Source organism: Mesoplodon densirostris, chromosome 5 (assembly GCF_025265405.1).
Source record: "Mesoplodon densirostris isolate mMesDen1 chromosome 5, mMesDen1 primary haplotype, whole genome shotgun sequence".
In the NCBI taxonomy this organism is placed as follows: Eukaryota; Metazoa; Chordata; class Mammalia; order Artiodactyla; family Ziphiidae; genus Mesoplodon; species Mesoplodon densirostris.
In genome coordinates, this window is record NC_082665.1 from 5,929,512 (window position 1) to 6,140,412 (window position 210,901).

Here is a 210,901-nt window from a genome sequence, read left to right on the forward strand (position 1 = left end):
TCTAAATCACTCCTAAGACTTCCATGACATTAGTTTGTTTGCTTCATAAAGCCCTACCATCCCTTCTTATATCTGCTCAGGATATAATCACTTAATGTGGTCCTATTAGGTCCACCGTGCAGGGTGACACTTGTGATTTCATCTTCAAAATAACACAATTCATAGAAATAGGTGAAAGGTCAAATTCTTCCAGATTTGTGGTGGAACCGACATGGCTGTGTATGAGCTGGTGAGGGGGCAGCTGACATGGAGTGATCTGACAAGGGTCAAAATGTCCTCCCCAAAATATGTCCCTACAGCACAGTTTCATGCTACAAGAAGCCTCCTACTAAAAGGTAGAGAGGTAACCTAGTGAGAATCTGCCTGCATAAAGGCGGACAATGAAATGACGACAGCAAGACAATGCCTAGGAAGAGAACAACGAGGAGCAAAGAACGGAATTTAGGAAACAAGAGTCAGGAGGGGAACAAATGGAGGTGAAAAGGGACCAACTGGACACATAAGAGAAAAACCAGATTACAGGTGTCCCTTGGTATCCACGGGGATTGGCTCCAGGACCCCTGCGGATACCAAAATCCAAGGATGCTCAAGTCTCTTATAAAATGATCTAGTATTTGCACATAACCTATGCACATCCTCCTGTATACTTTAACTCATCTCATGATTACTTTATTTTTAATTTATTTACTTTATTTATTTTTGGCTGCGTTGGGTCTTCATTGCTGCGTGCGGGCTTTCTCTAGCTGCGGCAAGCGGGGACTACTCTTCCTTGAGGTGTGCGGGCTTCTCATTGCAGTGGCTTCTCATGTTGCAGAGCATGAGCTCTAGGCATGCGGGCTTCAGTAGTTGTGACATGCGGGCTCCAGGAGTTGTGAAATGCGGGCTCAGCAGTTGTGGCTTGAGGGCTCCAGAGCACAGGCTCAGTAGTTGTGGTGCATGGGCTTAGTTGTTCCGTGGCATGTGGGATCTTCCCAGACCAGGGATCGAACCCGTGTCCCCTGCATTGGCAGGCAGATTCTTAACCACTGCACCACCAGGGAAGTCCCTAGATTACTTTTAATACCTAATACAATGTAAGTGCTATGTCAATGCTTGTAAATACAGTTTAAATGCTATGTAAACAGTTGCAGGTGCGAGGTTTCTATAATTTCTTTTCCTGAATATTTTCTATCCATGGTTGGTTAAATTCGACGATGTAGAGCCCACGAATATAGAAGGCCAAATGTAACATTTCAATAGTGTCTAAAAACTAACAATTCCTATGTGCCAACTACTGTGTCTAAGCAGGTTTTACGTGATGACTCATTCAGTGCTCACCACACATCTTCGAGGTGGGTGCTAATGTTCTTCACTGAGGGGAATCCCACAGAATGAAGTCACTAGAGTGAGTTCACAGTGAAAGCTAGCATCTACAGCCAGGCAAAGGCCCACAGTCCTAAACCCCACTGCTCACTCCCCTCCCCTCACAGAGAAGTGTCCCAGGGACCAAAGGAGCTTCAAGGAGGAAGAGGTCATCATCAGTGTCAATCCTACAAAAAGCTGTGGATCCAGAAGCTCCTGGGCTTCCAAAATGCAGCTTCAGTGGAGGAACTGTGGCTGAAATCAGAGAGCAGACGACAATCCTCAGGAAGAAAAAGAAGGCAATGGGAACCAACAGCTAAAGAGACAAGAGTCCACAACATGGGATGTGGGAAGGGGAGGGAAGGAATGGATCTGTTGGGTCAAGTCTGAGAACAGGACAAACTAGGACCGCAATAAATAATAACTGATGGGGAACTATGATGGAGAGAGGAAAGCAGAAAAGAAATAAATGCCAGTCAATATCTTTCCCATAAGTTCATGACAGTATGAGTATCTTATCTGTTAACAAGGGTTCATCAAAAACAAAAACCAAACACCCATATTTAAAAATGGGCAAAAGACTTGAATAGACATTTCTCCACAGAAGATATTCAGATGGCAAATAAACTCATGAAAAGACGCTCAACATCACTAATCATTAGAGAAATGCAGATCAAAACCACAATGAGGGGACTTCCCTGGTGGTCCAGTGGTTAAGACTCCATGCTTCCACTGCAGGGGGCATGGGTTCGATCCCTGGTCAGGGAACTAAGATCCCACATGCAAAAAACAAAATGAGATACTGGTTCACACCCACTGGGATGGCTATCACAAAAACACAACTTTTAAAAATTTAACCAGTGCGGGCAAGTATGTGAAGACGTTGGAACCCAACCTGTGCACTGCTGGTGGAACTATCAAATGGCATGGCACTGTAAAAAACAGTAGGGCGATTCCTAAAATAAGAAAGCCTAGACATACCATGTGATCCAGTAATTCTCCTTCTGAGTATAAATCCACAAGAAATGAAAGCAGGGACTTGAACGAATATTTGTACACCCACGTTCACAGCAGCATTATTCACAGTAGTCAAATTGTGGAAACAATCACAATAGCCAAAATGTGGAAACAAGAGCCCATTGATGGATGAATGGATAAACAATATGTGGCATATTCAGACAATGGAATAGTACTCAGCCTTGAAAAGGAAAGAAATTCTGACACACTACAACATGGATGAACCTCGAAGACATGATGCTAAGTGTAACAAGCCAGTCACACGAGGACAAATACTTACAAGAGGTCCCTAGAATGGTCACACTCATAGAGACAGGAGGTAGAATGGTAGTTGTTAAGGGCTAGGGGCTCTGGGGAGAAATGACTGATAACGGGTACATGGTTTCCTTTGGGGATGATGAAAATGTTTGGCAACTAGATAGTAGGGATGGTTGCAAACCACTGTGGATGTACTAAATATCGTGGAATTGTGGCTAATGTGGTCAATTTAATTTATGTATATTTTACACAAATTTATAAAAAAGAGTTTGAGGGTCAATGAATTGTAAACTCTGTGCCAAAAAATATATGATGTGGATATTATACTCCAATAAAACTATTAAATAAAAAAAGAAAAAGAAAAGAATCAAGAGTTGAAGGGAAGCCAAGATGAGAGTGAGTGGGAACATGGAGTCCTTTCCATCAGTGTGGGGGAGGTTTGTCCACACTGTGCCCCACTGTGCCCATGTATGTGCCCACACATACGTCAAGCAGACTGTGTGTGTGTTGGAGGCAGAGGGGTGAGGGTGGGAGAGAGGTGGAACTGCAAGTTGGGGAACCACTGTATTAAACCAAATTAAACAGCCTTCTTTAATGCAGGACTTTTGGGAAACTTTACAAAGACCATGTGCAGAGTGAACCTCAAGAGAAGATTCACAGGCAGAGTTGCCCAAATTTCTCTGGTCCTCAAACAGTGTGTGAAACATATCCCACAGACTAAAGAGGACATCGAACAAAGAATAGACTGACTGCATGGGGTAACAGCCCAGATGGGGTGGGGCAGCAAGACAGCAAAAGCCATCCGCCCCATGAATCTGAATAACGAACCACATGCAAAATGCCTTTCTAACCTCAGAAGTCTTCTTCTCTAACCATTCAAATCTCCCATATGCATGGTGGTCGGCATCATAGGTTTTCATTAGCCTGTAAAAGCTCCTCCATTTTACCTGATGGAAAAACAAGTACAAACTACAGGTGATCCAAGAAGGAGTTTCAATTAGACAAGTGTGAGGAGTGTGTTAGAATTCAGCAAACGAAGAACCAGGAAAAGTGGGCATGCGATACTGGATGTAAGTGCTATGCCCTAAGTCTAAAATGGGACGTGTAGATCCGTCGAGGCGTAATGCAGGGGAAATTGCATATTTGCATGCAGTTTAGCCATCTTTCTTATAAATGATGTTCTCTCATGGGAAGCAACTGGTAAACTGACTCTCAGAGCAGAAGCAAAAACGAGATATACAAGAGAATGTGTATAGGGAGAAAAACTTCAATTTTGGGATAATGAATCTTACTTGCACTTTTTTGAGGGGTAAACGGATTAGTTAATAACTAGCAAGGAGGGATATTGGGCATTTTGTCCTTGAGAAAGCCAAATAAGGGTATCCAAAAAATCCAGTTTCAGGATTCTCCAGAAAACTTTGAGAGTTAACTGTGGAGCATTCATGACAGGTTGTATCTATGGAATGTTGACCACCGTTTTCCATCCACACCTACACCTTAATAAGGCCATCTCTCTACCATTTATTTGCCTCATTCAAATTTCTCAGTTCCTTAATTCATGTCCAATTATAGTGGGTACCTCTTTCTTTCTAAAGATTCCAATCACCTGGGCATGGTGACAGACCTCATACAAAGTAAGAATATTGAACACCCACTCTGACTGAAACCTAGTGGGGCCCTGTGGGGTTCCCAGGCATGGAGGCCTTTTTTGTCCCGTGTTTCTTGTGGGCAAGACTCCAGCTTCCATGGCCTTCCCTGAGTTCCAAAGGGCAGATTCGAACAGTTAATAATCAAGGAAGTAACAGCCAAGAAACCACCAGAAGCAAGATTAAAGGGACTAGAGAAGCTCATCAAGATTAGGAGACCAACCACCTGAGACCCTGGACACACCCTCATCTTCTCAGCAACCCCACCCTAGAACCATTGCCATAAAACTCCTCGCCAAACTCCCCTGGGATGGGACACATAGTTTTCGAGGGCTGGAGACCACTGTGTCCCCCTTTGCCTCGCAAAGCAAGAAAGCTATTTTTTTCTACTTCACCCAAAACTCTGTCTCTGAGATTTGATTTGGCACCAGTGTACAGAGAGGCTGAGCTGTCAGCATCATGACCCACTGCTGATGGGTTGAATAATATTAGCAATTATTGATATTATTGCTTAAATGTGTAATAGGGTACCGAGACATTTCTTTCTCTACTTTTTCCACACTGAAATGAAACAATAAGTTCAAATGGGCCAAAATTACACAAGCAACATTTAAATGAAGGGACACAACTCTTGGCATACTCCTTGAAAGTGCTGGTCCAGGAAAAACACTGGAAACACCAGAATTTTACATGTACGGGTGAATGGGCAGGTGAAAGTGGGAAAAGGTGAGGAACCGAAATTCATAAAAGTCTTACTTGGTGCACTTCCCAAGCTGGAGAAAAGTGAACAGAGGTGGTAAGTAGGAAACCTGAGGGAAGTGATCCTCTAGAGCAGCCATCCCCAGCCTTTTTGGCACCAGGGACCTTTTTCATGGAAGACAATTTTTCCAAGGAACAGGGTGGGGGGGTGGTTTTGGGATGATTCAAGCACATTACATTTATTGTGCACTTTATTTCTATTATTATTACATCAGCTCCACCTCAGATCATCAGGCATTAGATCCTGGGGGATGGGGACCCCTGCTCTAGAGTAAAATGAGGGTTAAACCTCCAGGCTTGCCTTCCCAGTTTCCATAGAGAAAGGTAGACCCTTACTGAAAGGAGAATCATTATCTTCCCTCAGAGATAACTCTTCAACAACAAGAAGAACTTATCAGAAAGACAAAGGAGATGTTGCAAACAGGTTAAGAGGATCAGCTTAATCTGACAAGAGTTCCTGAAGAAAAGAATTGAGGAAATAGCAGAGAAGAAATATCAGAAGAAATACCAGCTGAAACTTTTCCAGAATGAAGATATGAGTTCTCAAATCAAAATGGCACCCTAAGTACCCAGCATGATAAATAAAGATAAATCCATACCTCAACACATCATGGGGGCACTGTGGAACATGGAGGATAAGGAGAAAGTCTCAAAAGCTATCAGAGAGAAAGGCAAATTGTCCACAAAAGCCACACAACTAGACTGACAGAAATTTCTCATGACGGAAGATAATGGAGTGTTATCTTCAAAATGCTGGAAGGAAATCATTGCCAATCTAAAATGTTATACCCAGTTAAACTAACATGCAAGTGTAAAGCCATAATTAAGACATTTTCAAGCACACAAATAGTATGAAAGTTTACCACCCATGTAGTATCACTAAAAGAATTATTAATGGATGCACTTCAGCAAGATGTACAAACCCAGACCTACATCAAGGGATATGGGACACAACAATGGCAGAGAAATTGACCAAATATGTGATTAATAAATTATTTTATGTGAATAAATTAATTTTAATTAATTTATGCCCATATAAAGAACTAATATTTCATGCTTAAAAAGTTAAAACCAAACTCTAGAAACAGTTACAAAATAAGGGAGAGAGGTTATTTGATAATTAAATGTGTTAAGGTCCTTGTCATGGTAGGGAAAATGATAGAAATACTGAAAAACTTTAAATTATATATGGTTAAAATGCATGGCTCAAAATTAAGGATAATCACTAAAATAATGCAAATACAGTCTGTAGTTTGCAAACCAGCAAAGGGCTAATATAGAAACATAGAAAACTTTATCAATTCAACAGGAGACAAAAAATGAAGAAAAGAGAACTAAAGAAAAAGTGGGGACTTCCCTGGTGGTGCAGTGGCTGGGAACCCACCTGCCAATGCAGGGGACATGGGTTGGATCCCTGGTCTGGGAAGATCCCACATGCTGCAGAGCAGCTAGGCCTGTGCACCACAACTACTGAGCCTGCGCTCTAGAGCTCGCAAGCCACAGCTACTGAGCCCGCACACCACAACTACTGAAGCCCGCGCACCCTAGATCCCATGTGCTGCAACTACTGAGCCCATGCACTGCAACTACTAAAGCCCACATTCCTAGAGCCCATGGTCTGCAACAAGAGAAGCCACCTCAATAAGAAGCCTGTGCACTGCAACAAAGAATAGCACCTGGGCTTCCCTGGTGGCGCAGTGGTCGAGAGTCCGCCTGCCGATGCAGGGTGTGCGGGTTCATGCCCCGGTCTGGGAGGATCCCACATGATGCGGAGCAGCTGGGCCAGTGAGCTATGGCCGCTGAGCCTGCGCGTCCAGAGCCTGTGCTCCACAACTGGAGAGGCCACAGCAGTGAGAAGCCCGCGTACCGCAAAAAAAATAAATAAATAAAAAAAGAATAGCACCTACTCGCCACAACTAGAGAAAGCCCATGTGCAGCAACGAAGACCCAATGCAGCCAAAAATAAAATAAGATTTTTTTTAATCTATAAAAAAAAGACAACACTTTGGTAAAGAGAACACTCATGAGAAAACAGAATTCAATCCAAGTACCTGCTGGGGGAGATCCCTAGTGCAGCTATTTGAGACAAAAGAGAATTCAAGCCAAAAGTAGCAACTCAACACAGCAGTTCACCATCTAATCTCATAATACAGATCCTTGATATACCTGGAAGCCTTTCACAACACAGCCTCAAAATATACAACATAAAAACAGACAGTATTACAAGCATAAATTGTGTACTTGGATACAGTATATCCAAGTATTACAAGGATAAATTGTATGTGTACACATTCCTCTCAGAAAGTATAAAACAAGCAAACCAAAAAACAGTAATAATAGTGACTTAATAAAGAAAACTAATGAACTTCATTTAATATATATGTAGAGAAATAAAGAATAAACACTTTTTTTAATTGCACGTGTACCATTTTTAGAATCTAAAAATCAACATAAAAACATAATGGAGAGAAATGTATGTTTTGAAACTTTTAAATGTATATATGAAATAACTTATGGCTGGGACTTCCCTGGTGGTCTAGTGGTAAAGAATCCGCCTTCCAATGCAGGGGATGTGGGTTCGATCCCTGGTCAGGGAACTAAGATCCCACATGCCACGGGGCAACTAAGCCCACATGCCACAACTACTGAGCTTGCATGCCTCAACTAGAGAGCCTGCATGCCACAAATTACAGAGCCCACGTGCCCTGGAGCCAGTGCACCACAACTAGAGAGAGAAAACCTGTAAGCCACAACTAGAGAGAAGCCCACATGCTGCAACAAAGAGCCTGTGTGCCGCAACTAAGACCCGACATGGCCAAAAATAAATAAAATAAATAATCAAATAAATCAATAATAATAATAATAATAATTTATAGCTTAAAGAGGAATTCACAACGGATATTTTAAACCAAATAACAATGAAAGAACAACATATTGAAACCTCTGGAATGCAACTAAAAATCACTTAAGAATAAATTTACAGATAGAAAAAGAAGGATTTAAAATAAGCTACACATATAATTCAAGAAGCTAGTGAAAAGACAATAAACATTAAAAAGGCCAAAAAAAATGGGGAAATGAGACGAGTAGCAATGAATGAAATAGAGGATAAAACAGAGGAGATACTGACATATTCAAAAACAAAAACTGTTTAGCAAGATTTAACCAGAAAAGAGGTGCAAATTAATCATATTAAAAATTAAAAAGGTCCATAACCATAAAGAAATAAACATTTTTAAATCATAATGGAATACTATGAACAACTTTATGCAATAAATTTCAACTTAGATGAAATCATTTTGTAAAAAAATCACAAATAACAAGGTTCACTGAAGAAATAGAACCTGAATAAACAAACAGTAATTAAAGATATTGTACCTGACCCCACCTTAAAAGACAACAATTCAAAAAGATTTAGATTTAAACGTACAAAATTTAAAGGAACAAAATACTGATAAAAATCTTTCTTTTATACAAGCTGTTTTAGAGAAACAGAAAAAAAAATTTCAACTCCAGACAGCAAAAGTAAAAGAGAAGAAAATTATGCACAATATCTCCTTCAGACATAAATGGTAAAATTCCTAAATAATATATCAGGTTTCTATTAATATACTATATCAGTAAATTAAATGAAGGAAAAAAATACATGATTATCTCTAGGGATGCAACGAAAAAAATGGAATCAATAAAATTCAGCACTAATTCATAATAGAGAAGGGTATTCATCAAACCCCAATCATAAACATCATACTTAATAGTGAAACTTAAGTGAATTCCCTTCAAGGTCAAGAGCAAGACAAGAATGTCTATTATCACTGCTTTTATCAAACATTGTACTCAAGGCCCCAGCCAATGCAATAAGACCAGAAAAAGAAATGAGATATAAGAATTGGAAGAAACGAAATTATGCTATTCTTATTTACAGAAAATACTGTATCAAACCAAATAGTCTAGATTATGCCACATTGACAAACAACCCCAAAATCTCAGATCTAAACACTGTAAACGTTTATTTTCACATAAGCAAAGTCCATTGCTGATCCAGGCTACTTTTGAAGGCAGCTATCCTTCATATGTTGATTTATCATTTTATGCTATTTTTCTTATGACATGTTCATATCAATATGTGCTTACACAAGCAGAGAATAGAGAGCTGGAAAATCAAGCACCTGCAATTAAATCTCTTAGCATTCACCACTTTAGCTCCCATTTCACTGACCAAAAAAAGTCATATGACTGTGCCTAACTTCAAAAGTTTAGAGAAGTAGGGCTTCCCTGGTGGCGCAGTGGTTGAGAGTCCGCCTGCCGATGCAGGGGACACGGGTTCGTGCCCCGATCCCGGAAGATCCCACATGCCGCGGAGCGGCTGGGCCCGCGAGCCATGGCCGCGGAGCCTGTGTGTCCGGAGCCTGTGCTCCGCAACGGGAGAGGCCACAGCAGTGAGAGGCCCGCGTACAGCAAAAAAAAAAAAAAAAAAAAAAAAAGTTTAGAGAAGTAAAACCCTCCCACATGCTAGGAAGACACAAATAACCAAAATATCTAATACAATTTTCTATATAAAATATTCAAGAGAATCTACATATAAACTAGTATAACCAATAAGAAAATGTATCCAATTTATCAAACATCAGTGTTACTATTTTTAAAAATGCATAACTTCAATCTAGTGCTAAGAAAATGTCAGGCAAATCCAAACTGAAGAACATTCTACAAGATAACTGCCGTGGACTCTTCCAAAATATCAAGTTTGTGAAAGACAAAGAAAGACTGAGGAACTACTACAGATTGAAGGTGATAAGGAGACATAACAACCAAATACAAAATGGGGTTTTTGCTAGGATCCTGGACAAGAAAAATGACATTAGCAAGAAAAATGGCAAAATTCAAATAAGGTCTGAAGATTAATTAAGAGTACTGTGTCAGTGTTAATTTTCTGACCTCAATAATTGAACTATTAGTGTTAACATCTTACATAACCATGTAAAGGAGAAGAAGCTGAGTGAAAGATTTACAGGCACCCTCTGTACAATCTTTGCAACATTTCTGTAAGTCTAGAATTGTTTCAAAATGAATATTTTTTAAAGCAGCACAAAAATTAACAAAAATCTCATTCACAAGGGCATCAAAAACTAGAAGAAAGGTATCAAGGACTAAATCTAACTACAGATGTGCAAGACTGCTATATTTTAAAATGTTATTAAGGAACATTCAATGAACAATGCAACAGATAACAATATAATAAATAACAAATATAACAAAAGGACATAAACTATGTATGACATACCATCTTCATAGATAGAAAGATGCAATATCATAAATATGATGCCATTTCTCCCCATAACTATAAGATCTAGAAAAGTGGATTAAAAGAACAAGGTGGGGAAACTTACCCTATCATAGTAAGACATATTATAAAGAGAGCAATTAAAGCACTGTGGTATTTGGGCAGAAACAAGTAAAACCATAAAACCATGACAAAACAGAACAGAAATTCCAGAAATAGACCCACAACCTTTTGAACTCAACTTGACAAATGAACCTAAAATTCACATGTAGAATAAAAGGTTAAAAATAGCTAAATATGTTATAAAGAAAACTTGCTCGATATATCATGATTTAGTGTAAGGATATATTAAGTCAATGAAGTATTTGTGAGGTATAGACAAATAGAACAAAGTTATGGACCCAATTGTTCCCCCACAAAAGAAAGCTCTAACCCCAATGTGACCGTATTTGGAGATAGGGCTTTTATAAGGTAATTACATAAATGAGGTCATAAGGGTGGGATTCTAATCCAATATGATGGCATTTTAAGAAGAGGGAGAGAGAGATCTCACTCTCTTGTGAGGACACAGCCACAAGGCTGCCATCTGCAAGACAGAAAGAGGGTTCTCATAAGAACCCAATCCTGCTAACACCCTGATCTCCCACTTCCAGCCTCCAGAACTGTGAGAAAATAAATTTCTGTTGTTTAAGGCACCCAGTCTATGGCATTTTTGCTATGGCAGCTTGAGCAGATCAAGACAAGCAATAAAACAGAATAGATAGCTCAGAAATCTACATATATACTCACAGGAATGACACCACAAATCACCAGGGAAAGGACTGACTATTTAATGAATGAACTAGGACTACTGACTATTCATATGGAAAAATTAAATCTGAATCCCTAGCTCAAAACATACTAAAGGTAAATCCAAGGAGGATTAAAACCTAAGCATGAAAAGCAAGACTTAAAGACTATTAGAAGAAAATATATGAGGTTATCTTTAAAACCTTAAAGTGGGGGAAATTTTAAGACAGAAAAAACTGCACAAACTATAAATGAAAATTTGGCAAATTAAAAATGAAAAAAATACTGGCCAACAAAATGTAAAAATATAAGCCATAGACTAGTAGTAGATACTTACAATGTGTATTACTGAAATGAAGGATCTGGAATTTCTAAAAAAAAAACTTCTCTAGATCAATAAAAAAAGACACCCCCACATGAAAAATGAGCAAAAGACATAAACAGACCATTCACAGAAGAATAATTATATATTTTTTCTCTTTGTATTAATATGTATACATATATATGAAAAGCTGCTTTACTAGAATCAGGCAAACGCCCATTAAAACAGAGATACGGGCTTCCCTGGTGGCGCAGTGGTTGACAGTCCGCCTGCCGATACAGGGGACAAGGGTTCGTGCCCCAGTCCGGAAAGATCCCACATGCCGTGGAGCGGCTGGGCCCGTGAGCCATGGCCACTGAGCCTGCACATCCCGAGCCTGTGCTCCGCAACGGGAGAGGCCGCAACAGTGAGAGGCCCGCGTACCGCAAAAAAAAAAAAAAAAAAAAACAGAAATACTATTTCATACCCATCATATTAACAAAAATTTAAAAGTCCATGATCCAGCAATCCCACTCCTGGACATATATCCAGATAAAACTATAATTCAAAAAGATACATGCAGCCCTATGTTCATAAAAGTCCAATAATTCTAAGTGTTGATGAGGCTACAGAGAAACAGAAATTGCGTACTGAGTTATACAGTAGGTTATACAGTAAGAGGGTGTATAACTTAGTACAACCACCTTGAAAAGCATTCTTCAGTATCTAGGAAAGATGGGGATAACATGCCCTTTTACCCAATTACTCTTTTCTAGAAATGTACTCTAAGGGAAACTCACATGTGTGTGCAAAAGGAGACACAAACGTACAAGAATGCTGTTGTCATGTTGTGAATTTCCCAGAACTTTCCAAGCAACTTTGAATAAAATGACAGGAAAAACAAATAGAGATTAAATCCACTGATCGTAAAATCATAATTAGCCACAATTCCAACTACACCTCTTCCTCGTTCATCTCCTTAGGTAACAGAAAAGCCGATAAAACATGACGCCCAGGACACAAATCGAGGCTCGGAGAAGAAAACACATTTCACACAAGGATGGAAGCAAACAAGGACAAGTGACTCAAATTATATCTGAAGGTACAGCTGAACCTGCCCTTGTTAAATATACCTGACATAAAAAGAAAAATGGCAGGGCAAATATACGTAACTACAACAGAGGAAAAGGGGGAAAGAAAAGGGCAGAAGCCAGTCTGGAAGGAAATATCCTCCCAGAAGTGGATGAAAAGCTCCCACACAGGTCCTGGTGATACTCAGCGAATACAAGAGAAGTATCTTTGGATGGCTATTTCTCCATCCCTCGTTCCACCTCTAGATGGAACATTTTTTGCCTTGCATCTGATTTGGAATATTTTTTTTGGAGCTGGTGTGATTAGTACTTCTAAGCTCTGATTTTTAAAGGTGTCTGTGCCATACCATGCACTTCAGGGTTTAAAAATGTTGACCACACCGTAAGCCACCAAAAAAAAAAGTTCTTGCGATAAATGGTCTGCCACAAGAAATTAAGAACATAAAATCAGCAAAACAAGAAAGAAAACATGAGAGCACAAGGCTAAGAAATGAGATTAAAAAGGAAACCTGCAGCGTTCAGGAAACATCCTGAGTGCAAAATGCCTCTAAAAAACTAATCAATAAATTAGAAATGGTAAGAAACAGCATAGACAAAGCTGAAAACTTAAATAGTAACGCCCAGGTATGGCTTCAAATAATTACAGAGAGTCAGAAGTTAAATATAAGGTATAGGAACCAAAACTGAGACATCAAATTAAATACTGTGGCCCTGACATTAGTCATTTTATTCCAACAATTCTGCTGTTGCTCAAAATAGTTTGGGCACATTTTGGGTGCAATTGCTTTTAAAACCAAGGTGGTTTTTTTTAATTCAATAAAAGAAAACCAGTTTTTTTACTTCATTTTCATATTTCATTCTTGATCCGAAGCAATTTTATACAACATGGTTTCAAGTGCTTGGCACATAAAAGGCAAAAAATAATGGCTTCCCTGGTTGCGCAGTGGTTGAGAGTCCGCCTGCCAATGCAGGGGACACGGGTTCATGCCCCGGACAGGGAAGACCTCACATGCCGCGGAGCGGATGGGCCCGTGAGCCACGACCGCTGAGCCTGCGCATCCCGAGCCTGTGCTCCGCAACGGGAGAGGCCACAACAGTGAGAGGCCCACGTACCGCAAAAAAAAAAAAAAAAAAAAAAAGGCAACTAATAGTAAAAGCTCTAAGTTCTATGGTACATATTACTTAATGGCCGGGTTGTAAAACTTTATAGCTATGGAACTATTTAATCTCATAACCACCCCCAATGAAATAAATATCATTATGACCTCTGATTTCAATTGAGGAAACTGAGACAGAGAGAAATTACATAACTTGCCCAAGGTCACAGAACAAGTACCTGACAGAGCTGGTATGTGAACCCAGGCATTTGGGTCCAGCGTCCAAACTCTATCCCTCCATGAATGCGTGAATAGATGGCCAGCTACTTCCTTTACCCAGCTTGGTCTCACACAACTTCTGGCTCTTTTTCTTCTATTGAGGCTATGGGAAAACATTCAAAGTTAGATATAAAAGTTCTGGTTGATGTGTTCTTTCAAATGAGTCTCATTCCACCATATCCATATCCCATAATTCTGGTTTTCAAGGAAGGCCATGTTCATTGTCAAAATCTCTACAAATCACCTCACCCACCCCTTCACCTTGTCGCTTCAGACACAGGTTCACTCCCTTCGTAAACAAAGAAAAGTCTTGTCAAAACCCACAGGAGGGCTTCCCTGGTGGCGTGGTGGTTGAGAGTCCGCCTGCCAATGCAGGGGACGCGGGTTCGTGCCCCAGTCCGGGAAGATCCCACATGCCGCGGAGCGGCTGGGCCCGTGAGCCATGGCCGCTGAGCCTGCGCATCCCGAGCCTGTGCTCCACAACAGGAGAGGCCACAACAGTGAGAGGCCCGTGTACCACACACACACAAAAAAAACCCACAGGAGACCAGCTACAAAAAACTCAAAGGAGCCCAGTCCTCAGGCCAAGGGCAAAGGAGAAAAGTCTGGAATTAGGAGGGCCGGAAGTAGCCCCTACCCATTCAAGGGGCTTTCCTGGGGGTGGGGAGGTGCAGCAGAGGAGGTCAACCGAGCACGAGGGCCAAGCCGAGTTTCACGGCCATTGGAACCAGGACCCAGGACGAGGATATGGTTCTGGCAGAGAATCCAGTAAAAATTTGATCAGAAGCTAGGTCAAATAGACAAGCATCCTGAAAAGGCAAAGGACTCCCCTGGGACACCAGTGCCTGGCTCGGAGCCCAAGTCCAAGTCCATGTCCAGGCAGGAGGCAATGGAGACCCCGACACCCTTCCAGAATTGGTCTGAACTGACCTGGGTCTATGCTTGTCTTCTGCCTGCAGCTGGGCAGGCAGGACTGAGGAAAGAGGGCTGCCCGCTGGTCCCCTGATGAAAGGATGAACTTTGTCACCCACGCAAGGAAGCCTGTCCAGGCATGTAGCCTCTCATAAAACCAGACATTAATCGTGGTCCTGGTTTATTCAAAGCACCTACTTAGAAATCATACAGAAGAAAGGGTGCCAGTGTCTGGAAGAATCTTCGCAAAGACAGCACTGTCCTTGTCATTTTTTGAGGTGACAACTTAGTGAAATATCTTTACACTCTGAGTTACATGTGCAGGAGTTAAATGTCAGTGGACCTCATACTGAAATCCTCTCTGCACATATCAGAGCTTAATTATTTTTTAAGTTTACCTAACAAAGGACCTATATGAGATGAACTGACTTGAAAAGAGAAAGAAAACATGAAAGGACAGAGAAAACAGGTCTTAATAGATGTGCAACCATTCCTTAAAAGGAAGATATACGTAGATAGATAGATAGATAGATAGATAGATAGATAGATAGATAGATAGATAGATATAGATATAGATATAGATATAGATAGATAGATAGGGTTTTTTTTACCATGTTAAAAACAACTTGTTTCTCTCATAATAAAAAATAAGAACTTATTTTTCTTCTAACTGGAATCTGTACATTTTGAGCCCCTTGACCCACTTTGCCTATCGCCCACCCCACCTCCACCCCGCAATTCCCCACCCCCGGCCTCTGGCAACCACCAATCTGATCTCTATGAGCTCAGTTTTTTGTTTTGTTTTGTTTTAGATTCCACATATTAGTGAGATCATACGGTATTTGTCTTTGTCTGACTTACTTCACCAAAAGGAAGATATTAAATGCTCTTTGAAACAATTTGCCTATTACTTGTAGCTGTTTAAGAGGAAACACCATAAAAGATGGTCATCTGCCAGACTACGCAACTTAACTGAAATATTTTAGCACATGTAAGGATGGGCAGAATCAGCATGCATTTAGCCACAAATGTGGCTCTAGGGATTTCCTGTCTATAAGACACTACACAACCGCATGTCCCACCCCCCAGCGCTCACTGGAATATGACACTTCCCCAGATCTCTATCTTCATTAAATTCTACTTGTCCATTTCAAGAAGCAGGGGCAGAAATAGTAAATGAGGGAGACAAGGGGATGGGAGGTGATATTAATATTTACAAAGGGTAAAAACATAACACAGATTTTTTTTAAGTTTGTCATGCTAATACAAAGGAAGAGTGAAAAATAACTTCACAATATCTGATTACTGCTGATTTGGAAAGGGTTTTGGAAGCTGTATTTATCCCCAACAGGTCAGAAACCTAAACGAACCAACAAAAAAGTGAAACAGAAACAGGATTTTTTAAAAAGTTAAGATGCAATATTTACCACACATACACAAACACACACACACACACACACGACTGGCACAGATATTGCAAAAATGTTGATTATAAAACTGTAAGGCATCTCACCACACTTAGAAATGATCTAAAGAGACTCCCTCTCTCATCTCTTCCACAAAGTCAAAACCCTACTGGCACTCGGTGAAAAGATGTCTTTTCATCATATTGTCTGTCAGCCCCTGCACAACGCCCACGCTCTGCAGGAGCTGTCTGTGCAGACTGCTAAGGAGCTGACTTTTTTTTTTTAGATCAGTTATTCATTTTAACTGTGAGACATTTCTATCCAATGTTAATTCCCTAATCTTCTGTTTGCACTGTGTCCACCCAATAACCCAACTTCCTGGGTGTGTGACGTGAGTAGGGATAACCCTTCAGAAATACATTGTTATCAACAGCAAGAAATAAACAAATCATCCAATTTTAAAATGGGCAAAATATGTGAACATTTTTTCCAAAGAAGACATATGGCCAACAGGTATGTGAAAACATGCTCAACATCAGTCATCATCAGGGACTCATCAGGGAAATGCAAATCAAAACCACAGTGAGATATCACCTCACACCTGTTAGGTTGTCTATTATCAACAGAACGAGGGGTAACAAATGCTGGCAAGGATGTGGAGGAAAATGAGACCCTGTGCCCTGTTCATGGGAATATAAATAGGTGCAGCCACTATGGAAAAGAGTATATAGGTTCCTCAAGAAATCAGAACTACCACAGGATCCAGCAATCCCATCTCTGAGTATAAAACCTAAAGGAAATGAAAACATCATCTCAGAGAGCTGTCTGTAGTCCCATGCTCACTGCGGCATTATTCACAATAGCCAAGATACAGACGCAACCTAAGTGTGGACAGATGAACAGATAAAGAAAACGTGGGGGGACTTCCCTGGCAGTCCAGTGGTTAAGACCTTGCCTTCCAGTGCGGGGTGTGCAGGTTCCATCCATAGTGTGGGAGCTAATATCCCACATGCGTCGTGACCAAAAAACCAAAACATAAAACAGAAGCAATATTATAACAAATTCAATAACGACTTTAAAAATGGTCCACATCAAAAAAAAAAAGAATCTTCAAAAAAGAAAAGAAAATGTGATACACACATAGGAATGATGGAATAGAATGTTTTCGGCCTTAAAAAAGAAAAAGTCCTGCCCTTTGTAACAACATGGATAACCCAGGAGGGCATTATGCTAACAAATGCTGCAAATACTGCATGGTATCGCTTATACGGGAAGCTTAATTTTTTTTTTAAGTGGAAATCATAGAGAGTACAAGAGTGGTTGCCAGGCGCTAGAGCGTGAGGGAAATAGAGCTCCTGCGGATCTACTGCATAGCAAGGTGTCTATAGCTGGTGACACTGTATCGGATAACTGAAATTTGCTAAGCGGTTAGAACAGACGCTCTCAACAACAAAGGTAATTTTTTTAAATGAATACACTGTTGGACCAACTTTGATCACATCTAGTCTGTAACCACTGCCTTAATGTGCAAAGAAGAAAGAAAGAGGTCAAGCCCAAGCCCGCCGTAGGCGCTCCTCGGAAGTGCGCTGGCGGGGAAAACCGCCCGGCCCCCGCCACCGCCCCCGGCTCCCCCGGCCCCGCCCGCGCTCCCCGCGCGCCCGCTCGGCCCCGCCGGCCCTCACCGTGCGCCCAGCACTCCCCGCGCGGAGCCGGTGCAGCCGCGGGAGCTCAGAGCCGCATTGCGGCCGTCCGCGGAGCAGCGGGTCCAGGCTCAGCGCGGCTGTCCCCTAAGCTCAGCATTTAGGAGGTGGGAGGAGCGGCGCGCCGTGCGCACGGGAAATGTGATAGGTAAGGAGGTGGGGGGGGGGCGGGGGGCGGGGACGCAGGGCGCTGCTGCTGGGGGGGCGGGGCCCTCCCCCTCGGCGGGGCCCTCCCCCTCCCCCTCCCCCTCTCCCCCAAGTCCCCGCCAGCGCCCGCGCGCGGCTCCGGGAAGCGACGGGCCCCCCGCGACGAGCGCCATGGGAGGCGGCAGGCACGGTCTGACTTGTTCCTCTTTGGTCGCCCCCAGGGGAAGAGCATCTTTCACGGAGCACCAGACGTTCACGACGGTGGAGTTTGCTCCGATGCCACTTAGGCCGGGACTTTGCGTTTACCGTCCTGCCCTCCCAGGGGACGGTCCCAAAGTTAACTTCGAAAACGTTCTCCGTGCGGGGAAAAGCCCCGCGGTCCCGCACTTCCTAAACCCCAGAGGCCTCCAGAAAGAAGTCCCTCCTCCCCCACCTTTCAGAACAGAGATGCTCTTTTCATAGCAAACGACTTGGTTATGAGCAGAGTCAAGGTCAGACGACGGAATGGGGAGTTAGGGGGGCTCTTAAATCCTTAGGACGGCCGAGCGAAGCAGGCAGTATCCCCATTCCCACTTCACAGATGAGGAAACAGGCGCGGGGAAGTGAAGGAGCGTGCAGCGGCTGAGGGGATGATCAGCGAGATGGATGAGAAGATGCCGGTGGGCCCCCAGCTCCCTCTGGCAGGGAAAACATTGCTGGCTAGAGATTCATGTGCGAAAATATACATGTACGCTTGTTAAGAGCTGGGGACACGTCATGGATCATCTCATTCAGGGGTTCTCAACCCTGGCCGCACATTAAAATTACCTGGGAAAGTTTTAAAATTCCCAACGCTCAGGCCCTACCCCAGGCCAAAGGAACTGACTTCTTTTCCTTAATCTCATATCTGCAGTAACGTCAGAGCAATGCCAGGCCTTCTTTTGCCACGGTTAGCATGTGATCCTTCTTGCGCAAAGATGAAGCGAGCTCTTCTCGGGGGGAGGACAAAGGCCCCCGATACTTGGTGAGCTACAGCGCGAGAGCCTGAAAGGTGCAGAACCGTTGCTGAGCTGGAGAAAGGAAGACACGCCCCCCGCCCCCGCCCCGGAATCCAGTGGGCGGAGCTGAGAGTGGCTGGCGAATGCCCCGTGAAGAGGCTGATCAGACAAGAGTCATCGCTGAGAGCAGGGTGGCGTGGCACGATCACCAGCCTCACTCGATTGATGCAGCTCGTTTCCTGGGGTAACCAAATGAGCCTCGCAGCTGAGCGCTGATGGTCCGGCACAGCCAGGCAGATGCAGCTTCCACAGCGTTTAGGTGAGGCGGCCAGAGCCCAGGGGTGAGTGAGGTAAAGCCTGGCCTCCCCAGGCACCCCCGTCCTCTCCCTCCCCCAAGCCCCTCCCAGTCTCGCGCTCCATGTCTTGTGCCTCCTCTGTCCAGCGTTGGTACCAAGCCACGCCTGTTCCCCACACACACCTCAGCTCACCTCAGCTCGCTTTTGGTATCCCGAGGGGTGTGACACAGGGCAGATGTTTTTTAATCGAGGAGAGCAAGGAGGGTCCAAGACCTAGAGAAAAGGAGCTGGGGAGGAAGGGACTGAGTGGTGGAAGGCCAGTGTCCCCTGAGATTGCAATGATGAAAAGCCATCCAGGCAGAGGGAAGGCTGAGACACGAATTTGCCTGCCCGTGGCTCAGTAGTACCGTGTGGTGACACGGGTCAGTGTGCACAAATCGCGGAGCTTTGGTTACACATGTCGGGAAAATGAAAGCACCATCCCTGGAACAGTTCACTGACGCTGGCTGGTGTTTGCTAGGCTCCGGGAGGACCCGGGTAGTGGCTGATCTGTCCCCTTCACCGCAGGGTGGGTCTCACCTGTGAGTCACGCACAGCACTCCCCTTGAGGACAGGATTTTGCAGAAGCAGAGGCAGCTCTACCCCATGTCCCCCACCTCCACCCCACACCCTCTCCGCAGCAGGGGACCCGTGACTGCCAGTCGTAGGCTGCTGAGACCCAAAACAAAGGTTCCCAACCTCAGCACGATGGACACTTGGGATCAGAGTTGTGAGGACTGTCCTGTGTGTTGCGGGATGTCTAGCAGGAGCCCTGGCCTCTCCCCACTAGATGCCAGGCATGCACGCGTGCGCACACACATGGTTGTCTCCAGACGTTGCCACGTGTCCCAAAGGGAGCGAAGTTGGCCCTGATGGAGAAGCACTGCTCTAATAAGAAGGAAGGGGACCCAGCGCCCCACAAATACTGCAGACCACGTAGTTATCAGTGATGGCCCCATGCAAAGGGGCTGTTTCTCAGATTGGAAGCCTTCACTACAGAACAGGGCCCCTGGCCAAAGTCCACTTCGTTCGGTCACGGCATCCTTCCTGTGCTCCTTGAACAGGCGGAGCTCATTCCATGGCAGGGTCTGGGCACCTCCTCTTCCCTCTGTCTGGAATGCTCCTCTGACGAATATTCATGGGAAGGCCACCTCATCCCCAGCAGAGGCTCGGCCTGGCACGGAGTGGACACTTGAACAGTACTTGTTGGATAGACAAGCGGGAGGACGGACAGAGGGCAGAAATGTGCACAGGGGCTGGAGGGCGTGGAGAAGGCTCCGTTTATGCTGTTGGCTTGGGTCCGGAGGTTATGGGAAGCAGGGGGCAATCCTTTCCCCCCTTGGTGATCACAGCGGGTGGTGGTGGTGCCTACTTCTCACTCATCTCAGACAGGGGACAGCTGCCACAAGCGGGAAGTCCTGCACTTCCGATAAAGAACCCGGTGGAACCAGCACCGTGACTCACACAGTCCCGGGGAACTGCATGGAAATTTAGAGCACCGACCAGAGTTTCTCTGAGGCCTGGAAAGCTGTGCTCCTGGGGCATCCACTATACTAATTAGAGTGATTGTGCCGGGGAGATGTTTCAGGCCAGCAGCAGTTTTCTGAAGCGTTAAGTAAAGCTCTCAGGGGACCAAGGTGAACGGTTGTGGGAATTGATATCCAGAGCTCCGAGGAAGTGGCTGAAATTGGCTTGGGATCTGGTGTATGTGCCGGCTGTGTGAGGCCTCAGTGAGGAGATCCTGGCTACAGCCAGGTTGGCCCATGTGGTCCTACAAAGCTGTGGCCAGTCACACCCTACAGACTGGGATATTAAGGCAGCCCCTCACCCTTATAAGTAGATGGGACCCCACCTTCCCAGACAATGAAGGGATTCACACTCCAAGCGGGTCCAGAAAGGGCAGTCTACCCCAGTTTAAAGAGGGTCAGGTTAGGCAGAGGGCTGAGTTCCGATGACCCCAGCCACCTCCAAAAAGATAGAGCCCTTCAGCCCTTAGGCCACAGCCGGAGTGTAGTAAACAGTGTATAAACTCGCATCAGTAAGTTTTGTATTTTGTACTTTCATGTAAGTGTTTTGCTTTATTTTGGGATTTTTTCATCATAATGCAATTTTATGGCACATGAAAAACCCAAGGACTCAGAAAAAGACCCCTGACTTTCAGCTGCTGGCATGGTTATTTGTACTTACAGCAGAGTGCACATCATCCACGCAGGGACACGCTCCCCTTGACGTCTCCAGTGAGTGCTGGAGCATCTAAGCCTAACCTGGAGAATTCCTTGGTGGTCCAGCAGCTAACCAAGCAGAGCAGGTCCTAAGCTTTCACTGCCAAGAGCTCAGGTTCGACCCCTGGTTGGGGAACTAAGACCCCACAAGCCACACAGTGTGGCCAAAAAAATAATAAATATATAAGTAAATAAATGAACCTAACTGGATTCTAAAGTCTAAAAGTAAGTATTCGCCTTGCATCTTTTTTTTCTCTAAAGCATTTTAATTTTTTTTCTTTTTTTTTTAAATTTTTGGCTGCATTGGGTCTTTGTCATTGTGTCTTCGTTGCTGAGTGCAGGCTTTCTCTAGTTGTGGCGAGCGGGGGTTACTCCTCATTGCGGTGCACGGGCTTCTCATTGTGGTGGCTTCTCTTGTTGTGGAGCATGGGATCTAGGCGCGCGGGCTTCAGTAGTTGTGGCTCGTGGGCTCTAGAGTGCAGGCTCAGTCGTTGTGGCGCACGGGCTTAGTTGCTCCACAGCATGTGGGATCTTCCCGGACCAGGGCTCAAACCTGTGTCCCCTGCACTGGCAGGCGGATTCTTAACCACTGCCACCCAGGCAGTCCCACCTTGCATCTTAAAGATAGAAGTTCCAAGCCAGGGAGGTGACAGAGAGGTGGGGCCAGTCATCCTGGTTCTGCAAGCTTCTGGCTCTGGACGTTGGGTGCTCCAACTCCCTCATTTGAACAGTGGACATCAGGACGGAGGGTTATGTGGAAGAGAGCCACCAACCGTTATCTCAGCATTGCCTGCAGGAGCATTGGCCACCCTCTCAAGAAACCCATTCTTCAGAGGTATGCACCATCCTTGTCAGAGAAGTTATCTACCTTCTCTTTTCTGAGGTGTTGAAATCAACTCCACACTCAAAGATTCTTTTACAATTAAGGAGACTTTCACGTGCCCTGAGCTCTGCTAACAGCTTCTAGAGAGGCATTGAAGAGAGTCCCGGGGACCATTTGCAAGAGAGGATATTCATTTCGAGCATATAAACTCTGGAGCGTTGGCTTCATTTATTGATCATCCTTTGAAGAGGGCACAAAAAAAGATAAAAGTCATCATCTTTCTCCTTAAGGGAGCCCCCGTGGCAGAAGAGGGACCAGCTTCTCAGTAACTGTCCATTTCAGGAGTTGGATCTGGACGTGAATGAAGTTTAACAGAACGTGGTGGGAGAACAAGGAAGAGCTGCTTGGTTTTAAGTGGGGGACAAAGGAGGACTTGTATTCAGAACTCAATAGTAAGAAAACAAATGCCTAAACTTAAATATGTACAAAAGACTTGAACAGTCACCTCACTGAAGAAGATATACAGATAACAAGTAAGCTCATAACCGTTACCCAGCATCAGTCACCATTTAGAATCAAGACTTCATCATTGTTTTCTATCTTTTTTTAGCACTAGAAACTCTCTTTGCAAATGCAATGCGTGTGGGCCTCCAATACCCCCAAACGAGCTAGGTCAGAGGCGTTCTGTAGGAGGTTAGCGGGAACCCCCAGCCCATTCAACAGCTCTCTTCCATCGTCCCAGGGATACCATCTTACACCGCTAGGGCTTTGCCCAAGTGCTTCATCATCTCTAGACCTGAGCGCACGGACGTTTCCTTCCAGTTCTAACCATCATGTCGGTTAAGGGGGAGAAGTACAGAGCAGGGAGGAGGCTAAGGAAGTCAGGGCACTGGCCCCTTGTTTCCGAAGCTGTATGCTGGATCCCTCTCCTTCAGCTCTGGTCTTTCAGACATTTCCTTCCCTTTAGCCCACAGGTGGGTGTGCCAGGGCACGGCAAGGAAATCAAATATTAATCAGCCGTGACTTCTTGCCCGCTCCCTTCCCCGGAGTGGAATCACGATAAAAGCAAAAGCTACAGTGCAGTTTGGAGGGCCTCTTATTTTGTCCGAACTCTCCTACTTTCAAAGCACCGTGTCTGTAAACCGTTTCATTCAAGCTTCCCATATTCCACCCCCCGACCCCTTCCACCCCTGGTGGAGTGCGTGGGAGGCTTTACTATTTTTCAGATGAAACTAACCCAGTGGTGACTGAGATCACGGGCTCCAAAGCCACTTACCAGCCCTGTGCCCTCTTGTCATTGCCGTGACCCGTGCCCATAAGGGAGGTGCAGGAAAAGTGGGGGGGGTAGTTTTTTAGGTTTTTTTAAAATTCATACATCTTTGTTCCTTAAGCATTCGTAGGTTTTTTTTAACATCTTTATTGGAGTATAATTGCTTTACAGTGGTGTCTTAGTTTCTGCTTTATAACAAAGTGAATCAGCTATACGTATACATATATCCACATATCTCCTCCCTCTTGCATCTCCCTCCCACCCTCCCTATCCAACCCCTCTATGTGGTCACAAAGCACCGAGCTGATCTCCCTGTGCTATGCAGCTGCTTCCCACTACCTGTCTATTTTACATTTGGTATTGTATATATGTCCATGCCACTCTCTCACTTCATCCCAGTTTACCCTTCCCCCTCCCCGTGTCCTCAAGTCCATTCCCTACGTCTGGGTCTTTATTCCTGTCCTGCCCCTAAGTTCTTCAGAACCATTTTCTTTTTTTTTTTAGATCCTATATTTGTGTTAGAATACGGTATTTGTTTTTCTCTTTCTGACTTATTTCACTCTGTATGAAAGACTCTAGGTCCATCCACCTCACTACAAATAACTCAGTTTAGTTTCTTTTTATGGCTGAGTAATATTCCATTGTATATATGTGCCACATCTTCTTTATCCATTCATCTATCGATGGACACTTAGGTTGCTTCTATGTCCTGGCTATTGTAAACAGAGCTGCAATTAATATGGTGGTACATGACTCTTTTTCAATTATGCTTTTCTCAGAGTGTATGCCAGGTACTGGGCTTGCTGGGTCCTATGGTAGTTCTATTTTTAGTTTTTTAAGGAACCTCCATATTGCTCTCCATAGTGGCTGTATCAATTTACATTCCCACCAACAGTGCAAGAGTGTTCCCTTTTCTCCACACCCTCTCCAGCATTTATTGTTTGTAGATTTTTTGATGGTGGCCATTGGACTGGTGCGAGGTGATACCTCACTGTAGTTTTGATTTGCATTTCTCTGATAATTAGTGATGTTGAGCATCCTTTCATGTGTTTGTTGGCAATCTGTATATCTTCTCTGGACAAATATCTATTTAGGTCTTCTGCCCATTTTTGGATTGGGTTGTTTGTTTTTTTGACATTGAGCTGCATGAGCTACTTATAAATTTTGGAGATTAATTCTTTGTCAGTTGCTTCATTTGCAAATATATTCTCCCATTCTGAGGGTTGTCTTTTCGTCTTCTTTATGGTTTCCTTTGCTGTGCAAAAGCTTTTAAGTTTCATTAGGTCCCATTTGTTTATTTTTGTTTTTATTTCCATTCCTCTAGGAGGTGGGTCAAAAAGGATCTTGCTGTGATTTAGGTCATAGAGTATTCTGCCTATGACTTCCTCTAAGAGTTTTATAGTGTCTGGCCTTACATTTAGGTCTTTAATCCATTTTGAGTTTATTTTTGTGTGTGGTGTTAGGAAGTATTCTAATTTCATTCTTTCACATGTAGCTGTCCAGTATTCCCAGCCCCATTTACTGAAGAGGTTGTCTTTTCTCCATTGTATACTCTTGCCTCCTTTATCAAAGATAAGGTTATCATGTGCATGGGTTTATCTCTGGACTTTCTATCCTGTTCCATTGATCTATATTTCTGTTTTTGTGCCAGTACCATACTGTCTTGATTACTGTAGCTTTGCAGTATAGTCTGAAGTCTGGGAGCCTGATTCTTCCAGCTACGTTTTTCTTTCTCAAGTTTGCTTTGGCTATTCAGGGTCTTTTGTGTTTCCATACAAATTGTGAAATTTTTTGTTCTAGTTCTGTGAAAAATGCCAGTGGTAGTTTCATGGGGATTGCATTGAATCTGTAGATTGCTTTGAGTAGTATAGTCATTTTCGCAATTTTGATTCTTCCAATCCAAGACCATGGTATACCTCTCCAACTGTTTGTATCATGTTTAATTTCTTTCATCAGTGTCTTATAGTTTTCTGCATGCAGGTCTTTTGTCTCCTTAGGTACGTTTTTTCCTAGGTATTTTATCCTTTTTGTTGCAATAGTAAATGGGAGTGTTTCTTTAATTTCCCTTTCAGATTTTTCATCATTATTGTATAGGAATGCAAGAGATTTCTGTGCATGAATTTTGTATTCTGCTACTTTACCAAATTCGTTGATTAGCTCTAGTAGTTTTCTGATAGCATCTTTAGGATTCTCTATGTATAGTATCATTTCATCTGCAAACAGTGACAGCCTTACTTCTTCTTTTCCAATTTGGATTCGTTTTTTATCTTTTTCTTCTCTGAATGCTGTGGTTAAAATTTCCAAAACTATATTGAATAATAGTGGTGAGAGTGGACAACCTTGTCTTGTTCCTGATCTTACAGGAAATGGTTTCAGTTTTTCACCATTGAGAACGATGTTGTCATTGTTGGGTTTGTCATAGATGGCCTTTATTATGTTGAGGTAAGTTCCCTCTATGGCTACTTTCTGGAGGATTTTTATCATAAATAGGTGTTGAATTTTGTCAAAAGCTTTTTCTGCATCTATTGAGACGATCAAGTGGTTTTTCTCCTTTACATTTTTAATATGGTTTATCACATTGATTGATTTGCATATATTGAAGAATCCTTGCATTCCTGGGATAAACTGCACTTGATCATGGTGTATGATCGTTTTAATGTGCTGTTGTATTCTGTTTGCTAGTATTTTGTTGAGGATTTTTGCATCTACGTTCATCAGTGATATTGGCCTATAGTTTTCTTTCTTTGTGACATCTTTGTCTGGTTTTGGTATCAGGGTGATGGTGGCCTCGTAGAATGAGTTTGGGAGTGTTCCTCCCTCTGCTATATTTTGGAAGAGTTTGAGAAGGATAGGTGTTAGCTCTTCTCTAAATGTTTGATAGAATTTGCCTGTGAAGCTATCTGGTCCTGGGCTTTTGTTTGTTGGAAGATTTTTAATCACAGTCTCAAATTCAGTACTTGTGATTGGTCTATTTATATTTTCTATTTCTTCCTGGTTCAGTCTTGGAAGGTTGTGCTTTTCTAAGAATTTGTCCATTTCTTCCAGGTTGTCCATTTTATTGGCATATAGTTGCTTGTAGTAATCTCTCAAGATCCTTTGTATTTCTGCAGTGTCAGTGGTTACTTCTCCTTTTTCATTTCTAATTCTACTAATTGAGTCTTCTCCGTTTTTTCCTTGATGAGTCTGGCTAATGGTTTATCAGTTTTGTTTATCTTCTCAAAGAACCAGCTTTTAGTTTTATTGATCTTTGTTATTGTTTCCTTCATTTCTTTTTCATTTATTTCTGATCTGATCTTTATGATTTCCTTCCTTCTGCTAACTTTGGGGTGTTTTTCTTCTTCTTTCTCTAATTGCTTTAGGTGTAAGTTTAGGTTGTTTATTTGAGATGTTTCTTGTTTCTTGAGGTAGGATTGTATTACTATAATCGTCCCTCTTAGAACTGCTTTTGCTGTGTCCCATAGGTTTTGGGTCATCATGTTTTCATTGTCATTTGTTTCTAGGTATTTTTTGATTTCCTCTTTGATTTCTTCAGTGATCTCTTGGTTATTTAGTAGTGTATTGTTTAGCCTCCATGTGTTTGTGTTTTTTACAGGTATTTTCCTGTAATTGATATCTAGTCTCATAGCGTTGTGGTTGGAAAAGATACTTGATACGATTTCAATTTTCTTAAATTTACCAAGGCTTGATTTGTGACCCAAGATATGATCTATCCTGGAGAATGTTCCATGAGCACTTGAGAAGAAAGTGTATTCTGTTGTTTTGGGATGGAATGTCCTATAAATATCAATTAAACCCATCTTGTCTAATGTATCATTTAAAGCTTGTGTTTCCTTATTTAATTTCATTTGGGATGATCTGTCCACTGGTGAAAGTGGGGTGTTAACGTCCCCTACTATGATTGTTTTACTGTCGATTTCCCCTTTTATGGCTGAGAGCATTTGCCTTACATATTGGGGTGCTCCTATATTGTGTACATAAATATTTACAATTGTTATATCTTCTTCTTGGATTGATCCCTTGGTCATTATGTAGTGTCCTTCTCTGTCTCTTGTAATAGTCTTTATTTGAAAGTCTATTTGTCTGATATGAGAATTGCTACTCCATCTTTCTTTTGATTTCCATTTGCATGGAATAACTTTTTCCATCCCCTCACTTTCAGTTTGTATGTGTCCCTAGGTCTGAAGTGGGTCTCTTGTAGACAGCATATATACGGTTCCTGTTTTTGTAGACATTCAGCTAGTCTATGTCTTTTGGTGGGAGCATTTAATCCATTTACACTTAAGGTAGTTATCGATATGTATGTTCCTATTGCCATTTTCTTAATTGTTTTGAGTTTGTTATTGTAGGTCTTTTCCTTCTCTTGTGTTTCCTGCCTAGAGAAGTTCCTTTAGCATTTATTGTAAAGCTGGTTTGGTGGTGCTGAATTCTCTTAGCTTTTGCTTCTCTGTAAAGGTTTTAATTTCTCTGTCAAATCTGAAAGAGATCCTTGCTGGGTAGAGTAATCTTGGTTGTAGGTTTTTCCATTTCATCACTTTAAATATGTCCTGCCACTCCCTTCTGGCTTGCAGAGATTCTGCTGAAAGTTCAGCTGTTAACCTTATGGGGATTCCCTTGTATGTTATTTGTTGTTTTTCCCTTGCTGCTTTTAATACTTTTTCTTTGTGTTTAATTTTTGATAGTTTGATTAATATGTGTCTTGGCATGTTTCTCCTTGGATTTATCCTGTATGGGACTCTCTGTGCTTCCTGGTCTTGAGTGACTATTTCCTTTCCCACATTAGGGAAGTTTTCAACTATAATCTCTTCAAATATTTTCTCAGTCCCTTTCTTTATCTCTTCTTCTTCTGGGACCCCTATAATTCGAACGTTGGTGCGTTTAATGTTATCCCAGAGGTCTCTTGGTCTGTCCTCAATTCTTTTCATTCTTTTTTCTTTATTCTGCTCTGCAGTAGTTATTTCCACTATTTTATCTTCCAGGTCACTTATCCGTTCTTCTGCCTCAGTTGTTCTGCTCTTGATTCCTTCCAGAGAATTTTTAATTTCATTTATTGTGTTGTTCATTATTGTTTGTTTGCTCTTTAGTTCTTTCTAGGGCCTTGTTAAACATTTCTTGTATTTTCTCCATTCTGTTTCCAAGATTTTGGGTCATCTTTATTATCATTACTCTGAATTCTTTTTCAGGTAGACTACCTATTTCCTCTTCATTTGTTTGGTCTGGTGGGTTTTTACTTTGCTCCTTCATCTGCTACGTGTTTCTCCATCTTCTCTTGTTGCTTACCTTACTGTGTTTGGGGTCTCCTTTTCGCAGGCTGCAAGTTCATAGTTCCTCTTGTTTTTGGTGTCTGCCCCCAGTGGCTAAGGTTGGTTCTATGTGTTGTGTACGCTTCCTGGTGGATGGGACTGGTGCCTGTGTTCTGGTGGATGAGGCTGGATCTTGTCTTTCTGGTAGGCAGGACCGCATCTGGTGGTGTGTTTTGGGGTGTCCAGACCTTAATATGATTTTAGGCAGCCTCTCTGCTAATGGGTAGGGTTTGTGTTCCTGTCTTGCTAGTTGTTTGGCATGGGGCGTCCAGCACTGGAGATTGCTGGTCGTTGAGTGCAGCTGGGTCTTAGCGTTGAGATGGAGATCTCTGGGAGAGCTTTCTCTGTTTGTTATTACATGGAGCCAGGAGGTCTCTGGTAGACCAATGTTCTGAACTCAGCTCTCCCACCTCAAAGGCACAGGCCTGCCACCTGGCCAGAGCACCAAGACCCTGTCAGCCACTTGGCTCAGAAGAAAAGGGAGAAAAAAGAAAGGAGGGAAGGAAGGAAGGGTTATTAAAATAAAAAATAAAAAAAATTTTTTTAAATAAAAAAATTTTTAATGTCATAAAAAAAGAAAAGAATGGAAAGAAAGAACCCTAGGACAAATTGTAAAAGCAAAGCTATACAGACAGAATTAGACAAAGAAGCATACACATACATACTCACAAAAAGAGGAAAGGAAAAATATATCTATATATTTTTTAAAAAGGAAGAGAGCAACCAAATTAATAAACACATCTACCAATGATAATAAACTCTAAATACTAAACTAAGATAAATGTAAAACCAGAAACAAATTAGATGCAGAAAGCAAACCCCAAGTCTACAGTTGCTCCCAAAGTCCACCTCCTCAATTTGGGATAATTCGTTGTCTATTCAGGTATTCCACAGATGCAGGGTACCTCCAGTTGATTGTGGAGATTTAATCCGCTGCTCCTGAGGCTGCTGGGAGAAATTTCCCTTCTCTTCTTTGTTCACACAGCTCCCGAGGTTCAGCTTTGGATGTGGCCCCGCCTCTGCGTGTAGGTCGCCTGAGGGCATCTGTTCCCGCTCAGACAGGATGGGGTTAAAGGAGCTGCTGATTCGGGGGCTCTGGCTCACTCAGGCCGGGGGGAGGGAGGGGCACAGATGCGGGGCGAGCCTGCGGCGGCAGAGGCCAACGTGACGTTGCACCAGCCCGAGGCGCGCCGTGTGTTCTCCCGGGGAAGTTGTCCCTGGATCACAGGACCCCGGCAGTGGCAGGCTGCACAGGCTTCCGGGAGGGGGATGTGGATAGTGACCTGCGCTCGCACACAAGCTTCTTGGTGGCGGCAGCAGCAGCCTTAGCATCTCATGCCCGTCTCTGGGGTCTGCGCTGTTAGCCGCGGCTCGCACCCGTCTCTAGAGCTCATTTAGGCGGCGCTCTGAACCCCCTCTCCTCGTGCATCAGGAAACAAAGAGGGAAGAAGAAGTCTCTTGCCTCTTCGGCAGCTCCAGACTTTTCCCGGACTCCCTCCGGGCCAGTCGTGGCGCACTAACCCCTGCAGGCTGTGTTCATGCCACCAACCCCAGTCCTCTCCCTGGGATCCCACCGAAGCCCGAGCCTCAGCTCCCACCCCGCCCGCCCCGGCGGCCAAGCAGACAAGCCTCTTGGGCTGGTGAGTGCCGCTCAGCACCGATCCTCTATGCGGGAATCTCTCCGCTTTGCCCTCCGCACCCCTGTGGCTGCGCTCTCCTCCGCGGCTCCAAAGCTTCCCCCTCCGCCACCCGCAGTCTCCGCCCGCGAAGGGGCTCCTAGTGTGTGGAAACCTTTCCTCCTTCACGGCTCCCTCCCACTGGTGCAGGTCCCGTCCCTATTCTTTATCTCTGTTTTTTCTTTTGCCCTACCCAGGTACGTGGGGAGTTTCTTGCCTTTTGGGAGGTCTGCGGTCTTCTGCCAGCGTTCAGTAGGTGTTCTGTAGGAGTTGTTCCACATGTAGATGTATTTCTGATGTATTTGTGGGCAGGAAGGTGATCTCCGTGTCTTACTCTTCCACCATCTTGAAGGTCTCTCCCCAGGAAAAGTGTTTTGAACTGTGCCTGCCTGGCACCTCGCAAGCCCTCAGGACATGGCAGCTCTGGTGGCCGGGTCACTGACCCAGGAACACATCTCTAGGAGGTGGGGGGCTGAGCACCAGGACCCAAGCCTCCGAGTCCCCCCTTGAATGCCCTCCCTAGTCCTGCTATTCCAGGGCCCTTTGTGTGGTTGTTTGAGTCCGCACAGAAGCACTTCTGATCTCCAGAAGAAAGTAAAAAGTGTTAGCATTTATTTATTGGTGAATGAATGAACAACACTGGGATGTGAGGCTGTGTTATCCAGAATTTTTAATTGTTGATTTCATTGAGTGAAGCCTTGGAGAAAGAATTAATCATAGTCAGTGTGACTAATTCATTGTTATTTTTTGGAGGTAAAAGTATTATTAACTATTATCAAGTCTCCATGCCAATCATTACGCTAAATGTTTTACAAGCATTAACTTGTTTCTTTCTCTCACTACAGTTGTGTGAGGTAAGTGCTGTTTTATCCCCATTTTACAGATGAGGAGACTGAACCACAGAGAGGTCAAATAATTGGGCCCCAGAAAACAGTCTCTGGCCAACTAGAAATAACCTAAAGTAATCATGTATGTCCATCACTTTTAACCCGATGTGAATGGAAGGCTGGCAGGAGTTAGCAGAGATTTGTTTCAAAAGAAGAAACCCCAGAAGGCATCATTAGTGCCTGGGCTGCAAGCTGGATCAGAAACCTTTAAAAAAGAGATAGGAAGCCAATGACCCTGCTTCCCTCTGAGGCAAAACATCCAGGAATAGGGTGGAGAGCAATAAGAAAAATTAATTAGAGACAAGGTAAAAAATGGAAAAGGAAGAGCCATGCAAAAAATGATAAGATCCTCTTTAGATATCCAGGACCAGCCCTGCATTCCATTACCCATGGTTTTTCCATTTTTCTTTCTTTTTTATGGACTTAAGAACATGACTTTTAAGGTTCTCGTGGTTTGTGTGTGCTAGGGCAGCATTTACAAAAGTCCGTCCCCTGGGCGTTAAAAATGTATTTTAAAAAATTAAAAACAGTGTCTAGAGTCTCATGTACTAACAACCTGGTCCATACAGTTTTTTAGTGCAGGACTTCTCAGAGTCTTTATGGTGAATTGTGAATGTTCAAGAGGGGCATGAGGAATGCAGGCTTTTCCAAACGTATCTAATAATGTAACCCATTTTTCAAAGAGCACGTTGTAGGACTGTTGTTCCAAGGTCCTCATTTTGAAGAATGATGTTCTAAAGAAAAATAAATCAAAGGGAAATAAATAATGGCGTGATACATCTGTCCTTTCTGTCTATTACACGATGTCCATTTGGCAACATGCTGTCTAAGTTCATGAACACAGATGAAAGGAAGCTTGTTGAGGCACGTTGAGAAGTGAACTTGGTTTTTGACATTTGTGCATGGAGCACACTGTCCTCAAAGCCCACAGGGCAGAAAATAATGGCTACCCTTGGAAACAGGGTTGAGTGTTATAAAAGCACTATGGTTATGTAAATTGTTCTCAAGTACTTGGTCCTTCTCTCCCTGGAATCAGGAGTACATGCTTTTCTCAGCACTTTCTGCCTTGCCGTACTCCCTGACCCCATGCAGCCAAGGAAGGATGGAGCTCTTATATGCTTTGTCCTAGAAAAGGCAAGTGACAAAGCAGGAAGTTCCAGATCTACTCACTTGGATGAGACACAGTCTCTCATCAATGGACTGACTCCCTTTATAGAATGCCCAGGCATGAAAACGCCAACACAAGCCAAAATTCGTGCCACGAACAGACATCTATGAGCAGGCTTCTTCCAGCCATGTCACAGCTCCTGCTGCATCTCGTTAGAGCCCAGGCATGCTGTGGAGGGCTGGGACCCCGGTGCTGCCTCTCCATAACGTTCCACCATCTCTTTGTTCTGTAACAATTGCCAAAGCTCCCAAGACTGTGAAGTAGGCAGGGCAAGGGGTGGAGGCACAGAGGGCAGACAGATGCATTTGAGAAGAGTCTTTCCATCCAACAGGGAAGGACCCATCAGAGCATACGTCATCACTGAGCTCACAAGCTTCCCCACCAACCAGCTGGACCTGTGACCCCCCCCCCTTTTGTGGATCTACAGTGTCATGGTCCAGCCCGACACCCGGGTGGGATGCCTGAGGCCCCTCCTCTCACCCTTCACGAAATCCAGTCAGTTCTCCATAAGCACGTCCATCCCAGTCCAGGCCTCCCCATCTCTAGCTGGTGCTTTGCAACCACCCCATGCTTGGCCTCCCCCTGAGCTCCACTCTTAGAAGAATCTGACCTAAATAAATCAGGCCCTTGCTTGAAAACAGGGGTTGCTTCTGGCCAGACGCATGCCCACACTGAAAAAAACATTCATAATTTAACCCCAACTGCTCACCAGCCTCAATAGAGGCCTCTTACCAACCATGCTGACCGTCTGCCTCTTGTGACATAACACCCTAGCATTATTTATTACTCTCCTGCCCACTCTTTCCTTCCCTAGGTCCCTAGAGAACTCCTATTCAGCCATCAGAACCCACACCAAATGTCCCCTTCTCTCCCCGGCTCAGAGTTAGTGATTTTGGCCTCCTGCCACATTCGTCCCTGCCTCTGCAGCCCCACTTGCCACACTGCACTGCTGGGGCTGCTGGCTCTTGGCTCACATGTCTGTTACCTTGTCACTTGGGAACAGAGACCTCATATCATTTGTTTTTAAGCCCCTGACCCTCACATGGTGTTGCCATATAAGTGTTAAATCATGCACTAGTAGACACTGAGCATACCCCTTCCTGTCTTGCTGTGACCCCCTAGAAGCCTGCCCATGGCATCATGCAGACCAAGGGGAGGAAGAGGTGGCATCTCTTTGTTCGTGATTTCTCACCCCGTCACAGGATACAGCCAGTTGTCAGTCATTCTGGCTAAAATACGGAAGAGCTTTGTTGAAAACTAGAGCGTTGTTTGCAGAAGGGGTGGCACATTAGGATGTGTGCTGGGACTCAAGGTAGGTACATTTCAATAGGAGACCATCGCTCAGGCCATGCCTGGCACTACTGGGGATGACAGCCTCGGCTACAGTGAAGTCCCTGGGGTGCCCAGGCTGCTGGGCTGGGACACCAGGAGGGAAATGGATGCCAGTGATGGGGGCCCAGGAGGGATGTCTTGCTTCCTCATTTTGACTCTGGTCATGGTCCATATTTGGGGAACGATGTTTTTGTTCACTTTGCCATGTACTTCAAGCCCTGGTCACAGCGAAAGGACTTTGGGAAATTATTCATTTTTGCTCATCTGCTCAAAAACAGTAGAATTGGGGGCTTCCCTGGTGGCGCAGTGGTTGAGAGTCCCCCTGCCGATGCAGGGGACATGGGTTCATGCCCCAGTCCGGGAGGATCCCGTATGCCGCGGAGCGGCTGGGCCCGTGAGCCATGGCCGCTGAGCCTGTGCGTCCGGAGTGTGTGCTCCGCAACGGGAGAGGCCACAACAGTGAGAGGTCCGCGTACTGCAAAAAAAAAAAAAAAAAAAAACAGTAGAATTGTACAATTAATATTTCAACTCTACGTCCTATTGGAAGCCACATACAAACAAATCAGGATTCCTTATGTTAGCCAAGTTCCACCTACAGAGCTGTAAATAGGATATTTTCATGTATTCCTATCGACAGAATTATTGCCAACCATAAAAGAACCTCCTCATGCAAGAAAGTGCAGTGTCATGCTGTTAGTGAATACAATTCTGGAATAGATTGAACCACTGGAGTTAAATCAGTAATTTAGAAAACCTGGAAAACTGAATAATCAGTTTTACTTATTTAAACAAAGGGAAGGGGGCTTCCATGGTGGCGCAGTGGTTGAGAGTCCGCCTGCCGATGCAGGGGACACGGGTTCGTGCCACGATCCCGGAAGATCCCACATGCCGCGGAGCGGCTGGGCCCGCGAGCCATGGCTGCGGAGCCTGTGTGTCCGGAGCCTGTGCTCCGCAACGGGAGAGGCCACAGCAGTGAGAGGCCCGCGTACAGCAAAAAAAATAAATAAATAAAAATAAATAAATAAACAAAGGGAAGGTAGAATTTGCAGTGGACAGGGGCGATCTGTCATGGACAGAGAAATTAATGCAATTCAGCCAGGTCTCGAAATAGAGACAGTAACCTGTATTTTTCCACATCAAAGATTTTAATCTTAGAAAAAAGATCATTAAAAAGACACATCATTGATCTTACTTTATAACATAAGAAAATGGTTTAAGCGTTTGATACCTAGATTTTCCAGTCTCAAAACTGAGCACTATAAACTTCACTACCTCAATGTTTTTAGTGATAATAATAGCTGTTCTGAAATTGGCAAAAGTTCCCCACTGGTGAAAGAAGTTGCTGTTCAATAATTTACATAGCCCAGTTCCTCCTGGTGGAGTTCCACAGAGCAAGAAAGGACTGAACCATCATTCTCACAGTCTTTGCACAAGACATTTCAGCTTGAAAACACTTGAAGCAAGAATGTCTTTGTCGGACATTCTTGGCAATCACGCTTAGCTCCCAAAACAACAATACCATGTTATAGAACCTTAGAAAACCTTTCCTCAGGTATAAATCTCCACATCTTTCCTCCTGGGAGTGTAACAATGACAGAGGAGAAGCAAGGCCCCTCTAGGGGCTAAACGTGTATTCATACAAAAATGAGAGGCTGTCACACGCCCTCCTGAATTATCTTTGGAGCTGGCTTGCTGCTCCCTGAAGGGAAGAACTTTCCTAGCTAGTCTACCAAGTTGTCAGAAGCCATTGTCTTGGATCTGGAGCCCTCAACCCTTCCCAGGGCTTCCCTGTGGCCAGAAAGGAGCTGGCATCCAGGATGGAGAGGCCTCAGTCACAGCAAGGCTGCTGGACTCCATGTCTGAGGCAATGCTTCTGCTCAGGACTCAGATGAGAGCTTCCCGTTGCCTGTTACAATAATGAAGTGAAGGGTGAAAACATGAGCCAAAAGACATGCACATTAAGAAGTAAAGACAGCAAAGAAGTAAAGAGTTCTGATGTATGTTGTAAAAGTGTCTACCAGCAAGGTCAGCTGACTAAATCAGGCCATGAATTGCCCCACCCACAGAGCACACTGGGCCTGTGGATCCCAGCATCCAGACGGGTCTCTTTCTTATAGTTGATCAATAAATTGGGGATCTGGCTGGTGAGAGAGAGCCTTAGCAATCTGCATGCATGAAATGAAGGGTGGGGTGAAGGCTGCCTCTTGCCCCCGTGCCAGGGACCCCTGGAAAATCTGTTTCTCAGGCCCAGACTCCTGGGCCTTGTCATCTGGCCATCCCTCCTCCTTCTAAGAAAAAGACGGAATTCGAACCCTGTCCCCAGGAGACCATGCTCTAGATGCTAGGGCTACAGGCCTGAGTGGAGGAGCCCACCCGCTGGAGAGGACGCCCCGTGACACCTGGCACAGGATGCCGCTGGCCAGGCAGATGGAGGTAGCCAGGATCTTCTGCCTTACTTTACCTCCCATCCATGTTTTCTCCCGCTCAGATAGAGGACGGCTCCAAATAGGTTCCCTGCTCCTTCTTATACTCCAAAGTCTTGACATCAGTTTAATCACTGCTCAATTCTGATGGACCCTGGAGGTTGTCCACCCTTACCTTTGCAATCAGTTACGATTTTAATCATAGGCTCACTCTACAGTGTGAATTCCACCTTCCTCTCTCTTCCCAGGATTGTCCCAAAGCTCACCTCTCCCTGGGTCACCAATATAACCCATTGTGGTCCATTACTCTTTCGGCTTGGGCCACTCCTCTAGCAATCTCGATCATGGGACCTAGGTTTGGTTGTTTTGCTTTGCTTTGCTTTAGTGAGGGATGTCTTAAAATGCTGCGTGGGGGGCTTCCCTGGTGGCGCAGTGGTTGAGAATCTGCCTGCTAATGCAGGGAACATGGGTTCAAGCCCTGGTCTGGGAGGATCCCACATGCCATGGAGCAACTAGTCCTGTGAGCCACAACTACTGAGCCTGCATGTCTGGAGCCTGTGCTCCGCAACAAGAGAGGCCGCGATAGTGAGAGGCCCATGCACCGCAATGAAGAGCAGCCCCTGCTTGCCACAACTAGAGAAAGCCCTGGCACAGAAACGAAGACCCAACACAGCAAAAATAAATAAATAAGTTAATAAACTCCTACCCCCAACATCTTCTTTAAAAAAAAAAAAATGCTGCGTGGAAGGCTGAAGTCTCAATCAGAAATCTTTTTTCAAATTTTATTTTTAATTTTTATTGAAATATAGTTGATTTACAATACATATTAGATTCAGGTGCACAATATAGTTATTTAAAATTTTTATAGATTACACTCCATTTAAGGTTATTATAAAATATTGGCTATATTCCCTGTGCTATGTGATGTATCCTTGTAGCTTATCTGTTTTACACGTAGTGATATATACCTCTTAGTCCCCTGCCCCTATCTTGCCCCTCCCCCTTCCCTCTCCCCACAGGAAACCACTAGTTTGTTGCCTATATCCATGAGTCTGTTTCTGTTTTGTTATATTCATTTGTTTGCTTTATTTTTTAGATTCCACATATAAGTGTTAACATGTAGTGTTTGTCTTTCTCTGTCTGACTTATTTCACTAAGCATAATACCTTTCAGGTCCATCCGGAAATTCTCTTGAAGGATCAGTTTTCTCACCTGTATAATGTGGTTCATAGAATCCTAGGTGTGTCATAAGGATTCAGTGTCAAGGTAAAGGTGAAAAAGCCTTTTGGAAACTAAAACATATATGCACAAATATTCTCATTTTAGTCACCATATGAAAAAGGAGGTTTGAAAAGAAAAAGAAAAGCAACGCTCTGATTACTATGCCCCAGGCAAATCGTGGTTGGACCAACTTTTACAAAGCCCTGTAGTTAGCATCCTGGTCCCACACCAGCCCCGCAGATGGTGCACAGAGCAGGAGGATGGCTCAAGATGTGTATGCATGTGGCTGCCCCGACAGAGAGACCTGGCCAAGCCTGCTTCCTGGTGACTGTGGCCTCCTTGTTCCCAGGATGTACTGGTTCAATTGAGTCAGCAAATGTTTCTGGGCACTGACTGTGTGTAGCCTGTAAGCCCCACGAGGACAGGGCTCAGGCCTGATTTAGGTATCACTGTGTCTGCCGCCACCTGAGACACGTCTGCCCAGCACAGCATAGCTCCTCAATAAATATTTCATTGACAGAACATCAGGCAGTAGCCTAGGGACAAGGGCACCAACCATTAAAAGTCAGAGGAGACAAGGAGTGGCCATGATACAAAAAAGTGACAGTGTGTACCGGATCAAGGCAGGAGCCGAGTTCTATGGCACAAAGATAGAACTTTGCTCCATAGGTTGTGATTGATTCTGTTGGGCCACTGGGACGAAGGAAGTGCCACTCAGAGGAACTGCCAGAAAAACTAGACCCCCCAGGACAGGTGGAACTTCAAACAAAGTGGAGAAATAGAGAAAAGGTGTTCCTGGCAGCAGTGTAAGCACCAGCAAAGGCTCACAGATGCCGAAATGGATAGGGTATGGTTTTTCATTGCGGCTGAAACAAACTACTACAAGCTTAGTGGCTTCAAATCACACAAATTTATTATCCTACATTTCTGGAGGTCAGAAGTCCAGTGGGCTCTGCTGGCTTCTTTGCTTTGAGTCTCTCAAGGCCAAAATCAAAGTGTCGCCAAGACTGAGCTCTGAGGGAGAATCCACTTTCAGCCTCACTCAGGCTGCTGGCAGAATTAAGTTAGAGGAATGAAGTCCTTGCTTCTGACCAAGGTTAACATCAGCATACCAAGGGGAAAGGTGGAAAGTCTTACTCAATTACTTTGATGTTTATTTTTTGCCTTCCTTTTGATCTAGTCTTCTTTTCCTGGTGTGGCAATTTTATGGCTTGAATCTTTTTTTTGAGAAATATATTTTTTTATTAGTTTCTGCTTTATAACAAAGTGAATCAGTCATACATATACATCTGTTCCCACATCCCTTCCCCTATGGCTTGAATCTTAAAGGAAAAATTGGACGGAATTTTTACTGAGAACTAATGTGTGCTGGGCACTGGGCTTCAAACGTATATAAAGAAAACCTTCCCACTTTACAGCAGCAGTTGGCAAGTACTTATCAAAATAGATGCTGTGTTTCTTCTCAACTGGCTCCAACCAACTGAAGGGGCCTGGGATGTCAGACCCATTGGACTTAATTGAAGACACTTTCCTAAGCAGTGAGCAATGGGACTTCTTTTGACCAACAGTGTACAGACCTATGGAGTCATTTCATCCTATCCAGAAGATTCTTCATTAGCATAATCACTATGAACTTCCCCTTTCTGGCATTTAAAGCCCCCTGAATTTTTCCCTCAAGCAACTACTTGTGTTGGCCAGGGTTCTCTAGAGGAACAGAACCAACAGGACATGGACAGAAAGAGAAAGAGATTTTAAGGAATTGGTTCATACAATTGTGAAAGCTGGAAGTCCAGAATCTGCAGGGTGAGCTGGCAGTCTGTTAACTGATTAGATGAGACCCTCCCCCATTGCAGAGGGCAATCTGCTTTACTCAAAGTCCACTGATTTAAATGTCAATCGCATCTAAAAATACCTTTACAGTTATAGTTGAGTTTTGAGAATTCTTTATATATGTGTCTGTGTATGTATATAATTTAGTAGGTTCTTTTGTTTTGGTTTGGTTTGGGTTTTTTTGGCCTCGCCATGCAGCGTGTGGGATCTTAGTTCTCTGATCAGGGATTGAACCCATGCCCCCCAATGGAACCACAGAGTCTTAACCACTGGACCACCAGGGAAGTCCTACCAGTATTTTTACTTTACATACACTAGTCCTTTGTCAGATACATGGTTTGAAAATATTCTCTCTCTGTCTGTAGCTTGTCTTTTCATCCTCTTTCACAGAGCAAAAGTTTTCCATTTCAGTGAAGTCCAGTCTGTCAGTTTTTCCTTTTAGGGATTCTGCTTTTGCCTAGTCCTAGATCCCAAAGGTTTTCTCCTATATTTCCTTTCTACAAGTTGTATAGTTTTACATTTTAGTACATGATCCAGTTTGAGTTAATTTTTGTATAAAGTGTGAGACTTTTGAAGACTTACTTTTCTGCTTATGGATACCCAAGTGTTCCAGAACCATTACCTGGAAAGGTTATCTTTCCTCCACTGAATTGCTCCACCTTTGTCAAAAACCAGTTGGGCTTACTTGTGTGAGTCTATTTCTAGGTTTCTGTTCTGTTCCATTGATCTATGGGTCCACCCCTCTGCCAATACCACAGTGTCTTGATTACTGTCGCTATGTAATAAATCTTGAAATTGAGTAGACTGTCTCTTCCCACTTTATTCTTTTTCAAAATTGTCTTAGCTATTCTAGGTCTTTTGTCTTCTCATATAAATTTTAGAATAATGTATATTATTTTTTTCTTTATATGTACTTTTAGCTTTGTTTGTTTAGTTTCTTAAGGTGGAAGCTTCGATTATTGACTTGAGAGCTCTTTCTTCCTATTAAAAGCATTTAGTTCTGTACTATTTAATTCCAGAAGAGTTCCTCTATGCACAGCCTTAGCTGAATTCCACCAGTTTTGATAGGTCATATTTTCCTTTTCACTCAGCTCTACATATGTTCTAATTTCCCTTGTCACTTCAGTAATCCCTATGGATTGCTTATAATTGCCAAGTGTTTGGGGGTTTTCCAGATATCTTTCTCTTAGTGGTTTCTAGTTTAATTCTACTATGATGAGAGATCATAGTTTTAATTATTTCAATTCTTTTAAATGTGTTAAGGTTTGTTCTGTCCCCCAGAAGGTGGTCTGTCTTGGTCAGTGTTCTGTGTGCATTTGAAAACAATGTACATTTGGGTGAAATGTTCTATAAATATCAATTATGTCAAACTGGTTCTTAGTGTTATTAGGGTCGTCTATATCCTTGCTGATTCATTTGTTCTATCGATTACTGAGAAAGGAGTGTTGAAGTGCCCAAGTATAACTATGGATTTAACTACTTCTACTTTTTAATTCTTTTCAATTTTGCTTCATGTATTTTCAAGTTTAGGTGTATACACATATTAGGATTGTAATTCTTCCTGGTGATTGACCATTTATCAATGTATAATGCTCTTCTTTATCCCTGGTAAGCTTCTTTGCTCTAAAGTCTACTCTGTGTGATACCAGTGTAGATTATTGATCAGAATTTCTATTGATTAGAATTCTTATCACACATCTTTTTAACTTATGTCATTATAGTTAAAAATTGGTTTCTTAGACAATACCATATGATATTGCTTATTTGTAGAAACTAAAATATGACACAAATGAACTTATCTGCAAAACAGAAACAGACTCACAGACACAGAGAACAGACAGGTGGTTGCCAAGGGGGAGGGGAGGTGGGGAAGGGATGGACTGGGAGTTTGGAATTAGCAGATGCAAACTAGTATATGTAGAATTGATAAACAACAATTTCCTACTGTATAGCACAGGGTACTATATTCAATATCCTGTGATAAACCATAATGGAAAAGAATATGAAAGAGAATGTATGTATATGTATAACTGAATCACTTTGCCATACAGCAGAAATTAACACAACACTGTAAATCAACTATACTTCAATTTTTTTTTTAATTGGCTTGTAGAAGTCAGCATACAGTTAGGTTTTACTGACATTTTATTAGCCAGTCTGACATCTCTGGCTTTTAATTGACATTTTTAGATCATTTACATCTTATATAATAATATGGTTAGTTGCCATTTTATTAAATATTTTTATCCTTTTGCTTATTGTTCCAGTTTTCCCCCTTCCAGTCTTCCTTTGGATTATTTCAATGGTTTTTAGTTTCCATTTTACTTTATCTATAGGTTTCTTGGCCACATTATATATATATATATTATATTTTATATATATATATATATATTTTATATATATATATATATATTATATAATATATATATATTATATATATTATATATATTATATATATATATATTATATAATATATATATATATAATATATAATATATATATATAGTACTTTTTTAGTGGTTGCTCCAGGGATTATAATGTGAAATGTGTGTGTGTGTACATACATATATATATATATAAAAAATATAAATTTCACAGTCTACATAGAGTTAATAGTTTACTGCTTCAAGTAAAATGTAGAAGAAGATTTATAACCGTATAGTTTTATATGGCTTATATCATAAAATTTATAGTTGTCATATGGATTATATCTTCATATATAATCAGTCAGTGTTATTATTTTTTTATTTCAATGGCCATACATATTTTGAAACACCTAAGAAGTGAAGAAGAGTCTACTATATTTACCCAGATACTTACCATTTTTCTTACCCTTCCTTTGCTCCTGTTCTAAGTATCCTTCTGGTATCATTTTAGCTTAGCCTGAAGAACTTCCTTTAGCATTTCTTTTAGAGCAGGTCTGATGATGACAAACTCTCTTAGTTTCCAGTCATCTGAGAATGTCTTCAGTTTGCCATCAATTTTGAAGACTGTTTTTACAGGATGTTGAATTTTGTGTAGACAATTCTTTTTTCAGCACCTAAAGATGTTATTCCACTGTCTTCTGGCCTCCATGGTTTCAGGTGACAAATCTGTAGTCATTTGACTAGTTGTTCCCCTATTTGTAAAGTGTAGTTGCCCTGTGACTACTTTAAAGTAGTACAATGTGAACTAGAGAAAACATTACCCTCACGCAGACCTAACTTACAATATCCCACGTTCCCAAGGCCCCTCCAGCTTGTGCATAGGGCTCCCATTTATCTGTTCAGAGGTCTTGCCCGGGACCTTGGCCAGCTGGCTAATACCTTAAGTGGCCAGCAGGGGCAGCAGCATCAAACATCTCTGCCAGCACCTCCCAAGAGGTGGGTCACAACCCCCAGGCCCACCTGCCCAGTTGCACTTATGCTGTCATTGAAAAGAAAGGTCAGGAAGAAAGGGAGAGTGTATTTCTGGTCATCTTTCAAATTCAACTGCATTACAGAGAGCCCAGATGCTCCATCAGGCAGGACAATGCCAGGCATAAACTAGGACTGAGCTGGCAAAACTAGGACGTCTGGACCACATTTCCTCTCAGATCTCATCACCCCCTTCAGGTCTTAAGGCTGAAAGTTCTATTCAGATTCAAGTGCATTCATCCAATCTCCTCCCTCAGACACAGGCTTTCAGGCTGCCCAGTGGCTGAGTCTAGTTATCCTTCCAGATCTGGCATGAATCTCTGTCCTCAAAGACATCCCTACAGCTGTGTCCCTGCCTGGGCCGGAAGCCAGCCTGAGCTGTCCGTTCTCCCACATTGTCTGGGAACCCCACCTGCCCAGCCCTGGACTGACTTAATCCACGCAGTATTCGGCCAGAAACAGAACAGATCAGATTGCATCCGGAAAAAAAAGAGTTAAGGAAAAGCAAATTTTACCACTCCCTTGAAAAAGTACAGGAAATATTTAGCGAGCAAAAATTTAGATAAAGATATGTTGAGTAGAGAAAGGAGATTAAATAGGAATATGTACAAATAAAATGAGACAGCCCTTTTTTATCTTCCAAGGCCAATAGTGAATAGAGGCAACAGAGCTTATGCTTTAAAAAACAATAAACTGGGGAGGCTCATGACTGGCTCACACACCAAACATGACCACACAGCTGCCCACAGTGTTGGACAAGTCCATGGTCCAAAAAAAAAAAAAAAAAAAAAAGAGACAGCCCTATACAGTGAATCTAAAGGCAAGGCCCTTCCATATACAAGCTCATAACCTTGGGCAAGCCTCTTACACATTGTCAGACCTCAGGGTTATCCAGATTCAGTAACAATGGGGCCTGGCACACAGTGACCCCAGCAAGTGCTAGATGAAAGAGGGAGGGACAGAGGGAGTGAATGAGTGTAGGATGGGCTGAGTCCAGAGCAGAAGGTGTTAAAAAAATAGGTAAAATTTTATTTAAATCTTTTATTGCTAACTAAAATTGTATGAAGGCTGGCCAAGACCTGTAGAGTTAAACCCAAAAGGAGTATATGTTTTTCTGGCAGGAAAGCAATGAACTCTCCACACCCCTGAGAGCAAGATCAACGTGGATGTGGAAGACACCCCTTTCCGTGCAGGGCACTGAGGTCTTGGAGGGTCTTGCGTGGAAAGCCAAGTCCAGAGATTCCCACATATTTAGTAAGTGGACCGCTTGTTTTTGGGGGGTTCTTTTCTTGACATAAAAAAGACATCCTGCATTCCTGACGTCTGTTGCCTGAGAAGGTAAACACTGTTGAAAAAGCCTCATAAATTTTAAATGATTTTGCACCTTCTGTTTCACAAGTGTCTCTACACATAGTTGAACAACAGTGAACACGTAGGAGGAAAACTCTTTATCTGGGACATGCACGATGCTAATGACACACACATGGGTTTAAAGTCCCTTTACAAAGCTCTCTGCTCCTCAGGAGTTTGGAAACCCTAATGAGGGGAAAACATCCTGGCCTCTGAGTCAGAGTGACATTTAAAGTTATATCCGGCCTCATAAAAGCTGTGTGATTGTGAGCAAGTTAAGAAAACTCTCCGAGCGAGCCTTGGCTTCTGTATCTGGAAATTGGGGGTGATACTCACTCCCTTGTAGGTGTCCTCTGATGATGAACTCAGACAATGTAAGCCAAAGAGCTGGCATACAGCAGGCACTCAGCAAAGGCCTGTGCCCTCCCTCTCAACAGGGGAGTCACGTTTAAATTCACATCCAATAATAAAACCCCAAGAGAAGAGGATCAACATGATTTTAATTTTTTTTTTTTTTTTTTTTTTTTTTGCAGTACGCGGGCCTCTCACTGCTGTGGCCTCTCCCGTTGCGGAGCACAGGCTCCAGACGCGCAGGCTTAGTGGCCATGGCTCACGGGCCCAGCTGCTCCGTGGCATATGGGACCTTCCCGGACCAGGGCATGAACCCACGTCCCCTGCATCGGCAGGCAGACTCTCAACCACTGCGCCACCAGGGAAGCCCTTGAATATTTTATATCAAAATAATTATTCGATAAATCAAGTTTTCTCTCTATACATTTGGAAATTATGCCTTCCCCTTTCTATTCTTTGGGTGGTTATCCTTAAAATTAGACTAGACATACATGGCAGATGCCCAAAATTAATCCATCCTCTCATCCCACCCGTCAGCGCAGACCTTACAATGTGGAGTCTCCAGCCCTCTTCCTGCTGTATCTCCCTGCCTTGTTGTCCTGCATTTTCATTCCCTTTATTTAGAGCCCCAAACTAGTCATCATTGTTTTTGTTATTTTATATAGTCCATGCTTTTTTCTTTCCTAATAGCTGTTCTCTTCAGTGAATTCAGTGAAGGTCTACTGGTTTCCATCTGGTTTCCGTTTTATTTGTCTGAAAATGCCCTTGTTGTGCACTCACACTTTAATGATCACCCCAGGTATAGAGTTCTAAGTTGAAGGTATTTTCTCTCAGCTATTTGAAAATGTTCCTGTATGGTGTGAGCGTTATAGGCACAGGCTCTGCCTGGCTTCACCAACTACTAGCTGTAGGAACTTGGCACGTGACTCAGAGACTCTGGGCTTAGCGTCCTCATTGGCAACACCTGTATAATATAGGTCCTACCTTGTAGGATTGTTGTAAAGACATAGTAAATGTAAAACCCTGAGAACGTAACAATGCCTGCCATAAGGTTAACTATTCTTTTTATCGTCACTTTACTGTCTTCTGACTTTTACTGCTGCTGTTGAGAAGTCTGATGATGTCTAATTTTTGTTCTTTTTTTTTTTAGATTACCTGACTTTGCTCCCTGCTTCCATGTAGGATCTTTGTTTTACAATTTCGTTCCCATGTGTATCTAGCTGTTGTTTATTTTTACTTACTTAGGTCTCACTGAACTTCCTGAATCGAAGAACTTGTTTTCTTCCTTGAGATTGGAAAATTCTCAGCCATTATTTCTTTGAATATTACCTCTATCTCTTGCAAGCTCAACCTTGCATTTAGAAGGATCTTTTTTTTTATGTCATCCAGTATTTCTAGGGTTTTTTTTAATAGCAGTAAGGTTTTCCGTGTATGTGGATAACCTCATTGAGATAAATAAAAGTCCTAACCTGTGCACTTTTCACGTTCTTTAAATTTAGCATTAAATTCAAATATAATGCCAAAGAACTCTTTAGAGCCCCAAATTGCTTATTTAAATGGGAAAATCTGAATACACTGCATACAATGACATTATTCTTATAACAGTGCTAAGCTGATCATTGAAAGCAAGGGAATGTTTGAACTTAAATTTCCTCTGACTGACGCTCAAAGGATGTTCAAAAACCTTATTGTGCCAACATCTTTTTCCCAAAAACTTATCTGCCTGCGGAAACCCCTTACCAAGGCCAGTGAGTAAAAGAAGATACACGATGCATTTCTTTTTTCGGGTCACCAACCTGCCCATTTCTATTCTCTTGTCTGTGGGCTAATTAAGCATCATGATTTCATTCCATTAAACATACCAACATTAAATTTATATTTTTTTCAGAATACTTGATAGCATTTTATATACTTGCCAGCTTTTGTTTCTTTTTGCCTAAATTCACACTCAGAATCAAATTTCCCTATTTCTTTTCTTTCAACTTAACTCTGCTGAGAAAAAGAGAATATATTCATTTCTAAGTTAAATGTTTCACTGCATAACTACATGCCTTCGGTTTTTCCATCTCCTGCGTTGGCATTCTTTAAGTCTGGACTTTGTTGAAATCATTAAATCATAAAATGTGAGCTCCAAAAGGGCAGGGACTTGTTCTTATTCAGCCCTATATCCTCAGCCCTGTAGGACGCACTCAACAAATACCTGTTGAATGAATGAAAGAAACTTTAAGCTTTTGCAAATGAACTTCCCTCCCAAAACTGGAATCCCTTTTAGTGGCATCAGAGTAATCCAAACTCTGCCTAAATATCTTCAGTGGCAAAGAGCTCTCAACAGCATACAGGAATCTATTCCACTCACCCCTAGACCTTTCCCCCACTAGACCCAGTTGTTTGGTTAGTTTGGGCTTTTTTGTTTGAGTCACTCTACTTCCTACACCTAGTCTATCTGGGTCCCAGTTGATTCTTCTGCAGTAATGCTTCCTAGGATTATACTTGATTCTGCATGATAACCTATCTTTAAAAACCTCTCCCTTATCTTGTAATAGATTGTTAGAGTTGGACAGGATCTGAGGTTGGGTCAGTTTTTGGAATTTCCCCAGTGGCTTTGGATGCAATTGGTTCATGGGCCAGCACTAATTTGGTCACTATTCTGGCAACAAATTCTCCTCCAAATTTCTCCTCTCTTCAGTGAAACAGTCCTCATCCTTTTAACTGGGTCTATAAAGTGATGTTCTCCAGTTGCCTTCTTCTGTATTTAGTCTAATCTGGACATTGCTTCCAAAACTATGTCATACATATAAATGGATTCAATACTCTATGTATGATCTGCCCACCACAGGCCATAATGAAACCAGATGGACACCATTTTTCTATTAGTGTGGACTGAGCTTTTCCATGGCCCCACGTTTTGTCCCATTTTTAACTCATTGTCAGTTAATTCACAGTCCACTTTTTTCTCATACGCATAGCACCTGTAGTTGGAGGGGGTGGGGGAGACAATAAACTCAACTCAGAAATTTATGTTCACTCTTTTAAAATCTTATATTGGCTTTTAGCAAATGTTCCAGGAATTGGAGAAATATTTTAATCTTGAGTATCCAATAGGAATTTCCATTCAGCTTTTTTGTGATTTGCAAATTTAATTCACATGCATTCTGTTTCTTCATTTATTCACTCAACAAACACTGATAACCCACCATGTGTAAGTCATTAGCTAAACCCTCCTGTGGGACATGAATTTCTACAAGACACAATGACTGTTTGCAGGGACCCTGCACTCTAACAAACACATCTAAGTCTTCATTTGTATGACTGACAACAAAAGCCACCCCAGGCCAGAGACTTGTGGCCCCAGATTACAACTCTTTACCTCCAGACTGTGTCCTTCATCAATGCTATTTGAAGACAGTCCTTCATCAGGTCAGAATCCACCTCCTGGACCTTAGCCCATAGTTCCTTATTTCTCCACCGTATCAAAGAACATTTCTATAAGAAACTTCATCAAGTATTTTAAGGAGATGAAAACATGCATACAGTATTCCTAAATTCACTAATTAAAAGCAAGAAGAAAATGAGGCTAATGGTGATGGTTTTATTCAACAGGAACCTCAGCTGGCACCCAGTGTTTGTTATCTCCTCTTGTACATATTCAGGCGCCATCTGTTTCATGTACCATTCCCAAGGCTACCAGGGACTGACCTGAAGTTCACCAGTCCAGAGTCTCCATTTTCCCATTTTCATGAAGGGACTCACATGAGTCCAGTGTCTGGAGCCCCTTCCCAGGACTGTGACTCCTCAAAGGTGCCTGGTGGGAGCTTTGAGAAATGCTCTGGGATGTGACTGGTCTGAAGCTAAAGGATCTACTTGCCATTTAAATGCTCGACCAATTTTCCGACTATCTTTTCACTTCTCCTGTGTCTACCTCCCTTTATATGTTGTTCTATGCTTTCTAACCAGAAGACCCCCTTTGGAAGACCATAGATTGAGTGAGTCTGTTGGGCTTCCTCCATCTAGGGACAAGAGCATCTTCCTCATAGAAAGGTCTTACACTTCTCGGTCACCTGACCCTCTTCTTACAGGTCCCTGCCAAAGAGTTTTATTCTATTTATATAGAGCACCTCCCCCTCCATCCTTTGTACATTATTTCATAAAGTTGAGCTCAAAGACCTTCTTATGCAGCCTTCTGTCTTCTCTAGATGTCTTTCCCTTTAGTATTATTTGTGAGTTCTAAATCATCATTTTATTTTTTTTCAAAGCTTCTATTCCTTAAAGATGAATATCCCTTTTAAGAGTCTGTAGTCAGATCACTGAATCTTAACATCCTTTTAAAATAAATAGAAAAAATCCAGAAAGTAGGGAAAGTTGAGTACTAGTAAGAGATTAAGTCGAGAGGATGCCAAGAAAATAATTTGAGAAGTTTGTAGCTGATGAAAAAAGCTCACATTCAAAATTTCAAATACAAGAATGCAAAAGTAGGAAGGCACTTTAGTTACTATCAGAACATAAAAGGGATATTTGGGAATGAAAGCAAAGAAGCACATGATTTTTCCCATACTTGCACTAAAAACATCAAAAGTACACGTGCTTGCTGTGGAAGAACCCAGACATTCCAGAGCTGCACCAAGTTCTACAAATGCCATGATCACTACCCAGTTACAAACCACAGTAAACAATTCTGTATGTCTCTTCCTAAGATGTAGGATTTCTTCGAGACAGTCTTTACTGAACCTGAAGATTCAAATGAGGTTTCATGGCAGAGAGATCAGAAGCATCAGACTTAGTAATGTTTAGCAAGCAGGATGTTCTAAACCCAAACTGACAAAATCATTTCTAAATAAGTCATTCAGTCTTCAGGGCACCTACCCAAGGTGAAATTCTAAAGCAGCTGCTCATAATGTTGCTGTAGAACTCACCCTCCCTGGAGGACAGAGGGTGGCAGCTTAGCCCCCAGCCAAATACACTTACTGAAGAGTTCACATATTTTCCTATTTAAAAGGATGCCCCATTCCTCATACATAAATAAAATGAGACTATACAAACATATGTATCTTCATCTGTATCTGTATACATATGTACATATACGTCCCTCTTTCTTGCCATCATACTTCTCTTGAACAGGAGGCTTCCTAAATAACTCTGAATCTGTCAGTCACCTCGTTTTAATGTTCTCAGGCTGCCATAACAAAGTACCCCAGATGGGGTGGCTTAACCAACAGAAATGTGTTGTCTCACATTTCTGGAGACCAGCGGTCTGAAATCAAGGTGTTGGCAGGGTTGGTTCCCTCTGAGGGCTGTGAGGAGAAGATCTGTTCCAGGCCTCTCTCCTTGGCTTGTTCATGGCTCTTTTCATGCTCACATGGCACTATCCCCATCTGCAAGCCTGTCTCCAAATTTCCCCTTTTTATAAGGATGCCAGTCATATTAGACTAGGGGCCACCGTAATGACCTCATTTTAACTTGGTAAAAACCCGTCTCCAAAAACAGCCACTCTGTGAGGCTCTAAGGGTCAGGATGTCACCATATGGTTAGGAGGATTACACAATTCAGCCCGTAAAACACTCCCACCTCCAGCCTTTGCCCTAAAAGTCACTTTAATCTAAAAGAAGCAGCTCTTCAGCAACAAACAACAAAATCACCTGAGAATAACCAAGGCTCCAAAGACTATGCCCAGTTCTTGTAGAAATCCATGTTCTAGCTGGCTGAGTATCTATGGAAAACCAGCCTTTCCCAGGAGAGTAAGAAACACAGGAGACATAGGAAAGGAAAGAAAAGTACAGCAGAGAAAAGTCCCCCAAGCAGGGTGAGAGTTGCAGAGGGAGCTGCTGAGTATCTGTTTGTTTAGCCCATCCATGCAATCTCTCTCTGGGAAACAAAGTCAGCCATGCCTGTGGCTGGAAGCCCCGGGCCCTGACAGCAGACAAGAAGGACTCCACGCGCCCGCCGTCCAGACCTGTACAGGCGCTCGGGGTCGTTAGCTGCCACGTTTCACACCTACAAGGTCACAGTCGTAGCCTACCAACTAGATTGCCATGTAGATCATTCATTGTCACTGAGATCCCTTCCACACTGTAGATGTGGGTGAGGGCGTCGCAGGATACGGGAGTGAATCTACATGCAACCCAATCGTTGGTCCACTACATGCCAACATGTATTTATTGAGCTCCTGCTCTGGACCAGGCACTGTGCTAAATATTGTATTTCAGTGTAACTAGGAGTCTAAGTGGAGATCGAGGGTTGATGGTGTGTAGGACTCTGGTTCCTTCCACCCCACCCAGGCATCCATTTTCATAAGCTGATTGGGGGTGGGGAATGGCATTGGAGTTAAAGAAGGAGGGGAGAGATGGTGCTTGGGGTCTGGGAAGAGGCTTGGAGGGAACCAAGGGAACTTTGTGGGAGAATGTGGGGAACCCAGTCCCTCCCTTATTTCCCCTTCAGAAAGTAAAGTTGTAAGTCAAAGGCAAAGAGAAAGGTTTGATTAAGACTTTGTGACTTTGGGGCTCAGGGACAAGTTTCTCCCCTTTCCTGTGTGGACCCTGTAGCCATGTCCAGTGGGGGCCTGAGAAGGTCAGCAGAGCAGACTGCTCTTCCCTTAGGATCTTCTAAAATTGCAAATTTTCCCATACTTTAGTCAACAATTTATTTTTCAGGTATTTACTGAACCAGTTTTTCTTTCATATCCTCAAAATATTTTGTTTCCATGAACAAAGTTCTGAGACTTGTAAATAATTGCAAATGTTTTGACTTAACTAATTGTGAATTATTGAATTACATACATTCTTAAATTACTTAGGTAGCCATTACAAGAGACACATCTCCATGCTGAGACTAGTCACTGGGGGAGTTTTTCAATGATGCCCCTTGAGAACTTATAACCACACCTGTTTAAGAAGGAACCGCCGGACTTCCCTGGTGGTGCAGTGGTTAAGAATCTGCCTGCCAATGCTGGGGACATGGGTTCGATCCCTGGTCCGGGAAGATCCCAGATGCCACAGAGCAGCTAAACCCGTGTGCCACAACTACTGAAACCTGCACGCCTAGAGCCTGTGTGCCACAACTACTGAAACCTGTGCACCTAGAGCCCGCGCTCTGCAGCAAGAGAAGCCAGCGCAATGAGAAGCTCGTGCACCGCAGTGAGAAGTAGCCCCCACTCACCGCAACTAGAGAAAGCCCGTGCTCAGCAACAAAGACCCAACACAGCCAAAAGTAAATTAAAGAAGGTTTCCCTGGTGGCACAGTGGTTGAGAGTCCACCTGCCAATGCTGGGGACATGGGTTCGATCCCTGGTCCGGGAAGATCCCAGATGCCACAGAGCAGCTAAACCCGTGTGCCACAACTACTGAAACCTGCACGCCTAGAGCCTGTGTGCCACAACTACTGAAACCTGTGCACCTAGAGCCCGTGCTCTGCAGCAAGAGAAGCCAGCGCAATGAGAAGCCCGTGCACCGCAGTGAGAAGTAGCCCCCACTCACCGCAACTAGAGAAAGCCTGTGCTCAGCAACAAAGGCCCAACACAGCCAAAAGTAAATTAAAGAAGGCTTCCCTGGTGGCACAGTGGTTGAGAGTCCGCCTGCCGATGCAGGGGACACGGGTTCGTGCCCCGGTCCGGGAAGATCCCACATGCCGCAGAGCAGCTAGGTCCATGAGCCATGGCTGCTGAGCCTGCGTGTCTGGAGCCTGTGCTCCACAATGGGAGAGGCCACAAGAGTGAGAGGCCCGCGTACTGCAAAAATTAATTAATTAATTAATTAATTAATTAAAGAAATTTATTTTAAAAAAAAGAAGAAGGGACCGCTACATTATAAAAGAAAGCATATTAAATTCTCGGCTTGGTTTTAATATTCACAATAATGTTTTAGAATTTGCCTCTCCACATTTTAAAAATCCATTTCTATCCCACTTAAATAGCCATGATCGACTCTGGGCTTGCAACCTGCAAGGGTATTTCAGGCTTAAGAACACCATATTGTCTTCTGTGCATTATTCCAATAAGGCTACTAAGTCATTAATTTTGCTTTTTTTTCTCCAAGAAAAAGGCTGTTTCCTAAAGTATAATTTCTCAAGCAGCAGTTTATGGTTCTCTTTCCTCCACCAGTGTATAAAGGCTTCTGTTATGATTTGCATAAACTTGCCAAGTGAATTAGATCAGTGTGCAAAATGCAAATGTAGAACCCTGTCTGAGTGTGAGGGAAACCCACCCACCCTCATGCCACAGAGCCAGGGAGCTGCCCAAACACAAGAGAAGTTTGGCTGAGGGCATAAAACAGTCGTTTTATAAACCATTTATTGGGTTCCAGAACAGTTCATAATTCAACTTCCTGTAGTCTCAACTCAAGGCTTTCTTTGTTAGCGGACTGATGCTCTGTGCCGTCTGCAGATGGGCCAGCCACTCGCCCAAAGATTGGTTTCTATGTGCTTCCAGCTATTCCCTGGAGAGTTCTTCTGATCTTTCACCCAAAATTAAAATAAACATGGCCATCAACTGGTTTTAAAGTCTGTACATATCTTTTCAGGATGCATTTATAAACAATAAATATAAACCATACTTTAAAAAATTCTAAATTTAGCCAAAATCGTCATTCCTTCCTTTCTCACCAATATTTAAATTTCTTCTCCCCATCTTCTTCTCTCTCACCCCACCCCACAACCGTCCATCCTCTCCTCCTGGTCTGTAACATTTCCAAGATAGAAATGGAGAGCAAAGAAGCGGTGCTGAGAGGAGAGGCACGTTACCCTCCTTAGCTCCTCTCCCTACAAGATGTGCGCCTATGGTACCCAGCTTCTGAGGGACTTTGGAGGAACTCAGTTGCTTGAAAGGAAATTACAGCAATGTACTGAGGGAGGATTTTTCCCCACTCATCTTTGTCTTTTGTCAAATTCCAAGTGCCCTCTTCTTCCCTGAATCCCTGATTAGAGCTGTGAGATGCTCTCCCTAAGGAGAAGGCATTTATTCTTTCTGTGCCTTCCTTGGTTCCTTTTTTTTTCTTCCAGTTTTATGGTCATATAATTGACATACAGACTGTATAAGATTAAGGTGTACAGTATAGTGATTTGACTTACATACATCATGAAATGATGACCACAGTAAATTCAGTGAACATCCATCCTCTCATATGGATACAAAATTAAAGAAAGAAAAAAAGATTTTTTTTCCTTGTGTGAGAACACTTAGGACTTCCTCTCTTAACACCTTTCATATATAATGTACAGCAGTGTTACTTATATTTATCACGTGGTACTTTACATCCCTAGTAGTTAATTATAACTCAAAGTTTGTACCTCTTGACCACTCTCCCCCAACCCCCTCCCCCCACCTCTGATAACCACAAATCTCATCTCTTTTTCCATGCATTTGTTTCTTTTTGAAGTATAACTGACCTACAACACTATGTCAGTTCCTGTTACACAACATAGTGATTTGATATTTCTATACTTTTAAAAATGATCACCAAGATGACCTAAATGGGAAGGAAATCCAAAAAAGAGGGGATATATGTATATATATATAGCTGATTCACTTTGCTGTACAGTAGAAACTAATGCAACATTGTAAAGTAACTATACTCCAATAAAATTTTTTTTTAAAAAAGAAAATTAACAAAAATGATCACCATGATAACCCTAGTTATGATATATCACCATAGAAAAAATATTATAGTTATTGGCTATATTCCCCACACTGTACACTTAATACTTGTGACTCATTTATTTTGTAACTGGAAGTTTGTACCCCTTAATCTCCCTTGCCTATTTCTCTCCTCCCCCAACCCCCCTCTCCTCTGGCAACCACTTGTTTGTTCTCCGTATCTATGACTGTCTTTTGTTATGTTTGTTCATTTGCAGTTTTCTAGATTCCACATATAAGTGAAATCATACAGTTTTTGTCCTTCTCTGTCTGACTTATTGCACTTAACATAATATGCTCTAAATCCATCCATGTTGTTGCAAACGGCAGGGTTTCATTTTTTATAACATATATATTTTTATATATCACATATGTCACATCTTCTTTATCCATCCACTTATTGATGGGCGCTTAGATTGCTTCCATATCTTGTCTATTGTAAATAGCGCTGCAATGAACATAGTGGTGCATATATCTTTTTGAATTAGTGTTTTCATTTTTTTTTCAGATAAATACGAAGAGTGGAATTGCTGGATCATATGGTAATTTTAGTTTTAATTTTTTGAAGACTCTCCCTACTGTTTCCATAGTGGCTCCACCAATTTACATTTCCACCAAAGTGCACGAGTTCCCTTTTCTCCACATCCTCACCAACACTTGTTATTGGTTGTCTTTTTGATAATAGCCATTCTGACAGATGTATGGTGATATCTCATTGTGCTTTTGATTTGCATTTCCCTGATGATGAGTGACATTAAGCATATTTTCATGTGCCTGTTACCAAAATCTGCACATTATTTAGTTTCAAGGAGCAAAATTGTATATTCTGCTGTTGTAAAACTTGGGAGTGCTTAGGAAACTGAGTACTTAGCAGACCACAGATTCAAGCAATGAAGGTCTATACAACAAGAGGAATGAACTATCTACAACAACATGCAAAAATGTAGATGAAATCTCACACACATAATGTTGAGAAAAGCCAGACAGCAAAGAAGACCTACAGTAAGTTTCTAATGACACAAAATTCAAAAAAAAAAAAAAGGCAATATTAACCTCCAGTGTTAGAGGTCAGGAGAGCGGTCACCCTGGTGGCATGGGAGTGAATGGAAGGGGGCCTGAGGGGCACACCTGAGGTTCTGGTTATGCTCTGAGTCTTAATCTGAGCTCATACACAGGTGTGCTCTGTCTATGAAAATTCATTGACTTGAGCACTTAGGATAACTGCTCTTCTCTGAATGTACATTATATGCCAATAATTTATTTCAAGTGTGTGCCTTTTTTGGTCCATTTCCTACTTTGGCCCTCACTAACACTTTTTTCCTCAACTTTGAATTTCAACACAGATTTTCAGAGACAGAATCCAAGTCCCACTCTACCGTGAATGTAGTTCAGTATTTGTGCTACCTCATTGTCTGAGTACATTGCACAGATGGAGAGGTGAGCCCTAGGAAACCAGGCTTTAAAACAAAACACACAAAAAAATTTTTTAAAGAAAGCATATTCAACAGCAGCTGGATACCACAGGGGAAGAATGTCAATTTTCAGATTTAACCAAAATAAGTCACTAAACAAAGGAACAAGGGGAAAAAAAACAATAAAAACATTTGGGGGAAAATCAGAATTGAGAGTTGATACAATATACAACCTCAGAGATCAAGTTTTCAACAAAAAATTACAAGATGTAAATAAAACAGTGACCCATACTCCAGAAAAACAAAAATTCAATAAACACTGTCATTGAGTGTCCCCAAATGTTGGGTTTAGCTGACAAAGACTCCAAAGTAGCTATTATAAATATATTCAAGGAACTAAAGAAAACCACGTGTAAAAAATTTAAAGGAAATTATGAGAACAATGAATCAACAAATGGAGATTTTCAATAAGGAGATAGAAAATTGTAAATTCTGAGGGTGAAAAATCCAATAACTGAAATGAAACTTTCACCAGGAGGACTCAGCAACAGATTTGAGAGAGCAGAAGAAAGTTTCTATGGACTTGAAGGTAGATCAATAGAAATTTCCAATCTGAAGAATAGAGAGAAAAACGATTAAGTAAAAATGAACAGAGCCTCAGAAACCTATGAAAAACCATCAAGTATAATATCTGCATGCAATGAGAGTCTCAGAATAGGTGAAGAGAGAAAAAGAAGCAGGGAAAAATTGAAGGAATAATGGCCAAAATTTTCCAAAATTTATGAAAAAGCATTAATCTACCATCTTAATTCAGTCTGCTAAAGCAATTACCATAAACTGGGTAACTTAAACATCAAGCATTTACTTCTCACAGTTCTGCAGGATGGCATCCAAATAAACATGCCAGCAAGGTTGGGTTCTGATGAGAAACAACTTCCTATTGTATCCTCAGATGGCAGAAAAAGACCACGCTAGCTCTCTGGCCTCTTCTAATAAGGGCACTAATCACCTAATTACCTCCCAAAGACCATCCCACCTCCAAATACCATCACACTGGAAATTAGAATTCAACATATGAATTCAGTCAATGTTCAACAAATATACAGTCAATAACATCTATGTATCCAAGAAGTCCGATGAATACTGAGTAGGATATATTCAAACACTGCGTAGTCAAATTGTAGAAAGACAAAGAGAAAATCTTGAAAGTATCAAGAGAAAAACAATTCATGTAGAGAGAAACATCAGTATGATTGATGGATATCTTTTCATCTGACAAGTGGAAACCAGAAAGCTGGAGAATGACATATTCAATGTGCTTAAAATTGAAAAAAAAACTATCAAGAATTCTACTTATTGTAGTAATCATTTTGCAATATATCGATACATCAAATCACCATGTACACTTAAAACTAATGCAACTGTTAGATGTCAATTATATCTCAGTAAAACTGGTGGGGAACACAGGGAGATCAGCTCAGTGCTGTGTGACCACCTAGAGGGGTGGGATAGGGAGGGTAGGAGGGAGACGCAAGAGGGAGGGGATATGGGGATATATGTATATGTATAGCTGATTCACTTTGTTATATAGCAGAAACTAACACACCATTGTAAAGCAATTATACTCCAATAAAGATGTTAAAAAAAACTGGTGGGGAAAAAAGAATTCTATATCCACCAAATCTGTTCTTTGAAAATGAAAGCAAAATAAAGATATATCCAGATGAACAGAGTAGGAGAATTCGTTGCTAGCAAAACTGCATTACACGAAATACTAAAGGAAATCCTTCAGGGTGAAAGAAAATGGTACCAGATGATTAAAAAAAAATCCAGGGGAAGAAATTAATAGTTCAGGAAATGGTAAATATGGAGGTTAAAGTCTATAAATATATTTTTTTCTCATTTATCCTCTTAACTTCTTCAATAGACATAGATTCTACAAAGCCATAACTCCAACACTGTATTGTTGGATTTCTAACATCTATAGATTTAATATATAAGACAATAACAGTACAATTGGAGGAGGGAATAAAAGAAGAGGGGAATGGAACTATATTGGAGCAAAATTTCTACATTTTTGCCAGAATTAAGTTAGTATTAGTCTGAAGTGGGTTATGATAAATTAACAGTCATATTGTAATCCCTAGCTCAACCACTAAGAAAAAAAAACTCAAAAGAGATATAATTTTTTTACATCAACAGGAATTTAAATATGTTTTAAAATACTTATTTAAAACAAAAAGTCAATTTTTTAAAAAGAATAGCACATTTATATTCATAATATGATTCTAAGCATTGTAAGCAGCATTATTGTTTTCAGAATTTTTTTCTCATCTCAAGCAGTTTGGTTGGAAGGAACATCAGATCCAGTAAAAAGGTGGTTTAGAAACATGCCTGGGCCTCCCAGGCACTGCGGATGTCCCAGGAGCCACTCCCCCTCTGAGACCCCAAGGATTTTGGTCTGTGCTCCTTTCCGCACGTCTGCCTCCTTCACCGTCCAGCTTCGGTGTTGGTTTATCAGCACATACAGAGCTCCCAGTGGTCGCCAGCCCCTGGGCTACACGCGACCTTACAGACCTGGCTCACCTGTCTGACCAGGTGCATTCCTTTTCTCAGATGGGCTCAGAAGAGGTTCTGGTTGGATGCTGGTAGGCAGTGGATAGGCAGGCCTGTGTCAACCCGCGGGGATCACCTTTCCTTCTTAGTGGTGGGAGAGGCTGGGCAGGAGGATCTCAGCACGGGCTCAGAAGGGGCTAGCAAAATGACTCATGTGGCTACACTACTTTCTTTTACTGAAAAGGAACATCACTTGGCTTTTTTTCCCGTGTGCTGGCTTGTTGGGTGGACACGTTTAGTTCCATGCATTCCTTTTTAGTCAGAAATCTTAACAAACGGCCAGAACCTAAGCAGTGGTTGGTGGCCCACAGAGGGGCCTCCCCTAGGAGAAGCAGTGAGTGTGAGCTGCAGCTGGGGGGCTGGGGGCAGGGCCCCAAGGAACCCGGAGGAGGGCAGGCAGACCCTGGCAGTCGGTCTCAGCCCTAGATGCACAGCAGAAGCACTGGGGGAGCTGTTAGTTCCAGGAGATGCCAGGGCTGCATCCAAGATGTACTGAATGGACATCTCTGGGCAGGGAGGCCCCAGGGGACTTTAATGTGTTCCTAAAGCTGAGAGTCACCTCTGTAAAGGAAAACCTTGTCAAAATAGTGACGTCAGGAATTTTAAACGACCTCAGAAAAACTCAGGTGATATGGGGAGGCATGTGTGAGAATATAGCCAGGGAAAGAAACATACTCCAAAGGATTGTATATCATATCCTGGATATTGTGAGCCTTGTGTTTTGGAGACTGAGTCCTCTGAAGGATGTGGGTGTTTGTTTGTTGAGCAGGTAATTCATTTCTCTGGGCTCAGACTGCACACTCTGTCTCTCCAGCAGGAGCTCGTTTCTCAGTTGACATCCTTTCCCTTAGCTGGGCTCTGTGCCATCTCTGCTCAGTTCAGGGAATCAGGCAGGATGGTGAAGCTTCCACCCAGAACTGGGGACACCCTCCCTCTAGTCCCCTCCTTCCCAGGATCACCCGCTCACTCTCCAGTGCCTGTAGTTTCACTAAACTCTGTCCTCTGACCCTTCAGGAAAGAAAGAACAGGGGGTTTTGCTGGGGTTTTGTCTTCTCCACAGGGCTTGGCCTGCTGCCAGACTAAACGCCATGGAAATGGGGAGCTCGTCCCAGGCCACTCTCATCTTTCAAGGGTCAATGCTGAATTATGTGCTTTTTCTCATTCTCGTGTGTTGCTTTTGTGTTTTTGTCCAGAGTTTTACTTGTCATCTGTTGTGTGCTCGGAATGAGGCGGGCAGGAACAAGCTGGGGTTCCAGGGCACCTGGCAGTGACTGACACAAATAAACTAAAAGACACATGGACATGAGTCACAGGGGACACAGGCCAGTGCCTGTTGAGGCTGTGGGTGTTGGAGGTGAAAGAGGTACAAAATCCAGGTTCCCTCCACCCCAGCCCGCCCAGATGGAGGCAAGGATTCTGGGAGAGAACAGCATCTGAGGCTCCCACTGGGGCCTGTTGAAACCCATTTTGGTGGATTACACAGACCAAGAGAGCCATGCACCTCTTCTGGGGCAGGGATGCCCCTAACACTGTGGACCAGATCAAGGGAGCAGGTAGGACAGCAGGCTCACAACCTGCACCCCTTCCCTTCTCCTTGTAGGTCTGTCCCTTACCAGCCCCCACGTCCAAGCAGCCTTCCAGTCCCCCTCGGGTCTAAGGTGGACACACTGGCAGTGTAGACTACCTGCAAGAGGATGGACCCATGGGGCTTCCCTCGCGGTCCGTGGTTAAGACTGTGCTTCCACTGCTGGGGGCACGGATTCAATCCCTGGTCAGAGAACTAAGATCTCTCATGTCCCGTGGTGCAACCAAAAAAAAAAAAAAACCAAAAAAAAAAAAAAAACAAAGAAAGAAGGAAAAAGAAAGCACTGGGAAAATAATCTAGAAAGGAGTGTATATATGTATATGTGTAACTAATTCACTTTGCTGTGCGGCAGAAGCTAATACAACATTGTAAATCACCTATATGCCAATAAAAATTTTAAAAAAGAAAGAAAGAAAGAAGATGGACACAGGAAGCACTCACACTGGCCCTAGAAGTGGCCTGGGACACTGAGGTTGAGGTGTGCTCAGTGATGATGCCCCAAACTTCCCAAACTCGATATGTAGAATTTGAATCACACACCAGCTACCCTGCTTCGGAGATAGCTCCTGCTAAGCCACCACATCTTCTGGAAACTGTCTTCTGGAAACCTCTGGATAAACAAATGGATGGGAATATGGGCACTAAACTTACACAGGAAAGAATCAAGTGATATTGAATCCAGTCCCAGACCAACCCACACTGTAGGTAAATAGGGGTAGATCAGGGGCTGGGATGCAGGAAGTGGAAATGAACCAGTACTGCCCAGGTGCCACCCAGTGAGACAGCTGCTTTTCAGGGCACCAGAAACTAATCCTTTAGTCCCTGGATTGCTGCACTCCAGGAAGTTACAACAGGTCATATCCCTGGCAACGGGCGATTTTGATTACTCACATGACAGTAAGCCCAGAGTTGTATCTTTCCAGAGGACCCAGGAGGAGCTGCCTAGGGTTATGGAAGTGTCTGCAGCCATTCCTAAAGTGATATTTCCCACATTCTTTCATTCTTTGCCAGAGGTGGAAGAATCCATAAGCCCCTCGGTGAAGGTCTGGTGCTATTACCAGAAGCTATGCCAATGTGCGGTCATTATAGATGATGTTAAGCCACGATCTGCCTCTTATTCAAGAGAATATTCTTGAATATTACTCTACAGAGAAGATGTGCCACAATCTGACCAAGAGCCCAAACGATAAAGACAGTGAGTCAGGTACCTTTCAACGTGCCTCTTCAAGATCCGCTCCCCAGACTTCTCCGCCATGGCTTTCATGGGGATTGGGTCGACCACACACACAGCCCTGGTGATCAACAAGCCCCCTTGCTCTCTGGCTTCAAAGTTGATTCAGCAAAGGGGATCCCCACAGGAGATTGGAAGGAGGAAGAACAGTACTTTCTTGGCATTAATTCTCTTGACTGCCTCCTGCAAGGTGACTTGGTCACTGCTCTCCTTAAGGCAGGATTAATCATTCTAGGAGAGAGACTCTCCCCTTCTTGATCCTTTGGACCACTTCCTCTTTCTCATTCTTTGATCCTAGTGTGGCAACAGCTATTACACCTTCCTCCTGCTCTCACTACTGCACTCACCCCAATGGTTTCCCTATACCCTGCCTCCACACCTTTGTACCTGGTGCTTTTATTAAGCCGTTCTTGGCTTTGCCCTGTGTGATGTACTTCATGCAGGGACTCGGACTGATCTTGATGCCCTATCGTTATGATAAGATCCAGCTCTCTATAACTGTATGCCTGGGCCCTCAAATGGGCTTATTTAATGACTTGCTTTTAAGAAACACCTATATCACCAATCATTTTCATTGTATATGGTTTGCTGGAGTCTTTTCTCAGTTCTTAAGTTTTAAAGCTGTCCTATATTGAACCTTTATGATATTCCAACTAAGCACCTAAACACTCCAAATGCATTTTTCCTTTTTAACTCAAACAACTCCAATAAATAAAGCACATTGCCATCCTCATTCTGTTAGTGAGGACTCTAAGGCTCTTGGCAAGATCACCCAGTCAATAAAGATTATACTTATCTATGGGATATTACCAAGAATCCTTGATCAAGATCTTTACTGATTTTGCATTATCATTTTGTGGAAAATTTTACTGGTGATAAGTTTCTTCTCAAAATGGCTCGACTTGTAATACTTTTTCAAATTTACGTCAACAATTGTCAATTCTGTACCAGTTACTTGGAGCTCTCAGATGATTAGAGTATTGAAAATGAGTCTACAAGTTTTAAGATTATTTGCCTCAATTAATGTAATGGGCTAAATAGTGTTGTAGTGAACCAAATGGACTAAATCCCCAAAATTCATGTCTACCTGGATCTTCAGAATGTTGTTTTATATGGAAATAGAGTCTTTGCAAATATAATTAAGTTAGAGATCTCAAGATGAGATGATTCTAGATTTAGAGTGGATCCTAAATCCAATGGCTGGTCTCCTTATCAGAGGAGGGGACACACAGAGACATGGGGGTCGTAGGGTGACCACAGGAAAATGGAGACAAAGATTAAGGTGATGCGGCCACAAGCCAGAGAATACTGGAAACCACCAGAAGCTGGAAGAAGCAAAGAAGAACGCTCCCTAGAACCCCTAATGACTCCTTGATTTTGGACTTCTGGTCCCCAGATCTATGAGAGAATTGAGAGAATAAATTTTTGCTGCTTTAAATCACCAAGTTATCATCAACAAGTGATAACTTGTTACCTAGGAAACTAATAGAGTTAAATTAAATGTGGAAACATGAACCTTATTTGAATCACGGAAATACTTCATAAGCAAACAATCTGAAAGAATCATAAAAAATAATGCAAAATTGGAAAACTTTGGTGATTGTGGTTTGCTAACCCATCATTCCATGTCTGCAAGAGAGAGTCTGACCAAGTCACTGACTGGACTAATGTCTCTGGATTTGTCTCAACTGACATCCTTTGGGTTTTCCCTGGAAAACCCAAGGGATGTCTACAAGGGAAAAGGAAGATATTTTGGTTGCCACACACCCTGTACCTATTCTTTGGGCTTTTCACCCAAGCAGCTGTCTCAGCAGAAAACTCAGGAGCTGGATCAAGCAGAGCTTACCCTATGAACTGGGACCAAAGGCCCACATCCCATGACATTCAGTAAATCAGGCAGAGCAAGATCTCATTCCCATAGGAGACATCTACAGAGGTGTGCCCCTGCAGTGGGCTGCTAACCACAGATCCAGAAGCATTCCTGCGAGCAGTAGGGTGGAGATATTTTGGTTAGACTCCCTGAAACTTCCTCAGGGTAACAAAGTAAGGAAAGCAGCCATTGCTCTACAATGACTCAGCTGCTTCTCCAACCTCAAGACCTTCAATAAATAAAGCACCGCCACTGCTATAGCACAAGGTCAACCTCAAGAAAGGGTCCTCCTTAGCTAGTTAAAGACTGCTGGTCCCAGCAGCCATAAAAGATGCTGGTAATTTAACTCTGTAACCCTTCCGAACTTCTGTGTGAAGAAAAAAAAACAAAAAACATCCTAACCAAGACAAATGACAAATGATTAAGCTGTTCTCAATAAGCATGGTGTATATACACAAGAGCCTGTTTCTTCACTTTACAAAGAGGTCTTACAAATCAGTAAAGAGCCACCCAATAGCAGAAACAAAATGGAATTTAAATAGGTAGTTCACATAAAAGTATAGGAAAATAGTCTCAAACTGGCACATAATTACAGAAACTAAGACAAAAATAATAAAAATCATTTCCTTTCAATGTTAGCAAAAATTTAAAGGTTAGATATGGGAAACAAGCATTCTCATACAGCATGGGCTGGAGTGTAAGTACAATATCTGGGGAGGAATTTGGCAATATATATTTAAAATGTACAAACTAACACAGTTTAAACTCTTAAAATACTCTTTAAGAATTTAGCTTATGCAAAGAAGACATACAGATGACCAATGGGTACACGGAAAGACGCTCAACATCACTAATTATCAGAGAAATGCAAATCAAAACTACAATGAGGTACTACCTCACACTAGTCAGAATGGCCATCATTAAAAAGTCTATAAATAACAAATGCTGGAGAGGGTGTGGAGATAAGGGAACCCTCCTACACTGTTGGTGGGAATGTAAGTTGGTGCAGCCACTATGGAAAGCAGTATGGAGGTTCCTTAAAAAACTAAAAATAGTGATGCCATATGATCCAGCAATCTCAATCCTAGGCATATATCCAGACAAAACTATAATTCCAAAAGATACATGAACCCGAATGTTCATTGCAGCACTATTTACAATAGCCAAGACATGGAAGTAACCTAAATGTCCATCGACAGAGGAATGGATAAAGAAAATGTGGTACATATATACAGTGGAATATCAGCCATCAAAAAGAATGAAGTAACGCCTTTTGCAGCAACATGGATGGACCTAGAAATTGTCATACTGAGTGAAGTAAGTCAGACAGAGAAAGACAAATATATGCTATCACTTATATGTGGAATCTTAAAAAAAATGGTACAAATGAACTTATTTACAAATCAGAAATAGAGTCACAGATGTAGAAAACAAACATATGGTTACCGGAGGAGAAGGCAACATGGGGAGAGGGATAAATTGGGAGATTGGGATCAACATACACACACTACTATATACAAAATAGATAACTAATGAGGACCTACTATGCAGCATAGGGAACTCTACTCAATACTTTATAATGACCTATATGGGAAAAGAATCTTAAAAAGAGTGGATATATGTATATGTATAACTGATTCATTTTGCTGTACACCTGAAACTAACACAACATTGTAAATCAACTATACGCCAATAAAAATTTTAAATATAAAATAGATAAACAACAAGGTCCTACTGTATAGCACAGGGAACTATATTCAATATCCCGTAATAAACCATAATGGAAAAGAATGTGAAAAAGAATATGTATATATATATATATATATATATATATATATATATATATATATATATATATATATATATCTGAATCACTGTGCTGTACACCAGGAACAAGCATAACATTGTAAATCAACTAGATGTCAATTAAATTTTTTTAATTTAAAAATTAAAAAAAGAATTTAGCCTATGGATAGTTGCATAAATATATAAAATGACTGCTCAAAAATGTTCATAATAGCACTATTTGTTAGAGCAAATAAGTAGAAGCTACCCCCAAATTCTACAGTGTATGTCTGGTTAAGTCAGTGTAGTAATATTATATGGTTTTTCAAAAAAATAAGAAAAATTTATATATGCTGATATGGAAAGATTGCCAGAATATTTTAAGTAAAAAGAAAAAAAGTCAGAAAAGAATGTAAATCCCATAATATACTATATTTACTATACTATACATAGTCTTCTTAACCATTCTACAACTTGGTTTTTCACTTATAGAAAATATATATTTGAATTCCAGAAGAATATACAAAAACCATATTAATAGTTTTTATTCATTATGAATAAATTACTAATATTAGCCATTATTAAATGGTTACTTCTAAAGACTGGGAAAAGGATGAGCAAGACAAAGGGAATTTTGACTTTCTCTTCTGTTTGAACTTTTTTTTTTTACCATAAACATGTATTCTATTTATAATTTTTTTAAACTGACGCTTATGTTGAAGGAGATCCCGAAGGCAGAGGGCTCACCTTGTAGGTCAAGGGCACTTGGTGCAAACTTCTAGGCTTTGTTCCTGTAAGTCCTTGTTTATTGATATCCCAACATATTTTATACCCACACTTTGGGGCCTTTATCCCTTCAAGAAAGTTCTTGACTTTCCTTGGGTTGTTACTCTACATGTGTACAGTTAATTTGGTCTTCTGGAGTGTGGTAGGGTTTGCCCCGCCCTGTAGCTTCTATTGCTGCCTTACTGAGAGCGACAGAGACACAGAAAGGGACAGAGAGAACTACCTCTCTATTCCAAGCCAGCTTTGCAGAGGTGTTGGGTCCTGCCACAGAGATCTCTGAAGGCTCTAGGAGCCAACAGCCTTTGGCAAGCTGGTTACTTTTCCCAAACATGTTGCCCAAGGAGACTCCATGAATTTTTGCAGCCCAAGGTGGTGGGGCAGGCAGAACACTTGTGTCTACAGCCCAGAGTCCCACAAGTCCCTGCCCACCCCATGCCAGCCCCACAGGGAACTCACCTAATTTGGAGCTACAGGGGGAAGTTGCAGGGAAACTCTTGCATTATAGCATTTAGAAGTCCCTACACCTAATAGGAAGCCCTTATGCCTAATTTGAGCTGAGGGCTTCAGAGGCACCATGAGTTGTGCTGGACACTTGGAGTATATTTTCATATGATCAACATATCACCCCTGTGGGTTAGGTTCTAGTATTCTTCACAGCTCTCCTGATGAACTAAGGCTTCTCGAGGCCACACAGCCACAAAGCAGAAGAGCCGGGAGGCCTGCCCTTTCCCCACCAGAGCCATAGACTCATGACCTCACACACGGGTTCCTGGCAGATCCCATTCTTAGGACCTTATGAATTGAGGAACCGAAACCCAAGCCATCTACTGGAAGACACAGTCCGACTTCCAACTGTTTTCATGCTTGAATTTAAGATCCACAGAATACTCTGCTGTCAGGGATTTGTACCCACAATTCAAGCCTTCAGGGATGGAAATGGGCTGGACCCTCGTCTATGATTCTTTGTCCTTAGAATTCCCCTTAACGCTCCCTTTTCCTTGCTCTAGACCCCAGGCCAGCAGTTGTCCAAGGAACACAGTGCATTTCTAACTCTTGCCTGTTGGAAAAAGAACTTCCCTCCCGTTACCAGGGCAGGATGTTGCATAAGGAGCATAATGGTTTTCCAATCCCATAGTGAATCCTATGGTGAGCTGTCAAGTCCAGAAGTTGAAGCTAACGTCTTGAATAACTTCCAATCCAAGCCAAGAGATTGGCTAACTTTTACTGTACCCTTCCACCACCACATTCTCTACTGCATAATAGTTTCCAAAAAAATGCACACATGATCTGATGAATGTACCCATAATTGATCCATTAAACATGTACTGATTTTATAAAGCGGTACTGAACCCTTACTGTCACAGAACTAAGCACATCACATCGATTATCTCATTTAATGCTCACAATATTCTGAAGGGTAGTGTTATTTTTATCCCCATTTTAGAACTCAAGAATCCAAAACATATAAAAGGCTCATACAACTCAACAACAAAAAACCAAACAACCCAATTTAAAAAGTGGCCAAAGATCTGAATAGACATTTTTCCAAAGGAGACATACAGATGGCCAACAGGCACTTGAAAAGATGCTCAACATCACTGATTATTGGGGAAATGAAAATCAAAATCACAGTGAGGTATCACCTCACACCAGTCAGAATGGCTGTCATAAAAAAGACAACAAATAAGTGTTGGCAAGGATGTGGAGAAAAGGGAACCCTGCACTGTTGGTGGGAATGTATATTGATGCAGCCACTGTGGAAGCCATTATGGAGATTCCTCAAAAAATTAACAATTGAACAAAAATACTAATTTGAAAAGATGTATGCACCTCCATGTTCATTGCAGCATTATTTACAATAGCCAAGGTATGGAAACAACCTAAGGGTCCCTTGATGGATGAATGGATAAAGAGGATGTGGGGGATATATATATATATATATATATATATATATATATATATATATATACACGCACACATACACACACACACACACACACACACACAATGGAAAGCTATTCAGCCATAAAAACGAATGAAATCTTGCTATTTGTGACAATGAAGATGGACCTCGGGGGTATTATGTTATGTGAAATAAGTCATGTGGAGAAAGACAATACCATATGATTTTACTCATATTTTTTTTTACTCTAAAAAAATAAATGAACGAACAAAACAGAACAGAAACAAACTCATAGATACACAGAGCAGTTTTGTGGTTACCAGAGGGGAAGGGGGTTGCAGGTGGGCGAAATGGGTGAAGGGTGTCAGTTGTGTGGTGACGGACGACAGCTGGACTTCCTGTGCTGATCACTGTGCAGTGTACACAGATGTCAAATTATAATGTTGTATACCTGAAAGATAATAATGTTATATACCAAGTTTGCCTCAATTTTTTTAAAAAAGAAATCGCCTAAAAAGAGGTTAAGTAATTAATCCAAAATCTTACACATGGAAGATTAAAAAAACAAGACCAAACCATGAAGCCTAGGATTTACCATTGTAACTTCCAACATAGCTGTTGTCATTGATCAAAATGAACTGGAATTCAGACACATTTTCATTGTCACTAAAACTTCCAAACTTAGCAATTCTCTTTCTTTAAAATTCAAAATTAAACCTTTTTTCAGGCTCAATACTTCCCATCCCAAACATTTTATTAACTTGGGATCTATTTTAGTCTTGAATTTGTAACACGCTTATTATCTGTTAGTTGACAATAAACTCGCTAAACAATGGGACTAAAGTAGACAACTTTGGGAATCACACATCATGGAAAAGGTGCTACTTTGTTTTTAATTTTTATTGGAGTATAGTTGATTTACAATGCTGTGTTAGTTTCAGGTGTACAGCAAAGTGAAAAAGGTGCTACTTTTTTTTTTTTTTTTTTTTTTTTTTTTGCGGTACGTGGGCCTCTCACTGCTGTGGCCTCTCCCGTTGCGGAGCACAGGCTCCGGACGTGCAGGCTCAGCAGCCATGGCTCAGGGGCCCAGCCACTCCGCGGCATGTGGGATCCTCCCGGACCGGGGCATGAACCCGCGTCCCCCACATCGGCAGGCGGACTCCCAACAACTGCACCACCAGGGAAGCCCAAAGGTGCTACTTTTAATACTACTTCATTTCTGAGTGGGGAACTAGTGGCAAAACCAACTAAAGCAGCACCTAATGGAAGCATAATATTCTAATAGTGGAGGTTATTTTAAAACAAACTCTGAGAGACGGTGGCTTTCACAGTCCCTTCTAGACATTCGAGACAGCTTTAGCTACTGTGCAATTTGTATATAAAATGAGAAATAGTTAAAGAACACATTCAGACTCTGTGGACCATCAAATGCGTTTATGTGGTAACATGTCGAATGAAGCAAAGATAACCTTTTAGGAGAGGAGCCCGAATCACATGGGCACATTCATCAGGTTTGCTGACATTTTTCATTCATCTTTTCATAAAATAATTAACGGTGCAACAATTAAGACACATTTTTCCCTCACAGATCCTCGGGCTGAAGGCTTGTCATGGCCACTGTCACAGCCTGTGCCTTTACTGGGTCCACCTGAACACAGAAAAGACTTTGTTGTAGGAATTAACCTCCCAGCCTGAGCCCCTTGAGCTCTGAGAGCCATTTCATGTGGCAATGCTGTTGCCACAGTTACCAGGCCTTCCTAGGGTGCTTTCCAGATTACAGATATTGCTTGAAAACAAACTGGCATCTTGGTCTCCATTCACACAGTTTCCTCTGTTTTATTCTTGGATGAAAAACCATCGTGACCCTCTGACATCAAAGAAAAATCCATCTCGGTTCCAGTACTCAAGAACACTGTGAGCTTCATGTGGTTTTATCAACCATGGTGCACACTGCTTGGTTTGACAAATGGAATTTATGCCTTTATGTAAATGTCCTTACGTTATGTCTATTTCACATCTTGGTGGGGTTTCCTGCCAGGGAATCCTGTGATGAGTTACTTCAATAAGCAAAAGAAAAAACAGAAAAACACTCCTCTTCAAACATGTATTACTGATATAATAAAGTACGAATTGCAGTGACCAGCTGAAAACCATCGTTAATGTCTTGCAGGCATAAGTTCTTTCCCAGTGGTCAGAATTACTTAAGGTGAAGCACGGATGGACCATACTGGGCCCTAGAGGAAAGCAAAGATCTCGGGGACATTGTCTGCATCACTTCAGCAGCCGCAGCTCCAGGAGGGCTCTCTCAGAGAGAACCTGCCGGAAGCTGGCCACACACACTAGCCAAGGTGAGGGCGGCACATGCCCATATGGGCACCAGGTCCCGACTGTCATTATGAAGTTAAGTCAACCCAATCTACGCTAGTATAAAACAATACCAAGGGCGTTATTACTGACCTTGGAATATTTTTTTAATTTATTTATTTTATTTTTGGCTGCATTGGGTCTTCGTTGCTGGGCACAGTCTTTCTCTAGTTGCGGCGAGCGGGGGCTACTCTTCGTTGCGGTGCACGGGTTTCTCATTGCGGTGGCTTCTCTTGCTGCAGAGCATGGGCTTCAGTTGTTGTGGCTCGTGGGCTTCAGTAGTTGCGGCTCACAGGCTCTAGAGCACAGGATCAGTAGTTGTGGCACACGGGTTTAAGTTGCTCCGCAGCATGTGGGATCTTCCTGGACCAGGGCTTGAACCCGTGTCCCCTGCATTGGCAGGCGGATTTTTAACCATTGTGCCACCAGGGAAGCCCCTGACCTTGGAATTTTAAAAAACATACAAGGCCTGAGCACCACTGAACCCATGCCAAGAGGGAAAGCTATGTGCTTTTTTTTGCACAATTAAGATTTACAGATAAGTGGATATAAAGGCACTGTGCTTCATGATAGTTTAAGAGCACCAGCTATAAAGTCAGGGAAATCTGGGGTCAAATCCCAGGCCCTTGCTAGTCCTGAGAACTTAGGTGAGCCACGTAATGTTTCTGAGTGTCAATTTCCTCGTGGCAAAATGGGAATGATGACACCAGTTGTATGAGAAAATGTATTGAGATACTGTAGGTGAAATGCTTGATACAACACTCAAGACACAACATAGTAAACATTTGATAAGTGGTGGCTATACTAATAATAATGAGAAGAAGGAAGACCGGGAGGAGGAGCATGGGGAGAAGGCAGAGGGGGCAGTGGAAGGAGGAGCCCTGAGCAGGAGGAAGAAGCGAGAAAGAGGAAGAAGGTTCAGAAAACGAGTATTTACAACACTTACAGTGTTTACAACATCTGTCATGTATAAACAGGGGTGGAGATGGTGAGTCATGGCCTTGAGACACGGAGTGATCTGGGCTCGAATCCTGATTCTGACGTGTATCTATTCATGACTCTGGAAACATCTCTATTTGTTTCACCTTCCTTTCAGACCATACAGATTCACTTTTCTGCTTATAGTTTAACTAAATGAAAGAATCCACCCAACCACCCCCGACTTTCACAAGAACATTATTTAGAAGATAGAACAAGGATCCAGCTTTAAGAAACTCTCAGTTTTACCCACTTTCTCTGCAGAACAGTCATTTTGTCCCAGTGTCCATTCTCCAGAGCATAGCTAAGGAGGAAGCCTCAGAGACTGGGTTGTGACTCAGAATTCGTTGGGGCCACTTAACCACCGTCCTCATGAAATTGGCCCCTCCAAGTGCCACCAAGCAACAAGGAGCAGTAAAATCAAGTATTGGCTGGACTTCAAGGAATAGGAACTATATGAGGTCATCTGCTGCCTTTTGCAACATTTGTTAGCTTCAGAACTGGGCCTGGGAGGCAGAGAGTAAAGATTACCAAAGAAACAAGGCTTAGGGAAACAATGCTGGGCTGATTTTCATCTTTCGCTGAGACATTTCCCCAGCATATTTCAAACTAAGAAGCAGAGTTATTTCCCTGATTTCAAGAGCAGGGTAGCTGTGCCATTTTAGGAATTTGGAGTGGCATATCCGATTGTGTGTGTGTGTGCATGCATGCAAAGTGTGTGCGTGCATGCATGTGTGTGTGTGACCTAAGCATTTGAAATACAATTAACAATTAGAAATTGTTAGACATCAACTCTCAGTTTTCACACACAACAAACACTTTGTTTGATAAAAATACAAGCTGGCCAGAATACTAAAGTATGGTATATATTCTCAACTTCCAACAGAACAACTTGAACAAGTCTAAGGTTATAGAGAGTAATAATGTCTGGGTGTTGGCCAAAATTTTAGTGAAGAGCTCATAACTTAGTTCAATTATTTTACAGTGTGCCTGGAACTGATAACATATAAGCCCCTGTGAACATTACAACCACTTTAGGACACAGGTCCCTGGCACCTTCCAGGATCTGTTCAGCATCTTCATAGACTTAAGGTTCTCATAAACTTGGCTTGTTCCATCTGGCTGTTATAATTGCTTTTCAGACCCAACTCCTCAATGCTTGGCCACCCCAACTGTTGGAAACCCCTTTATAGATGGCCTCCATGCACATTCCAGTATATACTTGACCCCCAAACCCTTCTGTATTCTCAAAACAAGACACCTCAGGATTATCTTGGTTTCCAAGATCTAAGATCTAGTGCTATTTACCCTTCAGGTGTATTAACCATGACATTTTCTGTGTCCTGATGCTTTGGCATCTGGGATCTTGCTGACCCTTGAAAGATTGCCCCTCCCAGGGCTAGCTAATTCCTAGAGATAGTCAACAACTCATGAGATCTCCAAATGCACACCAACCTGTCTAGAACCCACTCTATGACCACTTCTTCTCACATTCTGGGCTACTATCCCCCTGTCCTAATCAGGGCCAGGTACCAGACAAGTAGGCAGTCCCTAGGCCCCAGAGTCCACTGGAATTATTCAAACTAGCCCATCCTAAGCCTGCTTGTCTGCCTAGGCTGTTCCTTTCCACAAGAGCCACAAGCAAGCCTTCTGCCCATATTTCTCTCACTCCCTTTGCTTTCTGACCCACCTGGTGCTTCCCCGTGTGGACCCCACCATGGCACAGAAGCACCCCCTCCTTTGGGAACTGTGAGTAACAAACGATCATTTCAATGGCAATCATTTCCTGATCAGTTGGCCTTAATGAGCCTCAAGTTTTCTATTAATACACTATAAGTTTTCCTGGGGGGAAAGAGAGTAAAAGATTGAACGTTCGTTGCTGGGCCCACACAGTTGTAGGCAAATTGACCCCAGAAAGGAGCCTTTAGTTACTCACTGAGAGAAGAGAGTCTTACATCTTATAAAGTCCTAAGTCTATACTGAGTTTTTCAACCCAAACCTAGTTTCACTAAGTCACTTTCTCACGGTAACCTAACATGAAAGTGTCTCCATGTCTGCTCTCTTTTCCTCATCTGAGCAACAATCTTCTTATCCTCTTCTGGAAAGGACATCTCTGCCAGCTTCAATGTATAGACAGTGGACCCTTGAACAACACAGGTTTGAACTGCGTGGGTCTACTGATACATGGATTTTTTTCAGTACTAAATACTACAGTACTACACAATCCAGGGTGGTTGAATCTGTAGATGTGGAACCCCAGATACAGAGGACGGCTGTAAGTTATAGTCAGATTTTCAACTGTATGAAGCATCATCGCCCCTAAACCCCACAGTTGATATTGTTCAAGGATCAACTATATAGTCACATTTATTCAATCAACTAGACAACACATATTTATTGAGCACCTACTGTATGCACTATTCTAGGCTCATGGGATACAACAGTGAACAATACAGACAAAAATCTCTAATCACTTACCTCGGTGAGGTAAGACAGACAGTACACAGAATAAATGGTATAGTAAGTTGAGATTAGCAGGAAAATAAATCAAGAAAGGGAGATAATGAGTGTCAGAAGGACAGGGAGTTCACTTTTTATTTTTAATAACAGCTGTATTGTGATACAGTTCACCCTTTAAAACTGCCCAGTTCTGTGGTTTCTAGTGTATTCACAGAGATGTGCAACCAAACCCACAATCTACTTTCAGGTCATTTTCATAACCACCAAAAAAAAAAAAAAAACATACTCATTAGCAGCCACTCACCTTTACCCCCTCTCCCCAGACCCTGGCAATCATAGATCTCCTTCCTGTCTCTGGATTTGCCTGTTCTGGACATTTCATATAAATGGAGTCCTACAATACGTAGCCTTCTGTGTCTGGCTTCTTTCAATCACATAATGTCTTTAAGGCTTATCTGTGTTGGAGCCTGTGTCAGCCCTCCATTCCTTGCTGTGGATGAATAATACTCCACAGTATGGAGAGACCACCATCTATTTATCTATTCATCAGTTGATTGAACATCTGGGCTGTTTCCACTTTGTGGTTATTGTGAGTAATACTGCTGTGAACATTTGTGTACAAGTTCTTACATGGACATATGTTTTCCTGTCTCTTGGGGATAGACCTATGAGTGGAATTGCTGGGTCATATGGTAACTCTATGTTTAATTTTGAGGGAGAGTGTTCCATTTTAGATGGAGTGGTCAGGGGAGGCCTTATTGATAAGATGACATTGAGCAGACATCTGAAGGTGGCGACCTAAGTGAGTCATACATGGAGACAGAAGGAGGACATGCCAGGCAGAGAACAGAAAGAGAGAAGGCAAGAGGAAATGCAGTGTGTCCGAGCAACAGCCAAGTACACTTGTGTGGCCAAGATAGAACAAGAAGGAGACCACACATTGACCTACAGGGCCAACCACCGAGTTAGAAATATCACATTTAAGTACAACTTGTTAATATGTTCTTGAGCAAATGGGGCCACATAGTCCAGCCTCATGAACTGAATTTCTTGCCTCAATATATTCACAAGAGTTTCCTTAACTGACTGATTCCCATTTCATCCAGTGTCATCCATGATTCTGTGTTCTCCAGACACGTTTCATAAAGGAATATGCATAATGTAAGAGCACAATGGTTATAGAACAAAGACTCAGTTACAGAGGTGTCTCTGGGTTCGGGGGTGGCATGGACAGGTACACCGCTGCCCCAGCTGGGTAAAGAAAGTGAACTGGAAAGCCCATCACCAAGTTCTGGTAGTGCCCACCATTTCCCAGCCCTGGCAAAGCAAACCAAGTGAAAGTTCAGGAACAGCTGCATGATCACAGACCCCAGCAGGCTGCAACGGTGGTCACTACAGTTCCTGGATCACCTCTTCTTCTGTGCTGGTCAAACAGGAGAACTAAAGAGTGACCTAATGGGCTTAACCACTCACTCCTCCTGGAAGTCTTGATTTCTGTGGCTGTCACCAAGTTTCCCAGGACAGCCTTGGGTTATGATTTAATAGGGTGATCAGAGTTCTAAACAAATGGAGTGTGTGAACGGCTAGGGGAGGCTCACTGGGCACAGAAGAGATAGGGGCAGGGGAGCTGTGGTCAGGTGATGGTGCATTGAGGAAATGATGTCTTGGCTAAGATCTGAACAAAAAGGTTTTTCTAGGTATGAGCCAAAGTACTCTAGAAGAAAGAATAGCACGGACAGTGGCTTAGTAGGACCCTTTAAAAAAGCAATTAACTATGGCTCAAGTGTAATAGGGAATGCAGAGAGAAGACCAGCCCTGGAAAGCACAGCCTCATTGTAGAGCATTTTTAGACACACAGAAGAGTCTGAACTTCATGCTAAAAGCAACAGGCAGGAAAGGGAGGATTTCAAGGAGGTAAGTGACATGATAAGGTTTGATGTGGCTGATGGTTATGGATTGAACATGAGCAAGACAAGAGGACAAGCATTTAGATAAAATTCACAGTTCTCTCCATGACTTTGGACTGACTGAGTGTGCTACTTTGGAATGTCATATATGCAGATTTGAATCCCACCTCTGCCACCAATTTTACTTAATATGGAGAGCATAAATACTCACTGACACAACAAATACACCCCAGTGAGCCAAAGCTGACAAGATCAGACCAGTCCAAATTCAGCCACATGAATGCTGTAATTATTTTGAAAAAGACCCATGTTAAGAGGGTTGGTTTGCCTACCTATCCTTGCTGAGTTTTTCTTTTTAACTTAAAAATTATTTCAATTGAGTGAAAGCAACTATAACAGATATGTGTATATACACATGTTATATGTATACAGAAACATACACTCATTGTAGTTTTTCTCTCCACTAAACTAACATGTCGTCAATATAATCTTTTGCTTTGGAAACTTCCCAATGGGGGATGGGTTTTCTTCTATGAATGAAACGGGGGTTTGAGCCAAATTTACGTAGATCTTAAAGAACAGCTACCCTTACCTGATATCAAGATTGTACTGGTAAAAGGAAAGAGGACTCTGGGACATCCATTTTATTACTATTTTTCATAAAACAAAGAAAACCTTATCTGCAATTGCATCTTTGAAAATAATCTCCCATCATCATCACTTACCAAAAAAAAAAATCTTTCCTTTTCTTAGGTATATTTCTAGTTTCTTCCTTTGTCTTCCCCAAGATACATCCAATGAACTTTTAACCAAGAATAGGTGTTCACAAAGGAAGCACTCTTATATGAAAATGGTCATAATCTTTTAGAAAAACTTATCTACCATCTATAGCCCTTTCTCCTTGGCTCTGTGTGTGGATGAAGGAAGAAGCAGTGGTTTAATGCACTGCCATCATGAGGACTGTGCATTTGAGCTGGAAGCTCCCTCCTCTCCATTTCTTGCTCAATGCTTCCATTTCTTTGGTGTTATTCTCTTCTACACACATACACACACACACACACACCACAAACCCTATCTTTCCATCTTATTTCTTGACACTTTTAGGACGAAAGCTGCTATACAGCTTTTGCCCTTAAAGCTGTGCCTGTCACATAAGATGGCCAACAGGCACATGAAAAGATGCTCAACATCACTAACTATTAGAGAAATGCAAAGCAAAACTATAATGAGGCACCACCTCACACTGGTCAGAATGGCCAACATCAAAAAGTCTACAAATAACAAATGCTGGAGAGGGTGTGGAGTAAAGGGAACCCTCTTGTACTGTTAGTATGTAAATTGCTGCAGCCGCTATAGAGAACAGTATAGAGGTTCCTTAAAACACTAAAAATAGAGTTACCATATGATCCAGCAATCCCACTCCTGGGCATATATCCAGAAGAGATGAAAACTCTAATTCAAAAAAATACATACGTCCCTATGTTCATAGCAGCACTATTCACAATAGCCAAGACATGAAAACAACCTAAATGTCCATAAACAAATGAATGGATAAAGAAGATGTGGTACATCTATATAGTGAAATACTACTCAGCCATAAAAAAGAGTGAAATAATGCCATTTGCAGCAACATGGATGGACTTAGAGATTATCATACTAAGTGAAGTAAGTCAGAAAGAGAAAGACAAATACCATACAATATCACTTATATGTGGAATCTAAAATATGACACAAATTAATTTATGTACAAAACAGAAAAAGCCACACGGACATACAGAACAGACTTGTGGCTGCCAAGGGGAGGGGAGGTGGGGGAGGGATGGACTGGAGTTTGGGATAAGCAGATGCCAACTATTATATATAGAATGGATAAACAACAAGGTATAGCACAATGAACTACATTTAATATCCTGTTATAAACCATAATGGAAAAGAATACAAAAAAATGTGTGTATATATATGTGTGTGTGTGTGTGTGTGTGTGTGTGTGTGTGTGTGTGTATAACTGAGTCACTTTGCTGTACAGCAGAAATTAACACAACATTGTAAATCAACTAAACTTCAATAAAATAAAAAAAATTTTTAAAGCTGTGCCTGTCATTTCAATTCAGAAATATGGTCTTACCAAGGAGAAGAATGGCTGGGAAGAATAGGAATGTCGATATTTGTCATTAATTATTTAAAATCAAAGATTCAAACCCCAAGGAATTTGCAGGGTTTCTGCCCAGGAAGCCATACTTCTTTGCTTTCAGTTTATTTTAGATGCAAGGCCCACAGTGATTGCCTGCTTCCCTCCAAATCTATAGGCAAAAAGAGTAAAGACCAAAATGCAAAACTCAAGCATTATGTTTGTCTTTCATTTTTAAAGCCTGTTTTCTCTTTACTTTCTACTATCTTGAACCAATTAATCCTTAGCAAAAGAATCTCTGACCAAAAAATGAAGACAGAAAAGCATGGAGCCAAAATCAACTTCAACAAAGTTGGTCTGAAGCCACAGAATAAGCTCTTTTGGAATTCAGAGCCTCAGCCTCAAATGTCTGAAAGGAGCACTCGCTGAGTGAATCCACAAGAATTCAATGGAAATACAGTGGCCAACACTTTGGGAGCACCTGGTGTGAGGTCTTTTCACCCATTAACTCATTTCTCCCTAACAACAACTGTGAGGTAGATATTACCATAACCATTTTACAGATGAGAAAACTGAGGCATAGAGAAGTTGTGTGACTTGCCATAACCCACCAGAGATCACACATGCTAGGAAGTAGCAGAACCAAGAATCAAAAGTGAAGCTGGGGCTTCCCTGGTGGCGCAGTGGTTGAGAGCCCGCCTGCCGATGCAGGGGACACGGGTTCATGCCCCGGTCCGGGAAGATCCCATGTGCCACGGAGCGGCTGGACCCGTGAGCCATGGCCACTGAGCCTGCGCGTCCAGAGTCTGTGCTCCGCGACGGGAGAGGCCACAGCAGTGAGAGGCCCGCGTACTGCAAAAAAAAAAAAAAAAAAAAAAAGTGAAGCTGTCTGACCCCCAAATCAGTGCTTGTACTGCTGTGTTATAATGTCTGCTTGTGCTTTGGCACAACCAGAAAAACTTGGAAATAGACTTTAACCAATTGTTTATGCCTAAAACACATGCATGCCTCATGAAGGGATAAAACAACAGGTAGCTGGGTTTTTTAATAATGAAAAGTGGGGTAAAAATATGATTGACCCAATGCCTGTACATTTGTTTTGAAAATGACTTTTAGCCAGGAGTTATGTTCTAACTTCTTAACAATTTCATGTCATGAGGCCAACCAGTGGGAATGGACGGTGGCCAAGACATTGGAACAGGGTCCTGGGGGCCCCATGTGGAGAAGGGTGCTAACTCTTTAGTTGCTGGATTGGGGGGCAGTGGAGAGGAGGGTATCCCAGGGGAGGAGCCAGAGCAGTATGCTATTTACCTACAGCTGCAGAACTGTTTCAACATTTTGTCATCAATAGGAGCAAACCAGTGCATCCCAGCAAGGCCAACCCCACTTCCAGCCCACCCTGTCCTTATCCTGGCCCTGTGTGCCACACTGAACTCTGGTAGCAACTGCCCTCCTATATTTCACACTCACTTGAAGGAGATGGATAGATATAAAATCTTGAACCCTGGATCCCACAAAGATCTCTTTTTCCCCAAAAAAGATTCCCACGGTTCAAGAAAAAGGCTCCAGAATACAGAATAGCCAATGAACATGGTGCAAGTGTTATTTATTGTGAATCACGATGTGAAGAGCCAGATAATTAAATTTCCACAAGACGGCCATGGAGAATTCATTTAACAGCCAAACATTGATAACATGGACAATGCAGGCAAAAATGTTAAACCCAGCTGATGATTCTCTCATTTTTAACCGTATATCATTTACAACAGTAAATGATACAGCATCCCAGGGTTATGGGCTAACCCTTAGAGGCCATCGCAGCAGGATCTGACTTGTGTCTGTGGCCAGAGAGGCTCTACTGATCCCACAGAGGCTCTCTGGAGAATTTAAGGATTTTCCCACAAATTAAACTGCCTTAGCTGTTTGAGGAGGGACCAAAAATAGTAGGAACAAATAAACCTGCCCTTTGGAGTCAAAGAGGGTTTGAATCCTAGTTCTACAACTTCCTAGCTGTGTGCTCCAGGGCTGACCACTTAACTTTTCTGAGCCTCCATTTCCCCAGCTGGAAATAAAATTCTGTAAAAATAACACTTAGGTCTTACAGTCATTGGAAGGATTAAGTAAGGCAATCAATGAAAAATCCTTTAAAGAGTATCTGACACCTAGCAAACATTCATTAGGTATTAGTTCTCTTTTCTGACCAAGAAAGTCACATAACACTTGGGCTCAAGGCACTGTGCTCTGGGTCACAAAGGTGAATGACAGATGCATTCTATAATACATCTACAACCAAAACCTACAATCGAAACTCCCTTACTTGGTATTTCCGCAAGAGAAATAAAAAACATTTGCATACAAAAAAGACTTGTCAGTAAATGTTCAGCTTTCTTAAAAATAGCCGGAAACTGGAAAAGACTCAAATGTCCATCAACAGATGTATAAATAAACAAACTCTGGTAATCCCATACTCAGCAGTAGAAGGGCACAAACTGAAATGAGAGGCAAGGGGGCAGGGCACAACCATCAAAAGAATGACATAAGGACTTCCCTGGTGGTGCAGTGGTTAAGAATCTGCCTGCCAATGCAGGGGACACGGGTTCGATCCCTGGTCTGGGAAGATCCCACGTGCCGCGGAGCAACTAAGCCCGTGTGCCACAACTAGTGAGCCCAAATGCCACAACTACTGAAGCCCATGCACCTAGAGCCCATGCTCTGTGGCAAGAGAAGCCACCACAATGAGAAGCCCGTGTACTGCAACGAAGAGTAGCCCCCGGTTGTCACAACTAGAGAAGGCCCATGCACAGCAATGAAGACCCAACGCAGCCAAAAACAAAAAACAAAAAAGATGACATAGCCATAGGACATGACAAAAACTGGTTAGAACCAGCTAGGTCCAAGATGGCAGAAGAGTTGCCTTCCAGTGGACATGGAGCCTCATACACTCATTGTAATACATTAAAATAAGCTAAATGACACACCCACCAGCAGCATGACAGTTCTGAGACCGACCATCATAGATCAAAAAGTGGGCAGTGGCCCAATTCATGGAAATCTCTGCCCCTCCCCCAAAATAGCTGGAATAATCCTCCCACTCATTAGCCTATGAAATTACCCTGTTCATGAAAAATAACCACCCCATATTTCAGGGCCTCTCGCCTTCTGAGGTGGCCCACCCTCTGTCTGCAGAGGGTGTTTCTCTCTAAATAAATCCACTTCTTACCTATCACATTGTCTCTCACTGAATTCTTTTTGCAATGAGACATCAAGAACCTGAGCTTCATTAAGTCCTGAGACCAGGTGTGTGATCTTAATTAAAAGACAGTGGGACTTCCCTGGTGGTGCAGTGGTTAAGAATCCACCTGCCAATGCAGGGCACATGGGTTCAATCCCTGGTGCAGGAAGATCTCACATGCCACAGAGCAACTAAGCCCATGCACCACTACTACTGAGCCTGCACCCTAGAGCCCACAAGCCACAACTACTGAGTCTATGTGCCACAACTACTGAAGCCCGTGTGCCTAGAGCCTGTGCTCCACAACAAAGAGAAGCCACTGCAATGAGAAGCCCATGCACCACAACAAAGAGTAGCCCCCGCTCGCCGCAACTAGAGAAAGCACGGGTGCAGCAATGAAGACCCAATGCAGCCAAAAATTAATTAATTAATTAAAAGAAAAAAAGAAAATACCATGGGTTCAAGTCCCAGTCTGGGTTGCACGGTTTCTAAACTACTGATTCAAGCACCAACATGGATGAATCTCCGAAACATTCTGAGGAGGGAAAGAAACCAGACAAAAAAGAGTAAAGAGTTGTTTTACTCATGGATATGAAGTTCTAGAAAGGGAAATCTATAGTGTCAGAGAGCGGTGTTGTGGTCGCCTGGGGATGGGGTGGAAGGGAGGGATTAGCTGCGAAGGAGCACAAGGGAATTCGACCAGGTGATAGAAAGGTTCTGTATCTTGACAGGGGTGTTAGTTACATGGATATGCACATTTGTCAGAACTCATCAAACTGCACCCTTAAAATGGGTGCTGTGGCATAATATGAAATATTTCTGATCTTTGTCTCCAATTCCTGGCACAGGGCTCCGAAAACCCTTGGAATTTCCTTAGTGATAAAAGTGGATCCAAAAGAGCCCCTTTGAATCATGAGGTGACTCACTGAAGAGTGGGGGGACGGTCTAGATGGCTTCAGGATGGGAGTTGATGGACAAGAAAACCAACCACGTGATTCGAAGGTTAGAACGTTCATCGCTTCCCACCCTACCTCCCAGGAAGCGAGAGGAGATGGAGATTCAATTCAGTCACCAGTGGCAATGGTTTAATCAACTGTGCCTACATAAGGAAACCTTAATTTTTCTATTTTATTTATTTATTTTTAATTTTATTGGAATACAGTTGATTTACAATGTTGTGTTAGTTTCAGGTGTACAGCAGAGTGATTCCGTTGTACATATATATATATATATATATATATATATATATATATTCATTCTTTTTCAGATTATTTTCTCATAGAGGTTGTCACAGAATATTGAGCAGAGTTCCCTGTGCTGTACAGTAGGTCCTTGTTGGTTCTCTATCTTACATACAGTAGTGTGTGTATGTTAAGAAAAAACAAAAACAACGACTCAGATAAGTTTCGGGAAGCTTCCTGGTTGCTGAACATGGTGATGTACTTGGAAGTGGTGCTGCCCTACTCCGTAGGGATGGAGGCTCCTGTACCCAGGACCCTTCTGGACCCAGCCCTATATACCATTTACCGAATAAAGTTTGTGTGCCCAACACACAGTGAGGCCCAAGAAACTGAAACATCGGAGTTTGGAGCAGAAAAAGGTTTACTGCAGGGCCAAGCAAGGAGAACGCGTGCTCAAAAAAACCCCAAACCCCTGATGGTTTGGGGGGAAAAGGTTTTCTAGGCAAAATTTGGGGTGAGGGTTGCAGGGTGTGTGGCTGTTTTCTGATTGGCTGGTGAGGTAACAAGGCAGTGCTCCAAGAATCTTACCCTGGGCCTGAAGTTACCATCCTCCGCCCAGGTGGGAGCTCTGGTTCTACAGAAGAACTCAAAGATATTATTATTTATATTGTATCCCTTGAGGAGGAGCCAGGACCCTGCCCCAAGGCTGCACTATTGCTCCTTGACTGCTCCTCCCTTGTCTCCCCATCTCCTCCCTTCCCTGATTAGCAACTGTTTGTATCTAACCCTTTGGAACTCAGGGAAGGTCAAGGAGGCTGAATGAAACCTATTTCCTACAAACAAGAAACAGAGGACACAGAAGGCTTTTGGACCAGGAGCCCCACAGGGTCCTGCTGGGTTTCATACCTGTGCATCTGGCTGTTCCTTTGTATCTTACATAATGGATTATAATTATACATATAGTGGTTCCCTGAGTTTTATGAGTTATTCTAGCAAATCGTCAAACCTGGGGGTGGGGTGGAGAGGAGGGGCCTCTGGATCTGTAGTCCACCAGACAGAAGTGCAGAAAGCCTGAGGACCCCATTTTCCACTGGTGTCTGAAGTTGGGGCAGTCTTATGGGACTGAGCTAACCCCAAGAGACAGTGTCGGAATTGATTTGGAAGATATCCAATTAGTGTCAGAAAATTGAAAAATTGGCTAGTGTTGGAAAAACAACACAAATGCATATTATTGTGTAAATTAACCTCAATGAAGTTGACCTAAAAAGAAAGATCTACAACCAAGCAAAGGGTTTTCAAACTGTACTCTGAATTGAGTCTCCTTGGGGGTCAAGGTCCCTGTAATTACATTCAGAGCAGCTCTCTTTCAACCTGATTTTTATGTGGAGATCCATTTAAACAAAGTGTTCCATGGCTTAAATATATATATATATATTTCTTTTTTGAAAACCACTGGTTCCTTTGTAAAAGTCCACAAGGAGTGATCAACTTTATTGTCCCATACAGGTGCGGGAGAAAGAATTGGGTGTTTCCCAGGATCTAAATGCCTCCTGGCCAGCATTTCTTAAACCCAGCTTCACATCTGAGGAGCTTCTAAAAATACTTTGGTGCCTGACCCCACCAAGAATCTTCATAGTGAGTCGGCGATGCCATCATTGTACTAAAAACATTCCAGGAATTCAAGCCAGGTGGATAACCATCAACAGGTGTGTTCAGAAACCACGCAAATCTCCCATTCTCCTACCTAGATATTTTACAGATAATCTCCACATACCATGGAAATCCTCCTGTAACCACTCTGAAACACCATCAGGTACATTTTTAGTGGATTTGACCTACCAGTATCTCAAGGTTTAAATCTCTCTGAATGTAGTTAAAGGCTGGAGAAAGTTATCTATAGAGATATCTATCTAAGGAGTAACCCTTAGAGAAAAATAAAGCCAGGTTGCATTTCTCTGCTTTATTTTTGCAGACTCAGGAGAAATTATTCTGAGTGTGATGTTTTCTAGTAGGAGCTTTACTTTCCTCCCTAGATAATTTTTGTTTCATCCCAGCGGTAGACCAAGAAGACAAACATTTTTTATAACAGACCACAGAGAAAAGTGACCTGCTACAACACAAGCAAACTAAAATTCATGTCCTGGGACTAAGGTATCCTTTACCTCATTAAGTCATTCTAGGAGCCTGAAGGAACCATCCTCTCAGCTGCAACTACCGTGAGGGGTTGGCTGCTATGGGTGCATCACTGGACAGTGGTTGACAGGTAAGCCCCAGAGGACTCTGGGCACTCCTTCAGCATCAGTGAGTGGAGTGTACCCAAGGACAACCAGACTGGAAAAGACAGAAGACAATTTTTAGTTTTTCCTCTCTGCACCCTAAGACTTGGGGTCTAAAGCCACCAGTCAATTTCTAGAGTATTGTCGGCTGACGGTGGTTCAAATCCCTCTAAAACTGGGGCTGGCATTGGTGGCCACAGTGAGCAGCCCAAGAACTTGAGAATGAGGGGAATGGAATTACCTTCTAATGTTTTTCTTCTGTTTGGTTTTTTTGGGGGGGGAGTGTTTGTTTGTTTGTTCGGACGCTCAGATTGCGGGATCTTAGTTCCTCGACCAGGGGTCGAACCCGGCCCCGGCAGTGAAAGTGCCGAGTCCTAACTACTGGACCACCAGGGAATTCCCATTTTATCTTTTTTTTTTTTTTTTTTTGATGGTTTAGCTAAGAAAACAGCACACAGTGGATCACAGCCAACAAGTACGAGTCACCTTACTCCGGGGCCTGGCCCTGAGTCTAAAGACAGAACACGTGGACCAGAGGAGGCCGGGGAAGGAGGCGTTCTGTGGGCAAGGTCCCACTGCCCACCGCCCAGCCAGGCACTGTCCCAGGGGCGTGGCAGTGGTCAAGGGCAGAGAGGAAAGTGTTTGTTGGGAGGCTGGTCCTGGCCTTGGATCAGAGCACACATAGACCTCCGTCTCAGCATGGCCATTTTCAGGCTGTGTAACCTCACATGAGGACTTGACATCCCCGTGCCTCAGTTTCCTCATCCGTGAAATCGGTCCCATGTCCACCTCACCAGGTTACTGCAGGGATCACGTAGAGCCCTTGATACAGAGCCCGACTCACAGCGGGCACCCCATGAATGTCAGAAAGCAAAATACTGTGAAACACAATATCCAGCAGCCTAATTTTAATCCTAAACGGTGAGTTTGCTTCCCGTGAGTCGGTGAGGAAAGGCGTCACCCTCCTGATCTGACAAGATGCGTCTGCTGGACTTGACCGAGTTCCCCCTGCGTTCTTCCCAGACCCCCGCACCCTCCATGCTACTCACCCACCTGGCGCAGCCCTCCCCCCGACTTGAATCGTCCACACCTGAGAGCATTACTACACCTGTAAACAATCTCCAGATGTCTGGTTCCGGAAGACCTGCCTGACCGACTGATGTGTTTTAGAGATTACACAACTCATTTTTTTCTATTTACGAGAAAGTCCTTCCAAAACAAATAGTCAAAAAGCCGAGTATCTCAGGCACCCGTGAAAAGAAGGCTTTTGCAAGGATCATGAGTCTACTTCCAAACATTTAGAAATATGTTGTATTAGGATTAAAGGGCTTAAAACAGGTGAAGACAATCAGCCATTTGGCTAATCGGGGTTCTGTTTACACTTCAGTGAGAAGCTAGAGCCATTTACAGGCTAAAGGACAATCCTGTACCTTGATCACAATTGTCAGTAGGCAATCAGCTGCTGACCGACTTTAGACTCCTATGTAACGCAAGGGTGTGAAATTCAAACATCAATGACTGGTGGGTTTTTAGTTGTTTTTTTTTTGCGGTACGCGGGCCTCTCACTGTTGTGGCTTCTCCCGTTGTGGAGCACAGGCTCTGGCGCGCAGGCTCAGCGGCCATGGCTCACGGGCCCAGCCGCTCTGCGGCATGTGGGATCTTCCCGGACCGGGGCACGAACCTGTGTTCCCTGCATCGGCAGGCGGACTCTCAACCACTGCGCCACCAGGGAAGCCCCAATGACTGGTTTTAATGGCTTTTAAGAATGCACAACATTTTGCCCAAAATTAATTGTCTTGGATAAAAGCATTATGAATAATATACTGATTAATTGACCAACGGGTTTGGAGGGGTTTTGTTTGTTTTTCTTCTGTCTGGTGGACAAATACTTTAGGCCCACCTTCTTGTGTGTGTGTGGTTTTTTTTGTTTTATTGTGTTTTGTTTTTGCTTTAATCCAATAACTTTATTCCTTGGCCTGTATTATAAGAAAATACTCCATTATCAAATGCTTTACATACAGAGACGTTTGTCATAAAATTATTTGTAAGTGTAATGATGTATGCCCACCTTCTGACCTCAACAGTACCCTAAGCCGCACAGTAGCCAGCGGGGCTCCGGGACAGCAACGCTGTATCAAGGAGCTTGTCTTTTATCACCACCTAGTGGTCATTCTCTATTATTACAACTCACTAGGGTCGCCTTACCCTTGCCACCCTTGCACAGGTTTGACACTTATATTGTTTTTTAAAGAAAACTTTTCTAAATATTCCTCAAGGAACTTTGTAGGCAAAACATTCCACTCCCTTTCTACACCTCTCACATTTAATCTAGAAAAGTCGATGACAACGATAAACCCTCCTATTGCATACCTTGTATCCTTGTACCAAAGGAAGATTACAGCCCAAAGAAATGCAAGGAAACCCCAAAGGGGAAAAGTGGAGAAGGAAGTGTTTACCGTTCAGTGGTTAAAAAATGCACTCAAATTTTTGTGTACTGGCTTTTTAAATTAAAGAATAAAAAAGAAACAGTTACTTTGAATGTTCAGGCCCTCTGTAGACTAATCAATTCTTTGAAACTCTATTAGCTTCAGATCATCATAGAATTGCTCCACGTCTCTGGTCTTTTCTCTTTTTTTGCAGATGGATTTTGCTTATTCACTTGGGTTTTTCTTTTGAGTTATTCTATTTTGCATATTTATAATGCTGTTTAGTTTCTAGAAACTTCCTATATTGATAAAGCATGTGGAATTTTTTAACTATATTTTGATATCACACAGCCCATATTTGTCACTGTGCCACTGGACCCACTAGCCACTGGAGGTTATTGGGGAAGCCAAATCTGAAAGAGAACTGATACTAGTTACATGGTATTATTGACCTAAGTGATTTTTGCATTTTAATAATATTTAATAGAAAACGAAATGTGAGTGACTAAAGAATATTTACTAGAATATTAATTTCCTAACTACAGGAAGACAACATAAGAAAAAATTAATTCAATTTAAATAAGTGGTCTACTCTGCTTATTATTAGCACAAATATTTATCTTCATTTAAAAATATGAGAAATAGGAGGGAAATGGGCACCTAGCTAAATACATCTATCTCTATCCTACTCTACCACAAGAGCTAAAAGTCAGCCCAAGCAACAACAAAAACTTAAAGCCTATTTGGGTGTGGAGGTGCTATAAAATAGTGATGCTTTTTAGACAGGACATAATTTAATGCAACGAAGTACAAAATAGGAACTAATTTTTAATTATATGAATTTCCACCCCACTGCAGTCTCTCACCTTATTTTTTTTTTTTTTTTTTTTTTTTTTTGCTGTACGCGGGCCTCTCACTGCTGTGGCCTCTCCCGTTGCGGAGCACAGGCTCCGGACACACAGGCCCCGCGGCCATGGCTCGCGGGCCCAGCCGCTCCGCGGCATGTGGGATCCTCCGGGATCGGGGCACGAACCCGTGTCCCCTGCATCGGCAGGCGGACTCTCAACCACTGCGCCACCAGGGAGGCCCTCTCACCTTATTTTTAACTAGGGAGAAATGTCTTCAAAGTAGTCTACTTCAATAATTTGGAATAAAATCATCTTCATTCTCTTCAAAATGCCTCTTTTTGTTACTAAGGTAACAAGAAAAGAGCTGTTTGACAGAGTTCCTGTGAGCCACACGGCTTCTGTCACCAGAGACTACATTCCCCAAAGACACCAACAGGCTTAGCTGCAAAATCAATAAGCAGATTCAGAAGGAGGAAAGGTTTATGGCCACTCCAAGCTGATGGCCATCATTGTCCTTAATTAGGAAAACAGCACGGGGAAGGGCCCTTCTGAGAGTACAGAAGCAACGTTGGCTGCAAGAAAAATACATGGAGCAGCACATACACAGATAGGGGAGAGATGTCAGCAACTTCTTACCATAAAGAAAAACATAGCTCTCAGACACTGAGATGGGGCAGGTGAGCAGAGAATCGCTTCAAACCTACCTGGTGACCAAGTCATGGGGCTGGACCAGCTCTTGCTGAGCAGACACTCAGCATCAATAGGCAAAATTACAGTCTCAGGCTTTGCACGTAGCAGCCATGACTGCAAATCAATCAGCGCAAGAGAAGCAGAAGCAGCCACTCCCTCCAGCATAGAAACGAGCAAAGGGCACTGGCGTGGCAGATTTATTTGTCTGCATCATGACCCCTACACATGTGGATGGTAGTGACATTTAAACAAGGCTTCAGAGACTATGTATGCAGCGGTATGAATAATATAAAATACGACATAACAAGACATAATATTTGAAAACATGGACCAAATAATCAGTGCAACAGAAAGGATCCATCCCAATGGAGACAGAAAAGTTCTGCTGAGCATTCAGAATCTGCAAGAGACAGATTGAGTTCAGGTTATACACAGAGAGACTAGAAATGAAGAAATCTCCTCCTTGGGACTAGATACTTGCTATTCATCTTTATTAGTATGATTGTTCTCTATAAATCTCTTCATTTTCAAAGCTAATTCTGAGAAAAGTAGCATAAGGAACATACAAAGAAATACTTTTGTCATATCACAAAGAGAAGTTCTATATTTTGACATTTTTTTTCAGAGTATTAGAAGGTCTATTCATGCAGAGCAAAAAAAAAAAAATTAAGCAAAGGCCACAAATGTCAGGCCCATGAAGGTATGCATGTGTTGTCTTCACATTTGATTTCATGTTGATATGATTAAGCAGGTATATGCATGGAGATCTAACCATGTCGGATCATACAATTCCTTGGTGAACCCTGGATGTACTGACAGACGTGTACGAGCTTCGGGCCAAAGCATTTTGTTGAATTTGGTTTGTGGGAAGAGAGTTGAAATGGTGCTTCATGGCTTGGGTTTCCTAAAAGAAAGGGGAAATATTAGGGAGAAGACTGTTAACAAGAGACAGAGAATGTTTATCAAAAACTGAACTCTTCAACATACAGTCAAGGGAAGTATTGCTTTTTATTCTAGAAACCACTACTCATCAAGTGCAAAGAAAGGAAATTAAATTTTTCTCATGGAAAACCAAATGATGTTTATATCCTTTCTCTGTGCTAAACTATCAGACATAGAAGGAAGTTGATATCTTCCACAGACGTAGAGAACAAACTTATGGTTACCAAGGAGAGAAGGGGGGGCTGGGACTAATTGGGAGACTGGAATTGACATATATACACTACTATGTATAAAATAGATAACTAATGAGAACCTACGGTATAGCACAGGGAACCCTACTCAGTGATCTGTGGTGACCTAAATGGGAAGGAAATCCAAAAAAGAGTGGATATATGTATACGTATAGCTGATTCACTTTGCTATACAGCAGAAACTAACACAACATTGTAGAGCAACTATACTCCAATAAAAATTGATTAAAAATTTAAAAATTTTTAAATGCAAAAGGAATTGAGAATGATTAAAAGGGAAGTGTTAAGTAAATACTAAGCAGATATTACCGAAAAAGGAATGTAGACATTGTCTCCTAATACTGGTAGGAATGTCTGTGGGCTGTTTCTCTTATAATTCTGAAATTAAATAGTCATAAAATACCATTGCTTAAGGCAAGGAAATGTAAGAATGTAAAAATAAAGACATAACAGCCTTTGGAAATAAATTGGAGTTATTGGATTTCAACATTAAAAAAAAAAGAAGGAAGTTGACATCTTCAATTATAGTTTCCCCACTGCATTTTCATGGAAAATGGAGAGGCTGAATTTACAACTTAGTCCTGGGGGAGGAAATTGAAATGGTCCACGGCTAGACTAGAGGACAGTATTTAGCAGCAGCCTGTTAGGAGACAGAACCCAGTCTCAGACTATACACTGTTTCTCCTGGGGCATCAATTTAGCATCAATTTCAAACACAGGAAATGAGAAATGTTTCATAGTTCCATTCAATGCCACAGTCCTAGAACCATCTTTTCAAATAAAATGCCTGGCTATGAGATGGGTTTGTCTTTAGACACTGAATGGTCTGCCCAATGAAATGCATGATTGCACTGCCATGTTGCATTTTCAAGAAGGACACTGGATCTCTCCGGGGGCCGGGAGTGGGATTTAGGAAGCTGTCTGATTCCCTCCTTCACTGTCAGGCATTTTGACCTCATGACAAATATAGTAATTCCAAACTAGAAGCCATCAGAGAAACAGTCAAAATGGGCTGGCCACAGCGATATTTGCCTTTTTTTTTTTTTTCCATAATCAGCCTATAAAGTCATCTGGCTACATGAAGGATTCCCTCTCAGCTGTGTCGTTTCACATTCAATATTTTTTTATAATTACATTAAAATTGAATAATTTTAAAAGAACTTTACAAACGGAGTGAGTGGAAATGAATTTAAACAGTATTTATGAGTCTTTTACTGTTGCGGGAGTTAGTATAATGATAACTATTGGCATATTTTCCTTTCGCATCATTCTTCAGATAAAATTTCTAAAAGTAAAACTTGCCAGTTTTCTTTTTTTCCAAAACTGAGCCCCTATTCATTCCTTAGAAATCGGATTAGGGACACTAATTAGACTGACAACAGACTGCTCAATAGTAATTTTTTATTTTCTTTCATTTAGAAGAAAATAAAAAATAAAAAAAGGAAATGGGATCACTTCTGGCCCTAAAATAGATATCTATGTGTCCACAACATGAAAGAAGCCACCTGGGAAAACATCAAATGATGGGCTGGATTTGCTTTGTAATTTGAATAAAGGAGTGATGAAACTTTCGTGGTCAGATAATAAAATGTGATGGCTACTCCCACCAGCTCCAAGATTTCCTAAAAATATATTCATTTTTTAATAGTAGTATTTTATGTATAAGTGTAAGTAAATTAAGAGGGGAGATTCTAATGTTCAAATTGGTCTTTGGTACATAAAGCAGAGCTGTTTGTTGGCCAATATTTACAAGCACTGGGGATTTCTTTTTCCTTATCCAGCTGAAGCTTTTTGTCCACCCTTCACTAGGTAGGCTCCAAGTGTGACCGTAGACCTTAACTGAAGACCTGCTGTGTGTCCAGTGCTCACTCCCTCATTCTCCTCTCCTTCCTGCTCCCCTGATATCAACAGCCCCCAAATCTATCTTACATGTTTCAGCAGAGGCATAATATGGACAGAAAGGAGAGTAAATTTTTTTAATTTAAATTAACAAGAACACTTATGGCACCAGAGCAAACCGTAAGCCTCACTGCCCTAGAGAATAAACAGCTGCCTTGGTTGCAAGGTCAAATAATGTCAATAAGAACATAACATTTACATGGGTATTTGCTAACTGTCTGTTAAACCAGATATTTTTACAGCTCTTAATGATCTTTTGATGTTTTCATAGCTACCATCTTATCTGTATGGCCCACAATATTTGAGCATTTCCCCTGTGATCCCAATATCTACTATCATTATCTTATTAATATATTTATGTGGCACTCACCAGACTATTAAGAAGTACATAATTCTTTTTCATCGTCAGTATAAGTTTAAAATTACAAGGCAGCACTATGGAGAACAGTATGGAGGTTCCTTAAAAAACTAAAAATAGAACTACCATACAACCCAGCAATCCCACTACTGGGCACATACCCTGAGAAAACCATAATTCAAAAAGAGACACGTACCACAACGTTCATTGCAGCTCTATTTACAATAGCCAGGACATGGAAGCAACCTAAGTGTCCATCGATAGATGAATGGATAAAGAAGATGTGGCACATATATACAATGGAATATTACTCAGTGATAAAAAGAAACAAAATTGAGTTATTTGTAGTGAGGTGGATGGACCTAGAGTCTGTCATACAGAGTGAAGTAAGTCAGAAAGAGAAAAACAAATACCGTATGCTAACACATATATATGGAATCTAAAAAAAAAAAGGTTATGATGAACCTAGGGGCAGGACAGGAATAAACATGCAGATGTAGAGAATGGACTTGAGGACATGGGGAGGGGGAAGGGTAAGCTGGGACGAAGTGAGAGAGTGGCATGGATATATACACTACCAAATGTAAAACAGATAGCTAGTGGGAAGCAGCCGCATAGCACAGGGAGATCAGCTCGGTGCTTTGTGACCACCTGGAGGGGTGGCACAGGGAGGGTGGGAGGGAGATGCAAGAGGGAAGAGATATGGGGATATATGTATATGTATAGCTGATGCACTTTGTTAAAAGCAGAAACTAACACACCATTGTAAAGCAATTACATTCCAATAAAGATGTTAAAAAAAAAATTACAAGGCAGCAAGTGTACTTGTCAAAGTTACCTCAAGTGACTTCACCATATTCCAAAGTGTTTCTACATGAGTGTTTAGGCTAATATTGAATACATGAATATTTTGATATAAATCAATGAATATAATTGAATAAATGTAATATCAAGCACTTATTGTTGAATCTCTAGTAGCAATATCTTTTTTCATGAGCAGCCAGCTTTGTGGTATTTTTAGGTTGTAATTTATTGCCATCGTTATGAACATCGATTGTAAACTCTCCTATGCATACGTAAGTATGTTGGTCAGTAAAGGAGTCCATGTGATAGAACGCTGATAACAGAACACGTCCTGTGCTTTCACTTAAATAAAGAGGAAGAGGAGGGAGCAAGTACAAAACAAACTCTTCCTCCCCTCAAAGTTATGCTTTTTCCTAGAAATCATACCAACCACAGGCCTTCCTCGCCCTAGCGCCCAAGAAAAGGGTCCAGTAGAGTTCACGAGCCCTGCGGCTCCAGGAAGGGGGCAGCCCAGGGCATCGGGAAGACAGACAAGTAGATCGAATTGAAATCCACTTCTATCACCAAGTGAAATGTGGTCTACATGGCAGACTGTAATAAACAAACCTTCAACCCCAGAGCGATGTGGCTACCTGGACACGTGGAAGAATAAAGCATGAAAAGGCCTAAGAATCTCCTTCCTCTTCTCCTTCTTCTTCTTCTTCTCCTGGCCCCTCCTCTCCTTTCTCAGCTTCCTCTTCCTCCGCTTCCCCTTCTGCTTCCTCCGCAGTTATTTCTTCTGTCTTATTTTAACAAAAATTACATTATTATTGAAAAGTGTAAGGGTCAACAGATACAATGAGGAAAAGAGTGTAAAACATCAGGCTAGAGTTGAGGGCCTCCTACACACCCCACCCAACACACAAACACACTGCACACATACAACACACACACACACACACACACACACAAAGACATCATCTTCCTAGACACAGACCCCACAATCTGGGATGGTTCTGCAGGGCAAAGCATTAATTCTAACAAGTTTCATGACTCCTCTTAAGCATATAGTCTTTACTCATATTAACAGACTGCTCTCGTCTTGTTGTCTTTAAAAATTCGGAAGGCAGTTGGAGGAATAAAATATAAAAAGAATCTCAGCAAATAGAATTTTTTCAGAAAGGATGAAGGTTTTAAATGTATAAGCTGGTTATATTTGTTATAGCAAGCTAATTTCTTGAAGCCAAAGTTATCAGTAACCTACATATATAATCTGAAACTACTTTCAAAGTAATAATGCGTTTGTCTTATTTTTATATATAAAAATGGGATTTTAAAAAATGGAAGCTTGTCTAGTAAGAGAGAAACTAAAGAAATTATTATTGGAAAGATATATAGATAATGAAAAGTCACTGTATGGAATAGGCTAAAAATAACTTTTAGGTCTAAGAATAGAGATTAGTTTGATAAAATAATATTAAAAATAATGAAGCAGATCTATATTTACCATCCCCCCAAAAATATAGATTAATTACATGAACAAAAGTAGATTACAGAAGCGTATTCATCAAAGTTTGATAAATATGTGTATGTGTATGTGAGCATGTAGCTAGTGGTTCTCTCTGGGTAATGGGGTTATAAGATATTTTTATTTTCTGTTTTTATCTGTATTTTCTGAATTTTCTATAAAGATTATGAATTTTTTGTAATTTCAAAAATCAACAAAAGTTTTGGGAAGGAGTTTCTTTTGACATTTGGGACCTTCTTTAATGTTGATGACCTTCCACTGAAATACCTAGACAGTACATGTGACTTTTGGTAAATATTCTCTCTGTCCTTGAGTTTTCATTTTTAATTTAGCCCTCTGATTAGCATTCTTAAATGATTAACCCAAAAATGTTCAAAAACAATATTCTTAAAAGGCTTGATTACAATAAAGGTCACTGAGATTTAGCCAACATGAGAGGATGGAATAGAAATAGGGAGAATCCGAGAATGTCACTTTGGACCTGCCCCCAGAATCCACTAACATCCTCGGAAAAGATTCATCCACCCATTCACATGATGCCGTCCCTGTTAGGGGTTAAAGTTAAAACTCCCCAACATCCAGCTAATAAAGTGCAGATTCGACAGGCAAGCGGCAGGGTGAGAATCTCAGTCCTGCTTCACTGTGACACATAGTACCTCTTCCCCATTGTCAGCAATAGGGGAAACAGCATGCTGACCTTGCCATGCTCAGTTAATGAAAATTATCATAAAGCTCCTCAGCATGGAGTCCTCCCCCAGTGCCTGTGAGGAAGCAAAACAAAGTTTCTCAAACAAAAAAGAGACCATTCTTTGAAGCTTTCAAAATAAAACCAGTAGAATTTGAGGGTTTCAACAAGCAGGGAAAGAATGGGAAAGGAGAGGACTCATTTGTGAAAACTTAGATTGAGTTAAAGACTGTTCTCGATCTTGGCAGCCTTCTCTTTCTCCTTTCTCATTTTCTATTACTCACTTCAGTCACCAAAAGAAAATTAAAAGCTCTTTTTGTTTCAACCAAATGCAAGTTCCTAATATAAAATAAATATTATTGTGTTGGAGATGAGATGGACTTTTTATTACGAGCATCAGAACAGCAGGAGTTCTTATCTTGACCTCTACTCGGCAACACATGGGTCACCTAGAACCTATGTTCTAATCCAGTGGTTCTCAGCCTTGATGGAGCATCAGAATCACCTGAAGGGCTTCTCAAAGCAATCTGCTGCGCTCCACCTCAGGATTTCTGATTCAGTAGTTTGGGGCCAACCCTGAAAATGTGTATTTGTAGAGGTTCCCAGGTGAGGCTGCTGCTGCTCTGGGAGCCCCACTTTGAGAACCTCTGCTGTAGTCTGTATTCTCTCTCTTAAATCACACTGGTTGATTAAGGCACAGTGAGCCCTGGCAACTAGCAGGTTTGGCATCACTACCCACCAAAGTCTTCATTTACAGGGGTGGGTTGTGTTTGTTCCCATGCTGGTGTATCCAAGTTAGTCTTATTGTAATTACACAATTTAAATAAGTATCATGGAAGTCAATGAAATATGAGCATGAAAAGAACTTTTTTCCCTATGTAAAATTAATGTAGTACTTTGAAAAGACCCATATATGTAAGTCACCTTAAAAACCTGTCATCGAATGAAGTGTCAAAAATTTCGGGTGGCAGGGGGGAATCTGAAATCCAAAGAGATTTATGCACCTAGAGTACTTTGCAAGTGCCTTTAAATTTCTGCTGTATTTTTAAAGAAATCAAAACTGGAATTTCTAGACAGACCAATGAGTATGTTCGTTAGAAAGACAGTGGGTAGTTCTAAGCATTGGGCTATTATTTAAAGAAAAGACCTTTGTCCTACATCCAAAAAATTGGCAGTAAATATACATTTACATATTTCAAGTTAAAATAAATGTTTAAGCCCTCTACATGTTTATGATTTACGACTTTAATTGAATTATTCAATTGGTCAACTAACCTCCAGTTCCAAACATGGGATATGAGGTCTTCCTGGGAATGTTCGTTATTATTTAAGCATAGAACCTATAAACAAACATGTCAGCCAGCCCAAAAATTGTTCAAATTGCATGTTACAGAGGATACATTTTATCCCTTTAAATTTTATCCTTAATAACACTAATACTGTTTTCTAATTTTTCTTTAATGTTTTAAATGTACTTTTAAATCTTATATCCTCCGTACTCAATTTTTTAATACTTCTTATTTTGTGCAATTCTTAATCTTTTATCTTTGTGAAACTTGATTCCCTTATATTTCAGTTCCTCTTATTCTACCTTTATTCATTAAGACATCTCTTTCTTAAATTATTTATCTTAAACTGTATATGTTTCTTTTACATTCCTAATTTTATTTATTTATTTATTTATTTTTTGCGGTACGCAGGCCTCTCACTGTTGTGGCCTCTCCCGTTGCGGTGCACAGGCTCCGGACGCGCAGTCTCAGCGGCCATGGCTCACGGGCCCAGCCGCTCCACGGCATGTGGGATCTTCCCAGACCGGGGCATGAACCCGTGTCCCCTGCATCGGCAGGCGGACTCTCAACCACTGCGCCACCAGGGAAGCCCCCTAAACTTTAATTCTTTTTATAATCTTTCTCTTTCTTGTTGTTGGTGTTTCCTCTCACGGGCATAGGAAGGACAGCAAAGAGGAAGGCTCTGTCCCAAACCGGTGGAGGCCCTTATTATCGCTCCACTTGTCTCTATGTGCTCTGTCGTCCCCTTCAATCCTGGCTCCCCACAATGAAGATGCTCCATCTCAGCTCTACAGGCAAGCTGAAGGCATGCTCAGCCCTGGAGGGTCTTATCCATTGGCCGACAGAGGCAGGCTTCTGAAGGTTCAAATACGCCACGGGTGATCCTAACACACACCACCAGATGAGAACCACTGCTCTACTATAACCTCAAGCTGGGGAGGCAGGTTAAAAATTCTTCTCAAGGCTCCGCCATCACCGCTGCTGCTGCCGGCACGATGCTATCCCGGTCCCGCTGCCTGTCCCGGGCATTCAGCGGCTCGCTCTCTGCCTTCCAGAAGGGGAACTGCCCTCTAGGGAGACGTTCCCTGCCTGGGATCTCCTTATGTCAGGCACCAGCTTACCCTGACAGCAGGAAGATTGTCACTAACAGCAGTAGTGTCTTCAGTGTTCGCTTTTTCAGAGCTACAGCGTGTGCAAGGACGGTGTGATTACAAGTCAAAACCCCAGCACTTGCAGAATCTGTCACAGAAGGGGGGGGTCCGGTGGGAGAAAGCGTCACGTTGCAGAAGGTGAAGTGGTTTGTGAGATTGAACCTGACAAGTCATCTGTGCAGGTTCCATCACCAGCAAATGGCACGACTGAAGCTCTTTTGGTACCTGATGGGGGGAACGTAGAAGGAGGCACCCGTCTTTTCACACTCAGGAAAACTGGCGCTGCTCCTGCTAAGGCCAAGCCAGCCGAAGCTCCTGCTGCCGCAGCCCGAAAAGCAGAACCTGCAGCGTCGGCAGTTCCTCCTCCCCCTGCAGCATCCATACCCACTCAGATGCCACCCTGCCCTCGCCCTCACAACCTCTCACTAGCAAACCAGTGTCTGCCGTAAAACCCACTGCTGCCCCTCCAGTAGCTGAGCCAGGAGCTGGCACAGGTCTGCGTTCAGAACATCGGGAGAAAATGAATAGGATGCAGCAGCGCATTGCTCAGCATCTGAAGGAGGCTCGGAATACCTGAGCAGAACTTACCACTTTCAGTGAGATTGACATGAGTAACACCCAGGAGGTGAGGGCTCAGCACAAAGATGCTTTTCTGAAGAAACATAACCTCACACTAGGCTTCATGTCGGCATTCGTGAAGGCCTCAGCCTTTGCCTTGAAGCAGCAGCCTGTTGTAAATGCAGCGACTGACGACACAACCGGAGAGGTGGTGTATAGGGATTATATTACATCAGCGTTGCGGTGGCCACCCCTCGGGATCTGGTGTTTCCCGTCATCAGGAATGTGGAAACTAGGAATTATGCTGATATTGAGTGAACCATCAGTGAACTGGGAGAGAAGGACCGGAAGGATGAACTTGCCATTGAAGATATGGATGGTGGTACCTTCACCATCAGCAGCGGAGGCGTTTTGGCTCACTCTTCGGAACGCCCATCATCAACCCCCCTCAGTCTGCCATCCTGGGCACGCACGCCATCTTTGATAGGCCAGTGGTCATGGGAGGCAAGTTGGAGATGCGGCCCATAATGTACGTGGCCCTGACATATGATCACCGGCTGATGGATGGCGGAGAGGCTGTGACTTTCCTCCTCAAAATCAAGGCAGCGGTAGAGGATTCCAGAGACCTCCTATTGGACCTGGAGGAGGAAGCCATGTGCCCTTCACATCAACCATGCAGGAGCTGAAAAACAGCCTTCTCCCTGTCCCCTCACGGGCCCCGGGTTAGCCTGGTGACAGACAGGCATATGCTGTTGTTCTGAAGCAAGGAAACCAGGGCACTATGTAACCAGCAGTCACAGCTCTCTCCTTGGTGTTCCTGCCGGGCTCTCCCTCTCTGCACCCTTCTCTTACACTCGAATATCTGATTTCCTTAGGCTTGAGGGAGAGAGAGAGCCTTAATGGATGCTCATTAATATTCCTGCCTTTCCTCCATTAGCCCTCCGCAGAGATGATTTTGCTTCTCCCCAGTCCAGTATACCAAGGGAAACTGCCAGGGACCATGTGATTAAGTTTCTATCTCTTGAAAGTCTGTTCTTCAGAGACACCTAGGAGGGTGCTGTGCCTCCCAAGCTCGGAGCAGCCTCTGTCCTGGCTGTGCACGTCCTTACTCGGTTCCACCCATGTGGAGGTATTGACCAGAGGCCAGGAGGTGCTGCTTTGCTTCTTAAATGGCATCTTCATTCTCAGCTGTCATTGACTTCAAGCTGCCTCTTCTACCTTTTCCAGGAAGCACAGGCTGGGGGATCTGGAGGGGCAGGGGATGGGTAGGCAGTGTTGAGGGGGATGACAGATTCTGAGGTCACAGGTTATCAGTGAGACTGAAGCAGAGCCCAGGCCTGCCCTCACACTCTCCGTCATAGCTTTGTACCAGGAAGACCCATTTTGGCACAAGCACGCCCAGCTGTTGTGGTGCCAACCTTTCCAGACTGCTGGGACCATTCTACCACATTGTTCTCATCTAGGGCAGACTCTAGCACATCTTGGCAGTGAGACAGAGTGTGTCACAAGCAAGGGCTGGATGGCGCCTGGTAGAGATTGGAGTGAAGGAGGCTTCCTGTGGACTGGCTCACATTGTCTTGAGCTTTTAAATTCCATTGGCTTAAGCCTGTGGGCTGAAGAGGCAGTTCTGTTCCTTCCTGTATCCTGGCCCTTAGGGGGCAGAGCCTCAGCTCTTCCGCCACAGAACACAGGTCTGGGAGAGGATAGATTGTGGTGGAAACCAGCCCAAGATGCCAGTACACAGTGGGGAAACGGCCGATGTCACCTCTGAGGTACTGCCTTGGGTCTGGGCACAATCATTGGCATTCTTCAGAGCACGGTTAAATGCACACATCCTGTCATGAAAGCTACTGGGCTTCATCGCTTCGTATCCAACGGCATCCAGTCCTGAGGCCGCTGACACTTGACACGGGGAGCCATTTATTTAGTGCAGGGTGCCCATATGCATTTTGAGCAAAGAAGCAAGGCTTGGGGGTTGGGGTAGGGGGAAGGGGTGGGAGCCAGTACTGAGTGCCTGCAGCATCTCCTATGTCTTCACTATTCAGAAGTTGTAACTAAAATATTTAAAGAAGCTGATTTTAAATGCAAATTAAAGGGCAAATGTTCCCAAACAGGGTTTAAAAAAAAAAAGAATTCTTCTCAAGTCGTTACTGCTCTCCTTGTGGGAAGGGATGAATTGGGAGCTCGGGATCGACATATACACACTACTATGTAAAAAACAGATAACCAACAAGGACCTACTGTATAGCAGGGAAACTATACTCAGTAGTTTATAATAACCTATAAGGGAAAAGAATCTGAAAAAATATATATATATTCTATATATAGAATATATTGAATATAAATATGGATATATATTCTATGTATAGAATATATAGAATATAGACATGGATATATATTTTTTCTATATATAGAATATATAGAATATAGATATGGACATATATATTCTATGTATAGAATATATAGCATATATATGGATATATATATTCTATGTATAGAATACATAGAATATATATGGGTATATATATTCTATGTATAGAATGCATAGAATATATATATAGATATATATATTCTATTTCTGGAATACATAGAATATATATATGCATATATATATATATATATATTCTATGTACAGAATCTATAGGATATATATGGATATATATATTCTATATATAGAATATATGGATATAGATATCCTATGTATAGAATATATAGAATATATATATGGACATATATAGTCTATGTATAGAATATATATGGATATATAGAGAATACATATATATATCACTTTGTTGTACACCTGAAACTAACACAACATTGTAAATCAACTCTACTCAAAAAAACAAAAAAAGCCCCCCACAAACATATACAAATAATAATGCTCCCCCTGGGTAGATCCCCACTAGAAATTCTGGAACCATGTGGTTACCTAATGTCAAATATCTTCCAGATGCTAAGCGATGAGCTGCATGTTTAAACCTCATGGTGTCTAAGGTATACACCTGTGGTGCAAGACCTAAAATTAAGACTCAATACTATCTGCTGCCTTAACATCTAGTAAAATCGGGAAGACTTAAAATGGCCTGACCACTGGTTCACCTCCCCTTCTGCTCCCACAGATTGGGTCTCCCACCCAAGCAGCCCTCCTTATCAAGGGACCAGACACAGTGCCTGCTTATCCCCCAGAATTATGCAAACAGGCCAATCACATCCTCCATGTGGACCAGGCAACACCCCACCTTCTTGATACTACAAAGCCTGCCTTCCACTGCCCCCAACTGTTCACTCTGGTCCCATGTGACCCCCCCGCCGTGGGGCCCTGCATGCGTGGATAGCCTCATCCCTTGGGCTTGGAGAATGTGTGACTAATAAACCACTGTCCATCTCACCTGTCCAGTGGCAGGTGTGCCATTCCTGTAATCAGAGGGAGAGAATCCCTCCCTCCCCAACAAAGTGAATAGGAGGCAATCAAACAACACCAGTAAGCACCATGCAAGCTGCATAAAGTGTGTGCTACTCAATGGGGTGAGAAGAAAAAATGGAGAAGAAATCTCCACTGAAGGACTTGGCCCAGCCTGGCCTGACTTCACTGACGACACCTTCACCACAGGAGGCTCAGAAAAGAGTCCAAAGCCACACCCTGTTTCCCCATCAATCTCCCTTTGATAAATGTATCTCCATCTTATTTTATTTCTCTTCTTGGCAGGCTAAAGGAGGACTTTCTGGGAGTGTGGGTTGCATCCGCTTCTCTGTGTCATGAAGAACAAGGAGAATGTGGCTAAAGGTGCAACTCTCTCACCTAAAAGATGCTTTTGTTAAGTACAACATGACTGTGAATTATGCTACTGTACCTCTTCTGTTGCTGTCTCTCCCTCTTCTTCCTTAAGTCCGTAAACAGAAATGAAAGAAAAATATAAATTTGCATAAGTTTTAAGTTGAATCTAAAAATTAAGCAAACTGTATAGCCAATATTTTGTAATAACTGTAAATGAAAAGTAACCTTTAAAATTGTATAAAAATAAAAAATTAAAACATAAAAATTTTTTAATTTAAAAAATAAATGAAAATTAAGCAAACTATAATAAAATACACATTTATCAAAATGAAAGACATCTATTTATTGAGAAAACATATCAATAGCAAAGATATGATAAATGAGCAATGCCTATGTATTTCATGCATTAGACTTCAAGACCCTGGAATATTATGAAATTAAAGACATATTTTCATCACTCTTATTCCTGAGAAAATATAACTAATTAGTAATACTGCTTAATTATATGTTTGATCCTTTGTCTATTTCCAAAGCATATTGCAGACATAGAGAGCTATCAGGGAAAATTCAAACCATATATGTAAGCAATTAGAAAATTTGAACAAAATTATGGCTTTTTGGCTTTTATGTCCTTATCAGCATGCTTTTACTTCAGTTCTGAACGAATTAATTAAAACAGATCAAAGTCTTTTTCACCATCAGAACAAAATTATAACATTTCTGAACCATGTAATATTTAAACACGGATTTCTGGTTAAAGAAAGAAACTTTAAAGTAAGAAAGGGTGAGGCCATCCTGGGCTCAAACAGGTCTCCACTCTGCCAACCCACTGAAATTTCTATTTCCCCCAGATCAAAGTGGGAGAACCAGGCGATATCTCCTAAAATTGCAAAGAAATAAGAACCTTCCCATCCCTGAGCTCATGGAATTTTGGACTGAGGGAGTTGAAAGCAATCTCATATTTGCTTATATCCTCTTACTCAGTCCCTTCTATGGACAGATGAGGACACCAAGACCACAGAGTTAAGTAATTTGCCCAGAATCAGAGCACTAGTAAGTAACATGATCAGGACTCACTTCAAGATTCCTGGTTCCTAATTTAGTCTCTTTCCTACTCTACCATGCTGCCTCTCAAGATTCTCATGGAAGGCAAGTGGTGGAGGCCCCACCACACTGCCACCTTCTCTGGCCCAGCCTCACGTTTTTGGCCAGCTCCAGAACAATACTCTCAGATTTCTGAGACTGGCAAAGAAAATACAAAAATGTGAAAAGCTGATCCAGCCAGCCAAGACTGAGTCAGCCCAAGACGTTCCCCAGCCCTGGGAATCTCCAAATCAATTCTGGCAACACAGCAAGTTTTAAAGCTAAACTAAAGTCCAGGAAAAGAGAGTCCTGCACTTGTTGCAAAATCCGGGTGTTGGTTTCTCAGCGATGCGTTGACTGAACCTCTTTAATATTGTCTCATCGTGCCCCTGCCTTGTCCTTTGCCAGGACCGCCATCTTCTCTCACCAGGGTTACATCACCTCTAGTCTTCCTTATCTCCAACCTGTTCTCCACACAGTAGCCAGAGACACCACTCTAAAAGACAACCCACCTAACCATGCTGCCCTCGTGTTGAAAACTTTCTGTCTTTTCAAGATAAATCCATAATCCTTAGAACGGTTGAAAGGCCACCATGATCTGGCCCCTGCTCACCTCTCTAGCCTCATGATTCTTTATTTCAGCTAACAGTCACATACAACTTTCTCACATCAGCGACACCTTCCAGGACACTGCTTAAAATGATCTTTTCAAGGAAGACTTCCCTGACCCATAAGCCTGAGTTAGGGGACTCCCTTATTTGCTACCATAATCATCATTTATTTATCTGTCTCCCTAACGAGTCTGTGTACTCCTTGGGGCACAACTTGTGTCTTTATTCATTTTTGGATCTCCAGGACCCAGCCACGGTCTGGAACCAAGGTATAAGCTCAATGAATGTGTTAAGTGACTAGATAAATGAACCTATAAAGTCTGCTATTAACTCTTTAGATCTCAAAGAACATTCATTTTCTTCTTATCCACATGAGATCAAATTAAAATTCACTATATGCAACACAGAATTGTTAGCTATGTAGAGTTTTACACTTTTCTAAATCCAATTATTTTTATTAATTGTGTACAGCTGAAACAAATGAATTAACAAAAAACACACTATTAAAAATGGGATTATCCTTAGAGCTAGGCTGGAAAGCAGTAGGGGTTCTTACAGGAATAAGTGCTAATCTCAACTTTTACAGGTTAGCTAGCAGCAATTACTGAGGGACCTAGGGCTTTATCAGTATCTGAACTGACCTTAATTTCTTGAAAGAAACATTAAATGGAGAAAGTAACTGCTCAGAGAATTTATACAAATACTTAGCCTCAAAAGGTCAAGTAAGCTTTGAAGAACCTTGGCTATGACCATCACCAGCTCCACCAGAATAGAAGCTCATTTTCAGTCCCTGGACTGCCCCGCATATGGCAGCATTCAGTCTGTCAATAAAATGTTGAATGAAGGTATTTTTGTATGCCACTCATGCCTCAAATCTTTCTTAGGAGGAGGTGGGATATATTACTTAAATAAAAACTTAAACATCCTTCCTTAGCTCACAGAATTATAAAGTGTCAGAATTAGGTAGATCCTTAAAAGTCATCTATATACAATGCTTGAATTGATCTTTATGGTTGCCAACTAATTGTATTGGCAAAAGGTTATTTTTAAGATAATTATAATCATGTGGTCAATTAAGTTGAGATTTTGCAGGATCTTAGGATAAGGTATGAATCATTCACTTGATGAAGCTACAACTTAAAATCATTTTATCTTGTTGTTCTTCTAAGAAAGCTAATCAGAGGAAGCCTTCAAAGTCTTAGAACCTCACCAACAGCTATTTTTGTTGGGAACTTGGCCAGGGAGGCAGGCTGCTGATGTGGCACGTGGCCAGGATTAAGGACAGGTGTCAGCCACGGTGAGTGTCAGGCAGTGGCTGGTTAGGACAAGTGGCTGGTGTGGAAGGAGGGCGGGGTCAGTCCAGAGAGACCTGAGGAGGGCAGCCAGACTCAGAGTGGCTGAAGGTCAGGGGCAAGAGCAGGGTTCTCTTCATCTTCAGACAGTACAGGGATGCAGCCTTAGACTCACGAGCTTGTGGAGGACCTAAACCAATGCCCACCCCTTGGTTGAGCAACTATCCTCAAGACAGATTTTGGAGGAAGCAAAGTGGGGAAGATTTATAGACCATAATCATGTAGTCAGACAAGCCAAGGTCTTAGAAGATTTTGGAGAGGACCATTGAGTTAGCAAAGAATACCAAAATACTTTGACCTCGATGGAAACCAAACACCAGGATGAACAAGCTGCATCTTCTCCATTTCCAGGGTTTCATAGTGTTCTCATGACACCCCCAGTCTGTAGTCCCCTTCTCAGTGTGCCCAGAAGCTGAGGTGGCCTGCTTTCCTCCTTTACTCCTCTGGTACAGTTCACAAGCCTCCCCTCTCCTCTTTAACCCCTCATCCCTCCCTGCGTCATCAGGGAAGGGGACCATGAAGTCCCCTCTCTACAGGGGGACTGAAGCTACAGGTGACATCTTCTTAGGCAGGAATGAATGATCTTTTCAGTGTGCACCATCTTGCCTCCCAAACGCTGCCCCAACCTGTCAGCAAGTAGGAAATATGCATCTCGACATCTTGTGTGTAAGAACCCCAGAGGCTTGGGTTGCTGGTCAGGGGAAGTCCACCTCGCTAAAGGAGAGGACAGTTTCTGTCCTCATCTCTTTTTTTCCAAATCAATGTGATATTCTTCGGTAAATATTTTCCCCATTAAAATGGCATCCTTTGAACATTTGCAAGTGTGTACTGAGTAAACATGTGCAATAGTTGAGATCAGATGAACACAACTCAGACACTCACTTAGCTGGTCTGTCACTCATTTTAACACCACCAGCCACTGGAAGGAGCTGTTACCACTGCACACTTGAAAATGGTTCTTAACACACCGAGGAATGACTTTTAACATACACATGAGAGGCTTGAAAAAAATGGCCAACGCTGAATAAGGTCTGCAAGTCTACTTAACAGAGATGCACCAATGTCATACTCCTGGTTTCCATCTCCTACTGCAGCCATCTGAGATGTCATCATTAGCAGAAGCCAGGCAAAGGGCACACAGGAGTCTGTACTATGTCCCTGTGAGTCTGTAATCATTTCAAAAGAAGAGGTTAAAATACATTTGTGTTCCTTGTCATGAATAGTATGGCTGTATATACCAGAATAAGAATTCTCATTTTGTTCTCCCTACTACCCAAAATTAGAGGGAGGGAATAGAGTTACTGTCATTCCCCACACTCCAAGAAGACAGCCACATACTTTTTCTGGTTCTCTGCCTCTAGGGAAGAAGTTATAAGCCTTGCTTATCAAAATCCTGGGCTGAAAGAGGCGAGGAAGCTAGATAATCCCTGGAAAAACGAGCTTGGAGCTGAGGAGATGAAGCACCCAGATTGAGGAGAGAAGGGGCCAGAAGGCGGTGGGTGTTCCAGGTGGTGCTACCCAGGCCCTGCTTGATGTAGATGCTGAACCAGGGACCACTGGGGCATCTGGGTAGCACCTGGGCATGACGTACGAGGAAGCATACGACTGGTCACTGTGAGAGGCATGGCCACGTCTAGCCAGGGCAGAGGGCCTGAACCAAGCTGAGGGACCAGCGTCAATAGCTGCCAACAGGCAGCAGGAAACCCATGTCACAAAGTCACCACCACAAAAAGCCAGGGCCCTCTCCCCTCCAGTCACCACTGAAGACCCCATGATGACTCTAAGTCCCCAAGAAAGAGTGAGTCTCCGAAACGCTTCACCCAGATTGAATCTCCTGCCAGCCAGGAGGTGGGGGCATAAAGCAGATATTATGGTGTCTAGAGAAATTAGTGAAGCTGACGGTCCATGGCCAGAAGTGTTATGAACCAAACCTGGACCCGCAAAGATTATGTTATTTATATCCCTCACAGAATGTTGGTTAGAGAAGGAAGCACAGGGAGCTGCTGTTTAGATACAATGGGCTGGAGGAGCAAAAGGTACAAATCCATGAGATTTCCCCAAGATGGTTTCAACAGAGTCAGAGATTTTATCTAAAAGCCTTGGATTTATCTGAGAAGAATCTACTGGATGTGACTGGTACTTTAAAAATTCTCATTAACAATTTATTGGGTTGGCCAGAAAGTTCGTCCAGCTTTTTCCCATAACATCTTAGGGAAAAACCCAAACGAACCTTTTGGCCAACCTAGTACAATAGCCAACACATGGAAACAACCTAAATGTCCATCGACAGATGAATGGATAAAGACGATGTGGTACATATATACAATGTAATACTACTCGGCCATAAAGAAGAATGAAATAATGCCATTTGCAGCAACATGGATGGACCTAAGGACTATCATACTAAGGGAAGTAAGTCAGAAAGAGAAGGACAAATACCATATGATATCACTTATATGTGGAATTTAAAATACAACACAAACGAACTTATCTACAATCAAAAACAGACTCACAAGTATAGAGAACAGACTTGTGGTTGCCAAAGGGAAGGGGTGTTGGAGGAGGGAAGGATTGGGAATGTGGGGTTAGCAGATGCCAACTATTATATAGAGAATGGATGAACAAGAAGGTCCTACTGTACTGCACAGGAAACTATGTTCAATAACCTGTGATAAACCATAATGGAATAGAATATGAAAAAGGATATATATATATAATATGTATAACTGAATCACTGTGCTATACAGCAGAAATTAAACACAACATTGTAAATCAACTATTCTTCAATAAAATTTTTAAAATAAAATAAAATAAAAAATCATGTTAAAGAGGGAAAACACATGGTCTAATTGGCCTTTCTGATCATCACATATAAGGCCATGTAAGCCTGGGTGCACAGCTGGGAAAGATGTGATATCATATAGCCAAGACGGCCTTCCCATCTTAACCTTGAAAAACAACCCAAAAACCAGAAAAACAGACAGAAGGTTCTTGAAGCACAAAATGCAAGCATCCCACATATCAGATAGTTTTTGTCTTTTTCTTAAATGTCAATTGAGTTTCCTATATATTCAGTCCCAAAGCTAATCATGTTATGTCATTTTTAATGTTCACTGACCATACTTTTTTCCTTATTTAACTGAATTACAGCAAGTCAAAGAGCATGTACCACTTGTCAAATGGGAAAAAGTCAAAATCTCTCTTTATGTAGAATAAATATTATTAAAGAGTTGATCATTAATGTTAATACTATATTCATCTAAAATAAAAATGTCTTCTATGTAGTCATTTCTTCATCGCAGCCCAAGCAAAAATAACACAGCAATGTGTTTTTTTTTTTTTTTTTTTTTTTTGTGGTACGCGGGCCTCTAAGTGTTGTGGCCTCTCCTGTTGCAGAGCACAGGCTCTGGACGCGCAGGCTCAGCAGCCATGGCTCACGGGCCTAGCTGCTCCGAGGCATGTGGGATCTTCCCGGACCAGGGCACGAACCCGTGTCCCCTGCATCGGCAGGCGGACTCTCAACCACTGCGCCACCAGGGAAGCCCCTCACAGCAATGTTTTTAATTCCCATTAGGATTCACAAGACTATAATTTACTTTGTAAAGGGCTCACAATTTTTAAAAATATTAGCAAAGAGAATCCCCAAGCTGGATGGCTTATCACTTCATTGAACTAACCAGCCCAGTGGCTGAGAAGCTGAAGCCAACCCTGCCCTTGCTGTAGAAGTCAGGGTCTGATTTTTAAAATGCTGTCTTCCTCTTGGTCTCACGGGAGAAAGGGATTGGGGTGTAATGTTTTTACCTTTGTCTCTCTGTCTTAAAAGGATCAAACTGAATTTCAACATGTAAATCAATAATGTTGTACCAGTGCATTAGGCAATTCATGGAAAGTTCAAATTATAAAATGTTTTTAAAGATTTTTATAAATTACAGGATAATTAAATTGTCACTCTATTTCACCTTAACTTGATTATTTCTGAATTATATAGGCTGCCATGAAACCCCACCTAACTTCTAGATCAAGACTGAAGATTTCGGGCCTCCCTGGTGGCGCAAGTGGTTGGGAGTCCGCCTGCCGATGCAGGGGATACGGGTTCGTGCCCCGGTCTGGGAGGATCCCATATGCCGCGGGGCGGCTGGGCCCGTGGGCCCGTGGGCCGTGGCCGCTGAGCCTGCGCGTCCGGAGCCTGCGCGTCCGGAGCCTGTGCTCCGCAACGGGGGAGGCCACAGCAGTGAGAGGCCCGCATACCGCAAAAAAAAAAAAAAAAAAAAAAAAAAGACTGAAGATTTCATCTTTCTTCAAAACAGAAACGTCAAAGGGTCTTAAGTCATCAACATTTTGAAATAGCAGTATTCAAACATAAGGGAATTTACTGCCTTGGTTCCTCCCACATTTAAATTCCTCATGATAAAGACAAACTGATACCACCCCCATTTTCCACAACGTGGTTGTCAGTCTTGGCCCCTTTCCTAGTCACATTCCATCTGCTGAAAACAAGAATCCAGTGATCTTAAAAGCTGTCCACGTCTCTCCTGGAATCAATAAATAGGTACAAATGCAAACCATGGGGGTTTGGTAAATAGTTTTTGCTGCAATTGGCCCAAGGCAGAAGCCCACTGAAATTCTCCCAAGAGGAGGCTCAGCCCATTCGGGCTCCCTCGGTGGCTCCAGGGTTTCCCCTTTGCCCGGCTTCCCAACCACATTTTCAGAATTCCTTGAATAAGTAGCCCATCTGATCCACCATTATCTTAGCCTGGTGCTTCCAGAACCACAGTCTCCCCCTCGGCCCTTTACCCTGCGGCCCCTGCATTGGAACGCTTTAGAATTAGCTCACAGGTCTTGCATCAGCGGGGCCCTGAGAGTCCCCTGATTGGCTTTGAATTGGTGTCAGTTTCCCTCCCCCAGGGACCCTATTATCCTCAGCTCCCATTGGCTTCCCACAAATCCTCTTGGTAGAGTATGCCAACTACAAACTGGCACTTGCCACCTGCCTCTACAAGGATTAAATCATGAGCTGTTGCAGTTGCTGACCTTCAACACCCCTTGAAAGGAGCTCAGGGTGGAGATCAGGAATGAGGCCCTCTGTGCTCTGGGAGGAACTCGCAGAACAGGTCTTCAGAGAGTTCGATGCTTTCAGGAGAAGATTTTATGAGCCCAATTCTTGAATCTCCTCGTATCTAGAAAAGCACTAAAATCCTTCATGGTGACGTCTGCTCCTCGTGACTAGAAGCAACCTTCACGAGACGAGCAGAAACTTCTGCACAAAATACGCTCTTGATGCATGGACTCCCCTTTATCAAAATCACATACTTACCGACGTTTCCCCCACCTCTTCGGAGCAGTTTCTCAGAGCTCTCTGAGATGCTGTCTCCCGGGCTATGGTCCTAATTCTGCCCCAAATAAACCTTAACTCACAACGTTCACGTTGTACATTTTTTTTAAGTCGACCAGTGTGATAGGAGTCCATCACTACGCATGACCAAGGCATAAGGTCCCTTGCTTTAGAAAGAACATGAACCCAACCTAACTGTAACAACACAATGACAAATCATTAAAGCCTTGCGTAGCCTGTCCCTCCAGGCCTGGGGTCAGGGTCCTTCCTCTGGCTTCCTTTCAGCCCTCTACCCACCTTGAACACAGCCATTAACACATTAAGTGAAAATTACCTGCCGCCTCCTGGCTAAACCCTCAGTTCCTTACTTTCACGCCCACTCTCGTGTGCCCAGAAAGATTCCTGGCACCTGGCGGAGCTAAATAAATGCTTGTTGAACAGAACTGAATCCAGTGAAACTACAGTGAAAACAGCAAACACTCACATGCTTCTCTGGGGATCCAGTGAGGTCGCCCTCATCTTCATTGCCCTCTTTTGGTGCCTCGTGTTGTCCACTTTCTTCAGTCTTCTCTGTTCCCTGGTCATAAAGGAAACCCATGGTATCACTAACCTTGGATAAGCTTCTAAGGCAACACCAGACCGAACACACGTGCTATGGTTTCCTTATTTAGATACACAATACATCAACAAAGCAAACGTGGACGTCTGTGTATTAGTCACTTAACCCCTAGAGTATGGGATCACCAACCCTCGATATTGCTGATTGGATCTGTGGGTGTAAGTCCATAGACCCAACTCATGTGCATGGTAGAGTAATAAAGACCCTAATAGGAGTTAATTCACCTATTTAAGGCTTGTGAAGAGAACTCCAAAGGATTCCATATTTAGGGAATATTTATTTTCTATTGCTTGTGTGGAAAGAAGCTTTATAATTTTAGAGATTAAAAAAGATAAAAAGATAGATGATAGAGAGATAGCTAGATGATAGATAGAAAGATAGATAGATAGATGAGGTAGACAGATAGACAAACAGATATGAAAAGATTAGAACCTAGTAGACATTCTGAGTAAACGAGTCTCCAGGAGATGGTTCAAGATACCAGCTCTTACCTCTGTGTTGCTCTGTGCTTCTCCTGCCACATCACCATTGGGAAGGGAAGATGCTTCCTCGGGCGATTTTGTCACCTGCATCATAGAAATTGAGAATGTCTGAGAATTTTCTTGAGGATAAATAGCTTGCATTTCAATACCATTTAACTATCCAAATTATGTTTGTCTTCATCCTTCATTTTATCTTCACTACGACACTGTAACCTAATTCCATAAGGCAGTCACCACCACTCACACCTTAGAGGCAAGAAAATAAAGGCAAAAAATGTCACATTGCAAGTCAGGGGCAGGGCTAGGATACACCTTCTACTTTATGTTCTCTTGACTTAACCAGTGGTTCCCAGTCTCTTAAAATATTAGGTTATTTTTCTCATCAGAAGGAAAAAAATTGTAACTATGTGAGGTGATGGATGTTAACTTATTGTGATGATCATTTCACACCACCTACATATATTAAATCATTATGTTGTACCCCTGAAACTCATACAATGTTATATTTCAATTATATCTTAGTAAAATTTGGGTGGGGGTAGGATTCGGTGATTTTTATTACAAAGGCACTTCAAGCTCATGGGAAAAAATTAAGCCATATACACAATTTCCAGTTCCAAGCTTCTATGATACTCAATATTAAAAATTTTATATGTAGCTAACTCTACCTTAATACATACATAGAGGCTATTTGTGTTGCATTTTTGTGTTTTTTTTAAACAGATATGGGAACATACTATGCACAATTTGATTTTTTAGCTTAGTACATCATGTACATTTGTCCAGATTAATTCATATGTTTGTAACTCATTGTTATTAACATCTGCTTAATATTAAATATATAACAACTTATTCAAATATTTCCCAGTTGATGGTTTTTCAAAAAGTTCACACGTTTCTGCCTGTACAAACAGTGCTATATTAAAATGAATAAAATGGTGGGGAGGATTAGATTTCTTTCTAAAAAAAGAAATTGTAGCAATTTACATTCCCATCGTAATATGTGCCTGGCCGCTTTTCCTTTATCTCCATGAGCAATGAAGATGATTGCTCTTTTTAATCTTTGCCAACCTGTTGGGAGAAAATGGAATTTCATTTTTGTTTTCATTTACATTTTCCTCATTACTGGAAAGGAAAGGCATATTTTTCATGAGTTTTAGCTACTTACATTTGCTATTCAGATAAATGCCTTCATATATTTTGCCCATTTTTATGAGTTGTTTGTGTTTTATTATCAATTTTTAGAGGTTCTTTATACAATAGAAATATTAGCCCTTTGTCAGGTTACAAGGGTTTTTTTCCAGTCTATAATTTTTTACAGATTTTGTTGGGTTTTTTTGTTTTGTTTTGTCACCCTTTATATACACAAATTTATCTAAGTTTTATTCTCTGAAATGTATTTCTATTATTTTGTATTAATTATTAACATCTAGAGACTTAATCCACCTGGAATCTAATTTTGTATATGCTATAAAGTAGGGCTCTGTTTTCTTCCAGATAGATGACAAATTATGCCCGTACCATTATTTTTCCCTTGAATTGAGATGTTATTTTTGTCGTTTATAAAGTTCTACGTATACATTTGGGTGTGTTAACACACTAGTCTATATATAAATATATAAACATATCCATTAATGTATTTATCAGTTCCCATGCCAATATACAGCTTTTATCACTGTAGTTTTTAACATAAATTTCAATATTCAGAAAGGCAAGACTTTGCTACACAAAGTCTCCTTTTTCAAAATTTTCTTGGCTCTTCTCAGACATGTATTATTCCAATTCATTTTAAGATCATTTTTCCTACTGTCAAAAATATTAAATAGGCTTTTCATTGAAATAGCACTAAATGTATTTATTAGTTTAGGAATTATCACTTCTTATTGTTAGGTCTTCCTACTCAGGGTATCATAGGTCTCTCCATTACTTTAGTATTTGTTGGTGTCTTTCAGATAAATTTATTCTTAAACATTTTACAGATTTTTATCACCATTGTGAGTGAGATAGGTTTTTTACATTTTAACTTCCTATCCATTATAGTTGATATAAATAAAAGCTACTAATTTTTGCATTTTTTTAATCCAGAAACTTAATAAACTATAATACTAATTCTAATGGATTTTATTGGAGTTTGTTGAGATTGCTAGGCGTACATTTACATCATACACAAATAAAGATAATTTTTATATTTCATATATGCTACATATATAAGAGATATTTCATTTTCTTACTTTTTTGTAATAACTACAGCTTCTAAAACAATGTTTAATAATATGGTGATGACAGGCATGCCTATCTTTCTTCTGATTTTAATAGAAATTCTTCAGTATTTCATGGTTCATTAGGATACAGTTTTCTTTTGATAATTGGTTTTTATCATATGTACTCAGTTTCCTTCTACTTATATTTTAATCCATGTTTATTTTAACTAGGAATGTCTGATGAATTATATCAAATATCTTCTTGGTATTTATGGACAAAAATCTTATAGTTTTTCTCCATCAATAAGTTCATGTAATGAACTACCTTGATAGAAAAAATTCTGCTCTAATTTGGTGTATTACCTTTAATTCATTGCTGGATACAGTTTGCTAATATATTATTTAGACTTCCCATCTGAATTCATAACAGAAATTGATCTAGGTATAACTGAAAGTTTTCTAAGTAATATGTCAACTGGTCATGGATTTCATCCATTTCATTTGTCTGCTCAAATTATATATAGTCAAATTACATATAAATGTATTCAAATTATATATATTCAAATTATATATAAATTGTATTCATAAATGCACACACAGAGGCACACAGACATACACTTTCTCTTTTGTATTAAATTAATCTTGGTTTTTCTTTTTATTGATTCACTGCCTACTCTTTTTTTTCTATTTTCCTAATTTTATAAGTTGAATATTTATTTCACTAAGTTTTTACCTTCTGCTTTAATTATAAGAATATTTAAAGTTAACAATTTTCCTCTGTATAGAGATTTGGCTGTATATTGGGGTTTGTGTATGAAATAATATCTTTTGCTTATTATTTGATGACGTGTAATATCAGTTTTGTTTTCCCTTGGATATGGAGTTATTTGAAATGGCATATATTTATTTCTTAAGTTTTTATGATACTTCTCTTCCAGATTGTAATTCTATACTTGGGATAAAAATGTATCCTGTAAAATCATCCCTTTTTGAAATTTATGAAAGTTTCCTTTGTGACCAAGAACATAATAGATTTGGAAATTGTTTAATAAGTGTAAGAGAAGAATACATTCTTTTAATATCTATCTAATATATTCTTATTCTTGTGTGTGTATACATATATCTCTACATATCTATTAAATTGTTTGCTGTCACAAAAGACCCCAAGTAGCCAAAATAATCTTAAGAAGGAAAGACAAAACTGGAAGTATTATGCTCCCTAGTTTAAAACTATACTACAAAGCTACAAAATCAAAACTGTATGGTACTGGCACAAAAACAGACATACAGATCGATAGAACAGGATAGGGACCCTGAAAATAAACCCACACATTTAGGGTCACTTAATCTATGACAAAGGAGGCAAGAATACACAATAAGGAAAAAACAGCATCTTCAATAAATGGTGTTGGGAAAACTGGACAGCTACATGGAAAAGAATCAAACTGTACTACTTCCTCATACCATATACAAAAATAAACTCAAAATATATTAAAGACTTAAACGTAAGACCTGAAACCATAAAACTTCTAGAAGAAAACATAAGCAGTAGCTCTTTGACATCAGTCTTAGCAATATTTTTTTGGATGTGTCTCCTCAGACAAGGAAAACAAAAGTAAAAATAAATAAACTGGACTACGTCAAACTAAAAGACTTTTGCACAGCAAAGGAAACTATCAACAAAACAAAAAGGCTGCCTAACGAATTAAAAGAAGATATTGCAAATACTACATTTGATAAGGGATTAATATCCAAAATATACAAAGAACTCATATAGGGAATTCAGTGGTTAGGACTCCACTCTTCCACTGCAGGGGGCGTGGGTTCGATCCCTGGTCAGGGAACTATTGATAAGATCCCATAACCCACATGGCATGGCCAAATAATAATTAAAAAAAAAAACCATGGGCTTTCCTGGTGGCTCAGTGGTTAAGAATCCACCTGCCAATGCAGGGGACATGGGTTCGAGCCCTGGTCTGGGAAGATCCCACATGCGGCAGAGCAATGAAACCCATGTGCCACAACTACTGAGCCCATATGCCACAACTACTGAATCCCGCACATCTAGAGCCTGTGCTCCACAACAAGAGAACACCACAATGAGAAGTCCGCACACCACAATGAAGAGTAGCCCCTGCTTGCCACAACCAGGGAAAAGCTCACATGCAGCAACGAAGACCCAACACAGCCAAAAATAAAATAAATAAAATAAAATAAATTTTTTTTAATTAAAAAAAATAAAACTCATATAACTCAACATAAAAAAATGTTAAATGGGCAGAGGACCTGAATAGACATTTTTCCAAAGAAGACATACAGATGGGCAACAGGCACATAAAAAGATGTTCAACGTCACTAATCATCACTGAAATGAAAATCAAAACCACAATGAGATATCACCTCTCACCTGTCAAAATGGCTATTATCAAAAAGACAACAAATAACAAGCGTTGGTGAGGATGTGGAGAAAAGAGAATCCTCATGCACTGTTGATAAAAATGTAGATTGGTGCAGCTACTAGAGGAGACGGTATGGAGATTCCTCAAAAAGTTAAAGGTAGAACTGCCACACAATCCATCAACTGCACTCCTGGGTATTTATCTGAAGAAAATGAAAATTTGCCTCACTAATCTGAAAAAATATATGCCCCAATGTTCATTGCAACATTATTTACAATAGCCAAGGTAGCCACCTCAGTGCCCATCAACAGACGAGTGGATAAAGATGTGGCATATATATATATATATATATATGAAATATTACACAGCCTTATAAAAGAAAGGAAGTTGCAACAACATGGATGGACCTAGAGGGTATTATGCTAAGTGAAATAAGTCAGAAAGAGAAAGACAAATACTGTATGATTTCACTTAAATATGGAATCTAAACAACAAAGCAAATGAACAAACATAACCAAACATGGGCTTCCCTGGTGGCCCAGTGGTTGAGAGTCTGCCTGCCAATACAGGGGACACGGGTTCGTGCCCCAGTCCGGGAAGATCCCACATGCCGCAGAGTGGCTGGGCCCGTGAGCCATGGCCGCTGAGCCTGCACATCCAGAGCCCGTACTCTGCAACGAGAGAGGCCACAACAGTGAGAGGCCCATGTATCGCAAAAAAGCAAAAACAAAAACAAAAACATAACCAAACAGAAACAGAGTCATAAATACAGAGTGGTTGCCAGAGTGGAAGGAGATGGAGGGTGGAAAGAAATAGGTGAGGGAGATTAAGAGATACAAACTTTCAGTTACAAAATAAATGTCACTGTTATGAAATGTACAATATGGGGAATACAGTCAATAATTCTGTAATATCTTTGTATGGTGACAGATGGTAACTAGACTTATGGTGGCCATTTTGAAATGTACAGAAATATTAAATCATTATGTTGTATACCGGGAACTAACATAGTGTTGTTGGTCAGTTATACTTAAAAAACAAACAAACTCATAGAAAAAAGTCTGTGGTTACCAGAGGCAGCAGGTGGGGAGAGGGGAATTGGATGAGGTAGACAAAAGGTACAAATTTCCAGTTACAAGATAAATAAGTACCAGGGATGTACTGTACAACATGATAAATATAATTACCACTGCTGTGTGTTATATACGAAAGCTATCAAGAGAGCAAATCCTAAGAGTTCTCACACAAGGAAAAAAAATTTTTTTCTAATTCTTTCATTTTGTATCTGTACAGGATGATGATGGTCACTAAACTTCATTTCATGATATATGTAAGTCAAATCATTATGTTGTATACCTTAAACTGCAGCGCTGTATATATACAGTGCTGCAGTTATATCTCAATAAAGCTAGAAGAAATTTTTTTAATTTTTAAACTTTTAAAAATTAAGTTGGCTGATTACATTTGTTTGTTTGCTTCAAATTGTGCCTGATATGTAATAAGTACAATATATGTATTGAAAGGTATGTTTTTAACAAGTTTTCATTGTATGTCTAGGAGTTTCTGATTTATGTATTTGACTGCCATGTAGTATGATCCATAAAGATCGATGACTACTATATTTTCTTTATAGTTGTTTACCATTTCTCATAATACCTCTTTTACCTAGATAATGCTTTTGGTCTTGAATTCCTCTATATCTAATATTATTAAGGTCACTCCAACTTTCTTTTTGTTTGTTTATGCCCTTCATTTCCATTTTTCTTTGAATTATTGTTTTATTGTTATAAATAACATATGTCTCAATCTATGTTAAAATCTAATATCACTGACAACTCCAATTCCAGTGTAGGCAAGTAATATCCTATAAACTCTCTAACAAATAATGACTATAAACTCTGGGTGAATTTTTAAAAATAAATTTTCTTTAAAACAGAAGTAAAGGAAAAACAAGAGGAGAATGAACCAAAGTAAGAAGATTTAAGAGGAAGTTGACTTAAAAGATGAGAATGATTTGCACACCCAGGTTCACAGCTGCATTATTCACAATAGCCAAGAGTTGGAAACAATTCAAATATCATCAGTGGATGAATGGATGAGCATACATACAATGGAATACTATTCAGCCTTAAAAAAGAAGGAAAGGAAATCCTGACACATGCTACAACATAGATGAACCCTGAGTACATTATGCTAAGTGAAATAAGCCAGTCACAAAAATACAATACTGTTTGATTTCACTTATATAAGGAACCTAAAATAGAAAAATTCATAGAAACAGAAAGTAAAATAGTGGTTACAAGGGACTGGGGATAGAGAGAAATGAGGAGTTGTATGAGTATAGAGTTTCAGTTTTACAAAATGAAAAAGTTCTGGAGATCTTTTGTACAACAATGTAAATATACTTAACACTACTGAACAGTAAAGTTTTTGAAAAATTGTTTTTAAAAAGTGAGAATGGCACTGGGTGATTTGCTGTTCTCAGGGCTTAAGCCTGAGAATAAGCAAATCTTGTGAGAGACATAAAACCACAACAGTAAACCCACAGTTGGTTTTTTTTTGCCTGAAAAATCCAAAAGAGAAACAGAATTTGGGGCACCCACAGTCCCTATAAAATGAGGACAGAATCCTGGACAGGAGAGAAGCAGGTGGAGGGAGCCCCAAATTCTGTTTATAAACTCTGCAAAAATCTCCAGCTGAGCCCAGAAAAATGTGTGCAAGGGACTGGTTTCAGCTAAAGAAAAAAGAGCTCAACTCAGATTTAAGCTGCTACTAGAAACATAGAGTTTGCAGTTTGAGTACGACAAAGTAAGTGCCTACTGAAACAAACAAAAAATCAACATTTTTCAGAGGAATGTAACAAAATACAGTCTGCACAACACAACCTTCACTATCTCCAAGTATCCAAAACACTTGAAGTATAAAGAACAAGGAAAATGTGACCCATCCTCAAAAGAAAAAACAATAAATAGAGACGAATCCAGAAAGAACTCAGATGTTGGAATTAGCAGACAAAACTTTAAAGCAGCTATTATAACTGTGCTCAAAGATGTAAAGGAAAATATGCATGTGGTGATGAAACAATTAGAAATCTCAGCAGAGAAATAAAAACTATAAAAATCAAACAAGTGGGACATTCTATAACAGAAAAAATACAATATCTGAAATTTAAAACTCACTAGACTGGATGCAGAATGAAGATGACAGAGGGAAAAATAAGTGAACTTAAAGATAGACCAACAGAAATTATCCAATTTGAAGACCAGAGAGAAAGAAGATTTTTAAAAAATAAAAAATTCTTCAGGGAAATATGGGATAATGACAAAAGACTTATCATATGTAATTAGGGTGTCAGAAGGGGAGATGAGAAAAAATGGGGCAGAAATAATATCTGAAAATATAATGGCTGAAAACTTCCTAAATGTGGTAAAAGATATATATATTTACAGATTCCAGAATCTCAGCAAATCCCAATAAGGATAAACAGAAAGAAAACTATGCCCAGGTACACCATAATCAAACAGCTGAAAACCAAAAATGAAGAGAAAATCTTGAAAGCTACCACAGAAAAATGACATATTACATACAGGGAACAAGGATTCAAATAATCTTCATGTCTCATTAGAAACAATGAAGACCAGAAGACAGAAGGAAACAACATATTTAAAGTGTCAAAAAATTGTCTGAGTAAATGTTAAAGGTTATATTTACTCTTTTTTTCAAAAAAATATGTAGGATTGTTCAGTGCAAAAATTATAATACTGTATAGTTGAGGTGATGATATACAAAAATGTAATATACATGATACATATAGCACAAAGGATGGGGGATGGTAAATGGATATATATGATTGCAATGTTTGTTCATATTATAAAGTGTTATAAGATTAACTATAGACCGTGAAATATTAAGAATGTACACTACAATCACTAGAACAACCAAAAATAGTTTTACATTACAAAAAAAATGGAAGAAGTATTGCTAAAAAGCCAAAAAATAAATTAAAAGAGAATTCTAAACTACATCTAAATAACCCAAAACAAAGCAAAAGCACATAGAATAGAGGAATAAAAGAAGAGGGGACAAATAAAAAACAAGTAATAAAATGATAAATCTAAACACAATTAATTCAAGGATTACTTAAATATTAATAAACTTAATGGTCCAGTTGACAACAGAGATTGTCAGAATGAACAAAAAATGCACAAGATCCAATTCTATGTTGTCTACATGGGTAAGTTGAAAGTAAATGGATGGAAAAAGATATACCATGCAAACAGTAAGCATAAGAAGTCTGGAATATCTTTTTTAAACAGCTTTTTTTTAAATCATAATATACAGATAAAAAGACAAAGAGTATTACCAGGAATTTTTTAAAGATATTTGATAATAATAAAAGGGTCAATTCATTAGAAAGTCATAATCATAAATATGATTGTGCTTTTAAAACGTATGAAGCATAAATTAGCCAGATTAAAGGAAAGAACAGACAATTCACATAACTGGAGATCTAACACCCCTTTCTCATCAACTGTACAACAACTATTCAAGAATCCAGGCTAGGAAATTTCAGCCTCTCCAAATTTTTTAGAACAACTGATAGAGTTGGTTTGATTCTTTCTACCATATTAATTCATTAGAGCTCGTCTGTCTTCTCTCATGTTTTTCCTTCCCTTCATTTTGTTGACTTAAGTTTGTCTCCATTCTGTTTTCCTCAGCTCTGCCCCCATTCTGCTGATCTAGATGTTCTGAAATGTTTTTCTATTTCACTATTGTTTACCTTTCTGTTCATAAAACTCACAGTTCTCTCTTAATAAATCACAGTTACATAATATGAACGATCCCCAACAAAATGATTTACCTCCCCTGTCCCCCACTGAGCCCAGACCTTTAGAACATCGGTATTTCCCTCCTTTTCTCCATATCCCCAAACCAGAATGGATATTCTCACATATGTCATTGTTCCCATATAGCCTTCCACAACTCCTTGCTTTTTCTGAGGTTGTTTAAAATTCTTGACGTCACTATTTGGACAAGGTTTTCCTTTACAGAAGTGGTTCTCAGCTTTAGGGGCACATTAAAGTCCCCTGGGGCCTCCCCTCCCAGAGATTTCCATTCAGCCCATCTTGGCTACAGCCCTGGCATCTCCTGGTACTAACAGCTCCCCTGGTGCTTCTGCTGTGCATCTAGGGCTGAGGCCGACTGCCAGGGCCTTCCTGCTCCAGGTTTCTTGGGGACCTGCCCCGCCCCCAACCCAGCTCACACTCACCACTTCTCCCAGGGAAGACCCCTCTGCGGGCCACCGCCGGGACTAAGAGCAGGATGGAGGTGGGGTGAGAGGGGTTCAGGGGCCAGGCTGCTCCAAATCACTGCCCAGGGCCCCTCCTGCGGTGCAAATGCCCCATCTGGGCCTGCAGGGCCCTGAGAGCTGCGCCCACCTTGGCCAACACCAGGGCTCGGTTCCTCCTTCAAACCAGCCCTTTCTGCTTTCCATCTTGCAGGGACTCTTGCCTAGTTTCTGGTCCTCAGACAGCACCCTCTGGTTTTCCCGCCCAGTCAGGAGACAAGGGGCTGGAGGCGGGGCTGCAGCATGACCTTCAAGTGGAGGGCCCTCTGTTCTCTCTTGGTCATGAGTTCTCTTCTCCTGCTCTTCACGCTTTGTTTTCTCCTCACGCTTTTTATTTATTGATTTTTGCAGTAGGTCCTTGTTGGTTATCCATTTTATTTTTTTTATTATTTTTTTTTTACTGTGCTAAAACTCACATAATCTAAAACATACTATTTTAACCATATTTTACTGTACAGTTCAGTGGCACTAAGTACATTCACATTGTTGTGTAACTCTCACCATCATCCATCTCCTGAAGTTTTCACCTTCCTAAACTGAAACTCTGTCCCCCTTAAACACTAATTCCCATTCCCTCTCCCCACCCTCCCCACCCCCTGGCCCCTGGCATCTACCGATGTACTTTCTGACTATGAGTTTGACTATTCTAGGTACCTCGTATAAGTGGAATCAAACAGTATTTGTCTGCACCTAACGTATACTGGAAAGCATTTTAACGCATATATTACATTTTAATATATTTCTGGCACACAGATTGTTCCTTTTTTTTCCCCCTGTGCTATTCAGTAGGCCCTCACCAGCCATCTACTTCATACATAAGAGTGTACATACGTCAATCCCAATCTCCCAATCCATCCCACCTCCCCCACTTGGTATCCATACGTTAGTTCTCTACATCTATGTCTCTATTTCTGCTTTGCAAATAGGTTCATCTGTGCCATTTTTCTAAATTCCACATATATGCGTTAATACTTGATATTTGTTTTTCTCTTTCTGACTTACTTCGCTCTGTATGACAGTCTCTAAGTCCATCCACATCTCTGCAAAGGGCACATTCTCATTCTTTTTTTTTTTTTTTTTTTTTTTTTTGCGGTATGCGGGCCTCTCACTGTTGTGGCCTCCCCCGTTGCGGAGCACAGGCTCCGGACGCGCAGGCTCCGGACGCGCAGGCTCAGCGGCCATGGCTCACGGGCCCAGCCGCTCCGCGGCATATGGGATCCTCCCAGACCGGGGCACGAACCCGTATCCCCTGCATCGGCAGGCGGACTCTCAACCACTTGCGCCACCAGGGAGGCCCTCTCATTCTTTTTTATGGCCGAGTAATATTCCATTGTATATATGTACCATGTCTTCTTTATCCATTCCTCTGTTGATGGACGGTTATCCATTTTAAATATAGTAGTGTGTACATGTCAGTACCAAACTCCCAATCTATCCCTCCCCCCGACAATTCTCCCCAGTAACCATAAGTTCATTCTCTAAGTCTGTGAGTCTCTTTCTATTTTGTAAATAAGTTCAATTGTATCATTTTTTTAGATTCCACATATAAGCAATAGCATACAACATTTGTCTTTCTCTGTCTTACTTAACTTCACCTAGTATGATAATCTTCGCTCTTTCTGGTTCATGTCCTAGGTCTCCTGTGGCTGACTTCCAGGCTCTGGCTTTCCCAAATGATTTCTATTTCTTTGCATTTTATTTTGTGTTGGAGGTATTTCCTCCTGTTGATCTTGAACCACATGTGGGTCTCAATGGCATCCCCTCTCTCCGCCGCTCATCTTGCCGTTTTAAATTAGGAAATTTCAGAATGTCTGTTTCTGCTCCAAATTCATGTCTTTTACAGTTCTCATCAAATGTTTCTGTCTCCCTCTCCTTCTTCCTTTCACGCTCCTTCCTTTAAAGGCACCTGGATCATCTGTTCAGTCTGGTCTTCCTCCTTCAGGTTACTGGGAAACCCTGCACTTATTGAAATATTTTTGCCATGACTCAAAATTGCTTTCAACGGAAGCTCACTAGTCACACCAGAAAATGAGGATCAAAACTTTTAATCACACGTCATTTTGGGCCCCAAATTACATTATCCAGACATATTATCTTCACCTTCTTCACCAGACTTGGATGTGTCCTAAGAGAGAATCCATCTTCTGCTAGAGGATGCGACCATGACCCCATCAGATGATTGGAACCCTCTTGAGCAATGTCAGTGTCACTGTGGGAAATGTCAGAACGTCCTGGGGTGGCTGCTGTGACGACGGTCCCCACTGGGATGTTCAGACTCTGACACTGAATAGTCACACCTTGACAGCATTCTGTAAATGTGATGTCTTGTCATTGTGATGACTGTACGTACCTCTACCAGTTACAGGAAAATCTATTTACATATATACATATATATAACTGGATATTTTCCATTGGTGTCTTAATAATACTCCCCTGACTAAAATAACATATAGAAGACGTTGATCCTAGTGGTTCCTTGCATGATATTTGACAATGATGGTATAGGTTATCAATCCTAACTTTAGTTATTTGCTTTAAATGTTAACTTGGTCATACCTTTACTTTTTTAATTTCAATCTAGCATGATCTAGGGCAATAATTTTCAATTAGAGATTCCCATCATATACTCATGTAGTTTTACTAATATATAGTTGTTCAGGATCTACTCCAGACCGACTGAATCTCATTACTTGATATTCTTGATATAGTCCTACCATATATGGTAAGAATATGCTTGTCATTCATAGCATATTGCATGGTACATATGCTTGGTATATTCACAGTATAGTTCTCTGGATAATTTTGTTGTATCAAGATTTTTCCTCTATTCATCCATTTTTATAAATTAGATAGAATGATTGTTGTTGTCTTTGAAAATAGATTTAGTGATTACATTTATATTTTGCCTAAAATTTTTTTGGAGTGACTTTTTTACTTCATTTTGCATGCCACAGAAACAACCTAATTTTTTAACCTATCACTAAGTACTTTTTTAAAATTTTTTTGAGGTAACACTGATTTATAACACTGTATAAGTTTCGTGTATACATTACATTTCTACTTCTGTATATCCTACAACGTGCTCACCACCAGAAATTTAGTTTCCATCCATCACTATACAGTTGACCACCTTTACCTGTATTGCCCCCTCCCTCACCCATCCCCTCTGGTGACCACTACTCTGTTCTCTGTATCTACGTGTTTGGTTCTGTTTGTTCATTTATTTTGTTTGTTTGTTTGTTTGTTCATTAGTTTTTTATGTTGCATATATTGAGTGAAATCATACAGTATTTGTCTTTTTCCATCTAATTTATTTCACTTCTCATAATACCTTCAAGGTCCATCCACGTTGTCACAAATGGCAAGATTTCATCTTTTTATGGCTGAATAGTATTCCAGTGTGTGTGTGTGTGTGTGTGTGTGTGTGTGTGTGTGTGTGTATCACATCTTCTTTATCCATTCATCTATTGATGGGAACTTAGGTTGCTTCCATATCTCGGCTATTATAAATAATGCCACAATAAACATCAGGGTGCATGTATCTTTTAGAATTTGAATTCCTTTTTGAGGAATCTCCGTACTGTCTTCCATAGTGGCTGCACCAACTTACATTCCCACCAACAGTGTATAAAGGTTCCCTTTTCTCCAAATCCTCCTCAACACTTTTTACTTGTTGTCTTTTTGTTGACAGCCCTACTGACAGGTGTGAAGTGATATCACTTTATGGTTTTGATTCACATTTCCCTGATGATTAGTGATGTTGAGCATCTTTTCATGTAACTGTTGGCCAGCTGTATGTCTTCTTTGGAAAAAATGTCTATTCAGGTCCTCTGCCTATTTTTAATTGGGTTGTTTATTATATTTAAAATGGATAGCACAGGGAACTATATCCAATATCTGGGGATAAACCGTAATGGAAAAGAATATAAAAAAGGAATGTCTGTATGTGTATAACTGAGTCACTTTGCTGTACAGCAGAGATTGGCACAACACTGTAAATCAACTATACTTCAATAAGAAAAATAAAATAAAATAATGATGCTCATTGAATCAGATATGACCAGATGCTTGTGAAGAACTGAGGTTGATTTTATGGAGGCAATGCTTACTTACAAAGCTCTCTTGGGAAAACTGGCCTGGTACTTGGCCTGGTACAGCCTGCCTAAGATAAGAAAACTGTTCTACAAGCAATAATGCTGCTTATAACGCTTAATATCATTTTATAAGCCTACATTTTCTCCATAACAGTCAAGAGTATCTATTTTTAGCTTGAACAAGATTGATTTTCTTGCTGACACTTCTCCACAATGTTGTTTGCTACAAAACGATACTGTGACAAATAATATCGCTTCCATAAATCATCAAGTGTCTGTCTTCCCAAAGGATACTTGAAGGACTTTGCCACAAGTACACACCAACACCTATAAACCCGAGCAATGCTGACAGCACCAAAGGTTCTAGCATGGGCTGTGTTGCTAATTAGTGGAGTATCTTTGTGCAAATCACCTAAACTTCTTGGGCTTCAAGTTCCTCCTTTGTGAAGAGAAGGCTCTGAACTGGATGTTAAGTCCCTCTAGGCTGAGCTCTATAATTCCATGGCCACCCCTTTCTTCTACTTAGTCAAAAAGAACTTCACGCAATAGGACAAAACCTAAGCACAAACCAGGGTGAGATCTAAAATCTGAGATTAGGTAATTTTTTTAACGGGACAAGATGACGCAGAGCAGAGGGTGAGATAGAATTACATATATTAGGGTGGCTGTGTCTCAAAACATAATGAAAAAAGCAATGTGCAGAAAATTCCCAAAAAATATGATATCAATTAAGCATTAAAAATACAAAACAACACATGTACTGCTTGTGGAGATGAATACATAGTTTTATATATAGTTTTAAAATACCCATGATGTTAGTGGCCCCTAAGGAGCAAGGGAAACAAGGATGGGGAGAGAAACAAAGTGAGCTCATTGTTTCTCTGTAATGTGTGAGTTCTTTAACTAAAGCAAATATGATATCACCTTCATTTTGGCGAGGCATATCTATGAATACTTGCTAAATGAGTCTTTAACTTAATGGTTGTTAAACAGGAGTGTGCATCAGAATCAACCAAAAAGCTTTTTAAAAATGCAGATCCCTGACCCTCTCCCCTTATAATTCAGGGTCAGTAGGTCTGAAGCAGAACTCAAGCATCTTAATTTTTTAAAAACTGTCCAAGTGATTCTTTTGCAGAGCAGCCTATAATACAATACTAATATTTAAGATAAAATTAAACAAAAGATACAAATGGTCATAACAGCATTATTCATAATAGTCCCAAAGTAGAAACAACCCAAATGTCCGTCAACTGATGAATCAATAAATAAAATATGGTCTATTCATACAATGGAATATCATTCTGCCATAAAAAGAAAAGAAGTACTGACACATACTACTACATAGATGAACCTTGACAGCATTATGCTAAGTGAAAGAACCAGAAGCAAAGAACAAAATATTGTATGATTAGTCCAGGAGGCCCAGCAGTCAAATAAGAGGAATTTCAAAAAGAGCAAAGAAAAGAAAATGGGAAAAGAATGACCACAGAAATAGTACCTCAAACATCTTCCAGAACTGAAGGACATTACTTTCCAGATTTAAAAAAGGCCCAGCAAGTGCCCAGCACAAACAAGGAAGAAAAGACCATTCCAAGCACCTCATCGTACAACTTCAAAGCAAAAGAGAGGAACCTAAAGTCTCCCAGGAATGAGAGAAACAAAAACAGACACAAACACAGGGTCAGTAGACAGACTGGCACCAGGTTTCTCAACAACAGCCCTGGAAACTACTAAGAATATGGACCCGCAGCTTTCCCATCCTTAGCAGAAGTGATGTCTGGCCTGGAACTCAGCACCTTAGCACACCGCCAAAGAAAAGTCATCCATGAGGGATGAAGGCAGGACCTACCATTTTCTGTAATAACCCTTGTAGCACTACTTGACCTTTTCAAAATTATACACATATTAATTGGATAAAAATTAAATTTTAATATTCAAAAAAACAGTCTTTTCATAAGAAATGAAGATACATATTGGGGTACAAAGATGCACTTAAGATAAAAACTCATCACAGTACAGTCCCTCTTCAGAGCACAACAGAACCAGAAACCAAATTGTAAAATAGAATCTGATGGTCCTAAAATCAAGGAGGTTAAACCCTCTCATTGCTGATTCAATCCATCAGCAATTCTTACCAATTCTTCCTCCAAAACAGACACTTAAATCATCCACTTCTGTACTGTTCTATCCTCACCACCCTAGTCCACGCCACCATGACATCTCATCCGTCTTACTATAGTAATTTGTACCACTCCAATCCATTCATCCAATTGTAGCCAAAAAGAGTTTTAGACAAGGAAATAAAATTACTCCTCTGCTTAAAACCCTTACAATGTCTTAACGGCCCCTAAGATAGACTCCAGAGTACTGCTGTGGCCCATGGGCCACCCACCTGCTGCTCCCACCTCCCATGGTGCCCCTTCCCTCTTCACGCCGGCAACTCAGGACTCAGGGCAGTCATGACAGGTCTTAGGAATCCCCAAGCCCTTTCCTGCCTCAGGGCCTTTGCATTTGCTCTTACCTTTGCCTGAAACACTCTTCCCTCCACCCTTCCTTTCCTTCTTCAAGACCCAAGTGACCTGAGTGTCCCCACCAAGAAATATATCTTAACACTAAGGTACCATCTCTTAAACATAATAACTAAACTAACGTGACCCAGTTAACAAACTCCTATACCAAATAAAAAAGATCAAATTGCATGTAATAGCTTTTAGCACTTTTTTAAACGGTTAATAATGTGTATGAGATATGTTGCATTTAAGTTGACCAAAGCCAGAAAGGTATTTCATTAAAGGGGAAATACCTTTATTTCCTGGTATAGAACCATTATCCCCTTATAGAACATTAACCAACTGTAAAATCTAAATGTTACCATCTGGAGAAGGAATTCGTGTTACACCTGCATGTGTTAACCTAAGCACTAAGAGACCTCAGGTGTCGTTACCTGAAGAATGTGGACACATGGAAGATAGCACATCCACATGCCTCTGAGACACACCCATCTCTATAAGGTAGGATTTTTAGTTGTGTCTCCTACAGTGAGAATTAATTGGGACTCAGTCATCACAAAGCTCTTTTGAAATGAAGCTGGGCACAAACAGATTAGTTAAGAAATAAATGAATTAGACAAATGTATGCTTGTCTTGTATCTAAGGAAAGTCATGTATGAGATGCTTGGTAGAGGTGAGGAATGCAGTGAAGGTAAGGAATAAAACCAGGTGATCTCCACCAGACATTCAAATTCATGATATTTGCTTTATTAGCATAATTCTTTATTTAATTGATATAATTATACATAATCAAAGATGAAACAACGCCAGAGGGAAAAAGAAGCCTGATGAAATTTATCTTGTTCTTGAGTCTAGATCTTACTTTTTCCCTCCTCATCAGACAAAAAAAGCAAAATTCAATTCATTTTCAATAGAAATAATTAATATAGGAGTACATATCATGATAAAATTAACTAACATAAGCTGTCATGAGAAATTCATAACAAAATAATTTCATAGACACAACCTGAGAATTTATACTTTTACATATTTAATTAACACACTTAAGATTATTGAAGGCAATGATATTTCTTAGGTATTGTAAAGCTTACTATAACAAGGTGTAAACAGCAAAAATAATAAAAGCATAGTTTTGAAACATGCTTTAGTAGAAACCATGCATTATCTCTATGCATAAGACTTCATCAGAATAAGAAGTGTATTAAAATCATGGTAATTTAAAGATCATCACTTATTAAACAGTGTCGGTGCTGATTTTATCCTCACTTCTTATGGCCTATATTGGACCCCAAGGGGTGTTCAAGCTTACCTTTGAGCCTGGAGGGGGAGCCAAGCCAAGGAAGGAATAAATAATATTCTCTTCTTTTGCAGAGAAGAACGAGTCAAAATCCTTGAAGCAAAGGAAAAGAATGATTAAACCCAGTGTACACTTGTGAGCCAGTATATTGACATAAGTTAATATTTTTTATTTATTAGTCATTAAGTGAGGAGCTAACACAAAATGTTATCCCCATTTGCCTTGCCAAAATGATCAAGCCCAAATTTAGGAAATTGAACCATGAAGTTTACATTTGTTTTTTATACACCTTCATTGTGCCTATTACAGAACAGTGAGAACACACACACACACACACACACACACACACACACACACAAATTGTTCCTGCTCAGGAATTGCTGACAACATGCAAACATACATACTAAGGAAGAACCTAGGGGCAGGACAGGAATAAAGACGCAGATGTTGAGAATGGACTTGAGGACACGGGGAGGGGGAAGGGTAAGCTGGGACAAAGTGAGAGAGTGGCATGGACATATATACACTATCAAATGTAAACTAGATAGCTAGTGGGAAGCAGCTGCATAGCACAGGGAGATCAACTCGGTGCTTTGTGACCACCTAGAAGGGTAGGATAGGGAGGGTGGGAGGGAGACACAAGAGGGAGGAGATATAGGGATATATGTATAGGTATAGCTGATTCACTTTGTTATAAAGCAGAAATTAACACACCATTGCAAAGCAATTATACTCCAATAAAGATGTTTAAAAAAAAAACATACATAGTGGAAGTCTTCTCTAAAAGTTTCACATCTTTAGCTGGTTTTCTTATAATTTGACCCTATGGATTTGGACCCTAATCAGGGTCCAAACAACACAGGACTAAAACAATTAAACCAACACAGGATTTCTCTGCTGTTATTATAGTAGCTTCTAAGGGCCCAGACCTGTCTCAGACCCTTCTGATATCAGGAGCCACAAGACTACGGAGGGTTTAGAAGGGCGCTTGTTTTGCCAAAATGGGAAAAACCGCACAGCGATCTGAAACCTGGTAGCAGATAGAAACAGGAAGCTCAGTGAAACTCCACTCCCATGCCAGACCACATCCAGGACAGTGCTTCACCAGGTGGGTCCAGCCCTAAACCAACTCTCCAGTAGTGTAGTTGTCAATAGCTTGGAAGAGTTTCATTTTTTATCATTAAACATAAAAGATACTCCCTGGGCACTTTCTTACTGCCAATCTTTGTCATTGGGGCTGTGATGCAATTTCAACAGTGTTGCCAAAAGGCTCAGAAGGTACAGGGTTAGTCTGGCCTGAACTGAAAAGGACACTCAAACCAACGTGGTCATGTTATTGCCTACCCTCCTCTCATGAGTGTTAAGAGCTTAAAACAAAAGACAGGCCACCTATATTGGGAAGAAAATGTTATGTACTTCTCGTGTGTTCATCTTAGCCTAAGATTTATTTTCCTACCTGTAGCCCTGATTCTCTCAGTGATTAATTTTCTTCTTTTGTACTGAATGTATTTTTGTAAACTGCCTCAAATCTTAGCTGAGGGAAATATAGCATGGTAAGTGATTCTTTGGTATCAGAAATTCTCACTAATTCCCAGAGCACACACTTACTAGGTTGTTGTTAAAGATTACATGATAGAATTCATTAGTAGTATAGCACTAGTAAGTAGGTAAAAGGTAATACAGTAAATTTATGCCAGCTTCTTAAAATTCCATAGATAAATATCTGACAATCTCTAGTTGTCAACTCTAGAAGCTTTCAAGTCAAGATAAGTTTTCTTATAATTGAACAGATTGTGTTTTGCTTCAACTTAAGTCCATATAGCTTCTTCAGAATTTCAGAGGACTGAAGAACAGTTTGTCCATATTTTTTACTTGATGTTAAAAAATAGATATAGAAAATAATGAGTATGAAGTGGTTTTTCAACTTCCAGTTACGTTAGTGTGGCAGATTCGATGCCCTAAAACACCATCTTGAAAAAAAAATTTTTAAGCCAGATTAAGAAAAAAAGTATAAATGTATTGCTAAGCTGGTACCGGAAAAAAAAAAAAGAAAAAGAATGAGAAGGTCTAACACACATCTTATAGGAGAAGCTAACAGAGACAATGGGGGGAAAGCCATACTCAAACACATATGGCTAATAATCTTCTAGACTTGCTGAAGATACCAATCCTTAGACTCAGGAAGCCCAAAAATAATCCTAAACTGGATAAATAAGAACTCTAGGGAATTCCCTGGTGGTCCAGTGGTTAGGACTTGGCGCTTTCACTGCCACGTGGCAAAAAAAAAAAAAAAAAACTCTAAATCTAGACACATCCTAGAGAAAGATTATAAGGCAGCCCATGGAGGGAGGGGTAGAAGGGAGGGGAAAAGGAAAACGTTTCCCCCCCGCAAAGTATGGCATTAGATTGACAACTGGCTTCTCAATAGCAATGCAGAAGTCAGAAGAAAGTAAAATAATTTCAACATGCTTACAAAAAAAATAACCCTCGACTCAGAATTCTAGACTTAGTGAAACTATTTTTCATACATGAGTGAAATAAAGACACTTGTCTGGAAAAATGTCTTTTTTTTTTTTTTTTTTTTTTTTGCAGTATGCGGGCCTCTCACTGTTGTGGCCTCTCCTGTTGCGGAGCACAGGCTCCAGACACACAGGCTCAGCAGCCATAGCTCACGGGCCCAGCCGCTCCACGGCATGTGGGATCCTCCTGGACCGGGGCACGAACCCGTGTCCCCTGCATTAGCAGGCGGACCCTCAACCACTGCGCCACCAGGGAAGCCCAAAAATGTCTTTTTTAAACAAAAAAAATTTAGAGGATTTACCACCAACAGACCCTCACTTAAAGAAACTCTTATAGGACACATTTAGGCAGAAGGAAAAGGATTCCAGGTGGATTATCTAAGATGCAAGAAGAAATAATGAGCAAAGATATTAATAAATATGTGGGTAAATCTAAATCTAAACAAACCTTGACTATAAAAACAACAAGTAGAAATGTTGTGAGGTGGTATAATGGCCAACAAATTAAAATACTAAAATAACTGAACACATGTAAATAGGGAAAGGGTGATTAGGGTTAAAGTAAAGATACAATCTTTCCTAATTTAAATTAAGTGTGCTTGTTAAAATAACTAAAGTAACCACTAAGAGAACAGGTAGCTTATATTAAGTAAACGGAGAAATATAATTAGGAAAAAAGACTTTAGTCAAAATAAAGTCAAGAAAAGATGAAAAAAGAAAGAAACTGCAGGGTTTCCCTGGTGGCGCAGTGGTTGAGAGTCCACCTGCTGATGCAGGGGACACGGGTTCGTGCTCCAGTCCGGGAAGATCCCACATGTCGCAGAGCGGCTGGGTCAATGAGCCATGGCCACTGAGCCTGCATGTCTGGAGCCTGTGCTCCGCAACGGGAGAGGCCACAACAGTGAGAGGCCCATGTACCGCAAAAAAAGAAAGAAAGAAAGAAAGAAACTGCAAAAGTTGGAAAAATAAAAAAGTACATAACAAAATAATAGAAGTAACTCCAAATATATCTAAATCTCAATGCATGGGTCAAAAAAGAAATCATATTATGGACTACAAATGTTTTAGAAACAACAATGAAAATATTGCATATCAAAATACATGGAATGAGCTAAAGAAGTACTCAGAGGGCAATTTATAGCCTTAAATACCTACATTAGAAAAGAAAAAAGCTTTAAAAGTAGTGAGTCAAGCATTAAAGTTGGGGGAAAAAAGAAACCAAAGAGTATGGAAGGAAAACATAAAGATGAGCAGAGATTTAGCAAATAGGAAAAAAATTATATATAGATAGAGATGTATATAGATAGAGATCAGTAAGAATCAATAAGACAAAAAACATTGAAAGTTGCTAAGAGACTAGATCGCATAAGTTCTTACCACAAGGAAAAAAATGGTAACTCTATGAAGTGATAGATGTTAACGAAATTTATTGTGGTAATCATTTTGCAGTATATACGTATATCAAATCATTGTGTTGCACACCTAAAACTAATACAATGTTATATGTCAATTACATCTCCATTTTTAAAAAAGAAGGGTAAATTTTTTAATAATTATTTTAATTTTTTTAAGTCACCAGTTATGTCATCCAATTGTTTCATCCACATTTATTAAAAACTCCATTCTTTCCCCATCTATCTGCCATGGCAGCACCGTCATAACCCGTTGTGTATTGTGTGGGGCTCTATTTCCGGACATTAGGTCTACCTGTCTATTTATCCTTCAATACCACACTGTCTTCATGATCACAGCTTTATAATGAGACTTGCTTATTTTCTGCCTCTTCTTGCTATTCTTAGACCTTTCCTTTTTCATTTTAGGTAAATTATCTTGCTTGGTTCTACAAAAATTCTTTCTGGGATTTTGATTGAAAAAGTATCGGATCTATAGATCAATTTGGGAAGAATTAGGATCTTTAAGATACTACCTTTTGGGGGCTTCCCTGGTGGTGCAGTGGTTGAGAGTCCACCTGCCGATGCAGGGGACACAGGTTCATGACCCAGTCCGGGAAAATCCCACATGTCGTGGAGCGGCTGGGCCCGTGAGCCATGGCCACTGAGCCTGTGGGTCCAGAGGCTGTGCTCCACAACAGGAGAGGCCACAACAGTGAGAGGCCCGCGTACCACAAAAAAAAAAAGATACTACCTTTTTACAGAGATGGTCAACCCAAGGATATGTTCTATAGCATCATTTATTTAAGTCTTCCATAACATTTAAATTTTCTCCAGACATCTCTTGTTAGATTCTTTTGGAGGGACTTCACATTTTTTTTTTGCTCTTCTTAATTATGTGTATATATATATACATATATATAATATATATTATGCTTGTCCTTTTTCCATCATAAGGAAAAGGCAAAAACTCAATAGAAAAATGTTCTAAATATATACAGAAGAGGACACACAAACATGAAGAGCTACGCAATCTCTTTACTAGCAGCCACAGTTAAAGGATGCCTCCTGTGGGGCCTCCCCTGAGCTGCCACAGGGAGCCAGAGCAGATGGTTTAGAACATTTTTTAAATGGGAGAGGGGTTGAAATAGAGTGGATGGATTATTTTGTTAAGGAGGAAAATATTTTTAAATTGTCAGCCACTGTCACCATCTTTTTTCATAAAATTGAAAAATATATTTTACCAAAAAAAAAAGTGGTAAAAATGTGCAACTCGCAAAGGTTCTACTCCACTTGACCCCAGTCCTGACTCCCAGGACCTAGAGGTAAGGTCAGATCAAAACAACAACCAAAACCTTCTTAGAGTGACTGGAAATGTGGGGGTGATCTCACCAGTGCTTCAAACATCCACAAAGCTGTCTTCCCTCTCCTGGAATCACTGCCATCATTAGTTTCGAAGTGTGACCATCCCTCAGCTCAACTTTAAAAAACTCTTTGTATTGTCTGTTAGAGCTAAACATACTGAGAGTGATGACCTAGGTCATGAAGGTGGAACCCTCGTGAATGGAATTAGTGCCCTTTATGAGGAGACCCCCCAGAGCTCCCTCACCCCTTCCATCACATGAGGACAAAGCAAGAAGGCACCAGCTGTGAAACAGGTGGCCCTTATCAGAACTCAACCACGCTGACACCTCGATCTTGGACTTCCCAGCCTCCAGAACTATGAGAAATAAATTTCTCTTGTTCATAAGCCACTAAGTCTGTGACATTTTCTTATGGCAGCTCGGACAGACTAAGACACACACCAGTGTGCACTCTGAAGCAAAGAAAATGAATAAACTAGGAACAACACCAATCAACATGGTTGTATCTTTGAAATATGTTGGTGAAAGAAGCAACTCAAAAAATACAGATAGTATGAGTCCATTTATATAAAGCTCAAAAATAGGCAAAACTAAACAATGTATTCCATGGGTGTGTATACATAGGAGATGGGAGAAAAGGAAAGGAACGGTAAACACAAAATTCACTACCCTGGCTCCCTCTTGTGCAAAGGGAGCTGGACACGATCAGGGAGAAGCACGCAGTGTGCTTTTAAATTTCTGGAGATATCACGCTACTCAAACCGATGGTGTGCACATGGTTGTTCATTTTTATTATCCCTCTTGAAACTACATATTTTTTATCATCTATGGCACATTTCATAATAAAATTTTAATAACATAAAATAGCTTGTTCAAGACTTGTGGTTGCCAAGGGGGAGGGGGTGGGGGAGGGAAGGACTGGGAGGTTGGGATTAGCAGATGCAAACGATTATATAGAGGATGGATAAACAACAAGGGCCTACTGTAGAGCACAGGGAACTAGATTCAATATCCTGTGATAAACTATAATGGAGAAGAATATATATGTATAACTGAGTCATTTTGCTGTATAGCAGAAACTAACACAACATTGTAAATAAATTATACTTCAATAAATTTTTTAAAGGCAAGGAAAAATTGCCCATAATGGCAAAACAAAAAGTAACGTTTATTAACGTGTTGGTATATGTACTGTCAAAGTTATATATAAGATATAATAAAATTGTGATCATACTGAAAAAGAAATTTTAATTAAAAAATAAAATAAAATAGCCTGTTCAGTAACATCAGTGTGTTGAGAACGGCCTCCCCCTGCCCTAATTGGGCAGGCATCCTGTCCTCCCTTGCATTCCTGAGTCCCCACAGATACTTGCCTCTCTGCTGAATGGTCAAGCTCCCCTTTGGCTGCTGCGTGCAGGCCCAGGCAGTCACCCCAGTCCTCACCTAGGCGAAAATGCACAGACTCCGACTTGGCATCAACAGACAAGTTGGCTACTTCCTGTTAGTTTTTTTCTGCCAGGCGGGTGACCCAGCCTCCACTGTGCTGGCTTCCCTGTGGTGTGCCCTTTCTGTAGCCAACAGTTGTCTGCCATGCCCTCACGATAACATCTTCATCTACTCTGCCCAGAGCAGCAGGGGTTCAGGCTGGCAGGGACACGATGGTACTCAGAACTACCTGTGACACCCAGCCCTCTCACTGCCCTGGTGCAGAGAAAGCCACTGCTTGCCCTTGAGGTCCCCTCTCCCTGCTGTCATCATCAGGTATGGCATATAGGTGACCATTCAAGAATCCAGAGTCCAGTGATTCAACTTAAATGGTAGCATTATTCTGACAGTCCACATTTCAATCATGTGGAAAAATACATTGACCATCCAGATTTATGCCATTTTATTTTTTAAAGCAGGTTTATCACTTTCTTTTTTTATTTAATTTTTATTTTATATTGGAGTATAGTTGATTTACAATGTTGTGTTAGTTTCAGGTGTACAGCAAAGTGATTCAGTTATACATACACATATATCCATTCTTTTTCAGATTCTTTTCCCATATAGGTTATTACAGAATATTGAGTAGATTTATGCCGTTTTGAACCTGACATATCCTTCATAACCTTTAAGTCTCCTTTCAAAATCAGAACCTACAATACAAATAGTCATTTTTACCTACTTTCTGAAAACAAAGTCCTTTGCCTCATTAATGAACTTTTGTTAAGAATATCCACAGACTGCAGAAAAGCAAATTTAGCAAAGTTGCTCATAAGAAAAACTTCTAATACCTCTCTGAAGGCAGAACTGAAAAGAATTAAAAACAGTTAAACATAAAATAATTTGTATGCTTATCTCATTAGAGCCATACTTGTAATAGGAAAATACATCTTAAAAATAGAAGTCTTTTTTCTTACTTGGGAATTCCTTTCTTCTTCTTCCACAATTAAAATGAAAAGCATTGCTAGATCAGAGCAAAACAGAACAAAAAATGCCTTTGAGGTTTTATTTTTATAGCAGAAAATAACTGCAGAACTTTTGCCCTGGAAGTTAACATAGGTTGAAAGAAAATGCTTCAATATTGTTTCTACTGTAACTAGCCTTGATTGAAAAGGACAGCTAAAATAAGCAAAAGTAAGAGGTTTTAAATCCTACTTTCACTGGAAAAGTACTAGAAGAAAACATGAGATGATTACTTTGATGATTTTAGGGTGCAGAACAATTTTCTATACAACACAGGAACCATTTTTTTAAAAAAGATTAATAGATCTGTCTGCACAAAAACAATTTAAGTCCTGCATTCCAAAAAGTCACTTTAAAAAGTCAAAAGACAAAGAAGAAACATGGGAAAATATTTGCAACATGGTAGTGACAGGGCTACTTCCCTTCAAAAGTAAAGACCCTTACAAACCAGTAAACGTTACCTGAAACCAAATAGAAAAATAGTAAGTCATAGAAAAAAAACACAGAGAGCTTATAAACAGAGAAAAAGATGTTCAGCCTTGCCCATTAAGACAGAAATCCAAGTCAAAGCAATAAGAACATATTTTTCACTTAGCAGATTGGTGAAGATCCAAAAGTGTGCATATAGAGTGTTGTCAAAGTCACAGCCACACTCAAATTACGTTTGAAAATGTATATTGGTGCAACTATAGTCCAGGTTTAATATCTATTGAAGGGTGAGAAGTGTATATGTTGTAACTCAGCACACCTTCTAGGAATTTATCCTATACATATACTCAGACTGAATACAAAGCACTGTACCCATAAAGAGGTTTCCTGCAGCATCGTTTGTAGCTGAGAAAGACTGGAAACAACCTGAATGTTCCCCATTAGAGGACTGTGCCAATAAATTATGTCACATCCAATGGAATGTTTTGCAGCCTCTAAAATAAACAGTATATGATCCAGCAATCCCACTCCTGGGCATATATCTGGAGAAACACATGGCTTGAAAAGATACATGCACCCCAATGTTCATTGCAACATGGTTTACAGTAGCCAGGACATGGAAGCAACCTAAATGTCCACTGACAGATGAATAGATAAAGAAGATGTGGTACATATACACAATGGAATATTACTCAGCCATTAAAAAGAATGAAATAATGCCATTTGAAAAATGACAAATACTGAATCGATCAATCAATAAATAATAAAATTTAAAAATTAAAAATGATACAAATGAACTTATTTATAAACAGAAATAGACTCACAGACATAGAAAACAAACTTATGGTTACCAAAGGGGACAGCGAGGGAGGGATTAAAAAAAAAAAGAAATAGTGCCATTTGCAGCAACATGGATAGACCTGGAGATTATCATACTAAGTGAAGTAAGTCAGACAGAGAAAGACAAATATCATATGCTATCACTTATATGTGGAATCTTAAAAACTGATACAAATGCACTTATTTACAAAATAGAAACAAACTCACAGCCCTAGAGAATGAACTTATGGTTACCAGGGGGGAAGGATAGGGGAGAGGGATAGATTGGGAGTTTGGGGTTGACATGTACACGCTGCTATATTTAAAATGGATAACCAGGGACTTCCCTGATGGCTCAGTGGTTAAGAATCCACCTGCCAATGCAGGGGACAATGGTTCGAGCCCTGGTCCAGGAAGATCCCACATGTCGCGGAGCAACTAAGCCTGTGTGCCACAGCTACTGAGCCTGCGCTCTAGAGCCCACGAGCCACAACTACTGAAGCCCACGTGCCACAACTACTGAAACCCACACGCCTAGAGCCCGTGCTCCGCAACAAGAGAAGCCACCGCGATGAGAAGCCTACACACCACAACGAAGAGTAGCCCCCGCTCACTGCAACTAGAGAAAGCCCGCACAGCAATGAAGACCCACTGCAGCCAAAAAATTAATTAATTAATTAATTTTAAAAAAAAAACAGATAACCAACAGGGACCTACTGTATAGCACAGGGAACTCTGCTCAATATTCTGTAGTAACCTAAATGGGAAAAGAATTTGAAAAAGAATAGATACCTGTATATGTATAACTGAATCACTTTGCTGTACACCTGAAACTAACACAACATTGTTAATCAACTATACTCCAATATAAAATGAAAGTGTTTTTAAAAACAGAGTATGTGCAGCTATGCAATGATCTCTGAGATATGGTTATTAAGTGAAAAGAACAAAGTGTATAGAGTACACCCCCATTTTTAAGTGATATGCAATTGTTAATGCACATAGAAAATTCCTGGAAGGCCAAACAAGAAATTGCCAGCATTGGTTGGTCAGAGCAGGACCGGCTACATAATTTGCAGGCCCCAGTGCAAAATAAGAACAGTGCTTCCCTTGTTCAAAAATCAGTGTGAATGTCAAGACAGCACCAGTAGAGCGTTAAACCAAGCTGAGAGCTCTCTTGAGCGGGGTCTGGTGTGACTTCCCAGGTGGCAGATACATGAAGCTGGCCCACCTGAGAGGAATGAACTAGAGGGGGCTGAAATGGGAAGGAGAAGAATCTTCACTGCAGGCAACTTTGGAAACATTTTAATTTTTCCGTGTGCACATCTATTAATTTTTCAGTTGTTAAAAATTTTTATGAAAAATTAAAATTGCTCATCACCACTACCTCCCCCGAAAAAACTTATTCTCCCTTTCTTTATCCAAGAAGAGTTGCAGTTCTTAAAAATTCAGCTCAGGGACTTCCCTGGTGGTGCAGTGGTTAAGAGTCTGCCTGCCAATGCAGGGGACACAGGTTAGAGCCCTGGTCCGGGAAGATCCCACGTGCCACAGAGCAACTAAGCCTGTGTGCCACAACCACCAAGCCTACGCTCTAGAGCCCACAAGCCACAACTACTGAACCCTGCGTGCCACAACAACTGAAGCCCCCACTCCTAGAACCCACGCTCCGCAACAAGAGAAGCCACCGCAATGAGAAGCCCACCCACCGTAACCAAGGGTAGCCCCAGCTCACCGCAACTAGAGAAAGCCTACTTGCAGCAACAGGGACCCAATGCAGCCAAAAATATAAACAAACAAACAAACAAACAAACAAACATAAGGTCAAATTCAAAAAAAAAATTCAGGGCTTCCCTGGTGGCGCAGTGTTTGAGAGTCCGCCTGCCGATGCAGGGGACACGGGTTCGTGCCCCGGTCCAGGAAGATCCCACATGCCGCAGAGCGGCTAGGCCCATGAGCCATGGCCGCTGAGCCTGCGTGTCCGGAGCCTGTGCTCCACAATGGGAGAGGCCACAACAGTGAGAGGCCCGCGTACCGCAAAAAAAAAAAAAAAAAAAAAAAAAAAAAATTCAGCTCAGGGTTGAGGGATGTCCGGAGGCCAGGAGGTCTGGAGTGGGTGGGGAGAGGAGTGTGGGGTGCAGGGGAGCGACTCTTCCTCACAGAGCAAGTGCTCTCTATACTCTGGGAAGCTCCAGCTTCAATCCCAGGAGAGCTGGACTGGACCATATGTTCCACTAAATAACTGCTTGCCACGTTAAGACTGTTTGAAGACACTCCCACATCCACAGGACTTTGAGCTAAGCCTCTGAGGAATCCTAACACGGCCATGTAAATTCACACAGCCTGTACTGTCCCCTATAAAACCATGTCCACTCAGGACCTCAGAAAGTGACCTCATTTAGAGATAAAGATATTTACAGATGTAGTTAGTTATCATGAGGCCGTGTTGTACTAGGATGGAGCCTATTCCAATGAATTTTTGTCCTTATAAGAAGGCCTTGTGGGGACCTCCCTGATGGCGCAGTGGTTAAGAATCCACCAGCCAGTGCAGGGGACATGGGTTCAAGCCTTGCTCCAGGAAGATTCCACATGTTGCAGAGCAACTAAGCCCCTGCGCCACAACTACTAAGCCTGTGCTCTAGAGCCTGTGAGCCACAACTACTGAACCCGTGTGCCACAACTACTGAAACCCACACACCTAGAGCCTGTGCTCTGCAAGAAGAGAAGCCATGGCAATGAGAAACCCGCACCCTGCCATGAAGAATAGCCCCCACTCACTGCAACTTGAGAAAGCCCACGCACAGCAATGAAGACCCAACACATCCAAAAATAAATAAATTTATTTATTTATTTATTTATTTATCTATAAAAAGAAGGCCATGTGAAGACACAAAGAGACCTGCAAGAAGACCATGTAAAGATGGAGGCAGAGATGGGCATAATATGTCAACAAGCCAAAGGATGCCAGAGATTGTTGTCTGCCACCAGAAGCCACTAGAAAGGCAGGGAACAGATTTTCCCTCAGAGCCTCCAGAAGAAACCAACACTACTGACACCTTGATTTCAAACTTTGGCCTCCAGAACTGTGAGAGAATAAATTTCTGTTATTTTAAGACACTGTAATATCTCAGGCTGCCATAACAAAATACCATAGGCTGGGTGGCTTAAATAACAGAAGTGCATCCTGGGTGCAGCATAGTTGGGTTCCGCTCTCTTCCTTGTTTACAGACAGTTGCCTCTGGTTTTTTGTTCACATGGTGAAGAGAAACCATTCTCTCTCTCTTCTGCTTCCTGTAAGGGCACTAATCCCATCATGGGGACCCCACCCTCAACACCTAATCTAACCCTAATCAGCTCCCAAAGGCCCCATCTCCAAACACGATCACATTGGGCATTAGGACTTCAACATATGAATTTGGGGGGGACACAAACACACAGTCCATAAGAACCACCGGGTTTGTGGTGTTTTGTTACATCAGCCCTAGGAAACTAATGCAAACCTCCAACAACAAAACAATTCATGATTCAAATAAAAGGCCTGAAAGCTTTTCTGTAAATGGGCAGATCATAAATATTTCTGGCTTTGTGGGTCATATGGTCTCTGTTGCAACTGCTCAACTCTGCCATCATGCAAAATTAGCTATAGGTAAGTGAATTATTGCAGATGTGTCCAATAAAACTTTACCAAAACAGGCAGTTGCAGGCCTTGGTCCTCTGGCTATAGTTTGATAACACCTGCTTTAGGTGAGAAACGTAACAGTAAAGAGAAGCTAAGCTAAAGGACCAACAGTTCTGTGCAGCAAGGAGAGAAGAGGTGAGTGAAGATTCCTACACCAGGCTCCAGCCTTCAGAAGTAGTCAGCTCTGGGACTTCCCTGGTGGCACAGTGGTTAAGAATCCACCTGCCAATGCAGGGGACACGTGTTTGAGCCCTGGTCCAGGAAGATCCCACATGCCACGGAACAACTAAGCCCATGCACTACAACTACTGAACCTGCCCTCTAGAGCCCGCAAGCCACAACTACCAAAGCCTGCGCACCTAGAGCCCATGCTCTGCAACAAGAGAAGCCACCGCAATGAGAAGCCCACGCACTGCAACAGAGTAGCCCCCGCTCACCGCAACTAGAGAAAGCCCACGCGCAGCAACGAAGACCCAATGCAGCCAAAAATTAATTAATTAATTAATTAATTAATTTTAAAAAAGAAGTAGTCCGCTCTGGGCAATTGATTCCCTCTGTCTTCCAGAACCCTGATTGCTGCGTCTGAAAAATGGCCTAGAAGACTTAGAGGACCCCTAAGATAACTCCAGTTCTCATGCTCCAAAGCCCTTTGAGTTTTTAAATGTTTCCTTTCAACAATTTGATATACTAAGCAGAATCTATAAACTCTGAGGAAAAAGTGATTTTATGGTAAAATGGACTACTAAATGTATAAAATAAAATTGTTATTATAACAAAATGTCCAGAACAGATTTTGTTTTTCGTGTTTGGGTGGTTTATGAACAACAGCTATTTATTTCTCACAGTTCTGGAAGTCCAAGATCAAGGCACCAGCAGATTCAGTGTCTGGTGAGCCCCCTTCTTGGTTGATAAATGGCCATCTTCTAGCTGTGTCCTCACAAGGAGGAAGGGTGTCCAGAACATTTTTAAACTGTTTAGATACATTTACACCAACTCTACTTTTGCAAATTATTCTTTACAAAATTGAAAACATACCTAGTGTCCCTGTGGGAGCATGTATGTGTACCCTGCAAGGTTGACCAGAATTTCTTTCCAACTAAATGTGTATTCTGCTTGAACAAGTGACCTCAATTCTTCTAAACAAAATAAGGAACCTAAAAGAATCTCAAGAACTTCTGAATCATTATTTTATTGTTTCCATCATTTTGTAAGTCTGAACTATTGACCCTTCACCATGGATCTACCATCCAGGTACTGAATGGTAGAAATAGATCATGACCTGAAAAATGTCCAAAAAAATTCAAATGCTGCCTCAAAATTGATCTGCTTTAAATGACTTCTGATAAACACACATGCAGAAGACTTTTCCAAAAAACCAAACCTCACCCCACAGTACTGCTCTTCGTTGAATATCTGTGGGGGCAGAGGAATCCCATTCTGAGGTTTCTTCTCTCCGGGAACGTTCTCTCTCATCCACCTCCGATTGTCTTCATCTCCAGCAATATCGAACTCCTTAAAATCGATTTTATTAGCTTCCAAAAAGCCCACTACTTCTTGCTGTTTCTTCCTAATCTGGTCAAGAGTAGAGAGATTACTATTAGACAGTTTGTAAAAAAACATTTTATTTATATTTACATAAATTAAGCCCTTCCTTCAACTATACCATACAACACAAATAATATCGCTAAATATTTAAACAAGGAAATCCATAACATCATAGCTCTTCATTCCATAGGATCAACAGGGTCATCATTTAAATTCTGAAATCTTAATCTCATCCATGTTTAAATCATTGATGTATAATTGACGTAATAAAAATAGCAATGCTCTCATCATAGCTTTTGTTTGAAGCCTTCAAAATACTTTTAATTCTCTGCTAAGCTTTAATGCCAAAAAATAAGTAAGAATTGCTTACAAAGAAAAAGATGATAGAGAGAAGGAAAAAAAGACAATTTACCATGAAACTCAAATACCAAGTATACCCACATTAAAAGGCACTTTATTCACAGTTATGAAAATAGGAACGAGTCACATTGAACAAAAGCAGTTTTAGAAATAATACAGGAAACTGAAAAGCCCACATGGAGATTATTAGAAGAGAAAGAGAGAAAAAAAAGCTAGAAAAGCTGGTGGATATTTCTCCCAGAATATTGAAGAGAAATGCAGTAAAATAACCCTGTTCTCCTTTCGCACTCACACCCAGCTCTTCAACTGAGATCAGAGTGCCAGCCACACCTAAGTGAGAACATCCTAGGGCCCTTTTCTCTACCCTTGGTTCACGTACAAGGACTGTATCTACCAAATGCCATTTCTTTGTGAATGTGGCCACCTTGAAGGCTTCGAACTCCTTCCCCAGAAACAATTACAGTTTTCTCTCTTCCGTCAAAGAATTCACTCCCAGAATGAAAGATGCCCTCTCTTATTTTTTTTATAAATGTATCTATTTTTTATTTATTTATTTTTGGATGTGTTGGGTCTTCGTTGCTGTGCATGGGCTTTCTCTAGTTGCAGCGAAGGGGGCTACTCTTCATTGCAGTGCACGGGCTTCTCATTGCAGTGGCTTCTCTTGTTGCAGAGCACGGGCTCTAGGCACACGGGCTCAGTAGTTGCGGCACGTGGGCTCAGTAGTTGTGGCTTGCAGGCTCTTGAGGGCAGGCTCAGTAGTTGTGGTGCATGGGCTTAGTTGCTCCACATCATGTGAGATCTTCCCGGACCAGGGCTCAAACCCGTGTCCCCTGCATTGGCAGTCAGATTCTTAACCACTCAGACAGATTTACTTTTAATTAAATATTCAGAAGGCAACATCTTTTATCTGTCCAAACCCCTGTCTTCCTTCCCCCTCAAGTACCCTCCTGGGAGCCTCAGCCTGGCTGAGGTCCACTCCCTCACCAGCGTTATTTCCATCTCTATTAATCATGCCTCAGGACTTAACTGAATCACTGTGCTGTACACTTGAAACTAACACAACATTGTAAATTAACTATACTTCAATTAAAAAAAAGAACTTTAAAAGAAAATCATGCCTAAGGACCTGAGGTGGGATGGAAAAGGATTTCATTTGGTTCCACGGTTTCTACACAGATGAACATTTCCCAAAGTCTTGACTTACGTTTCTTCTGCTGGAAAGTCAAAGAAAGATGGATAAAACAGGAGAGGAAGATCTGTTTATTATGTAAAAATAGAACTACCATATGACCCAGCAATCCCACTACTGGGCATATACCCTGAGAAAACCATAATTCAAAAAGAATCATGTACCACAATGTTCATTGTAGCACGGTTTACAATAGCCAGGACATGGAAGCAACATAAGTGTCCATTGACAGATGAATGGATAAAGAAGATGTGGCACATATATACAATGGAATATTACTCAGCCATAAAAAGAAACGAAATTGAGTTATTTGTAATGAGATGGATGGACGTAGAGTCTGTCATACAGAGTGAAGTAAGTCAGAAAGAGAAAGACAAATGCCGTATGCTAACACATACACATGGAATCTAAAAAAAAAAGAAAAGAAAATGGTCATGAAGAACCTAGGGGCAAGATGGGAATAAAGACGCAGACCTACTAGAGAATGGACTTGAGGACACGGGGAGGGGGCAGGGTAAGCTGGGACGAAGTGAGAGAGTGGCATGGACATATGTACACTACCAAACGTAAAATAGATAGCTAGTGGGAAGCAGCCTCATAGCACAGGGAGATCAGCTCAGTGACTTGTGACCACCTACATGGGTGGGAGAGGGAGGGTGGGAGGGAGACGCCAGAGGGAAGAGATATGGGGACATATGTATACGTATAGCTGATTCACTTTATTATACAGCAGAAAGTAACACAACATTGTAGAGCAATTATACTCCAATAAAGATGTAAAAAAAAAAAAAGAATCTGTTTATTATGATTCCTCTCAAGACAAACAATTACGTCTACAGGAAGTTGACTGACTATTGGCTGCACGGTATTGTGCTACATTTTATTTCTCAGCACCGCCCCCAAATAAAGAAAAGAAAAATAAAATCTGCCCCTCCGGACTCCCCAAACACCAGCAACTTAAACTCAAGTCAAGAGCATGGCTCTCCTGGCTGTTTGGAGCGCTTGGCTTCTGCCTGAGTCTGGAGAAGTGTCTTAGGATGAGCCCAGAGGAGGGAGAGGGGGAGCAGGGAGTGCACGAGCTCACCTGGCTGGCACGTGGCCTTTGCCCGCACTCTGATGCCCACGTGAGTGGGGCGCACCCCCTGGACCCCCCCCCGGTGGTCCTTGTTCAAGGGTCCCTACTAGACGCCGCTCCCACCACAAAGTACAGCCTTTCTCCGTGTGGCCTCCTGAGCTGACCCTAGGGACACAGCATCAGTCCCCAAAGGTCACCCCCCCCATTATGGTTTCAAGGGTAGGGGTGTGCACAGCACCCCAGTAGCCCTCACCACAGATACACTCCCCCCTGCACCTCTCACCCTCTCTCCCCTCTCCAGGGCACCATGGCTATTGCTGGTCCCACAGGCTGCACCGTCCTCCTGGGCAGCCCCTCTGGAGGATCCAGGGTCCTTGAGGGGTGTGTCACTTGGAGACTTTGGGACCTCAGTGGAGGCTGAGAGAGTTCTGTTTTCTTATCCTGTTACATTGGGAATTCCCTGGCGGACCAGTGCTTAGGACTCCATGCTTTCACTTCCTATCCTGTTACATTGACTCACAAGAATGTGCCATTCTCCTAGAGAACAGACTTGTGGTGGCCAAGGGGGAGGGGGTGGGGGAGGGATGGACTGGGAGTTTGGGATTAGCAGACGCAAACTGTTACATAGAGAATGGATCAACTACAAAGTCCTCCTGTAGAGCACAGGGAACTATATTCAATATCCTGTGATAAACCAAAATGGAAAAGAATCTGAAAACTGAATCACTTTGCTGTACAGCAGAAATTAACACAACACTGTAAATCAACTATACCTCAATAAAATAATTTAAAAAAAAACAAACACGTCATTCTCTGTCCTGAAGTCACCAGCCACTGTTGGTGACTGTGCTGCATCAGAGTGATCTTGGGGTCACTCGCTTGGCATGTTCCGTTTATTGTCTTGTACAGTTACTTTCCAAACAAGTTCACTGTATTGTAGTAAAAAGCACGCTGCATTTGAGTGAGGGGTGACCTGCATTTCCATCCTGGCTGGGAAGGTTGCTATCTGAGCACAAGTTCTGCCTGTCCATTGCCTCATCTGCAAAATGGATAGAACGCCGCCTTCATCCTGGGTGCTGGTGAGAATTAAGAAAGCATGGAAAAGCATTTTGCATCACAAGTCGAGAAGCTGTGCAGTCAGGCACCCTGGCATGACTCGTCCTGATTGCCATGCCAGGCAAGAATTCTGATCACCATTTTTTTTTTTTTTTTTTTTTTTTTTTGTGCAGTATGCGGGCCTCTCACTGCTGTGGCCTCTCCCGCCGCAGAGCACAGGCTCCGGACGTGCAGGCCCAGCGGCCACGGCTTATGGGTCCAGCTGCTCCACGGCACGTGGGATCCTCCTGGACCGGGGCACGAACCCATGTCCCCTGCATCGGCAGGCGGACCCCCAACCACTGCGCCACCAGGGAAGCCCCTGATCACCATTTTAAGATAACAAAGCTGAGGTACCAGTGAATTAAAGAATTTTCCAAGGTTCACATCCAGATCCATCTAATTCAAGAGCCATGTTTTTCCCTCTATATTTACACTCAATCAAGGCTGGCAAAAGGATTGCAAAATCTGGGGGCCACCATTAGGGTCTGTCCTTAAAGATGGTGGTCCAGGGGCTGTGCATCTTGAAAACAGGGAGGCCTCTCTCCCTTTGTCCCCCAACCCCTGTGGCAATGGCCTTCAGGAGGAGAGGAGGGTGATCCACGAAGATGCAACAACTTTCTCCCCTACTCCCAGGGTCTCTTCACCCAAATCTGTGTGTAAAGTGGTAAAACATGGAACCACGCTTTGGCATCAACTGTTAAAATAGAGATGTGATACACAGCTGCATGCCTAAACCTCATCAAGAGATTACAATTGGTTTTTTCCTTTTTCATTTATTTCATTCATCCAACAGAAGTCATAATGCCCTCTTTGATGAGGTCACAGGCAAGAACCTGTTTTTAAAGTATACAGACTGAAGAAGTAAGTAGCAAAGACCAACTGCCACACACACAGCGTAAGTAGTGGCAGCTGCTCTGGGGTCATCCTGCAAAGAAGCTTCTGGGTGAAATTCCCCAGCCGGGAAAAATCATTAGCACTCACACCGTGGGAAAAATCAGTTCTCATTCTTTAGGATAAGACAGAAATTCTTCCATTTATGTGGCTTGAGATAATTCTTCTGAAACATCATCACAGATGCAGATCTTCTAATATTAACTAATAAATATAACTACAAAAATATTGATTAATATTAACTAACATTAACTAATAACCAATATTTATAATAATTATAATACTAACTAACCATAGCTGATAACTATAACATTAACTAATAATGATAGGACTTCCCTGGTGGCGCAGTGGTTAAGAGTCTGCCTGTCAGTGCAGGGGACACAGGTTCGAGCCCTGGTCCAGGAAGAGCCCACATGCGGTGGAGCAACTAGGCCCGTGCACCACAACTACTGAGCCTATGCTCTAGAGCCCGTGAGCCACAACTACTGAAGCCCGTGCACCTAGAGCCGGTGCCCTGCAAAAAGAGAAGCCACCGCAATGAGAAGCCCGTGCACAGCAACAAAGAGTCGCCCCCACTCGCTGCAACTAGAGAAAAGCCCTGCACAGCAACGAAGACCCAACTCAGCCATAAATAAATAAATAAAAACTAATAATGATAATATTTATTAAGCACTTGACACCCTGCTGGGCACCCTTTGCTTATTTCCTAAGTCCTCATGACAACGCTATGAGATGAGTACTATTCTTACCCTCATTTTACAGATAAGGAAATTGAGGCTTAGCAAGGGGCAATAACTTTCCCAAGGTCACATAGTCCCAAGTGGCACCAAAACATTTGCTTCCGGCAGCAGAATGAACTTGGATTTTCTAAGATCCTGGAATAAACAGTACCCCTCCAGATCCCCCCAGGCTAACTAAATCATGCTCCCAAACTTCAAGAATGTAGGACATCAGATAATCCTAAGAAATCCATCAGTTTGCTCACTGTCTCCGGAAGAATGCATGGGGCCACTCAGACCTGATCTATGGAACATGTAGAAGATTGGCAGGTTAGTGGTAAAAGTTTCCAGCAATGAGTGTGTCAACAGCATATTTGAAGCCCACGAAAGTCATTCTCTACAAAAAAAAATTTTTTTAATCTAAACAATCCAAAATTGTGCTTTTTGTAGATCAACTAAAAGTTTCTGAGGTCATCAACAGCCACAAAAGATTTTGCACTTCTGCATTTGGAATTGTTCCTCATCGTTTTCTGTTAAAAGATGTTCGAGAGATCACTAAACTGTTGCCCACCAGTTGTGCTCAGAAGGAACAACCAGGCTCGTGTTTTCCTCTCGTCCTCTCTGGAAACCGCGCGAACTTTCAGGGCTGGAGGGGGCGAGGAGGGGGCAACGCGGGTGGCATTCAGGAGCTGCCATTAGGACAGTTCCCTGGGCCAACCATTTGTCTAGGGTATCATCCCTGGCTGAGGGACCACTGAAACCCAAGCTGCAACCTGAGAAGTTCCAGGAATCAGATATAAAAGGAAACAGCCCCTGTGCTGGTCTTCAACTCTCAGGATTAATAAAACTCTTTTTCTCTCCACAGCCTCCTAGATGCTAAAATGCTGGTCAAAATGTCGGTCCCAGATAGACACTGCAGGTTCAAGCCTAAAATCAAAGCCTGAATCATTTCCAAGGATAAACGAGTCCCTCCCTTACCCTTATTTCTTAAGGCACAGAATGAAAGCTGGACTTAGAGAGATCAATGCGTGGTTCCCAGCCTGGTCCCAAGGAAATCAGACAAAGCAGTGCTTTGCAGGTCGGCTTTTAGTACTTGTTTTTGGTCTGTTTGGATTCCTAGAGCATTTAAATCTTTAGCCTTAGAGATGTTTGTTCTTGTCACTGTGACATCATTATCCTCAAATAATAGTATTACACATGCTAACTTTACACTTTCATTAGGATTACATTGCATACACAAGTAATTACACCCAGGAGTCATTTTAGTAATCTGGCCCATCATACGCTCCAAATATTGTTACACAAAATGTCATTTATTTGCAATTTTAAATTAGTCTGTCTTGCAGAAGGAATGGCAGAAACATTCCACCAAAAAAAAGCCTCCCATTCTATCATATATGAGACACAACGCGACACAAATCACATGTTAAAAGTTCTAGTATCGGGGACTTCTCTGGTGGCGCAGTGGTTAGGAGTCTGCCTGCCAGTGCAGGGGACACGGGTTCGAGCCCTGGTCCAGGAAGATCCCACATGCCGTGGAGCAGCTAAGCCCGTGCGCCACCACTACTGAGCCTGCTCTGGAGCCTGTGTGCCACAACTACTGAGCCCATGTGGTGCAACTACTGAAGCCCGCGCACCTAGAGCCCGTGCTTCTCAACAAGAGAAGCCACCGCAACGAGAAGCCCATGCACCGCAACGAAGAGTAGCTCCCGCTTGCCTCAACTAGACCCACGTGCAGCAACGAAGCCCCAACGTGGCAATAAATAAATAAATAAATAAATAAAGTTCTAGTATCAAACACACCCCCTTCCTTGAATCCCCTTCCACACCCAGCTGTCCCAGATCACACGCACTTCTTCACACCATTCAAACCAAGGCAGAAAGCAAAAGGCTCACAGGCTTACTTACACACGCCCCAAAAAGACATGTAAAGCCAGCACTGGGCCATACCCCCTCCTTCTACTTCCAAGTTTGAGTTATTCAGAAAATAGGACAGGAAGAAAGCCCCCAAATTCCATCAGACACCTACCGCTATGGACCCAGATGATGTGGCAACAAACACTTTGATAACCATTCTGAGAGTTGCAAAGAGGACTCCCCCCAACACACCCCTGCGAGGGAACGCGGAGTCAGACAAATCCTGACAGTAACACAGACAAGTGCCAGGTGGGGACTGGCGAGGGGCCCAAGGCTGTCTGAGCTCACGCCTCTCAGCTCAACTGAAGCCCTGCCTCTCCCACGAGCGGCCCAGGCACCTCGGGCTCTCCCCGCCATTGGCCAGGGAATATTTGGGGATCTGTCAGGAAAACAGTTGATTGGTTGATATAAGCAGCCGCTGGACCCTTTCCCTTATCACTTTGAAAGCCCGACAACAGTCCCTAAAAGGCAAGGCTGCGCTCCGCACCAATCAGAGACCTGCAGGGAGATGCCTTGGGCAGCGGGAGGTGGAGCCCGGGGTAGCAGAGGAGGAGAGAAGAGGAGGGAGGCGCGCCCCGGAGCTGGAAAAGCCCAAACAACACCAGCTCGGTGCCGGAGGGGGATTTGTTTACAGGGTTTTTGGCAGGCACACAGCAAGGGTCAGAACAGCCACAGAAGCCTTAACCTAAATAAAGAGCGGCTTCCTTACTTTAAAATTTTCTGGCAGATTAAAAAAAACTTAATGACCTTCAACTGGAGTCAGCTTTAATTAATCTCCACTTGAATCCTGTGATGCATATGTCATGCTTTATTATATTTTGCTTCAGATAAATTTCACTGAGCAAGAAAAATCAGGGGAGCACAGTGGGTGAAAATTTACTCAAGAAATTAAGTTTGCCATTAATACAAGTGATAGGCCATCCGGATCAGCAATAACGGTCTGTTACTAAAGATTGTTTTTAAAGGGTGCATGATTTTTATTCTTAAACCGCTCAGCAATGGCACCTAAGGTACAAAGAGTGTATTTTAATCAGAGAAAGGGGCATGCTAATTAAGCAATACTTAATAATTGTCATGATCATTTATGAATTCTCACCTTTTACCACATTCAAGTCTACTCTGAGGAATACCTGGAAACTTAATGAAACCTTCAAACACAATTCCTATGGATAGAGTTAAAAAGGAAAAAAAATGATTGTTTTGCATTGAAAAACAAAAATTCAATGAACTGTCATACAATAGATTCCTTTAGGAGTGGCCTGTTCCCAGTTGTCCCCCTTTACCACCTGTTTCTCCTAAAGAACAGAGGCTGACAAGCTGAGGACCGTGTCAGGTTTCACTGACATCCCCGACCAGGCAGGGAGGGCTGGCTTACAAGCAAATTGCTTCCACTGTTTTAGACATGTTGGGGGGAAGAAATGAATGATCTGTTTGTAACAGGCTCTCTCTCTGTCTTATTTGTATAGATAATTTGAATTGTGTTAAACGTTAGAGGCATTAAAAATCTACTAAGAAGCCCAAATGGTAGCCACCCCACTCTCCTGGTGGGTTTCAAAGTCAAGATCACCGGCGTGAGGGGCAAAGGCGGGAGGGTATATTTAGTCCTCTTAAGATGGCTGAGTTTCTCGCTTATTTTAAGTCCCTGACTGCTCATGAAGGTCGTGGCTGTAAGATCCCGGGAGCGGGGAGGGATCATTAGGGTTTTGACCTCCAGCCCTTTCACCAGAGCCCAGGAGGTCTGGAGGCCTGTTCCCCTTCCCCTCAGGTAGGTGCCCTCCACGAAAGGTCACCCTGACCCTAGAATATAGCTCAGCTTCATTTAGATCAGGATGAATGGTTGAGATGACCCCGCAACAATTTAACTTAGGGCATGCAAAGTTTACTCCCCAAATTAGGTGAAGATGACTCATGGTTCCCCAAATTTAAGTCACAAGCAGTATAAATTTTATTTATTTTTTAACATCTTTATCCGAGTATAATTGCTTTACAACGTTGTGTGAGTTGGTGCTGTATAACAAAGTGAATCAGCTCTACGTATACATATGTCCCCATATCTCCTCCCTCTTGCGTCTCCCTCCCACCCTCCCTATCCAACCCCTCTGAGTCGTCACAAAGCACGGAGCTGATCTCCCTGTGCTATGTGGCTGCTTCCCACTAGCTATCTATTTTACATTTGGTAGTGTATATATGTCCATGCCACTCTCTCACTTTGTCCCAGTAAACTTTATTTTAAAGCCCACCAAAGATTATAGGTCATTTTTGCTTTTCTTCTTTGCTGTATTTTCCAAAATTTCTACAGTGAGTATATACTATTTTTGTCATATGAAATATTTTTTCAAACACCTTAGTCTTAAATCCACCACATGAGCATACTATTTTGCTGCAACTATTATTTAAGAAAGTAATAAGCTCTGTGTATTTCTTAATGCCTTTGTAAGTTAATGACATAAACTGTAGCTCATGTGCCCTAGAGAATATACATCTGCTGGTCATATAGTATAACTGAGGAAGACCCTATGGGGCCTCCCTGGACAGATCCCTCCTCCCATATCCTCTGCCTGCCTCTTGTCTGTAGAAAAGCTATAATTATCTCAGGCCTCCCCTGAGCCACAAATCCTGGTTCAAGAATTAATGATTGAAAGGATGTGAACATGTAGTGACAAAAGTATCAGTTGGGCCAGGAGAACTGGTAACAATTTAAACAGTAAATCAGCCATGTGGCAGTCACAGAATCTTTAGTTCCTCCCTGAAGGACATAGATAACAGTATTTGATGCACATTCCTGAGCTGTTTTACAGATACTAAAGCCTCCACCAAATGGAAGAAGCTAACTGCATGGCGATGGTGAGCACGTAGCCCCCAGACCAACTGGAGCCTGAGGATTGATGATGTTAACTCCTATGACACCATCCTGATGATTGGTTCCCTCACCACCAACCAATCAGATAACTGTGCACAAGCGGATCACCCACCCTACAGCACCCCCCTCCCTCACTTTACCCTTGAAAACACTTTCCTGAAACCCATCAGGAAGTTAGGGTTTTTCGACCATCAGTTGCCCACACTCCTTGTTTGGTGCCTACAATAAATCCTGCACATTCCTTCACACCTGCACACCACAACCCAGTAGATTGTCAGTAGATTGGCTTTACTGCACACAAGGCCAGAGGACCCAATATTGGTAACAACAGGGCAAAACCTACTTCAGTCTTGACACCCCCTCCAGCTGCCTGCCCTAGGGAGAAACAAATTTCCTACTTGAAATAACAGCTAACAATTTTGAGGTGTTTGTCAAGCCAGACCTGCTCTAAGGGCTTTGCATAAACCACTCCCTTAAACCACACAACGGCCCTAAAACCGGGTTCTATTACTATCCGTCCTAACCGGTGAGGACTTAGAATGGGAGATGAGGGAATTCCCTGGCAGTCCAGTGGTTAAGATTTAGCACTTTCACTGCCGAGGGCCTGGGTTCGATCCCTGCTCAGGGAACTAAGATCCCACAAGCCTCGAGGTACGGCCAAAAAAAAAAAAAAAAAAAAAAGAATGGGAGATGATAAGAAAGGTAACGGTGTATCCAGGATTTGAACCCAACCCCGTTTATGTCCACACCACACCAGAAAAACTCCTGATTTCCTACACTCAAATTCCCAGTTCTCCTTTATTTCACTATGAATTACTTTTAGAAGCTTATCCTTTTAATAATGACCATGAAAATGTACAAATCAGAAAGTTGAAAACTCCAGCTGACACATCTTTTGTTACAGCGACATCAGTGACCTTCAAGATAATTTATAGGAATACAAAACATTCCAAATGAGTCTTAAAAGAAAGCTCAATGAATCTCCAACTTTGAAAATTCAATTCAGAAATAAGTTGCCTAGGGCTTCCCTGGTGGCGCAGTGGTTGAGAGTCCACCTGCAGATGTAGGGTACAGGGGTTCGTGCCCCAGTCCAGGAACATCCCACATGCCGCGGAGCGGCTGGGCCCGTGAGCCATGGCCACTGAGCCTGCGCATCCGGAGCCTGTGCTCCGCAACGGGGGAGGCCACAACAGTGAGAGGCCCGCGTACCACAAAAAAAAAAAAAAAAAAAAAAGAAGTTGTCTAATCGACTGAAGATGCAAGAGGCTAATTATTTCAGATCTCTAATCTTTGATGTTAAAATCAAATAACAGTACTTTTAGATCTGACCTAATTTTTTTTTTTGCTTTATAACAAATTTAATCAGTTATACATATACATATGTTCCCATATCCCCTCCCTTTTGCGTCTCCCTCCCACCCTCCCTATCCCACCCCTCCAGGTGGTCACAAAGCACCGAGCTGATCTCCCTGTGCTATGCGGCTGCTTCCCACTAGCTATCTACCTTACGTTTGGTAGTGTATATATGTCCATGCCGCTCTTTCACTTTGTCACAGCTTACCCTTCCCCCTCCCCATATCCTCAAGTCCATTCTCTAGTAGGTCTGTGTCTTTATTCCTGTCTTACCCCTATGTTCTTCATGACATTTTTTTTTCTTAAATTCCATATATATGTGTCAGCATACAGTATTTGTCTTTCTCTTTCTGACTTACTTCACTCTGTATGACAGGCTCTAGGGATCTGACCTAATTTTTAACAGAATTTACTCTTTTTTTAAAACTTTATTGAGGTACAGTTCACAAATAAATTGTAAGATATTTAAAGTGTTTAAAGTGTACATGGTGATGATTTGATATGTTGTATACATTGTGAAAGGACGATTTGACATAATTTTAGTGATAAAAGTATGAGGTATTGGCTCCAAACTTTGCAGAGATCCTCGAGGGATCTTATAATAAATGATACCAGATGCTATGTTTGGTTTATTTATATAATTTTACAGGTAAAATAAAATGAGAAATAAAGGCTGGTTTTTATTCTTTTTTAATTTTTATTATTTTTTCCCTTATTTATATTATTTATTTATATTTTTATTATTATAACAGTGGTGACCACCATAGTAGCAGTAGTGGGTAGCATATTGTCCCCCCAAAATTCATGTTCCCCCCCCAAACCTCAGAATGTGATCTTATTTGGAAACAGGGTCATTGCAGATGAAATCGGTTAAGGATCTTGAGATGAAATCATCCTGGATTTCAGGTGGGCCCTAAATCCAATAACTGATATCCTTATAAGAAGAGGAGAAAACACACAGAGAGACACAGATAAAAACATTATGTGAAGACAGAGGCAGGGATTGGAGTGATGTGGCCACAAGCCAAGGAACACCAGGAGCCACCAGGAGATGGAAGAGGCAGGAAGGATCCTCCCCAGGAGACTTCAGAGGGAACACAGCCATGCTGACACCTTGATTTTGGACTTCGGTCTCCAGACCCATGAGAGAATAAATTTCTGCTGTCTTAAGCCATCAGTTCTGTGGTAATTTGTTACAGCAGCCTTAGGAAACTCATACAGAGCAATAAAGGCCTATGTTAATATGTAGCGTGATGGAGGTGACCACCATAATTACTAAAAGGCAGTTCTTCAGCTTCGTACAGTAAAGGCCTCTCCCCCTTTCATAACACACAGACAGGAAAGAAGCACCTCTTTCCAAGGCAGAAACAAAGGCTATAGACTGGAAAGAGCTAGCAAAAAAGAGAGGGAGAGACCGTTCAGATGCGAAAGGACGTTCTGAGGAGCCTCCATCTTTCAGGTTCCTCCAGTCCTGAGAACCAGGGTTGGGATGTTCCCTTAATAATAAACAGCCACTTTTGGACTTCCCTGGTGGCACAGTGGTTAAGAATCTGCCTGCCGATACAGGGGACACAGGTTCGAGCCCTGGTCTGGGAAGATCCCACATGCTGTGGAGCAACTAAGCCTATGTGCCACAACTACTGAGCCTGCACACTACAACTACTGAAGCCCGCGCGCTTAGAGCCCGTGCTCTGCAACAAGAGAAGCCACCGCTATGAGAAGCCCGCACACTGCAACAAAGAGTAGCCTCCACTTGTTGCAACTAGAGAAAGCCCACATGCAACGAAGACCCAACGCAGCCAAAAATAAACAATAAATAAATAATAAATAAACAATAAATAAATTTATTAAAAATAATCATAATAATAAACAGCCACTTTTGTTACTGTCTTGGGAGCACCAGCAGCAATGAACCAGCCATCTTTCCATGAATGACAAGTCTAGGGCTGTACTTGTCTAATGTACATCCACTTGGAGATGGTGCCCAGCTCACCCACAACAAAAACCACTACCCACCTTATACGAATAACTCACACCCAAGGTTGTAGAAACACATAATGCACCAAAATTAAGAGTGGGCACTCTAGGGTTTCCCTGGTGGCGCAGTGGTTGAGAGTCCGCCTGCCGATGCAGGGGACATGGGTTCGTGCCCCAGTCTGGGAAGATGCCACATGCCGCAGAGTGGCTGGGCCCATGACCCATGGCCGCTGAGCCTGCATGTCCAGAGCCTGTGCTGCGCAACGGGAGAAGCCACAACAGTGAAAGGCCTGCATACCACAAAAAAAAAAAAAAAAAAGAGTGGGCACTCTAACAGGATAGGGAGAGGAGCAGGTGGTGATGGGACAGGAAAGCCTTGCCTGGCACCAACCCCTAAAAAGCCAGAATTAAATGGGGTCGGCTTGAATCCCACTCCTGGGCATATACCCAGACAAAACTATAATTGGAAAAGATACATGCACCCCTATGTTCATAGCAGCACTGTTTACAATAGCCAAGACATGGAAGCAACCTAAGTATCTATCGACAGATGAATGGATAAAGAAGATGTGGCACATATACACAATGGAATATTACTCAGTCATAAAAAAGAATGAAATAATGCCATTTGCAGCAACATGGATGGACCTAGAGATTACCATACTAAGTGAAGTAAGTCAGAAAGAGAAAGACCAATACCATATGCTATCACTTACATGTGGAATCTAAAATGCGATACAAATCAACATACCTAGGAAACAAAAACAGACTCACAGATATAGAGAACAGACTTGTGGTTGCCAAGTGGGAGGGGGGTAGGGGAAGGAAGGAATGGGAGTTTGGGATTAGCAGATGCAAACTATTATATATAGAATGGATAAGTAACAAGGTCTTACTGTATAGCACAGGGAACTATATTCAATATCCTTTGATAAGCCATAATGGAAAAGAATATGAAGAGGAATATATATATGTGTGTGTGTGTGTATATATATATATATATATATATATATATATAACTGAGTCATTTTGCTGTAAAGAAGAAATTAACACAACATTGTAAATCAACTATACTTCAACAAAATTTAAAAGAAAAAGAAAAAACAGGGTCTGCTTGGAGATGCCCACTGCCCCCTATTACATAAAAACAAAATGAAAAAAACATAAGGGAAATGTGATAAATTTGAGCTACACAAATACAAGGTACACTATAAACAAAATTAAAAGGTAATTGACAAACTGAAGGAAATATCTGCAACATATACCATAGTCCGAGTTTTATAGAATGTCAAAAGTTCTAACAAATCAATTTTTACAAAGATGAACACCAACTGAAAAAGTGGGCAAAAGGCAAATCACAAAATAAGTACAAATGGTCGCTGAAAGTACGACAAAAATGCCTATCCTTCCTAGTAATCAAAGTTGTGAAAAAATCAAAGTAAGGTGTCACTTTTTTTTTTTTTTTTTTTTTTTTCGCGGTACGCGGACCTCTCACTGCTGTAGCCTCTCCCGTTGCGGAGCACAGGCTCCGGACGCGCAGGCCCAGCGGCCATGGCTCACGGACCCAGCCGCTCCGCGGGATGTGGGATCTTCCCAGACCGGGGCACGAACCCATGTCCCCTGCATCGGCAGGCAGACTCTCAACCACTGTGCCACAAGGGAAGCCCAAGGTGTCACTTTTTGACAATAACATGGGTATACTGTTTTTTTTAATTTTTAAATTTTATTTATTTATTTTTGGCTGCATTGTGTCTTCATTGCTGCACACAGTCTTTCTCTAGTTGTGGCGAGTGGGGGCTACTCTTTGTTGCAGCGCGTGGGCTTCTCATTGCGGTGGCTTCTCTTGTTGTGGAGCATGGGCTCTAGGTGTGTGTAGTTGTGGCACATGGGCTCAGTAGTTGTGGCGCACGGGCTTAGTTGCTCCACAGCATGTGGGATCTTCCCGGACCAAGGCTTAAACCCGTGTTCCCTGCATTGGCAGGCAGATTCTTAACCACTGCGCCACCAGGGAAGCCCCTACATGGACATACATTTTTAAAAGAAATAAGATTATCCGCAAATATGGATTAAGGATTGGAGACATTTGCCTGGAAGGCAAACTTTTGTGTATCTTCAGAAAGCCTCAAAGTGAGCCTATCCTTTGATCCTTCAACTTCACATGTAGGAATTGATCCTAAGAAAACAGTTGGGGTGACCCCTAGGATTCATCTACAAGGACATTCAACAGGGCATTGATACAATGGGAGGGTGAGGAGGAAGAGGGAAGAGGAAAAAAAGAAATAATGTTAATGTTCGTTAATTATGCCTACGCATCACTGAAAACGCCTATGCAATCACTAAAAATCACCTATAATTTTTATAGGTGATTTTTACTTTTTCTTGGTACTTTCCTGTACATGGTAACTTCTCTACACCAAACATGCATTGCTTTGTGATCAGATTTTCTTCCACCAAGAAATCCATCTTTATAAAGGTTAATAGAAGCGCTCTGCTCTTAGTCCACGGCCCTCCCAGGCTGGGAACTGGACATGTGCATCGGATTCAGATTCAAAACACCCGGTGCACGGGCGAGAGCTACCGGGCGCGGGAAGGAACCGCGGGGTCAGTTCGCTCGGCCCGGGCGCGGCCAGGGCGCAGGCGGGACCCCGGGCGCCGAGGAGGGGCGGCTGGAGGCTTGTTTGTGAAAGTCTATGCAGCCAGCTGAGTTCACCCTCACGGAAGAGTCAGGTGAGGCAGCCCTCACAACCCGACCCTGAACACCTGGCCCGGGAAAGACGTGGTCCCGGGTGCGCGTGCGCGCAGGTCTCGCGGTCCCGCCTCTGGTTCCTCCCCTCCTGGCCGACCAGTCCCAGAAAGCCCCGCGCGCCGGTTTCCAGGGCGACGCGTCAGAGCCAGGAGGCCGCGGGGTTGGCGCTGCAGCGGCAGACGCGCGGAGCAGGTAACAGACCCGCTGCCGCCGCGCCCCGCAGCCGGAGGTCTCCGCCCTGCCCCAGCCGAGCCTCCTGCTAAACTTTCCGAGCCTTCTGGTGTCGCCCGGTCCCTCAGTCCTGGCCCCTGCCCAGCTTGGGCCTCGCTGCCTGGCTCTGGAGTTGGTAACGTAGGCGGGCCGTCAGGCCGCTTCCTCCTGCAAAGCGCGGCCTGGTGAAGAGCGGCCCTTGGCGTCCTTCTTCCCAGTTCAGACACTGTGACTGCGACCAGGCAACACACTCACAAGCCCACGCTGGCCCGGGGACCCGCGGACCCGCCCGCACGCGGACTGGCCGCTGGAGGCATTCGGGCAGGGGGCGGCCCCGACCTGGTCCGGATATGGCCCGAGGGCGGGGCCCGGCCCCAGTCTCCTTACCCCGCCTTCCAGCCCCACCTTCTTCCAGCCCCGCCTTTTTCCAGTCCCGCCACGCTGGGGCCTATTTCACCCCTTCAACTTGCAGGCTTTCGCCGACATTTTTCTTTTATATCTGAATCTGATACCTTAAATTTTGCATCTGCCTGCTTGCTTTTGCTTTGTTTTTTCCTTCTAACCTTAGCGCTGACATTTCCCTAATCCCCATCCCTGGGAAATCTGAATCCTTTGCAGTGTCTTCTGTGTTTTTGTCCCTCACCCGCTCAACTCAGCCTTGGAGCCCTCTATCCACAATTTCCCGGTGGTGCTTTAACATTTCCTTGCCACACGTGTGCCAGCGGGTAAGTTTTCAGGCCAGTTTTTCACTGCCACACATGACCTTGAACTTTTTTTTTAATCTACCCTCACTTCCTAGGTGAATTCATCCAGTCTCATAGGCTCAAAACCCATCTAAATGCGAGTGAACCCCACATGTGTATCTCCAGTCCTGACCCTCCTCTGAACTTCAGACGCATGTCTGCCTGCCCATATCTCTGCTTAGATGTCTAAGGCATCTCCAGCACAGCAAGTCCAGAACATTCCCTCAAACCTGCTCCTCCCGTGCTTTTACCCACCCCAGTTACTGGAAGCCATTCTCCCAAGTTGTCTGGGCATTAGTGTCCTCCTTGACTCCTGTTTTTCTCCCTCCCCACATTGTCTGTCAACACATCCTTCAGAACGTATCTAACGCCCACTGACAGCACCTGGTCCAGGCCTGGATTATTTCAGTAGCCTCCTAATTGGTCTCCCTGCCTTGAGTATAGACAGCCTTATTCTGTTTTCTTTTTCTGTGTTATTTCATGTAAGTTTTTTTTTGAAGGATATGAATTTTATAGTTTCCATAGATAAAAATACAACATGTTTAGTATGCATTTTTGCGACTTTTAAACAAAGTAGACGAAGCTACATAAACACCTTCAATTAAGCTAAAAATTGAAAGATGCCCTTTAGCATTCTGAGGTATATGACAGTGTCTCTGGAAAGAACTATGGCAAGAACTTTAAAACTGACTTTACGGAAGAATGAAAGAATTCTTCCAAGTGAGAAAAAGTCACGTAGGAATTTACGCTCTGTTTGTTCTGTATTCTTTCTTTTTTGGTTTTTTAGAGAAGCACCAAAAGAGGCAAATTGAAATGAAGACAAGTGAGCATTCCTACGCTGATCGCTTTGATAGTAAGTACCTGGGCCCTGATACTTCAGTCAGGCACAGAGTGAGGCAGTGATTGATATGACAGGTCCCTGCCCTCCGGGAGCTAATGGCCCCAGACACCTGTCCCCTTGCCAGTTGCAAACCCCCAGCCTCCGTTGTCTCTTTTTCCATCTAGTGAAACCCTGACGGACCAAAGTATAACGGTAGGGCAGCTGCAACTTGCAGAGGGACTATAGGATGTTCCGCTGTCCAGCCTCCCCTTGCCCTGTCACTTCATAGAGGCTCTTAAAGCCACCTGAGGGGAATCTCCTCCGTCTTCAGCTGCCACAACTGCAACCCCCCTGTGCTTTGGATCTCACCCCCTCCCACTTGCTGTCACTCTCGGCTGTCCATTCTCTCACCTGTGTCATCACCTTTTCCATCTTGACTGGCGCTTTCCCTCGGCTTTTAAACATGCTCAAGACCTCCCATCACAAAAGAAACAGAAACAAACTCTCTTGACCTCAATTCCCTTTCATTTTCCAGTTATTGCTCAATTTCTCATCCCCCTTGACAGGCAAACTTTGGTAAAGAATTGCCGTATTCAGTGTATCCATTCCCTGCCTCTCATTCCTCGACCCGCTCCAGTCTGCCCTCCACTCTCATCTCTGCACTAAAACCACTAATCAGACATTCCCGGCCATGTCTTGTTCAGTCTCTCAGCAGCACATAAGTTTGACGCTGCTGCTCCCCTCCCACTCACGAAGCACTGTCTTCCCTGGGCTCCTGCACCCTCAGCCACGCCCAGCCTTCTGATCCTCCGGCTCCCATAGGTCCAGCTGCTGGGCAGCAGTGCCTCTTAATACCTCTCAGACCCCTGCAACTCAACACGCACGAGACCTGGCAGTCTCCCACCACCCCACCCACTGGGACCCCTTCCACCGGAAACCAGGATTCCTCCTTGACCTTCTCCCTCACCCCAGCATCCAGTGGGTCCCCAAGCCCTGGTGACATTGTCCCCTGTGCATCTTTCACATCATCACGGGCACCTTGGTCCAAGCTCCCGCCTTCCTTCGTCCCGCCTCCTGCATCCGCTGCTCTCTGACTCTTCCCTCTTCTGTTCTCCCCCGCTGCAGCCAGAGTCACCTCTTCGGAAGGCAGCGCAGATCATCCCTTCCCCAGCCTCTCTCTCTTTTGCTTACTGCTAGCTGGCTGTTCCTCTTGGCTGAAAGATGCAGACCATAAACGTGCCTTCCAGTGACCCTGCAGCTGTTCACCCCACTGACCTCTGGAGCCCCATCTGGAACCGCTGGCCCTTGTCACGGGACCCCGCCACAGGGGCCTCCTCTACGCGCCAGCCCTGGTACTGCCTTCTCTCTCTGCGCTGTTCCTCCTTCCCACCCTCCATTCCTCTTTGCCCAGTCAATTCCCACTGACCCTGCATATCTCAACCTAGAATGCACCGCTCTAGGGAAACTCCCAGGTCACTGTCTAGATCGGGCTTCTTTGCCATATATCCTCACAGAGTTGTAGCTCTTTCCTTTAAAACACTTAGAACAGTCACTGTTGTGATTATTTTATTACCGACGTATTAGCTCCACGAAAACAGACACGTTTCTGTGTTCGTTATACCCTCCACACCTCACACAGCTCCTGGCCCGTGGTAAGCACTCAAATGTGTGTTGAAAGAATGAATGAAATGGACATTCGAATGTGTAACATCAAATGTGGGATATTTTCGTAGAATTTTATTAAAGTAGACAGAGTGAAAATTCTAGTAAAAAAGAATCAGGTCAACACTGTAAATTAAAAAGAAATGTGGCAGTGGCCGGGAGGGGGAGCTAAAAGTTGACGCGTCTGTGAATGTAGCCCTAGAGCGTGGGCTCTTCCTGTAGCCCATGCAGTAGCTGCATTTGCCGCCACCTGGTGGGAGCAGAGAGGCACAGCTTCTAACCCTGAAGGCGCTGTCTTGGGAAGCTGAGTCGGGTGATGAATTTGAGCTCTTTGTCAAAACCCAATTAAATATATAAAATTGTTAAATAACCAAAACCTACATAACTTGTCTATAACCATCCAAACCTTGAATGGCACAATTCCATGTTATCCAATAATGCCTGAGATTTCTGATGTATATAGGTATATTTAATTGATGGACTTTCATGCCGGACTAAACCTTAAACGACATTGAAAACAGCAAATTTCGTACATTAAACCATTGAGGCCAGGCAGCTAGCTAGTACTGGCAGAGCTGGAACTATAACTCAGACGTCTCGCCACACAAGCCTTTTTCCTTCTGTAGCAATACTTCCTCTCTTAATTCCAGTGTTCATTCTTTTTTTTTTCGGCTGCATTGGGTCTTCGTTGCTGCGTGTGGGTTTTCCCTAGTTGTGGAGAGCAGGGGCTACTCTTCCTTGCGGTGTGTGGGCTTCTCATTGCGGTGGCTTCTCTTGTTGCGGAGCACGGGCTCTAGGCACGCGGGCTTCAGTACTTGTGGCTCATGGGCTTCAGTAGTTGTGGCTCGCGGGCTCTAGAGCACAGGCTCAGTAGTTATGGCGCACGGACTTAGCTGCTCCATGGCATGTGGGATCTTCCCAGACCAGGGATCGAACCCATGTCTCCTGCATTGGCAGGCAGATTCTTAACCACTGCGCCACCAGGGAAGTCCCCCAGTGTTCATTCTTAAACTTCCTTTCTTCAATATTAGAGCAACCACATTTCTGAAGCCAAAAATTGGGACACATCATCTTAAAAGTGGACACAGTGTTAGAAATCGTGTTCTTGAAAGCCTTGAGGTATGTGATCATCTTGCCTATTTTTATAACTATTTTTATAAGCTAAGGGAAGAGCTTTTCTGGTCATTTAACATTCTGCTGAACTTTAAGTCAAAGAGTTCAGGCCTTTTGTTCTGTAGGAAGACCCTCAACCTGGGTCTGGTCGGTGTCTCCCCCTGACCTGACTCAGGCCTGATCCTGGCAGGGAGACCACAGGAATGACCCTGTGCTCTTCTCAGTTTCCGGGAGGCACATGAGGTCCACCTGTCCCACTGGTGGTGCAGGCCTTGCTGACCCATTGATGGTCAAGATATCTGCCAGGTTTCTCCACAAAGCCACCCTCTTTCCCTTTGTATTTGATTAGTATTATGCCAGATCCTTTTCCTTATCAGACTTATGTTCACTGGCCTTTAGCATCCACTGTCAAGTCCTGCCTGTTTCAACTACCTCTCTGATAGCCATCAAACAGTCATTGTCCCTTTCAGCCATTCCTTGTACATTTATTAGCTGTCATTCTACCATAAGGAAGAGCTTTCTCTTCCTTTCTCTATTTATTTATTCATTTGTATTAGTATGGACTCATGGATTCCTATCTTATTTAATAGGTTGTCATCTTATTTCATTCTTATTTATTTTGACGCTCAAATTGTCCTAGATTTGATCAGTGAAAACTTCAAGTTGGCTTCTGTGTCCTTCCTTTTTCACATACCAGCATTATCTTGTACTTTGCCTGCCCCAAGCCTGGAATCATCCATTTCTCTGAGGAACCCTGATTCCCTTTAGTAGAGAATGGTATTTAGTGGCGAATGATGCTCAGTGTCCTCATTGTTACCAGGGTGTCATTGCTTCTAGGCCTTCAGCAGTTAGGAAAATTACCCCCCCACACATGCACACACACACACACACACACGCGCACGCATGCACATATATGCACATAGATTGGTAACTAGCTATCCTCGTGTATGTGTGTATATATATATTAGCCCAATATTCCCTATTCTAATCGAACACCTCAGAGTTATTTCTAGACGTCCCCCTTTCTATGTAAATAAAACCCTTTCAGGCAGAAATAAACTTGTCTTCTATGATTCTAAATATATTTATTTATTTCCTCAATTATCTTGTTTGCTCTGTGTAATTAATTTCCTGATCTTGCCACTACCTGTCACCTTTTGTCACCCACACCCCCACACTTCTCCTCCCCACCCAGCCCTCTCAGCCTCTGGGCATGCCTCCACCGACGCCCCTGCGCAAGGGCCAGCCTTCTTGCTCTTTAAAATCCCCATCCTGAGTGTTTGATGAGAGAGTTTGCTCATTTCTCCAGCTAGTTCTTCCAAAACCATCCCACCAGCTCCCCAGAGTTGGTGATCTTTCTCCTAGGTGTAGTCCAGACAAGGTATAGCAAGACGGTTTTGAGAGCGTTATTTCCCCAAAGCACGTGAAGTCATCCTCTTCATTGACTTCTTGAAGTTGATAATAGTATACGTTTCATTTACATGTTAATAGCCTGCTTTTAGTCTCATTTTGATTTATGATGTTTTTCATGATAACTTCTATTAGTCTCCTGTTGCTGCTCTAACACATACCACAAACTCTGGCTTAAAACAACACAGATTTATTCTCTTATAGTTCTGGAGGTCAGAAGTCTGAAGTGAGTCTCATAAGGCTAAAACTTAAGATATCAGCAGGGTTGGTCCCTTCCAGGGACTCCAGGGGAGAATCCATTCCCTTGCCTCTTAACAGCTTCTAGAACAGCCAGTATTTGGCCTGCGACCCCCTTCCTCCGCCCTCAGAGCCAGCAGGGAAACACCTGTCTCTGCCTCTTCCTCCCTCATCACACTGCTATCTTCTGACTGACTCCCCCTGTGTACCTCTTATAAAGGTTTTTGTAATTGTATCAGGCCCACATGGATAAACCAGGATAATTCAGGATCATCTCCCCACCTCAATCAATATCCTTCAAGTGGTCATCTGCAAAGTTCCTTTTGCTCTATGCAGTTATCTCATTGTGTTCATAGTCCTGGGGATTCACAGTTTCTAGGGATTAAGATGTGGACATCCTTCAGCGCAGGGGGCAGTATTCAGCCTAACACAGTGCCAAATATGGCTTAAATCTTAAAACTAGGATTTTAACTCCTTTCTTTATGGCAGGTGATGAGCAATATGTAGACAATGATTAGGAACATGACTTGGAGATCTTTGCATATCCACACATACAGAGATATATTTCAGTCTGATTTTTTAAACAACTATGCAGTATCATCATTACTATTAATCATGGGTACAATAACAATGTTTCATCCAATTTTTTAATTTTTGCCATTCTGATAGGTGAAACTGGAATCTAATTCTTTTCATTGGCATTTCATTAATTAAGAGCAAGTTTGAAATACATTTTATATATATTTTTGGTTGTCTATGTTGCTGTAATGTGCTTGTTCTGTAATGTGTTCATACCCTTTGCCCATTTTACTTATGGAGTATCATAAGAGTTCTTTGTAAGTTAAGGAATTAGCTCTTTGTCATATGTGTTGAAAATAGTTTTCTCAGTTTCTGAAGTGCCTTTTAATTTTATGATTTTTTTTTTGTTATAGAGAAGTTTTAAATTTTTACATATGCATCCAAAATAGGAGCACTTAAATACATAACAGAAATAAAGGGAGAAATTGACATCAACACAATAATAATAGGGGACTTTAACACTCCACTTACATTGATGGACAGATCATCCAGACAGAAAATCAATAAGGAAATTCTGGCTTTAAATAACATATTAGAACACACATATATTTATAGATAGATATATTTTTTGGGGGGGTGCTTTTTCCATCCAAAAGCAGCAGAATACACATTCTTTTCACGTGCACATGGAACATTCTTCAGGACAGATTACATACTAGGCTACAAAACAAGTCTCAGTAAATTTAAGGATATTGAAATATATCAAGCATCTTTTCTGACTGCAATGCTATGAGACTAGAACTCAACTGCAAGGGAAAAAAAAGACGGCAAAAAAACAAACACATGGAGGCTAAATAATATGCTACTAAACAACCAGTGGATCACTGAAGAAATCAAATCAGATATAAAAAATACCTGGAGACAAATGAAAGCAAGGATCCAAAATCCATGGGATGCAGCAAAAGCAGTTCTAAGAGGGAAGCTTATAGCAGTACAAGCTTACCTCAGGAAACAAGAAAATCTCATATAAACAACCTAACCTTACATCTAAAGGAACTAGAGCAAGAAGAACAAACAAGACCCAAAGTTAGTAGAAGGAAAGAAATCATTAAGATCAGAGCAGAAATAGAGACCAGAAAAACAATAGAAAAGATCAATGAAACTAAGAGCTGGTTCTCTGAAAAGGTATACAAAATTGATAAAACTTTAGCCAGACTCATCAGAAAAAAAAAAAAAAAGAGGGCCCGAATCAATAAAATCAGAAATGAAAAAGAAGTTACAACCGACACCACAGAAAAACAAAGGATCATAAAAGATTACTACAACCAACTATATCCCAATAAAATGTACAACCTAGAAGAAATGGACAAATTCCTAGAAATGTACAGTTTCCCAAGACTGAACCAGGAAGAAATAGAAAATATGAACAGACCAATTACAATTTCATTAGTAATGAAATGTAATCAGAAATAATAATTTTTTTTTAATTTTCAACAAACTAAAGTCCAGGACCAGATGGCTTCACAGGTGAATTCTACCAAACATTAGAGAAGAGTTAACACCTATCCTTCTCAAACTATTCCAAAAAAATTGCAGAAGAAGGAATATTTCTGAACTCATTTTACAAGGCCAGCATCACCCTGATACCAAAACCAGACAAAGATATCACCAAAAAAAAAAAATTATAGGCCAGTATCACTGATGAACATAGATGCAAAAATGCTCAACAAAATATTAGCAAACCAAATCCAACAATACATTAAAAGGGTCATACACCATTATCAAGCAGGATTTACCCCAGGGATTCAAGGATGATTCAATATCTGCAAATCAATCAATGTGATACACCCCATTAACAAATTGAAGAATAAATACCATATGACCATCTTAGTAGATGCAGAAAAAGCTTTTGACAAAAGCTAACATCCATTTATGATCACAAAAAAAACCTCCAGAGAGTGAGTATAGAGACCCAACATAATAAATGCTATATATGACATAATAAATGCCATATATATATATATATATATATATATATATATACAGTTCACAGCTAACATCATACTCAATGATGAAAAGCTGAAAGCATTTCCCCTAAGATCAGGAACCAGACAAGGATGCCCACTCTCGCCACTTTTATTCAACATAGTGTTAGAAGTCCTAACCACAGCACTCAGACAAGAAAAAGAAATAAAAGGAATCCAAATTGGAAAGGAAGGAGTAAAACTGTCACTGTTTGCAGATGACATGATACTATACATAGAAAATCCTAGGGCCTCCCTGGTGGCGCAGTGGTTGAGGGTCCGCCTGCCGATGCAGGGGATACGGGTTTGTGCCCCGGTCTGGGAGGATCCCATATGCCGCGGAGCGGCTGGGCCCGTGAGCCATGGCCGCTGGGCCTGCGCATCCGGAGCCTGTGCTCCGCGGCGGGAGAGGCCACAGCAGTGAGAGGCCCGCGTACCGCAAAAAAAAAAAAAAAAAAAAAAAAAAGAAAATCCTAAAGACACCACCAAAAAACTCCTGGAACTCATCGATCAATAAAGTGGAAGGATACAAAATTAATATACAGAAATCTGTTGCATTTCTATACACTAGCAACAAGCTATCAAAAAGAGAAATTAAGGAAACAGTCCCATTTACCATCACATTAAAAAGAATAAAATACCTAGGGGTAAACCTACCTAAGGAGGTAGAAGACCTGTACTTGGAAAACTATAAGACACTAATTAAATATACTGAAGATGACACAAACAGATGGAAAGATATACTGTGTTCATGGATTGGAAGAATTAATATTGTCAAAGTAACCATCCTACCAAAGGCAATCTACAGATTCAATGCAATCCCTAGCAAAATACCAAGGACACTTTTTACAGAACTAGAACAAATAATTTTAAAATTTGTATGGAGGCACAAAAGACCCCAAATACCCAAAACAATCTTGAGAAAGAACAGAGCTGGTGGTATCACACTCCCTGACTTCAGATATACTACAAAGCTACATTAATCAAAACAGTATGGTACTGGCACAAAAACAGCCACATAGGTAAATGGAACAGAATAGAGAGCCCAGAAATAAAACCATGCACTTATGGTCAACTAATCTAAGACAGAGGAGGCAAGAACATACCATGGAGAAAAGACAGCCTCTTCAATAAGTAGTGCTGGGAAAACTGGACTGCTCCATGAAAAAGAATGAAATTACAACATATTCTAACACCATATACAAGAATAAACTCAAGGGTACACTAATATGTATAAAACAGAGAAGTAATAAGAACCTGCTGTATTAAAAAAATAAATAAAATTTTAAAAATAAATAAATAAATAAACTCAAGGGACTTCCCTGGTGGTCCAGTGGTAAAGAACCCGCCTTCCAATGCAGGAGACATGGGTTTGATCCCTGGTTAGGGAACCAAGATCCCACATGCCCCAGGGCAACTAAGCCCAGGCACCATAACTACTGAGCCCACACAACTCAACTAGAGAAATTGCGTGCCACAAACTACAGAGCCCACGTGCTCTGGAGCCTGCGCACCACAACTAGAGAAGAGAAAACCCACATGCCACACCTAGAGAGAGGCCTGTATGCTGCAATGAAAGATCCTGCATGCGTCGATGAAAATCCCATGTGCCACAACTAAGACCCAACACAGCCAAATAAATAAATAAATAACAAATAAATCTTTAAAAAAATAATAAAAATAAACTCAAAATGGATTAAAGACCTAAATGCAAGACTGGAAACCATAAAACTCCTAGAAGAAAACATAGGTGGGATGCTTTTCTTTTTTTGACCGCACCATGCAGCATGTGAGATCTTAGTTCCCGGACCAGGGATCAAATCTACGCCCCCCTGTAGGAAGTGCGGAGTCTTAACTACTGGACCACCAAGAAGTCCAGGTAGGACACTCTGACATAAATTGTAGCAATATTTTTTTTGATCTGTCTCCTAAGGCAAAGGAAACAAAAACAAGAATAAATAAGCGGGACCTAATTAAACTTAAAAGCTTATGCACAGCCAGGGAAGCCACTGACAAAACAAGAAGACAACCTATGGACTGGAAGAAAATATATGCAAATGATATAACCTATAAGGGGTTAATATCCAAAATATATAAACAGGTCATACAACTCAATGTCAGAAAAACAAACAACCTCATTTAAAAGTGGGCAAAAGATCTGAATAGACATTTCTTCAAAGGAGATATACAAATGGCCAAAAGGCACATGAAAGATGCTCAACATCATTAATCATCTGAGAAATGCAAATCGAAACCACAATGAGATATCACCTCATGCCTGTTAGAATGGCTATGACCAAAAAGACCATAAATAACAAATGTTGGGGAGGATGTGGAGGAAAGGGAACCCTTGTGCACGGCTGATAAAAATGCAGGTTGGTGCAGCCACTGTGGAAAACAGTGTGGAATTTCCTCAAAAAACAAAAAATAGAACTACCACATGACCCAGCAATTCTACTCCTGGGTATATATCTGAAGAGAATGAAAACATACATTCAAAAACATATATGCACCACAATGTTCATAGCAGCATTATGTACAATAGCCAAGATTTGGATGCAACTTAAGTGTCCATTACCAAATGAATGGATAAAGAAGATGTGGTATATATGTGTGTGTATACACACACACACAGACACACGCACACATATGCATATACATGGAATACTACTTAGTCATAAAAAAGAATGAAATATTGCCATTTGCAGCAACATGGATGGACTTGGAGGTTTTTATGCTAAGTAAAATTAGAGAAAGACAAATATTGTATGGTATCACTTATATGTGGAATCTAAAAAATAAACTAGTAAATGTAAGATAAAAGAAACAGACTCACAGATATAGAGAACAAACTAGTGGTTATGAGTGAGGAGAGGGAGTGGAGAAGGGACAAGTGAGGGGTAGGTGATAAGTACAAATTATGATGTATAAAATAAATAACCTACAAGGCTATATTGTACAGCACAGGGAATATAGCCAAAAATTTATAATAACTATAAATGGAGTATAACCTTTAAAAATTGTGAGAATCACTATGTTGTACACATGAAACATATAATATTGTAAATCAACTATACCTGAATAAAAAACTTTTTAAAAATTTTATGCAGCCATTTTTACTAATTGTTTCCTTTGTGGTTTGTGAGCTTTATTTCTTACCACACTCCATGTTTTCTTTTAAGATTTGTTTTTAACATTTACATTTTTAATTCATCTAATATTTAAGTGTAAGAAATGTAATAAGAACACTTTTGTTCTGATTTCCAGACAGATGTCTAGCCTGTTGCCCCACACCATCATTTCTTGAAAGTCTGCTTTTCTCCACCTTTACCTTATACTAGGTTTCCATATGTATTTGTTTCTGTTTCTGAACTCTTTATTACATTATATTGCTCTGTCTATTCAAGCACTATTATCAGGTTCTTTTAATGACTGTAGCTTTATATCACAATATCTGATAGAGGTAGTTCCTTCTCATCATTTTTTTTAACTCCTTTTGTTCTCATGTATTTTTCATATTCATAATTATATGAATTTAGTATGATCTTGTCAAATTTCCAAAAAAATTACTCTTGACATTTTTACTAGGAATACTGTGATTATGTACATTAAATTAGGGAGAATTTACACCTTTATCACCTTGGTCCTTCTTATATAAGAACACTATATGTCTTTCCACTCACATAAATCTTCTTTTATTTCTTTCAGTAGTTTAAAAGTTTTTTCATATTATTTGTATTAAACCTGTATCAGATGTTTTAAAATTTTAGCTGATATATAGTAAGTGGGATCTTTTCATCTATTTTCCAAGTCATTTCATTTAACATATAGAAAAGATTGATTTTTATAGCCATTTAATAGCCAATAGTTTTATTGAATTCCCTTTATTTGATACTGTTGTATGGGGTTTTATAAGTTTAAAATCATGTTACCTGCACATAATAAATGATTTGCCTTTTCTTTTCCAATATTTATACATGTTATTTCTTTCTCATGTCTAATTTCATTGGCTAGTACCTCCAGAGCAATATTAATTAGCAGAAGTGATCATTGGTATCTTTATCTAAATCCTTACAGCAATGTAAATTAATGGTTCACTGTTAAGCATGAGATTAGCTTTTATTTTGAGATATGTATTATAATATTTCTTTATCATATTGGGAAAGCATTCATTTAGGGCATTTTGTGTTGGGTCAACACTAGTGAGAAGTTTTTCAGGAGTAATGGATATGGAGAAAGGACTTAAGAAGCATAGAGGCACCCTGAACATTCATTTATTTAGTCAATCTTTATTGAACACATTATTTTCCAGGAACTCCTCTAGGCACAGGGGATACAGCAGTAGACAAAACAGTCAAAAATACTGCCATTATGAAGCATACAATTTAATTGAGAAGTCGGGCAACAAATCAGATGAATAAGTAAAATATGTATGAAATTAGACTAGTGATATGTTCTAAGAGGAAATATAAAGTGGGAAAGAGAATAGGAAGTGTTGAGAATGGGTGAGAAAAGAGGGAAAACTTGTAAGTCAAGCTACCGTTTCCCACGAAGCAGGACTGAGAATACAGTTAAGAATACAGTTACCGGGGCTTCCGTGGTGGCGCAGTGGTTGAGAGTCTGCCTGCTAATGCAGGGGACACGGGTTCGAGCCCTGGTCTGGGAGGATCCCACATGCCGCGGAGCAACTAGGCCCGTGAGCCACAACTACTGAGCCTGCGCGTCTGGAGCCTGTGCTCCGCAACAGGAGAGGCCGCGATAGTGAGAGGCCCGCGCACTGCGATGAAGAGTGGCCCCCGCTTGCCGCAACTAGAGAAAGCCCTCGCACAGAAACAAAGACCCAACACAGCAAAAATAAATAAATTAATTAATTAAAAATTATTTAAAAAAAAGAATACAGTTACCTACCCACACAATAATTTGGGTTGGGAAACATAGCCGTAACCACTTTTTGAAAACTAAATGGTCCCTATAAATTAATTATAACTTCACTACAGAATATTTACCTTTAAGAATTAGGATTTTCTGGTTGTAATAAAAGCCAAGAATCTGACAATTTGTGAGACAGATTGTTGAGTCAGAAGGATACATTTCAGTACATAATACTAAAGTCTATCAATATCAGTGCTTCTAAGATAAGATCCAGTGCCCACCAGTAGTACCTGTTGCTTTCAGTCAAGTAACACATAATCCAAAAACTTTCATTATTCATGTTCAAATTTTTATTAGAAAGAAAGAACAGGCAGGTGGGCCACACGATCTTTTGTTTTGTGCCCCAAATTTTGAGACACACTGCTCTGCTGTGGCCCCTTCAAATCTTATTTCTGCAGGACTGTTTGATAACTACAACCAAGAATTTCCCAATCAACTGCTAATAACTGATTCACTTTGATAGAGAGAAAGCCTTATAGTGTGTGAAGTATAAAGCAATCCATATGCAAATGAATATATATAAATTAATACTGGTTCAAAACTTTTAACTTCCTATTATATAAATGTTTATTGATGAGCTCTTAACATTTGCCTTTTGTAATATCATTCTAGGTTTCTTGAAATGTATTATTTTCCTTTTTTTAGTATAAATTTATTTATGTTTATTTAATTTTGGCTGCATTGGGTCTTCGTTGCTGCACGCGGGCTTTCTCTATTTGTGGCGAGCGGGGGCTACTCTTCGTTGTGGTGCGCGGGCTTCCCATTGCAGTGGCTTCTCTTGTTGTGGAGCACGGGCTCTAGGCACATGGGCTTCGGTAGTTGTGGCTTACGGGCTCAGTAGTTGTGGCTCACAGGCTCTAGAGTGCAGGCTCAGTAGTTGTGGCACACTGGGCTTAGTTGCTCCAAGGCATGTGGGATCTTCCCAGATGAGGGCTTGAACCCATGTCCCCTGCATTGGCAGGCGGATTCTTAACCCACTGAGCCACCAGGGACGTCCCTGAAATATATTATTTTCTTAGAAAGAGACCAAAGAATGTCAGAAAACACTACCCTGGAAACTTCTTAAATATTACAGTGTGAAGAACCCTCCACTCAGGACATAAAGTTGATTTTTCATACATCTTAGGAACATTTGGTAAAGAACGGCAGGTACTCATTAATTCATTTTAAAACATTTTTGCATGTGTTTAGTTTTTGGTCCACCTCGTTGTAAAAGCAGAATTGAAGGCAACTACACAACATTGTAGTATTCAGAATTATTCAGATGTATACCTCGATCTTGAACATTCTCATTTCTCATTCTATAATTAAATGAATGTGATATACAAACTTACTGTATTTATAAGCAGCCACCCCTTTTCACCATGGTGCATTCCAGAAAAAACATATCATCAACAGGGTCACATTTTTCCATTAGGTTTTTAACTGTGGGTTGTATTCCTGAGTCATACACAACAGCAAAGAAACTACTATAAACTCTATAATGATAGCAATATAGTGAAATCATGCTTCAAGTGCAATTAAATGGGCACTGCTATACTGTAAACACTAATTGTTTAAAATATAAATGGTGGGCCTCCCTGGTGGCGCAGTGGTTGAGAGTCCGCCTGCCGATGCAGGGGATACGGGTTCGTGCCCCGGTCTGGAAGGATCCCATGTGCCGCGGAGCGGCTGGGCCCGTGAGCCGTGGCCGCTGGGCCTGCGCATCCGGAGCCTGTGCTCCGCAACGGGAGAGGCCACAACAGTGAGAGGCCCGCATACCGCAAAAAGAAAAAAATAAAAATTAAAAAATTTAAAAAAAATAAAATAAAATATAAATGGTGCCAAAAATCTGAACTATACACTATCATAAATTTGATATCAAAAACTGGTATGCTAACTATATAGTGAGCATTAATTACATAATTACTAAATTTATTTTCAAATCCTTGAAAGCAGAGTTTGCCTTTTTCCTAACCCCAGTGCCTGGTAGACACTAAATAAATGACTTTTGACTGAACATTTTAAATTAATTAATTAATCAATTAATTAAAAAGAACATTAGATGGTTGGCTTAAAGCCTAGATTTTTAAATAATACACCACATAATCAGAAATCCATATATGTGGAGCCTGCTTACTTTTTTTATTGATAACAATGTGGTGTAGCCTACTTATATTAATACAAATATACTCTACAACAATTTAATCAACTTAAAGGTAGTTATAGGCCTGATACTAGTCTTCTATCAATTTTTAACAGATCAATGAGAAAACTACCATTTAACAGACTGAATATTCCAGAGAGCTGCTTGATATATGCTTTCAAGGTACATGCTGACTAGGAATAGCCAAAAATCAAACTTGGTTTTACTTTGCTGATGACTCTCAGATTCAGTTTCATGAATTAGAATGGAATTCTCACAGGTGAACCCAAACAAACCCATATTCCAGTTATATAGGTAGAAATTTTAGAACAGTTCTGGGTCCTGGGACTTTCAGAATTCTAAAAATGTTCTCTCTTGGGGGACTTCCCTGTGGTCCAGTGGTTAAGAATCTGCCTTTCTATGCATGGGACGCAGGTTCGATCCCTGGCCTGGGAACTAAGATCCCACAGGCCTGGGAACTAAGATTCCACATGCCTCGAGGCAACTAAGCCTGTGAGCCGCAACTAAGACCTGACACAGCCAAATAAATTAAAAAAAAAAAAAAAATGTTCTCTCTCTCTGGTGGGTATAATTTGTGTTAAGCCCAAGTAACTCTTTTGGAAACTGAACCACTCTGGGAAGATACATCTGAGTGTATGAGTGACCTACACCTGTGTAACAAATCACCCCAAAATTTAACAGCTTAAAACAACAGTGTGGTCGGTCACCGCTCCAAAAAATTACTTTGATAAGATCATGATTTTATTAAAATTAATGGATTAGAGATAGAGAAAATATGGTATTATATAGATTTTTTCAAAGTTAAGTAAATACACATTCTAGAAAGCATCTATGCCTCAGTTTCCTGCCACGTGTGCTTCCCCGTGGGTCAGCTTACAATACGGCAATTGGCTTCCATCAATGTGAGCAAATGAGAGAAAAAGCGAGGGTGATTAAGAAGGAAGTCAGAATCCTTCAGTTACCTTACCTGGGAAGCGACACCTGAGTCACACTGGAGGGGACGGGATTATATACCAGGAAGTGGGAGTCAGCGGAGGCCCTTAGAAGCTGCCCGCCACGCTGTGTGCGTTCCAAAGACAGCCTCAGAAAGGTACGTGATCACTCCCTTCTTTATCACTCTCTACGGAAGGAAAAGTGACTGACTACACATGGAGGAATCACCTGGTTGTTTTCCCAGCTGAATGAATGTCTGCAGTTAGGTGACCCTCAGCATCCGGTAGACAAGAGTGAGGTGCTACTTTGGCCTCTTGATAACCAGTGGAGAGGGCTTCGTATCTTCCAGACAGTGCCTGATCACCCTTTCCCAAAGCCAAACACAGTTCAGACTGAGTCTAAGGAAGCTCAAAGTGGTTCTTACAGAAAGATTCAGGAATAGAACTGGTTTGGGAACTTAAAGCATTCTTTTTTTGTTCTAGCATGTATATATATATATATATATATATATATATATATATATATATATATATGTATATATGTATGACTGAATCACTTTTCTGTACACCTGAAACTAACACAACATTGTAAGTCAACTCTACTTCAATTAAAAATAAAAAACAGCCAGCCTTAGAGAATGAGACTGGAATTCACTAACTTTTAAATTGTTGTCATTGTTGTTACCTGATGTGAACTTTATATTTCCTGTGAATATAATCTCCCCAAAGTCCAGTCTCAGGAGTCTTACATTTTAGGTAGAAAAAAATATAAAAACCAAACTGAAAATTTTTCCAGAAAATACTTCAAAATAACGTGTTGTTTTGTATTCCTAATTATTCATTTATAGTTAAATATATTAAAGCACAGGTTCACTTCAATGTCAATAGCTATAAATCTAAAAATACTTTTCTTCTATTAGGTTGTTTACTATGTCATTGGCTGATCTAACAGAAACAAATCTAGATGGACATTTCCCCAGTGTGGCCTTAGAAAACGGCAGGAGGTCTGCAAAATGCCAGAGCAGCAGCCCAGGTTTTCCCAGGAACAGCAACGATTCCGACAAGAGTGTTGATTACAGCAGATCTCAGTGTTCCTGCAGTAGTTCAAGTTCTCACGACGATTATTCAGAAGACTTTCTCTCTGAATGTTCAGAAACCACGGCTAAAAAGAATTATTTAGAGAAGCCTGTAGTAAAAGAAAAAAAGGAGAAGAAAAAGTATAATGTTTTTAAAATCTCCCAACCTAAAGGTAAGAAGCAAAATTTCCCCACCAAGACCAAACTTCTGGTTATAATGACATTGTTATTTAATGCACTACTATCTGAAGTGGTCCATATTCAGTTTTATTGTTTTCCCAGATTGTAAATTATAAACATTATAAGTGAATTTTCATAGAAGGAATGGGAAATAGAGAAATTAAGGATAATTACAAAATAACAGAAAGTTAGGCTTAAAACATAAAGCCTAGCCCTCTTGCCGTTTTCAGTTAACAGGTGGACTTGTTACAGAATACCACAGTACTTGGAATTCACTGGCCTCTTGCCTTTCATCTCAGCTGAAGAACCAAGGTCTCAGTCACCAGTGAAATGTAAATATCTGTCTCAGCACCCCAGGAAGATGGTCTTCGCGTCCATCTTCCTGGTGAGGCAAACTGGCAAAGATGCTCTTTAGAAACAAGGATGGTTCAAAGGGCTGTTAATAATGTCATTTCCTTGTGGATTTTAAAAGTACTCCATCAGCTCCTAACTATCCAAATTGGGATTAGCTTTGCAACATCCTAGACCTCTTCGCTCCCCGCCCCCTGCCCAGGCGGTGATTATTCCCAGGCAGGCAATCCTAGGCTTATAAATATTCCCTATGTAGAAATAGCTGGAACTCTTTTTCCACTGTGACCATCAGAACTGCCCAGTCAGTAGCTGGAAAATAATTAAGAGCCTCCTCTAACTGGAGCACATGTAGTGTCACATTTACCCAGTACCTGCCTCCCATCCCCACCCTGCCATGACCAGCTGTGCCTGGGACCCCCAGTGAAGACCTAGAATCTTCTATTGCCCTTCTTTCCAGCTATAGAGCAGGGATTCTTCGTCCAAGACCCACATCTGCAAACCCCAGGGAATCCTTTGCTTTTTTTTTTTTTTTTTTTGTGGTACGCAGGCCTCTCACCGCTGCGGCCTCTCCCGCAGCGGAGCACAGGCTCTGGACACGCAGGCCCAGCGGCCATGGCCCACGGGCCCAGCCGCTCCGCGGCATGTGGGATCCTCCCGGACCGGGGCACGAACCCGCGCCCCCTGCATCGGCAGGCGGACTCCCAACCACTGCACCACCAGGGAAGCCCTCCTTTGCATGTTTGTGTGTATTTATTTGCGTTTGTGAACTTTCTAGGGAGAAGGACCCATAGTTTTCATCCAGATTCTCGAAAGGTTAACAGCCCTTTCTCTGGAGAGGTGGGAGTCCCGCACATCCTGGCAAGGCCCAGGGCAGAAGACTCTGTCATGGGAAGTCTGTTCGGGCATTTGTAGAGATAATCACAAAAGCACATACATCACGGACAGGCTCTACAGTCATACTCCCTCAGCCACATTTGAAATTTACAAAACTCTGAAAACCAAACGTTTTTTATATCTTTGGCACCAACACTGATTTGGCAACAAAAACCTGATTTGAACTGACATGAGACTGATCTTTATTTATTTCACTTTGTGTGAAATATAATCATATAAATTTCACTACAAAAATATTCACTACAAAAACAAAGCGTGATGTCCCCAGCCCTACTGGGCGTACTTTGGAAAATACTATATATGCATCACGAAGAATAAACCCCCCAAAATTCAGAAACAGTTTGGCCCCAGGGGTTTATGACAAGAAATCCTCAAACGATATACTACATCTTACATGGAGTCTGGGCTTTTGTGGGACTGTGTGAGAATGCAGTTAGCATTTATAAAACCATTTCTACAAGAAACGAACTGCATTTTGAGTTCTAAGCACCTTATAATTTGAGTTTTAAAAACTGATTCCTCGGGCTTCCCTGGTGGCGCAGTGGTTGAGAGTCCGCCTGCCGATGCAGGGGATACGTGTTCGTGCCCCAGTCCGGGAGGATCCCGCATGCCACGTAGCGGCGGGACCCGTGAGCCATGGCCACTGGGCCTGCGTGTCCGGAGCCTGTGCTCCGCAACGGGAGAGGCCACAACAGTGAGAGGCCCGCGTACCACAAAGAAAAAAAAAAAAAAAACTGATTCCTCATTTATTTATTCCACAAATATTTATTGTGTCCTTTATGCAAGATACCTATTCATAAATTGGGAGCGGCCTAAATGAACTGTCACTTCAGTGGACTAGAACCTAAATTCCATGATCCGAGGGAGGGCTTGCTCTCCCTTGGGTACGCTTTCGTGTATGAATACTCTGAAATTATTTTAAGTAAATCTTGGCTGCATCATTAACCCAAATTATATGTCCCTGAGGGTCCTCGTACCGGTGTATGATGACCTTAAAACACTCATTGTAACATCAAGCTTTGTCACAGAATGATAAAAGTGTCTCTTGGTTTATTCTTTTGTTCTTTTGTTCTCTCCCAGCTCATGTTTTGCAAGTGTTTGCCAAAAAAAAATTAATCAGCAAGTAATTGATGAATTAATGCTGGGGTAATGTAATTCTAACCCAAAGCAAAAAGGCGTTACGTTTTAGCCAGTGCAGTCTGTTCTCCAGTGAAGGTTCAATTTCTGTTCAGCTTTCTCATATATAAAAGTAGACCTCTGACTCTCAGGGGCTGGTAACCCTGGGTCAGAAACCAGCACTACAGACCCAGAATTCACTCAAGAATAGTAACATCAGAGATTATTTTCAATTCCCATCTTAGAAAAGCAAATTTTATAGCAGAAAAACATTTCATAGAGAAAAATTGTAGGGATAAAAAGAGGACTTCAATATGATAGGATATTTGCTCTGGTCAGATATTGGAGATTTACTTAAATTAATGTAAAGAGCGAGCAATATATTTCTATAATTTGATTTTCAAAACATGGTTATTTCTTCCTTTTGTAGAAAAATGTACTTTCAGAATTCCTTCAATTATATGTCCTTCCTTGATGTGTTTTGTCAATACAATGCTAAAATATGTGATAGTCATTCAAAAACTGGTATACAAAAAAAAGTTATTTTACTGCATTCAATTGCTCTGGACAGCTTTTGCCCTGTTGTCTTTAGTCGGGGGAAGGTGGAAGCCCTGCGGTGAGGTTGAGGGGATGCCCTCTCCAACATTAATGCCAGGGCTCTGGAGAACAGGAAGGGGAAAGGCCTGCCTTTGAACCTCTTCTTACCCTGGTCCTTGAAGGAAGTGAGCTACGTCTTTTAAGGTGACCTGGAAGAGAGAGAGAACCCGGCAGAGGGCAGAGCCAGCGCCAGCAGGGACGTGGCTCAGGCTAAGGACCAGAACCAGATTGAGGGTGTGGAAGACTTCGGGAAAGGAATGGGACCGAGCGACCAAAGAGGAGAGTGACCAGGAGACGGGGCTACGACGGGGCCACGACGGGGCCAGGGAAAATGGGGGAAGAGACAGCATGGGTACAGCAGTGAGACAAGAGGACAATCGTGCTTTTAAAAGGAGGGGCTGAGGGTGAGGATGCACCTGGGGCGATGGACGGGCTGGAGCCAGTGAAGAGGCGAGTGCGGGGCTGTCCTTAGGTCTGTTCAAAAGAGCACAGTTGGGCTTCCCTGGTGGCGCAGTGGTTGAGAGTCCGCCTGCCGATGCGGGGGACACGGGTTCGTGCTCCGGTCTGGGAAGATCCCACATGCCGCGGAGCGGCTGAGCCCGTGAGCCATGGCCGCTGAGCCTGCGCGTCCGGAGCCTGTGCTCCGCAACGGGAGAGGCCACAGCAGTGAGAGGCCCGCGTACCGCAAAAAAAAAATAAAAAAAAGAGCACAGTTCACTCTTTGTAGTGGGAAGCACGCCTACTTTTAAGCAATGAGAAGAGTCCCTTTTTGGCTAACATGGACTTAAAGGTACATGTTTTTGGTGAATTAAGTGTTTTAGCTTAGCGGCTTAACAATTAGTTATCTTAAGAGTAGCTTAATCATTCAGCTAAATCTGCCTTATTGTGTGAAATGGGACAGAAATTGTAAGCTTTACCATTCTTATGTATAGGTTAGGATAATGAGATATATCTTTAAGGATTAAACCCTATTTCAAGTTTCCTAACCTTTATTATTATGCAAGTATGCATGACATACATAGTATGAATTTATTCTATGTCACTCAAATGCAAGTGGGATATTTACCTTTCTGAAGCAAAACCATCTGGTTCATTCTCTCACGTGCACCCACTAGGGTAGATAAGACATTGAATCTCAGTCATGTTTGGGGAGTGAAGGGAGTATGGGGGGCCTTACACAGACAAGGACATTTGGGGAAGGGTCTCTGGCCCTTCCATTTTCATCACGTCTGTGTTTCTTGTTTAGGCCCATGTGATCTTTAAAAGGCTGACACCTCGTGTTTTCGAAGCACCCAGGCCCTCGGTGCACATCTCGACCTGGGGCCTTGGCCTGTGCCCCATGCCCGTGGGGTTTAGTCCCCACTCATGCTGACTCTGCCCTCCCATCACTCGAGTCCAGCGTGAGGTGGGGACACAAGCCTCCAGTGCCCACGGAACCCACCACCCCTCATCCCTCCAGGCTCAGGAGAATCTCTTTCTCCTCCACGGTCACACCACCCAAGAGCTGGAAGGCATTACAAGCTGGGGTCAAGTTCAGTCATGCTGGACATGGTGTGGAGCCCGAGAGCCCTCACCTACCCCTGTTTTCATCCAGCCTGATCCACACTGCCTGGGTCTAGAACTCCCCCAGCCAGTGCCCAAGGTATTAAGAGTGTCCGGCCTGATACAACCGCAGACACCTCTTCTCTGGCCTTCTAGTAGGTGTCTTAGAGTCTGACCTCTGCTTCCCAGTTTTCAGTGTGCTCAAAAGTCTATTCCAAGATACTCAAGTATTCAACCATAGCCCCTACTACATTGTTCCCAGTGGGAAAATAAAAACCTCTGGCGGTGTAGTTGTAAAGACAGTCCATTGGTTATTGATTTGATACCGATCCTGTGATCACTGTGAAATCTGTGTGGTCTGTCATGCTCAAGATTCACATGCTTTATCCTCAGAAAGCATCTTCTGTTTCTTTTGACTCATTGTTTCCATCACAGGCAGAACTGCCTTTCCCACCACCTAGACCAAACATGCTAAGCCACGTCTCAGATGATGTGTCCACGCTTGGCCAATAGCTTAGGGTTAGGACTCCAGTGACAGGGGCCACTAAGAGCCCTCCTCTCTCCAGGATGAGGACCATTTTGTGTGTGGGGGGGGGGTTGGGGGGTTTTTTTGTGGTACGCGGGCCTCTCACTGTTGCGGCCTCTCCCGTTGCGGAGCACAGGCTCCGGACGCCCAGGCTCAGCGGCCATGGCTCACGGGCCCAGCCGCTCCGCGGCGTGTGGGATCTTCCCGGACCGGGGCACGAACCCGTGTCCCCTGCATCGGCAGGGGGACTCTCAGCCACTGCGCCACCAGGGAAGCCCGAGGAGCGTATTTTTTTTAGATTCTAGAATCCAGTTTCAATCTTCTCAGAGTATAGATATACTAATATGTGCACATGCACACACACATATATTTACATACACGGATGCACATATGAATATCATACAGATGCACATACAATACATATGGGGCAGGGACAAAGGTACATAGACGTGAGTCTGTCTCACCACTTACCAGCTGTGTGCCCACTGATAAGTGACATCACTCAGCACAGTTTTTTCATCTTCCAAATGGGATAGTAATACAATGAGGTTACACATACATTTGACATACTCGAATTCGGTTACATAAGCTTCATGTAATATCGTTTAGATGCCTTTTGCTCAAAATAGACTCCCAAATACAAACCATCTAAGTAGTTAATTTAGTGCTCACCCAAAAGTAACAGAGGAAAAATTGGTTGTGTTGGGTTTATTGAGAGATGGAATCCTTAGATGAATACTCTAAGCAGTTTAATGGCTTTTTAAGGTTCTTTTTAAATATATGAGATCATCATATATATAACATTAGGCTCTAATGTTACACTCTGATTGCCTTGTAACGTTTTGTTGGAAGAATTATGTCAGATAATCTACATAAAGCATTTAATTCGATGTTTCACATACAGTAAACCCTTAGTAAATGTTATCGAGTATTATGATTTTTAGTATACCTTTTATGATAGAAATAAGTACAGGTTTTAGAGTCATAGAAGACCTGGTTTTCAGTTCATTTTATGTTACTTTGTGGTTATGTAACCTTTGACAAATGACTTATAATCTCCAGCTATAAAACAGACTGCTACTGATGTTAAAGGATTGTATTAAATGAGATACCTAAATACAAAGTACCTAGCCTAAAGCATGGGTATTCATTCAGTGTTAGTTCCTTCCCCTTCTAGTTTGCGTGTGTGTATGTATATGTGTGAGGGCAGGGGGTGGGGGGTATTACACACGCCTGTATATTTACATATCTACATATCTATATATACATTACTAGTAACAAACTGGATTATTTGCTTACACAGGCCAGAAGGAAATCTCGGTGGAGAAAAAGCACAACTGGAATGCACCATTTTTAAATTCTCAGATCAGTGTGGCTGCCCAGAGACGAGATGCCATGGCTCACCGCATACTCTCAGCGAGGCTTCATAAGATTAAAGAAATGAAAAATGAATTAGCTGATCTACACTGCAAACTGGAGGCCACAGTCATAGAAAACCAATTTCTGAAACAACTCCAGCTTAAGCACTTGAAAGCTATAGGAAAATATGAGAATTCACAAAATAATCTACCTCAAACTGTGGTTAAACATCAGAACGAAGTAAAAAATTTAAGGCAGCTACTCAGGAAATCCCAGGGAAAGGAAAGAGCCGTGTCTATGAAACTTAGAGAAACAGACAGCGAGCTGTTGAAGACTAAAGATGACTTGCAGGCACTGCAGAAACTTTCTGAAGACAAAAATCTTGCAGAGAGGGATGAGCTTACTCAAAGATTGTCTGTTCTTACAACAAAAATGGAGGGAAATGACAAACAAATACAGGTCTGTATTTCAGAGGTCTAGAAACATTAAGTTTCCAAAGTTAATAGAGAGAGGGTGCGCATTCATCATATATGCCTGTGGAATGAAGCACTACCAACTGCTGTGCTGAGCAAGAGCACACGGATGGTGGTGTCTGATGGGGAGGGGGCGGGGAAGGGGAAGGGGAGGGGCACAGGAGAGAGAGAAACAGCTCCTTCTGTTGTGCACTGAGCGAGAGGTCCTGTGGCTATGTTACCCAACCTAACTCGGGTCCGCTCGCCCGTGCACAGTAAAGCCAACGTACTGACACCGGGCTGTAGTGAAGGAAGGTGTTTACTGCAGACACCAAGCAAGGAGTCCAGGCAGCTAGTGCTCAAAAGGCCCAAACTCCCTGATGGCTTTCAGGGAAAGGTTTTTAATGACAGGGTGAGGGAGGGGGGACGTGGGCTGTGTGATCACCTCGTGGACATTCTTCTGATTGGTTGGTGGTGAGGTCATCGGGAGTCAGCGTCATCAACCTTCTGGTTCCAACCTGACTGCGGTCTCCGTGCTGGTGGGCAGCATGCAGTTAACTTCTCCCACCTGATGGGGTTTCAGTATCTACAGAACAGCTCACAGGACATGGCTCAGAATATTAACTGTAGGCCCCGAGGAGGGACTAAAGGTCCTTTACTTTGTTTAATGGCTTAAACTGTTATACTTTGTCTTTTTGACTATTTTCCTTTCCTTCTGCATTTTCTCATTTCTCTGATTAAATTTACTCATTGGAACTCAGGAAAGGCCTAAGAGGATAAAGCTTTTCTACAGACCAGAGGCAGGTGGAGGACACTGCAGGGGGTGGGGTGAGGGGTTCTGTCCCAGGAAGGCCCGGTGCGGTTCTGCTCAGCTACAGCTGGGCTCATTTATCTGGAAATGACCGTTCTCTCGGGCAGTCCAGCTGCTGAGGTCAGGGGAGTTTGTTCACACGCTGAAGGGGGTTGTGCTGTGCTGTGTTGTGGGAAGCCTCTCCTAGAAAGCAAGCCCCTACTCCAAACTGCCTTCTTAAAAGGCTACTTCCCTAAACCCTGAGTGCATCTCCTCGCCACCCCTCTCCTTGTTCTCTCCCTCATCAGTCTGTTGAGACATTTCTAATGTCCTAGAAATAGAAAATCTCCCCAGGTAATATTCCTGGGGACAGATAGGGAAAAGGAATTTAAATAATTTTAGAAATGAATAGATAGATATTCCTCAAGGGTGTATGGTGGTCAAAAGCCTGGGGATTACATTACAAGGGATGATTTGGGAGAACACTCTGATCATATTGAGAATTCTGCCTATTTTACATTTACATTACATTACATTACATTACATTAGATTTACATTACATAGTTTTTGGTCTCTATGGACATAAACACAAATGGAAGTAATTTACTGTTTAATTCCCTAATGGTGAGAGACAAGTATTTTCAATGCTCTTGAAATAATAATAAGATATCAAGTTCCGTTCAGCCACTTTTTTTTCTGTTATTTCTTTTTTGGTGAAACCCTGCTCTATTTTCAAAGAGAATTTTCTCACATAAAATGGATATGGGAGCTACAGGAAATAATGAGCCACCTCATTTTTCATTCATGTAAATAGTGTACCAAACTTCTAACGTTTGGCCTTTCAGGTAGGATTGGATCCATCTTAGCATCTGTCATGTGAAAGTAAATGTATTTGTATCTCATCTACATATTTTTTACACAAACACATTTAAGTAGCTCATGTTTTTATACTACAACCAAAACCAAAAAGAATTTGAGAACTAATTAGCTATTTTCTTATCGGAGGCGCTTGGTTGTATGGGAAATTTCATTTGGTTTTAGGGCATTTGGTGGGAGAAAAAGTTTGTGGGCCAAAACATGTCGGTATTTTTTTTTATGTTAATATGTTAGGAAATGGGATTTTTAGTGATTATTTCGTCCTATTAACTTACCATATTTTCCACTTTAATGAGAAAGTATTAATGTTGTAATGAGGGAAACCACACTTTATGGAAAAGAAGGAAAGAAAAGGCCTTTTGGCCAAGCTCCTATCAAAGTCCCGCTCAAACAGTTCTCCAGTAAAACAGTTCTCGTTCCACAGAGAAAGCGAACATGCAACAGTGAGTCCTTCGTATTTATAGATGGTTACTGTGCTAAGTCAGTCGTTTCACTGCCATATAATCCATCCACGTGGTGTGGCTCTGTGAGACCCCATCATAACTTCCCGTCTCAGTTATCTGAGAATCACAGTCCGAGCCTGATGGTCTGCACTGACGCTGGTCAACCCTTTGGCAAGAGAGACTTGAAAGGTTTTCACGGAGTGGACCATGCTAAGTTAGCAGTATACTTCATTTCAACAGAACTGCTTAAGTTTAGTTGTAAAGTATAATGTTGATTTTACTTATTGACTTTTCAGGATCTGTTCCAAAAATTTTTTTTTACCAAATTCCAGAGTGTAAAAAACATTAGGCTGGAAACATGATATTTATTCCCTAGAGTTGGGATCTGGAATTTTTTGGCTTTTTGTGGGTGTGGTAATATTTAGTTCTAATATGTGTCCTCCAGACAAGCCATCCACTAAAATTGTATTAAAATTTTGGACTTTTCATAAACGTAATTAGTTCCATTACAGTCGAAGTTTTTTATAATACTACACTGGTTCCAGAGAGTTGAAATATATACTATTTTCAGAGCTTGGAGAAACAACTGAGGCTGAACAATAAAGCCTTTACTCGGCAGTTGGCCTTTGAGAACCAGAAGACCTTAGCAGCTCAAGCAGCTACAAAGACTCTGCAAATGGAAATAAAACACCTTCAACAAAAACTTAAGGTACTTCTTTCAAAGCAAAATGTAACAAAATTTGTGAAATGCTGCTTCCCAAACTATCAGAGCTATTTATGCCTAATATATCTTTAAATTACTTAACTTCAAGTATAACTTTCTCAAATTAACTTTTTCCCCTACAACCATATGAACAAAGGATCTGAAATTATGAGAATCAGTTAACAGCCTGGTGAATATGTAATTAGAAAAATTAAAACTCTTGTCTATTCATTCACAAGACTTCTTATTATCATTTTTACCTCATCACATGAAGTAATATTGTACTTTGTTAACATTTTAGTGGAACCCAAAATAAGTTTTTCTATTTAAAAAAATTCACTTAGGGCTTCCCTGGTGGCGCAGTGGTTGAGAGTCCGCCTGCCGATGCAGAGGACACGGGTTCGTGCCCCAGTCTGGGAAAATCCCACATGCCGCGGAGTGGCTGGGCCTGTGAGCCATGGCCACTGAGCCTGCGCGTCCAGAGCCTGTGCTCCGCAACGGGAGAGGCCACAGCAGTGAGAGGCCTGCATACCGCAAAAAAATAAATAAATAAATAAATAAATAATTAAAAAAATTAAAAAATTAAAAAATTCACTTATAACATTAAAATATTTAGAGTAATTTTTATGGCCCATAAATTCATTTTTTCATTTTTTTAATTGAAGTATAGTTGATTTACAATATTGTGTTAGTTTCGGGTGTATAGCAAAGTGATGCAGTTATATTTTTTTCAGGTTATTTTCCATTATTGTTTATTACAAGATATCAAATATTGTTCTCTGTGTTGTACAGTAAATCCTTGTTGCTTATCTACTTTATATATACATAAATTCATTTTAAGGCCTCACTTGCAAATATGCTTACAAAACTGTCTTTTTTTTTTGCTGTACGTGGGCCTCTCACTGCTGTGGCCTCTTCCCGTTGCGGAGCACAGGCTCCGGATGCGCAGGCTCAGCGGCCATGGCTCACGGACCCAGCCGCTCCGCGGCATGTGGGATCCTCCCGGACCGGGGCACGAACCTGTGTCCCCTGCATCGGCAGGCGGACTCTCAACCACTGCGCCACCAGGGAAGCCCCAAAACTGTCTTTTAAAATGTGCCCTCACTTGGAGAGTATTATGCTAAGTGAAAAGTCAGACAGAGAAAGACAAATACTCTATGATATCATTTATTTGTGGAATCTAAAAAATACAACTAGTGAATATAACAAAAAAGAAGCAGACTCACAGATAGAACAAACTAGTGGTTACCAGTGGGGAGAGGGAAGGGGGAGGGGCAATATAGGGGTAGTGGAGTAAGAGGTTCAAATTATTATGTATAAAATAAGATACAAGGATGTATTGTACAACACAGGGAATATAGCCAATATTTTATAATAACTATAAATGGAGTTTAACCCTTAAAAATTGTGAATCACTATACTGTACACCTGTAACATATAATATTGTACAGCAACTATACTTCAATTTTTTTAAAATCTGCCCTAAAATTGAGAATTAAAAATATTTTCTTTGGGGAGTTCCCTGGTGGTCCAGTGGTTAAGACTCAGCACTTTCACTGCCGGGCCCCAGGTTCCATCCCTGGTTGGGGAACTAAGATCCCACAAGCTCTGCAGCACAGCCAAAAGAAAAAAAAAAACATCAAAAAAAATTTACTTTTCAGACTTTTGTTCTTTCTGCCTTCACGATTTCTAAAATGTGCAACAAGTTGGAAAAGCTAGATAAAATACTTAAGAAATATAGGTCGTTCAAGCCTCAGTAAATCTTAAGCATGATACTTTAAGACAAGAATCTTTAGCTTTTATGACAACTAGGAAATACAGTGGGCTTCCCTGGTGGCGCAGTGGTTGAGAGTCCGCCTGCCGATGCAGGGGACACGGGTTCGTGCCCCGGTCCGGGAAGATCCCACATGCCGCGGAGCGGCTGGGCCCCGTGTGCCGTGGCCGCTGAGCCTGCGTGTCCGGAGCCTGTGCTCTGCAACGGGAGAGGACACAACAGTGAGGGGCCCACGTACCGCAAAAAAAAAAAAAAAAAAAGGAAATACAGGTTTCCCGGGAGCCTTGAGAGCACTCAGAGACAGGGAAGAAAGTTGGATGTAAACTCTCCCTTTGTAAAGCAGGGAAAAGAGTTCTGTTTCATTCTTCTCTGGAGCCTCAGGAAACTTCAGAGAGAAGAATATGCCAGAAAATGGGCGTGGCTATAGGAACTACCTTAGAAGTCTAACAGAAGAGGCTTCAAGATCCACTGGTCAAAGCAAACACACACATATATGGAGACAAAGCAAACACACACATATATGGAGACACAATCAGGGAATTTTAAAATAAAGTTTGTGCTCTCATATGCAGCCATGTGCACATATATACTATACAGTCATTAAAAAAACAATTTTGACAGGAGAAAAGCTTAATTAATGAAATGCTTAATGAAAAGGAAGATACAAAATTCTATATACAGTAAGATCCAAATTTATTTTTAAAAAGAAAAGTAAATATATGCAATGGATTTCTGTGCATCTGTAAAATGGAATGAGGGTTCTTTATACTGTAATATGGAGTAATAGCCAGGATATATTGATAAGTGAAAAAAGGAAGGCAGAGGGAAGTGTGTACTATGCCATCATGTAAGAAAAGGAGACAATACAAATATATCTACAAATTTGCTTACGTTTTGAAAAAAGCATAGTAGGATAATAGTGGAAATGGGGAGAAAATAGAGTAGAAGGGACAGCTATAGAACCTAGATTTCCTTGAATATCTTTTTGGTAGATTTGACTTTGGAAATATGTAAATATTTTGTGTAATCATGAAGCTGAGTGAAATGTAAAAAAAAAAAAATCAAAAAACTTTCCCTAAAAATCCAGAGTATAATGAAAAAAAAAAAAATGAGCCCACTGTGTATTCCGGTGTAGGCATAATGTCACAGTGAGACACCATTCCAAGAGACTTAAAACACATAAATTTCACTGCCTATGCCTAGTGAAATACACTCTTGATGACAGAGTGGTACGGTTATTTTGAGACTGTTGTATATATCTTATGGGATAAAGCACATAATGAACTATGTTGGTGTCATTGAGAACTGGGATTTGGGGGATGGAAGAAAGAAAATACAGAAGTAAGATAAGGTCAAATAAAAATCCTGTAGTCCTGATTGTGAACTGAAGTGAAAGTATGATTTTATGATACATTTTTATCTTTAAAAATAAATACATATTTCCTAATGTGACCCACTCACTAACAATGAATACCCCTAATGACATACTATCGTCTTCAAAATCCATAACTCACTAAAAAGAACTAAGGCACCTTAAAAAAATTCTAGGTCTGGAGCATGAACTATACTATGTGAGCCTGGGACATATAGAGAAGCAAGGAAACTACAAAGAACCATGAGGGTAATGTCAAAGAGATTCAGGAGCCAAAGATGGTTCTTACTGGCCAAAGATGGGGCAATTTAGGATCAGTAAAGATAACTGTGTGAATTGAAACTTAGCAAATATACAGAAATCAGAAAGTTCATAAGGATATTTACAAAACAAAACACCTCAGTGATTACTCAGTCACCTTTAGAGGATGCTAGGGAACCAGCACACTATTTCAAAAACTGGTAAATAAAGGAAAAGAAACAATTACTTTTACCTTTCCTATACTCAGAGTAACCAAATAATTTGTGCGAAGGGAAGACCTTCCTTGTAAAGGCATTCCCATCGATAATGAAGAAGGAATGAAAGGATGAGAATATCACTATTTTGGAACTTCTAATGAAATAGTGGATCTGAGCAATGATCGTCACAAAGGGAAACCATCCGATGCTATGCACTTCCTGACAGACGTACACACCTCCACCTAGGGAGTACTATTGCCAGAAAAACCATACCTAGATCTGATTAAACATTTAGCTCTAACAACCAATTTAAGAGAAATATGGTAGCAGGGGAACATGATAAGCAACACGTCAGGGATGAGATCAGCACCATCAGACTGTGGCAACTTCTACAGCACAAACTACCCTGTTTCCACAACAAATAAATATCAACGTGAAACAGATAAAAGAGATGAGGGTGGGAACTTATAGATTAAAAGAGACTGTGAGGAAAAACTCAACAACCAAAAAACAAATAACCCAATTCAAAAATGGGGCTTCCCGGGCTTCCCTGGTGGCGCAGTGGTTGAGAGTCCGCCTGCCGATGCAGGGGACACGGGTTCGTGCCCCGGTCCGGGAGGATCCCACATGCCGCGGAGCGGCTGGGCCCGTGAGCCATGGCCGCTGAGCCTGTGCGTCCGGAGCCTGTGCTCCGCAATGGGAGAGGCCACAAGAGTGAGAGGCCCAACTACCGCAAAAAAAAAAAAAAAAAAATGGGGCTTCCCTGGTGGCTAAGTGGTTAAGAATCCACCTGCCAATGCAGGGGACACGGGTTTGAGCCCTGGTCCAGGAAGATCCCACATGCCGCAGAGCAACTAAGCCCGTGTGCCACAACTACTGAGCCTGCACTCTAGAGCCCGCGAGCCACAACTACTGAAGCCCTTGCGCCTAGAGCCCGTGCTCCACAACAAGAGAAGCCACCGCAATGAGAAGCCCGCGCACCACAACAAAGAGTAGCCTCCGCTCGCCGCAACTAGAGAAAGCCCGTGCGCATCCACGAAGATCCAATGCAGCCAAAAATTAATTAATTAATTAATTTTAAAATATATATATTGTCCACGTCACAATGGTTTGTTACTCTGTTAAAAAGCTAGTGCTGGGGCTTCCCTGGTGGCGCAGTGGTTGAGAGTCCTCCTGCCGATGCAGGGGACACGGGATCATGTCCCAGTCCGGGAAGATCCCACATGCCGTGAAGCGGCTGGGCCCGTGAGCCATGGCCGCTGAGCCTGCGCGTCCGGAGCCTGTGCTCCACAACAGGAGAGGCCACAACAGTGAGAGGCCCACATACCGCAAAAAAAAAAAAAAAGCTAGGGCTTTTTTTTTTTTTAAGCTAGTGCTTTTTGATGTCGGGAATGATATATAATGATATGGCCCATTTCTGTTTCTGCTGGAACCTATAGATTTTATTCAAAGAACACTGAGCTCACTTTAAATTGGTTTTTTTACAAGAAATCAAGGTTGATAAAAGCAAACAGTTACAGAAATATTGGTATTGTGGTTCTCTTTAGGAGAAGAGTCGAGAGCTGGAAATTAGAAACATCTATACTAACCAGATACTTAGAAATTTACATGACAAAGAAGATTATCCAAAAGGTAAAGTATGTTTTAATTATTTTTGCTCGAAATCTATTTTGAAGTATCTAGTCAGATTTTCTAACTTATATCACCAAGATAACAGACATTTTAAAAACTCGTTTTGTTAAGCATTGAGACACATTTTGTGATTCTAGAATAACAAAACTGTGACATGGTTGAAACAGCTAGAAGAGAAAAGAGAGGCTTTCCCGTGTTCCCATCCTCCACTCAGTCTTTTATGTCCTTACTCAGGTGAATGAGAGGGTAACTTTCAACTTGATGCAAAATGCCTGCCAAATACTGGACTTTCTAGGTAGACCTGTTAGCCACTGTGTGGATTTTTAAGGTTAACTTTATTTAGGTACAGTTTACCCTAATACGATGCACCCGTTTTAAGCGTGCAATTCCATGGGTTTTGACAAGTGCTTATACCCATGTAACCACCACCTCCCTCAAGATTTAGAACACCCACCCATCTCCTCAGGAGGTGCCCCCTCATGCCCCTGGCAGTCAGGGGTCCTCCAGCCCCAGCCCAAGACAACCTCGGATTTCCTCGGTCACAGTAGTTCAGTTTGCCTGTTCCATAATTTCATGAGTGGGATTGTACAGCAGGTCCTCTTTGGTGTCTGGCTTCTCCTGGCCAGCATGTTTTTGAGACGCATCTATGCTGTGCTACTGTCATTAGCTTGTACCTTTTTATTGCTGAGTAGTATCTTTTCCTTCAAGACAGGATGTACTTATTCCCTCCCCCGCAAGATCTCCCAGCATAAGATTCTGCTCAGAAGAGACACAATAGGAACACTTGCCTCTCATTTTGCTACAAGTAACTATGTGTTTACTTTTCAAGGCAACAGCCTCACACTTCCTTGACTGCCTTTGTTTGCTTTTGGTTTATAATCCAGAACAACAGCCAGCAGAGAAGATGATAAAATCAAACATGGGGTCATTTAAATGGGATAACACTTCAAGGAAAGTCACTACCGGGTTTAACGTTCATGCACTTTAGTGTGGGCAACCCAACCATCGATACCCAAGAGCTCTGACACAGGAGGCCCGATGGCGCACCCTCTCACAACCGCACGGCTACGGTTTTGAATCCCTTCTGCCAGCAGGGACAGCCGTGTCCTCCAATGGCAATGCCGACTCATCCTAATGCCTGCTTCTTTGGTACTTTACCACTGTGATAGCCATAACCTCTGGGGCCCAAAATAAGACAAAACAGGCGACATGCTAGGGGAAAAAGTGAAACTGGCAAATGTTATATACATTTACTGAAAATCTTTAGAAAACATCTACTATACTTTGTTTTATAATTACATTACAAACTTCAGTTGTTATTTTATATTTAAAGTCAATATTGCTTCCAAATGTAAAATATGTTTCTTACATATAATACACCTGTTCTGTAGTTTCTTCAACAAAGTCAGTACAAGCAGACAGGAAAAGTGTTCCATTTACAAGTATGCGACACCAGGAAACCCAAAAATCGGAAGATGTTCCATCTTTGACAACTAAGGTACAGCAAATTTGAATTCTTGCCGTGTCTAATTAAACATATCTTTACAAAAATAAGCTCTACTCACTTGTTCTATACAAAAAGTATTTGTATTCATTAAATAAAACACAATTTAAAATTACCTCTACTGCCAAAAATATGTTTTTGCCACTTTTCTAAATTATAGGGTAAAAAGACAAGAGGAAACAATGGTCATAAAGAAAAATCGATTGAAATAATCCATGCAAGTCCTCACTGTATCAGTAAACTACCAAACCAAGAGGATTCCAAGAGAAAATATGAAGGTAATTTTAACAACTTTCAAAAGTCTCCTTTACTTTTTTTTTTTTTTGTCTGTGTTGGGTCTTCATTGCTGCATGCGGGCTTTTCTCTAGCTGCGGCAAGTGGGCTACTCTTCGTTGCGGTGCACGGTCTTCTCATTGCAGTGGCGTCTCTTGTTGCGGAGCATGGGGTCTAGGCGCAGGGGCTTCAGTAGTTGTGGCACGTGGACTCAGTAGTTGTGGCTTGTGGGCTTAGTTGCTCCACGGCATGTGGGATCTTCCTGGACCAGGGCTCGAACCCGGGTCCCCTGCGTTGGCAGGCAGATTCCTAACCACTGTGCCACCAGGGAAGCCCCTCTCCTCTACTCTTACTTTATTTTTTTAACTTGTGAATTACTCAGTGTGTGTATAAAAGTATACATAAAACAGATATATTCAATTTAAAGAACTGTTATAAAACGAACTCCACTACCTGCTTAAGACGTGGAACATTACCATCCCCTGGGACACCCTGCGGGCCCTTCATAACTTTAACCCTCCCGCTGCCCACCACAGACAACCACGATCTTCCATTTCATGCCAGGTTTTCCGCACAACTCCCGATCTCGTGTGTATTCTTAGACAACATGTTCAGTTTTGAAAAACTGAATCTCAAAGAAGATGCCCCTAAAGAAGATTCCAGAGCAGGCAGGCTGGGCGCAGCTTCCCTGAAGGCACCGAGGCCCAGCCAGGGCCAAGGTCATGCCGGGTCCTGGGAGCTGGGGACCCATCGGAGACGGGCAGCGGCAGGGCTGCTCTGCGGGTGGGGTGTGGGGAGAGGCCCCGTGTGCTGGGCTCCCCAGAGAGCGCAGAGGGCTCTGTGCGGTGAAATGAGGGTCCTCAGCCCACCCAGGCTGCAGGCACCATAGGGAGGGCGACAGCTTGGCCAGGCCCCACGTGGTCAGGTCAGACCGAGGACACCGGAGGCTGGGGGGTTAGCGGGGCAGGGGCTTGGTGGTGCCAGCCCTTAATGCTTAAGCCCTTGGCCTGGTGCCCTCTGCGGTCCTGGGGCCTCCCTTCACCCTTCCTGCTGGTTCCTGTCACCCCTTCACCACCAGGTCTCTTTCCTACCCTGTGTCCTTCCCTTTCCTGGTAAACGCCATCATGTCCTATGAGCACAACCTCTACTGGCTTCTTGAGAACACTTGCGTGGAAGGTAAATCTGTGTGCATTTCCTCTGGAGATGTCATGTTTCTACTTAGACTTGATTAATAATTGACTGGAAAGAAAATTCTAGGCTGGAGATCATTTTCCCTCAGAACGTTGAAGACACTGCCCCATTGTTTCCATGTTAAGTTATTGCTAAAGGGACATCTGGGCGACACCCCACCGGGCTGGGCGAGCACAACCTCCCTAGAAAGAGCCCCTCCGAGGGGCCCAGGGCCATGCCGGGAGGGGCTACCTCTTAGCAGTGAGGCCAGACTGCCTTTAGAATGAGGTTTAAATAACACCGAGGGTGGGCAGAACCCCTGGAAAGCCACTGGCTCCCGTACGGTTCCTTCTGTGGTCACTGGTCAGTTTACGTTTTCCACCTGTTTTTTAGTCCACTTTGGTAATTTTTTTTAATAAACTTATTTTATTTATTTTTGGCTGCGTTGGGTCTTCATCGCTGCACGCGGGCTTTCTCTAGTTGCGGCGGGCAGGGGCTCCTCAGTTGTGGTGCGCGGGCTTCTCATTGCCGTGGCAGAGTACCAGCTCTAGGTGCGCCGGCTTCAGTAGTTGTGGCTCATGGGCTCTAGGTGCGCGGGCTCAGTAGTTGTGGCGCACGGGCTTAGTTGCTCCACGGCATGTGGGATCTTCCCGGACCAGGGCTCGAACCCGTGTCCCCTGCATTGGCAGGCGGATTCTTAACCACTGCGCCACCAGGGAAGCCCCATTTTGGTAATTCTTACTGTCCTAGAAAGTTTCCTCATTCACTTGACAAATATTTTCTGCGCATATACTGTGTCGGGCACTGCTCCGGGCCCTGGGGACAATATGCCCCGCCCTCGGGAGCCTGTGCCCTTGGGGAAGACCTGTGGGGCTGCGAGGAGAGGGCGGTGGTGCTGGAAAGAAGGTCCCCACCGAGGAGGGGGCAGGGAAGGGACTGAGGGTGAGCTGACGGCAGCTCAGGAGACCAGAAGGAAGTGATCCACGCGGAACCCCGAGAGGAAACGGTCCCACGGACGCTGGGCCCAGAGGAGGGGTTGCACAGGGGGCGACGAAGTAGAAGGTGGCATGTCGGAGGGAGCGGTGAGCAGGGCGCTTCGGCCACGGTGAGGACCGTGGAGCCGGGATGGAGCTGGTGCGGAGGAGGGACCAGACCCACTCCTGGGCGGCAGCGGGGAGGCCAGGCGGGGCTGGGGAGGTCGTGGAAAATAAGTACTTTCCCCCATGTTCTCAAATGTTAACATTCTCATCAGGTATCACAGGGCATAATATTAACAGCTATATAGAGTTAATTGTACGTTTGACTGGCTTCCAGCCTCAGCATTAATTCTTTTTCTTTAAATCTACTTTTTTAAAACTTTTTATTTTATATTGGAGTACACCATTCTTGAAACATACTTCTTTCTCCTGCTAGTATTATTTTCATTTTCCTAGAGTATAAGTGAGTGATTTTATTCCAGAATGTAGCCACATGAGGAAACGTTCCAACTCTTTGCACACCCGATATTGTCCCCCCATCCTCCCTCACCAACGATGGCCTCACTGAGCGGTTCGCTGTTAGCAATGCTGTTTGCTCAGAACCCGCGAGGGTCTGGTCCTCTGAGGAGGGGAGAGCTGCGCACAGGGCTTCCTCGGTGCCTGGGGAAGGATCTGCAGAGGAAGGGACATCTCTCCATACAACAGTATTCTGCGATCATCTCCTCCTGGCAGTGCATGCTCACCTCCTCATTCAGTAACTCAGTTTCCACAATCCCACGTGCTCTAATTCATTTAACCAGGAATCCTTGAACAGATGTTCAGGATGTTTCACTCTTACTAAACCAGGCTATACAGGACTTCCCTGGTGGTGCAGTGGTTAAGAATCTGCCTGCCAATGCGGGGGACACGGGTTTGAGCCCTGGTCCAGGAAGATCCCACATGCTGTGGAGCAACTAAGCCGGTGTGCCACCACTACTGAGCCTGCGCTCTAGAGCCTGCGAGCCACAACTACTGAGCCTGTGTGCTGCAACTACTGAAGCCCGCGTGCCTAGAACCCATGCTCCACAACGAGAAGCCACCGCAGTGAGAAGCCCGCACACCGCAACAAATAGTAGCCCACGCTTGCCACAACTAGAGAAAGCCCATGCGCACCAACGAAGACCCAATGCAGTCAAAAATTAAATAAATAAATTTATTGGGAAAAAAAAAAACCAAACAGGCTGCAGTGAACCTCCTTAGACGCATCTTTGTGCATTTTTGTAGGGTTTGGTTCTACAAGTGAAGTTGTTGGGTCTAAGAGCATGTTCACTTAAATTTTGACAGATACTCTACCAAATTGCCATCCAAACTACATACCAGCTTACAAAGCCACCAATGGGGAACAAAAGTTCCAATTTCCCCATATTCTCTCCAACTCTGGAAATCATTTGCCAATTGGACAGGTAAAAAATATTCTCTTGTTTTAACGGGCACTACTTCTAGCTGGTGGTGTTGAACACCTATTAATAACATATTGGCAAAGTTTATGAATATCATTTTCCTTTGGTTTCATAATTCTCATTTATCTGGTATGTTCTAGGAAAGTATAACATTTCAAGCTTGTTAATACCACCTTTCCCTGTATTTTCTTTCCTTTTTGTCATTGTAATGTGCTTGTCGGTAGGTGTAAATAACTGTGCTCAACATGCCATCTTGAAATAGAAATCCATTAATTTTAAACATCAGTAAATTAACTATTTTTCTACAGATTTATCAAAGGAAGAGGAAGATATGGAAGCACAGCCATCTCTGGAGAATATTGGACAACAGAGAGAGAGAACAGAAGATCAAGAAAAGAAAACCACTTTAGTAAAAGAAGAACAGGAACTACCACCAAAAAGAATTCAAGTAATCCATCCCGAAGGGGAAAGTGGTCAGGAAGACGATACAGTAAATGAAAAGTCTGAAAGAAGTCCAGAAATAAGTGAAATGGGCGAAACGCCAGGTAAAAATGCTGCTCCAAATATCAAAATACCCTTCAGACAAAGAAAACATTATTCATTCACAGAAGCGATCGAAAACTTGCATCATGGGCTTCCTGCCTCAGGCAGGCTGGCCAATGCAGGCAGCACGAGGTGCACTCATAGCATAGGCAAGCACCACAGCCACGGGGGAGAACTGAGGCTGGAGCATCCCACTGTCACCTATGAACCCTCTTTTGGTAAATCTTCCAGAACAAAAGCAAAAGACACAACTTTCAGAGAGAAGAAAAGCAGTCTAATGGAAGAACTCTTTGGATCAGGCTATGTCTTAAAAAATAACCAAACAAGCACTGCTGTTATGAAGGGGCCTGAGGAGACTTTGCAGAGTAAGAAGATGCATCATCTACCCCCTAGTCAGGCCTCCACCAGCAATGCTTTTGGAGATTCTAAAGTAACTGTGGTAAATTCTATTAAGTCATCTTCACCTACTCTGCATCATCTACCCCCTAGTCAGGCCTCCGCCAGCAATGCTTTTGGAGATTCTAAAGTAACTGTGGTAAATTCTATTAAGTCATCTTCACCTACAGAAGGAAAGTGAAAAATAAATATTTAAATATATTCCAATATCCTAATCCACTCTGGTTTGATATTCTGGTTTTATGGGCCTTTAATCTTGTAGTTTTAATGTGTGTGTGTGTGTGTATGTGTGTGTTTTCAGTACTTAAATTGACTGAATAATTAAGGTTTTGTTTTATTGCTAATCTAATTTTTTAAAGTTCATTGTATATTAGCCAGTGACAACAAATACAAAATTACATCTTTTTTCTTCTACAACTGACACATGTCCGTTATCTTTTGGAAGACTGATTTATTACATGGCTTCAATATACTATGGGATTCCATAGCTAGTAAGTGTAAGTTAGTCAACCTAAGACGTACACGTCATGCACGTAAGAACCTTATCAGGAATCAAATTACATTGTAACTTAAAAACACAGAAGCAGCTCTGAAAGGAAACAATATAAGAAGCCTCTATTTAAAAAAAAAAAAAAAGCACAGAAATTACCAAACTTGGTTTTATGAAAATTACTTTTGAGCATTCTCTTATTCAGCTAAACTGGGCATCTAATATCCTGCCCTTGTGGGTGACACTTTCCTCATATACACCCAAGATTCAGTATTTTTTATCTGTTGCATACCCTGTACCCTGACGCTTTTTGTTAATCTTGCTCTTTAAAAAGAGCACATTGGTATAATCAGTGTCCATGCAAGTTAGCTGCTCAGTCCTAATGAATATATTCATTATACTTAGAATATTTTATATTAGGACTATACAGAGGAGGCTGTACTCCCAATGTTAATCAATTAACTTACTTTCATTTATTTATAAGGGCAACTTATGTGCAATGTAGACCATACTATTTCCAAACATGTTTACGGGTTGGTGTGTAATACTGTCAATGAAAAAAATTAATCAATAGTTGATCTAAGAAAGAAATGGAAAATTTTATTCACGCCAACCTAAGGATTATAACCTGGCAGTCCTTCAGAAAGTTCTGAGAACTGTTCCGCCCATTAGAAGTCAAAGTGCAGTCATGTTTTTGAGGCAGAGGGCTATATATCAAATGATGTATTATTGACAGTTTACACAATCCAGATCTACACGTACAAAGCGAGTAGTGTGAATCATCATGACCCCTTATAAGATTAAGAAGGAAGGTTATCTCCTAAGCAGTTGTGACCCTTCCTGAGATTAAGAAGGAATGTTATCTCCTAAGGAGGTCTGGTTAATGCAGATGCACAACGCACACTAAAGGGGAGAGAGAAGGCCCAAATGGGCAGAAAAAATTTTTATGTTTAAAGTCTTGCCATAAAATGTGAATTTTATTTCATGAATATCAACACACTTTTGAAAATTGAGAGTAGTAAACTTTCAAAAGGGAATGAAAGTCATGGTGGGAAAAAAACTGTATTTAAAACCAAAGATGAGATAAATACTACAATTGGCATAAGCTTTGATCTTTATGAAAATCACAGTGAAAAAAAAAAGAGAGAAGCAAAGAAGGGGAGAGAGGGAGGGAGGAGAGTGAGAATTCTCAGAGGCTTAACATGGGGAGATACACAAATACACATGAAATGAACAACTGCCAAGCTCAAAATTCTAGAGAAATGTACTAAAAGGATTCTTAGAAATGGTGTACAGAGTAATACTATAATATTGCAATGCCGACTCCTGCTTTATAGCAGATGGAGGATTCTTCAAAGGATCTTTTCTTATGCCTACTCACAACAAAAGCACAAATGATAACAGTAAATCAGAGCAGTCTAAAAGTGCTTCTGGGGAATTCCCTGGCAGTCTAGTGGTTATGACTCCACACTTATCACTGACGAAGGCCCGGGTTCAGTCCCTGGTCAGGGAACTAAGATCCCACAAGCCATGAGGGACACGGCCAAAAAAAATTAAAAATTAAAATAAAAGTGCTTCTGTACAGAATAACAATTAAAATAGAATCTAAGCCTGTTGCCTTCTGGTCATCTTGTTTAAAAAATTATATGCGTAGGAAGTTACGGGGTAATAAATTAAAATGCTAACTTTTTATCTCTGAGGAATGAGATTGTGGCCAATTTTTAAATTTATTCTTGGTATTTTTTTTTTACTATGATTTTCTATAATGAACATAACCTTGTAATCAGGAGGAAAAAAGGTTTCAAAATAAAAACAAGAGATCCATTTCCTGTAGTCTGGTAGACAAGGTACTCTGGCACTCCTGCTGTAAAAAAGCTAAAAATGCCATATTAACTATACAAACATGTTTTTTAATCAGTTGTTCAGCTGGTAAACACTCAGGAAAGTGGGCATCAGGGAGGCAGGTAAACAGAGCTCTGAAGTCAGCTCACCTAATGGGCTGTCAACTGAAAAAAAAAATGAACAAACTAAAAATTGAGAGTTATGTTTTATTCGGCGGACAAAATTGAAGACCTAAGCCCAGGACACAGCATCTCAGATGGCTCTGAGGGACTGCTCTGAAGAGGCAAAGCAGGGGCCAGGATATACGGAGTTTTTGCAGCAAAGACCAGGTAGTAGGAACATCAAAAGATTACTGTTAATTAAAGAAAACCAGACATCTCAAGTTAAGGAATTTAGTGCTTTTCTGTATACGGGAAGATGCAAGTCTGGGCTCACTGAAATCATTCCTTTGATGTGCACCTGTTCTGTCTGGGGCCAATAGCCTGCGTTTTCCCATCCTGAGTCTCCTCAGGGTGCACCCTTGGGGTGGGGGGGGGGAGCTGCAGTGGCTGACAGCTTGATGGTGGGCATCCTGTTTCCATCCTGAGTTCCCTCAGGGCTCACCTTCAGGGAGGCTGTATCGTGATGGCATGATGGCTGCAACATTCTTTGCTTACTGATATGGCAGGCGACATTTTTAGTTCACAGGGCATTTGCTGAGCATCCAGAAAGCCTCCAGGACAAAACCCAGGGGACAAAATCAGCCTAAGTAGGGGCCTAAGAAGAGGTCCCTCCCACAAACCGGGACATCCAACCTGAGTGAGCTACTAAACTTAAACTCTGTTGACCATAATCAGCCCTCATCCTATTGGAGAGCCTGAAATTGGGTTACCCGGTCTCTGTAATTTAAAGTTTAAAGCGATTTAGGCTGGTAGTACCCCCAGGGCAGTGGAGATGCAAACCCTCTCCGGAAGAAACTACCTTTAATCCAGGCCTCAAGAAATTCCCCTAGAGAGGTCAGAGAAAGACACAAGAAAACAAGGTGCTATGAGAACCAACAGGAACAAGAGATATCTGGGTCAGATCTACGAAGACTTCACATATTGGCGTTATTACACTGTGGACAAAGAATGCCGCCTGCCGTTTAGGATGCTGTGGCCAGAAAACCATCAGCCACTGCAGCTGCCCCTGACTGCTGAGGGGATTCAGGATGGGAGAAAAACAGGACACAGGCCCTAGATAGTAAAGATGCATATCAAAGGAATAATTTCAATAAGCCCAGACACCTCAGGATATGGCTGCGTTCCAATAAAATAAACACACTTCAGCCTACAGGCCTCGTCCAGCTGCCCCCTGATTTTGCAAATAGTGGTTTGTTAACCCTGTTCTAACAGATAAACTTCAAGCAGGAGGAAAGTGATTTGAGATAAAAGGTCTCATATGCAAGAGACTGGTAATTCTAAGAGAACATTACCGTTTTATACAACCGATCCCTCATGGGGTTACAAAAAAGTAAGATATAGCTAAAGTATCATGTATCTATCACATAGGTTTATGACAAGAGTAGCATATACGTCGGGAGGGAAAGACCGGAGTTAAACTGTTGTCTTACACGGCTGATGAGGAGAATAAAATATTAACTTTTAAGCACTGATAAATTTTCTAGTATAAGCAATAAAGCAAAAATCAAATAACTCCAAAATGTATGGGCGAGAGGGATGTGAAAAACAAGAGGTAATTGTGAGATAACAGAATGTATGTATTGGTCTCTGCCCCCTGTTCCCGGCACAGGGCTCCTGAAACCTGGTAACTCCTGATGAGATCACCAGGTGCATCTTTGGTTCTAGCATTTCATCCTTGACCCCAGTTCCTGACACAGAGCTCCTAAAACCCTCGTCATTTCCTGGGTGATAGGAGTGTCTTTTGCCCTAAGAACGCATCTCTTGGCGGGCTCCTGAATGGCTCCTGGATGGGGGCTGGTCATGGCAAAGAACAAGCCATGGTTAGAAGCTTAGACTGTAGCTCCGCACCCCATTGTCTTGAGAGGGGGAGAGGCTGAAAATGGAGTTAATGATCGAGCATGCCTACGTGATGGAGCCTCCATAAAATCCCAAAAGTACAGGGTTGGGAAGCTTGCGGGTTGGTGACCCCATGAAGATCTGGGGAGACCGGTGTGCCCAGAGAGGGCACGGAGGCTCCTGCCCCTCCCCACATACCTTGCCCTGTGTTTCTCTTCCTCTGGATATGCATCTGTGTCCTTTATCCTATCCTTTATAATGAACTGGTAAACAGTAAGTAAATGGTTTCCCTGAGTTCTGTGAGCTGCTCTAGCAAATTAATCGAAGCTGAGGAGGGGGTCGTGGGAACCTCTGAGTTCTAGCTGGTCGGTCAGAAGCACAGGTGACAACCTGGACTTGGGGCTGGCAACTGAACTGGGGGGGGGGGGGGCGGGGGAGGGGGGAGGAGGGCAGTCTTGTGGGACTGAGCCCTCAACCTGTGGGATCTGATGCCATCTCCAGGTAAAGAGTATCAGGACTGAGTTAAATTGTTGGACACCCAGCTGGTGTCCCAGAGAACTGCTTGTTACGGGGTAAAACCCACACGCATTTGGTGGTCAGAAGTGTCAGGAGTTAAGTATTCTGTGCGCATTGTAAAGGGGACAGAGGAGAAACGCAGGAGGAGGAAAGAACTGTGGGTTCTCCTAAAACAACAAATAAGGAGGAAAAAGAAAACAGAAAAGTGGAACGAATACAAACAAAAATAAAAGTACAAAATAGTATGACATAAATCCGAATATATCAGTAATTTCAATAAGTGTAAATGGGCTACATGTTCTAATTAAAAGACAATATAGATTGGATTTTTAAAATACAGCCATGTGCTCTTTATACACATATCTAAGCCACTGAGATACAGAAAGTCAAAGGGTGAGAAAAGGTCTGCCAGGCAAATACCATCCAAATGAAAGTTGGTGTAAAAAAAAAAAAAAAAAAAGACCTGAAGGCAAAAATTATTGCTAGAGATAACATAGGTTACTATAACACAACAAAGAGTTCAATCCACCAGGAAGCTGTATGAGTTCTAAACATGCATACATTTAACTTAAAAACATAAAGCAAAATTGACATAACTACAAGTCTGCATCATAATGGCAGACTTTTATATACCTTTCTCAGTAATGGACAGCTCAGGAAATAAAAGAACAGCAGTAAAGATAAAGATTTGAATAAGACAACTGGTAAGTCTGACCTAATGGACATATACAGAAGCCATACCCCAAAACTTTAAAACGTGTATTTTCCACCCCCTACAGAGTATTTACAAAAATTCTATCCCAATATATTTGAAAGTTGAAAAGAAATGGATAAATCCCTACCCGAACATGCCTAATATGACTCAAGAAGAAATATAAAACTGAATAACCCCAGAATCACTATTAAGACATTGAAATCAGTAGTTTAAAATCTTCCAATAAAAATAAGAGAAAACCCAAGCAAGTTTTTACGAGCAAGTTCATCATATATTCAAAGAATAAATAATTCAGATCTTAAGCAATCTAGTCCAGAATATAGAAAAAGGAGGAACACTCTCCAACCCATTCTTATGAGGCTTGCAGAAACTTGATACCAAACCAGATGAGGAAAAAGGCAGTAAGTCCACACTCATCATTTCTACTCAGCATCATACCAAGCATCCCAGCCAGAGCAATTAGGCAAAAGAGAAATAAAAGGCATTAATTGGAAAGGAAGAAGTAAAACTACCTATATTCACAGATTACATGATTTTTTCATGGAAAATTCTACGGAATCCACTAAAAAACTCTTGAATTGCTAAATGAGTTCTGAAGGTTACATAAAACAAGATCAATGTACAAAAATCAATTTCTATACACTTGTAACAATCTGAAATGAAATTTTAAAACAATCCCATTTATAATAGCTTCAAAACAAGAGACGTGGGACTTCCCTGGTGGCACAGTGGTTAAGAATCCACCTGCCAATGCAGGGGACACAGGTTCGATCCCTGGTCCGGGAAGATCCCACATGCCACAGAGCAACTAAGCCCGTGGGCCACAACTACTGAGCCTGTGCTCCAGAGCCCACGAGCCACAACTACTGAGCCCGGTGCTGCAACTACTGAAGCCTGTGCTCCGCAACAAGAGAAGCCACCGCAATAAGAATCCCGCACACTGCAACCAAGAGTAGCCCCCGCTCGCCGCAGCAACAAAGACCCAACACAGTAATGAAAACCCAACGCAGTCAAAAATATACATAAAATAAATTCATAAAAAAAATTAAAAAATAGTGACACATTTAAAAATTAAAAAAAAAAAAAGATTGAACTCAGCGGCAAGAGTCAGTATTCTGAGTGTTGAAAGAGGGATGCATACACTTTACATTCCAAACATGCACAGAAAAGCTGACCCACACAAACAATAGTGAACCCAGAGAGAAAATGAACCGTCTGCCCTGCGATCCACATGGTGTGCAAACCAACTACACACAGAGCTTTGAATCTTGTGACACCACCAAAAGGCTCTGCCATGAAGGACTTTTAAGGAAACAGCACCTTAGAAAATTTCCCTGCTAACTGGTAACCCCCCAACTATGAAAATGTACTCCCTGTAAAAGGTATACGTGGCCCTAGTGGAAAACCATTGTTTTTTTTTTTTCAAGTTAAATATCCCTGGGTACTGACTTAACATGCTGGGAGAGGTATAAAAAAGTCTAAGGAACAGTCTCTGGCCCTAAAGGCACTTGCAGCATCGACAGAAAACCCTTTATCACAAAAGTATCTAAAACATTAGAAATAAAAACACACAACAGTAGACACCACAAGTCAATACAAAATTAGTTGACAGAGCAGTCATATTGATATTACTTAAGATGTTCTGACGAGGAAGGGAAGAAAAAAGAAATCACTATTATCAAAAGCAGTCAGAGAAGGCTTAAAGGTCCAATAAAATATAAATAGATTGGACAGGAGGGGCCAGTGTGCGCACCACACGCATGCACACGTGCACACGCGCGCGCACACACACACACACACACACACACACACACGGCCCCCCCAGAGAGCTATGTATGTGTAAGAAAAACCATGGGAGGCCACAAAGTCTGGCCAGGTCAGGGAAGAGGAAACTAGCTGAGCTAGCATTCCACCCACTTGCACCGGCAACAGAAGAACTGTATTAACCCCATACAAAAATGATTGTGGGTTTGCACAAAAAGATTTCCCTGCTTGATTCACCATAAATATAAAGCAAACATAATTGGCATGATGAGAGCTTTAGATGTATTTTTTTTAATATATATTTATTTATTTTATTTTTGGCTGCATTGGGTCTTCATTGCTGCACGGGGCTTTCTCTACTTGCAGTGAGCAGGGGGTTCTCTTTGTTGTGGTACGTGGGCTTCTCATTGCGGTGGCTTCTCTTGTTGCGGAGCACGGGCTCTAGGCGCGTGGGCTTCAGCAGTTGTGGCTCACAGGCTCTAGAGTGCAGGCTCAGTAGGTGTGGCGCACGGGCTTAGTTGCTCCGCGGCATGTGGGATCTTCCGGACCAGGGCTCGAACCTGTGTCCCCTGCACTGGCAGGCAGATTCTCAACCATTGCACCACCAGGGAAGCCCACTTTAGATGTATCTTAAATCAAATAGAAGTCTATTCTCACATGAAACTATAAACTATACCCAGTAATTTTAAATAGAAACACAAAACCTACAGCTATCCATAAAATTTCAGAAAAGAGCGAAAAGCACAAATGTTAACACCAGTCATCCCACTTCTGTGGAATCACAGGAGACTTTGCTTCCTTGCTCCTTTTATGTACTTTCCAGGTAGGATTTAAAAAAAAAAAAAAAAAAAGCAGTTTTTGTGGGGGGTTTTTTTAGGTATTACTTTTTAAAAGCTATTTTAGAAGCACATACATCGATATTCATAAATGTATGGAATATCATGGAAAGAATCATAAAGAAACTAGTAATAGTGGAAAACTCTGGAAAACAGGTGACACGACAGTAGGTCAGAAGATGTACTTTCATCACATCCCTTTCTGTATCTTTTGAATTCAGTGCCACGTTTACTACCTATTTAAAAACAAACACCAGGGAATTCCCACTGCAGGGGGCACAGGTTTGATCCCTGGTCAGGGACCTAAGATCCCCCGCAAGCCACAGAACAGCCAAAAATAAATAAATAAATAAATAATAAAAACGTAAAAAATAAAAACAAACACCATTTTTCAGAAACCACAAGAATGTGAAATGTGACGGACATTTAAATTTCCCTTATTTCATCTTCACAAACTATTAATGTACGTGGAAAGAGTGAACAGCTGTGAATTATGAATCTTTTCCTCTAGCCTCAGTGAAATCTGTCAAAAGTCTTGCAGTATTAATTGCAAGAACATATCCTTAGGAGATAAATAAGGGTCTTGTCAGGGAGACTTTCACCAATTAGTGATCCCAGGAGGTCCACAGTGCGCATACCTGGCCACCCGACTGTTGACTTTGTGACCTGCCATTCACGCCACAGCTCACGAATCACGTAGGGCCTGTGGCCTCCAAGGGGCCCAAGACCCCGAAGCTTCCTTCTGCTGCTGTCATGTCCTCAGCAGGTCGGCTGCTCATCCTCTGTGGCTAAAACGTACCTGTGAGGTGACTGGCCGCTGGACACTGGTGTTTGCTGTAAATACGGCTGTATTCCCAGTTCTGCATCCTCTCCCAGAGCTGCAACAGCCTGGGGCCGGGTGAGTCTGAGTGATGAGGGGAACCCAAAACCCACTCTGGTGACCATCAACTACAGCAGCACAGTGCTCCGTCTCTACGTAGCTCGATTACCAGAAATAATAACGAACTTACTATCATGCCGTCAGGGAACGCAAGGATACAAAAATGATCTTTTAAACACTCATGCTAGAAGTTCACTTTACAGGGCTGTGGCCCAACTTAGTGATCATTTCAGACCCTCTGCCACCGATCGGTGGTGGCAAGTAAGTGGCCGTAAGGAAGGAAGTCACACAAGCACTTGCAAAATTGTAATTAGAAAAAAGTGTTTTTAAAAATACTGAGCAGAATTATACTTGACGGGGCAAACATGTAGCCGCTGAAATTAACTTAATCAGGCTTCCCAGTTTGTTTTTTAAGTTTGTTCCATTCTTCAGAGCATAAATATTAAATGTTTTAAAAATACCCTTCATTTGAAATACATTAAATATAAAATACACAGTTCAAACACAAAACAATGCATTATGGGCTCATGAATACATTTATAAAACACAGTAATGAAAAGTTAACAGCTTCAGATAAGTGAATAATACAATTCAAAGGCTTGCCCAACAAATGACATTTTAAATAGAGGAAGGAAAAAAGCACAAGCAATGTCAATTAGTGTTATTCTCCCAGTAGTACTGCATGAGATTAAAAAACAAATTTTCAAATTCTAGTAGTGGTATTAAAATTAAATTACTTTCTAATCTAGATTAAAAATAGCGCAAAGTCTTTAAAGTACTTAAGTTATTAGAAAAGTCTGACTTTCCAGTTGGCAACGTGACCTTTAAAATATGCCAAGAGTGCAAATCACAAGTAACAACACGTAGCCCATAATGTCACACACTTCTTATCACAAATCTGGTGCCATGCTGGCTGGTACACACGAGACTGACCTCCGTGGCTCACGACAAATGTACAAAACTGTGAGTCTTCTAAGAATCTCAACATGAAGTCCAAGAACAAACATGTTCAACAACAACTAACCCGTGGCTTGTGTTTCCTTTTTTAAAAAAAACAAGCAAACAAAAATAAACAAAACAAAAAACAATAAAACAGTATAAATCAGATTTGTAATCTCCTAAGTGAAAATTCCTTTTTGAAAGTGCTGTAGCCAAACTCATCTTCTTTTTCAGCTGAAAGGGTGGAGCACAATGGCCACAACTTTGTTACAGACTAAAATCCAACAGGTAATTCCAACACCACCTAAAAATAAAGAAATTCAACATGAGAGCATGCCAGGAGTTCCACCCACATTTCCTGCCTCTGCTACCTCTGACTTCTAGGAAATAGAGTACTTCAGTCCTTTTTGAGTAGTGTTGAGCTAACACCAAGTTTGTGTTTCCTGGGTTCAAACTGATCACTTTTTTTTTTTTTGGCTGCTCTGGGTCTTCGTTGCTGCACGCAGGCTTTCTCTAGTTGCGGCGAGTGGGGGCTACTCTTTTGTTGCAGCACGCGGGCTTCTCATTGCGGTGGCTTCTCTTGTTGCGGAGCACGGGCTCTAGGTGCGCATGGACTTCAGTAGTTGTGGCGCGCGGGCTTCAGTAGTTGTGGCTCTCAGGCTCTAGAGCGCAGGCTCAGTAGTTGTGGCGCACGGGCTTAGCTGCTCCGTGGCATGTGGGATCCTCCCGGACCAGGGCTCAAACCTGTGTCCCCTGCATTGGCAGGCAGATTCTTAACCACTGCGCCACCAGGAAAGCCCGCAGACTTTCTACTGATTCACAGAGCTGCCTTCTTTACTAAGCAGGAACTACTCAAAACAACAAACAATGATTTGTATTTATCTTTCCTGCCAGAGAGATGTGCATCATTATTTATGATATTAATAGACTGTAAGACCACCCTGTCGGATGATCTGTTTTTCCCTTCCCACCAAAGCATTATAAGCACGGAGGAATGTTTACCCACACCTTTCTTGCCCCACTGATGCTGAGAGACAGGAAGAGAGGCCACAAGATGCCCGGAAGGGTGGCCTCTGGCTCCTTGGCCCAACAACACTGACAGCCACCAGCTACACAATCCTGGCTGGGTCCGGGAAGAGGGAGGGGGTGGGGAGGGAAGGGGCCTGGCTAAATTGGAAATCTTTGACACGGCCATCCCTTTGACTTAGCAATTCACCTCCAGCATGATCACAAATCACAACTGAAGACTGGCTGACCAGGATGTGTACTGCAGCAGCATCTCTACAGCAAAAACTGGGGACTTAAATAAATATCCTTTAACAGGGAAATCGGTGAATTATGACACATCCAAATGAAGAACAGCTATTCAAAATTCCTTAATAAAGAAATGTAGGGGCTTCCCTGGTGGTGCAGTGGTTGAGAGTCCGCCTGGCAGGCGACACGGGTTCGTGCCCCGGTCCGGGAAGATCCCACATGCCATGGAGCGGCTTGGCCCGTAAGCCATGGCCGCTGGGCCTGCGCGTCCAGAGCCTGTGCTCCGCAACGGGAGAGGCCACAACAGTGAGAGGCCCGCGTACCGCAAAAAAAAAAAAAAAAAAAAAAAAAAAGAAATTTATTAAGCTGCCCTCTCAGCACAGCCAGCAGCACGTCCGTCTCTACTCTGAAGAAATTTATTGATGTGGGAAAAGGCTTACATAATGAGGGGTAAAAAATTGTATGTGCCAGATAACCTTAACCATACAAAAAGAAATAGAAAAAAAGACTGGAAAAAATATACCACAGTGTTAAGAGGGGTTCTCCACAGCTACTGAGTCTTTTTTAAAGTTTTTTCTTATATTTCTAATCATTCTACGATGACACGTACTAATTTTAACACCCAAAAGAAATTCTTTCAGAAGTCAAAGAATGGCCGATAGCAGGAAATGCTGCAGTGGGGCTAAGCGTAGTGTGAACGGAAAAGGAGTCACAGAATGTGGGAACCAGGGGTGGTGTTTCAGTAAGCGGGGGACCGGACCCCAGGTACTGGGCTCGGGTCACGGAGGCAGAGGCTCGGGTGGAACGGCAGCCTTGCCCCTTCACGTTTCGGTGCCACTGGACACGTAAGCTCCCTACACGTCCGCTCCTTTGCTGCAAGCCCTGTGTGCGGCGGCGACGCAGCGCTCTCACCGCGGGCGGCAGGCTGAGCTCGGCGGGCCGAACCTCCCTCCGCACGCCCCCGGGTCAGCCCGGCCGCGATCCTCCGCCGCGTCTGCCGGCGCCCGCGTACCTGCCACTCCGGTGGGAAACGCGACCAGGCGGTCCAGTGGAGTTATCCACCTGCTCGGCACCACGGCCACGGGCACAGAGTAGTACGTCCAGATGAGCGTGACCATCAGGGCAGCCTGCAGAGACACGGCTGGTGAGTGGAAACAGCCCGCCAGGCACACAGCCGACCACCACGGAAGACGAGGAAACACGGAAACAAACCCAGGAAACTCTCCAAATCGGTGACCTCAAACCCCACCCATCCGGTCCTCACAGCCAGCAGATACATACACACTGTCGAATCAGCTGATGGAGTAACCAAGGTCTCCCACAGCCTAAGTGTTCTCTCCTCACTGAGCACCTCCTCTAAGCAGCCAGCTTACGCTAACTACACCTCATCAGTGCCAAAAGTGATCTCACCCTCTCAGATCCTTGAAGAACTAGCTGCGGCTCTCACGCACACACCCAAGGGCAGAGGTGAGCCCTCTGGGGGTTAAGTGGCGGGACGAGAAGCGCCGCCTGCCCTCTCCTCCTTTCCCAGCAGCGCTCGGGCAGCTGGCTTCCACCCCCTTCGTGGGCTTGAACGTGCCACTCGAGCAGCGCTCGGGCAGCTGGCTTCCACCCCCTTCGTGGCCTTGAATGGGCCACTCGAGCCAGCGGAGCAAGGCTTGCTCCACTCTT

General features: G+C 42.0%; 3 protein-coding genes and 1 pseudogene across 4 annotated transcripts in view; 2 read left to right on the plus strand and 2 right to left on the minus strand.

Moving 5' to 3' along the window:
• Positions 1-88,440: 88,440 nt before the first annotated feature.
• Positions 88,441-150,132, minus strand: SH3BGR (SH3 domain binding glutamate rich protein). Its single transcript, XM_060098471.1, has 8 exons — positions 149,983-150,132; positions 142,463-142,648; positions 128,443-128,523; positions 110,592-110,666; positions 109,966-110,058; positions 101,180-101,209; positions 92,771-92,920; positions 88,441-88,788 (listed from the first exon to the last, which is right to left on the minus strand). Exons 1-7 carry the CDS (start codon positions 150,025-150,027, stop codon positions 92,804-92,806), a joined length of 627 nt encoding a protein of 208 aa, XP_059954454.1. The 5' UTR covers positions 150,028-150,132; the 3' UTR covers positions 88,441-88,788; positions 92,771-92,803.
• LOC132491014 (dihydrolipoyllysine-residue succinyltransferase component of 2-oxoglutarate dehydrogenase complex, mitochondrial-like) lies at positions 96,615-98,014 on the plus strand (annotated as a pseudogene).
• An 8,812-nt stretch (positions 150,133-158,944) lies between the features above and the next one.
• Positions 158,945-198,178, plus strand: LCA5L (lebercilin LCA5 like). The gene is made up of 10 exons (XM_060099783.1): positions 158,945-158,998; positions 160,547-160,612; positions 176,475-176,803; positions 183,140-183,654; positions 186,328-186,465; positions 191,611-191,695; positions 193,087-193,193; positions 193,360-193,477; positions 197,367-197,998; positions 198,095-198,178. The coding sequence occupies exons 3-10, from the start codon at positions 176,485-176,487 to the stop codon at positions 198,176-198,178; spliced, it is 1,998 nt and encodes a 665-aa protein (XP_059955766.1). The 5' UTR covers positions 158,945-158,998; positions 160,547-160,612; positions 176,475-176,484.
• Positions 198,179-207,341: 9,163 nt separating this feature from the next.
• Positions 207,342-210,901, minus strand: part of GET1 (guided entry of tail-anchored proteins factor 1) — a 14,021-nt gene continuing 10,461 nt past the window's right edge. For both annotated transcript variants that reach the window (XM_060098469.1, XM_060098470.1), the window contains exons 4-5: positions 210,243-210,357; positions 207,342-208,280 (exon numbers count right to left, since the gene is read on the minus strand). In XM_060098469.1, the coding sequence (XP_059954452.1) occupies positions 208,207-208,280; positions 210,243-210,357 (189 nt within the window). In that variant the 3' untranslated portion in view covers positions 207,342-208,206. The remainder of the gene's footprint in view (positions 208,281-210,242; positions 210,358-210,901) is intronic.

What these genes read in the sequence shown, in the direction of transcription:
- SH3BGR (XM_060098471.1), bottom strand. Translation starts at nt 150,027, where the DNA reads ATGGTTATCAAAGTGTTTGTTGCCACATCATCTGGGTCCATAGCG. An exon ending in AAGCACAGAGCAACACAGAG is followed by an intron (nt 110,059 to 110,591) that starts GTAAGAGCTGGT and finishes CTTTATGACCAG; the next exon opens with GGAACAGAGAAGACTGAAGA. An exon ending in CTGGATCCCCAGAGAAGCAT is followed by an intron (nt 101,210 to 109,965) that starts GTGAGTGTTTGC and finishes TACGGACTTAAG; the next exon opens with GAAGAAGAGGGAGAGACAGC.
- LCA5L (XM_060099783.1), top strand. Translation starts at nt 176,485, where the DNA reads ATGTCATTGGCTGATCTAACAGAAACAAATCTAGATGGACATTTCCCC. An exon ending in TAAAATCTCCCAACCTAAAG is followed by an intron (nt 176,804 to 183,139) that starts GTAAGAAGCAAA and finishes TTGCTTACACAG; the next exon opens with GCCAGAAGGAAATCTCGGTG. An exon ending in ATCATCTACCCCCTAGTCAG is followed by an intron (nt 197,999 to 198,094) that starts GCCTCCACCAGC and finishes CCCCCTAGTCAG; the next exon opens with GCCTCCGCCAGCAATGCTTT.